Source organism: Epinephelus moara, chromosome 11 (genome assembly GCF_006386435.1).
Source record: "Epinephelus moara isolate mb chromosome 11, YSFRI_EMoa_1.0, whole genome shotgun sequence".
Classification (NCBI taxonomy): domain Eukaryota; kingdom Metazoa; phylum Chordata; class Actinopteri; order Perciformes; family Serranidae; genus Epinephelus; species Epinephelus moara.
In genome coordinates, this window is record NC_065516.1 from 18147762 (window position 1) to 18432768 (window position 285007).

The 285007-nt window shown below is 41.2% G+C and overlaps 16 protein-coding genes, 1 long non-coding RNA gene and 3 other non-coding genes across 31 annotated transcripts; 11 read left to right on the top strand and 9 right to left on the bottom strand.

Moving 5' to 3' along the window:
- Window positions 1-5505: 5505 nt before the first annotated feature.
- On the top strand, window positions 5506-32802 carry cpa6 (carboxypeptidase A6). 2 transcript variants are annotated; one of them, XR_007570660.1, is made up of 12 exons: window positions 5506-5995; window positions 10084-10159; window positions 21155-21279; window positions 23785-23899; window positions 24454-24555; window positions 24647-24751; window positions 27451-27561; window positions 27921-28011; window positions 29832-30034; window positions 31065-31149; window positions 31633-31942; window positions 32496-32802. XR_007570660.1 is itself a non-coding variant. In XM_050056212.1 (11 exons), exons 1-11 carry the CDS (start codon window positions 5880-5882, stop codon window positions 31845-31847), a joined length of 1344 nt encoding a protein of 447 aa, XP_049912169.1. In that variant the 5' UTR covers window positions 5507-5879; the 3' UTR covers window positions 31848-32802. The 2 variants fall into 2 exon arrangements, 1 of the variants encoding a protein (XP_049912169.1); XM_050056212.1 differs by having other exon boundaries at window positions 5507-5995; window positions 31633-32802.
- Window positions 32803-35867: 3065 nt separating this feature from the next.
- arfgef1 (ADP-ribosylation factor guanine nucleotide-exchange factor 1 (brefeldin A-inhibited)) lies at window positions 35868-105100 on the top strand. 2 transcript variants are annotated; one of them, XM_050056208.1, is made up of 40 exons: window positions 35868-36211; window positions 58699-58729; window positions 63046-63202; window positions 63382-63528; window positions 65233-65412; window positions 65859-65912; window positions 69592-69967; window positions 72676-72801; window positions 75266-75513; window positions 76042-76175; window positions 80448-80682; window positions 81652-81751; window positions 82768-82907; window positions 83041-83149; window positions 86240-86441; window positions 86538-86649; window positions 87694-87899; window positions 88039-88123; window positions 88262-88427; window positions 89302-89453; window positions 89540-89668; window positions 89757-89915; window positions 90291-90435; window positions 90595-90685; window positions 90974-91014; window positions 91162-91331; window positions 91834-91985; window positions 92994-93166; window positions 93396-93556; window positions 94728-94858; window positions 95117-95246; window positions 95882-96017; window positions 96499-96637; window positions 96957-97029; window positions 97293-97452; window positions 97541-97680; window positions 97770-97941; window positions 98208-98346; window positions 101165-101282; window positions 103684-105100. In XM_050056208.1, the coding sequence occupies exons 1-40, from the start codon at window positions 36088-36090 to the stop codon at window positions 103903-103905; spliced, it is 5865 nt and encodes a 1954-aa protein (XP_049912165.1). In that variant the 5' UTR covers window positions 35868-36087; the 3' UTR covers window positions 103906-105100. The 2 variants fall into 2 exon arrangements, with proteins under 2 accessions (XP_049912165.1, XP_049912166.1); XM_050056209.1 differs by lacking the exon at window positions 65859-65912 and having other exon boundaries at window positions 35869-36211.
- A 120-nt stretch (window positions 105101-105220) lies between these two features.
- LOC126397426 (centrosome and spindle pole-associated protein 1) lies at window positions 105221-123214 on the bottom strand. The gene is made up of 30 exons (XM_050056211.1): window positions 123160-123214; window positions 122947-123053; window positions 122791-122866; window positions 122599-122696; window positions 122426-122506; window positions 121525-121626; window positions 121017-121357; window positions 120817-120894; window positions 120136-120227; window positions 119921-120017; window positions 119762-119819; window positions 119191-119516; window positions 118976-119100; window positions 117713-117797; window positions 117338-117449; window positions 116754-116901; window positions 116503-116649; window positions 116278-116348; window positions 116040-116183; window positions 115774-115923; window positions 115583-115681; window positions 115428-115488; window positions 115157-115283; window positions 114067-114206; window positions 111507-111644; window positions 111396-111430; window positions 111208-111271; window positions 110535-110644; window positions 110194-110350; window positions 105221-105703 (listed from the first exon to the last, which is right to left on the bottom strand). The coding sequence occupies exons 2-30, from the start codon at window positions 122956-122958 to the stop codon at window positions 105510-105512; spliced, it is 3468 nt and encodes a 1155-aa protein (XP_049912168.1). The 5' UTR covers window positions 122959-123053; window positions 123160-123214; the 3' UTR covers window positions 105221-105509.
- On the bottom strand, window positions 122054-122126 carry trnar-ccg (transfer RNA arginine (anticodon CCG)). Its single transcript has one exon. It is a non-coding gene; the product is annotated as a tRNA-Arg (tRNA).
- A 657-nt stretch (window positions 123215-123871) lies between the features above and the next one.
- Window positions 123872-129141, top strand: cops5 (COP9 signalosome subunit 5). The gene is made up of 8 exons (XM_050057186.1): window positions 123872-124188; window positions 124457-124691; window positions 125564-125692; window positions 126111-126176; window positions 126450-126535; window positions 126691-126802; window positions 127581-127729; window positions 128840-129141. The coding sequence occupies exons 1-8, from the start codon at window positions 124052-124054 to the stop codon at window positions 128928-128930; spliced, it is 1005 nt and encodes a 334-aa protein (XP_049913143.1). The 5' UTR covers window positions 123872-124051; the 3' UTR covers window positions 128931-129141.
- Window positions 129142-131612: 2471 nt separating this feature from the next.
- Window positions 131613-137623, top strand: ppp1r42 (protein phosphatase 1, regulatory subunit 42). The gene is made up of 9 exons (XM_050056815.1): window positions 131613-131720; window positions 132717-132928; window positions 133008-133174; window positions 133274-133412; window positions 134148-134264; window positions 135930-136047; window positions 136187-136321; window positions 136704-136794; window positions 137224-137623. The coding sequence occupies exons 2-9, from the start codon at window positions 132797-132799 to the stop codon at window positions 137321-137323; spliced, it is 999 nt and encodes a 332-aa protein (XP_049912772.1). The 5' UTR covers window positions 131613-131720; window positions 132717-132796; the 3' UTR covers window positions 137324-137623.
- Window positions 137624-138561: 938 nt separating this feature from the next.
- LOC126397807 (transcription factor 24-like) lies at window positions 138562-140668 on the top strand. Of its 2 annotated transcripts, XM_050056771.1 has the most exons (3): window positions 138562-138935; window positions 139359-139802; window positions 140079-140668. In XM_050056771.1, exons 2-3 carry the CDS (start codon window positions 139377-139379, stop codon window positions 140187-140189), a joined length of 537 nt encoding a protein of 178 aa, XP_049912728.1. In that variant the 5' UTR covers window positions 138562-138935; window positions 139359-139376; the 3' UTR covers window positions 140190-140668. The 2 variants fall into 2 exon arrangements, with proteins under 2 accessions (XP_049912728.1, XP_049912727.1); XM_050056770.1 differs by lacking the exon at window positions 138562-138935 and having other exon boundaries at window positions 139326-139802.
- A 1131-nt stretch (window positions 140669-141799) lies between these two features.
- On the top strand, window positions 141800-144510 carry LOC126397766 (uncharacterized). The gene is made up of 7 exons (XR_007570712.1): window positions 141800-141920; window positions 142937-142987; window positions 143080-143143; window positions 143385-143449; window positions 143922-143981; window positions 144204-144255; window positions 144402-144510. It is a non-coding gene; the product is annotated as an uncharacterized LOC126397766 (long non-coding RNA).
- Window positions 144511-144784: 274 nt separating this feature from the next.
- mcmdc2 (minichromosome maintenance domain containing 2) lies at window positions 144785-150710 on the bottom strand. The gene is made up of 14 exons (XM_050056938.1): window positions 150614-150710; window positions 150314-150444; window positions 150171-150230; window positions 149884-150079; window positions 149556-149678; window positions 149334-149435; window positions 147816-147944; window positions 147380-147617; window positions 147089-147294; window positions 146780-146946; window positions 146131-146310; window positions 145872-146011; window positions 145294-145403; window positions 144785-144951 (listed from the first exon to the last, which is right to left on the bottom strand). The coding sequence occupies exons 1-14, from the start codon at window positions 150708-150710 to the stop codon at window positions 144785-144787; spliced, it is 2046 nt and encodes a 681-aa protein (XP_049912895.1).
- An 848-nt stretch (window positions 150711-151558) lies between these two features.
- sgk3 (serum/glucocorticoid regulated kinase family member 3) lies at window positions 151559-164053 on the bottom strand. 3 transcript variants are annotated; one of them, XM_050057131.1, is made up of 17 exons: window positions 163831-164053; window positions 159148-159330; window positions 158882-158965; window positions 158631-158703; window positions 158422-158497; window positions 158117-158192; window positions 157637-157686; window positions 157255-157312; window positions 156834-156917; window positions 156607-156738; window positions 155908-156020; window positions 154456-154492; window positions 153927-154013; window positions 153519-153614; window positions 153117-153272; window positions 152802-152891; window positions 151559-152463 (listed from the first exon to the last, which is right to left on the bottom strand). In XM_050057131.1, the coding sequence occupies exons 2-17, from the start codon at window positions 159241-159243 to the stop codon at window positions 152293-152295; spliced, it is 1479 nt and encodes a 492-aa protein (XP_049913088.1). In that variant the 5' UTR covers window positions 159244-159330; window positions 163831-164053; the 3' UTR covers window positions 151559-152292. The 3 variants fall into 3 exon arrangements, with proteins under 3 accessions (XP_049913088.1, XP_049913086.1, XP_049913087.1); XM_050057129.1 differs by having other exon boundaries at window positions 157637-157689; XM_050057130.1 differs by having other exon boundaries at window positions 157637-157689; window positions 159148-159333.
- Window positions 164054-167379: 3326 nt separating this feature from the next.
- mybl1 (v-myb avian myeloblastosis viral oncogene homolog-like 1) lies at window positions 167380-183009 on the top strand. Of its 3 annotated transcripts, none has more exons than XM_050057267.1 (16): window positions 167380-167793; window positions 171432-171531; window positions 171750-171821; window positions 172087-172179; window positions 172945-173165; window positions 173921-174122; window positions 174212-174286; window positions 174558-174668; window positions 176054-176293; window positions 176386-176778; window positions 176901-177040; window positions 177172-177286; window positions 177415-177531; window positions 177688-177792; window positions 178252-178443; window positions 179054-183009. In XM_050057267.1, the coding sequence occupies exons 1-16, from the start codon at window positions 167771-167773 to the stop codon at window positions 179177-179179; spliced, it is 2325 nt and encodes a 774-aa protein (XP_049913224.1). In that variant the 5' UTR covers window positions 167380-167770; the 3' UTR covers window positions 179180-183009. The 3 variants fall into 3 exon arrangements, with proteins under 3 accessions (XP_049913224.1, XP_049913225.1, XP_049913226.1); XM_050057268.1 differs by having other exon boundaries at window positions 176404-176778; XM_050057269.1 differs by lacking the exon at window positions 174558-174668.
- Window positions 183010-185098: 2089 nt separating this feature from the next.
- Window positions 185099-189346, bottom strand: si:dkey-97a13.12 (caskin-2). The gene is made up of 5 exons (XM_050056933.1): window positions 189217-189346; window positions 188955-188986; window positions 188286-188453; window positions 186631-186722; window positions 185099-185959 (listed from the first exon to the last, which is right to left on the bottom strand). The coding sequence occupies exons 1-5, from the start codon at window positions 189281-189283 to the stop codon at window positions 185710-185712; spliced, it is 609 nt and encodes a 202-aa protein (XP_049912890.1). The 5' UTR covers window positions 189284-189346; the 3' UTR covers window positions 185099-185709.
- Window positions 189347-193965: 4619 nt separating this feature from the next.
- Window positions 193966-195304, bottom strand: rrs1 (ribosome biogenesis regulator 1 homolog). Its single transcript, XM_050057109.1, has one exon. The coding sequence runs from the start codon at window positions 195264-195266 to the stop codon at window positions 194196-194198; it is 1071 nt and encodes a 356-aa protein (XP_049913066.1). The 5' UTR covers window positions 195267-195304; the 3' UTR covers window positions 193966-194195.
- Window positions 195305-221774: 26470 nt separating this feature from the next.
- On the top strand, window positions 221775-223286 carry crhb (corticotropin releasing hormone b). The gene is made up of 2 exons (XM_050056312.1): window positions 221775-221980; window positions 222399-223286. Exon 2 carries the CDS (start codon window positions 222419-222421, stop codon window positions 222932-222934), a length of 516 nt encoding a protein of 171 aa, XP_049912269.1. The 5' UTR covers window positions 221775-221980; window positions 222399-222418; the 3' UTR covers window positions 222935-223286.
- A 1133-nt stretch (window positions 223287-224419) lies between these two features.
- On the bottom strand, window positions 224420-229914 carry trim55b (tripartite motif containing 55b). Of its 2 annotated transcripts, none has more exons than XM_050056311.1 (8): window positions 229580-229914; window positions 228967-229136; window positions 228074-228248; window positions 227767-227862; window positions 226829-227062; window positions 226694-226716; window positions 225385-225509; window positions 224420-225301 (listed from the first exon to the last, which is right to left on the bottom strand). In XM_050056311.1, exons 1-8 carry the CDS (start codon window positions 229706-229708, stop codon window positions 225129-225131), a joined length of 1125 nt encoding a protein of 374 aa, XP_049912268.1. In that variant the 5' UTR covers window positions 229709-229914; the 3' UTR covers window positions 224420-225128. The 2 variants fall into 2 exon arrangements, with proteins under 2 accessions (XP_049912268.1, XP_049912267.1); XM_050056310.1 differs by having other exon boundaries at window positions 224427-225301; window positions 228074-228251; window positions 229580-229907.
- Window positions 229915-230892: 978 nt separating this feature from the next.
- trnaa-agc (transfer RNA alanine (anticodon AGC)) lies at window positions 230893-230965 on the bottom strand. Its single transcript has one exon. It is a non-coding gene; the product is annotated as a tRNA-Ala (tRNA).
- A 513-nt stretch (window positions 230966-231478) lies between these two features.
- trnay-gua (transfer RNA tyrosine (anticodon GUA)) lies at window positions 231479-231564 on the top strand. The gene is given in 2 exon segments: window positions 231479-231515; window positions 231529-231564. It is a non-coding gene; the product is annotated as a tRNA-Tyr (tRNA).
- Window positions 231565-240295: 8731 nt separating this feature from the next.
- pde7a (phosphodiesterase 7A) lies at window positions 240296-264942 on the top strand. 2 transcript variants are annotated; one of them, XM_050056307.1, is made up of 12 exons: window positions 240296-241351; window positions 254712-254772; window positions 258274-258363; window positions 259103-259266; window positions 259700-259763; window positions 261076-261272; window positions 261577-261708; window positions 261823-261914; window positions 262069-262213; window positions 262311-262407; window positions 262612-262692; window positions 263034-264942. In XM_050056307.1, the coding sequence occupies exons 1-12, from the start codon at window positions 241214-241216 to the stop codon at window positions 263303-263305; spliced, it is 1533 nt and encodes a 510-aa protein (XP_049912264.1). In that variant the 5' UTR covers window positions 240296-241213; the 3' UTR covers window positions 263306-264942. The 2 variants fall into 2 exon arrangements, with proteins under 2 accessions (XP_049912264.1, XP_049912265.1); XM_050056308.1 differs by having other exon boundaries at window positions 258277-258363.
- A 1865-nt stretch (window positions 264943-266807) lies between these two features.
- Window positions 266808-273115, bottom strand: mtfr1 (mitochondrial fission regulator 1). 2 transcript variants are annotated; one of them, XM_050057195.1, is made up of 8 exons: window positions 273023-273115; window positions 271946-272054; window positions 271215-271313; window positions 270312-270460; window positions 269539-269774; window positions 269113-269374; window positions 268836-269016; window positions 266808-268259 (listed from the first exon to the last, which is right to left on the bottom strand). In XM_050057195.1, exons 2-8 carry the CDS (start codon window positions 271979-271981, stop codon window positions 268212-268214), a joined length of 1011 nt encoding a protein of 336 aa, XP_049913152.1. In that variant the 5' UTR covers window positions 271982-272054; window positions 273023-273115; the 3' UTR covers window positions 266808-268211. The 2 variants fall into 2 exon arrangements, with proteins under 2 accessions (XP_049913152.1, XP_049913153.1); XM_050057196.1 differs by having other exon boundaries at window positions 271946-272051; window positions 273023-273114.
- Window positions 273116-273426: 311 nt separating this feature from the next.
- On the top strand, window positions 273427-283648 carry armc1 (armadillo repeat containing 1). Of its 2 annotated transcripts, none has more exons than XM_050056837.1 (7): window positions 273427-273629; window positions 274557-274765; window positions 275506-275597; window positions 278031-278223; window positions 278798-278914; window positions 280545-280619; window positions 281260-283648. In XM_050056837.1, exons 2-7 carry the CDS (start codon window positions 274604-274606, stop codon window positions 281449-281451), a joined length of 831 nt encoding a protein of 276 aa, XP_049912794.1. In that variant the 5' UTR covers window positions 273427-273629; window positions 274557-274603; the 3' UTR covers window positions 281452-283648. The 2 variants fall into 2 exon arrangements, with proteins under 2 accessions (XP_049912794.1, XP_049912793.1); XM_050056836.1 differs by having other exon boundaries at window positions 273428-273629; window positions 274554-274765.
- Window positions 283649-285007: the final 1359 nt, after the last annotated feature.

Sequence of the window (285007 nt, forward strand, 5' to 3'; positions counted from 1 at the left end):
GGTGTTTAAACCAGAGATGGATTCACTCTCTGAGTCCTCTTTAATGTTCCTATAAAGTGCTCTTCACAGATGCTGAGTAAATAAGAAACTAATGTGATTTCACCCTTCAGTTTGTTGTTGTTGTTGTTGTTCCTCCTCCTTGTTTGGGGTCCCACTGCTGTATTTGTAAAAATGATGTAAAATCATTATCTTTTTTTCTGTTTATCTGACTTTATTAAGTCCCAGTATGTACAAAAAGAAAGTGTGACCCTTCTCATGGGCTTGTACAGAAATGGCCACAAAGCATTGTTATTACACCAAAAAAGAAAACATTTGTTATATAGGCTATTTATAAACAAATACACAAATTTTATTTGCAAAAGACAGCCACAGACAAAGAAATGTATACTACGTTATTCCACATAGTGACAATACTTACAGTTGGGGTCATGTTGTAGATCCCGTAATGGTTGTATTCCCTCTTAAACTCCACTTACAGAAATCCAAATAGGCTTATTTGGGATTTTAGGCTGAGCAGTGCTGCATATAAAGTATTATCAACACTAGATTTAAGCATGCTTTAAAGCTGAGACCAAGCAGAAATAATGCTTCGTATTCTGTAGTGGACTTCTGAAACATGTCAGTTCTAAATTATGTCTGATTCTCACAGATGTGTAGGAGCCCTTCTGTGCGGAGTTTGCATGTTCTCCTTGTGTCAGTGTGGGTTTTCTCCGGCTTCCTCCCTCAGTCCAAAGACATGCAGGTTAATTGGTGACTCTAAATTGTCCGTAGGTGTGAATGTGAGTGTGAATGGTTGTCTGTCTCTATGTGTCAGCCCTGTGATAGTCTGGTGACCTGTCCAGGGTGTACCCTGCCTCTCACCCAATGTTAGCTGGGATAGGCTCCACCCACGACCCCTGACAGGATAAGCGGTTATAGAAAATGAATGAATGAATGTATAGGAAAGGTCATGAAGGCGATAAAACAGTTTTTTGCTTTAACTCATCATGATAAAGTAAATTTTGATTGCACAATGTAGCGGGTATAGAATAACGACACCATCTGTGTCTAGACTGGTTCCTTATAAGCCTAATTTTTACCATGCAATTATGTCTGTTGTGGTCTGATATGATGTCCTGAAAAAAATCAAGGCTCGATTGACAACACAAAGGAAGTGCATCAACCATTACGCAACCAAAACAGGAAGGATAGCCCTTTTGTTTTCCATGGTAGCTTTCTATAGCTATCCCAAGTTACCAAAGAATATCAGTGTAAGTTTGCAGTTACTATCCCAAGCAGCAGAATGGCAGGATGGTAGAACAATCAGGAAAATTAAGCCCAAGAAAAAAGGCTGTCTTGCTAAAAGCAACGAAAAAGCAACAGTGTGGACCTCAGCTCATGAGAGATTCAGATCTCTAAGAGCAATGCCAAAAACTGCCAGACTTGGTATATGGCCTTGTTATCTGGTACGAAGATCATAGCCCAAAATTGTGGACAAGCCCAGAATGTATGATTAAGGGTTGGTGGGTCTTGGTTGCACTGTTGACAGGTTGGTTCAAATTGTGGAAGGAGTTGGGCAAGCCTACTCCTGGACAGATACAGTCTGTGAAATATTTTAAATCGGATCAATGTATGTCTGACACGTGTGGAAGTTGTGTGGATTATTGCAATATGATTTCCAGATTTTATTTGAGATCCTTTCACCTCCTTCAATTTTGATTTGAGAGCGTCCACGGAAGTTGAGGTCGCTGACAGAAAACATCATAAATATGTGAGCGACAACCTCCAGGGGCAAAAATGAAGCCAACGTGGAAGTGCCAAAAGCTGCAGTTCCTCTAAAAGCCACTTGAGGCTGACTCCTGAGGTGAGTCAATCCCCCCAGACCCCCATGTTAAAATGCCTAACTTTACAGCAGGCTGTCTATGAGCAGTGCTACAGTATGTGAGTCAGATCCACCCATCACTCCTCCACAGCTCCAAAGAACAAGATGGCAATGTCCAAAATGCCAATCTCGAGGCTTCGAAATGGAAGTCCACAATCCAATTGGTGACATCATGTTAGCTACATCCGTAATTTTACACAGTTTATGGGAAAAACTGAATTAACTGTAAAAAATGAGGCTCTGAGGAAAACTATGTGGCTGTGTTTGCGACAGTGGCGCCGACAATGATCGCACTTGGGAACACCAGGGGGTGAAAAGTTGTCTGTTTCCACTTTGAGTCTGTTTTTAGAACAGCTATGGCAAATGGCTGGAAACGCTTAAAATCTTGACTCTATTATGTCAACAAGTGAAAGAAGACTCGGTGGATTTATATGGTGTATGGGTATGATGTCTTAAATCACAGCAAGCACACAAAGAGCATTTTATCTCAAAGCCATCGTGGTATCAGTTTCGAGTTTGTTTCATCAATAAATCTTTCAGCCCATCCTGAGTTTAAAACTAAATGCTGGAGAATATGAGCTCACTGCTGCTTAAACTCCATCCTTAAGTTATCAGGCTAGTTATTGCTATGCTGATTTGAGCATCTGTGTTCTGTAAATACCATTATCTCAACTGTATAATAATTCTACTTCTCCACATCTCCTGTGCATTAGTTGGTGTTGTCAAAACAGCACCCCTGTCCTAATGTCTATGTATGTTTGTACGAGAGGCTTTGGAGGGAGCGGGGAGTGTTTGGGTTCTGTTGTACAGTAATTGGGTGTAAAACAGGTGGCGCACTGTTGACACTGGAGCGAAGCATGTGAAAAATGTGCTGCTGCCATGCAATCACAAAAGGAAAAGGCTGGCAGTTGACTTAGACATTTAATCACTGTGTTGGGTGATAAGTAGAGGATCAAACGGAGGCACGAAAAGCCTGGAATAACAGGGAGAGCCACCTAAAGCTCAGCAGAGGGATTCCTGGTGGAGCGGGGCCAAGGCACTGACAGAGCTGGTTGCTGGTTATCACTCGGGCTGTGAGGTATAGAGGTGTAAGTGAACAGGAAGCTGAGGATTCAGGAACTCAATGGGCTCTTAATGTCTGAATGAACAATACTCCCTTACTGTTTTTTCTGGATTTATTATGTATTTCCTGTCCATGTGGGGCATACATTTCCTTTCTACGGATCAAGGCGGACAACATGATGCAATCTTTATAGGATGCTCACTGGGATATGATGCTGTTCTTAGTGTCAATATGACAGAAATACATTAGATATACTGTACATTACCCACATGCAGATGACAGCTATACTGTAAGTTATACTTCTCAGAGGTATATATTGTGCTTTTTACTCTACATTTATTTGATAACTTCAGTTACTCTGCATATTCAGATCATACAAAAAAATCAACAAATAAATGATGATGTAGCTATAGATAAGACTTCAGTAATCTGCAGAGGGAAACTCACAAGCTATCCACCAGTGTATAAATAAATTAAAATGAGCTCCACCTTTACCAGCTGCAACATTAGAGAGATGAACACATTTATGTATCTGTAATTTTAATCCAATGATATGATATAAATTATTCTGAGATGGGCCACTCTGCATAATGAGTACATTTACTTTTGGTGGTTTATGTATATTTTGATGCAAATACTTTTGGAAAATGTCACGAGGGGAGGGACATTTGGGGTGCTTTGCTTGATGGATAAGAGGATGAAAATGGATAGATGGATGGATACTTTCATACTTTTACTTAAAGGGTAACTCCAGTATTTTTCAACATGGGCACTATTTTCCCATGTTTTTGTGTCTAAGTGACTAATTGTCCAGTACTGAGTGAGACCGCCGCAGCTAGTAGCTGCACCGCCACTTATTTTATTTATTTAACTTTATTTAACTAGAAAAATCTCTTGAGATTAAAAATCTCTTTTTCAAAAGTGTCCTGGCCAAGACAGGCAGCAACATTCATTATAGACAGACAACATAGTGTAATAAAAATATACAGCTTTAAAACAAGCAACATAAAACAAAAAATGAAATTAGCACAAAAAAAGCCAAAAAGTATATCAATATATGCGATAAATGAACCACAAATGCAACTACACATGATTACAAAGACCAGCAAGATATTGGCATATAGATGATTGCATACAAAATCCTGTGCTTTGAAATGGCTGAGAGGAACCAATGAGTGCAATTTTTAGTCCTTCTGCAGAAGATTCCACATATAAGGAGCTGCATGTATAAATGCTTGTTTGACAAACTCTGTATGTACTCTAGGGATAGACAATGAAAGCATGTTCTGCGAACAGAAAGCACAGCCATTTCATTTTTTTATTTTTTATTTTGCTAAATGTACAGACATAAATATGCTGGAAATAGGCCAAGAATAGGATTGTAAACAAGAGAATACCAATGAAAAAGTCACAAATGTCTCAAAACATTATGGAAAAAATCCCTACAGAGACCAATATTTTTTGTTAAAGAATAAGATCCTTTTTGTTTAACCAGAATGGGGTTTGCGATAAAGAAGTTTTTGAAGCTGGTCATAATCAGAAACATGTTTGACACTTTTTTTTAGTAAGATGGAGTTCAAATAAATAAATTGGACTATCTTAAATAAAATAATTTGACCACTATCTCACTACAACTTTTGGATAATTATTAAGTTGGTTCAACTTCGTAAAGTTTTTTGAGGTTAAAGCAAAGCATGTTGGTTGTACTAAACTAAATTAGTTTGTCAGATTACTGCTACTTAAAAAGATGAATGCAAATTGTTACCTTGATTTTTTTAAAGTTAAACCAGTGGATTCCTTTTGCGAGTGTTGTCAAACCCACAAGATGCAAAATTAAATGAACAATTTTATCATCATAAAACACAGTCTTGGTTCATCTTTCCACTGTTCCAACAATCACCAACTCTGGTTTGTTTGACATAAATACTAAATCCACCCAGTTAGATGTGAAAACAGAAAACACATTTTTAACAAAGAGGTTCATCTCTGTATTGTCCTTTCCATAACAGTGGCACCCTGAGTATTAATTTGAGCCTGTCGGTGACAAAAAAAAGCACTTTTAGTGGATGCACATTAAAGGTGCACTGTTGCCTGTTAATACATTAAAGCCTTTTAAGCCACTGCAGGCTGCAGCTGGGAAACTGTTGTTTCTATTAGTCACATAAACACAAATACATGGGAAAATAAGATGCAGGTTGAAAAGCACAGAAGTTACCACTAAAGTAAAATTTTGAATGCAGGGCTTTTACTTGTAATAGAGTATTTCTGCATTTTTACATTGCCACTTTTACTTAAAGTAGAATATGTCAGCGCTTCGTCCACCACTGATGAGTTGTATGGAGATGTTCCAGTGGACAACACAGCACATTTGACAGTTTTATCTAAACAAGGAAAGAGCTGAGTGTCTTCTTCAAAGGACCTGAGCTGAGCGCTCTGGAAGAATGAGCCTGTTGTTCTCAAGTGATAAAGATGAGTCACTTGATACAGTACACAAAAGCCCCTGCATCACTTAAAATGTTAAGAGACACATTATCTTCCATTAAAAAAAATCATATTTGGTGAATGTGTCCATGTGTTCACGGCTCACTGTGGAACACCCCCCCAGCACACAGTGCGCACCAGTCATCAGGGATCCAGTTACCAACTTCGCCGACACCGGCCCACGTGACTCAGGTCCTCCTCATTTTAAAAAGAGCTGCTACCCTGCAATTCCCTCCACAGCTTCAAAGAGGTGGTAAATGCTTCCCCCTGTGCCAGATGACCGACCTTCGCACCTTTTGCACCTTCTGTGTCAGAGGGACATCCACGGGAGCGCGCACCGCGACCAAAAAGTGACTTTAGCTTATGGTGCGACTGGACTGTGTCCTCTGAGTTTCATTTCTTCTCTGATAAGTTGGCGTGCATCCTGCAAAGTAGCCCAGTCGGTGTCTTCCGTCTTTGATCTGCTGGCCAAGGATGGTACTGGATCATAAGAGCGCATTTCGCGCCTCCGTTTTGCTGGCGTGTGTGATAATCTGCAGTAACGTGCTAGGTCCCGTCGGTGCCTATCTCTACAACAACCGCTACGCAGGGTGAGTAAAGACCCCCATTCATTTGTGGGGCTCACCAGAGCCTCTCATCCTGCAGGAAAAGCGCACTATCACAAGTTTTCTGCAGAGACTACACACCAAGAGACGGGCTTTATCTTAGGTTGAGAGAGGAGAGGAAAAAACAAATAAAGTCTTTATTCTCACTTCATCGTTTCGGGACATCTCTCCTGTTAGACATAATATAATGTTTTTAGTTTCCTCTAGACTGATCTTGTTGTCTGATGGCATTTGGATAAGGCTGTGCTGCAGAGAGGCATTCAGACTGCTCATGATAGGCACAGAGGACGCAGGGGATGCTTGCAGCTACAGTGGCCTGTCAAACTGCTCAAAGTATTCATTTCAGAAATTATAGCTGTAAGATGGCAGCAACTCCCAGCCCTCTCCGTGTAGCCATGTGCTTCCATAATCACAAGAGAGAACAAATTTGTCATAACAGTCACTTTTGTCAAAAGTCCTGGCAAACTAGTCTGTCTGCATGGTTATGAGGCTGAATGTGGGTCATACACCTCCCCAAGAAGACCCTGAAAGTAGCTGGTAGCCTAATAGATGGTCTCCTATGGGACCACCTGGAGGTGGACACATATAGTAATTTGGCAGAAGGCATCATGGGGCATGTCAGGCTTTATGGTCTGTTTTCAAAAGAGCTTCTGATGCAATTTAGCAGAAGCAGAGGGCGACCAACTGTGCTGGAAACCCCCTTCTCGTCTGTCTCAAACAACATATATTTTGGATATGCTCCAAAAGTTGCTGCCACCTTTAGTTTAACGCAAAAAGTCCTAACATGCGTTTCTATAGAGGGGCCCTGTTTCACTCAGAAATCAGAGATGTGGTGGCTCTACTATGAGCCTTTAAAGTCTAAAAAGAAGACTGTAATTGTCAAAAAAAATCATACCATCCATGTACCGAGCTTCTTTACTGTACATATTGAACATGGAGAATTGATGGCTGCAATATATTACACTATCAAAACACTGCTGAGAGTCAACTCCTCGGTTTAAAACAAATTGCTTCCATCCCGGAGAGAGTACTGCTGTGGGAATCAACACACTGTCAACTTAAAGACAGCTTTAGCTCCGAGAGCCCTGCAGCTGGTAGATTCAAAGCAAAAGGCCTTTGCCAGGCCAACACTGTAACAAAAACAGCATGTCATCTTTGAGAATCACAACAAGATGAACGAATGGTTCAATTTGGACCACAGTAGAGCTCTGGGGTGCCACTTTAGTTACTTGGAGACTCTGTATGTGTGTGTGTGTGTGTGTGTGTGTGTGTGTGTGTGTGTCTGTGTGTGTGTGCATGGTGCTGAATGCACTGGTGGAAACAAAAAACACAGGTCTTACCAGTTTAGACCAGTGAGAACCGATTGAAGATGTGGAAACACGTATTCTCTGATGTTTCAGAGAGGATATTTTATAGTACAAGTTGTTTTTTGAGGTTTGAGATCTGTCTAGATTCAGTTTCCCAAACAATGTTCTCACCTCCAAAACCTACTGGCCTGCACACTTTGAAGTTCATCTATCATCTATCCTCACTGTTGCCATGGAAACAGGCTGTTTTTGGACACTGTGTTGTGGTCACTGAAATGGGGTGGCCACTCACGTGGGACACCCGGACCCCTTTTGTTCATCAAAACCTCAGAGTGGCCGACTGCCACCTTTGTTTAGGGGGCCCAACTTCCTGTGTGACACATTGTAAAAAAAAAAAAAAAAAAAGCTCTTTGAAAGAAGCGAAACATGAGAGAGGAAGACACGGAGAGAAAGAAAGAGGTTTAAAAAAACATGAGACATCAAAGTGGACAGATATACTACCTGGCAGACAGACAGGTATCTGGGCAGACGCGGAGTCTGTAATTAATGAATTATTGGCGGTGTGTTAGCTTTAAGGTCAACCCCAGGAACTGTAATCTGCAGAGTGAGAGCAACAGTGTGAAAGATTCATGATGAGGATAAAGAGCATCTTTGTTTTATCATAAAAGATGTGGTTTGCAGATTGAGTTAGAGAGGCTTTCAAGGTTCTCTATTTTCTTTCATGGTTGTTTCAGTCATCTGCCAAGACCAATATGTGAATAATAATATTAGTCTATCATGATTTTTATATTTAATTTTCACTCATTTCACTGATGTATTTTCTAACAAATTAATTAACTTTTTCTGCAGTTGATTAACATAATTTTCTCCTTGATTCTCAATTAACAAAATTGAATGAAGTACTAAACTCAGAAAGTACACCAGTGTTTTTTTAATCTGACCACAGATGTTTAAATGCAGCACAGCTTTTTTTAAGCCCCATCTTGTCTGACGAAATAAACATGAATGGTTGTTGTCTGTGGTTTGAATCAACCAAACACCTTTTAGCTGTGTCTCGGACTTCAAATGACAGTGTTGTATTCACTAATGATTTCTTTTCTGTGTTAACCCCCCCCCCAAAACAAACATTAAAGAAGTATTTCACCACCCAAACCATCATTTGAATATCACTTACTTCCCTTTGATACATTAAATTCATGACGAAAACTTGCCTCTGGTGAACGAAGAATCCAAAAACAGAGAACCCTCTTGATGAATTAAGGTCAAAGGGGTCCATGTCCATCCATTTACAAAGTCTCACACAACTCGTACAGTATAATCCAAGTTTATCCAGCTGTATGCTCAGTAGCCCCCAAACAGACAGCCCTTTTTGACAGGGAGCTGAACCAAAAGTGAAATGTATCCATGTTCTGATTGAGGCAGCCATGGAGCAGCAGCTCTTGTGTTCTGTGAGGTAAAATCACTGTTTTTGTAAATGGAGTTTGAAGAGAGCAAAGATATGTTTCAATTACAGTTAAGCTCCCCATCAGAAAGGTCTGTCTGTTTGGGAAGTACTGAGCATTTGACTGGGGTAAATGAGACTTGGATTATGCTGCACAAATTGTGTGAGTCTGTAAATGTATGTTTTGATATAGTTTTGCTGTTGTTAAACATTCATCAAGAATCTTCTCCATTTTTGGATTCTTCGTTCACTTGTGGAGACGTAAAAACAAAGTTTGCTCCATAAATTTAACGTAACATGGGTTGAGCAACTGATATACAACAGGTCGTTTTGAGTGTTTCAGCAATGTATCCTCATAGCATTGTTTGTACGATACCCTACAAAAATTCACAGACAATGGTTCGTATGATATGTTACAAATTTTCATCACACGAATGACCATTACATCCTTAATGTAAAGTTACAGAAGTTAGGTTTTGGCAACTAAAGTTAGTGTGGTAGGTTTAGGGAAGGCAAACATGGTGATGACGTATCATAAAATGACTCAGGGTTTACTCAAAGTTCACACGGTTCGGACCACCAGTCTCGTGGGGAAAGTCCTGTGTTTTCTGACACATCCACTGCTCCAAACTGCCTTCTTACTTGCCCACTTGGGACCCCCTCCTTTTTGTTCCATCAGTGCACTGGTCACATGTTCGCAGGCTTCCACAATACGTGGGTTAGGCACAAATTACTTGCTCATGACTGCGTGGGATATGTACGACTCTTGGGGCATTGCTTTTTGTAGGAAAACATAGGAACAGTGTATAAGAACAGCCTGATTTCCAACGGATGTCCTGTTGCAATGTCAAACAAATCATTCGACTGTACTCGTTCATATGTTCAGGTGTTTTTCACATCTATCTGCAGCATATATCAGTATATGATTGATGTATTTACAGTATGAAATGTGAAACAGCTGCTGCTGCTACTGTATCCGCCAAAGAATAGTTCCAGGTGCTACCTGCAGAGCTGGAAACGATGAAATATAATCCTTTAATGATGTCTCACACAGATTGTTTGACTGGGCTTTGACCCTGTCATCTATAGCACTCTAAAGGAGGAACCACCCATTTCACCATCAAACATCTGTTATTAGAAGTGTCACCTTCAATCAGCACAAAAGCAGGTAGCATTACCTGTGACTCCATTGCCCAGATGTTTTTGAAATGATGGGCACTTAGTGAAAATGGATCCAAGCCCTGATACGGTGAATTTTAGTGTCGTTAAAACCCCTTAGAGGCGCTTTGAACCCGAAACTTAGAAGAGCTGTGTTGTTTTTGCAGTGATCAAGTCTTCAGGATAACCCCGAGTAATGACGAGGAGGACCAAGTGCTCAAGAACATTCTGGGACACATGAAGGTTGGCACATATTTTGTCTTATATTCCCCTCACACATACTCATACTCATAATTCTGACTTGTACTAATGACTGTGTGATCCTCATCAGATGCCGTTTGAAATGTTTTTACTTACAAATCTAATTTGTTTTGACTTTTATTGTTGTGTGTGTTTTCGCTCTGAAATGCCATATTAAAATGTCACATCTGTTAATATTCTGCTCACACCAGCCTGTAATCCCCCAGTGGTCTCTTTTATGACACTTGAGCAGCAGTCACAGACAGAGTGAGGCGTGACGCTGGCGGTAAAGGGGGGTTGATGTGACAGAGGACCGGGGACATCGATAGGCAAAACAGAGAGACACAAGCAGCCGAGTGTGGTCATCCGTCACAGTCAGGACATATTCCCTGTCTGAGAGAGCGAGATACTATTGATAGGATGCTCTGTATTCGTTTCAGTGAGAAACCCCAAGAGAAGAATGTGGAGGAAATACAAAAGATTTCTCCATAATGACGCCTGAATGTTTGGATCCCTTTCAGTTACAAACTATATGAACATGTGTTTCAAAGATACTGAAATTAGAGGGGAAACCCTGGAGGACACGAAAAGCCTCGCCTCTTTTCCCCAAACTCATTTGGGAGTAATTACCCATCAGCCTCGGGAGCATGGATGACCTTCCTTTGCATATTGTTTCAGTTTGCAAATACACAGCGAAGATTGTTTGTAAAGCATAAAAAGCATGATGCAATTATAGGCGTTCTTGTTCAGCAAATATTCAAAGAGCTCTTTTGAATAATTGATTGCACAGTTGATTTTACTAAAAATCAGTGTTTCCAGTATTATTATCTCTCTGCAGATGAATGGTGCGTTCAGAGGAATCAGGCTTATCAAAGACCAAAGCATGCTTGTGAATATTAGTGTGATGCCGTGATCAATTTCCTGTAGTAACTAATGACTAGTAGATCAGAGACAACAAAAATACCTCTGACTGGATCAAACTTTCTTTTTTTTTTTTTTTAGATTCTCTTTTTATTTAGTTATTTCAGGGTCCAGTCAGACATCTTAATCATACTCAAAGGGATTATAGCCCTCATTCCAGGCCTTTGGTAGGACAGTTACAGCAGAAAGTAACATAAAAGTTTGTTACAGTGTGTAATACAGAGGCCAAAATGGGCCGATAAAGTAAATGTAAATATATGAACACACACACAGAACACAGAAAAACTAATACACAAAAGGAGAGAATATATAGAACCAGAATACTAAAATAACAATATGAAATATAAAGAAAAAATATATTAACATACAGAAAAAATAAAGATAAATGATTAACTAGAAGGGGAGGGTGGTAAAAAAACAGAAAATAAATAAAATAAAATAACACAAGGGGGACATATATTTGCTGTAAACAAATGGAGAACAAACTGGTTTAATGTACACCATCCAATTTTCCCATCTTTTGAAAAATTTGTCTTGTTGCAGTCTAATAGAAAAAGTAATCCTTTCCATCCTAAAGACGTCATATATAACGTCACTCCAATCATCAGCTGTAGGTATTGCTGGCTTCAGCCACTTTCTAGTAATGGCTTTCCTACTAGCAGCACTTAGAATCTGAAATAGATATCTTTAATGAGAGGTAACATTGTCCAATGGCAAGGAGCCCGAATATCTAGTCTCGAAGTCTCTAGTTTAAATGGAATGTCCACTTTTTGCAAAACTGAATGAACCTCTTGCCAGCAAGGAATTAATGATGGACAAGACCAGAATATGTGATAATGTTTGGCAGTGGGGCACCCACATTGTCTCCAGCAGTTTGAACAGTTGATACAGTGACTCTGTTGAACTGATGTAATAAAGATTCTAATGAGGTTTTTCCAACAAAACTCTCTCCATGATGCTGAACTTGTAGCTTTCCACTGTAGTTCACATAACTCCTCCCATTCCTCCTCTGTTATACCCAGGTTTCCTTCCTTTTCCCATTATTGTTTTATATACAGTGAGTTACATTTCGGTAATTGCAGCCCCCTATAAAGTCTTGAGATGTTTTGTTTTTTTTATTTGAGTTCAAAACATAAGCCTCAAAGAAGACTTTTAGTATCATATTATCCACATACTTTTGGTTATTTACCTTAATAATTGGTCAATATGGTGCAGAACTCGAAGAAATCTATAAAAGTCACTATTATTAAAGGCATGCTGCATCTTCAACTAAACATTTTACTGAAACTGATCAGGAAGTATCTGAAAAACAGAAACAATACAGTCACTTTATTGGTAAACCCCTTAACCTTCAATACTGAGTCATAATGTGTTACACCTTAATGGAATACTTTATATCAGAAAACAGCAGGCAGTTAAAAACTTTAAAAAAATTTTTAGGCTGATCCCAGTGTTTTTAGATTTAAGATTTAAAATGTAATAAATCAGTGGTTCCCTATTGGTGGGTTGAGGTCCAAAAGGGGGTCATGGGTCCTTTCTAAATGGACCACAAGTGACTCGCAAACATGTCAAGTTTGTAATAAACACACTCTGTTTTGAAGTACCGTGAATTTACGGCTTAAAACTTTTATTTTTAAGTGCTGTTTCTTGCTGTAGAGTGACTGACTAATGGACTTGACAGAGACAGAAAACTAGTTCAATGACATGTTCAAATACAAATATGACACTGAATATATTAAACTGCGCGGACCTTGAACTAATGACTAAGGAGAAATCTGGATCCCGTGGCTGAACCAGTTGGGAACCACTTTTCTAAACAGATAATAAATTCAATATTGCTCCATCAGAGCTGTAATCATGGTGGTGGTCGAGGGGGCTTTGAAACTGAATTTAGATCTTATGTTGAAATAAAACAGTGATTTCAACAGCCGACTTATGAGCTTGCGACTGCTTCTCACAGTCCATTTTATCTTTTATTACCATCTCACACTTTATTTTATAGATCTGTTTCCTAATCATTTCCCAGGAAGTTTCCCTGAAAGAACTGTGTAATCTGGTACTAATTATAGGAAAAATAGAGGCAAAGCTCCATGACAGCTTTTTTTGTTTTGTGAGTTTATATGTAGTTCATGTTCAGACAAATTTCCTTCAAATTACTGCGTCATTTTAACCTCAGCGGGGACTAACTGCTGGAGAGGGTGTGGAGGGGTAACAGCAAACTATACTCGAACCATTTTCCTCTGCCCAGTGTTAAAGCCGTGTTGGGAAGAGGTTAAGAAAATAATACAATTCATATTTTATTTAAAAGAACCTTTACAGGTAGAAAACATACTTGGGGTGAATTAATGTGGGCAGATTCAACAGAATGAAGTGTACCTTTTTAGCATACTGTGTGTGGCAGCCATGAAGCAGGTGTCAGGAACATGGAAACATCCAGTCACACCCAAACTAAATTCTTGGATAACAACAATAGAACAGATTCTTGAGATGGAGAAATTAACTTTCACAGGTAGAGACCAATTTGAGAAATGGAACAGTTTATTTCCTAACAGCAGAATACACAAAATAAAATACTGTTTTAGACAGGTAGGAATTACACACACACACACTTTCTTTATTTGTGTAATTGTGCATGGTTGGTCGATGTATGAAGCTTTAATTTACACAAAAAGCATAGAAACATTAAATGAACTGAAAAAATATTGTAATGAAGTATTAAAAAAAATACTGCTCCATTTAAATAAAACTTGCAGAGGACATAATAAAACACCTAATTAAATGAATTAAATATGCAAAATCCAATTAATGCATTTTAGAGGTTTAAGCGCTTCCGTGCAGGGGAAACCATCTGTCCATCTAATTCTTGTGACTGCCATACCTGCAGAAGGCCTTTGGAGAATTACTTCAATTTTGGCATAAACGTCCACATGGACTCAGCAATGAACTGCATAGATTTTGTTTGTCAAAGGTTACTGTAACTTCAAAAAACATGCTTTTTGCCATAACTCAAGAATTTATATGCTAATTCTAACAAAATTTCACACAACAATCTAATAGGATATAATGATAAGGCAATGACATTTTGTATCCAAAAGGTCAAAGGTCAACTTCACTGTGACATCATAATGTTCTGCAGAAACACTTTTCTGGACATTAAACAGCATCATACCTCAGGATTAGAGAGGGAGACATTTGGTCAGATACTGAATTGGTGACACTAATCTTGGGTGTCCATCTTGAAACGGTGCTGATTGTATAGATCTGCGGTGCTGCAGGGTTGAAGATTTGTTTGAAGCATCCATGTTTTAAAATATGTAGCTTATTTCCAGTAACATCCATATTTAAAGCATTGTCGACTGTCGTGGCTTCATATGAGTCTAGACAGACATGGATTTAAACTGCAAAATCACTGGGTCGCGGAGGCGTACGATCACAAGGCGGTAATTCTCTTTGAGAGAGTTGCAAAGATTTCGATCTGCCTGCAGCCCTGTGGCAGTGTGTTCTGTTTCTCCAGTTCGCTTTGGTCCACTTGGGTTGTATTTGTGCAGCCAGATGCTGCACCAGCAGCTATGAAAAGGCATCTGTTCGGGTTCAGGTCAAGCTTTTGTTTAGTGGTCCAGAACCAATACAGCTCCGAGCAGGGAATGATCAGAAGTGGACAAAATAGAGGATTCAGTAAATGTTTATGATTTGTGGTGAAGAATACTAAGTGAGAGCCAGGCTGCTGGTCAGGACCTGGCTGGAGTTTTATGTATGTAAGGGCAGTGGACGCGGTGCTCCAAGGCCAACCGAGGCAGTGGCAGCTACTGTTTGGACAGCTGTGGACTTGTGTTTTCAGTAGCTTAGCCACACTGCCATGCCTCCAGCGCCACAGCCAAACTTTCAGCCTCAGGCTGCGCATTAAGGTCAAATAATAAACAACCACTGGACAGTACAGTACAGACTGAGAATCAAAATCAGATCCATCATCAACAGAATAACAATAATTTGAGTAGTTATTCAGGATTTTTGTTTGGCTGCTGGCTCACTGACAAAATATTTAACTGACACCTGTGCATTTCCAGAAGCAGCAGCACCAGAAAACAAGCTGTGAAAGCCACCATAATTGAGCAAGAACAGAATCTATCTGCAATAATTCAAGTTTAAAGTAAACCTCACATTCCTGCATGCACTGTGTGACTGACAGGTGACCTCTGGGCAGCCAAGAGCAGAAACACAACAGCTCCTGAATGCACCCAGTAGAGCAAATAATACCTTCACCAAAGCTATGCATCATCAAGATAAGATATTTCTGCATGTTGGTTTTCACAAAAAGTTAATAATTACCTCTTTAGCTCCTGGAGAACAAGTTTATGACTGTACCTGAAAGGGGGCATGAGATATTATCTGTTAATAAGATCAGTGTCAATTAATCTGCAGTTTCTTATTGATTGATTATTTGGTCTCAAACTCAATGTAATGACTTAAGATTGCTTGTTTTTTTCTGACAAACACTCCAAAAACCCCAACATGTTCAATTTATTATTGCATAAGTCAAAGAAATCCCCACAAGGTGGAGTTTTATGTTTGGTATCATGTTTTGTAAAGTGAAATAAATATAAATCTAGTGGTCCCATGTTGTTTGAGGGGAGCAATAACACAGAATGAGTGACTGTCTCTTTCCGGGACCATAGAAGTTTTGTTTGAGGCGTTCCAGGGATTAAATCTGTGAAACAGATGTACTATTATCATCAATCACTGTGGCTGCTGTCATCGCTTCCCAAGAATTATTTCATTATTTACTATCTGTCGAGCAGTTTCAGCATTTGTGTCTCACATGACATCATCATCACAGTCTGTGTGACCTGCTGTTGGGGGGGAAACAGACTGTTGTTTGACAATTTAGGAAATACAAGTATTTGCTCTCTTGCCAGGAGTTAGATAAATACAGTTAATATGAAGCTGGAGCCAGCAGCGGTTTGTTTGAGGACTGGGAACGAGGGGAACTACCTTCCTGGGGTCTCCGCCTGGCAACTTTGTGTTGACAACCAAACTTCAGGAAGTCACTGCTCTGAGAAATAATCCAGCACATAACCCTCTTAGGTCTTGTCAGCTTTTTTTTTAAAGATTAAACAAACAAGATAGAAAGTGTTAATCAGGGGGCTTTAGAGGTGCTTGTAGGACAGAGCCAGGACAGCTGTTTCCAGTCTTTATGCTAAGCTAAGCTAACCAGCTGCTGGCTGTAGCTTCATATTCACTGTACACACATGAGAGTGATATTGATCTTCTCATCTAAATCTCAGCAAGAAAGTGAATTAATGTATTGCCCAAAATGCTGAACTATTCTTTTTGTAATAAAGCATCCAATATCAGGCTGCGAAGCATGTCAAACAGCTGGTATTTTGATAATCACAGATGGATTACTTAATGGGCCTCTTGGGTACAGGCCAAGAGGCTCAAAGTGCCAGGGCACCCCTGTCCTTTACCCGCAAAAATGTCACTCAAATTAACACGTATCAACCAGGAAGAGACTCAAAATGACCACAAAGAGATGCAAAGGAACTACAAAGAAACACAAAATGAACAAAAAAAGACAAATATATGTCAAAGAAACACAAAATGACTACAAAAATACACAAATATATACATCACACAGGCACAAAATGACTACAGAAAGATACAAATGAACAAAAACTACAAATACACATACATCACACAGGTGCAAAATGACTACAAAAAGATACAAAATGAACAAAAAAGACTCAATTATATGTGAAAAACACAAAATGATGACAAAAAGATACAAAATGAACAAAAAAGACTCAATTATATGTCAAAGAAACACAGAATGACTACAAAAAGACACAATATGAACAAAAAAAGACACAAATTTATGTCAGAGTCACAAATTTACCTTCAAATAAACACAGAATGTCAACAAAGATATGCAAAGGAACTATAGAGACACACAAAGTAACTACAAAAAGACAAAACAATGAGAAAAATATACATCAAGGAGACACAAAATGACCTCAAAGAGACACATAAAACAGCAACAAAAAGAGGTAAAGCCAGCACAAAGTCTTTGTGTCTTGCTCTTATGTAGGAGAGGCGGTGGGGCCTTTTGAATATCGGTGCCCAGGGGCCCATTGTCACATACTCTGCCAGTGTTGGTTATACTCACTAACTGTGTTTTACTTTGGCAACTTGTTTTCTTTTACTTGACGGCAGCCTCACCGCGTCTGCCTGAAGGAAAGTCAGCTCTTTTTATTGAACTATAACTTTTCCTTTCTTGTTCTGCCCATGCCAGTGTTACATCAACCAAAACAACACAAATTCAATTTATAGCTACCTTGTATACACAGACACACACATAAAAAGAAGAATCGCATTAAAAATCAGGAGACAAAGGATTTATAAAGCAGACAAAGCATGCATCTTTAGGGCTCATAAATACAACAGTAAAATTTTAAATTGAGAGAAATGCTTGCGAGGAGTTGCGTTATCTGATCGGGGTGTTTAAGTGCCTTTTAGGCGTCTGTGTTTTGGATTTGTTTGGCTAACAGCAGAGCTGAAACATTTGGGGTACTTAACCATTTGGAGACGCCATAAAAGTGCAGCAGTAGAGAGCGGTTTATACTGCAGGGCACCAAACATTCCAGCTGAAGATTTTCTGCCCCTGGCTCTAAACAAAGTTAAATTAATCTGGTATGTACTCTGTAAACCATTAAACCAATTGACACATTAACAAGCATGTGTGCCAGCCTGCATGTCTCTGCCCTTATGTACAAATGAAAGCCAGCTGAGGACGCTCGCACATGTCTGCAGGAACACTGAATATACAGCGCTCCCTTTGCAGTGACTACTGTGTGTATCATTCGTAGGTCAGCTCTCTCTGTTATTTTATCTGTTACCACATGATGTCTGTGTTTATATGGTTGGCTAGCTGTTTTAGCTAAAGCTAACAGACCGGAGTATCACGGCCTGATAACAGGCGCTGAAAGACAGGAGTTTTGTTGCTAATACGAGGTCAAACGGTAGAGAGGGGAGCGGAGGGAGAGTCATTCACTGCAGGTTGTTAATGGGGCACGTAGGAGTGTGTTTTGCCTCATTAACACCGTAGAGTCATCAACATTCCCCTGATTTAGTCCATCGCTCCAAGGTAGAGAGTAGAAGAATGTTAAACTGTCCAGGTCTTAACAAAACAATTTGGTCATTATCACCAAATGTTTGGAGCTATTTTAAACTCCCAGCAGAAAAGATAATCAAGTCTTCTGTTTTTTTTTAAACAACTATGCTCTTTAACCCTCATGTTTAGTTTAGTTTAGTTTAGTTTAGTTAATCTAAGCCAATACTAACCTTGTTAAGTGGATCAGCTATCAGCCAAAGCATTACACACCCCAGATAAAACACAGATTCTTATCAGCATCATTATAAAATTCAGTGTTTCCACAATCACTTACATTTATTTAGTCACAGCCGGCCACAGACTCAGTTTTTAGAGCGACAGTAATCCCTTGCTTCGTGTTATCTCCCATAGAAATGAGTCTTTCCTTACAGTGTGGTATGCATTTTAGATTAGGGAAAAAGAGAGCAGTGGTATTAGTACTCAGTTTTGAAAAGTTGGATTGGTGCATCCCTACTGAGTCCATGTGGCACGGTAGCATCTTACGTCCTAAGTCAGACAATAAATAAAACTAATATAACAGTGTACCATGAGACAATATACTGTAGATTTGCGATACTGTTTACACCATGGTAGCAAATCCCTTTAATATCTCTTGGTGCATTAGGCCATAATCAAACCAACGGCCATGTCCCCAGACCAGGGGTCAGCAACCTTTACTATCCAAAGAGCCATTTTTGGCCAATAAAAAAAGGGGAAAAAAAATCTGTATAGAGCCGCAAAGCATATTTGATCCTTATTATGAAGGTATCTAAATTAGCCTATCAACATTACTGATGGCTCCAAATGAGAGTTTAATAATATATTTTCCCACAAGGTGGTTTCTCTGCAGACGGCTATTCTTGATTATTTGCTACATTAACTTTGCAGCATTGGCGGTGAAAGTAAGCAAATCTGTCCATGTGCTATTAAAGCGACACTGACCTTCCTGGAAATGTTACGCCTTTCTTTGTTTAGGTTAAAATGCTATTAATAAGCTGAAGGTACACTAAAATGTAAATGAATTCCACCAGAGATAAAAACTCATAATTATACCATTCTCATATGGTTCGAAGAAAACTCCAACCAATTGGCCGAGCGTCCTGTATGTCTTCCTCACGTGGAAGCCTTCGACTGATGTAACCACTGACATAACCACCTCCAGCCTCTCCAACAGGGAAGTCATTTGGCAAAGAAAGAATGTTGCAGAAAAAGCTAACACTAAGAGAGAGCTCGATGCTGCAAGAGCCAAAACTCGGGTCAACATCGGCTCTGCTTTCGAGCGATGGTGAAGACTGATGCAGCTTCATCCTGAGCTAAAAAGGGACGAGATGGTCGCAGAGTTTCTGCTAGACAGTTATTTTTAGTTTGCCTCTAATGTAACAGAGGCTATAACGTTATATATGACAACACAACATCCAGTTGCTAATGACTAACGTTAGCCTACTGTAGCATAGCCTCTGAAACATTAACATTATCTTCCTTGTGCGTTTTCACTTACTACCATTTCCATTGAGGTGTGGCAAAATTTAGAGTGAAAGGTGTCAGGTCATAGACGTATGATGACATTTTAGTTGACGAAATGTAAAAGAATATTTTTAGTTGTGTATAGGCTACATATTTTTACAATCAGAGAATGTAAAATCACTTTAGGCTGAGAAGAAAGATGCATGAAAATTACAATATTAAAAAATCTACAGGGAGCCACTGTACAGGGGAGAAAGAGTCACATGTGGCTCTGGAGCTGCGGGTTGCTTACCCCTGCCCTAGACATACAACACAAGGAAACAGTCAAGTTTATTTCTTCTGTTTTGACAAGAGATGTTGAAAAGATGTAGAAACTAGTTTGGCTATGTTTTAAACAAAATACAAATGTGAGTTTGACTCTTGTGGCTTTAGAGTGTTTGTGGACTGGGAGTACTGGCATGAAACACATAATTTTTGATATATTTTGATTAATGTATTGAATACTAGAGTGAAATTATGAATATATTTCATATCCTGTGATTATTGAATTGTCAGGAGCTTGTCTTGTCTGTGTGTGTGTTTCAGTATCGTCCTGTTTTTTCTGTAATGTTATGTGCTGTGAGTTGTGATGGTTGCATTGTCTTTATGTGAAATCTTGTTTGTTGACTCTAATGAGGGATCCTATGGACTAAACTAAACTAGAGGGCAATGTTGAAAATTAATCATCAGGGCTACAGTGTGGATTTTTTTATACGATTTTCATGCCTCCAGTGCTGGCGACAGCTGTGGCGTATGTCCGCGCCATTCTCTTGGACTCAAGGAAGAACCGAAGGTCACTGTTACCTCATGTTTTTGGCCATAACTCAGGAATTTATATGCTAGTTTTGACAAACTCTCAAACAGATGTCTCAAGAAGAAAATAATGAAGTGATGACATTTTATATCCAAAAAGTCAACTTCAGTGTGACATCATAACGGTCTGCAAAAACACGCTTCCTGCCATAGCTCAACATCATAACTCAGTAGCAGAAGGGAAGACATCTGGTCAGATACTGAATTTGTGACATTAATCTTCGTTGTTGATCTTAAATTTTTGCTGACTGTATAGATCGTCTGTGCTGCCGGGTTGAAGATGTGTGTGAAGCATCCACGTTTTAGGATATGTAGCATATTAGCAGCAACATCCATAGACGTATTGTGAACTGTCATAGCTACTGTACTGAACAGAAGTGTATGTAAACTGTAACTACACCTTCACTGGTTCACGGAGGCGTACAACCATGTGGCAGTAATTCTTGCTCACTAATACTGCAATTTAAAATGACGGTGATAGAAGATTTTATCTCAATAACCCACTCCTTTCCTCATTATGAAATCCTGCTCTGTGTGTGTGTGTGTGTGTGTGTGTGTGTGTGTGTGTGTGTGTCTGTAATCTCTGATCTAATATATTCATTCTCTTCCTTTAGGTGGACTTCTGGCAGCCCAACAGTGCCACTCTAATCTGTCAAAATGTCACTGTGGACGTCCATGTGAAACGCAATGACACACGAGGCTTACGTGCACGCTTAAAGCAGGAGCATATTGATTATCGGTAAGACTGGAGAGACCGCCAACGATAAATACAGAGACATATCACATTACACATGCATGCTCTCATTCTTGTTAGCAGAGTGTCTACACCCCGAGACACATCTGCTATCCAAAGGGCGTTGCAATTACCCAGCTTTCCCCAGCCAGAATATATGATTTGCACATGCAGAGTCGGCCATACTGTGCATGCAAAAGAGCTTCCTCAAAGCTGGGACACATAGAAACACACATCAGAGTCCTCTCCCAATCTGCTCCAGAAAGCCGCCCTTTCATCTCCCCACCCCATCCCTCATCAAAATTAACGTTGAAATGATGGAGTTTATCAAAGCAGCCGCAGATAGAAAGAATTCCATTGTCATCTCTGTCCTAAGGGAGGAATTGCAGATCTGAGGGTGAGGTTTTTTTTTTCTTCTCTGTGTTGATTGACCGAGAAAGTGGTTTACACTGCAGGGGACGTTCTCTGGTAGGTGGTTGGGTTTTGAGGGAGCAAAGTGTTGAAGATCCCTTTTTCTCTCAGGGAAATGATGCAGCTTTTTGAATGTTATTAAAGCAGTTATGGATAGAAATGGACATATAAGGACCTCATGAGAAAGTGTATTTTAGGAGAGTCTGGCTGCCCACATTGCTGCTACAAAAACAGATTACATCGTCTGTTTCACGTTGGAGTGGGAAGTGCAGAGGCATAGGGTCTGAACAGACGCGGGAGCAGTCTATAAACAGACAATGGTGGTGATAATTATAGTTTTGGCTCATTTACAGCGCATTTAATTTACTGATAGACAGCAGTGTTATAACTAGTTTGTGCTATCAAACCGGGTGAGTGCTGATGTAGAAAACTGGTTTGGGTGTTGGAAAAGAAGAGGGATGAGAGAGCAGTTGCATAATCGGTGTTAAGAATGAGTCAACAATACATTCAGGACCTCTAATCCACCACTTCATACCAGCCCTCAGCACCTATCAGACATATTATATTCACCTACAGTGCGGTGCCACTGCAGCCAAACAAGGACGTACTGTAACAAATGATCAAAATGATAAAACCTCACATCAAGTTAGAGTTAATGTTGTTAAAGTTTTGCGTGTAACCATACCAGTCAGCTGTATTTGATAACTTAAGACCATGAGGTGCAAATTAAGGCACAGAGAGCATTGCAGAAAGAAACTTTTTGTTTTAACTTAGAAAATTAAGTATGCAGGCTGCATTAAAATTTTAAGTTGAGGTAATTTTGTAACGACTGGAAACAAATGGAATTTCCCAGTCAAATAAATGTTATCTTAATTGATTATTTATTTATTTATTTATTTATTATTTATTTATACTGAATAATTACAAAATTACCTCAGTTTGTTTTCTCAAATTCAGTCAACTTCAAATTTTAAGGAAACCTGGGTGCTACTTTTTTAAGTTGAAGCAAATAGTTTCTTCTTACAGTATAGAACGTTGAACTTCAAGCTTAGATTATTTAGTTAGATATAAAGAGCTGAATCAGTTAGTCAATTAATCGACTATACGATGAACATGAAAATAATCAGCCATTATTTTGATAATCAATTATTTGCTTATGTCATTTTTAGAGTAATGAAAAAATGCCAAACTTTCTAGCTTCCAGCTCTTCAGATGTGAACATTTGCAGCTTTTTATTTATTTATTTTTGGCATATATATCATTGTTAACTGACTGTCTTCCAATTTTGGACTTTTGGAGGAATTAAAAAAGACTTTTGAAGAGTTTTTACATTTTTTTTTATAGACGAGTGATTAATGAAAATATAATAATAATTTGCAGATTGTTCGGTAATCAAAAAATATATTATATATATACACACACACAAATATATATATATATATATATATATATATATATATATATATATATATTTGCAGCCCTAATTACTTATCACTTCTGCTAGTCTAGAGTTTATCCTCCTCTACCGTAATTGTGTCTTTTTGTCTTTTCATCCAGCTCTTTAACTAAATATGCATTTTATGACATGCACCTGTTTGTATAAGCTTTAGTATTGCTGTTATTCACAGCCGTTGGTCTCTTTGAACAGTAATGGATAAATTAATAGCCATTTTTTAATGATGAACAATTACATATACTGTAACTCTAGGCTTGATAGCCCAATATGACATCAGGCTCTTTCTTATTATTGGCTCACTTACTCATTTATAAATATATGAAGTTATGCAAGGGGTGGATAAACAGGAGCATCCCAAACAGGCAACCCAAATGTGTCAATTAATGGCTTATTACTGATCTACAAAGCATTAATATATTTAAGAATAATAAACATAGTAGTTACAACTTGTAATCTTTTAAAAGTAACCCTTTTTAGAAAGTGACACATGTACATAACGAGAAGTATTGAAAACACTAGTATTAAAACAATGTTCTCCTGGGAACATTATGACTGACATGTTCTAATGTTATTGGTAAGGTGTTATGGTCGTTGGCTATCATGTCTATCATGTGTCTGTGTGACTCCCTCTCTTCCATCCACAGGGTGTTTATCTCCAATCTGCAGAAGGAAATTGAAAAGCAGACGGGATATCGCTCCTCTCGCAAGCGGAGGTCAGAGTCTCAGTATGACTACGAGGTTTACCACTCACTGGAAGAGGTAGATGTGAAGCCCACCGTCTACCTGCCTGCCTGCCTGCCTGCCTATCTCTCACTCTGCTCTGCTCTGTAATCTAATGCACACACTGAGTAAACAAACATCCTCTCTAAGGTGCTCTCAAAACTCCCAATTACCCCATTCCACAGGTCTCTCTCCCACAGCCTCGCACTCTTACACACAGAGACACGCACTCTACTTCAGACACTTCACAGCTGTGGAGTGTTTATTTTCCCAGGTCGATCAGGCTCCCGGTTCACGAATCTGTCGGGCCCTATGAAGCAGCGTGAATTCCACAAGCAGATCCTGAGAGCCTCCACAAATCTTTTGTACTCTGAGCTGTGATCCTCTCCTTCGCTGTAAAACGCACACTTAGACATGTGTGTGTGTTTGTGTGTGTGTGTGCAGACACATCATGCAGGCAGAGACACAACCCTGCACAAATGCACATACTCCATAGGCACAAGTCTTATTGTTCTTCCACATTTACTCTTGAAAACTTTGTAAACAAATCCTTGAATGACATTCACTCTTCTACATTATTCTTTGTCCTTAAGATCCAGAGCTGGATGTTTGAGATGAACAGAACCAACTCTGACTTGGTTGACATGTTCTCCATCGGGAAGTCGTACGAGGGAAGACCGCTTTATGTGCTTCAGGTAGGAGAGGAAGCATGAGACACAAATAACATACAAAGAGACACAGGTGCACATGCAAACTCGTGCCACTCTTGTGCTTGTCTCCTGTCAGATAGGAAAGAGAAGTCGTCATCAGAAGAAAGCTGTTTGGATCGACTGTGGCGTCCACGCCAGGGAGTGGATAGGACCTGCCTTCTGCCAGTGGTTTGTCAAAGAGGTAGCCTTGTTTTTCCAGCAAATTAAAATGCTAAAACACTGTTTGAACTTTGTGCGTTGCTTGCATTAGTGCATGTTTCAACAGTGTCTCATATCTAAATGATAGCCTGTAGCAAGCAGTCTGTGATGTTTGGTCTCTGGGGTCCTCAACAAAAACGTGAACATCTGTTCGCTCGTCATGCACAGTTATGCAAATACTGAAGAATACCCTTTATTGTTCAGATGTTGAACATAACCCAGACGCTCACACAAGTTCCGTCACACCCTTAAAGTCTTAGTTACTACCCTCTGAAGTGAGGACGGTACCAGACCAGAGCCAGACATTAACTGCAAGAACCTTTAATGGTTTGTTTTATACTGCTTAGATGCCAGATGAGTGGGATTTGCAACACAGTGCCAGAGCGTTAGGATAATTAAAGGAAAAGTCAATGAATATCAATGTAGGGCGCTGAGTCACAGCCTTTTATAAGGAATTCTTGCATGATAGACCTAAACTGACAGGTTTTTAAAAAAGGCTTAAAAAGGCTTATCAAGACACAGTTCTCAACATGAAGAGGGCTGAACTGGCAGCTAGCAGCTAATGGTGCTAACTCCATAAGCAGCTCTAAACAACGGCATCGATTCTGACAAAACTAATGTTGTTAACCAGGGGGGATTTATAGGCCTACTTGTGCGTCAGCTCTATGCAGAGCCTTTGCCGTAGCCTATATTGTGAGCATTTATACTTGTGAGTTTCTGTGTTTGTGTCACTCTGCAGTTAGACCTCCAAAACACTAGTCGGTGTCAGGGTTTCTGTGAAGTGCTCTAAAGTTTAGCTGATTCAAAACACACCCAAAACACACATTAAACACACGTTAAACATGGCTTAATAGCGACAATGTCAAACAGAAGTACACAAATCACCTTCATTATAACTCACAACATTCACAGACAAAGCACTTGTCTTTTGCTGGACACATTTTTACCCACAAATACAAATGCTAATGTTATTAGCACAAGCCTATGGCAATTTACACATTAGCCGCTTAGCAGCTAGCGGAAATTTCCTCTACTCATAAGAAGCCATATGAGTAATACAAAGGTAGCGTTACAAAATTTGGCTCCATTACAACTCACAAGGTTCACCGACAAAACAACTGTCTTATACTAAACACGTTTTCCAAACAAATATAACATGCTAACGTTATTAGCACAAGCCTATGGCATTTTACATTGTATGAATTAGCCTGGCGACAAGCAGAGATTTCATCCACTCATATGAAGCCAGGATAAATCACACACAAGACTAAAAATGCTATTTTTGTGGAGGCTTTATTGTCTTCACAATTTATTGTTTCTTATCTGTGAAATTTAAGTAAATAAAAGCTTTGTTTCCACTGAGGGAAATGGTTTCAGCTTACAAAAATAGCCAGGAGATTTGCGTCACTACGACGTGTAGGTACATTTCTGGGGAGGTGCACGTCAGATTTCACCGCAAAAGTTTAAATCCCGCATTACTCTGCCTCTGATTGGCTTACCCCTTCATTCTTACCCTAACCCTAATCAATCTGACTCCTCTTGTCTAAACCTAACCAACCTAACCAACAAAGGCAAGACGTACTAGCCAGTCAGATGGAGAGTAGGGCAGGTCATGCCTTTGGTATCTTGGGAAGTGTAGGTGTTATGCTTTCGCCACAATGCCATCCCAATATCAGCAGTAACCGGTGTATGAGGGTGATGCAAAGAAGCAGCGATGAGCTAACCAATGGGATACACACATGCATTAACATGGACACGCAGCCGGACCGGTCTACCACATCAAACCACAAAGAAGCTTGGATTACAACACACACAGAGGGAGCGTGACTTCATTATCTGCTCAGGACACCATTACACAATATCTTTACATAGCAAATAGTGGTTTGCTTCTATAGTGATGCTCTGAATGTCACGTACAGAACCTTTAAACAAATGCAACGGAATATTTCAATCTCTAGTAACCAAGTGAACTCAGTGCATGTGTCACCTCAAAGTGACACATGCACATTTTAAATCATACCTTGTCTTAGGTTCACTGGACCATAACATTTACAAAGCAGTGTTTCTTTGTGCTCTACAGTCTTTCTGTTTGCAGACACATGTTTGGCCTCAAATGCGACGGTTTAAACTAAAATGCATGACTAATTCACCTTAGGCTTTTACATGAACTTACACGTTCAGTAGGGAATTCTTCAAAGGAGGGTAAAGTGGGAGTAGGAAGTGAGTAAATAAGGGAGGGAAAAGACAAACAGCAGCAGGAAATCAGAAACAGACCAACAAAAAATGAACAGGGGGAAACATTTGACTTGGGAAAAACACTCAAAGATGCTCCACTTGGCTCAAATCTGTGCACTAAAATGTGATCAACTGTCATGTAGTAACTGAGGTTGGCCACTGGAGGTCAGGGTGCCATCTTTGTTTAAGGCTTAAAGCATATTAACCTTGGCCTGGGTCTGATTAAAGAGCAGGTACAAGCAGTATTAGCTCAGTGACCAGATCTTCACACCTCGTTTACAGAGTATTAACCTGCTGTAGTTGTGCATTTAAAGAACTGTGACAGCAAATATGTGCAAGGTTACAAAATAATGAAAACATAGCATAGTAATTACCTGCAATTGTATTACTAGGCCGCAATCTAGATCTGTGCTCTGTAATTATACTGTTTTTGTGTTGTAATTCAAGGCCATCAACTCATACCAGCATGACTCGGTGATGAGACGACTGCTGAACCAGCTCAACTTCTACATCATGCCTGTCTTCAACGTGGATGGATATCACTTCAGCTGGACCACGGTACTGTAGGTCTTTCTACGTACAGCATATTCTGATAACTTTGCAGCATGTTGGGCCCAGAGAAGAAACACTTTTATTATATTCATGCATGTATTTGGAATAATAACTAAATTCCCTTATTTTGTGTCCAAGTAGATCAAAGTAGAAAAACTTAACATCAGAGAGACAACGATGTGGTCTCTGTCGTTAAGCAGCCTTTATTTCAGTGAAAAATGCTCCTCAACTGCTGTTTAAATATCTCTTAGGAGCTGATTGAGTGACAGATGGATTATTTTGGAGATGACAGGAAGCTCCATTTGTTTGATAAGTCTGACAGTAAGTGGACATACGTGGTGACAGCGTCTTTGTTTTCCCTGCAGGATCGGTTCTGGAGGAAAACACGATCCAAAAACCACAAGTTCCACTGCAGAGGAGTGGATGCTAACAGAAACTGGAAAGTCAAATGGTGTGGTGAGTTCAATAACGCTGAACTTCAGCTGAAATCTGCAGAAAATCGATTGAATGGCTCTCACACATACAGTGCACGGAGACACGCTCACTGCAACTTGGCAAGGCACTCCCTGGAGTCTGTTGCTGATGTGGTCTTTTCTAACTATTAATCAGAGTAAGCTGTGGATAAAATATTTGTGTGGTGACAACAGTCTGTGTTTCATGTCATTTAGTCTCTGGTGGGAGGCGGGTGGGGGGTTCTGCTGAATCATCATCACTCCAGGAGGGCTCTGAGATTATAGCTGGGATGTTTGTGGTACAGACAGACATACGGAGATGTGATGTGAGATGAGAAACAGAGAGAAATCGAATATTAGCTTAAATATTGGGTATTTTGGGTACTTAAATTAAAAGCTTTTCTTCAAGGGAACTTACTGTTGTTGAATATCGGGACAACATTGTCATGTGTGAGAAATAAATATATATTATAGCCTTTCTTCTGCTTTCCTTACGCTGCTAAAATGCAACAAATTGCTTGTTGAATTAAAAAAAATAGAGGAAATTATTGCCAACATTCTTTTTATTAACACATTAAACTGAGCACAAAAGGCACCAATAAAAAAATAAAATAAAAAAAAGATAATTACACTTTAATGTGCAGTTTTACTCCCTGTCAACTAACTCAAAAAAATCACTGAGTGCAATATCACACTCCTCTGTGTTTGTCATGCAAGTTGACATGGCAGTTATGATAATAAAATAGTATATTGTGCAGCCCTACTGTCAGTGAAATGTTCAGGTGGACGTGCTTGAGTATTTATTCATGTGAAAGATGGAGATTTAACAAGATTACACTTCAGTACTGGACTAGTTTGACAGTTTGACTTAGGACCCAAATGCAAACACTACCAGGACACTGGGAATGTTTATTTTAGTTTGAAGATGGTGGCTGAAGGCTTGAGTGAAAGGAAGGCTGAGGTGGGCTTGGAATGGCAAAGCAGAGCAGGCTGAGGTGCTGAAGACAGAGCAGCACAAATCTGGAGGCAAAGAGACGAAAACGAGGCTGGATGTGGCTGGTTACAGTTGAAGCTGGCGTGGTGAACTTGAAACACAGGACAAAGTGTGAATTGAGGTCCAAAAGCACAAAAAGACAAGTGTCAAAAAACTTAGAAGTTGGCCTTGATGTCTGCACCACAAAGGAGACTGAACAATCTGGCAGAGTCTGGATGTCTGAGCCAGGGTTTTATGCTGCAGTGGCTTGATTGTAGATGAGGTTCAGGTGTACAGGTTCAGCAGCTGCTGGCACTCAGGAGGATTGGCAGGAGGAGGGAACCAGAAGGCCACGCCCAGCAAACACATGGAGACAAACTGAAAACAAACATGAGACACTAGGAATGGGAAACAGGAAACACAAGAGAATTGCATTAAAAAGAACATAGCCAGTTCTGTGATAACTTTCAGCCTGACTGAAATCCATGCTAATTATTTACAATATTGACCACCACGCTGCCTCTGCTGTTCATAGATATGAGTTATTTGTAAAGGACTTTCATACGCAAACATCAGTACAGCCTATAATGTTTGGGAATGTTATCCTTGGCATTATAATGTGACTTTGCTGATTTCAATCTGGGTCTGCATTAGTTTTTCCTCCACAATATCACTCCATCTCTTTAAGCTGCCTGTGTGGTCACTGAATATAAAGAACCAAGATCACAGCACCTCTTTTATATTAGGTTTGAAAATCTGAATGAAACATGAGCCACATTTGTAATTTGTCCCTTAATGCTTTCTGGTGATTAAGAGAATGGCATCATTTATTTTCTCCTTTCTTTTCACAGAGGAAGGTGCCTCTTCTCATCCCTGTGATGACACGTACTGTGGTCCCTTCCCTGAGTCTGAACCTGAAGTCAAGGCCGTCGCCAAGTTCTTACGCAAGCACAAGAAGCGCGTCAAAGCCTATATATCCATCCACGCCTACGCCCAAATGCTGCTTTATCCCTATTCCTACAAGTATGCCACTATCCCCAACTTCAACTGCGTGGTAAGAGCTTGATAATAAACCATTCATATCCACCACCTTCTGGACCCCAGGAAGACTAGTTGTTTACTATGGTACCAGCTAATGGGGATCCTTAATAAACTAAACTAAACTTCTAGTAGTGCACTGCACAGTAGTATGTTAGAGGTACTTAAAGGAATACTTCACCTCCCAAATGACTATTTGTATATCATTTACTCACCCTGTGTTGCATTTAATTCAGGAAGAAAACTTTGTTTTTCTCGCTTGCATCTGGTGAAGGAAGAATCCAAAAACTACAAAAGTTCTTGATGAATTAAGGTCATTGGGGTCCACGTTTACCAATAAATATCTACTTACAAAATCTCACTCAACTTGTGTAGTATAATCCAAATCTCATTTATCCAGCCGTACATTCATTACTTCCCAAAGAGACAGGCCTTTCTAACAGGGAACTTATCTATGCTCTCTTCAAAGCCAAACTCCATTGACAAAAACAGTAATTTTACCTCGCTGAACACCAGAGCTGCTGGTCTACCTCTGCCTTGATCAATATGTTTGTTTGTTTTACTGTGTTACTCTGGTGAATCCAAACTAACCCTTTAAAACAACAACGCCAAATATACCACAAACAAGCTAACTGATGAAGGCAGCGGTAGACCAGCAGCTCCAGTGTTCAGCGAGGTAAAATTTGTGTTTTTGTTAATGGAGTCTGGCTTTGAAAAGAGCATGGTAGTAGAAGAGGTTTCACTTTTAGTTTAGTTCCTTGTTGGAAAGGGCTGTCTGTTTGGGAAGATCTGAGCATATGAACACAGATGGTTTGATATAGTTTTGCAGACCTGTATGACTCCATTTTTGAATTCCTCGCTCACCAGATGCATGAGAGAACAAACTGAGTTTCTTCCTGACTTTAACAGAACACAGAGTAATTAATATCCAACTGATCATTTGAGGGGTGAAGTGTTCCTTTAACTAGAATGCCTTGATATTAAATCCTACTTTGCAAAACTATGTACAATCACTAATGAGCTGGCCTTTTGTTTCCACCGTCCAGGAGTTGGCAGCTCATAACGCAGTGACAGCCTTGTACTCTGCCTATGGAGTGAGGTACAGATATGGACCTGCCTCCACAACCCTGTGTGAGTACCGTTCTTTGTCTTCATTGTACCCTCCAAGTTTAGAAACCAAAACAGAATGGATTATTTGTCATGTCGTACCTGCTGCCGCGTGCTCTCCTTCCAACCTCATCTGTGTTCCTTTCATTTGCCGACAAGGAAAGTGGATCCTCCTTTATGTTATGAAGTGGGGAGAAGTGCCAGTTTTCTATAAATACACGATCAATTTAGTCTTGCACTCAGTGTACTGAACGTTCCCCTTGAGAGGAGCTAAATGCAGAGATGTAACACCAATAAGAATGAAATGCTTTCAGACTCACCTAAAATTGAATCAATTTGTTGTCAGCAGTGCTGGGAGACATATTCAAATCATATAGTGAAGTAAAAGTAGCAATACTGCACTTACAAGTAAAAGTCACAATGTGACTTAAGTGAAAATATATTTATGACTGCTTATGGAACAAAATACTGTCCTAAGTTTATTCTGTTTGTTTAACTTCTCCACAGATGTCAGTTCAGGCAGCTCTATAGACTGGGCCTACAGAAACGGGATCCCATACGCGTTTGCATTTGAGTTGAGGGACACAGGATACTTCGGCTTTCTCCTGCCTGAGTCCCTGATCAACCCGACCTGCACTGAGACTATGCGGGCAGTGAAGGCCATTGCATCAGGTCTGCTTAAGAAGTGTGAAACAGACCGGGACAGATTTCCATATATATGAGCGCACTGTGGGTCCCCGGAGCTCCACCATCACAGTTACTTATCTCAACACCTCATATTCCTCCGAGATTTCATATTCCTCCAAGATATTATCAGGTGAGGAGCTGAGGAGGAGCAGCAAAGTATGAATTTTAATTTGCCTTTCTCGTGTTTGGGGTTGTGAACCGTATTTTCCTTTACTGATGAAATATGATCTGATGGTGGCGGGTGTCAATAACCATGAATCTAATTAGTGACCAGCCTGTTTACATAGATCATTACGTGTCCAAAGTCAGTGTCCTGAGCTCGAATCCTTTCTAGCATGTAATCCTCTACACCTTCCCCAAATTCTTAATTGCTCTCGACTTACAAAAATTATTAATAATGCACACTTTTCCACGACATAAGCTGAATGGTGGTCACGTGAGCACTTGTCACAATACAACAGCACTTTCCTCTAAAGAGACAGCTCAGATTTTAATGTCTTCCAAAATCACAAGAACTGTTTTTATTCGGGTTGCTTTTTATTTTTTAAATAGTCCTACCAAGTGCCAGTATCTTAATATTAAATGCCTTTATTACTGCAACATTGTTGGTGTATATGATATGCTATCATCTGACAATCTTGGATTTTTTTTTTTTTGTTCGATTTCTTTTTCATTTGGTTCAGACTGAGATTTGGATTAAATGACCTGTCACTGCAGCAGCTCACTGTGTCATCACTCAGGTACGGATCAATGACAGAGTCAGAAATGTTTACTTTTGACAGCTTATGTGCTTAATAAGAGATTCTAATAAATGTACGATATCTGACTTGAATAGATATTGTTATATAACAATAAATGTTCATGTTTTTACATTCATCTCATCCTTACATCTCTATTTATTTGAAAGCAGTAAAATGTCACAGCTGTCGCCCATATTTGTGTTTTGTACATGTTTTGTACACATGTTGATAATAAACATTATTTTACTGATGTATTTTTTTATTATGATAAACTCACTGAGCTGTCACAGGTCAGTGAGTTTATAGCTTCAGGCACAACACTTTAAATCAAACTCTCTCTTCCAAACGCCCTCCTCTTTCTCTTTCCCACTCTTCATATCCAGTCTCTGATTCTGCAGCTCTGCTCTTATTTATGGATTCAGAAATGGTGGAACTGACACGCAAGACATCCCAAAGTGAAAGTGAACTCTGCCACCCACAACTGCCAAATCTGTGTTGTCAAATTGCCAGATTTTCTGGATGTACTTGCTGTCGGACTTTGCTAAATGTTGCTCTACTCTGTAAAAGGCTTTAGCAATACTAAACATGCAGGTACACACAGTTATAGATGAGGTGAAGCAAAGTGATGGCAGGATTAAATAAAAAGCTGTTGTGAAATTTACAACATAATGACCACGGACAGCAACAAAATCTGAGCTATTTATATTTTAAGATTATGTTTAATGTCTATGTTTAAGGTTTTTCTTTTCATCCTTGAGCAAGGGTGTAGATTTTTTTTTACGTATTGATGAGGGGGCACATGAAACAGGAGAGTTTGGGGGTCCTTTGGTACAAAATTTTTAGCATCTAACGTAATTTCCTGCACTCTGGTGATTTTTTAATGTACCAATTTGTGCCTTTTCTGCATGTAAACATATTTACTTCTCTCAAAACAAAAGTCCTTGGCTTCTGTGTTTTTATTGGGGGGGGGACAAGTGCACAAGTTCTAAATATTGAGGGGGAAGTGTTGCCCCCGAAATTTATGCCTACGTCCATGGGAAGGGGTGACATAAATTAAAAAAAGAAAAAATCTAACTCTTTCAAATAGAAAAAAAAAAAAAAACTTTTAATAAATATGGGTGATCAGGAGATGTTGGAGTGTAAAATCTTTTTTTTCAATTATGATGATCAGAGGATCAAAAAAAGACTTCTTTTTCTTGTAAATGTCAAACTTTTCATTATATTTGAATATACCTGTAATCATTGGTGTAAGGTAGTTACAATGGGCCCCAGTTCATGTTATCATGCACATATCGTCTTGTTACATGTTCAGAGACTTGACAATGACTAACATCAACATATATATTACTTGCCAATCACTGTTGCATATCTATATAGAACAAAAAATACCAACAAAAATAAGAAATTATTGATTTAACAATTTTAATATTTGCTAATACTTACTTATAGTTAGAGAATATTTGATTATTAGAATAGATGATTTACAGTTATAGAATAAGCATATATTTTGGTATAGATGCTATTGACTTCTTTACAAAAAAAATAATAAGCATGAAGGAGATGGGTTTGTCTTTTTCGAAGACATATATAGCAAATGGCACTATTTTAAATTTAATGACAGTTCTTCTGTCACCACAGGCATACTTTCAAGGTGGCAATCACTCATAAGGGCCCATTCTCCACTCAACACATTGTTAGAAGGCCCACTCTCTCTATGGGTCTCCCACATTATGGGCCCCAATGCAACAACACTGCCTGCACTGTCTAGATTTACACCCCTGCCTGTAATATGTCTGTTAAAATACCAAACATTTTCTTGTTTCCCTGTTTACCAGATTTTTACACAAATTGTTAAAAGAAAATACAGGCTGGGGCTTGGTTTGGGGGTCCCCCTCTGGACATTTTGAGCATCAAACACTTAATTTTTTGCCTTGTGAATTTTTCTGCACCAGTTTGTACCTTTTCTGCATCAATTTATCTTCGTTAATTTTGTCAAAATAAAAGTCCTCTAGTACTTTACTGTTGTTACTGGAAGTGGCATATTCACATGTTCTAAATCTGGGGTGGCAAATGTACAACCCCTGGGCCAGAATCAGCCCACCAAAGGGCCCAATCCAGCCCACTAGATGACTAGACTAAGTCAAGTTAAACAATGCTGACTTGTAAAATTCTGCTTCAGAAGCTTTTCCACCGCAACCAGAATACAGTTCTCTGATATAACAATGAATACTAAATATTTCCATATTTAAAGATATTGAACATTGTGCAAAATATCCTCCTGAGACCCAGACTTTTATTTGGTGTGCATTTTTAATTTCTCCAAGCTATTTGGGATCAGTAGGACCCGATAAGTATAAAAACCTAAACACTGTCAACAATTATTAAGTTCCAATGTCTTCAAACAAGTACTTCCTAATTAACAGTGTCTTAGCTTGTTACTGTTGGTAAACTTGGTCAAATGTGTTACCATATCAAACTACAAACATTATTAATCATAAATAAACAAGTTTCAACCATAAAATGTTGGCCTGGTTCAAAGCTTTGGACCTTGTCCACTTTTGTGTCAGGATCAGAAGCAGACTGACTTGACAGAGATGGCCCGCCATCTTGTTTTTACACGGATTAGTGTATTGTGCTCTTACTACCACTAGATGGCACAACAAAGTGTCCACGAACGAGGACAACAGGTCTAAGTTAAGCAGAATGAAGTGTAAAGTCAAGTAAACCCAAAATGTGATGTCCTCATATGAGGACACAGGGTCACAGGAGGATATTGTCAACCAGCAACTTCAGTTCAAAAGAATATGTATCAGGAAATGAATGGACAAATGCCCATGACATGATAGTTTTTTAAAGACATCCCAGGCTGTTCATCTGTTTTGTAAAAAAAAAAAAAATGAAGGTCTACAGAATGTATGTAATTCTTTACACACAAAAAAAGATAACATATTGAAGCTGATGTCACTTACAGGTTATTGTGCGATGGTTTTATTGGTCGAGCCCATCTGAAATCAAAATGAGTTTGACACCCGTTCTAAATATTGATTGGGAGGTGACCCCTGTCCCCACACAAAAGTCTCACACATAAGTATAATGTGTAATGTGCATATATTGTAAGTTGTAAATGTTTTATTCAGCAAAAAATCCTGCACACATTGAAGCCATCATACTTTAATTCATAACATGCATATATTAATGCGAGTTCTTTCACATGTGACTTTAATCAGCCCATATAGGCTTATACGCCAGGCTTAGCTGTAAGACTACACTCATGACATCTCCCCTCTCTGTCTCTCTCCCTGCTGCCTCACTGCGGCCGTTCTCAAACGTACGTGACGTCGTTTCCTCTCTCCAACATGGCGCAGGAGGCAGATCGTTAATGGAAATCTGAGGGATTTACCCCACCTTCTGTGTTTATTTATGTTTGTCTGTTAGGGGCTCTGCGGCTGACATTTGTAAAGGAATACATCTCTATTCGAGGCGGCTGCAGCCCCCCTTGGGACCAGGCACACCTCGCCCCAAATTCCGGTGCGACATGTTTGAGGGCAAAAAGACGAAAAACATGTTCCTTACACGAGCTTTGGAAAAGATCCTGGCCGACAAGGAGGTGAAAAAGGCTCACCATTCACAACTGCGCAAAGCCTGCGAGGTGGCACTTGGTAAGTTGTGTTGTTTTAGCTCCACATTTCTCTTGTCTTGGACTCATTGATTTAGACACGTCATGCAGCCTTTCACTTATTAACCGGTTATCCTGCAACGATGTCGCAGTGTTTGGCAACACAGCGGATTTTCCATTCATTATCTACTGGTTGCTATTACTGTCTTATTGTTTAGCGTTATAATTCAGCAAAACCTGCGTATTTAATTGACGTGGCACAGGCTCCGTGGAAATGATTCCGTATAAAACACGGAAATGGTGCAGGAGGGGTGGGTGTTTGCAACACTGGAGCGATGCTGCGAAACTAGTAGCGATGTGGGAACAGGCCGAGGACTGGGCAGAAAACAAAGTTGCTAACGGCTGTATCCTCCTTCAATATCAAGCCAACCAACAATTACACCTTACACATTCGTCAAGTGTGAACTATATTCATCTAAACGGCTTAATTTGGTGTGTTTAACCCCGTAAAGGTGGGATGTTTGTGTCTCTTCCTGGTACACAAGAAACGAAGCCGTGCCCGCTGAGTACAGAGAGTATTTCAGTCATATTTGTGCATTATTATATATTTTATTAATCACCCAGTGTGATTATTGAACACTCTGGGCTCTCCTTTTAATTAATATGTTGTTAAACTACACGAGAAGTCGGGACAGTGAAGGTGTCAGCTGTCAGTAGCACATCTATGCTAGAACAATGTCAAAATGCCGGAAATAATAAGATATGATTTCCGGTCAGATATAAAAAAAAATAAAATAAAATAAAAATCAGAATACACTTAACAAGATCAAAATACCAATAAATAAAACTACTAAGGTGAAAAGTATACGTTGAAGAAGTAATTAATACGAAACAACAGTTTTTTATCTTTGTATAGCGTGTTTTAGACAACGCCAACTGTTGTCACAATGACTGCGCTTTTATTTTGAAGTCAACCTCACTTTACATCCGGTTTTAATTTAACTGCATGCGGCAACTTCATTAAACTATTTGTTAGCAGGTGTATTTTCCGGAACACGTCCTTGGGGTGACTATTAATAATAGATAAACATGTTTAAGTCGATTTAAATAAAATAAAAAAGTACGAAACACCAGAGTAGTTAATAATACACCTTTTTATAACACCATAACCAGTTTTAACATGCCAGACTCTTTTTTTAATCTGCTCTGAGTTGGAACAAGCCAGGTTTTGTCCTGCAAAAGGAGTAATCTGACACTATGGAGAAACAATGGGTCCATGTTGTGCAGCAGCCAATCATCCTACCTGTCCTGACAGTTGCTGCCTTTATCTACTCACTCAGCTGTGGTAGGGTTTCGAAATGGCCTTGAAGGCTAAATACACTGATCTTGTTTGCCTAGGCTTGCTCTAATGTTTAGTAAAACCAACCCACCTACACACAATTATATATTCCTTCCCCCACTCAATTGTGTGTGGAGAAACAGAAAAAACTGTGTGCAAGAGGCTGGTCTTTATAAGAAGAGTTGGGCTTTCTCTAGCATGGGTTTAAAGGGAAAATACACCCTGAAATGCTCCAGTGATCAGTGGAGAGTCGGCATTGTCTCTTTACTGAGGAATCAGAGCATAAAGACACGAATCAGGTGACACTCTCTGTCTGTTTAAGTGGATTAGTCATCCTATGGGTTTTATTGAATGTAGGCCGTCCAACTGTGAGTCAGAAAACAAAAAACGGTATAAAAAAACATCATGGCTGCTGACTGCCATATAGCATCCAGGTAGTTATTCTCTGTTTATGGAGCAGCTCCATATTTTTTCAGCAGATGACATCACCACTACAGTCTGTCTCTACTGATTAATATTCATCAGTTTGCACTGAATCCTATTTAAGGTTGTTCTTTCCCTTTAAAAAGCAGTGTTAGTCACGCGGTTAGTGGTTGTAGGTCTCCTCGGGTTAGAAAATGAAAGAACAATACTCAGATACAACTCTAACCACTGTGAAAATGAGATAGTATAAAATCTCATCGCAATTAACCGTCTATGCTAATTTTAACTCAGCCATACACTACAAATCTACGGCATGAGAATCTCTGTAATGAGCGCAGCAGTCGTACAGTAGTATTGCATATCAAGAACGACTGGGTGACCCAGTATACTGAGTGACTTACATAATCCCCTCCAGCTCTTGGGGCTGTGAGACATCTCAGAGAGAGTGCCTGTGCCAGAGTCTCCTCTTTGCTGTCACTGAAAGTTCTCCGCTTATCCACTGTGCAAACTAGGTATTGTTTGAGTTTTTTCTTGTATTATACGCAAGATGGTATTTTTATCTAGCTTTTCATTTCTGCTCGATCTTTACACTCATATTGCTCATCACTGCTCGGTTTAATGCATAGGCATGAGGGAAAAGGCTACCTTTGCCAGATTGTACACCCTCCTCGCTCCCAAAACTGACCTTTCTCTTGGATTATCAAAATGTCGCTCAGCAGTTTCCCAAAAAGATCTCAATTTCTCACACGCTCCAAACCGTAGCAGCGTAGGGTCCTATTATCTTTCTATTGCACCGTCGGCTTCTTTGAGAGGAGCTGTCTGATACCAGTGAATAGACAGAGGGTGAAACCGACAGTTAACTCAAAAATATCAAAGGCCCTCGGGCTGTATCTGCCTATCACCTCTCAGAAGCTCACATAGAGGCTTTGCTTCATTGTTGCCATGCATTGCAAGCGTCACATGATGCTGCCTTTGTGGATGGTCTCATTGTTTTTAAACCCAACCTGTCCTCTCCGACTTGAGAAGTTCGCACAGCTTCACTTCTGCTGCTACAAAACAATCACACTGTGAATGTAACAAGCTAAATCAGGGGACTCGGTACAAGCTACCACGCCAGGAGGAGTGAGAACTTGTATCCAGGATAGTAGTCACTTAAAAGGAGTTGAGTCCTGCTGAGCACATTGCTCATTATCTCTTCCCTTGGGGTGTATGATCCAAGGGTCAGCTGCATAGGTCACAGCAACCTGGGAACAACCTGGAAACCTGCCGCAGATGCATTCTTGATTCCTCCTTTTAGTTTTATTACCTGCAGGTGATTATTCTGTTCAGGCTCTGGAGTCAGCCACTGGAAAGAGAACTACACTATGTCTGAAGCTGCGTTGCATTCTCAATATCTCTTTGTTTTCTTGTCCTTAATCAATGAAGATAAATTATTTCCTCAATACCTGCAGCTGTAGCTTAAATTTATTAGTCAATATGTTGTAGTGTGGACAAAAGTAATATGGTGATGACTAGCATTGCTGATATGTTAGTAAACTACTACTTGTGGCAACTTGGACATCCCATTGGATTCATCTTTGTTGCCACCTGAGGAAATCTATTATTCAGCTGTGTTTTGTTCCTGGTTTGATCCACCAACTCTTGAGAAAAACACCGGCTCTCGTGGCTTTGTAAATGCTCGATTTTCCTCTTTCATTCACTTCACCTCTTTCTCGCCAGGCAGGTAAGGTTTGTCCGGGGTTATTTGCCGAATAAAAGCCTGCCTTTGGTTTGAAATGGGCGTATGTGAGAGCACTGTGTGAATTTTTATGCCCCAATGTTGTGTTTTGTGAGAAACCTTGTCAATTGGCTTGTCTGCTTGCTTGCTCTCGGAGATATTGACAGTTGGAGTGCCTGTGGTTTGTTCCTGGTGGTCTGAGGGGTTTGACATTCATTAAATCTGAATGTTTTTGCAACATGGGGAGGATATGAAAAAGAAATTACAATAAACCAGACGCTAGTAGCTATATTGACACGGTCCACTGACTCTTGGCATGCTATGGTGTTTGTTTCCCTTTAATTTATTCGTTAGTCCCCATCTCCTCCTCTAATGTCATCAACATTATCCTCTTCTTCTTTAAAATGCAATGTTCGTGTTGTAGATGTTAAATGCTCTTTTGTCCCTTAGTCTGTAAACCTATTAAATCAGAGTATGGCGTCTAACTAGCCTCAGTGTACCTGGGCCGAACACTGAATGTAAGGGGAATGATAATTTGTTGCACTGCATCCACTTTTTCTATATGTCTGGTGTGATTTGAAGTGATGGTAGTATAGTTTTCTTACAGCGTTATTTCATATGTGATACAGTTGACATCCTGGGAGGTTAGACAAATTTCAGATCATTTGCGACGATAAAGTGAAATCAAATCAAATCAAACGTTGGTGATGTCATTAGGGGTTTTGTTATCATAGCTTTTCTAGCTCTGGTGTGATACCAGAGCTCCCAGACGTCTAGTTAAATCCATTTAAATAAAGGTTAACAATTCTAAGTAAGATAATATGATATGATTTGTTCCATTACTTTAATTTATAAGATCCAAAGAACAGTTTTCCCTCTGACGATACATGCTTTTCATGTGCAGAGAAGAACTGTTTCCTGCTCATACATGGGTTTTATCTTCTCTCTAAGATTTAGTCCAAACCATGCTGTTTGACAGGTTTTGACTAATGCCATTGTACTTTTGGCAAAACATTTTCCCATCCAAGGTCAAAAGATCCTCGACTAAAATGTGTAAACACACACAAAATCAACAAAAGCTCGCAAGCTGCTCTCTTGCACAAAACTCAAGGCCACCGCCTGCACGGGCCGCCTTTTCTTTAGAGTTGGCAAACCTGGCAGGGGAGCCAATGTGACAAATGCACCTCTGATCATTAAAGATGGTGAACACATGCTCCTCCATGATAAGCTGCGCCATAGTCACCACATGCTCACCCATGATAAGCACCAGGCAATAAATGATCCCGTTTGTTAATTAAGGTTTTCACCACGACTCCCCAAAGAGCCACACAGCCTTCCCAAAACATGAAGTGCGGCAGCTGAGGGCTGCTGTCGGGGCAAGCTTAGGATGTTTGTGCTCCTACTGAATAATAAAAGCTTTGCTGATTTGTGTACCTGACAACCTTTTTACCGGCATCCTTCATATTCCTGACAGAAATTCGTCAACCAAGAAGTTGAAATCAGGCAGTTTCATACTGCTTTCCATGCAGCGAAGGCACACCAGGTAGTCTGCTGATGAAACTGGCAGGCGTTGCCAGGGATGAGAAAGTATAAATGAGGGCAGAGATGACAGCTCGCAACCGCATTTATATTTCACCTTTATTTGTCAGGGTGCTATAAATTGGCACTAAGTGTTTTATTTTAACTGGAATCGGATGTGTATGTATGTGTGCAGTTTGGTTTTCTATTTTAAAGTATAATTCTTAAATAGAGTCAGGTTGATTTCAGGTTTTGACGGTCTGGTTTGTTGTACAAGCTTAAATTATTTTGATTTAACGCAAACCGCAGAGCAGGTATTTGTCATTACGGCATATTCTGGCAAATTTAAAAGCAGCCTTCATCAGCAACCTGTGCCGCCAGCATCAAGGTGCTAAATCCAACTTTTATTAAGTTAGTATTACTATGACAATGAGATAAACACAGTCATATTTACTTACAAACAGACTAATGGAGCCTTTAGTATCTGACAGGCTGTGAGCCGAGCACGGCAACATGAAGGAGATCACATATCAGTTGAGGTGGAAGGGGGAAGAGTGGCACACATATTGTTTGTTTTCTAGAAAGTTCATGTGTTTTTTGGGGTGACTAGATGAGACATGGCAGAGTTAGTCTCTCAGGAAACCTAGAACCTCGCCAGTATGGCAACATTTTGGATTTGAATCTGACGAAAGAGGTGTCCGACCAGGCCCTGAGCGACACAGCGTACCATTTTGAACAGAACTTTAATCGTACCACCATGGACAACAAATGGCTGATTCATTAAAAATTGGAATAAGGAATTATCTGTGCGATGCCTTCTTATTTAAGCACAAAAACCTGATTGCCAGGCAACTAAAAGTTTCTGGTAAATGACCATTGGTAATTGTCATTTCCTTTAAATATCGTAATTTAGAATGTTTATCTGTTTAAAAAGTACAAATGTAAGAAGATAGCAAGTAGGCTACTGACCGGTCTTTTAAGTAGGTATGTCTCCAGTCTGATCTCGAGCACACAGCTGATATTTACGTGGTTTGTTTACATCACGTAACAGAAATGCGTATTTAATGGATTCAGTGTGGACAGAGAGGTCCGATGGTCAGACGCTCGTTTGCTGTTGGGACTCACTGTCATCAACTCAAGTGCGACACCTAGTGGTAAAATTAGGTATACCGGTCAGGTCAGGCTCTAAATATCAAACCGGTTTGAAAATGTTTGCATTGACCCAACCCTATTCCTAAAAGTACTAAAGACATAGACATCCTCTTCCACAGTGGACTACAAACAACAAATAGAGACCAGACTCTAAACCCTGTTAGAGAAAGACATGCTGTAAAGGCTGTGTCTCGTCTTCTAGCCTGTTGTCGGGCCGCAGCTAATGATTATTTGCTCTATTTATCATTCCATTGATTATTCAAATTTGTAGAAATCGTGATAAGAGCCCATTTCAAGTTCTCAGTCCACAGGGCAAGATCCAAGGTACTAACTGGATTTTCAGTGTGCTGTATGTGTTAAAAAGTCTGTTCCAATCACAGTTGTGTCCACTGCTACATTGCCCTGATGGAAATTAGAGACATGAGAAAGGGTGAGGCCCCGTGCCTGGTTTCTGTCTCGTTTCTCCCCTCCAGACTAAGTGCAGACACTTAAGCTGCTTGTAACCCCAAAGGTTGACTGGTATTCAGTTAATGAGCAGTGGAGTAGTCAACATGGCAGGGCCAGCGCTCGTTCTGAAAGCATAAATAATCCTTTTATCTATACAGACGAGACGGTTTAGAATTTAGAAGGAAGAGTCTGTTTTTTTTTCCTCCCCGTCCTCTTTTTTATTTATTTTCTTACACTGATACCGCCATACATAATACATTATTTCTCTCGACTGATGTCCCGGGACAGGTGATAAATTAATTATACCGCAAACAGATGAGACGAATGAAGAGAAAACCCTCCCCTTTCGCTCTTCCTCCCAGTTTCTGTTTCATCTTGTGCTGCTTGTATTTATCAGTATTATCTATCTTGTATTGATCTATCATCTGTATTCATCCAAGGAAGGTTGGTACCAAGCGAATAATACATCACCATTACCAAGGGAGATGGAGGGAGGAAGAGGCAGTTTAAAAGAAGGTGTGAGTAAGGAGGCAGTGTTACACAGACGAAATTGTGAGCTTATACTTGAACTGAAATCAAAATCCATTTTTTCTGCTAAATCAGTGGACACATATTATTGCTGTTGGGTGACTTTTGTACTTACTTGGTCAAATTTGTCAATGGTCATCTCCAGTGGGTGTGAATGTGAGCCTCCCCTGCCTTACTTTGCGATGCTGTTCATCACTTCATGTCCTAATTCTAATAACTTGGTAATATAGGGTGCACTGCAGTTACAGAACTACACCTTAGAGTGAGATTTGACAGTCTGGTCATTTGTTATCTCATTGACAACAGGAGAGTGCTCCTGACAACTCAGCTGGTGTTAACATGTAATATCCAGTAGACATGTTAGCAAAGGCGGCTAACTAGTTTCCACTTTCCAGAATACAAACAGCATTATGGGTTCTCCGAACAAATGTTGAATGTTCAGTGCTCGACAGTGTGAGCGTTTCACTCGCATTTGCGACTAAAAATAGGTGTGCGAACTGTAAAAAATATTTAGGGGCACATGTGCGCATAAAAAAATCAGCCGAAGCAGCCTATATTTTTGTCAGTAAAAAAATTTGATAATCTAACCGCAAATATTGGAGGAACTCCAGCCGCCTTCCCTCTTCCCTCTTCCCCATGTGACACGGTTATGGGCGGTTTTCCAAGTCACTGTCGGCACAATGAATATAAGTACCACTGTTGGCAGGGTGAATTGCAACACTTTTTCAAAACTTGATGATTTTACCTTTCTGTACATTTTGTATACAAATTCATTAAATAATTTTGCTTGTAAATGTCTATTTGCATCACGTTTATTACGGAAAACACATTATTTGATCAATTTACATTGTGCCCCTAAAGTTCTTTGTGTGCTCCTTACTTTTTCAACTCAGGAGCACATGTGCTCCTTGGGAAAAAAGTTAGCGTCAAGCCCTGCTGTTGTAAAGGGGCATGTTTGAATCACTAAACTGTACATATCATCGGATATAACATGGGCTTGGGAATCTACAGACAACTCACTCATGCTACTTAGAGAACCGTTATGAAAGTACCATTAACCTTAAGTTTTTTCCCTTCCACAAGCCCACATACACAGCTTTAATGTCCTTTAGGCAGTAGCACTCTATGGAAGTTGACAGAACGCCTCCTAGCAATGTCAGCTCAGTTACCTCTATTAACGGGACTCCCTGAAAACGGGGCATTTCACCTGGATGGGCTTGGTTTTGCAAGACGCAGCAGTGCACTCACTCTCAGCCCATGCTCTGAGTGCACAGTTATGTGATAACCTGTATGTACCTTTTGTAAGAATGCAAAACAAGGGGTGTCCAGTAGCTCACCTGGTAGAGCAGGTGCCCCATGTATAAAGGCTATGTCCTTGCTGCAGCATCCGTAGGTCCAACTTCGTCTCCTCTCTCGCCCCCCTTCACTCTCAACCTGTCTTATCTAATAAAGGCAATAAAACCCATAAAAATAATCATGAAAAAAAGAATGCTAAACAAAAATCTGAATTATTTTGCTTTGATTAAAATGCAGTGGTGGACTGAGTGTCTAATTATGGGCTAGTTTTATTTCTAAAGCTCGGTAAATTAGGCAAACTGAATAATTCACGCATTCTATATGAGATTGGTTTATTCAATGCATGTTAAATATAAAAGCATACAGGGTATACTATTCATGTTTTCCTATTATTTGTATATGAATACACAAAATGCCCTTTCTCATCCAACCTGCCCTCTTTTAGGTCCCAGCATGCTAAGCAGCAAGCTTTGATGGAAATTTCACCAAGGTGCTCTATAGGATTGGTCTATTCATTTTTTCCTGTAATTTGATTATGTATACAAATTATAGGAAAACATGAATATACAAAATGGTCAAGCATTAATGCACATGGAAACTGATAGTCTGCCTTGCAAGACTGTTGGGGCATCTATTGATGCAAGATACTACATTGACATCAGAATACAGGCCCACCCTATCTGAGCAGATTTCTGTTGTTGGGCATGGTTTAGTCCATCTAAATGGCAATATTTTTAAGCTTTACTTAGTTGTTCGTGTTTTCCAGTCTAACTTTATGATGGTTAAAGTGAGAATTCATCAGCAGCGAGGTAAAATTCATTTGGAAATCTGCAGCTGAGACAGCAGTACATCGAGCAAAAATCTAAGTGTTTTCATATCTATGTAAATAAATGATCACAAACAATTAAAAAAGCATCTATGTCTGAGGTTACAGTTAGGCGAGAGGTTTCCTTTAGGTTTAATCCTGGGGTTAAAGCAAAGATTAGATTAATAAACAACTTTTTAGGTTTCAGTTTTGCTCGCTTATCCAAAAAGTGAAGAGACGACCCAATGCAAGTCAACGACAGCGTGTATCAGGCACCCAACACTTAAAAAGTTTTTTCTTTCTCAGATATGTCCAGAAACGATTACATCCTCTTTAGAATATGTAACAGTATGGGCAATACCTGCAGTAGTTGTCTTACATATAGAGCACCTTGGTGAAATTTCCATCAAAGCTCGCTGCTAAGCATGCTGGGACCTAAAGGAGGGCAGGTTGGATGAGAAAGGGCACCTCGGCTGGATGAGCTGAGGAGGATGCAGTTCACAGTGCACATATTTATCTTCCATTGAGCGGCTATTATCTCCAGCTTGTGCAGCACAGTCCTGCACAATAATAATAACCCCATTTCAGAGGACAGAAAGTGCAATTCATAGCGTTGGAGCAGAAAAGTGCCAAATCATGTATCAGCAGCGGCGTTATTAAAGATTAATTCATTTCAACAACAAAGCCAACAGCTGAGTAATCAAGGCCGTGTGGAGGCCGAGTTTTTTTTGTGTGTGACTTTTTGGCTAAAAAAACGAGAGCCCTGATTCAGCCATGGGAGTGAGACTAGTGATTAGACACAGGCTTATGCAAGTGTGGGTGAGGGGGTGGGGTTGGACACACGCACACAGACGTAATGCACACATACAGGCGTGCACGCACACACGATTAGGTAGCCCAGACAACCTCTGACAGTGTTTGCTTCTTCCCCTCCAAATGTAATTACTGCTGTGCAACCTTTCCTTTCAGCCTGGACAATAGAAATGTCAGGGGTCTGATTTTTCTCAGGCTCTCCGTGGGGGTCGCAGCTGCCCCGTGTTTATCTGTGTTTGGTAGGAGGTGGATAAACACCTACACATAGATTCATCCGCTGATTAGCCTGTCTTAGTGGCACATAGCTACACTGTGGTCTTTATTATCATGCCAGTGGACGTTGTCTTATTACAAACTGTTCTCAAAATGCCGTTGCTTGATTAATAAATACTCCAGAGATGTAATAATGTTCACAGCCTGGATAATGGGGTCAGTGTTGGACACTCAGTGGAGATAAAACTTTACTTTTAACATCTTGCACCATCATACAGCCACAGTTTATGTCCATCTGAGTCCTGAGGGGCCTTTTCTTGTCTCTGCAGCTTATTTTTCTTATCCTGTCCAGCCACACTCACACCTTCTTTCCTCTTTACCTGCTTGAACATACTGCACAGTCAGTGGTCCATATCTGGAGTCACACAGTAACCATGACCACCGTGTTTTACTGAGGTGAAAGCATTCGGGCACTGAATTGAATTTTAGCTGATAGCTGCATACGGAGTGGTTAGAGCCAACCACGGGATTCATGCCAGATGCAGATGGGCTCTAAGCTCTTTGAAATGGAAATGGTACTGCGGGATGCAGGGATGCCCTTTCTCAGTCCCCAGCTCCTTGCTCAGGTGATGGAAACTGAGTCAGGGAATGACCTCTAACCTCTCCTCTGTATCTGCGTGCGTGTAAAGACTGTTGGAAGCCCATTAAGAAGGAGCCTGTGTTATCATATTGCAGATTCTTTACCCACCCAAAGGGCAGGGAGTGATTAGGATGCAATGAAACCCTTTCCAGTTTCTTTCTTTCTTTTATCCTTTCTGGCGTACAGGATTTTATTGTGAAAAGCCACACGCAGCACAAACCAAAACATGTCTCTCCGCAGTGTTAAAATGAGACCTTACATACTGTTCCCCTCTAGTAGCCTCGTAATATGAGCGCACACAAACACACACTCGTGCAGCTCATGGACACAAACCATGGAGCTGGCGGGAGACAGGTTTATATAGCGAGTTTGTTTTGGAAGCCAGCCTCGTCCTTGTCGCTGCTTTCTCTCCCTTCTTTCTGCTCACTCTGTGTCTGAACCGGCCATCCCCTCCCAGCGAGCTGTTTTCTTGCTGCTGGTCTTGTGACGTACTGCAGAGCGTCTCCGGAGAGCTGTCTGTTTATCTCCGTCCCTCCCGCCAGGGGAGCAGCCGTGTGCAGGCTCCGCCGTGTCTTAATTGATGAAATGTTAGAGCTCACATGGGATTTTTGGTGTGTGTGCATGTGTGAGTGTGTGTACTGTATCTGTGCATGTTTGATTGTGATTCTCTGTGTGAACATCTTGCTGGCAGAATGTATACTTATTGAATTAGTGTTGATCCAACAGCTTTAGTCAGCAAGAATATTTACCCAGGTGTGTGCAGACACCTCGGCCTGTCATTGGCTCTACCTGCTTTACGCACTGTTGAAGTCTACTCAGAAAACATTCATATGAGACTAGGAGGGAGTCCAGTAAGTGGGTAGGGGTACTGTGTCAAACAGCTCTTTGTTAGGCTTTAGTAAGAGATATCTCCTTTTGTTTTCCCGTGTTTTTATTTTTAAGTTTAAGGAGTGACCAAGGTGTTTTGAAGTAGGCAAATATCTGCAGCATTACTTTGTTTGCTGTAAACAGTCGCACCTTAGATACACTATCTCTTTTTGTACACCTTTAAAAACCAATGATGTATTCCTGACACACAGCTTTGCAAGAGAACTGCAGGGCTGCATGAACAAGCAGCCGGGTGTTTTGAATAAAGTGTCCACATTGACAGCATGCACCAGCGAGCAGAGCCCCCTCGGGTTGAAATAATGGTCGCTTTGCCTCTATTTACACATCATTTTGCAGATGTACTGCACCTTGGATGAGCTGCTGCTGGTTGCAGACAACATTTGGACTTCTGTGTTTGTTTATGCTCGGGACAAAAATGCAAATCCTGTCCAAACAAAAAGAAAAAAAAAGTTTTTCAATAGACTCACACTGACACTTCACTCTCCTCGGGTGTTCTATATATGACCCTTCACAAACTCTATAGGAAAGCTGTGATGTAGGCTCCATTTTGTAATGGCAGTCAAGCTATCAAGCATAACAAAATTTGACTGGTTTACAAATATAATGTAGCCCTACTTTAGGCTATGGCAGCAATGTGCAGCTGTGTTATGGACCTGTGTTTAATATGATAAGGGATGAATGGTCGCTACTCACAGTGAAGAAGTAATGAAGCATTGGTATAAGAAACCAATGTCCTGTGTCCGTGCCTCGACAGGTCAGAGCCAAGTCCGGTCCAAGGAGCACCCACCGTGGATCGGAGGTACCCCTGGGGTACCAGCATGTCCCTCAAATGTTCAATCAGGTTGGGATCTGGGGTATTTGGAGGCCAGGTTGACCCATGGTCCCGTTCCTCGGGTCATTCCTGAGCAGTTTTTGTGATGTGGCATGGTGCCTTTGTCTGCAACAATATATGCCAGGATCCAAGGTATAAATACAAAACACAAAAGTCTGTCCATGGATGACTGACTGATGACGTGAGTGTTGGTATTTCCCCATTGGCCATTACTCTTTTGAAATGAATAGGCACTGACACGTAGACAGAGCTGAGGACACCAGTGTGGCATGGTAGCATGGTGGAATTAGCAAGCTAATACCTAACTAGCCAGCTGCTACATGGGTAAAATGTCACAACTTAATGCTTCATCAACACACTGTTGTTGTCACATTGTACTGAAGCACATTGCTATCATAAAATTAGTGAGAACTTTGTTTGGCTTATTTTCTGTAACAACTGTAACGGCAGTGCAAAAGCATGGCAGAATTAGCAAGCTAGCCAGTATAGTGAACTAGCCGGCTGCAGTTGAAATAGCAGGAGAGGATGACCTCATCAATTTGTTTGAGGAACAACTGTGTCTGACACAAGCCCTTGTTTAAATGTAAATACATGTTACAGTGTCAGAACAGGTTGTGCCGTCGTTATGAGGACAAGGTTGCAATAAGACACTTATTGATGTGAACATTAAGTGTTACAGTGTTGGAATGGGTGCCACAACAATGACAAATGTTCTGTTTGTGGTAATTGGTGCCAAAAGTGTGTTTTACAAACTATCGATGTTTGTGGAACTTGGCCCTGATAGTGTCTGATGGCTATGCAGCCTCCACGAGTCATGCTGGCTGGGACGTACATTACCGACTGGAGCTGAAGAGGAGACGGTTGTGTTAAATCGAGAGAAAAGGAGCTGATCATGGGTTCAGCTTCAGAGAAAGCAGGTCCCTTTTGCTGTGTGACTGAAGTGGTCTTCGTTTAACATATATTTACATGAATCATTGGGCTGAACTGCAACAATGGGACCAGCACTGTAAGAGCAAATGTATGTCCGTGACTGGGTATATGCCACTCACTCCCTGTTTGAAATTAAAAGCCCTCTAGCATTTCCTACACGGCCCAGCCATATACTAGGTTTTGACCTAGTCTTGTTTCTACTTTGGCTACAAGATGAAGTCAGCTTGTGACTTATTCCTTAATGGTCATCTCCTCCTGGCAGGCTATGGCAAATACATTATGTAGCCTACACTGCTACATGTAGCCACATGCTAACATCCGGGAAACATGTGATCTTGGTTGCTTTATTGTTAATTTCTTCCTGATTTTGGATCATTATCCTGCTGGAACATGTCCAGTTATCAGGATTTTGGTTTAGCAGATTTTACTGTCCTGCTATACTCCATTACAGTCATTCACCCGGGTACAACGTCAGCGCAGAGATATGCAAGATTGGTGAAGATACGGAAGACCCAGAAACGCTGAGCAATCAGAGCAGACTTGACTTTTTCGGGAGGGAGGATCAAAAAGAGAGGTGCTAAAATGGGGTGTTTCAGACAGACGGGTGAAAACAGGTGTTCCAACACAGACAGTCTGAGGAAAATAAAGTGTTTCATGACCATTAAAGCTTGTAAACATGTTCAAGTAGAAACGCAAAAGCATAATAGGTCCTCTTTAAAAACTCCACGGGGTACCTTTAATACGAGAGTTTCAGTTGTCAGGGTAACTGTGTCGTGGTCACTCGCAGTCAGCTAGAAAACTAAAATATTAAAAACATGAACACTGCAATATCAGCACTGATTAGCTGCAAAGAAGCTGTTTTAATATTCCTTATGTGCAGCATAAGTAACTGATGGCATTACATTTCCTAAATGCACTGTTGCACAAGCACACATTACATGACCACAAACACACTCGGGGAGGCAATGGGACCTGTGATAGCAGCGTTAATGGTCCTAGCGAGCAGCCATCCTTGTGGCGGACACTCCCAGCAGGGTGCTCTGCTACTGCTGCCGCCGCCGCCGCTGCTGCTGCTGGCTTAGGAATGCTTTGTCACGCCACTAAGGCAGGGTGGTGCCCAGGAAGACTCAAGTTAGCCTGCGAGCAGCTCTCGTCAGCAGCGAGAGACGACGAGCAGGTTGTTTTGTCATGCTGCCTCGAGAAGCAGTTGGACTTTGATGTGATCCATCATGAAAGCAGACTGCCATTCTGCTTGTATGTGTTAATGGATGTTGTAACTTCTGAAATGCATCATCATGTGTTGTAGCTTCACCCTCTAGCAAACACTGTATGGTTGTAGCCCTCTCTATGCTGTTTATTTATTCAGTAGGGCTTTAATGAATATGCATGCACATCTTTTAGCAACACTGTTTACTTTTATCCAGATACATAAACTCGCATTTGGAGCAATAGGGTGTAAACTGCAGGGCTCCAGGGATTTTGGTTGTAGCTGCTGCACGAGGGGAGCACATTCCTCGTTCACTCGGCTCAAATTTTCCCCCAGATATTCCCGGGATTTGAAGCATTAACCCTGCTCCAATCCCGCTTCTAACCTTTGGCTCAGGGTTTCCAAATACTTCCTTTGCCGATTCATCATCCTTATCTGTTAACAGCTGCACATTTGCATCCTAAGAGGCTGACTACAACATTGTGTACTTGATATCTAAGCCATGATCAGCTTTTGCCGTAGCTCAGTGTAAATGTGATTGAAGGGATCACTGATAAGCCCCTTTGTAATGTGTATTATATGAAGCACTGCAGAAATCTTTCTTTGCATGTGTCAAGTTCAGCGACTGAGTGTGATGCTGCCATCCTTCAGTCTAAATCAGGCTGTGTTTATCCTGGCATCTCAATCTGCAACTGTCACCTGAAGCTGTGAGGTTATTGTGCTTTTCTTTGTCAAATGAACAGCTATCCTTTCCATAGGTATTTCCACAGCTGTCATATGGCCCACAGTCTTCGTACAGTACAGTGCTGATGACACGTGCACCATGCATGTCGTATTTTGCCATGCAAGTGTTACATTATAGCAAACAGAGGCGGCATTTTGTTGTTTTGCGTGAGCTGACTTCGAGCTGAGGTGCCGAGCTTTTGTCTCAATGTCGTCATCACCTCATGTATTTTTCACAGCGGGCCTTGTCGTGCAGGTGTCGTATATCGTTGTTGTGCTGAGGGACCGGGGCTATTATGTTTGCTTTAATAAGTCTGCCACCAAGGCTGACGTACAGGGATGTTTGTGCAGTTTCGTCTCCTCTAGACATGGAGATATCCAATAATAAGTTCCAAGGAGGATATGTTTCATGAATTAATCGTGTCATAAAGGTTGGCAGCATTGACTCAGCAACTGTGTGTGTCATGGTATCAAAACAGTAGCTGAGGCTGCAGGTGCGGAATAATATCTGAAATTTAGGAAGTGTTTAACTTCCCCAACAGGGAGCCAAAGGTTGTTAATATGATACTGGAGGTGCTACAGTTCCAGTTGACGGTGGGGAAGTACCTGACTGGTGTGTGTGCCTTTAACCGCCTGCATTCATGCATGTCCATTTTGTACACTTGCTGGCTCTCAGAAATCTCCCTCTGCCCACTCGCCTTTATCCGGGCTTGGAGACTGCAGTCACTCCAGAGCAGAGTGGAGAAATGATTAGCCAGCTTTTGACTGACCTTCTCCCGAGCTTAGAGGAAGCTTTAGGGGGGCCCTTGAATAGATGACAACCTCAGGGTATATGGGATTCAGTACAAACTGAAACCAGAGTAAAAGGCTCTCACTTGCAAAGTATCTGGTTGGGACTGGATTGGTAAACTGGCCTTTTGTGGACACTGCTGCTCAAGTACCAGCAGCAGCAGCCCGATGCAATAACACACCAGAGGAATAGGAAGATTCTACTTGTATCTGACCCGCTTGTCTCTTGATGATGGAAGAAAAGTTAAATGTGGGCCTAAAATGACTCTCTCCAAGGGGGCATTTGACATGCTGGCATTGATGCTCATTTAATGTCCTACTGTCATCTACTGTAAGGATCTGGGTCAAAGTCAGGGTAAGAGGGAAGGAGTACCTTGAAGATGAGTGAAATGGTGGAGGTGACTGAGGGCTTAGCAGGCTGCACTCATACATTATGGAGCTCTCACAGGCTTTGTGTTGCGGTCTGGTCTGGGCTACAGTGCGCAGGAGAGCAGCTCCTCTTATTAATCTGGTCAGTGAAATAGGTGTATTATGTATGCTGCTTCCCCACTGGGGTTTGGTAAAAGCAGTGTTTCAGTGTCAGTGTTTGTTTTAAGGGGAGCACAGTAATTCTATTCCTCTCTGCTGAAGCAACAGCACAGCACAGCAAGCCTGTAATTGAGTATTAAAGGAATATTTCACCCCCCAAATGACTGTTTGTATATCAGATACTCACCCTGTGTTTGGATGAATTCGTGAAGAAGACTTTGTTTTACTGGCATGCCTTAGGGGAACAAAGAGTCCAAAAATGGTGAACATTCTTGATGAACTGAGGTAACTGGGGTCTGCTGTTAACAACAGAAAAACTTAACTTTCAAATAACTTGTGTAATATAATCCAGTCGTAGGCTCTGTACTTCCTAACAGACAGCCCTTTATGATGGGGAACTGAACAGAAAGTGAAACTTATCTGTGCTCTTTTCAAAGCCAGACTCCATTGACAAAAATAGTATTTTTACCTTGCTGAACACGGGAGAGAGGTGACATGGTGGCACAGTGGTTAGCACAGTTACCGCCAAGCCAGAGATACCCCTGTTCAAACCCGACTGGGGCCCTTCTGCGTGGAGTTTGCATGTGTTCCCTGTGTAAGCGTGGGTTTTCTCTGGCCTGCTCCCACAATCTAAATTTCTTACAATCTAAAGGAGTCCGGCAACCTGTCCAGGGTGTATCTCGCCTTTTGCCTAATGTGTGAATGTGAATCTGAACTAACCCTATAAAACGCCAAAGTCACACAATAACACAAACAAACTAACTGAGTTTGGCTTTGTTTAAAGCACTGATTAAGTTTCACTTTCTGTTCAAGTATTCCTCTAAGTAATATGATTAAAAACCTATAGCAATCCAGTACAAATTTGTTCTTAAAGTTTACCTAAATCAGTCCAGACAAGTGCTTTACCCTATTGTGTCTTAGTTTTCACAGTAGTAGTTTCACAAAATTGTTGCGACTTCTTTGGGAGAATAATGGATGTGTGGAGAGTGAGATGGACGTTTTTGCAGTCAATATACTAATTGTTGTCATTGTGGGAGTCAGTTTCTTGAGTTTCAGTTTCACATTTTCAAAGTTTAACTAGCTGATTCACAAAAAACCCTGATCATTTCCATGTGGACTCATTAGATTAAAAAGTGGTGGGACATTCAGTTTGATCTGCATCGCTGTAGTCGTGTGTTTTAGCAGCATGGAGGAGGTTTTACCCACCACACTGAACTACTGCTGGTGCTGTTGTTCTTTGATTATACAAGGGTGCAGGGACAAACCAGGACACAGAACACAGCGTCTTCAAGGTCAGCTGTATTTACTGTATGAATGCTGCAGAGAGGAGGTAGAGGGAGAGTGGGATCGGGTTAATTATTGACAAAAGGCTGCTGTTTGTGGGCACATTATCGCCTGTACGGAATAAAGTCATTTTTTTAAAGCAACTAACTAAATAACCACAGAATACCAGATATTTTTGAGGAATTTGGGGATATTTTATATTTATAAGCTGCTTTGGAACTTTGCTGTTTAATGTTTTATTTAAGTTGTCTGCTAAATGAAACTTTTCCTCTACCAGTAAAGTATTCCTCGGCTTCTGTGCAAGTTTTTATCCAGTGCTTGGTTTATTTTAAGACACCTGATCAGACTATGATTAGCCATTTTGTGAAGTGTCTGCCTGTCTGCTTCGAGACAAATGCAGACTAAAATATTTGTATTCTCTTTCACATACTGGGTTCATTCATTTCAGCGTGTCTTCTGATTATATCGTGGTGAAGCTGATAAAAACGGGAGATAATTTAATAAATAATTGTGTAGTTTTGCGTGTGTGTGTGTGTGTGTGTGTGTGTGTGTGTGTGCGCGCGTGTGCGCATGTGCGCATGTGCGCGTGTGTGTTTCAGTCCAACTCAGCCGCCTGTGCCTGCCTCCCGGCATATGTCTGCACTCTATAACTGCGCGTGTTTGTTTTGAAACCGGTAGCTGGCAGATCAGACGTGATTCCACAGCTTTAATTTGCGGCTCGCGTCTGCCCAGTCCCAGGAGTATCCAGCACTTATATATCTGTTCTTTCTCAGTACCAACACCACCCACCGTTACCATGGTTTCACTGCTCAAATCCTTGGGTGACAATTCCTCATCAACACTCCTGACACACCAAGCTAATTATCTGACGGTTACTTAAACAGACAATATGACAATCCCCACCCCTCCCATCAAACCTGCTGCCTGTGTGCCCACCTGCCTGTCTTCTGACTCGTGTGTGTGTGTATTTGCATAAATCTGATAACCCTGCACTACAGAAATCATTTGAGGTAAAGCTGATATTAAAAGCGGAATAGCCTGAGGTCAGTGCGTGTTTGTAATTTCACACATCCTGGAGAGGAGACCTCCAGAGTCCTGCTGTAACTTTTATGATATGGACTACGAAGTGGCAGACTCACACAGACACTGAGCAAAGCAGGAGAGAGACAGACATGCAGCGTTTTCTCTCACTGTAGCGTGCAGTACAGTGTGATATTGCTCTAGTTTTCTCTCGGGTCCAGTTCTATGATGTCGGGCTTTGTCTAGCACTCTAGCTAAAGTGAAAGGGTAGCTGGGAGAGATAAAAGATCGGACTGTGCTGATTATTCACTTTGTAGGAGTAAAAAATGCTGATTGGTTGTCAAGAATTTCAAAGTTTGAAGCGAACACACAGAGCGAGAGGATTACGTTGATGAATATTCATGGGTATTATAATGCAGTATTTATGATAGTTATGATTAGTGCAGAAACAAGTCGTCAATTAATGGATTAGTCAGTGAACAGGAAATTAATCCACAGCAATTCTGATAATAAATGACTAACTGGGCGGTGATTTATCGAGCAAAAATGCAAAACATTTGCTGGTTTCAGCTTCTTAAATATGAAATTATCTCCACCAGGCGCAAACATGGAAGGGGTCATGCATTTGGTCGTGTGTGTGTGTGTGTATCTGGCCATCCATCTGTCCCAGCTAATCTTGCATACTACTGGACCAATCAGCCTAATATTTTGTGTGCATATGTATGACGTGCACTCAAGGACGTCTAATGGTTGTGGTGATACTGCTGACTTGTCACTCCTCTTAACTGGCTGGAAGAGGCTGCAAGTGATCAACAAAATCGTGTAGCAGAAGCAGTTAAGTGAAATACAGTTACAGCAATAGGCTTACCAAAAAATTACAAGCTTCACTGTCTGTTGTAGGCATGGATGTATAAAGAGAACTGGACACAGAATTGGAGGCGGGGCCCCATTTATTCATATGAATGATGCTCAGTGGTACAGGAAGCCAAAACAGTTCGACTTCTGTGTGTAAAATTACTCAAATCTAACGCTCTGCTTCAACATGACTGGGCGCACAGAGCAGGTGCACTGGTGACTTTCATCAGGCTGGCCACATTGGACATCCATTGAAAAGTTTGGTCTCATTTTGAACTGGGGCATCTGCAGATTAATTAACCCTGTTGTGATACAGGTATGGCCAGGGCAAAAAGCAGCAGTAAAAGTAGTTATGAGGCACTTACTGTTTAAGTCAACACCCCCAATACAATTATGTCAGATTTTATTTCAGAGTAGGAAAAAACCTGCAGTCAGACAGTTGTGACAGCACGATCAAGAGGAAAAGACATAAGACAAACACAATATAACGAGAGGTTTTCAAAAAAATGTCCCTACAAAAGAAATCAAAAGGTCGAAGCTAATACGAGAAAGTTATCATCATTATAACAAGTTAATTGGCCGTGCCTGTTCTCTCCCAGCACTTCAGTATCCGTCCATCCATCCCTCTGTTTTTGTTTGTTCCTGTTACGTCTGATGCTGATACACACTGACGGCATCAGTCTGTCAGTGTGAGCCAGAACTTCCATTCATTTCAGATTGAGCGCTGCCCCTCCAGTTACTCGAGAGTAGCATCTTCAAATATTAATCAATAAGGAAAATAATCTTTAGTCGCAGCCGTATTATTAATTGATCAATCAGAATCAGAATCTGGTTTATTGCCAAGAAGGTTTTCACATACAAGGGATTTGCTTTGATGTTTTGGCGCACAACAAATACATTAAGAGAAAATGAAATTAAAGGAAATACTGCAAAAATAAAGAAACATAAAAATAGAATCGAATGACATTATGATGAAAATGTACAATATTTCTGAGTCATGCATAATAAAAAAAACAAATATCTGCAGCTTCTAAAATGTGAGGACGCTTTGCTCTTTTTTATTTCATTGTATTATTTTAATATATTTAAAATATATAAAAATGAGACAAAACAAGCAATTTAAGCATATCACCTTGGACTCTGGGCCATTTTTTAAACTGAACAGTTAGCTGATAAATAGAAAATTAATCAACAGACTAATTAGTTAGGTGCATTGCAGCAGTCTGTGTGTGTACAAGGCATTGGAAGCAGTGCAGCAAACACTCAGGATGTTACGCACACACACACACACACACACACACACACACGTTAGAGCACAAAACGGATAGACAGTTGAGACTTGGGTCAAGGCTCGGTGATCCCATTCAGTCTGTCTCAGAATAATGACATGAAAAGATGACAAGGTCATACGTGCCTGGATCTCACGTCACATTTGGATCCACAGGGAGTGGAGCATTTTCGCTCCTGCAGGCCGGTTGTGACTGCATGATTATAACGGATGTATTGATTCTGAATCAAAAATGACACCTGGCTTGGCTTTGTCCCCTCATGACTGTTTCCTCTGCGTGTCCCTAATGGGTAGTACAGTAAAACATGGTTAAAACCAGCCTTAATTTAATTCCACCGAGTGTTAAGTGCTAAATATTCTCGCCAAGTGGATTTCTTTGAAAGGACTGTTAGCCTTCCAGCAGTGAAATAATTGGGCTGTCATTGCGTTACTGGGGTTTTTCCCAACCATCACAGGCTGGTGCAATTCTGTGAGGACTTTGCCGATTGCCACTGTGTTTTAAAAAGCTTCCTCATTGAAGGCCCCCTTTAATGTCTAGCACCAATTGGCCTCTCTATCGCTCTCTCTAGCTCTATTTCTGTCTCTCTATCGCTCTCATCCCTCCCTCTGTGTGTCTGTCTCTGTTTTTTTTCTGCTCGTCTGTGCCAGTGCTCAGCAAGTTCATACAACTGCTTTCATGCCTGGAGATCTGTGAAATAAACACAAATGTTGGCCTGGCTCACGGACACGCCGCCGAGTGAATAATGATTACATTTTTGGGTCTGAGCTGCAGCTGAGGCAATACATTAACCAGGCTCCATTCTGTGCCACGTTGGGACGTCAACAAGACCGTCACCATGACGACACGATGACAAAAAAAAAAAGAGAAAAACACTGCACACATTTCTCTGCTTGAATACTTTAACACAAGTGTGTTTGAGAACTCTCTCTGTGTCAGATGTGTGCAGTTATATGTGCTGCAAGTGTCAGCACAGTGTGTACAGTATACAGCCTAATCCTCTGGGAGTGAAATTGCTAGTTGCACACACACACACACACACACACACACACACACACACACACACACAGCTGCAGCTAAAAGGCTCTGGCTCTGGAAAACATTACTGATCTGATGTGCAGACACTTAAGTTGTGCATTAAGGAGTTTTTAGATAAGATTCTCTTAAAACCATCCTTCATAAATAAGTCTAATCCCTACAGTGTCATTAGTGGAGTAAAATACAGCAGAATTTACATTCCCCAAAGCTTATACTTGACTAATTTAACTTCTCTTCCCTGTCTTTTTTTTAATTTCAGAGGAAATCAAAGAGGAATCAGAAAAATTAAGGTAAGCAATTGATTAATTACATACCACAATAAGGCATCGAGGGTCATTTAATTGGTTTTGTTTCTCTTTCTGCATGTTCAGTCACTGTAAAATTCATGGCTCAACTGCAAGCCTCTCTGTTGCTTTCCCCTGTGTTCAGACTAGTAAAGGGGATTAGCTCAGTGTGTGTGTGTGTGTGTGTGTGTGTGTGTGTGTGTGCGTGCGTGCGCACGCAGCCTCTAGTGTGTTTTTGTTTGTGTCTCTCTGCCTGGCCTGTTCCCAGCAGCCCCTTGCCTTCTCATTAATGGCTTTCTTCACGAACCCCCGCCTAATGCTCAACTTGTTTTTGAGAGTCTGTATGTGCTTTTGTGTGTGTGTGTGTGTGTGTGTGTGTGTGTGTGCGTGTGCGTGTGCGCGTGCTTGGCGTGCTCGTGTATGGGCTGCCAAGTAACATGGGCATGGAATGAAACGTAGCATGAGTGCCACCTCTCCTCTTCCCTATCCTCTCTCCCTCCTGCCGCTTCGTTTTTATTTCCCTCTTACATTTTTATCCTTTGCCGCTTACCCTCCCTCACACACCGTCCCTCCCTTCATAGTCACTCCCCATTATCTCTCTCCAGCTTTTCCATTCTCTCCAAATTAGCATTACCAGTGACCAATTTCATCCAAATTTTACCCTTAAGGTTAGCACTGCTAGATCAAAGTTAGATAGACGCATGTGCCGCCACACTCAGCTCACACAGACGCTGCTGCTTCTGGATTCATCTCAGGCACTTCACTACTCTCACCTATTTTTCATGTTATAAACTGAAGATGCAATAGTCTCACAGTGCTACTCAGGAATACAAATATACTTTTTGTGTGTGCCTGCAGTCCTATTTAAATTGTTTCCCTATGTGCATTCATTCTGTAGCTCAGCTGACACGAGGCCAGATTTAACAAGGACATCTTTAAAATCTCAGCAGTAGGGATGGGCAAAATCTATCGCAGTATCACTCTGCAAACATACATCTTGATATCATATTTATATAGTAGATGAAATGGCCAGATGGGAATGAGCACTCAGCTATATCTGCAATTTAAACACTGGGATATTTAACATTTAGATACTGACACAAAGAGATATAATGATTGGTGCTTTCGGGAACGCTGTCAAAATAAAGTGTAAAGTGAATGTAATGACCCAAACAAATGGAATAATTAACTGTTAATTTTATTGCAAATGCAATCACTTAACTGTAACACCACCTTTACAGACAGGGAGACAAAAACATTTCCTAAATGCTCCACACTCAAGGTCCCGTCACCGTGAGGTTGCCAGGCAACCGGAGGAGACTCCAGGTGGTATTGATCTTCTCATCTTACTCTTGAGAGGGAAGCAAATCAGCATATTTCCCCAAAATGTTGAACTATTCCTTCAACAATTTCACGACAAATGAGCGAAACGTCAGCTGCTGAAGAAGACAGTGTGATACAGTTCTGTTGAAAGCTCCAGGGTAAAGAGAGTAAGGGGACCATGAGTGGAGACAGGGTTAGACTTTTGCCAAAGGCTGTTGTCAAGTGTGAACTGTCAAACTCAACATTTAAGATTGGTTTAGGATCTGGTTTGTTTACTCCTTTGTGACAGTAAACTGAATATCTTTGGGTTGTGGACAAAATATGACATTTGAGAACAGCATCTTTGGCTTTGGGAAACACTAATCAACATTGTGAGGGTGACACCCAGAACCCACAATGTACATGAAATCTTATATACAAGCCTTTTCAATTGGGAACAAGCTACTATTTGAGGAGTGTTTTTTAATAGGCAGGCTGCTCGTTCCATATTTAGCAAGTTCAGGTATTCCCCCTGCCATGGCTGGTTTACTCTCCTTTCTGTTTAAAAGAATTAGTCTTTTTGTAGATAAGCAACCCAGTGTACACAGGAGGTTAACAGTGGCCCTTTTAACGTAGAGATCGCGCTGTTGGGCTGCTACTAAGTCCCTTCTTTATGCCTCCTTTGCATTTTTACACAGAATCAAATGAGGGTGACATCATTCTGCTCTAGTGTGTGACTTTAAATAGCATCCTGGCATCGTGGAATCAAAACAGGCATGACATGTAACACAACAGCATCGGCCTCCAGTGTGCCAAATGCACGTCAGCAGCGCTTTCCAAACAATAACAATGGCATAACACGGCAATAGCGATAATTTACTTTCTGTCCTATATGGCGGTTGATCTGGTCCTCTGCTTGAAGAATAAGGAGCACCCAGCTCTCATTGTCTCCCGAATTTGTAGACATTTTCAGTCACTGTTCTTTCTTTTTTATTGAGTTAGCTGCTAACTGCTATTAGCTGCTTTTTAAATCTCCCACGGTGGGTCTCACACATAACATGTTGCCAAAACGTCACACCCATCTTGCCCATGGTCCTGTTCTACCAGCTGTTCTATTTATATAGACACTGTTTCGGCATTGTTGCCACCTCCCGTAGCGGATCAAAGGCGAGACAGCTCTGTCTTCCATTCTAAGATCATATCTTATATACAGAAAAGTAAGGCGGCAGAACGGTGCAAAATTCCTGCCTCGATCAGGCAGTGTGAAAGGAGCTAGTGACGCCAACATTATTGTCTGATTTCAGGCCCAGCAGGCAATCTTTTGGACAAACTGGGAAATTAACATAGAAAAACTTTGACATAAGGGATGACACTTCTACAGCTGGACAGCCCCGGAACAGATGGAATAATAAACCTCGATTTGTGCCAGCATAAATCTTGGCTTTTGTCATCCATCTTGAATAATCTTTTATTTATGATTTATGATTACTGTATTGTGAATCGCAGTTATTTTGGCTAAGATAATCGTGGCATTCACATTTTATATCATCCCATGCCTATGTACTGCCATACAAATCTGTGTTCTCTTCCATGGCATAACACGTGCCGCCTCAAATGAAGCACGCCTCAAATGAAGCACCCCACGATGGCACCAGGGAGTCGTACACGCAGACCTCGCTGTCTGACTAAAACCCAGTTAATGGCTGTATTATATTTTATAAGCAGGCTAAGTCTGACGTTGGGCTGATTATGAGGGAGAGAGCAGGCCAGCTGACATTAAGCAGGGAGTCCAGGAATAAGCCAGAGGAGAGGAGCTTCCTGCAGACACACACACACACACACACACACACAGAGCACAATAGCCGAAAGAGATGGAGGCTGGGTCAGACAGTACAGATGAGCCAGCCGAGTACTCTTTGCTGAATCACAGCTCTCCACTTTGATCTTGTTGTCCAAAAGGTTTTGAGAATGATGAGAAGGCTTCTAAAGGGATTCACCTTTTTTCCATAATTTCTGTTTATATAATTGTATTGTAGCTTTTTCCCGCACTTGTTCCTATTTAATTTGTGGTACTCTACGCCTGTCTCCTTTTGTTTTCAGATAGCTCTTGTAATTCTCTTTCTTCCCTTCCTTAACCAAGCTCTTCACTCTTCCTCCCTTCTTCTTTCTCTGCATGATCTCTTGATCTTGCTCTAATTCCTCTTTAATACACGCTACTCGATGCCTGTTTCCTCTTTTGTTTTATATTTCCTCCCTCTCCCCCTCCTTTACAAGGCACTTCATCCTTCCTCTCTTCTTGTGTTTCTCTCGATGATTGTGCCCTGCTGTGAGGTCGTCCCTCTAAAAAGAGCTGATTTCATCCTTTTTCATTGCCAAGACATAAACAATGCAACCCCTCCTGCTCTATCTGTTTCCCTCCTTCCATCTTTTGCCCCAGCCTCCCTCCCTCCCTTTCTCTGTTCCTCTCGTATTCCAGCCAGTGCAGTCTGGGTGTGGTGTTTGTGCTTGGGGATGCTGTAGACACATGGCTGCTGAAAGCAATGGTCCATATTTTATGTCTGAGTCTCCGGTCTTAAAAAATTCAGAAAAAAAATCACTGTATCGTTTGAGTTAAGGCCAGGAGATGCTTTGTCAGCACGAGCACACGGCTAAGCCTGAATAACAAACCTCTGGGATTAGTACCCCTCCCTGAGAGAGATCAAGTGAAAAATTTGAAGCAGTCAGGCTCTACATTAAATTCACGGTAATAAAGATTTTGTTACTCTGCATTTTCCTGGAGGAGCAGGATGCAGGGCAACACGTCAGAGGCTGTTCTCCCCAGTGAAACATGCCATTCTTTGCACTCACTTCTTTAATGCTCTGTTAGTCAAGGGGAGTGTGAGTGTGTCAGGCTGATTTTTGAGCCCTCCTCCTTCTTTTCAAGTGACTCCAGCTGACAGACTGGACCGTGTGATCGCTGTGTTTATCTCACAGTCTCCATCTCTTCTCTTTTTGTGTGTGTGTGTATTGTTCCTTCCTAGTCCGCCCAGTGGAGATGGCAAATCGGGTTCCAGCACTTTACCGCCAATCAAATCAAAGACCAACTTCATTGAAGCTGACAAGTACTTCTTGCCGTTTGAGCTGGCTTGTCAGTCCAAATGTCCCCGCATCGTCATCACCTCGCTCGACTGTTTACAGGTCAGTGGCAGGACAAGTTGGACGGCAGAGCCCCAAATTTTTACTCTGAGATGTTACGCCTAACTCTACCAAGTCACTTTGAGAGACAACTAAAAAGGCAGTAGTACTTTCAAAAGATAATTGTACAGAAAGTGACATGACACATACTCCCAATGTTTGCATATGTTTGTGACCTGTAGAAGCTGATAGCGTACGGCCACCTGACAGGCAGTGCCCCGGACAGCACAGCCCCGGGCAAGAAGCTCATCGACAGGATCATCGAGACCATCTGCGCTTGTTTCCAAGGGCCGCAGACTGATGAGGGCGTGCAGCTACAGATTATTAAGGTGTGCTGCTGTCCTTGTCTTCCGAAATTTCACAGTTCATCACACAGATACTTCAGATTGCTTTAATTCAGCATCACATTTATAATATTTCTCAAAAGCAGATCACTTTATCTTTTTATTACTTTGTTATGAAGTCAGTTTTATTATTTTACTTTTTATTTCACTACACTACAAGTAGCTCCTTTTTCTCTTATGAATCAATACGTCATTTGAAAAGACTAATTTAGTTGGTGTGTAATTATGTTATAAATGTGATGGTTTACAGGGAGACAATGAGCCGTATGATCTGGTCTTGATTGTTTTGTCATCTCTGCTAGAGAGTGGCAGTGAGTCAGATAGGTTTCCACAGTCATGTGACAGGAGCCAGATAAATATATCAGGGCTGTTTTGACAAGATATATATATATATAAAAGTACTGAAAATGTTTGAAAGTAATGCAGCTACCCACGTTTTGTATTTATATGATTTTGTTACCGATATTTTTGTAAATAAATCGATACCAAATGAGTAGCTTGTGAGTATCGATCCAGTAGTATCGATCTGCCCATCCCTCCTGGATGTTTATCCAGGAAGCTCCTGGGATGAATTTTTTTTTGTGTGTGTTCTTTTGTAGTGCTGCTTTGTAGGGGGGAAGTACTCAAAGAAACACATATTTAAGAATACTCTTGCATCTTTAATAACTTCCCTTAGAAGTACAACCTATCTGTTAGTGATTCACAAGTGATTCACGCAGTGCCATGGAAGTGTTATAAAGGACTTGAGTACGTTAAGTACGCGAAATATTCAGGGCTGTTTTTGAACATGACACTGAGGTGTAAAATTTCCAGAGCTGAAGCTGAGGCACGTGTGTGAAAACGCCTTACAGATAGTGACATTTGACAAATGGTGAGTTTACATGTTTAAACTTTTCCATGGCCCATCTGGAAAACATGACAAAAGTTTCTTAAAAGGATTATTTTGTAACCTGCAGTAAGAGCAGAAAGACTAGGAGGCCGGTAAATCTCTCCACTGTCCTTATTCAGTCAGTTATTGACTGATCAGCTGGCCCAAGTCAACCGAACATAGGACTCTGCACTGGCTTAGATAGATTAGATAGATAGATTCATTATTGCCATTTGTGTAGATGCAAAACAGTACAGGTACGTTGAAATTTTTGGCCAATGAAAGGCAGCTACAAGAGCAGCATAAAAACAGAAGACACACCTGTCTCCGCCCCAGCTCCTCCTTTTCATACTGTGTCTGACTTATTGATGTCATCTCTGTTTGTCATTGCTGCTGCTCTGTTCTGGTCCCGGGGGGGGGTCTTCGCTGCTGCTGTCCCTGCCTTAGGCTTTACATATAGGCACATGGAAGGGCAGAGAGGTGTGCTCTCTCTACCTTAATGCTTTCCACATAGGCACATGGAAGGGCAGGGAGGTTTGCTCTCTCTGCCTTAAGGCCTTCCGCATGGAAGAGGCTTTCTGCGTAGGCCCATGGAAAGGCAGAGAGGCCCCAGAACAGAGCCATACCACCAAATATAATACTGCAAGTGGAAATAAGTTTTCTTTGACTAAAGTGTTCCTGACTGAACTATAACTTATTAGAAAAAAAATACACTTAATGACTTACTGTTAAACAAAATATTTCCTTGAACAAGATACTTTATTTGATGTTCATCTAATCTGCCCCTGCCACTTTGACACCTGCTGTCTTCTTTCCTCCAGGCTTTGTTGACAGCAGTGACCTCCCAGCACATAGAAATCCACGAGGGCACTGTCCTGCAGGCCGTCCGCACGTGTTACAACATCTACCTGGCCAGCAAAAACCTCATCAACCAGACCACAGCCAAGGCCACACTCACACAGATGCTCAACGTCATCTTCGCCCGCATGGAGAACCAAGCAGTATGTCCGACCCTTTGGAAACATTATCACACATAATCCTTTTTATGTAGAGAGACGCACAAAAGTGAAAGAGAGGACAGCTCCTCCCTTGAGCCACTGTCTGATGAACTAACAAAAGCCGATGTAGCTGTTTATAGGATCAAACAAACTGCAAATTTTAGGCTCAAATCTCTGTGAGCTTGCAGTTTAAAAATGCTGCAGCAAATTATGTAAAACTGTTTTGGCATGGGGTCAGATTGGATTGTAATACAATGAAAGACATTATATTCTGTAGGAAAGCTTTCTGCTTGATAGTTTCATTAAAGTCTACTGTTTGCTTTGTGTCCAGAGGGACATTTTAGGTGTTGCCTTAAAAAACAAAGCTTGCTCTAATGTCATCTTTTTCTTTTTGAATGACACTTTCCCCCCTCCTCACCTGCCTCCCTCCCTTCCTTTTGGACACATAGCTTACAAATCACAAGCTATCTTGGTCTCTGGCCTCCAGAAAGCGTGACCGCCAGGTAAAGCGTGCAGGACTGCCGTGACTTGCCTGATCAGAACTCTTAAACTTTTCTTCTGTGTATCTGTGTTTGCGCTTTTTTTCCCTCATCCATTCATGCACTCATCCGTTCTCTTCCTTTGCTCCTACACTGCACAGGAGCAGGTATGCTGTGTACTTTTTTCCACCATATGCTTGCCGTGGCTTTCTGTTGACTTGCCTACAAATCATCTCGCTTCTCCTGCACTAATTTACATTTTGGTTCACATCCACACCTGAGCCTGGTAAATGTGTTATCGCAGGTCAGCTACGCCCGTCTCATCCCCGACAGCTTTTTGTTATGTTTTGTTCCTCCAAAGGGCCTAATACAGTTGTTTTAGAACAATAAGCGACTGGTATTGAGTCAGACACAGACGGGGAAATATAAAGAAGCAGTCAGGGGTAGAGATAGAGAGACAAGGCAGACTTTGAGGCAGAGGCCTATTGTTGTGTTGTCACTCCCCGTGTAGTGTTGTGCTGCTGCACAGGGAGATCCAGTTTGTGTGTTTGTGTGTAGATGAATCCTCCTGACTGCTGCGGCTCAGCATGGTATGATCACACACACGCACACACATACACACACACACAAACACACACACAGTGTTTGTCTGGCTCACTCTCACAGATTCAGCCTTCACTATCCGACTGAGGTGGCATTTAAATAATGAGCTTAGTTTGTTTGCGCTGCCTCGCCCGTCCCCTCCAGCCGAGGTGCGTTGTCAGGCCTTGTTACCGTTGCTCATATTCAATACTAATTGTTTCATTCGGAATGCTGTGTCACTGAATTGAGTTGCTCACATTTAAATGTGACAATAGCAGCAGGCTCATTTAATTAGATTCGAGCGGCTTCTGGAAGTGTGGTTTTAAAAACAAGACATAGTGAGTTTAATAAAAGGAGTTTGTGTATGAAGTAGGTGTGAAATGCAGTTTTTGGTTTGCCTCGTGGGAGAGAGAAAAACTTTCTGTGAAGAAACAGCATAAAACAGATTGTATAATTGTGACTTGTGGCTACTGACACCACCAGTGTCCCTGCACTTGGCAGATTTATTTTGTTAATTACAGTTATTAATTGAAAAGCAAGTCTGCTGTAGATAGAAGAAACACCATTTATCATCACTGTTTTGTAAATGTGTCACACTGTTTATATTTCCATCTGTAACCCATACATCTCTTTAGTTACTGTGCCTTTTTCTCTTCGAGTCACTCAAGTCTATAATTTGTTTTTATTTTTTTATACATTTGTGCCCGACAAATCTACAAATGCACTTGGATTGAAAATGCACCATGGGCTGTTGTTAATTTAGCTTGGCTGAGAGAACTTCCACTGCTTGTAATGTTTGCTCTCTTTTTTGGATCTGTATTTGCCATGAAATACTAAGTGTGTAACTGTGCATATGAGTACTGTTTCCCCCTCTGAGATCAGCAGTAGAGATAGAGTTACTCTGCTCAAAACCAAACCTTACCTCTGCCATGAAGCAATCTATTATCTGAATCAGGGCTGGGCAATATACCAATATTGAATCAAAATCATGATGAGACGAGATATTGTCTTAGATTTAAGATATTTGATATTATAAGAGTTGTCTTTTCCTGTTTTTAAAGGCTGCGTTACAGTAAAGCATACTTGCCAACCTTGAGACCTCAAAAGTTGGGAGGATTTTGTAGGTTTAGTCTTTCAACTCAAATTTATTTATAAAGCACATTTAAAAACAACTCCCATTGAGCAAAGTGCTGTGCCAAAGGAATAAAACGTTAAAAACATACACGAGAGGCAACATAACTGTTAGGTACACAGCTCATACATTCAGAGACACAACACACACAGGCACATATCAGGGAAAGCCCCATCAGGGGGACTCAAACGCTAATGAATAAAAGTAGTTTTGAGCCTGGAGTCAATAGAGGGGGTGAATCTGATTGGCTGTTTGACAGTTCCACAGTTCACTCATGAGCTTGAATCTGGAGCATGCCCAGGTCAGCTGACCTGAGGGACCTGGGGGTAGAATAAGGGGTTAGGAGGTTTGCTATGTAGGACAGGGCCAGACCATTAAGCGCTTTGTAGACAGATAGGGGAAGCTTAAAATCAATTCTGAATTATACAGGCAGTCAGTGAAGAGAGGCCAGAACAGGTGTGATATGGTCTCTCTTCCGGGTACTTGTGAGGAGGGTTTTCCTCGGGTACTCCAGCTTCCTCCCACAGTCCAAAGACATGAAGGCTAGGTCAATGGGTGACTCAAAATTGCCCGTAGGTGTGAATGTGAGCATAAATGGTTGTCTGTCTCTATGTGATAATCTGGCGGCCTGTCCAGGGTGTACCCTGCCTCTTGCCCAATGTCAGCTGGGATAGACTCCAGCTCCCCCTGCGACCCCCAACAGGATAAGCAGTTACAGAAAATTCATGAAAAATGGACTGCATCAGCATTTTTATGGCCCACCAACCCACGAGGCAGCCCTCAAACCCCCCCAAAGCATCCCGTAAGACATTCGCACATGTAACGCGGTTACCACAGAGAGGAGACGCCCACCCGCAGCTACGCTTGACTCATGCAGGTTTGGAGGTCTGGAGAAGGAGGGAGAGAGGGGGAAGCGGCAACAGATAGAAATCAGTTCACATTGAGCATTGTAGGGCTTACATTTGTTTACAATGCCAGAAACAGGTTTTGATAATTAAAAGACAAAAAAGTGCGAAAATTCGTCAGAAATTTGGAGAAATACGGGAGAACTGTGAAACCGAGGGAGGGCAATGAACAACAGAAGTCTCCCAGGGAAAAAAGGAGGGTTGGCAAGTGTGCAGTAATGTTCTGAACTTACCAGACTGCTCTAGCTGTTCTAGTATTTACCTTTCCTCTCACTGTGTAAATATGTTGTGAAAGTGCCAGTAGTCAACCCTACAGTATAGCTGCAATATCGATGTCAAGGTATTTATTCAAAATAATCATGATGTTTCTATTTTGCCCATATCGCCCAGCCCTAATCTAAAGTAACGCAATATTTACTAACATGACTGAATCTTTTGGCCACAACTATGTGCAAATGTCTTGTGACCCACTTCTCGCTCATGACCTACCAAGCTAAAGCATAGCAACACTTTCCAGTACTTCATATCAGAAGCAGTGGTAACACAAGTCAGCCATGACGCATCAGCGGGGACATGGCTGTATGAGCCATTTTCCATCAGAAATACCTTCTGCCACCAGCCGACTGAAATAGACCCAGTTCACACGAGCCAGCATGAATCGATTCCACAAAGTTTGTCTCATCGCTGTCGTAGTAGCATGTCCTACTTCTCAGTGATTGCGTATTCATATACATTTCCATAAGAACACTCATCTATTGTATGCTGACACTCTAGATGTGAAAAAAATCTTGTTAAAGAGTCTTATTTTCTCTGCTTTGACATCTGGAAGTGTTGTGGCTCTGCTTTTGGTTCAGTGAGCCCTCAGGGAATCTTGACAGGTTGTTCAAACTTGTAATTGCTGTTATGAGTTTGTTTACATAGTCTTAACCTGTCTTTTTTCTGTGTGTGCGTATGTGTGTGTTGCATGTGCCTGTTCTATGAATGCTTTTGCTGTTCTTTGTGTGTACCGTCCGTGTCTGTGTGTTTTGTTTTTTATTATTTTGTATGTGTGTGTCTGTGTGTGTCCCACAACCTCCCCTGGCAGCTGCAGGAAGCGAAGCAGCTGGAGAGAGAGCGTCACCGGCAGCACTCCCCGGTTACCCAGCACACCGAGCCAGACTCCCCCCAGCTCCAGGCTCACATCCACCCGCCGGCCAAGGGTCTGTCCCAGGAGGCCAACGGGCCCGTCACCCCTCCAACTCCCAGCATTACCATCCCATCCACCCCGTCCACCCCCTCGACACCCGCCCCGGAGAGCAGCAGCAGGTCTGTGTCTGGGGAGCAGGAGGAGCAGCGGGAGCAAGAGGAGCAGGGAGAGCAGGGGGCTGTCTACGAGAGCCCAGATCCAGAAAATGGTTCGGATTTCTGCGTGGCTGAAAATGAACAGACTGAGGCAGATCAAGCCACAGCAGCAGCACAGAGTAAGACTGCATAAAGGGATTTATTATTTTTATATTCTGTATCCTTACTTTACCCAATTATTGTCCTTTATCTACCAACACACAAAGATAAGTTTCAAGCCCCAGCATCCTGTTTGAAAAAGTAAAAAACTATCAATATTCATAAGGCTAATACCAAATTTTAAGATACTGTTTAAATGACCCTTCGCTAAGTTCTGCCTTCCTTGGTTATTAAGTCACTTTTGTTTTTTTTGTTATCCAATCAAACAGAAAAGAATTTATAGCCCAAATTTCCCCGCAGCAATCAAAAAATGGATTTTAGAGCAGAATTATCGATACTGCCATCAAAAAATGTTTTATTGCAAGTAAAATACATTACATTCACTCATTTTCCGTAACCGCTTAAAATGTATTAATGTCAATTTAAATGTTTTGACTGGAAATCCCAAAGGGTTTTTTTGGAGTCATATGGAGTCACTGCCGTCAGGCCTGTCAAGCCTTTGCTCCTGGCACGTCAATACAGCGTTTCAATAATATTGGAGATAGATATTGGATATTTCTGGAATAATGGTGAAATATCAGAGAAGTAGACAGAAAGGACCACAACATGCATTGTAGAGCTACATTCACAATACCATTTGCTGGTGGAATATTGTGAATGAAGAGGACATTAAAGTTCAGGGAAAGCCTCACTGGTATCAATGTAAGCGTCAGGCACCCCATGTTTTGACAATTCACATGACCGACAGACATATTGTATACAGGACCAATAATGTTTTTGGACAGCAGAGTAAGTCAATATGGTGTTTAATTTAAGCTAACGTGTAGTTATAACTCCCTGTAGCTTTAATTATCTTATATATGTTTTAGCCCAATGCTAACAAAACAAAATTATTTTTCTTTTTTATTTGTTTAAAGCGCAAACAGCCTCAAGTGGTACACAACTATTTAACCTAAAGTTCAAATGAAAGTAACTTACAATAAATATTTAACTGTCTTTGTTTGCTAAGTGCTAAACCAGCTAACTTAAGTTAGCCTAGCCTCTTACCTCAGAGCATAAGGAATACAGAAATATATGACACCACCCTCTAAATATTTTAGGGATATCTGCTGTCGGACATGCAGGTTCTATATGCACACCATTTTAGCATTTACTTTGTTCTGAAGGGGGACAGGCCTGCTGTGCTTACAGATAGTTGCTAACGTACAATTACACTAGGGATAGGCAAACTGTGGCTCTGAAGCAGAATGTGGCTCTTTAGACCAATGGTTCCCAACTGATCCAGCCGTGGGGTCCAGGTTTCTCCTTAGTCATTGGTTCAAGGTCCACAAATATTCAATATATTCAGCGTCATACTTGCATCTGGCCATGTCATCAAGCTAGTTTGCTGTCTCTGTTAAGTAGCTGTCTGTTATTCACTCACTCTATTACAGGAAACAGCACTTCAAAATAAAAGCTTGTGCCAGAAATTCACTATATTTCAAAAATAAAGTGTGTTTTTTAAAACGACACGTTGGCGAGTCATTCAGAATGGAACCCTGAACCACTTTTGGACCACGACCCACCATTTTAGGAACCACTTACCTTTTCCATTGGCTCCCTGTGACTTTGACATAAAATCATATGGAAATCAATAGCGGCCATTTTTCAACATTCAGATTTTCAGTTGTCATTGTTGTAGGCCTAAAGTGATTATTGCATTCTACAACTGTAAAAATCTGTAGCCTATACATTGAATTAAAAAATGTTTTAACGTTTCATCAATTGAATGGTGTGTCATATGTCTACGACCCAGTGCCTTTTCCTCTACATTTTGTTGAACTCCAATAGCGGTGGCCTGGAGTCTCCCTAGCAAAACTAGCCATGGATTCCAAATCCAAAAAGGCTTGGAGGAAAATAGAGGATTTAATAGTATGTGGACAGATTCATTGGCTTTCATCACCAATGCTGCAAAGTTAAATTGCTAAATAATTATAAATAGCCAACTGCAGTGTAGCCACCTTGTAGTAAATCATATTAATGAATGCTCACTGAGACCTATTCGTAATTTTGATAGGCTAATTTAGATTTAATAGGCTGTTACCTTTATTCAAATTTATATCTTTTGGCCAATAATGGCTCTTTTAATAGTAATAGTTGCCAACCCCTGAATTAGACAGTAGCCTTTCTAGGGAGGGGCTTAGCAAAGGATTAGTGTGACTTTAAACAAATTAGGGCTGTACACACACACACACACACACACACACACACACACTTGATAAACAGCCACAGACATGTTTAAGATCACATATTGTAAACATTTCATATCTCCTGGGCTTTATGTACAGTCTTGGCTGGTGTGTTTGCTGATAAAAAGAGTAACCCACTGATTGTGCTCGATAAAAGCCTCACTCTTGACATTTTTTGCAATTACATTCAAAGGAAAGAAAAGCCGCCAGAACCAGTGTTTACCGTCGCAAACATTTGATACCACATTCAGCACTACAATGGCTCATTCACTGTGAAAGCTGGTGTAGAATATGAACAGCAGGATTAAAAACAGTCTGTCAGTGACATTGTAGCTTTATGGATGCTGGCCCAGAAAGCACTATACTTACTGCAGAACGGATGTTTTGACTGCCCTCGGCACCTTTTTCAGTCAACAAAGAGGTTTAATGTGTTTTCTTAAACTCTGTGTGTGTGTGTGTGTGTGTGTGTGTGTGTGTGTGTGTGTGTGTGTGTTGTTCAGATGCAGCAGCCCAGCAGCATCCAGAGGCAGGTGAGGAGGAGGACGAGGAGACCCCGAACTATGAGGAGAAAGCCCAGGAAATCGTTCAGAGTATCCTACAGGAGGTGGTCAACACTGTTGCAGGAGGTGAGAGAGATTGATATAAAAATTTAAAAGCAGTGGCTAATTATTCTTTGAGAGTGTCCTAAAAACACACCTAGCTTTATTTATAAGCACATTTGTATTGCTAACGTAGGACTCATTCACCTATTTTCAAGGGGAAATAAAAGCACAAGCATAAAGAAGGGATTACTTGTACAATCCACCTCAGAGTCAAGTGAGTGTATTTGTCATGGTGCATTAGCAGCTCAATGAACAGCAAGTTCAAGTACTTCAGCCACAACTATCCCCTCTGCTTTCTGTTCAGGGCAGCTCCTATGAGCCGTTTCAGTTTGCTTGTCCTTTGTCTGCCAAACAGGTTATTTGAATTTGCATCCCCCCCCCATACTTGTGCAAATCTGCACCTGCTTTTGTGAGTTCAGTTTTCTTGATGCAAAACTGACCCCTTGCAAATTCAGCCATCCGGCAGAATGTAGCTCAGCAGTAGAATCAGCCACACATTTAATTTATCGTCCCATTATTTGCTAATTTGGTGTTTTAGGGCCCCGACACACCAAGTCAGGCTGTCAATGAGCGTCTGTCACCCTACTTTTTGCATCGTGTCCCACACTGTTGGCACTACTCGACCATTGTCAGCTGTCTTTCGGTCGATTCAGCATGTTGAATCGGTGTCGGAGGCGTCGCAGCCCGTCTGTGAGTGAGATCACTCTGATTAACAGTTCAGCTCAGCCGCAAAAAGGGAAACAGAAGTGAGGAAAGCAAACAAAGGACTAAAGTTCAGAGGGTGTGAGCAAAGCAAATTAGTCATACACGGTAAGATTATTCTTTAGCCATTAAGATCTTTAGCAGAAAGGTTCGTAATTGTTTGTTACTGTTTGCTGGTGCTTGGTAAACATAATTTTGTTCTTTCAGTATTGGGCTGTGTTGTCAACAGGGATGCACGATATTGGTTTTTTTGCAGATATCCGATATGCAACAACTCATTTGACCGATACCGATATTGATATAACTTTAGGTTACAAAGGTAACCCCGGTTCTCTGACAAGATAAGTGACATATCTCACTGTACCATAGTGAGATACCGAGCGAATGTTTGAAAGAGAACCACTTTTTTCCCCACCCAGTTTTAGTGATCATCAAGTGTCTTGTGTAGTAGAACTAGCATCATATTATCTATGCATACTCTTATCCTGCAGATGGAGACATGAAATACAATACTTTTCAGTGTATGTATATTCATTCATTGTGCAAATTAGGAAAAAGCATGTTGGCCGATTCTGATATTTAATTTTAAAGCCAATATAGGCCGATACCGATGACGTGCCGACATCATTGTGCGTCTCTACTTATTGATGTGCTAACTAGTGTCTTGAATCCGTCCCGTTGATCTTCTAGTTTCCCTTTTTGAATGACAAGTACAGACTACCGCCGCCTGCTGGAGTTTTTTCCTCTCACGTAGGCAAAGAACGTATCTATTTGGCCATTGGCTGTAGTCTTTGCGATGTGTTCAAGTGCAGCTTTTGGTTGAGATGCATGCAACATAAGGCGACGCAGCAGTCGACCTTTATTACCACTAGTTCTTTGATATCCGTTGGTGTGTCTGGGTCTTTAAATGCATATGGAAAAAGGAAAGCGGTGTGCTGTCTCTGTATGAGCCCTACCTCAGGTGACAAGTGGACTATGCTCCCAGGCTGGTGCGCATTTGATAGATAGCACGCGCCTCTCTGGGTACAAAATGTGTCTGAAAGGAGATGCAAAAGTCGCTAAACCTGGCCCTCTGCTGAGAAATACTTCCCGGGAAGCTACACTATAATTTTAGGTCGTGTCAAGCTCCCTGAAGTTCCCTTAGATGCTGACAGGAAGAGGCAAAGCACTCTGTCTTTGTGTGCAAAAGTTAAAAGGAGCTTTTATTTTTTCTATGGCCGCCTAAAAAAAGCTTCATTAACTTCTACACACAAAAGAATAGTGCTTTGGCTTTCTCTTTCAAATACTCTTTTACCCTTGAGCAGCAATTTGACAAACAGGCTGTAATGGTCGGGAGGAACATTGAACAGAAGTGCACTCTACTATCCTCTTTTAACCTGAAAGTTCTCTTAGATGCTGTTTGCTAATGTGCCGCTGTCATTTTCTCTCTTTGTACTTGACCAGAACATCATGTCAAACTCCAGATTAAGATCTGACAGTTACATGTTGTCTCGATGTGTCAAAGTGTTTTAAGGGGACCTATTATGCTTTTTTTTGTTGTTGTTGTACATATATAATGTTATGTTTGTAAAGTTTTCCAAAAAATGAGGTGAGAAATACTCTGTTCCAAACTTTCCTTCTACTTCTGAGAGAGGCTGGCGTTAGCTCTTGATGAATTTAATTTTTTGGTCATCTGCTCCAGGCCTAAAAATGAGCATAATGAGTCCCCTTTTAGTATCTTCATGTTGAGACTGGAGATCAATGCGTCGCCTCTGTCTAACTCCTCCCTGCTCCATCATCATTGCAGGGCACTGCTTGGACCCCACAAACCTTTGCTCCGACACCAAGGAGCCTGGCGGCGAAGGGGAGCCGGCAGAGTCGGAGCCGACTGAAGCAGTAACAGAAGGCACTCAGAGCTCCCTGGAGGACGAGGGCACCCTGGGTAGCGACAGCGAGCACGTCCATGCCAACGGCATTCCCGGCACGCCTATTTCTGCCAGCTTCACCCCCTCGCTGCCTGATGACAGGCTGTCTCTCTCGTCCAATGACACTCAGGTGAAGGACGGAGCACAGTTGCTACATTTTGTTATGAGTTGAAGTCAAAGTCAGACGTACTGGTTAAAATAAATAAGAAATATAGCAAATGATTTTTAATTTGTTTCATGTTAATGTGTCATAGATGGCGTTCACCCCTGTTTTCAGATGATTAAATTCTTGTTTATGATGTAACATTGTGACCCTGCTGCACTGTCTGAGAGTCAGAGGAAATGAACAACTTGATTTAATCAAAAGACAAAATAATGAAAAGTCTGTCAACACTTGTACTGTGAAGTCTACTAAATCCAGTCTTTAATTAAGGTGAATATATTTCCTGGAACGTCTTATGCAATCGCCCCTCTTTTCAGCTGTATATGAAGCCTGCAATCATGGTTGATTGCACTCCTCAGTGATCAAGGTTAAACACATCTAATAGACCGGGAGGCTTTTAATCATACCCCTTTTATTATGTTCCGTAAGCTGAGAGTCAGTGAAAGAAGATGTTTCTAGCTGCACACTGATTTCACTGTTTTTGTTTCTCTGTAGGAGTCAGGAGCAGCGCCGGGCCAGCCGCCAGGTGCAAAATTCTCCCACATCCTCCAGAAAGATGCCTTCCTTGTCTTTCGCTCACTTTGCAAGCTGTCAATGAAACCGCTGTCAGATGGACCACCTGATCCCAAGTAAGAGTTCACTTCATGTAGTGTGCAACATCGGGGTTACAGCATTACTTGTGTGGTCACTTTTGCTTAGTGTTGCAGCTAAGTGAGATATTTTATGTGCACAAAAAGTTAGAGATATATACTTAAACACAATGATATAGACTAATTGTGATAAGAGGGTGGGGTAACAGGCTCTAGCCTAGATCATAAATAACTTAAGCCACAAACTTTTTGTCATTTAGATATTTTTTGCTGCAAAAACACACCAATAGTTGAAGGTCATGTTCTACTCTGAAAATTTTACTTTTTATTAAATGTCTGATGAATTATTATTATTTTTAAAAATGTGTTTATTGGTTTTGGAGAGCATACAAGGTGTCTGCAGTTCCTTAAAAAGTCTTAGAATTTCTCAAATTAAAATTTAGTAACACGTTGAAAGTCATTAAATAGTTTTGAATTTGTGGGGTCTTTATTACCACAAAAGATAATTTGTCTAAATATCAGTTTTAAATCTGGTAAAAAAATTATCTTAAAAAGGTCTTAAAAAGCATTAAATTGAAGTGTCTGATACCCGTAGAGACCCTGACATAGCAGGAATAAAAACAAAACATAAAATTTGATTGCAAAAAACTCCTACATGCCTTGTAATATCTTTTAGAAAAAGCTGCTGTGAAATCAGGCATTTTAGGCTCCAACAATCCCCCCAAAATCTCGCCAAATCCTGAAGGCACTGACTTATTGACAAAAGATAAAGAGCTTGTTGCTCCAAGGATGGCTCGGAGCACAAAAGGTTCCCAACACTTTTCAAAAGCTTCTGGAAAAGAATGAAAGATGCTTTTCCAGTATGTGACCAGAAAAAAAATGTGTTAAATCACTGATGATAAACTCACAGCGACACAAACTTATCAGTAAAAAGCTATGTGACTTTTAAATGACTGAATTTTAGATTAGTAATATGCTCTACAGTTTGTCAAGTCCCTGTGAAAACCCCTCTGCTGCCTCTGTTATTCAGTGTGAGTGTGTTGGGTATAAGAATAGACGTGAGTCACGGTTTAAAATGAGGATTGCTCCAGTGATTACGGTAGTGTTTTGATAAATGGTGGTGAGGGAGACAATGAGGCATCGCTCAGCATTTTCTGAATCACTTCCTGGTTTCACAAATCCCTTTTTAACGCTTCCCCTTTTCGGAGCACCAGAGAGGGGAAAATAATCAGATTTTGCCATCATGCAATATTGCCTCTGACCATGCTCTCTGGTTTGCCAAAATAGAGGCATCTGATTGGCTCGTCCTGATAGCAGTGGCTTTTGTGAAACAGGATTTCCTGCATCTGGTTTCTGTGTATAACTCAATTCACACAGTGTGTGTGGGGTGGCTTTGATATGTGTTTGTTTGCTTCTTCATTTATCTAATCTTTTCCATTTTTTTTTTAGGTCAGCTGGTAAAATGTAGGCTGGGTCCTTTCTTGAATAGCATTTGGAAATGAATGTGGTGAAAACGCAGGAGAGCAGTGTGTGTGTGTGTGTGTGTGTGTGTGTGTCTGATGAAAGCCACGTCAATTACCCCAGCACTGATGTGCCATGTCACTGCCAGACAGAAACCTTTTACCCTCCTAACAAGGCTGCTCTGCCTCTTTCACTCTGTGTCTCACGCACATGCACACACACACACACACACACACAGGCTGAAAAGCTGTGTTATTGTTTCCTTAACTATCAGAAGGTACTCTCTGTCTTCATGGTGGATCAGAGGGTACACATATGGTCTCAAGAGGGATTACTGTGTGCCTGTTTCGGGACATCTATGATGATTTATGGGTCAGAATGTACAACACTGTCCTCCAACCAGTGTACAAGTTGGATATTAAATGTGGATACATCTCCTTGACCGGGCCAGAACAGGCATTTGTCAAATCTGACATAATCTCTCTGTGTAGTCGTCACTGTACTCCATTTAATTCAGTCATTGTGGTTCAAAAAATACTTTTAAATTGACTAAAATGAAGTGAGACTCTGGATTTCCATCTTGAGTCCTTACTAGATCATTTGGGCTCAGTTAACACATGTCAGCCTCTACAATGACCCACAAATGGCTAGTTTAGTTGAAGTTGCACCAAAAACAACAAACTGGCGAATTCACAAAAGGATAGCACAGATTTACCATATAATTCCCAAGGAAATGAATCCCTAACTGCGCTGTCAAGCAAATAGCGTCTCAGTGCTCCTGTGCTATTTGCATGTATTTAAATTGAGTAACATGCATACATTTGGTGCAAAATTGGCGCCATTCTGTTAGAGCTGCAACGATTAGTCGATTAATTGATAAGTCGACTGAAAGAAAATGAATTGCCAACTATTTATTAATTGTTTCAGTCATTTTTCAAGCAACAATGTCAAATATTTGCTGGTTCTAGCTTCTTAAATTTGGGAATTTGCTGCTTTTTTGGTCATTTTTGAAAGCTGGTGATGTGTGATGTAGTAAAGGTGTCGTAGTCTTTGAACAAAAGAAGCAATTTTAAGACACTTTGGGCTGTGGGAAATTGTGACTTTTGGAGTTTTAGCATTTTGATTTATTAACTGTGAAAATAATCAGCAGATTAATTGTTAATGAAAATTAGTTGCAGCCCTACTTTATATGGAAGTTTTGCTTAATGCAACAACAATCCAAATCACAAAGATCAGCGCTGACAGCCACATACAGGCACAGTGACACTATATGCACAGGGTGTCTACAGGTCCTTAAAATGTCTTAAATTCAATGTTACTGGCCTTTAAAGTCATTGAATAGTCTTAAATTTGAATTTGTGAGGCTTGAACTACTACAGAGATTTTATCTATTGTCATTTGTCCATTTTTTTAATGTCTTTTTGTGAAAATGAGTGAAGCCTTCCTAGTTTGAAGTCCACATTTCTAATGTTATACATCTTTAAAAAAAAGCTTGTAATACTGTCATTTTACTTCATACTTGCACTCACCTGTTGGCAAAATATAGATCAACTTAACTCACTCTAATAACCATATTCCTACAAAACACTTACCTCTGCACAGGATCACATATAAACTACTTGCATGCAATGCTTACCTGCGATGCTGAAATAAGTAAAACATGATTTGTCCAAAAATCTGTCCTAAATGTGGTTAAAATGTGTCTCGAATGGTCTTTAAAAGCTTTAAATTTAACTGTCTGACACCTGTAGACATCCTGATGCCTCCTCAGAGAGTTGGTGGTAACCGAAGTGTACTGACAGTCTGTGGTATTAAATACAAATGCAGTATCTTCTGTCACAGTTAAATTCGGTAATGTAGTCTTTTATAAAACACTTTGGATTTAGATTTATTTATGCATCCAATTACCATTACTTAATGTATAAATGACAATAATAATCATAGGGTATTTTACTTTTAACAGTTTCTCATAAACTCATGTCATATTTACCAATTACCAGTTTTTTCTGGTTTGTATTTCTTGCTCTATAGACCATTTACCATGAGGATGCAATTGTAATGTTTTAACAGAGGCAGTCCGTTTTGGGGGAAAAATGTCCATATTTTTGGGCACTCGCAAAAGCAGTCGAGACACATTTTCATTGTGCCACATAAATCCTACTTTGTCTGCTCGCCAGAGATGGAAGACATTGCAGTGAAGCAGCCAATCTCAGCATATAAAGTAGCTGAAAGTATGTTTTTTGAGCTCCAGTTTTTCTGTCCTGCTGCTGCAGAGAAAACAGTTCAGACGAGCTGAGGCTCCACACGCAGAGGAGCTTTGATTTAGTTGCCCTAGCGTTTCTTTGATGGCTGTTGAAGATTTTAACTCTCAGATGGAGAAACACAGTGTGATGTGGTCTCAGTGTGCATTACGCTTCTGTTTCTTTGAGGCGTAACTTTTCTTGAAGGACAGATAATTTCCCTATAAGTGCTCGGTTTTAGCGGGAGTTCTTTGTTTTTGTCTCGCTGGGTGTATTGTACGTCTGAAATGTTAATGCTCATCCGATTGGACAATGTGTTCTCAGAGTCTTGAGCAGATGGCTGGAAAAAATCCCTCAAGTTGTTTTATGTAGGAGCCAGCTTTGTTTCCCAAGGGGTTAGGATACACAATACAGTGCAAGAGCTAAAGATACAGACATGGACCTGCGCTTCATGCACAAAAATACACACTGTCAGTCTTTCCTCTGTTACTGTGATTTAATTTCATCAATGTATTATCATGTCCTTCCCTATTGAAATATTCAGACTGACCTCCTCCTGACTTTACACGAATAGTTTTTAACTTCTTCTTCCTCTCTCCGCTTGCCTCAGGTCCCATGAGCTGCGATCGAAGGTCTTGTCCCTCCAGCTGCTCCTGTCCATCCTGCAGAACGCTGGCCCCATTTTCAAGACTAACGAGATGTTCATCAACGCCATCAAGCAGTACCTGTGTGTGGCCCTGTCCAAGAACGGCGTCTCCTCCGTGCCTGAGGTCTTCGAACTCTCGCTCTCCATCTTCCTCACTCTGCTCTCCCACTTCAAGACGCACCTCAAGATGCAAATCGAGGTAACGTATTCACGGCAGCGTCTTGTCTTTATCAAGAACATTTCAGGTTTTGCTGACAGTTTCTCAGACTGACAGTGTGACGGTAAAGAAAGTAATTTCTCTGCTCACAGCCTGAACAGACCTTAACATGATGAAATCATAAGAGACACATTTTTCAGGGTTTCTCAGGCTCCACACCTGACGTACTACTTCTCACCTACTACAGACTATAACTCAACACTTTATGCAGCTGCTTCACAGTAATCAGATATCTCCGCTGGAAAGCTTTTAACGTGATGCAGCGAAGGTCGTCTGCACTACCAAAACACACACTTGCTTTCCGACAACAGTTACCTGCTGCTCTTCAGCAGTGCGCTCTCCATGTGTTCGATTTTTTCTTTTCAGTTTTTTCCACAGCTTTATTTCGATTCATATATGCAGGGAAAACCGGATGAACCAGTTGGCTAATTACAGTGGCTATATTTATATATCCACCCACCACTTCTTGATGGAAACAACAGTTTCACACGTTCTCTGGCAGCTGACAGTCTTTCAGACTCAAGCGGAAAGATTGCAAATATACTAACTGCAACAGATCACAAAATGCAGCACTTTAAAATTGTTCATTTAAGTGTCCACCGAGTTTTGAAGAACACCCCACACTGTGATACCAACAGTCTGACTCCATTTCTCAGTGCAGCAGGCAGCTGACACAAATGATGTATGGGAGATGTGGTTTCTCACGGAGCGCTGTAACATTCTTCCACTTCGGTGCAGTCGAGAGTTGCACTGTGACCTTCTTTCTGCTGCCCACAGTTTATTGTTCTGTTTGAGTTGGTTCAAAGTTTCTAACGCATGACATGACCACCCGCTGTATTTGCCGTGTCCACTGAAGGGAAACTCATGTGGGCTCCCACAGAGTATTGTGTGTTGTGTGTCGGCCATGCAGGCAGCTGATGGTGTTAACACCTCTCCTGACTTTGTCCGCAGGTGTTCTTCAAGGAGATTTTCCTGTATATTCTTGAGACGTCCACAAGCTCCTATGACCACAAGTGGATGGTCATACAAACCCTCACTAGAATATGCGCAGGTTTGGGTCTCTAAATTCTTAATTTTTTTATTTTTCTGATGTTTTGCAGAATACATGTCAGCTAAGTATGTTTATTACCTTATTTTTTATGAGTTTCAGCCAGTTTAAAGGGGACCGATTATGTTCATTTTTCCGTTGTAACATGTTTACATGCTTTATTGTTCAAAAATCACTTTATTTTCCCCATATTGTCTGTGCTGGAGTACCTGTAGTCATCCTCTCTTTAAGTGCCCCTCCTGAAAAAGCCCTGCTTTGATTCTTATCTGATTGGTCAGGTGTTCTGGGTCTTCTCTATCTCTTCGTCGCTGCACCATCTTTGCAGCGAGGAAATGACTGTAACAGAGATAGCGACACTTTTCTACCATGAAAAGTCACTAGTTAAAGCTTCTAAACCGAAATCTTCACAATCACATATGTTCCAGCAGGAATATGATTCAAAATTGGGAAGAAATTAGCAACATTAGCAACCAACTTTACGTTTTTCCCTGACGTTAGCATGTAGCTACATGTAGCCATGTACTTGCAGTCGGGGGAATCACTGTAATGGAGTACAGCAGCACTTTCTGCCATGAAAAATCACCAGTAAAAGCTTCTAACCTGAAATCTTTACAACAGGACATGTTCCAGCAGGAATATGATTCAAAAGCAGGAAGAAATGAATTACACTGGAAACCAAGATTACGTTTTCCCCATTGTTAGCATGTAGCTACATGTAGCAGTGTAAACTATGTAAAGTAAACACTTCCAGTAGTGTGCCTGGAGCAGATGACTATCTAAAAAATTTTTGCCATGAGCTGATGTCAGCTTGTCTAGCCACATTTAAAATGAGCATCTGACATTGAAACATTATTTATACAGTGTATGACAGACAGAAAAGAAAAGCATAATAGGTCCCCTTTGATGGTTATAGGAAACCTCTAGTTATTAACGCTTACATCAGGCTCCATGAAAGCTTTGTACACAGTCTGTGTTTGTCTCATTGATTCGCACTGATGAACTCCATCTGCCTCTCTCAGATGCCCAGAGTGTGGTGGACATCTACGTCAACTATGATTGTGACTTGAATGCTGCTAACATATTTGAGCGGTTGGTCAATGACCTGTCGAAAATCGCGCAGGGTCGCGGAGGCCATGAGCTCGGCACAACACCCCTACAGGTGACATTTTTTTCTTCCATTTTCTTAAAATATTTAGCTTTATTTGATATTCTTTGTTTTTATAAAGGTCAAAGAAGCATTTTGCCTTTACAGTCATTTAAAATACCCTAACATTTTTTGTTTCCCTTTCTAGGAGCTGACCCTGAGAAAGAAAGGCCTTGAATGTCTAGTGTCCATCCTGAAGTGTATGGTCGAATGGAGTAAAGACCAATACGTCAACCCCAACTCTCAGACCAGCCTTGGTAAGACACACTGAATATGAATGTGATTTTTCAAGACTTTCTGGCAGCTATGAAACCCAAACTGAATGTGACAGACATGAACGTTACCTTTCTGTTCATTCTGATTCTACATGATGACTGAATATGTAGTATTTAAACTAATATGTGACAGAATTTATGTTTGTATTTTAGTCTTGATCAATGGAAAGAGAAATTAAACACATGGAATTATCTCTTATTTCTGAACTACCAATCCCATCACTTACTGAAGGATGAATTAATTCATGAAGAGGGTTTGTACAGTGATGCTGTATTCCATATAATTATACCAAGACGTTAACAGAAGTGGTGTGAACCTTTACCTTCACATCTTAAATACAGTTGATACATGCTTTGTTGGCTTTGCCCATAAAACCCCAGACTGCTGTTTTTCCTCAAGAGTCTGTGAGGAGTTGAACTTGTGTTGTGGAGAGTGTGTGTCAGAGATGAAACTGCCAAGGTTATAACTAGACTTTCCCCTGATCGGCCCGGTTTTTGGCAGCAATTCATCATTGAGGTTAACCGGGGTTAGCGATAAAGCTCACATCTATCAGCTCGGTTGCAATCAGTTGTTGGATTGACAGTTGGCATTCATCAGGGGAAGCTACCGCTCAGAGGAGGAAAGCGAGCATTCGTCAGCTCGGCTCCAGCCAGAGGAGGGAGCGAGGTAATGCCCACAGGCCAGCGCAGACAGGCTAATCCAGAAGGTTTAGTCTTAAACAGAGCGATACCTGAAGCCGAGCCGCGATGAAACACCCCGTCTCCAACATACACCGCACATCCTGTGTGTGAGACTGGCCTCTGGGTCTTTTGCACACCGGAGGATTTTTGTTGTTTTCCAAAGGAGGAGCGCAACATAAGGAGCAAGTGCAGCTTAGTGAAACGGCTGGAAAAGATATCCCACAAGCCCCGGGAACTATCCACAGGCTAGCCTCAGGCTAAGCTGTTGAGGCTAACCAGCAGAGGTAGTTGTGTTAACTCGCGGGGACGTTATCTTGCGGAAAATTATGATGAGTCATTAGTTATCTAGCAGGAGCTCACGGGTCAAGATTTAAACGTTGAATGTCAAACTCACCCCGCTGGCTGTTGGGGATTTCAGACTTTTTCTCTTCCTTGTGATAATATTTATGAGTACAGTACATTAAATTTCAGAGTGCATTCTACTATTACAGTACAGTATATCACCTTCACTCTTTCAACTGTCCTTTGTTGTGTCATTTTCTTCCCTTTTTGTATGTCTTCAAAGCAAGAGCAGGTAATACTGGTAGAAACGTACAGAGTATTTGCTAGAACGTGTTGCTGTGATGAGAATCTTTTGTTTTAAACCTGTTGTGTCTGTAGCTTTAGATGACTGGTACTGGTCTTGCATAATAAAACATGTGTTGTTTGTAGGGTTACACACTTACATCCCTTAGATTGTAACCAGAACCATGTATGTATGCAATAATTAAACTAATGGTAGAAACATTTTTTCTGAATTTGATGGGTAAAAATGCTGCTTGACAAACTTATAAATATATTATAAAGTATTTCTCCAGTACACATGTTAAAGGAGCAGTGTGAAGGATTTAGTGGCATCTAGTGGTGAGGATTGCAGATTGCAGCCAGCTGAAACTACGAACTACGTGTGCAAAGCGTGAACTCCTGGTAAGATTTCTGTCAGTGTTCTCTGTTCCGGAGGTTTTTACCGGGAGCCAAAATATCCGCAGTCTCTTTCTCCTCAAAACAAACAAAGTTATTGAAACTGGTAGAAACACTGTAGAAAGCAGTGTCATGTTATAAAGCAGCGTTTTTCTGATGGGGTTAGACTCCTAGGAGACAGGCCACTAGCCCAGAACCTGCTAATGTGTGCTCAACTTTTTTGCCGATAACTTAAGATCCAGGCGTTCAGGAGGTTTTTACTGGTAGCCGAATTATCAGCAAAGGTCTCTTCTTCTCCAAAACAAATGGACCCAGTGATTTAAAGTGGTCAAAACACTGAATAAAGTAGTTCCATGTTAAAAATCTCTGTTTTTCCAATGCTGTTTGGCTCATCGCGGAGAGGCTGCTAACTTTATTGATCAATACAAAAACGCAACTGGCCCTATCTAGAGCCAGTGTTTGGTTTGTCCATTCTGGACTACTGTAGAAACATGGCGATGTAACATGGTGGACTCTGTGGACGAGGAACTGCTCCCTGTGTAGATATAAACAGCTCACTCTTGGCTAATGAAAACATGGTGATTGTTATTTTCAGGCAATTACACACTAAAGAAAACATACTTATTATATTATATTCCATTTCTGCCAATACATCCCCGTAAATCCTACACACTGGACCTTTAAACTTCCATGTCATTTTCTCCTCTTCCCTTTTCGTATTCCCCTGTATACCTACCTACCTACACCTTCCTCTCTCGACGCTAAGACTAAACCTAAGAATGTGGAGTACAGTGCCAGCTCACATTACGGTGACACTGTCGTGAATGTTTTAAAGAGTTTCCGACGGGTAATCAGACGCCTGGCCCTAGCACAGGGTTACAGGGTGGACCCGCTCCAGCAGCAGCAGCAGCAGCAGCGCAGATCCCTGAGCTCATCTCGGGCAGGCTTTAAAAAAAACACTTCTCTTGGCCTCTTAATTCCGGCTGCTTCCTCTTTGACTGCCTGGAGCTTTTTTAGATAACCCACCTTCTGTGAAATCCTCCCCTCATGCCCTGCCTTGCACCTGCTGTGTGTGAATAAGTGTGTGTGTTTTTTTGGAGTTCATGAGGCTGCGGTCTTGCGTGCATGTGAGTAACACCAGCGTGCATACCCTCCCTGCCAACAACAATCATTAATAAGGCCTCAGGGTCATTTTGTTCTCTGTGTTGAAGTTTCCCCTTTCAATTACTGAAGTCTCTCTCCTGCAGTACTAGCTTTAAGTAAGCTCATTTTTTAAGCCCCCAGGCTGAGTTTGTGCCAGCGACAGAGTTTCAATTAAAACCTTTTTTTCGACAGTTTCAGGGGGTACAGTAACAATAGGAATACTTAGTTTATTTCCACTTGTCTGTCGTCCCCTCTGGGTTTTTTAATCTGGTGTTTTTTGCTCTTCAGGTCAGGAGAAACCGTCAGAACAGGAGAGCACAGAGACCAAGGCCCCGGAGACTATAAACCGCTATGGGAGCATTAACTCTCTGGACTCAACGGCCTCGTCTGGCATCGGCAGCTACAGCACCCAGATGTCAGGCACTGACAACCCCGAGCAGTTTGAGGTCCTCAAACAGCAGAAGGAAATCATCGAGCAAGGCATTGACCTGTAAGTTTCACTGAGCACACATTTACCATTTTATCCTGTTGTTTGTGTGATGCTGCATCGGCTACATTATATTCTGCGTCTCTGCATTCTGCTTAGGTTCAACAAGAAACCAAAGAGAGGAATCCAGTACCTTCAAGAGCAAGGCATGCTGGGTACAACCCCAGAGGATCTTGCTCAGTTCTTGCACCAGGAAGAGAGGCTTGATTCGGTAACAGTTCAGCTTATTTTCATTCAATTTTGCAGCTAAAGACAAGTGCTGCTTACAAAACAGAACATGAGAGTGCACAAACTACACAGCTAATCTCAGACAAGGTGAACTGATAACAAGATTATTCCACTTGGGGATGTCAGAGAGTGGGAAGAGCCTGATGATGATCTTGTAGATTGAAACGTTGCCTTGAAAAGAGAAAAAGAGAAATAGGCTATTTATTTGGAGCCTGAGAGTGCGCAGACCTTCTTTTTGACCTGCACAATTGGTCCCTCTTCTGAACTCTGAGAGTGGATCAGATGATTGCACTATTCAACGAAAGCATGTGACAAGTCACTGTGGTTTTAATGGACAATAGACATCATATTCAACTCCAGCACCTTTGTTGTTGTTTGTGGAGTCTTTGTAAAGAAAATAAGCGTCCACCAGCTTCAGTAAAAATCTTGGCAAATAAAATAAACGGCCAGTCCAGTCAAACAGACTCTGCACCTTCTGCCTTTTGCCTCAGCCAGCCAAACCCCACAGAAGCCGCACAGTAATCTAATGTCTGTTCACCAGCAGCGTAAATGTTAATGAGGAGCACACTCGCTTTGATTGGACAGCCTCGAGGGTGTCTGCGCGCAGCGGTAATCAGCATTAAAGAGCGTTCATAACATCTGGTTAGAAACAAGGGCCCTTAGATGCAGTGGCTCTGTGGCAGAGGCAAACAGAGTGAATAAACATGAAAGTCAAACCTGTATTTATGTAATCCACGCTGACTGAAAAGCCAGACAAGTATGTTGCTCTTTTGCCGTGTTGAAGTCAATTTTCTTAGTCTGCTTTTACCTCTTATGACGAGAGAAATGTTAGTTGAAGAGCAACTTATTGCAATTCCAGCGAGAGTGTGGAGCACTCAGTCGGTTCAGACCAAATTGGACACATGGGGTGTAACAGCCCAGCACAGCCTCTCCGTTTTTTTTGGCAGGATTTTCTGTCTTGTTCTAATTTGTATGCTACATTGAAGTATGTTAAAGTAAGACTGACCTCTAACTTTTGCCCTGCCAGACTCAAGTGGGAGAATTCCTCGGGGATAATGACCGTTTCAATAAAGAGGTAATGTATGCCTACGTGGATCAAATGGACTTCCAGGGCAAAGACTTTGTTTCTGCACTACGCATGTTCCTGGAGGGCTTTCGGCTCCCCGGGGAGGCCCAGAAGATTGACCGGCTCATGGAGAAATTTGCAGCGAGATATCTGGAATGCAATCAGGGGTGAGTTTTCATCTCTGGCTGTAAAATCCTTACTATGGAAATAGCTGAATTTGATTTAACATGACCCACATACAACATGCTGCTATTAATATGCATTCTGCCTTTCCCTACCCTCCTCTTCCTCCCCTCAATTCTCCAGGCAAACCCTCTTTGCCAGCGCTGACACCGCATACGTCCTTGCTTACTCAATCATTATGTTGACAACAGACCTTCACAGTCCACAGGTGAGCACTCCACCTCAGCGAGGCGGCAGCCTTTGGGAATGTTCTGACAGCAGTCATTCCCTCCGATATTAGTGCAGCATAAATCACCGGGATTGCATGAGCCGCTTTTGACCCGTATCCTTGTTGTCGTCTGCAAAGGTGAAGAATAAAATGACAAAAGAGCAATACATCAAGATGAACCGCGGCATAAATGACAGCAAAGATCTGCCTGAGGAATATCTCTCTGCCATCTACGACGAGATTGCGGGGAAAAAGATCGCCATGAAGGAGACGAAGGAGCTCACTATGAAATCCAACAAGCAGAGTGAGTTGTGACTGAATGACTCAGCAAAGGAGGAGGAGGAGAAGGAGGAGGAGGTGCAGACTCTCACATCTCAAAGATGTGATTCAATCTGAGGCTATGATTTCGGTTATTATCCAGAGCTGTGTACCTGATGTCTTTGTTAGGCTGCGATGATTAATTGATTAGTTGTCAACTATTAAATCAATTGCCAACAAATTTGATGATCAATAATGAGTTAAAGTGATTGAAAAAAAGTCAGAACTCTGATTCCAGTTATTTAAATGTGAATAGTTTCTGGTTTCTTTACTCCTCTATGACAGTAAACTGGATATCTTTGGGTTGTTGATAAATTTGAGCAAGTCATCTTGGGCTTTGGCAAACACTGATTGACTTGTTTCACCATTTTCTAACTTTTTGTAGATCAAACAACTAATCTAATAATTGAGAAAAAAATCAACAGAGTAATCAGCAAAAAAAAAAATCAATAGTTACAGCACTAGTCTTTGTTGTAATGGTTTTGAATGAGACTTAGCACTGTGAGCAGACAGCACACATGGTGCAAAGACATTGCAAAAACATCTCGAATGGAAGAATTATGTGCAGTGCTGCAACTCTTTTTGAAGCATAATGGAAATATACAATAGACGGTACATTGACTTGTTTGTTTACCATCAGTTGTTCGGTGATAAACACTTATGAGTGGCTTAAAATTTTAATAGGCATGAAGAGGCCTATTGTCACTTTTGTCTCTGTATAATTCAGTCTCCTTTTGACACTCTGCAGAGCTTACTAGATGAAAAGCTGCAGTGTTTTTTTTTTTCTTGTTGACATTGTCTGGTTGCTGTGAAAAGCTCTTATTGCGTGTGACTATGCGTACTTGTGTGTTTGTGCTCAGGTGTGGCCAGCGAGAAGCAGAGGCGTCTTCTGTACAACGTGGAGATGGAGCAGATGGCCAAGACGGCCAAAGCTCTGATGGAGGCCGTCAGCCATGTCCAGGCTCCTTTTACCAGCGCCACACATCTGGAGCACGTCAGGCCCATGTTCAAGGTAGCAGACACACACACACACACGCGCGTCTATGAGTCACATTTTCACACACAATTTGTACACCTCATCTGTCTGTGTTTCCTCAGCTGGCATGGACACCCTTCCTGGCAGCCTTCAGCGTGGGTCTTCAGGACTGCGATGACACCGAGGTGGCCTCACTGTGTCTGGAGGGCATCCGCTGTGCCATCAGGATAGCATGCATCTTCTGCATACAGGTACTGCAGTCTAAACCGGAGGATCAGTGTCTTGCTGTATCTCATACCTGGCAGTATTCTGACACGCTGCCTTCTGTTTTTGTCTCAGTTGGAGAGGGATGCGTATGTGCAGGCGCTGGCGAGGTTCACCCTGCTCACAGCCAGCTCTGGCATCTCAGAAATGAAGCAGAAGAACATTGACACCATAAAGACCCTCATCACTGTGGCCCACACCGATGGCAACTACCTGGGCAACTCCTGGCATGAGGTTTGCAGTTCTTTCACTCACTGTATTCCCCCATATCTCAACTGTCTTACCGCACCTTATCTTCCTTTCCTGATCCAAGCAATGAGCCACAATAGGCCTCAATTCTCAGTGGGTATGTGTTTTTTTCTTTGTTTACGTCAGATCATCATACCTTTATCTGTTATACAGCCATAGCTGTTTGTTGGGTTTAGGGGTATTTTACAGCAACCAGTTGTACTTTGTTATTGGATCTTTCCTGACACCCCTTTTCCCACCAAATCCACATATCTCCCAATCAACCCTTCTTCCATTTAATCCCAATTTTCCCCGTGTCCTCTTCTATTTCTCTTATTTGTGCTTGTTTCTCTAAATATGCCCTCGTCTTATCTCTTCTAGATCATGAAGTGCATCAGTCAGCTGGAGCTGGCTCAGCTGATTGGCACAGGAGTGAAGGCACGCTACATCTCAGGGACGGTGCGCGGCAAAGAGGGCTTCATAACAAGTACAAAGGAGCAGAGCAATGATGAATACCTGGGTCTAGGTCAGCACAAACTCATAGATACATATTGTAAAGCACTGTCACAGCACTTGTGGTTTGCAAGCGGAGCTGTACTTTTAGTAAATCGGTCAAAACCACACTAAATCCTTGATATTGATATTTGCTTTTATATTTTGTAATCCTCTGTGCTTTGCTCTCTAGTTGGAGGGACAGTGGACCGTAAGCAGATCGCCAGCATTCAGGAGTCCATCGGAGAGACCAGCTCGCAGAGTGTGGTGGTGGCTGTGGACAGGTACTGTTTCCATCCACACTGTCAAATGGAACAAATGATTATGTTGGTCATAAATTTTAGTAGAAGCTATGGCAATAGAACAGGACAAAATGTTCCATATGTCTACAAATTTTAAAGCGAATTAAGACAGGAAACACTTCTTATCAGAGGAAAACATTAGATTCAGAGAAACACTGATTGAAAGGCAGGAAGACATTAACTTGTTATGCAGTGGGTGTATGCTGTATGTTTGGAGCAAGCATCTACTTTTCAGATGTAGTTTACATCATCCTCATTTTCTTTTTTTAGGATATTCACCGGCTCCACCAGACTGGATGGTAACGCAATAGGTGAGTCCAGCTGATCCAGCTACATACTTTTATTCTTATTGTTTCAAGGACAGGTACATTCAGGCTGTTTTTATCGTCGTGCATCACTTTGCTGGTACAAAGCACCCTTTCTTTGCTCATTGCCAACGTCTTCTATCTGTTCGTCAGTTGATTTTGTGCGCTGGCTGTGTGCTGTGTCCATGGATGAGCTGGCCTCGCCCACACACCCACGCATGTTCAGCCTGCAAAAAATAGTCGAGATCTCCTACTACAACATGGGCCGCATCAGGCTGCAGTGGTCCAGGATCTGGGAGGTTATCGGAGACCACTTTAACAAGGTGGGTGAGGACTGGTTACTCCAGGGATGGAAATCATGAAACAGAAGCACGGTTTGCAGTGTAGCCCTGTTGTATAGAAAGATACTAAAAATAGTGTCATTGATAATGAGTGAGGAGTCGAGGAGTGACTGAGTGAGCCGCAGAGGACTGTTTACTTCCTCTCCCACCTTCTGTTTTACAGAAGGCTGATTTCAGTCACTGATAAACACAAATTGTTGCCAGAAAAGCTTTCTGTTAGTTTGTTATTCAAGGACACATCTCTCACTGAGGCTCTGCTTCTCACTGAGTCGCTGCAAACTAGATTTAGTCTGTGTAAAATCAAATCCTCAAAATAGTCATTTATTATGTTGGGAAGTGGATTTCAAGGTTTTTTCGTTCCTGCTGCAGGGTGACCTGTGTATCTACAGTAGATGCTTATTATTCAGTTGGAAGGGAGCTGCACTTGACTTGTTAAATTTAAGAAAACGGTGATGTTACTGACACATGTTTTATCTTCGTGCAGGTTGGCTGTAATACAAATGAAGATGTGGCAATTTTCGCGGTGGACTCTCTCAGGCAACTGTCCATGAAATTTTTGGAGAAAGGGGAGCTGGCAAACTTCAGATTCCAGAAAGACTTTCTGAGGCCTTTTGAGCACATCATGAAAAAGAACAGGTAAAGTTGAACACTCACCCACAGAGTGAGCGCTTCTGTTGCTCCTCCCATGTAAGTCTGTGGTGCCGGGTGGTGCAAACACAAGGCCTGCACTGTGTCTTTGAGTAGTTACTATTTCTGGGCTGTTTCTCACATGGCTGCAGACTCGCACTCCCTTCCTCCCCTCAACCTCTGGAGCAGCTCTCTGCTTCCTCTGTTATTCATTCTCTTTCTTCCTCTGTCTCTACTTTCTCTCTTGGAGCAGTGAGTAAGCGTACTGTTCGCTCGGAGAAAAGCAGCAAGCAAACATTTCGCTTGACCCATTTCAGTCTGTTTGCATTACCCTTTCAGTGAATTCATGTAAAAAGCCTTTTTTTTAAAGCCTGAATAAGTCTTGAATGGATTTTTAAAACAGCAATCAGTCATAAATTAGTTTGATTTTGCCGTCGTAATTGTCTGTGTGCAGTGCATCAAAAGGCAAGCGGTTTTGCTGCAGCACACTTTTCATTCATGTGAAAGAGGGAGTAGCAGTGTAAGTATAAATCCACCCACAGATTGAACAGGCTGAGAGCTTCAACAGAGAGGAGAGATGGCAGGCAGCCACATAAACCCTGCAGCGCAGTGTGTCCGTTAGACTTGCTGCCCTCCGCTGTGGTGGTGTGTGCGTGTACAATGCTAAGCGGAGGCAGAGCTCTTCTCTCATTCATAACTACTGAGCAATTAGGAATGCTCTTCACTATGGCAACAGTAAAAACCTGTCGTGGTAAGACTAGCCAGCGCTGGATTAATGATGCTGCCTGAAAATGGCTTATCGAGAGCTTTTAAAGATAATTAACATCAATGAAGAGATGAATTTCCGTCTTTTTAATTGATTGGCTCTCATGCTTCCTACTTTCTTGCCTTCTTTATTATGCTTCTTCATCTGTGGCTCAGCCTTTGACTTCTTCTCACCACTTTCATATTCTCCTCTTCCCTTTAACTCTGTTCCTCCTTCCAATTTACTCCTCTTACCCACTATTTCCTGTCCAGGTCTCCCACCATCAGAGACATGGTGGTGCGCTGTATAGCACAGATGGTTAACTCCCAGGCGGCGAACATCCGCTCAGGCTGGAAGAACATCTTCTCTGTCTTCCACCTGGCTGCTTCTGACCAGGATGAGAGCATTGTAGAGCTGGCCTTCCAGACCACCGGCCATATCGTCAGTAAGTCCAGCACACAGACACCTAAGAAGGATAAGTAATGACTTAAATGACAACCCTCCTAAAATGGTTTTGTTAACCTTGTGGTCATCAGATTTTGGATTTGATCCCTCTCTCTCTCTCTCTCTCTCTCTCTCTCTCTCTCTCTCTCTCTCTCTTCATCATTTGTTTATCTACCTCCACCTACCCTTCTGTTATTCTGCCTTCATCTCTCCCTCTATCCCTCTCCCAGCGAATGTATTTGAAAAGCACTTTGCAGCCACCATCGATTCCTTCCAGGACGCCGTTAAGTGTCTGTCCGAGTTTGCCTGTAATGCCTCCTTCCCAGACACCAGCATGGAAGCCATCCGCCTCATCCGACACTGCGCCAAATACGTCTCAGAGAGGCCACAGGTCAGTGTCAGGCTGTGCTTTACGCTGTACAGTTTATTACTTGCTGTAAATGTGCCATGTGCATAATCCTGAGTGGTTATGAGACAAAATGCATTGACTTAAATGGGACCTATTATGTTCATTTTCAGGTTCATACTTGTATTTTGGTCTCTCTAGAATATGTTTACATGCTTTAATGTTCAAGAAACACTTCGTACTATCCGTGCTGAAACACCTGTATTCACCCTCCATTGTAGACGCTCAGGTTTGGCTTGTTTCTTTAAGCCCACCCCCTGAAAAAAGCACGGTCTGCTCTGATTGGTCAGCGTTTCTAGGTTGAAAAATAGTGAAAAATCACCAATTAAAGGACAATCAGACTGTTCCAGCAAGGATATGATCCAAAAACAGGAAGAAGTTAGCAATATCAGCAACCAAGATAACATATTTCCCCGATGTTAGCGTGTAGCTACATGTAGCAGTGTAGGCTACCTAATGGAAATACTTACAGATGCCTGCCAGGAGCAGATAACCATATAAAGAAATCGGTCACGATCTGACTTCATCTCGCTGCCATAGCAAAAAACAAAGAGTATTCAGAGCTGTCTAAAGCCTGAGGTTTCGTCACAGGGATTACTTTTACATATGTTTACCTCTTTATTTGAAACCATGGCCATGTTTGCTATGAACATCTGACACTGCAACATCATATATGTGTCAGAAAATGAGAAAAAGCATGATAGACTGTGTATATTATAGGTTTGAAGCTACGGCTGTGAAAGAAGAATGTAGCGTTTATTAAACATAATTCATCCAAGCAACACATGTATATGGTCTTATGAACATCTAGAGACAGAGTGTAAGCATGTTGTGCTCAGATCATAAGCTGTTCACGAAAGGATGAATTAATGCAAGTGTGTAGTACTATGTCTAGCCCACGTATGTTAACATCATCCAGTGTGTGTCAACATGTGTCTTGTGCTAATGTTGCTGGTGCAGCTTTTGCATACTCATTTTCTCACCCTTGACATCACAAAGAGGCAGAATGTGCGCATCAATAAAGCATGACATAGAGTGGGTGTGTTTAGTGCAGATCAGGGGCACGTACAGTATGCATGGAAATGTGCATTTATTTAGGAGGGTTAATCCTCTCCCGAGGCAGAGATGGTGAACACGGCTCGTATTTCTCTGGCAGGCCTTCAAAGACTACACCAGTGATGACATGAATGTAGCGCCTGAGGACCGCGTGTGGGTGCGGGGGTGGTTCCCCATTCTCTTCGAGCTCTCCTGCATCATCAACAGGTGTAAGCTGGATGTCAGGACCAGGTAGGCGGGGTTCACCTTTAGCCTGCTATCTGAGACGGTGGGCGTCATTAAAGGCATTAAACTGCATGTTTTAACACCTATTAATTTAGATTTAAGATAAGTGTGAAGGCAGCAGTGAAGGCATGTTACTACACAGACAGTGTTTGCAAGATAGAAAAGACTTTGATGCATGTTGTAAAAAAAAAAAAAAAGGAAAAAAGCAAATGTCAGCTATAGCATCAAGGAAAGGACAAAACTGTGTGTGTGTGCATTTCCCAGAGGGCTGACAGTGATGTTTGAAGTGATGAAGACCTACGGACACACCTTTGAGAAACACTGGTGGCAAGACCTGTTCAGAATTGTCTTCAGGATCTTTGACAACATGAAGCTGCCTGAGCAACAGACTGAGGTACACAACAAGTCTTTCATCCTCAATAGCTGCTTCAGATCCTGTGTTTCACAGCTGGATATCTCAAATATTAAAGGAGCAGTGTGTAAAATTTAGGTGGATTTAGTGGCATCTAGACGTGAGGATTGCAGATTGCAGCCACTGCAACAGTGTTGCCGCTAGCTCAGCAACTGCTAATGTGTGCTCACTTATTTTCTCTTATAACCTAGGGTGATTTCACAAATAGTCTTCTTTAAACAAACCAAACTCATTCCTCTTAAAGTGGTGCAACAGAAAAGGAACTCAGTTTTTTATGTGTTCATATTTTCAGTGCATTTGAAAGAGCACGCTTTCTGGTCCACTTCAGCTCTGATGGGGCCTCAGTCCTCTTTGTCTTCACACTATAACCTGTTTATAATATATACTGATATAGTTTTGTTTTTACTTTGACGTGACACTGCAGTGTGGTTACAAAGGCTTTTATTTTCATCAAAGAAAACATACTTACTATTTTATATTCCATTTCTGCCAGTATATCCCCTTGAATCGTACACACTGGACCTTTAAAATGCAATCCTGAGATGCAGTATTGTCTTGTAGTTTGTGCTCTTATGTTGATGGAAGAAATACTCAACAAGGTTGTGTTGCACCCTCAGAAAGCAGAGTGGATGACCACCACCTGCAACCATGCACTTTACGCCATCTGTGATGTCTTCACCCAATACTTTGAGTCCCTCAGTGACGTCCTGCTGGATGACATTCTGGCTCAGCTCTACTGGTGTGTGCAGCAAGGTGAGCACGCAGCATCCCTTTTTGGTTTTCTGCCATATTTATCCACAGACAAGTATCTTTAAGTGTAATTTGTGTGCAGTGTCCTCTTGTCTTTACGCAGCAACACAGAAAAGAGGAAGACATTTTGCTCTTGAGATTATAGAGGTCGATATAATAAGAGGCATTAGGACAGTTATTGGCATTAGACATGACCTGAGCTCGGCTGAAGTGACAGAGCTTAAAGATGATCTCTGAGCTTTAATGTGCCACATCAATACTGGTCCACCACTTTATAAAAAGACGAAGGTGAAGCAAAGAGTCAATAAACGTTTTTAGTGTTTTTGGGTTGTTTTTTGGATTAAAAAAAGGCTCTTTGCACTTTATACATCAATACATCTTACCTGTTTTTCACTCTGTCTTTTTTAATCTACCCTTCCCTTGACACTCCCTCTTCTGGCCCAACCTTTCCTCCTCCTCCTCCTCGTCATCTGTGTGTATTTAGATAATGAGCAGCTCGCCCGTTCAGGCACCAACTGTCTAGAGAATGTGGTCATCCTGAATGGAGAGAAATTCTCCCCGGAGACCTGGGACAAGACGTGCAACTGCATGCTGGACATCTTCAAGACCACCATCCCACACGCGTAAGCTGCTGTGCTGAACATAAAACCAGCTCCTTGACAAAGCCATGCTCGTACATTTAGATGTTAATAAACCAGCAGTCTTAAACTTAGCAGTGATTCTAATTATAAACGGGGACATTAGTTGCTAAATGACAGTGATAAATGGAAAAACAAAGCAAACAGATATGGACGTATCATCCAACAAAGACTTTAAATAAATTAAGACTTTGTTTAGCTTGATGGATTTCCTGGCTCGGGTAATTTTCTTGCTTGGAAGTTGTTGGTTGTTTGTCATTCTGTCCAAGAATGAATGTGATTTACTGAATAAACTGTTTTTCAGGCTGTTAACATGGAGACCAGCAGGAGCAGAGGGAGAATACTTGACAACACAGAGCCTGTCAGACAAACAGCTGGTGAGGAAAGACGCCATTTTTCTGTTTTGCATGTGAATGAAGAACTGTTTGTTCAAGATTTTCTTTGCCATATTTTTTCAAGTTTATTTCAAAATCTTTTTGGGGACTTTTACTGCCAGGAAACAAAATATTTGCCTCACTTCTTTCACACAGTTTTCATGTCTTATACATGATTTATATGCCTGTACTGTTTCTATAATTTCACATACTGTATATATACATATATATAGGACTTGCTGTAACTCTGCCCACTTCGCCCTCAGGATTCCATCTCCCAGAAGTCAGTGGACATTCAGTCCCGCTCTGACGACCAGCATTCCATCAGCAGTGCTGATAGGGTTGCCATGGAGAACCGTCGGCAGAGTCAGTACAGCTCCACCTCAGGCATGTGTGAGGACGGCTCCAGGAGCAGGACCCCAATAAGTATGCCTGTCGCTTTACTCAAAGACGCACTGCTCGTCTTTTTGTCTGCACGTGTGCTCTGATGAAAGTTTCCCCGTATGTTCCACAGAGGTTCAGGAGCAGCGCCTATTCACTGCTTTACTGATAAAGTGCGTCGTGCAGCTGGAGCTGATCCAGACTATCGATAACATCGTGTTTTTCCCCGCCACCAGTAAGAAGGAAGATGCTGAGAACTTTGCTGCTGCTCAGGTACAAATGCTTTCCTCTAACAAAATAACAGAATCACTGTGCTGTGTGATTAACACCAATAATAATCTGTCATGTTTGTTTTGTTGAAGCGGGATGCCTCGTATGCAGCAGACGTCCCAGTGGAGACCCAGGACCAGGGCATGTATCGCTACTTGACCTCAGAACAGCTCTTCAAGCTGCTGGACTGCCTGCTGGAGTCACACAGCTTCGCCAAGGCTTTCAACTCCAACAACGAGCAGAGGACTTTACTGTGGAAAGCAGGTACGGCAAGAAATCACTGCCTCTAAACTGTGATTAGCACTTAACCTTCGGCTGTGTCGCTTCTTTTGGTAGTTTGGGGTTAATAAGTAGAAGGGCCAAGGCCAAATCCTCTGTGTCACATTGTCAACAAAAGTGAAAATAATTTGTGTATCTGCCACACGATACCACACCCTTCCATCAAGTTTGAGCCGGTGGTTTTTCTGTAATCCGTCTGACTTTATGGAAAATTTAAAATGGCTTTGTGCATCTGTGTGTTTGTGCTCAAGGTTTCAAAGGAAAGTCGAAGCCCAACCTGTTGAAGCAGGAAACCAGCAGCCTGGCGTGTGGCCTGCGCATCCTGTTCCGCATGTACACAGACGAGAGTCGCCAGGACGCCTGGGAGGAGGTCCAAAGACGACTGCTCAAGTAAGGAACAAACATGTGACGCATTCACAGCCACTGCAACTGCTGATCCTTCAGTGGTAGTGGATGGTCAGGGCAGTCACCAAGAGAAAACGTTGGCAGTGTGTGTTTCTGCAGACCTTGGATATGTTACACTTGTATGTTTCATGGCTGTTAGGCACTACTTGTTTTTTGTGAGTCACTGCAGCATTTCCAGCAGTGATGTTGCCACCCAAAGCGTGTATTTTAAGCTAAAACATGATCTTTTCCTCAACATGATCAAGTGTTTTGTGCCTAAACATAACCACACCGATGAAATGTAAAGTTTCAACACATCTCCTGCAGAATAACGTGTAAATGTTACATATGCGGGTTTGCAAAAGCATACAACATTTATTCTGGCAATTAGGTTTGAATGGTAGTCAGTGGATCTAAGAATTAACTCTGCTCAGCTATCTCTATTAATATTAAACATGACGTCTTAGTGGATGCCACTTTTTTCCGATTATTCTGACACTCCTCATCATCATCATCATCGTTGGCCACCACGCTAGCAGGAGTAGCAGTGTAGACTCCCTTAGCAGATTAAACTACTGATCTTTGTGATGGTTCCTGTTGTGCTGCTTATTTTCATCCAGCTAATGATGCTGTCTGCACAGAGCACACTACTCCTGCCAAACATGTGTTAAGTGACAGCTGGAACAATACATCCTTGTGTGCATATGCCTGAGATTGTTGCTCTCAGTTTGACAGAATTCAGAGACTAATTGGAGGTTTTTGTTGGTGGTGGTTGGTAGATGAAAACACGATGAAGGCTTTCGGTGCAGGACATCTTTCTGCTGAAACTCTGCCGGAGTAAACTGGTTTAGTTTTTCAGTTTGTTGTTTGTGTTATAGAGGTGGACGTGGGAAGTTTTGGTTGGATCATGTTTATGATTTCAAAAGTTAAATATGAGAATGAACAAGAATAAATTAATGATTGTAATAATAGTGAAAGTCTTGAGGGCAGTTCGTAGTTATTGAAAATGCTCTAAATCTTTCCTTTTACTATCTCTTTTAACTCTTTGAAATCGTGCATATTGGCTTTATTTTTTTTTTAAATCACGGGAAGAAGGCAAATAGAAACTTAAGAAATTGCCTGATAATTAGCAAGATGTTAAAACGTTATAAGAAGTAACTTTAGTAACAACAAGGAAATTACCTGAAAACAACCAAAAAAAGTAAATAAAAAAATCAAAAGCCAAACAGGAAAGTTTCCTGATAATAACAACAAAGAAAAGTAAAAAAACCCCCCAAGAAAATTACCTAAAAAATTCCTATAAATTAAACTAAATAATATCTATATTCATTTTTTGTCACATAATTTTAAATGTATAATTAGAACTTGACATTTTCGTAGGGTTTTTTTTTTTTTTTGATAATTTTCTATTTTTTTTAAATACATTTTCAGACTAACTTCTTCAGGCTTGGATGCTTAAATGTTTGTGAAAGGCATTTGAACGCAGCACAAGACAGAGGATGTTGCTGTCGTCAGGTTTTAAAGGGTTAAAGAATCAGTTGGCACCATATTAAGGTTGTTGTGGCCAATACATCTGTGAAATAATGTTACTGACTGATAGTCATCAGTTTGTTGCACCCCTGGTCTGTGTGTGCGTGTGAGCATATGCATACGTTCTCTGAGCTGAGGACTTTTTTTACTGTTCAGAGCCTCACACACGTCTCACACATTCACCATCACTAGCCTCAATGTGGGAATAAAAAAATCACACTTCTCCGGGCACAGACGTCAACAGTTTACTCAGAGGAAGGAGAAACCAAAAGACACTGACCCCCGAGAGGAGGGGAGGTTGTTTTGATGTCACTATCTACAGTCAGTTACTCGTGGCAGAGGCACAGCGCGTGCACAGCTCGGCAGTTCTCCGCAACGGATGCTCTCGCGCCGTATAGATCCGAAGGAATCAGCACACTGATGTTTCATTGTTCAGTCAGCACCGCTGTCATCGCTGCATCTTTATTCAGCGCCTCACAAACAACCGTCACCCCCTCTCTCTCCCCCAGCCTCGCCCTCAAATTGATGATAATATCAAGATAAAGCAGAATCATCGCTTGTCTCTCCTACTTGCATTCATTATTAGAGAGAAGATGAGAAAGAGTAGTGGAGGAGGAGGAGGAGGAGGAAGGATGGTGCCTCCGTGTGCGACTGGCTCAGAAATCCTAATTCATGAAGACACTGTTATGTGTCATCACGCCTGTATTTTATGTTCCTTTCCTCTCTCTCAAACACACCTCATCCTGTCATCCAGAAGCAGCACAGACGCACATTTATTCTTCAGTTACACACACAAACAGATCCCTGTTCACCAGACGCCAGCACACATGCGAGTTTGATTAGTGCAGGGTACAAAGCTGATTGGGGAGGTGATTAGGTCGCAGAGATAAAAGTGCAACAGAGCTGCGTGTGAGGGAGGAAGAGAGAGCGGGGTGAGCAGCTAATGGATGCCGCTGATATCGGAAGAGGGCTGCAGGGTCGAGGGAGAAAGGTCAGAGGTTGTGTCAGTTTCCCTTCAAGCTTAGACTGTGAAGAAAAGTGTCTAATTGTTTTCATAATAGCCTCAGTCAGTGGCTTTAATTAGCAGTTACTGATCGAAAACAATCTTCATCATCCCCGTCCCTGCAAATTTGTCATGTGGTCAGCAAGATGGAGAAGCAGATGCTTTCTTGCCACAATACATTACAGACAAAACACAATTTTTCTGTCATAATATCCAGAATTTTTTCTGTTTAATGTTCTCTTAAGGGGTTAATATACATCTCTGAAATGTTTCTCTCTCTCTGTGCTGTAGTGTGTGCAGTGAGGCTGTAGCGTACTTCTTGGCTCTGACCTCAGAGAGCCACAGAGAGGCCTGGACCAACCTGCTGCTGCTCTTCCTCACCAAGGTGCTAAAGATCAGCGATGAAAGGGTAAGGAGCTGAAACACTTGATGACGCCTCTCCTGACACATACAAGATGATTTAAGATGAGGTCTGACATCCAGAAATAACAGATGGGGTGATTATTTTCTCCGTTTTAACACTTCAGAGGGGATTATCACACTGCTGATATCGGTGTAACAGGCAAAAAATAGAGGGTATTTTTATACCATAATCCATTTTTAAAGCTTGTGTAAGGGATAGTTTGTATTTTTTGAAGTGGGATTGTTTGAGGTACTTATCTATAGTCAGTGTATTACATACCACAGATGGGGGTCAGCACACCCTCAGTTTGTATAAACAGGCTAAGGAATGAACTGTGGACGGGTCAGAAAGAAAACATATTTTAGCCACCTAAAAAAAAGTCCCACCTTCAAGAAGCAATATTACTTTTAGAATATTTTAACCACATTATCTTGCTATCAGACAGCGCTTTACAACAGGTAGTCTGAGTGGGCGGAAGTTCGCTGCAGAGATCAGCCTCTCATTGGGCGGAACGAGCCACCCGCTGAAGTCCCGCCCTACCACCTCCGGTTGTGTAGCAGTTTTCAACCGTTTTCAACACGTCCTTTACTAACTTTTGTGGTGTTTGATCTTGGGGGGGATGTAGCCATTTTTCTGCCATGGTTCGCGTCCTGTAGGCGATATTTTTGTGGGCGTGTTACACCAAAACCTGTTTCCCCCCGGCAATATTTTTGCAAGCGCACCGTTGCTGTGGCACCGCCCAGAACGATTGTGATTGGTTGAAAGAAGTACAAGCAGCTGGGGCGTTTTTTTCTCCAATCTCAAAGTGAGAGTCGGCCCAGCCAGACCTTTCTTTTCTTGAGAAAGGTCTGGTGAGCGAGACTATACAAAAGGTAACTGAAGCTGTGTTATTGCTCTCTTCAAAGCCAGACTCCATTGACAAAAACAGTTATTTAACCTGGGTGAAAATGGGAGCTGCTGGTCTATCGCTGCTTCGATTGTTAGTTAATTTTTTTGTGTTGTGTGGTTTAGGCTTTCAAAGGGGTTAGTTTGGATTTACCAAAGTCCCATAATAACACAAATGATAGAACTGATCGAGGCAGCCATAGCCCAGCAACTCCCATGTTCACCAAGGTAAAATAACTGTTTTTGTCAATGGAGTCTGGTTGCTTTGACACCATTTCTCTTTCACAAAGGGCTGTCTTCATCAAAGTAAAGCAGTGAAAAAATTTTCAAGGTAGCTAAAATACATCTTGCTACTGCCCCCGTCCACATCAGTACAGTGCTTAGCTTCTGTGGCAGTAGCCCTACCTGCCTCTCCAAACAGGAGGTGTGCTGACTGACATCTACTGTAGGTGATACACTATGTCCAAAATCACCCACTACACACTATATAATCCACTATAAAGTGATTTTGCCGTTTTGTAGTGCTGTCGGAATGTATAGTGGGAATCATTATACCCTATATAGTGGACTCAAAGTATCCCACAATGCACCGTGAAAAGTAGTGTACAACCGATGGTCACCAAGCAATATATCCCATCATGTATTGCGCCAAAGGAACGGACAGACTATATGGGATGGACAGCAAAATGGACAAGAGGAGAGAGAGCAGCTCTATTACAACCTGCTGTACACTCTCATGTTTATGTGGGCTAATAATGCTAGCTAGTGTTAGAAAGCTGAGTTGCTGCTAGCTCTGATTTGTGACATAATGGCATAATGCATAACGTTTTACATTAAATTCACAAGTTAATCCATGACTGACTGGTAAAACAAACTTGAATACAACAAAGGTTAAACAGAAAATCAGACATTAGTAGGGTTAGCTCACTATATAGTCCTCTACATAGAACTCCCCACATAGTGAGTAGGGAGTAGTGAATGAGTTAATGATTTCTGACACAGGCACTGATCCTCACACAACCCCACTTTAAAAGATCCGAACTGTCGCTTTAAATATACCTTGCGCACTTATTTAAACTGTTTACTGGGACTATGTTTGTGGTGTCCGGTTACAGTATTTTAACAGACATATAACAGCCAGTCAGAAAAAATGTTTTTGTGGCCATGGCATTAATATAGTTTAACAATGAAGGGGAAATCTGTGGGGTGTAGATGGAGCAGATTGCAGCAGAGCATGAGCCAAACTGATTGCATTTTTGGATTAAAATATCACATTGGAACCATTACAGTATTTAGATTTAGATTCATGAAACTGATAAATGGCAAAAATGTAGAAGTGCAGCTCCACTTTTCATTCACTGAACATGTTTACTCTAGAGCTCAGGGAAGTTAGCAGAAAATTATGTTTGTCACTTTTGTTCCAAATAGCTAACATGCAAACAGGATTTAAGTGCCTTAAAGACATGGGTGTGTCTGTCTTCATCTCACTTCTTTATCTCTCTGTCTCTGTCTCATCCCACAGTTCAAGGCACATGCGTCCAGATACTACCCTCTGCTGTGTGAGATCATGCAGTTCGACCTGATCCCCGAGCTGCGGGCTGTTCTCAGAAAGTTCTACTTGCGCATCGGCCTCGTTTTTCACATCGCACAGCTGCCTGAGCCCGAACCAGAACCTCAGCCGGCACCCGTCGAGCAGGAGGCGGACACAGAGGTGGGGGAGGAGGCTGGGGAGGAGGCTCAGTGATGCTGCACCACCAACAGCCTGGAACGCAGAGCTCTACTGAGGCCTCCACCTCGGATTTGTGCAACTGTGCTGTGGCTCTGCGTCACCTCAGGGCCCTTCACGTGGTTTATGCCTGACTTAAAACAGCTGATTATCAATCGGCTATCTGCTACCACCCACCCGCACCCTTAACCCTGTCACCACACACACACACACACACAGACACGCCTACACACACACAAACAGCCCAGACAGAGTACTTGATATCACAATGAAAACAGTAATGTCTTGTACAAGGTGTAGCGATGCCTCCACTGGATAAAACTACTGATTAACAACTGACAGTTATCCATATCTCTGATCTGCTCAGAAGGAATATATTTCAAACAATGTGTGCTTCTTACTGTATATTTAAAAAGTAAAGAATGAATGGTTTCAACAACATGCAAAAAGACATATTTAGTAACTATGAAATGTGACATTTGTCACACATTGATAGTAACGATCTTTCTGTCTGCACCGCAGATGGCTAACATTAGTATTGATAGCCTCTTGGATGAAACTAGTTGTACAGATCTGCCGCTATGTAATATAATCTTATAACACTAGATTTCATTTATTTTTGTTTATTGTTTTTCCTCCTCTGGATTTGCTGCACTTGATCTCTTTTTTGAATGCACTGGAGATTTTACTTTTGTGATAATTTATTTGACTGTACCATCTCCTGCAGATTGTCCTACACAGTATGATTTGTAATTGAACACGACCGTGGAAAGTGAAGGGTTAAATTATTCCATTTTATATGTTCTTAGGTTTTTATCAGAGGTAGGTGATAACAGGGCATCTGAAACTGGAAGATAAGAGAGCAACCTGATGCTAGCTGCTTTTGACTCACTAGTCTGTTTTCATGTTTGAGTTTAGTTTTCACTCTTGTGTACAAAATCAAAAGTTAATAATATATTTAATGTTTTGTTTTTTTCCTTTGGTTTGGGGGAAAGGTATATGTATAGAGAAAATGACAAATGTTAGCTGTGCTTTAAGTATGAATGGGATGCATTCCTGCTCATGGATGTAGAAAACAAAATGTATATGATACAGCAATGTAAAGTTTTCTATGTTGCAAAAAAGATTATGTACAACTTTCTGTACAATACATCATCTGGCATTCTAATCAGGTTCTAGGTCAATAAAGTTTTTGAACTTGGTTGATTTGAAATGCTGAATCACTGACTTCTAAATGACATATCTGCTAGCTATTTATTTTCTCCATTAATGATCAGCCGGGATAACATCAAAATAATATTTATTATAAAATAAACTCTCCAGTGTGTAATTATATTTAAAAAATACATCAATGAGTAAATATATTTATGGTACATTCACAGATATGAGACTTTACAAAACTTTTATGGGCTAAGTCTGAGATATTTATGGGCTAAAAAGTGCACTTTTCATGCTGAAAGTCTTTTGTAAAACTGGCTCTTGTCTAAACTAACAGACATTAATATTTTTACAGGCAGACTCTGGTCTCTAACAAACTTTGAACGCTTTTTTTTCTTACAAAGACCCACAATTAACATATTAGTCAGTAGAAAGTGAATCAAGCATCAGACAGCTAATGGGAGCTATGTGACGCGGTGTGTCAGCCAGGGTGGAGCATCCATCCTACTGTTTGGCCTCTCCCTGCAGCCGGAGCGTTTTACAGTATCCGACGTGCCGGGCCGCAGCCAGGCATCTGTGGCAACAGTCTCCATGGAGACACGCCTCTCCAAGGCAGAACGCAGAGATAAGACATCCACTTCATCACCAGACAGACCCTCTGGAGAGGAACACAGGATTATCCATCACACATTTCTTTAGGCAATCACAAAATAAAGGATGTTAAAAACAAATTGTAGAAATGATGATGCCTAATTTTAAACTGTTCTGAAACAATAGTTAACATCTGTCTCATCTTTGTTGAAAAGATGAAAAGGCAAAGCTTTAGTAGAGTCTGAGCATGAGTCAGAAATCTGGTAAAAACAAGAGTTATTTTAAAAGCCATCTTCAATATAATAGTCTAGTAGCCAACTAGGTGAACCCGGAAATGTTGAGTACACCAAAGTTTTATTGCAGAAATGTGAAGTATGGGTCCCCAGTATACAGAAACTGCTGGATGCTAATTTGCATATGTTGAGCAATTTGCATAATTAGCATTATTAGCTTAATCGTCCATTTTGACCACATATTTTGCACTGTATGGCCAATTTCTACAATATGTGAGTGGTTTTAGAGGTTTTAGAGGATGCTGATTTCATTTCTGGCATTTTAAGATTTCAAAGAGCTAATTTTATTATATATTTTGATGTATTTAGGCAAATTTTGATTACTTTCAGGCATAATTTTAGGTTATTTTTATGGTAAACACAATGATCTTACATTTCAGAATCATGAGTGCTCTTGTGAATGTTGATGCATTGTTTTCAGGATGTAGTGAAGCTGAAATTGCTTCTTTGAATCTTTGTTAGACTGAATGTTATGCATTTCTGGAGGAAAAAGCAATGTAGGTATTTGACATAACTTGGATCCTGCAACTGTACAATACATATTAATGGGGTATTAATGGGGTAGCTCTTTAAGACACCCAATGAGATGACATCACCTAAGCCCATCAACATGTGTGATCAACGAACTATGTACAAATATACACTATATACATGCCATACAAGACAGGCCCCGCAAGTCGCTAGGGCCAGGCCCGAATGGCAGAAAGGCTGCCCAGGTTGGTCCACAAGTCGCAAGATCCAACGAGGACCCAGTTAAAACTCCGCGAGACGCAAGAGTTAAAACTGAGTCTGGGCAACCCGGGTCAGCCCGCCAGATGCAAGGCTAACCAAGAGGGCCTCACCTCCGCACCACACAAAGCACACACTGGCTACCACCTTCAGGCAAACTGCTATGCCTCACAATTAATTAACAAAAGGCAGCCTCATCATCTTCACTATCCTCGTCTGTTCTGTCATCATCTTCTCCGGACCCATCATCCCTCTCTTTGTGTTCTTGGTGTTGTGTGAGTATGTTGCAGCATATACCATCATTGCCTTTGCAGGAACAATAACTGGTACAGGCCAGACCTGCAGCTGCACAGCTGCACTTTGCTGATGTGCAAGGTTTCAACCCGGCTTTGCAACCACAGCTGACAACATCTAACAAAGCAGGAGGAGCAGCTGGACTTGAATTCTGGGTGGGCATAATCAGTTCCTCTCCTTCCTTTAGGCCCATCTTCTTGTCCCATCCAAGCAAGGTGATATCCACAGCCGGTGGATCAGGCTGGTCTGCTGCTTTCCATAGCAGCACCTGTAGGTGGGCATGTCTTCCATGAAGGCGCATATTGCGCTCTGTAGGAGGTAGTGTCTTCAGTGCTGGGGACCTTTTGCGCTTTCAGTAAATTTCATACTGGGCTGCATCCAAGGTTACAGAGTTCCTCTGATTGTACAGAGCCAGAAAGAAAGCCCTCGTTGCTTTTGTGATCTGTAAATCTGTGGCTTCTGCCTCTCCAATACAGTGGAGAAGCTTACCAGGTACGACTCTCATGGCCTTGAGTGCACCTTCCCCTTCCCAACAGGATATGAGGTGGTATCACATCCTGAAAGAGCATGCATGGCCAGAATGGTACCACATTGGTCACCCAGGTTGACAATGTCAAAACTTGTTTAGAGAGGCGTTGGTAAACTAGCCGTCCTAGACTAGCAATCCAGGCTTTTAGGATACTGGCTAGTGTAATGGATGCCAACTGATGGCAGCTAGGATGCTAGTTGCACTAGTGCATGTTGGTAAACCTCACTCACTTAACCAACTTTGCTAACTACTGAGTTGGGAGCCTGGGTCAGCTCAGCGTTGGTATTACCAATCTGGAGTTGCTGGGAGGTCACAGGTTTGAAACCCAGGGCAGGCAGACTATATGAGAAGACTGCTGATATTTTGGTGCCGTGACACAAATGAGAGTGAGGTTAAGGGGGGTGAGTGTCACAGAAGGCGTAACTGAGGCTAGGTAGGTATATTAACACTGGTAAACCTCACCCAGAAGTAGACATGTATTCAGGGATTTTAAGATAAGCACTCTCAATTCCCAATCTGCCGTTGTTGGGTGGTTGCAGGTTCGACCCAGGGCCTGTTCTACTAGGTAAAACTCCCTCCCAGTGTTATAGCGGAACGCCGGCGTTATTGAACTCATAGCCCTATCATGCAAGCTTGTTACTAGTAACCGAAATGTGCAGCAATGGGAAAATTTGGTAATACGTAGCACGAGTTCTGTACCCAGCTGCTAAAGCGCACTGAACCAGGCATTTTTGAAATGAAACCGAAACTGCAAAAATGCCCTGTTAGGTTAGCTCTACTGCCGAGCGCACAACTTAAGTTATGTTGTACCAAATATTCTCATTCCTTAACGTTTCAGTTGTTTGTGATTAGCTTGTTCGATAGGGCTATGAGTTCAATAACGCCGGCGTTCCGCTTTAAGGAAGACTTGCTAGTTGGTGAAACTGCTCCCTTTATGATTAAGTTTTCCATACATTTTTTAAATGTTTCAAGTACTTTAAAACTAGACTATGCTCCCTTGCTTTACAACATACTTATTACAACTACAACAGCTAGCTGCAACAGCTTATTTGCATAAAAACATGACCGGACCTCAAGAAATGAAAACAAATTTAGGTTATCAACATTCACATCAAAGAGCAAGAGCTCTTGTGATTCTGAAATGTGAGATTATTGTTATTACCATGAAAATAACCTAAAATTTTGTCCGAAATTAATATAAAATGTGTCTAAATTTATCCAAATTTGTTAAAGAATTACCACTTTGAAGTCTGAAAGTGCCAGACTTGAATTCAGCATCCTCTAAAACCTCTTAAACCACTCCAATATTGTATAAACTGGTCACACAGTGCAAAATCTATTGTCAATCTGGACGATTCTGCTAATTATGCTAATTGTGCTAATTATGCAAATTGCTCAACATATGAAAATTAGCATCCGGCAGTTTCTGTATGCTGGGGACCCATACTTCACATTTCTGCAATAAAACTTTGGTGTACTCAACATTTCCGGGTTCACAATGGGGCTCTATGGGCTGGCTACTAGACTATAAAGTTACATTCATTCATTCATTTTTTGTAACCGCTTATCCTGTTAGGTGTCACGGAGCTCTCAGCTTCTCAGCTGACATTGGGTGAGAGGCAGGGTACACCCTGGACTGGTCACCAGACTATCACAGGGCTGACACATAGAGACAGACAACCATTCACACTCACATTCACACCTACAGACAATTTAGAGTCACCAATTAACCTGCATGTCTTTGGACTGTGGGAGGAAGCCCACACTGACACGAGGAGAACACTACTGCATGTGAAGTTATATGCATTGTATTTTATCGGTTAAATGGAAAATATACCACCTTTTATTTCCAAACAGTATTGACAGTAAATTCAGTCAGTTGGGGCAATAAATTCCTCAGTGCATGCAATATAGCGACTGTGAAAGTGCCTCCATGTACCAGGATGCACTGCATGCAAGAGATTCCAACATCACTGGGTATCACCACCCCAGCTAATAGCTATCTCTGTGTTGTGAGGAGTAAAATTCTGATCCATAGTAAAGCACACAGAGGTTCCTTTAGGATTTCCGTTGGTGACAGCATCTAAAAAACTGCTCACGCTGAGATTCATTGCAGTAGTATGATGAAGCAATATGAGCAAAGCCGGCCATATCTTCTTACACGGCTAATGCAGCCTCAGTCTTGGCCTCTGCATTTCTTCGGCCGTGAACTCTGGCTCAAATAAATTCGGATGAATATCCGAGTCAGCCAAAACACTAAAATTTATCCTCATCCATAAAATTCTCTGCAGTTTGCTCCCATCTTTTGGGATGCCAATTTCGCTGTAGGAAACATAGCTAGTTTGCAATACAAGTGAAGAGAATGAGGAAGTTCTGTTTTTGAGCAGCATCTGGAGAATGCCCCACATGGCGGACATTAGTAATCCAAGTTGACATAGCCTGTAGTTCTTGCTTGCCTCAACATCGTCACTGTCATGTCAAATGACGGAGCTGGATGCAGGAAGAACAACAGACTTTGTAGCTGCAAACTCGTGGCACTGAGGAATTTATTCCCTTTAATTTAACAGATTAAGATGTATAAGAAAAGACACAGAGAGATGTTTTAGTGAACCAACACTCCTTCACGCCCCCACTTGCCAGACTCGTTATGCTTTTTTTTACATTGGCATCAAGCTTATTTAAATACCTCTGATGTAAAGTGTTTCCTCTCACCTGATCTGCCGTGCTGATCACTAGTGTCTTGTCTTGAGATGCGGTGCTGGTTGTTGGCTCTGACTTTAGATTCAAGGTTCAAACTAGTCGCTGACTCCAAAGACTGAGCATCTGGCTGAATGTTACCACCCGTCTGATCCATACACACAGCCACCTCCTGTGCAACAGAGACCAGAAGGAAGAAATCTACAACACTTCTCATCTGTTTAATGCTGTAAAATTAGAAAACTAATGGGACTTGAGTAATACAGTATTGAAAGCTGCAGCTCTGGTACTGTAGTGACTCAGACCGTTTTGGCCTGAAGCAGACAAAAGAATCCATTTACTACTCAGCGCCATACATCATAGTCACGTCTCCTCCGTGGGGCTGTCCTCTCCTGGCGCTCTGCTGAGGGCTGACGGGGTCTCTGCTGATGAACCCACTCTTCACATACATCACCGCTGTAAACATCTGACAAAGCCATTCATCATTACACTCAAACCTCTTTACAGCTGGACAGAGAGCAGGGACCTAAAAGTTCAGTCAGTTCAGATATATGACAAATAATGAAATCAGTCCATTCAGCAAAACTTTTTACTGGAAGGGGTTTGGATGGAAAAGTATAAGAGGTATTCAAAAGCCTCCCTTACTGCACCAGGCTTTTTAAACAATTTCTCTACTGCCCCCATCCCCAGTGGCTGGCACTGTGCTATCTCCACCCTGCAGCTGGCATGTGTGCCTTGCACCCAGCACTGGCACCAGCTGCAGCACAGAGACAGGAGCTGGCATGTGCCACAATTAGCCTGGCACGGAGGCACAGAGCTAAATTATCCTGGCACAGAGGGTGTTGTAGTGTGGTATTGTGAGCGTATATGTAGCTGACCTCCCAAGCCGTGTCACCTTTATGGAAAACGTCTGGAGCGTCAGAAAAAGAAAACCCCAGAGCATATTGTGTCCCCACTGATGTTAACACTTTCTTCGTACTTGAAAGAAGACGAGGAACAGACAAACAGACTATGTTTAGCCAGACTTACCAATAAAAGATGTCTCAGATGGCAGTATGGAGTCTCTGTGGATGTGGCGTACAGGTTTGTTCTTCTGAGGGAAGAAATAAACACAGGCAGACACTAATTAACTTGCCCTCAAGAAGAGCAAACCACGCAAGATCCACTTGACTAGCCTGACAATGAAAATGCATATTTACAATGTGATCACCACTCACAGAATGATAGAGGCTCAACTTCTGGTCCAAAAAGTCTGTAGCGAAACACAAAACAATGAGTTAAAGAGCACAAAAGTTTGAGGAGAAATTTAAGTGTGTCTGCTCACTGACCGGGCTCCTCCTCTCTCTTCATGAGCCTGATTTTTCGTTGTTGTTCACGAAGAAGTGCCTGCTGTTGGATGTCCAGACTTTGTGCATCAGTGGGAGGGTCAGGGTACATGTGACGGACCTCTTCACGAGATGCTGTGTCTGACAAACAAAGGAAAGTTTCCATATCAGGTGGCTTTCTTGGATTGATGCAGCAATAACAGATGCATTAGCACAGTAATAAAAAAATCGGAAAGATAAGGTCAGGAGGCACAGACTATGTTCATATTTGGTAGTGATTTCTGATTGTTCCCTCCCTTACTGTCCCCCTCTGCAACAGCAACTTGGCCGTGACTCAGCAGCTCCACAGCCTGGCTACATCCTTCCAACTACATCCTATCAAGGTTTGACTGTGTACAGAATGGATCTGACGCAGCTCTCAGATGCAAGGCTGGCATACATCCATTATTTATATGAGGAAGTTTGATATGTGATTTGGTCAATTCGTCACAGACTAACATTTCTTCCTTTTTTTTTGGTTTTACAAGCTGGAGCTCCTGCATTAACGCTGTCTGGGAACCCATCCAAAGCCATTTCCTTGGTTGCTTGCATTACATTCTCTGTTTACGCTGCCAAACTGCCTGTCACTGACGGACGCCTCCCATGACCTCATGAGATTAAAGTTTCAGTGCGGCTAGAGGGAGACAGAGGGCTGATGAGGCTCTGGAAAGTCTAAACCATCTGGCAATGCCCAGCTGGCTTAGGACCACAGTCATCCTCGTCTCTTGTCCTTACATCAACACCATGACCAAGGCAATTAGAGGAGGGTTTTTCAATCACTTTCTCAAAGTTGGAAAAGGGGGTTGTTTCAGAGCACAGAAGGGAAGTAAGCTGTGTCCAGCTGGTTTCAGCTCAATGGGATAAACCAACTTCAGTTCACCACTATTATTTGAATGATAGAAGTAAAATGAAGCAATATCTCACTTTCACAAAAAAGTAACCACCATGAAAAGTCTCACTGCAGTTTGTGAGTGAACTGTATGACCCCTTCTTGCAGTCGCGGCTGCTTGTGACCTCTGGGTTATATGTGAACTGCCACCAGGGGCGTAGCACCAAATTCTGGGCCAAGCAGTCTTTGTGTTGCCCCTGCCCGTCTTCTCTTGATCCATTAGCCCTTTTCCATTACCACTTTTGGAAGTGTTGAGTCAAACCATGCCAATTCCTCTTTCCATTATCAGTTAAGGTGCATGCGCCACGGCGAGCCATCCTAGAAATGGACCTTCTCCTAAGCAGGGCTAAAAGCCAGTTGGCTGCCCCCAAGTGGGTAGCGGCAAATCCCTGACAACCTGTTTCTTCACCTGAAACAAGTGTGTGTGTTGCAAGTCTCAACTCATGTCTGTCTGCACAGGAGACCAGAGAGAAAGAGTTTAAAAGTCTCTGTGTGTTCATCTCTCAGTACTTCTGTTGTGTTTCACTGAATCTCTGTCATGTAGAGTTTAGTTTCTCTCCTGCGTCCTGTTTTTACTGTAGCTATCTGCTTAATTTTACTGTTTCATGTTCACTTTCAGTCGCATAGGGGTCTTGTTAAGTTACTCCCGATGAACCCAACATTTCCTTATTATGCTACTTCACAATAAAAGTTTTCACAAGTTTTATTGTAAAGAACCTATAGTAAATAAAATGTGTTTATTACTGTATTAGCGGAACTTTGTTAGCGGCTTTCCTTCAATAAAGACAAGTCTAATAATACGGCAGAGAGGAAGAGTAAAAGCAGAAACAGCCACAGTGAGATGTTGATGAAGAGCTGCAGACAACAGGCTCTTACTGCACCTCTGCAAACAGCTCACCTCCAACAGGTAAACTTCTTTTACCTGCCCAGCTGTGTGATGGAAAAACGCTTGCAGTAAAATAGCGAGGGACTTAAGCTGTGAATCAGCTGACTACTTTTAAACGCCAGCTCTCAAGACAAACCTGTTATCAGTTAGAGATGCACCTTCAAGCAGGTAGACCTGTTGCAATGATAACGCAAGTCCCTGCCATGCTCGGCTGAGAGGCCGCGTTAAACCAAGCCAAGCCAACAAGAGCATGGGAAAAAAATTTTTTTTTAGTTAAATTCAGTTTCCCTTTCCTTTCTGTCTTTTCTTTTCTGGACCCCACTTTCCCTTTCATGGAGAGAGACATGACAGTGAACAGTGGTGCTCCAGCAGTATAAGCAGTCGCTCACTCGGCTTTAGCTGTGTTTAGAGAGAAAAATTCTAATGTAGGGGTGGATATTTCAGTTATGGCACTAATAACTTAAAAATAATTAAAAATAAAATCATTAATTTTAGGCTTTTCGAGGGCCTCCCTTCGATTGGTGCCCTGGGTAATCAGTCCCACTTTTCCCCTGATTACCGCACCCCTGACTGGCACTGGCAGGCAGAGGGTCACTACTCATGATGTTGCAGTCTAGAGCACATTGAAGGCATACAGATCACACAGAAAACTGATTAAAGCTGTTTTTTTCCTTGGAGTGACCTAGGGGTGATCTGATTAGTAAGAACAAATTTTGCTTCATAAAATGAAATCAGTCAAAGTGCCATACCTCTGTATTTAAGCTGGTTGAACTCCCTAATATTTTGCGTATTAACACATGCTGCACCAGAGGAGGGACTCCTGACTGATGGCTGGACAGCTTGCCTGTGTGTCGATTCAAAGGCGTGCTCTCTGGGTTGTCCTCTGGGTCTGAGCAAAGGAGGAAAAATCCAGTTTAAACAGGGCAATTACCTCAAATAACACACAGATGCCTTTCTGAAAAATGTCCCAATAGTTCACTTTCCTGAATGCTTTCCAGTTGTGCACAATGACTGTAGCATGCAGTTCCACTTGACACACTGGCCCCCGCAAGTTAGGCTAGATTCAAAAAGAGTTAAGAGGGTATTGTTTTAAAGAATAAGGACCGAACACCTGGTTTGTGTGTGTGTGTTAAACACTTCCAAATGCTTTTATGAGGCCTAAAGCGCGGGGCTTTCTGTGTAAGTGGCTTATACTGGAACCAAAGAAAAGCCGTGAAACTGGCACCAGCTCAAACGCATTTCTCTGATGATTTGCAGTAAACTTATTTGAATATAAGCAGAGACTTTACAAGTAGCTTGTAGTACATTCCTGTCCTTTCAGGGGTGGAATTTACTCACATACTATGACTCACGTGTGTTTTTCAGCCACATGTGTTGAAGTGCTATTCAGCAACACTCTGAATCCCTATTGGATGCTGTACTGCAGATGACCTTGCTGATCTTGCAAGATGAAGACAGAGGAAAAAGAAATGTCCCTCTGGGATCACACTGTTACATTACTGCAGTAATGAGTCCCCGAAACAATTCTGAATGGAGATTAGAAGATAGCCAATTTGACCTGGGTCACTTTCATTAGTTCAGAGCACTAGGAAGCCTCCTTAAATACAAATAGCAAATCAAAATTGCCATTTAACAAGACAGAATTAGTATTGTGGTTCACCTTAATGTGTCTGGGGGTGTAATAGGTGAAATTGGACCTGAAGGGGTAGAGCACATCTAATAGGTTTTCTAAATGGCTCATTTTTTAGCCAAGAAGAAAGTAATAAAATCCCATCCGTTCTGGGCACACTATACGGACACAAATTACCCCTGGTGTTCATGGGTGTCTGACTGTAATACCTGTTGGGGGGAATGTAGTGACTCCCCTGTTGATCTGTCTGACCCAGCTGAACCTCCAGTTGTCTCTGCTCTTTCCTCAGGTATCTACGGAGGGCTGACAGCTCTCTGATCACTTCCTGGTGACCATCTGAAGTAAGCAGAGGGTGTGAGGGGAGACAGAGACAAGAATGGGAACAATAAATATTTAAATAGCAATTTATGATTTACACGTAGGTAGAAACTGAATTTTTTAAGGGTGGGGTTGTGCACAAGTAACTCCAGGCAGTCTTACCTTGTAGCTGGGGTTTCGTCGCAGGGACTGGTCGGGATTGTGGCGCTGACACAGAGCGCTCCTGTTGTGAAAATTGCGGGACTTTTTATATTTTAGATTAACACCAAATTAGCTCTGATGTAAAAATATTTGCATCCGTTTACTGAGTGACTTACAGTCCTGGCGGAGAGTTGGCTTACAACAGTAGAAGGTCTGGATGCCACAAGATTTGTCTGCCTCCTCTGCAAGGTTGGGACAGGAGGAGATGGCTCTCTCTGCAAATTTACAAGCAGAGTCACATCACTTGACAAAGATGTTCAATAAAACTGGAAGCTACAGCGCCAATGTCTTCTCAGGCTTACTGTACCTCATAACTCAACAGCGCCTTTTTCTCCTCTCTGTCCCTGGCGCTCTCGGGTACCTTCTTCTCAATCTCTTCTTCCCGCCTCACCCTCTTTTCCTCCTCCTGGTGTTGTGTTTTAGGCTCATGGATCCAATCTCGGTTTTCCAGCCTGTGCTGTAGAGAGTAAAGAAAACTGTGTCTCAACAGCAAGCCCAATGTGAGGAGACCCCCTTAACTGTCAGGATGGAGGAAAGATGAAGGGCTCTTCATCAAAGACATGAACTCTTCACCTCAATCTTCTTTTGCTTGCTTTGCTCCTCCTCATATTCTCGCTGTATGCGAGCCCTTTGCTCTGCCAGCCTCTTCTCTTCCTTCTCCTCCTCAATCCTCATTCGCTCTGCCTCCTGTGCCTGCTTTTGCTTATTTTCCTCTATCTGTTATTAATGACAAGTTGCAGGTATAGTTAGTTTACAACTTCCTCAAAATGGTCTTGAAGTATTCAGATTTATAATGTGACACTGGATCTACCTGTCGTTTCAGGTCCTCTTTGTATTTGTCCTGCATTTGGAGCTGCTGTGGAGTTGGCTTCTCATTGAAACCTGAAAGAACAATTGAGAAAGATAATAATACCATCAATAAAGAAGAATACTGTGTTCATGTGCACACACAAATGCACAGCACACTGAAATACCGTGGATGGCAGGACCCAGTTTGCCACAAGCTTGACACAATCACCCAGAGGCCAAACACTACCTGATACTCGATGGGAAAGGGGAGCCCTGGCTTTATCTCTGGGAGTGTCTACCATCCTCATTAAAAAGCTTTGTGTCTCTCCACTATTCCTAGACACAGGATTCCTATATGTCTCCTCGTTGGTCCTGTGCATTTGATTCAGGTCACCTGAGGGCGTGGAAACATGCTGCATTAGCATTTATTATGAGCCATCATGAAATTATCTCAGGTTTGGGTAAACTCATTAAAAGAGAATGTAAAAGCCAACTTACTAACAAGGTTGCCTTTTTGGTCTTTAATTGGAGCGCCTCCCCCGCTTCTCCCCCAGGGGTTGTACGCCATCATCTCAGCCTCTATTTTGGCATCATATCGCTCCTTCTCTTCTTTTTCTCTTCTTTTACGCTCCTCTCTTTCTTTGATCTGGTCACAGGGAAGGCAGGATGATGCAAAATTTGAAGCACTTTCTGAGACCACTTTAGTGGAGTGCGAGTCACTGCTAGCCTTGCTACAAGGTATTTCTTTAATCATAGGAAAATGCAGACTCCACCATGCTCTGGTCTTTGTCAAAATATCTGGGGTTGTCCCTAAAATTAGTCAGTGTCTGGGTTCCTTTGGTATCAGCATGAAGGTAGTAGCCTGTTACAGCAACTACTAGCATGTCACTGGGACAGTTAGCATGTCAGACAGTGTGCTGCTTCCACAACCTCTAAAAACATCCAACTACCAGCTAACAGAACCGCAAGGTGGGTGCAAAAACACACTGCCCAAAACAATTCTTGAACACAAATTGTTATATATGAAAACATTGGGTTTGCTCACAGCGATGATATGGTATCTTGTAGATCTGATGTCATACCTGCTGTCTCAGTGCTTCTTGGTAGCTCAGAACACTCTCTCTCCTCTGCTTGGACTTGTCTGCAGGAAGCTCTCCAACATCCAAGGGATACGCTCGATGCTGATCACTTTCTCTGGAAGCACAGACAGAGGGACAAATAATGAGGAGGCATGTGTGCAGGAGGTACTGACAGCCACAGTTATTTGGCAGTGAGGGCCCTCTTCTGGAAGAAAACAAAAAGTCTTATGAACATCTACCAATCTGAAAGCTCTCCCACTCTGCAAATTGATTTTCAGTGTAAAGAACAGGAGCCACACACATTTTGAAAATGTTTTTAAATTGTGTACATTGAATTTATCATCTGGATGAATACACAACTCTTAAATATACACTGACTTGTTGTGGCCACTGGTTTTGGGAGGTGGTCTTTGAGGAGGACTATAGAAATCCCACGGCTGCTGCACCCCTCCAGGCAGATCATCTAATAAAGAATATACAAAAATACAAGATAATAAAACAAACAGTTTCATTAGCTATCTGCTGCCACAGGCTGTCAGCTTATTTTCCCAACACATTAAAATGTTTGTGAGCTCAGACCAGGGCTAAAATTTGGCTGCAAAATTACAATGGAAAGAAAATAAATGTAACCAAACAGACGAGCTGGATGAAATGAGATCCATCTGGATCTGCTCAACTCATATCCAATAAACTGTATATATCCCCTTAGTAATAAAATCAGTTGTGCTGTAAAATAAGATTTATGAATTGCTACGCCAAGTCCTCTTGGCCATTGATATGGCGATAAAGTGGCTCCATAATAAATGGCAATAGTTCTCTCCACAGAGAGGTCTGGGAGTTTGTTTAAGCCAGTGTGAATTACGCCCATCTGAGGTTAAACTGTCAGATACTGTGAGTCGGTTTATGACTGTGAAGACACCAGACACGGCAATGACTCTGGACCAGCAGTGACTACAAATATGCATATTTTACATTCCTGCTGACTATCTTCCAGAGCCTCATAGATTTTTTATGTTTCTCCTGTCTCCAAGCAGCCACAGGTTTCCATAAAGAGTTACATGTTTTTAAAAAAAAAAATCAAAAATGCATATATTTCCTCTTATATGTGGTGCTATTTATCAGTCTAGATTGTTTTGGTGTGAGTTGCAGATTGTTGGAGATATCAGCCATAGAGATGTCTGCCTTCTCTCAAATATAATGGAATTAGACAGCAATCACGTTTTTCAAACCTATTTTTTGGGTGGTGGGAGTAGCACAAGCCGAGCGCCATTTGAGTTCCATTTTATTTAAGAGAAGGCAGACATCTCTATGGCTGATATCTCCAAAACTCAAAGACTCACACCAAAACAATTGAGACTGATAAAAGCACTACAGGTAAGAGTAAAAATATGTATTTTTGATTTTGGGGTGAACTGTCTCTTTAAAATGCTCTAAATGCTAGCATTAAACACCATAAATGCTTTTAGTCACAATGATTATGTACATTTGACAGTCAATGTTTCAATGTTCAGTCAACCACAGTTCATAATGCAAAAACATGAAAGCCCGCTATTAAAAATGGTTCACAGTTAATCAAAGTATATGATTTCTGATGAAAGGCAAAGAGGCAAATACAACATGAAGATGGCCAAAATACTGTACTCTGATTGTAAGGAAGATTAGGATCTAATGGATTCCTGGTTCCATAGTAGTAGTACGCTGCATCATATGGAGTGTTGTAATTATTAGGTACAGTGGGAGCAACAGGAAGAGGAACACCAGCAACCCTGAAATCAAAACCACATGAAGTACAATGCGTTTACAAAAGAGTTGTTAATGCCATTCATGTATAGGAACACATAGGAATAGTGAGCTACCTCGGGTTAGCCACTTCTCCTAGCATGTTTGAGAAGTCCCTGTGGTAGTCCTCATTAAAATAGTCCAGCGGGGAGACACCTTCTGCTCTCGTTATGGACCCAGGCGCTGTCGTCCCTGTCAGCTGACTGAGAGCTGCACTGTAGTCCTTATGAGACTTTCCTGGTGGGCTTCTGTGTTCTGTGTCCTGACTGGGTTTGTCATCTGTTGGCCTTGGATTTGGGTCTTTCCCTCCGGCCTCCAGATCTCTTCCGGTCTTGTAGGGGACATCTCGTCTCCAGCTGTCATATTGCCGATTTATGGCCCCAAACTGTTTAATTCGGTCGGGCTGGAAGAGGTGAGCATTGTGTAGAGGAGATACATGAAAGGAAACCAGGCAACAGATATTGAGAAAACCTCAAGATAGGGTGATGCTCAAGGCATGGCATCAAAAGTGTGCTGTAGAGGCAATTCTACAATACTTTATTCAAATACAGCAACAAAAGCAGGTCTGATACATCTGTTGAGTATAATACCTGAATATGTTTCTAAAAGCTGTATCAATTTCAGCCTGTTCTTGCCATTCTGCTGTACCTGTTTCTCAGGGTCTGTGGCTCCAGTGGCAGCAACCCTCAGCTCAAGTTTCTTCTCCCTGAAAAAAATCACCGTATCCTTTGTGTTTTATTGACTCACGGAGATGTGCAAGCTGAAACTACTTTAAAGAAAATGTTGATTTAGTGAATAAATAGTCACCTGATCTTATTTTTCTGCTGCTCAGCAATTTGTTGCAGCAGTTCTTGCTTGTACTGTTCTTTCCTCATCTGAGAGGCCGTCTGCTCCTCTGCTGCTCCTGCGTGACAACAGAGAGCCATTTACATGCAAGTGCTGTCACTTATGATGCTGAATAGGGATTTCAAGTGACAAATTCCACAATAATTCCACACTCATGCAATAAAAATGGTATTTACCAATCAATAGTCCAGTAGCAAACTCTGCTTTATCCTTGCTGGTAGCAGGTCTGGATCTTGTAGCCGTCCTCATGTTGTCTGACATTTGCAGACTATTAAACACAGATACACAGACAGAACCAGACATTCCACTAGAGCCATCCCATTACTGACAGTGTATAAGGGTAACAGCACAGCAATCAGTTCCCATCTGAGCCACACCCAGCAACCATTTTACATCATGCACTGCCTCGAAGTTTGCCTGCAGAGCTTTCTGCTCTCAGAGATGGGGTGAAGCCTTATTCTCCAATCAATCCAGCTGCTCCAATAGAACTGAGGTGAGTAATTGTTTGCCTGGAGCTGGGCCAACGCTCAACCCCCCACCCTCCATCACTGCCCCACACGTTAACAGCTTATTGAGAGCGGCTCAACTTAATGGCATGAACGGAAACAATGAAAGGCAACAGCAAATAACAAAAGTGCTGGAGAGCAATAACCGAGTATGGCAGCAATGATCTATGACTATATTGGCTCATTCAATCAGATTAGTTTATTGACTGAGAAAATGTATGTGACTTTCCAGGAGGATGTTATTGGCTGTCTAGTTCTGCGTGTGTGCTATCTAGGATAACTCTTTTTCGGCATTACACATCTTAATACAGCAGTCGACCGGAACTGTACATAGAAATGAAACTTGCTTACTCTGACTTCTGAACCCAATCATTGTTGTTCCGATCATGAACACCAGGAGCCTCCACCTCCTTTATGTCCCGAGGAGCTCTGCCACAGAGACAGATAAGATAGGTGAAGAGAAATTATACTATCACACCTGCTCTTCTGTCTATGGTATATATGTAACAGGTGAATATAGCTCAAAATCCTATTACAGAAAAAAGCTACACCTGTTAGCTCTGCGTTCTCTTGTTCTCCTCTCCTTTTTGTACTCAGGCTCTGGAGTGTATCTGTCTAGTCGCCTCCTACGTCTGAACTCCAACTCATCCTCGTTGTCAGTGATTGGCTCCTCCTCAGAGCTATAGGGCTCCTTCAGTCTATAGAGTTGCCATCGCCTTCGTTCACGCTTGCCAGGATCCCATGTCCCTCCGCTTTTTCCATTATCCACTGCCTCAGTCAGAGTGGCAGCATCTCTCCTGGATGCAGGGCGCTCCCTGGGAGGAGGGTGTGTGTTTGTATGTGAAGCTGGAGAAGAAATGTACACAGCATCTGAAGCTTGAACCTGTTCAGGCTAAGAGTGAGAATTAAAAAAAAAGAAGAAGAAGAAAACATTTACTTTATACCTAGGTTTTACAGCACATAACAAAAAAATCTTCTTCCAACCATGTATTTTGTTAAAAGAGCTCCACATATTTACTATTGTTTTGCAAAAATGTGTTCTTTTATTATTCACATTACCTTTGAAGTGACAGGAGGTGTTCCTCTCTTTAACCTTCTAACTTTAGCTTTTTCCTGTAGGAAGAGGTTGTATTCTTTGTTTCTCTCCTCTCTTAGTTTTTCCTGTGAGAGAAACAAATTCAGTGATGTCTTAGTCAGAAAGGGCACCAGTCACATAATTTCAATGCTATGTTTGAATCGACTAATTAATACCAATATTATATGTCATCCCCTCCCCTTTTCCAACTTTCATTCAGTCATTTCTCTTTTGATGTCTGATTAATATAGAAGATGTTTTTAAACAGTTTCAATCCGCACACACATAACAATGAAACTAAATATACAAAATCATCTTTTGAATATAAGACACCTCAGTGTACTTTTCATGTTAGAGCATTATCTCAGCTTATTGTAACAGAACAACTACAACATGGTTTCTCAGAACATGACATATTAACACATTTCAAGGTCAGTTTCTCCCTGCATTATGGGCATTTTGACCTTATGATATTTGTAGCCTTTCAAGGATGCACAGTCCTCATAAACTTATCGACCCAGGTGGGACTTGAACCCACAATCCCCAGCTCCGGAGGCTGATGCCTTATCCATTAGGCCACTGGGTCAGTGTTATACCATGCTGCAATGTCTTCGACCTACTTAGTAGGCTTTGACACATCTGCACGCACGAAAGCAGTTGCCACGAGACACAGAGCCCTGTACAATCAACAATTCACTGCACTGCTGTATATCAACTCCATTGGTGTTGTTGTGATCATCTTACATCATGCCAGGGGAGGTCTCATCTTGATGACTATGGAGAGTGACTTGCTTCCTGTTATGTCAGACTCAGGGACACACAGACAAAAATGTACTCATTTAAGTACCCACCGGGGCACATAGACACACACAGACACACACACACCTGAACAGATGTTTTCTCCTCAATAGGTAAGGAGAAACCCTGGGGTTGTTCACAAGGTTCACGGGTTTTTAGATCCTTTTTCTGGAAAAAGAGCGTGACAACAAAGGACAGGATGGTGAGTCGGCAACATAGTGAAACATATCTTATTGATTGTTTCAAATACATCATCAGACCTGGGCAGCATAGTGTTTGTAGTCCAGTTGAAGCTCCAGCTGAAGTTTCTTCTTCTTCCTCTCATAGTCATTTCCCAGCAGCAAACTAACGCCCAAACCTGGGAAGTAATAAACATATACCACATAAACTGTATGACTTAAACCTATACTCCCATTATGTTCACTGTTCAGTATTTGAGACTTGCACAATACCTCTGTCTGGATTAGGGGACATTCTTAATAATGCTGATGCTGGAGGCATATCCACACTGTTGTTATCAGTCCTCGACTGTGGACAACATTCATAAATTCAGTGTATTTGCTCTTTAGAACGACATGGTAATCATTAGATACTGATACTTCACATACCTCGATCTGCATTTATGAATGATGTATCACACTTCAGTGATGATGTATCTCTGGGTGTTTCCTCTTTATGCTCCTCGAAAAACGTCGCATCTTTCGTCCATTAATTACTATGTACACAAAAGTTCTGCTTAAACTCTGCTCAGTCCAAATCAGTCAAACAAAACATTATAACGTATAAAATTATTCAGATTTATATTATTTGCCTATACAGACCAAAAAGTGCCAAATGATCCTGTGTAGGTTCCCAGCATGGCGCAAAGCATCATTCCGTTGCTACAGGCAACCATGACACAAAGGTCCTCCCAGGAGAGGCTAACTAACCTAGCTTACATGACACCGCAAAACATTGAAAATATTTCTAAGACACGTCAAACTCGTTGTTTAATTTATGTTATATCACTTTAGAGCCTGAGGTTTGGAGTTAATTGGCTGCTTAAGTGGTTTTAACATGATAAACATCAACTGAAATCAAGTTTACTCGCTAGTTTACCGACAACAAACGGTAGAAATTAAGTACCAAGTAGCCTCAGTAGTCCTTTTAGCTTTGCTTGTGGGCTCTATCGTGAAGACATTAATTTAATTAATGAACTTAGCCGCATTTTTGTCGATTGGTTTAATATCTTAACCTTCACTAAAGTACAGTGCCCAAGATGTAAATGCAGAGACGTTCTTCATTTTCTGAAAAGCGCCGCTAGATGTCAGTGTGTCCCCAACGGTTAGCTGTCTTCTTCCCGGGACTTAACCATTCACTCTGGCAGAGGGGTTATTGTACTTTAGTGTGAGTGGTAGATACGGTAAAACATCGCTTCAGGTGGAACGTAATTGTTGCATTTACAAATATTAGGTTTAATTTCAACATATTTAATACACCATATAAACATATCAACGTCATATTCGTTAAAATTGTGACAAACGACCCCCACGATTACACTTTGGTATTTTGGTATCACCCACTGTCATGGCTCCCTGAGCAAGTAGACATTTAACGTTAGCTCTGTTATGGTAACGTTATCTAAATCTTTGGAGAAACACAACATTTCTTCTCTTACAGGTGCAGAAATTGGGGTTTTAACGACTCGGGGTTGTTTTACTTAGATAACTCATCATGGCGGGGAGTAGCACAGCTCAGAAAACATGGGAGCTATCGAACAGCATGCAGGAAGTTCAGAGCATAGACGAAATTTACAAATATGACAAAAAGCAACAACAAGAAATCCTCGCTGCGAAGCCATGGACAAAGGAGTGAGTACAAAACAGTAATGTGGTGTTAAACGTTAGTTAAAGTGATTCTTTAGCTACATTTTCGATGTCGTATGTTATGTAAATGCAACGCTAGTTCATTGGTAAAACACCCTTCTGATAGCTTAGCTACAACTAGCATTGTGTTGTTTGTCAACAGCAGTATCGTTATAACTGTGTGGTGTGTGTTTGCAAATGTATCTACTTCTTAACATTAGCCCCAACAAACTTAATATAACTGCTAATGCATATGTATCCTTTTGACTTGTAGTCATCACTATTTCAAGTACTGCAAGATCTCAGCCCTGGCCCTGTTGAAGATGGTGATGCATGCCAGGTCTGGAGGAAACCTGGAGGTGATGGGCCTCATGCTGGGGAAGGTGGATGGTGAAACCATGATCATTATGGACAGCTTTGCCCTGCCTGTGGAGGGCACAGAAACACGAGTCAACGCCCAGGCTGCAGCATATGAATACATGGCTGCCTACATTGAAAATGCCAAACAGGTCGGTCACTGACTTCTTAAGGGCATTTTACACATTTCATGATTGAGAGAGGGGACCAAACACTGCATTCACTCTGTTCAGTTACAGTATTTTGATTTATAGTTCATCTCTTTCTATAGATGTTATTGATGGCAACGAAAATGGACAGATTTCATTTAATTATTCCATTAAAAATCACTTTTGTATTTGCAATGTGTAGGCATACATCCACATGAGTTTTGAAATTGATACTGGGTGATATGGCGCTGTATAAAGTCAGATTAAATAAGTTTTGTCTTCTGTTAATACTAAAGTAGCTACTGTTTTAATATCCTTCGTTGTATTAGGCCATAATGGACACTGTTGCAAAGCAGTAAGCAGGGATACTGTATTGTAATGTTGGCATTTGTTTTATAATTTCTTTACTCATCGTTGTGCATCAGTGTAAATGATGAAGTACCTTGATTTGTAAATAATTTACAGGTTTAGTTAATATTGAACTTTCCTGTCCGGTTATTTCATCCATAAACTGTTTGTCAATTGACTTTGAAATGCACTATGGAATTATATATCAAGACTGCAATATGACATTATATATATTATGAAAGTGGGTTGTTATACTACCTCTGTCACACCCATCCAATCCTGTTGTTTATTTCTAACACAGCTACTACATGGCGTGTGTTTTTCTTCCTAAAAAAAATACATCATACTTTAATCCTGTTGCTGAATATGTCAGTTATTCCTTAAAATAATGATGACAAAAATGCTGTTATACACTGCACCAAATGCAATGCAGTAATAACACTTGGTGGTTATTTTCTGTGCTGTTATTGTATGATGATGTATTTCATGCCTTGGATAATGTCTTACATCTATCTTTAATCCCTCAGGTTGGCCGGCTGGAGAACGCTATTGGCTGGTACCACAGTCACCCAGGCTACGGATGCTGGCTCTCGGGCATAGATGTCAGCACTCAGATGCTCAACCAGCAGTTTCAGGAGCCTTTCGTGGCCGTTGTGGTAAGACTGTGGAAATAGTTATCATTTTTAACGTCAAGCCAAATACTTAATTTACTGTGCTTTTTAATTTCACTCCATGAAAATGGTATTAAGGAGAGTAAAACCTTCTCTTTTTTTAACCATGATTATCAAAGTTAATGTGTGTGTAACTGAGAAGGCGGTGAGATTGTTGATGTATGAGTTGTAGGTTTCCATGTAGTATTGATGAATATTTTGCTATTGCAACCGTATATGCTATTTACACTTCATTTAGCTCAGTGGTGCTTAATTGCCGTCGGCGTTATATAATTAAGTATGTATTTCCAGCACACTGACAGCCGTAGCAAAAGGCTCCTCGTGACCGGATTTGAGTGGTCCCTGGAGGTTTGTATGACCCCTGACTTTGTTTTCCTGTTCTACTGTATCTTGCCTCATACAGATCGACCCCACTCGGACTATTTCTGCAGGGAAAGTCAACCTTGGCGCCTTTAGGACCTACCCAAAGGTAAAGCAAAGACTGTATTTAGCAGCAGTTCTCCTGAGACTATAATTGTAATAGTAATAAAATAATTTGCAGTGCATGTGTGGTTTGTAGTTTTTGAATTTGGATTTTGTTGTTGTGTATTTGTTATGCTATATTAACTAGACTTTGAGATCTTTTAGTTGCCTGTCTATCTCATGACCTCATTCCTTATTAGTGTAATAATTATCTGGTTACAGTGCAAGAAAGCTTTTTTGTTTGTTGTCATTTTTCAGCATTTTCTCTTTGAATTTTCAGGGTTACAAACCTCCTGATGAGGGACCGTCAGAATACCAGACAATCCCCTTGAACAAGATTGAAGACTTTGGTGTTCACTGTAAACAGTGAGTATTAGAGATATTCATAACAGTAATTATAAATACATGTCATGTAAATTATATTTTTAATGTGTACCTTAATTTCAGTGCTTGCAAGTAGTGTCATCTTTACTTTATGGCTGCATGTGGCTCATGTTCTTTCTTTGATTTGTTGTATTCAGGTATTACGCCTTGGAGGTAACTTACTTTAAGTCCTCCCTCGACAGAAAGCTTCTGGAACTCCTTTGGAACAAATATTGGGTCAATACTTTAAGCTCCTCAAGTCTCCTCACGGTATGTAGGCAACTTCAAAAAACTAAATGCTTGCTAATTGTTTGACATTTTGATTAATGGTTAATTATTACACTATAACTCATTGAGACATGTGGTCACCCGCTTGTGATGTAGTGATTTATTGCAGCTTAGTAGCCAAGAGTCCCTGTTTATTGATTTTAGTAATAAGCTTCATTCAAACTTTTTAACAAGGGAGATAAGTATTAAAGTTGGACCCAACTCCACTGATACGGATGCTGTCATGGTTCACCGTGGATCATCTGCTTTCTCCCCCGCAGTTCATTGTAAAGATTGAAAGCCCCTCATGTGAATTCCCATTGTGGATGCAGTCACTCTGTCCCGAGCTTGACTAAACAGTCTAAATAGGCATCAGGCTTATCCAAACAGTTAGCTCTTTGGCATTCTGGATGAAGATGAATTGACTAGATGTCAAGGACGAGCTGCTCCTTGGGTGACAGGCTTTGTCAGTTGCTACACTGTCACCCTAGTCGGGGGCCCCCGTGTCATTGTGTTTTAATTACCTTTTCCACTAAAAACACGGCCTCACCTTAAGTAAACTTTTCACTGGCGTCTTTTCATTCACCACAACACACAGAGTGTTCTTACAGCTTGTTAGACAGATTTGTTGCCATGCTGCAAAAATCATCTTCTTTGTGGAAAATCTGGTATCTGGCTTTTGTTGGCAAATTGTGCATGAATTTGTGTGTGTGTGTGTGTGTGTGTGTGTGTGTGTGTGTGTGTGTGTGTGTGTGTGTGTGTTGGTCGGTCGGTCGGTCAGAACTCGGACTACACCACAGGCCAGGTGTTTGACCTGTCGGAGAAGCTGGAGCAGTCGGAGGCCCAGCTGGGCAGAGGCAGCTTCATGCTCGGGTTGGACACACATGACAGGAAGTCTGAGGACAAGCTGGCCAAAGCAACACGAGATAGGTAAATATATTCCTTTTAAAAAAAAAGGCTGCAAGGGGTGTCGGTGGCTTGGTGGATAGAGCAGGCACCCCATGTGCAAGGCTGTTGCCGCAGCGGCCCAGGTTCGACTCCAGCCTGTGGCCCTTTGCTGCATGTCATTCCCACTCTCTCTCTCCCCCTCACGCTTAGCTATCATGTCAATTAAAGGCAAAAATGCCCAAAAAAATCTCCAAAAAAGAAAAAAAGGCTGCAAATGTAAACGTGTACTTGATTTATTTTGGGGACTATAATTACACTGTGCTCCTGTTGCGTACTCTATATTATAGATCCTGAAAAGAATCATCATATACACATGTTATTATGTTATGTTAACAATAACCTTAATTCTGTATAACATTTTAATGGGCACTGGTATGAAGGAAGGCTGGTAATATAATGTTTGTGCTAGTTTCAATCTTAAAAGTCAGTCAAATGTTTGATTTAAGGCTATGACCAACATTTTTGTTGTCACTGGTCAATCTGCAGATTATTTTCTCAAATAATGAAGTCATTTTTTTTTTTTTTTTTTTTAATGTAAAAAGTGAATAAAAAATACCAGTTTCCAAAAAGACATCTTTAAATGTCTTGTTTTACCTGACCATCTTTCCAAAGACATTCAGTTTACAATGATATAAAACAGAGAATGATTGAAACCATTATTCAGTTATCAAAATAGCTACTGATTTTTTTTTTTGGCAATCTTTAATCAACTTAGAATTAGCCATATTTCTCGATATGTGGTCTATTGGGTTTTTAATATTTTTATTTATAAGTAGTGTGATTAATAACATAAAAAGAAAAATATACTTACATTTTTCCATTGTTTTATAATACCGCATTAATTAAATATGGTTGTGATTCAAACTAACCAAAAGTGCATCAGAACTAAGCCTACAAATCTGTTTTTTATTAATTTTAGTTTTAGCAATATCTGATACACAAGTAGAGATATTGTACTATTCATGTCTGTAAACACCTTAACAATGTATAGCTCTTGATAGTCGACTGATACTAGTGTCTATGCTACATCTCTGTAAATTGTGTCTGTGGGTACCTGGACTAATCTCCATTTTTCACTGCGGTTTATTTTAGCTGCAAGACAACCATTGAGGCAATTCATGGCCTGATGTCTCAAGTCATTAAGGACAAACTCTTCAATCAAATCAACACGTCTGGCAATTAAACCTGAACTACGAGCTGATGTGGATTTCACCTGGAAATCTTGTGCATGTGTAGCACTTACTGGTTTATGTTTAACTGCCAAGGGTAGGATTATCTGTGATTTCTCTGGGGGGTGTTTTTTCATTCAATTTCTTCTTTTGTCCTAGAAGTAGCTAAGGATTATACAGTCAAGGACTTGTGCAAAAAATAAAATATAAAAAAGTGCAGCTGCTGTATGTTTGTATTTCATATTAAACAAAAATGCTTTGATTTTATTTCACTATATTACACAACATAAAGCTGGGAATTATTTCACTGGTTTACAAGGTGGACGTTTGTCTTCACATATTCAGTCCTTTGTTAATATAGTGCAGTATTTTTGAAGGCATGAGGCACTGCAGCATTATTACCCTTCATGGTAAAAATCTTTTTGTGTGTAGGGGATATGTTCTTCCGCAGCCCAACATACGAACACACACCATGGTTGCATGTAACGCACAGCCTGTCCGAGCACCACTCAGTCATTGAAGTGCAGTGTGTCACAGCGTTACATAATGGAACAACAAACTCAAGCTTCTGCACAGGCTCAAAGGGAATCGGCTGCCATGTGTGGGATGTCTCTGCGGAGTCACTCCCAGCACAGTTTGGCTCTCGGTGGTACACACTCCGGCGGAGTGGCCAGCTCGTCAGGTTGTGGCGTGGCAGTGATGCAGCGCAGAAACAGAAGCCGTACACACTGGAGTCTATTCACCCAACGTGTCTGCTCTCCATCGAAGCAGACACTCACCAAGTCTGCCTTTTTTTTTACAGACAGCCGCTTTGGCCTGGGTTTGTGTCATGTCTTTTTTTCCTTGTATTGTAATGGCCAAATGTATATTTTTGATGTCATATATCGCAGAGGAGACAATCCCAGTGGGGCAGTAGAGGTGTCTGTTTTTTCTCATGCGCATGAGCTTTGGCACCACTTTTTATAATGATTTTCTTTTACCGGTATTTAAGCCATGCCCTAAATTGGAGGGTGTTCAGTATAGCAGTTTAGGAAGAGGAAACTTATTAGATTATATTTAATGTTTAGGAATTTAAAATAGTTGAATAGGTTTTCTTCTTTTTCTTGCACACACGGTCTGATGAATAGTTGGTGTTTTTGCCAGATATTTAAATGTATTACATGGATGACTGTCACAGTGCTGAGAAAGTATTTAGGGTATGCACTTCTAAAATAGTTTCACCTCATGTTTGGTCTTCATGGTGATTTAAGAATCAGTGAAACATATTGAACTCGTTGGACATGTAAATATTGTGATTATCACCAGATGGACATTTGTATGCATGACTAAAGATGGAATAGGAAAATGTATGTAAATTTTAATCAAGTCAAATTGTGGGCAGCCAAAAATCCATTACTTGTGCATTTAAGCTTACTCTTTTAACATTTAGCAGTTTTATAATCCCAAATATGTTCCCCATTAGTATTAAAAAAGATTTTGCAGATTGCAGTGGAATGCCGCCTTCTTTGCTGTCCACAGACAAATAAAGGAGTGATTTGGCACTGACTGATATGAGAGCAGCAGATTGATAAGGCTCATGATTAATAGCTATGAGTAGCTACAGTATGTAGACCCTGTAGATCTAATGACCCCACCAAGATCTGGAGATGTTATGTTTAGTTTGGCTCTCAGAGGAATTAACCCCACAAGCATGACCCCATGTGTGAAGAAGTTGATCCTAGCTCAGAGAGCTGGAGGTGCTACACTTCCTCTCCACCATGTGCTCCTGCATAAGTGGAGGCAAGTCACTCTCTTACAGGAAACGCAGGTCTTGACATGATATAGATTAGCACTGTGGGGGTCACTGGGAAAAGTGGGCTGTGGTCCTGATTTGGTATGTGGCCTTGAAAGAGGAACACTATAGCTTGGATAAATGTCATCTTAGCAGCAAAATCAGAAAATGTGAACAGCATTAAGTTTTAGCAACATATAGTCACATTTAGTTCAGTGCATAGGTGTACATTTCAGTACTTAGAACATGCGCATTTATCTCCCTCATATAAAACAGGTAAGCAGCAGAAGACTTTTATTTGGACAAAATTATAGACATTTACACCATACATTGATGCAGAAAATGTACAAAACGGTTAATAAAATTTCACTACAATGCAGGAATCAAAGTGTTTGATGCTCAAAATTTTCTGGCAGAGGTCCCTTAAACCCCCTTTTCATAAGTGTCCCCCCATTGTTGAAATTAAAGCTACCCCCTTGATTCAGTGGATGTTATTCCTGTTAATATGTGATTAATAATGCTATTGTAAGACTTACACTGCTTACACTGCAAATTAGTTTCTTACATTCCTGTTAAATTCCTACCATATAACCAATTCATTTTTAGTTAGTTAGACTTTAGTTAGTCTCTCCCTTTTGTCGTTTATTCATTTATAACCATTCAAATGAATTATTATAAATACAAATAAATAATTAAAATAATGTACTACGTAGCAACTTCCGGTATTTCTCTGAAAGGGCGATAAGACTTATGAACGTTTGGTTGTAACCAAAATACTAGTAACCATAACAAACACCACAGAAATATAATTATTATTTTAATTTTTCATAAATATAATCATTTACTTACGTCCGCTTTACCGGTGTTGCACTAAATTCTGTGACCCATCTTTTTCTGTGACTGATGCGTTGCTTCCGTGGTTTCCATAGCAACGTAGTACTCTCAAACAAAACAGCGGTTCGTTTTACAACTACAACTTCTTCAAACCAGTTTAAGTCGCTCGCATTTTAAACATTTCTGAAGACACGAAGAGGTAGGAGAGTTTAGTTGATATTAATTAAGTAAATTCGCCATTATACGAAGGAATGTTGTGCTAAGTTTTGTTACAGAATATACCAGTGCGCTACAGTGTCACGATAGCTTTTAAGCTAGCTGTTAGCCGTTGCTATCGTCACGGGGCCATTTTTTCATTTATAACGCCCTACTAATTTCCCCGACTGTGTGAACCTCATCACCACCTCTCACTGCCAACCTGCGTTCACTTCAGTGGATATTTCCTGTCCCTCACGCACTGCACACGGACATCTATGAGTGTCGCACTTTCTTTGACAGTGATAAACTGCTGTCCCCGACTCCCTGGAGAGCTGAGGCCCAGGGGTGTATAAGTTCAGTTAGCCTTTAGCTTCTGTCCAGCTCTGGTTTATCGATCAGTGCCTCTTGTCTCCAATAACCGCGGCCTGATGCCTTGAGATCAAGTGTGGAAAATACCTGCTGTCACATCCCTCTGCCTTTCTCTACCTACCACCATATTTCAGCCACACACACACACACACACACACACACACACACACACACACACAGACTGCTGTGTAATTAGCAGGTGGAGAGGCATGCATGTATAATAAAGCCTAATTGCAAAGTACAATCAAAGTGCAAATTTTGATATCTCAATGTCAGGTCAAGCTAATAAACAAGCCCCATGGGTACTGAGTGAGAGGAAGCAGTGGAAGCTCTGCTCAGTCTGCTGGGGGATATTGACCGCTCTAATTACAACATAAATTGAGTGGTCGCCCAACCTTTGGCCTCTTTGCAAGTTTCCTGGAGAATAGTGATGTTCTTTTAACATCAATTATCCAAAATTGTGAATTGACAATTGGGTTTTAGGCCATTTAAAGTTCTGTACAAGGTTAATCTTTGCCTGTCATTTGTGATTAATGTGGCATTAGTAAATAGTTATTCTGGGGAGCATTTGTTTGGCAGCGAAGGTTTATTTCAGCTCACACGGGTCTATTTTCTCCCCGATGGACAGATCTAGTCCCTGCTGTGGGCTGAATGCTTGGCTGAAGCTGAAAAGGATCCTCTCTAAAGCAGCGTCTGTGACGAGCCACCATGGTACGCCTGACCGTAGATCTGATTGCTAAATCTAGGAACCACTTCAAAAAGAAAAGGGGCCTCACCTTCCCGGAGTACCTCAAGACACTCACCCACCTCCACTTCTTCAGCAAGAATATTGAAGATATTGTAAGTAGCTGTTCTTGACTTTTAATTTGGCGCATCTTTTCTTCCTCTTATATGCCTCATTTTTAAATTCTGCTTTCAGGGGGATCTCTCCATGTGCAGAAACCTCACTGTTCTTTACCTGTATGATAATCAGATCACACATATTCGCAACCTCGGTTTTGCCTCCAACCTCACACATCTGTATATGCAGAACAACAACATCACACATATAGAGAATCTCTTCAATCTGCAGAGGCTCTCCAAACTGTGAGTAGACAAGTTGAACCGATTGTTGTCCTGTGCTGTGGTAATAATTTAAAATCTAACAGTGTGTCTGAACATGTGTGTGGTTTTCCTGCTCTGTAGGTATCTGGGTGGAAACAGGATCACGGTGGTGGAGGGCTTAGAGAAGCTCTGTGAGCTCAAGGAGCTTCATCTGGAGAGTCAGAGGCTGGCACCAGGGGAAAAGTTGCTCTTTGACCCCATGGCTCTCCGCTCACTTGCTGTATGACCTATTTTTACACTGCTCAGTACAGAGATAGTGCGAGATAAAAGGATGATCCACACTCATAATATGGGCCCCCTTCTTTTAAAATTGTATATATTTTTAAGTAATCAGAAGGTCAGAGGATAGCCTAATATTTTTATACAAGGATATGTGTGGTGTATCAACCTGGTAGGTTATCACATCAACTTTAAAAGATCTCAGATTTCCCAGTGGCCAGTGATCCATGTAAAAGCAGTATTGTGCCGGGTTTGATGATGTCAAAGAGACCTCTGTTGCTCTCTCCGGTCTGACAAATCAGTTAGGTGTGTTTACTTTGTTTACTGCCCAGGCCATGGGTAAACACACCAGAAGTCTCAGCTTCTTGTTTGTTTGGATAATTAAAGAAATTGCTGTGCAAATTTAAAGAGTTCCAGCTTTTTATAAATGTGCCATTATAGAACTTCAAACCATGATGAATATTTAGCAACAGCACTATCTAGAGTCTGATTTGGACATGAGCCGAGAAGTTCAGGCATATAAAGTGTACACATCTAAATGCTTAAGCAAAAGGATCACAAGCGAAGGAAGGGATGAAAATACTCCACATTTACTTTGGCCACATACAATAGTAATATAGGTACTATTTAGTGTAACATTTGGCTGATTATTGTGCTTGGTTTACACATTTAGGATCACAATATATTTATGTGTACCTATAACTTCTCTCTTTATCAATCTGAACTCTTTGCACAGGAATCGCTTTGTGTCCTGAATATCAATAACAACAACATCGATGATATCAGAGACCTGACCGTGCTGAAGGAACTCCAGCACTTTTCTGCTGCTGACAATAAATTGCACAATATGGAGGTAAATATGACTTTAAAAGGAGGTAGTTAAGAAGTGTCTGTGAAACCAGTTCAAGACGTCTTCTCCAATGTGATAGTGGTAGAAACTGACTGCATGCCGTGCACTCTGCAGTCAAAGTAAATACCACATCACAGCAACCACGCATGACATGGTGTATTAAAGTCAGCATACCAGCTATTAGTTGATCGGGTCAGGATTAACATTGTTCCATAGCTCTCTGCGGTGATGTGTGAAATGATATGGAGAACAGGGTTCTAAAGAACCAAATCCTGCAAATCCCGCCATAGGTTCCCAGTCTCCATGACTCGCACAGGGTCAGAATTATTCAACAAATCAGCGAGCCGTTCCCCTGAGACTTTTCTCGCTGACAGCTTTAAACAAGCACAAGTTTCTCTCTTTCCTTGCTGATTTTTCCTCTCTGCCTCAGAATCCTCCGTTTGATACCTTAAACCAGCAGTACTTAACTTTACAGGAGACTCATCTGAGGCAGAGATAGGGTTTGTGCTCGCTGACTTATTTGGGAAATAATCTGCTTGTTTTTGAGGCGTTAAGTATGAATATTATTCGAAAAGGTTGATGACTTCATTTAAAAGGACGTCATTCTTATTTCTTAACACTCGGATGACACATTGAAACACTTTACAATTGACTGCACTGCTGAGGCTACTTTTTCAACACAAGTGATTTTTTTTCTGAGAATGTTGATGCAGGTAATTGCTGTACACGTGTCATTTTTAGCAGATATCTCCTATAATTTATACAACCCGTCTGCCACTATTGATCCTGCAAAGACAGCCCTCCAAAGGATCAATCCCTTCTTCTGCGCCATTTGCACAGAATCCAGAGGAAACATTATGGATTTTTAAAATAGATTATGACAGGCAGTCAGCCCGGGTGACAAATGGGGAGCATCTTCGGAGACCGTTAGCTGTGTGCAGGGCAGAGAGGACAGGGGAATCGAAGCCCTGGTCAAATACAGGTTCATAACTGGCCCATCATTAGTCCAGGCGAGAGAGCCAGCCAAGCTCAGTGAGTATCCAACCTTTGCTGTTCTCCACGCCCCCGCGTGGGGGGCAATTTGGCGCTGGGCTGCTCTTCGGTGAGGGCCTTCTGAGTGACGGCCCTGACACGATCATTTATCAAAGCCTGGGAGCGCGCGGTGCTCAGGGGTCCCCTCTGAACTGATTGCAGCACGAGCTGGAAAAGTGGAAGCGCTTTGGCCAAGACAGGAAGGCAATGAACAATCAGAGCGTGTCCAGAGAGTATTCATATTTCCAGGCTTGGATTAATGTGCCTTTAGATAAACATACAACTGCAGGCAACTGGCTGGAGGAGCCAGCCTCACACTGCCCCAGGAGAGAACTTGTAGTTACATGACACCGGCGACACTGTTTATTAAAATAGACTGATGTGTTGTTTATGAACTTTCCATTGGCCCTTGTACTTCACATTACCATTCACTTTTACCATGTCTTCAAACGTTTTCGTCTCTGAGTAGTAATTATAAATATGCATCATATTTGTTTAAAAGAAAGTTGTCCATTGTTTCCTGTTTAGTTACTGAGCTGTAGCTGTAGAGACAAACTACTGCCATGTGAATGATTTGTGGTTAAAATGAAAACACAACATACTTCTGGTGAAGTTTCTCTTTTTGTGTATTTTTAGGAGTTAGAGGACGTGTTCAGCCACTGGCCTCAGCTGCTTCAAATGGATCTGGGTGGAAATCCTGTGTGTAAAAGTAAAAAGTACAGAGACCACCTGATAACTGTGTGCAAACGCCTCGGTAAGTTATTATTCATTTCCTTTCTCAATGGCATCCTAATCTGAAAATGCACTTAACCGGGCTAATATTTAAGATGATTTTCATTTTAGAATTTCAAATTAAATGCTTGTTTGTTTAAAGTATGTATTTATTATCACAGAGGTTCTCGACGGCAGGGAAATTAATGAGTTAACCAGACAGTTCCTTATTAACTGGAAAGCATCCAAAGAAGCCAAGAAGAAAGAAAACAACAAACATTTGAGGAGCGAGCCATTGATCTCCTATCCTTTAACAAGTAAGTCTTAAAATTCTGTGGTTTATAAATCTACTGTAACATCTTTGCCCACATTACCACAACTATCCACTTATTTTAATTCATGGGATCAGTTATATTTGAACAAATAAGCCCTTAAATTCTTAAAGTGATTTAAATGTTTCTACTTTGTTTTTACGTGGTCACATCTTTGATTTAGTTACATGCATTAGTTAAACATGAGCCATAATATTGAGAAACAGCTGCATATAATACATATAATTTTTCAATAAAATATGGAAACCACTAAAAATGTGTTTATTTTGATTTTCTGCTCTACTCACGTGTCATTCTTTACTTTATTATGCTGGATGGGATTTTACACATTCGAATTTGTGTGTGTGCTCTATTGTTTTTATTCCAGATGACTTTAACGTGGGTCAGGGTCCACATCCCGGTCACATCTACAGCCACGCTAACATGCAGAGGTGGAAGTCACTGCAGCCGTCTCTGAGGTCCAGAATCCTAGTTCACACAGATCTCAGTTAATGCGAGACAGTACACATTTTAGTCTCACAAACGATTTAACTGCAGACACTAAATTATCAACGTCACAAACCAGTGTACCACATGATGAAATGTAGAACTCATGAGGGATGACAGCTGCTAACAGGCTGGACCTCATCCCACATCTCACAGCTCTCCTCAAAATCAGGACGAAATGTCTTCGGTTTATTTTATTGTAAAGTGGTATCAGTTATTTTAATTTCCCTCATTCTTCCGTCTTGACAAATTACTTGCTATTTTGTTTTATCATGTTCTCATGATTAGCAGATCTGCCTGTCTCTGTTGAACATTCACAAACGTTTAGACCACAAAGTAGTAAAAAAAAAAATCTTCCATAATCTGATAATGCACGCTCTTCTTTTTCTCTGAAATTGTAGGGTAAAAACATTAAAGATTCCCATGAGCAGACTGCTCAATCGTGTGGCTGTCTCATCACCCCTCTGCAGTGATGTGGATGCTTATGACAAACCTGCCTAAAATCTCCACCTCCCCCCTCACACATGCAGGACTAACCCTGCCACTGCCTTTTTTAAAGCACCTTGGTCATCACAGCAGCAGATCTTTTATCTTTGTGTATTTAGCAGGACAGAAAACAGACACTGTCACCTGCGTACATTAATGTCCATGTTGCTGCAGGGTACCCTTCACCTAGTGGATTATAGTGGTTTAAATTGTGGCTTTTTCCACTGCATATTTTCAAATGATTTTATCTGCAATAAATAGATTCATATAAATGAATTAATAGACTGTAAATCTCCTACTGTTTGAAATGAATGAAAAAATAAAGAGCAAAACGATGAGTAATGGTTTGTGCATTTACTCCTCTCACTTTCACAGCTGGTTTATTTCTAATTACATTCTGTTTTGGGGCTCTGAGGATATAAATATTCTATCCAACTCAAACTGTTATTTGCTGATAGTCTTATTTTATGTGCATAATTTTTCGTCTGCATGCATTTCAGCAAATAAGTGAATCAGGAGATGCAGAGTGGCACAATCTAAATGATCACTGTGCCCCAGCATTACAAGGCTTTACATTACCCACAGCCTCTGTGATAAATGATCCAGTGCTGGTTTATAGCAGATACAGTAACAATGCGGATGTATTTATTGTCACTGAGTGTTTGAATGAGGAGCCACGTGGGTGTGTGACCCCCTGAAAGATGCGGGGTTATTAGGGAAACAAGCTTACTTAACCTTCTCTTACTTCGCCTTGTAATTAGTGGCCAGGAGCAAAACTGTTACCCCATCCTTACAAAAACAATGTTTATTAAGAACAGTCCGAGGATATACATATTATGAATAATTCCTTTCATTAATTTGCCGACATCTCCGTTTGGAGCCTTGGAAATCAGAGTGATTAATTTATGAGTCTCACAAGAATTTCCTCAATGCCTGCCTGTTGATTGCAGCGCTGGACTTTATTTATTAGCTGTTCCAATGAGCTTGCAATTCAAGACACCCTGGCAATTAGTCAAATGTTTTGCATATCACCTTACACATGTCAGCCTGTCTTCATGGTGTGCTGCAAATAGCGTTGTGAAAGACTATAAGCTTTATTTCTGACCATGACGAGCACATTTTTTAGGTCATTTTGACCAACTTTGGTCCCGTTGCCACTTTTTGATAGGCTTATAAAGAAAATACAGTGTCAGGTTCGCAGCCAATTAGAGTGGGATCTGGCCTACCACATATCAGGGTACGAGGAAAAGAGAGTCCTGCCTCTGGCGTTGAAAACGAGCCTCTGCTGCCCTCAGACAGAAATAAGTTAGGAAAGGGAAAGAGCAGTCTTCTGCACTGTGAGGGAGTGCTATGGGCCGAATGATTAATTACGTCGGAGTGAAATACTTGTCCGCCGCTTTGTGTATCCAATAAATTAAGGGCTCCTGAGACTTTTACGCACACAGGTGAAGTGTTGGATGAGCGTACAGGGACTGCTGCGCACCTTTTCTGCAGACGCAACACTTTATAAGGATACGCTGGACGTGGACTGGGACTGTTCTCCATTGAAGAGCAAATTCTCAATCCTATCGAAGCCCTGTTTGGATCGCCTTCATGTCGAAAACAGCGCCTTTAACAGATACCAGAGGTAAACCCCAGATCAGAAACTGCTCTCATGAGTTTGTGCATGGCAGGGACTTCATTTGCACCGCAGGTCGTTTGACATGTGACTGAGCAATCTGCACAAATTCATGTGTCTTGGGTGCAACTTTGGAGAGCTGTCTGTTCTGTCATTTGGCTTTTTAGACTAGGGATGTGTCTGTTTAATTTGCCTGAACATGCATTTTTGAATACAGACATTTTCAGTACTAGACTGCAAATAAGTTACGGTTTAATAAATAAATGCAACAAATTATCATATAAATTAAAAGTTAAGTTAAAGGTAGAATAGAGGAACATAGACAACAATAAATAATTCATAAGTTATGAGCTCAGTAAAATGTGCAATATAATAACCAGGTTAACTAAAGGTGGCTTGATGTGTCTTCATCCATCCGATGTAACTCTTCAGGTCTGTGAGTGCACCCTGATGGCTGGAAGACAGACGCTCCGCATGGACAGCGGTAATTGCTCCGGGACGGCGGTGGATGACAGCCCTGCATCCAGCCCGAGCTCCAGCCCCAGTCCGGATGGCCGTCGCCAGGACCTGCAGCGGGCCAGAGTGCTGCAGGCCGGCGGGCTCGGCGGCAGAGGACGCCCAGCAGCAGCCAACGCAGCACGGGAGAGGAGCCGCGTGCAAACCCTGAGGACCGCGTTCCTGGAGCTACAAAGGACTTTGCCGTCCGTGCCGCCGGACACCAAGCTGTCCAAACTCGACGTGTTGATACTGGCCACCACCTATATTGCCCATTTGACTCGAACACTACAAGAAGAAGGCGCGGAGGAGGGAGAGAGCACAAAACAAACAGAGGCGTTGCACTCATTGAAAGGAGACGGCTACCTGCACCCAGTGAAGGTCAGTATAATAACAATAATAATAATAATAATAATAAAGGCATGTCATCTGTTCTCAATGTCAATTATTATCCAGTATTATATTGTTAAATGTCTCTTGATAAAAAAAATTCTGAGCTGAATTTTTCACTGCAAAGATCTATAATGCACAAAAATAACTTAATAAACAGTGATCACTTATACTTAGTTGATATTTCTAAAGCATGCAACATCACCCTCGGTGGCCTTTGGGCCTATTTCAGAGGTTACCTCACTAACAACTTAAATGTCTTTGCAGAAATGGCCCATGCGATCCAGACTGTACGTCGGAGCAAGCGGACAGTTCCTCAACACCACCAGTCCTTCAGAGTCAGAGAATCAAGGCCCATCATCGTCCACCTCCCAGTAACAGCCCTTAAAATCATCGTATGAAATAGTTTCATATTTGCATGAGTCCATGCTGTTGCAGCAACATTTGCATTATGATTGTAGATCTGATTTTACCTCCACTAAAAGCCCTCTAGGAAGACATTGTAAATTAATATATTACGTGAATTTTATTGTATAAATTTGGAGAAAGCATACGTTATGTTTCTCTGTTGTTATTTTGGCCAATCCTGTTTGCCCCTGCATCGTGCAGCTCCGTACATGTCCCAGGTATGATATTTGTAGAGATTCCGCGGGGCAATGAGCCCGTCATGCTTGAGGTGTGCACTTTCAGTTGAAACATTTGCACTAAATGCATGTGTGAATAACTTAACATCTGTCATGTGAAGTGGTCTGTCAGAGAGTCAACAATGGAGGCTCTTCATCTCATGTTCCTTCGTATTTTTACATGCATGGTTGTAAATGTGTTTGTGAATAAATGACTTCAGTGAAAGAAGACAAGTCTCCAAGATTTTACGATAATAGAAGATCTGTGGAAGTGCCCTTTTTTCATTTGGCTTATTTTGAGATAATAAAGTAGAATATAACGATTGAAAATTCACGTAGAGGTTTGTGAAAATAATTACTATAAGTAGTATTTTATGCTGTATTATTTAACACTGACGGTATTTCCTGACCATTTAAAAGTGTCCTTGTGATCATGGGACAGTAACATTCAATCAAATCTATCAAATAAAGCTGTGGTGCTCTTGCAGGCTATATTTTTAATTCAAGACAACATTTAACTGCAGCAAAATGACTGCACTAACTGAAGAATATGAAGGAGGCTGAGTAGGATGAATTAAATTAAAAAAAAAAAATCTATAATTTATGGTACTTTCAGCTGTGTTTACACTGTCATCATGTTTAAGAAAGCAAACAATAATTAAAGGTGTAAATAAAAATGACTGCACCTAACCTAATCTGCAGAAGGCTGAGAAGGATTTTCACGATTTAAGAAGTCAAATAGGCTAAACCAGAATAAATATATGCCTATGTTATGGTAGTTTTCACTGTGTTTATACTGTCATCATGTTTAAGAAAGCAAACAATAATTACATATATTTGTACAGATAAAAGGTGTAAATATTAAGTGAATTAACCCCTTTACATTTAACAATTTATTATTTTAGTAGAAGCTGAATGATGTGAAGTTGCCTGTCTTTTTGACACGTTTAGACATTTTTAGAAACTGGCTTTATTTGATCAACTTTGTGAAATTGCTTGATTTGTCAATATGTTTTAATTTCTTTAAATATTTATAAATATATGGGAAAATCACATTTTTTAAAAGTAACAAAGGGCAGTATATGTGTATTGTAGCCAGTTTTAGGAAAATGAAGGAGGTTATATGTCTATAAATTATTATTTTTAAGGCACAGTGAGTTAAAGAAAATAAACCACAGATTCCCAGTTCATCACAAACCTGGTGCTTTTGTGTAGTAGAGTGGAGAGACTGCATTTATTTTATATTTTTAAATCTTAAATGTAAGCGTCAAAGAAATAGGATGCAGCTGGTGCTGACATAGTCACTGCTCAGCTGTGCGCTTCAGGAGCTGCACTGCGCAGCTCTGCGGCGCAGTTAAGAGCGCACGGACCCGGAAATACGTCCTCTTGTCTTGGAGACTCAACCATGAGCAGAAAGCAGCCCTGCAGCTCCTCGTGTCAGCTGCAAACTAAGAAGACTACATCATGTTTAATCTTAAATACGAAGGTAGGCAATTGTAAAATGACTTTAAATGTCTCCACAGATGTGTTACTTTCATCTTAGGACGTGTTTTCGGGCGGATTAGCGGTTAGCTTTTTAGCACGAACTGTGCGTGTTAGCAGTAGCTAACTTAGCTCATATATCTGCCACGTGGGAGGAAAGACCGCACTATAAGAGTTGATTTGGACATTTATTCATGGCACAAACCAAAATAAACAGTATAACTCGTGTAATATAACGCACACGGGCAGCTTAAGTTTAACACTGCACGTTAATTTCTATTGGGTTAGTTTAGCAGTGTAGCCAAAACGCACGTGGATTTGGATGTGAATTGGATGCAGCGCCTATTTCTTCAGTTATTCTCACGCTTGGGTAAATACCGTATTTCATATGCTAAACGTCTCTTATAGCTTATATGCGCGCACATTCTGTAGCAATGCAACATCACAAATGTAACTGTAACGCAGCCGTACCTGCCAGTAAACCTATTGTAATGTCTCTATAGACATGTCACATCCCAGTAGTAATGCAATAAATCATTCTCTGAGACAGTTAAAAAGGGAAAACGTCCCCTGTGTCATTCAGCCCCTCACAGCCCTGTCCATATCTGGCTGTGTCCAGGGGTCAGCAGATGAGCTGCTGGTCAGGGAGTTGCCCTCTCCCATTATTTCACTGGGGAAAGTCATCATGGCTCCACTGAGGACGCGAGGTCATGGCAGAGGTCGTGACCTGCTGTTGAACCCTGCGATGTTAGCCATGCTCCCAAGCTGTGTTACACCGGTACCCTCTGACCTTCGGGTGATCAGTCATCGGTGCTCACCATATTGGCTGTTTCTTAAGTACATCTTATTCATGCGAGCTGAAAATCAATAGATTACTCCTGAGAGTGATTATTCCTGAGGTTTGATGAAGTTACTGTGACAGAATTGTCAGAAAATATTGTAATTTAAAGTAATTAACAAAGTAAAATGAGACTGAGCATGCTTTAACTTTCTGACAAATTTGACTTTTGTGTTTCATAGATGTGCAGATGAAGATGGACATTGTGACCTGTGATTGGTACACCTGATCAGGTAAGATTAAAGTCTGATAAGGAGTGCAAGATTGGTCAAATAATACATTTGCTAGTTGGATCTGTGTACTCAGTGATCCTTTTGTATTACAGATGTCAGGTAGCTGCTGCCTACTACACATGGCCAAACACTGGTTTTCACCGTTTGGACTTTAAGGTGAGCCTCACGTATGGTATTAACAGTTTTTGGTTGTATTGGACCAAATGGTATTGGGCAGTCCCGCTGCTGGAATAGTGATGACTTCACACTTTTGCCGTTTACCCATCAGACAATAAGGTGGTGAAACTGTGACTAACTGAATTGCCAGCTTAATAAGATTAGTCAGGAGTGATTTTGATGTGGAAAATGGCATGTGGAATTTTTATGAAGTTAAATCCCTTTCCTATTTCTTGTTCAGGGGCCATGCTACAGTCACAGGATATGCATTAGATGTAATCCTTTGCCTCCTGTGCTGATCAAGAGGTGAGTTACTTGCTACAGTATTTGGTTTTTGCACAGCTGTACATTATGCTGCTGCAATATGCAGAGCTTCTTAAAAATAATTCAGTTTAACTTTGAAGGCATTTCCCAGTCAGTCCTACCTTAAGAATAATGTCCTAACCCTGGCTATTTCTTGAAATACATACAACTGACTGTAGTAGAGAAATGGCTTGTCTAAGTGTTATATTACGTTAAGCACTGGCAACTTGCAGCTGTAATAGTGATGAGATCACCTTTTTGCCGTTTACCCATCAGACAATAGAATGGTGAGATTGTGTCTACTGAATTACCCGCTGCAAGCTTAGTTATACTCCATCAGCTCTACTGTTGTCCCAATCATCTGGATTTATGCAGTTACTTTAAAAGTTTCACATGTGGACAGAAAATATCTACTTGACTTATGGAATTTAAATATGTAAGACAAATTTAAACAGTCTTCCACATTTTCCTGCAGATGAGCAGTCAGTAGAAGTGGAACCAAAACACACCACTGTGTGTCTGCCTGTAATGAGTGGTAAGTAAAGCCCATATTGAGCTACTTTATTTGCAGTTTGCTATTTTTTTGATCCATGTCCTGATTAAAGATGTAATGATGAGTTCACCTTTTCGCCGTTTACCCATCAGACCAAAATGGGCTGCTGAGAATGTGACTAACTGAACTTAAGTCAGAGTTTTAAAACCATACAAATCCCTGTTTTTTCCACTTAAGCTAATTGTATATTTCTTTATTTGCAAGGTTATAGAGCCAGTCGACTGATCAGGCCATCTATAGGGAACATTGTTTTAAGGTAAGGGTGGAACCCAACCTCTCTCACACGGATATTAAATTAATATTTTAGCTGTTCACACATGATGCTACACATTTCAATGTGGATATTGTCACTGCATTACTTTTTTTTTTTTTTTTATAAATGTTTGGCCTATTTTTTTACAGTGTTTCTGGAGCTGATGGATCACCATTTGGAAGGAAATCTTACTTGCCTTTTTTTGAGGGGGGGATTTAATGCCTTTCATCAATAATAAAAACCTGTTTACAAGAAAAATGCCTTGACTTGATGTCTTTAATTTGCTTCCCTGCTCATCTTTCTGTTATGCATTTTAGATGTTTTCCCTATAAACATGATCTTGGTTAACCATCACAGCTACTCGTCTTATCACCGCTGCATTAAATTCATGATGTGTTTGTATGCCTACATTGATTCAATGAATCTACAACAATGAAGGAATGAAAAAGAAAAATACTCTTAAACATCAACTGTATGTTTAGTAGGATTTTTGTGCTGCCTACCTGTGTCTCTGAACCCTATGGAGAGGTCTTTACTCCTCTGTGATGTACGTGTCTGCTCCCGGTGCGTACGCGTAGATGAAGCGCAGGATATTCTGGTGAAGCTCGTCCAGGGTCTTGTCTCTCCTGTGCAAACCATCCACATCTCCCAGGTCACAAGGAAACACTGCATCAGGTGGAATAACGAGGGCAGAGGCCCCTGTACGAAGAGGCAGACATCTCTTGAAGAAACCTTTTAACCTACATAGAGCCCTCATGGTGCTTAATAACATAGCCAGGGCCTGGATTAAATTTACAAGAACATGGTTAAGCCGTGTGTCTTATGTATAGTATTAATTGTTTATGTGCTGAATAACACCATGCTTTTAAATGGGTTAACCATATAACAATAGCTTTAATTTGCATGATGTAGTTTAACAAGGTGTGTTACAGGTCAAGCAAATTTGTATAAACTGTAAGATAATTTTTTAATTCAATGAATAAGTACTGTATTTGTACTCATTACAATCAGTAAGAAGGGAGTAATGATTTAAAAATGTACCATGCTTGAGCGTGACTGAGTTTTCACAGAGGAGCACAGCAATCACAGCGTCTTCCTCCAGCACACGTGTTCTGAGACATAACTTGCAGTGCGCCTCCGCCAAAGAGATCCTTCAACATAAAAAAACCCATCAAAGTACTATTTATAAGTGAACATTATCTCCTTATTAGTTAATATTTTATTCTTACAAATATGAACTCAAAATAATCTGTAAAATTGTATTTAGTATGGCAATTAAACCCATTACAGGCCATGTAAATGTTTTGAGATTTAAAGCTAAATGTGACATTTTGTCCTGCAGTGGAAAACAGATTTATTTTCATAGTTTCACTTCCACAGAAAATAAATCACCACAGTGAAAAGACTTGTACACATTTGTCATACATAACCACATGAAAAATAGCCATCTCAGAGAACAGTTTGGATGAAAAGTTCTCCATCTAGTGGATGATAGTGACATTACTCTGAACAATGCCTTCTTGTCTTTACATAGTCTCTGGTTGTGAAGCAGAAAGTGAAGATGGAATACTATAGCAGCAATTATTATTTTAATTTGTAGTAGATTCTAGATTGCTTACAGTAGTTTGATAGAGGCCACAGACATCTTGACTCCCTGGCTCTGTGTTCGGACTCTTCGGCTGGCCATGTAGTAACCGTGGATTATTTTCTCTGCTTCGGGGCTGAGCTCCACATGCAAAGTTTGTGCATGAGCTACCAACTGGAAGGCATAGAATTAAGAACAGTAATTGCACTCTAAGCTCAGTGTATTTCAGTGAAGCAGTGTAATTTATTATAACAGCAATGCAAAGATCTTGGTATAAGAACATGTTTGTTAACCTCCCGGTAGTCTTGGGTAGAAAACTCCCAGCAGGATGGGTAGAGGGGTTTTCCAGGCTGCACTGCTTGCTGGAGGGTGTGGACAGTCTGGGCAAGCAGCGCCTGTTCTCCCATGATATCCTTACACTGAATGACCAGGCCAAAGGCGTCTGCTAATTGAATTGGTATGGGACCCATTTCCTGCTCACAGAAGGAGACAGTGCATCAGACAGCTGTCCAATGGGTTATGTTTTAAGTGTAAACCTGCCGAGACAATCCTATGAAGTAAGAACGTAACCTGAAATCTAAACTGTCTCTGAAATTCTATGTGTTACACAGTCTATTGTCAACGTTCCCCTCCAGGCTCAAGAAAAAACACAAAGCATTAATTATCCTCAAGGGCTCTACTGTGAGGTAATGTTGTCTGGGCAGGGCACTTCCTCCAAGAAAAGTAAATTGTCTCAACTTCCTGTTTTGTCTGTACTATGTACAAACATCTGAGTTAAATGAAAATTCTTGAACCCAGTGTACTGCACCACACAAGATCCACTAACAGATGACGATTTATTTCCCCAAAAAATCGCAACGCTGACCTGCTAGTACACATTCAGACCACGTTTTAAGCGAACTACACTAAAGTAACAGAACATTATGTTGTGACTGAACCCACTGCTGTTCCCAGTACGGCACAATCTGCCCTCCCAGACCGTCGGGACGCATCCATAGAGTCAGTGAAAGCCCAGAAGCTGCTTTGGACTGGGAAGGAAAGCTGCTGGTCAGCGTCCTCGCCATACTTCTTCCCTGGGATGAACACAGATGCTGTGCAGCTCTCAAGAACTGAGAAAAATTCAGAGTGCAGGAGAAGAACATTAAAGTACTCTGTTACTTTATGTGTAGCAGAAATTATCCATCATGTGAACTGCTGACAGAATCCTCTCCTCATGCTTTCACTTATTTAATAACCGCTTTGGTGCTTTACCTGACTGAATGGCATCCAACCTGTCCTTTTTATAACAGCCCAAATCTCCCAACATGCAAATGCCACCAGTGGCTAGCAGGGCAGAGCCAGCATGGATGTTAGCAGTGCCTGCTCCGTGTTGGTCCCGGGACAGAGATGCAAACATCTCCCCTGAGGCCTGATGCCTGACCCCACGGCACGCCAAGCTCAGGCTGTATGTCATTAGTCTGGCAAAAACAACAGAGGGGAATGGGAAATGAGGAGTATTAAATCTTAGGTTTCAGCAAAGCTGGCTCATGCAGACCATTTTACCTTTCCAGTATCAGAGTATCAGTGGTGACAACTAGGAGATCCAAGTTGTTAGATTTTTCTTTTGCATCTGCTCTAGTCTGCACCAAGCTGAGCAGCAAGCCCAGCTTTAAGGTGTTGTAGAGGCCTGGAGGGGCCACGTCCAACCCAAAGCAGTGAGCCACAATGGTGGAGAACCTCCAGCGAGAACCGGCTGTGGCCTTCAACAGCTCCTGGAAGCTGGCACTGACTTTACAGGGGTCTGTAGGGAGAGTGTGAGACATTGTAGATGTTTAAATATGGTAACGATGCACAGTGTGGGGGAAAAAAAATGGTTGAGATTAATCAGAATGTACTGTGTCAAGATGTATTAAGATCCAAATGTTATCTCTGTATGTCTTTGGCTGGGATTTCTGTGGCTTTGGACCAGAGTTTAATATGAAATCATTCACTGCCTTACACTCTGGCTCCCACGGTTGGACGCTATTTGCCTCTACACTCCAGGTAATGTTGGGCCACTGGTGCACATGCGCAGGAATGCCTAACACCCTGTAGAGGCGGCCGATTCTCATTGAGTTACACAGCTCATCTGTACGAACAGGGGAAACAAAGCAATAACACTCAAAGGGGTTGTTCTGTGCTGTCTGGTGATTATTGAAGAAACATGCATGCCACCTACAAACCACTGCCAAGAGAAACACAGAGTGAGGCCTTCAGAACAAAGATTTCTCTGTCTGCGAATCGCACAGCCAGCTAATGAGTGTTCCTTGCACTTATTAACATATATGTTTAGTAACGGGAACCCAGTGTATTGAATTCCTCTACAGGACTGGGTCAACAGAATATGTTAATCCTGGTGCTGAGATTTGCTAAGCTCCCACGGGGGCTGGCCGGACAATGTTATTAGAGGGGACAGAAACACTTAATATCCCACCATGAGGCACTGTGTGCGGCTGGCTGCACAAAAATCTATTTATTTGAACTCTCCCCCACTAAGTTTGTGTTCCAAAGTGAGCCTCATTTAGAAAGCCAGAGAAAATTAATGACAAACCTCAGTACATCTGACTGTGTGTAAATACAAGCTATTACAACCACATTATTCAGGACTGGGAGTGACTATAATGGATGAGAATATGATTTTACAAATAAATAATACCCCTTAAAATTTTGAGGATATTAATTTACAGTGCAGTATCTACTTTGGCATTTTGACTTGCAAATGAAAACTGAGCCTTTTAACCCAGAAAAACTTGAAAGTACTCATTTGTTATTTGCTATGCACAGTCACCATACACTAATGTCATTGCTTTGCATCTTTTAGCTGTCATACAGCATCAGCAAACTAAATAACTATCAAATAATCCAGGGCATATTCATGTCTAACCTTCTTACAACAAAAGCTTTAGATGATTATGATGAAGCAATTAAACTCTTTTTCCATAAATATGATTCTGGTAGTCAAAAAGTATCATATGTGTCAGGGATGCCTATTCATACTTACGTTGTGCTGTTTAGTTCAGAGGTTGTAAATAAAAGTCCTTTCTTGTGTTCTGCAGCTGTTTTGCAGATTAAAAATTGACTTAAAGGTAGCCAAAAAACACAAACAAATTCAAATCCTGCTTGAAAGTGTAGGTCAGAGGTGAACCTTATAAAGAACTAGTTACATGTTGTACAGTTTATGATATTATTTAGCGTTTTTGTTGTTTTAGAATTGGGTTATGTGAACCTTTGATATGTTTTCCTTTACTCTGAATTGTTGTTGATTGTGATGTGCTGTAAAACGTGCTGAAAGTGCACATTTTTCTTCACATGCCACATTACCCTCCCTTCTACCAGATGGAAATAGACCTTAAGCTTTGTTTCCCTTGACATTTTCTGCAATTATCAATCAACTTGTTGACTGGGTGACACTGTAATTAGGGACATTATACAATAATGGAGTGTGTCTGTGTTTCAGCAATTCACATTGTAGACCTACCTCTGAGAAACAGGGTGACAGACTGGTATCTCAGTGAGCTTTGCTGATGGGCCCTTAGAACATCCAGTGCTTTGACATGGATCAGCTCCACAAGCTGTTTGTCTGCCTCCACAAAAACACAGTTGCAAACATACCGATCATAACAATGCACGCAGTTTTCTCTTAACCTCATGTACCAATTCAGATGTCATTTCCAGTAACACTCAGAGGCATCACTCTCACCTCCCAACACTCTAAACTTCACATCCTCTTTCAGCTGGGAGTTGCAGATCATGCAGCTGAAGTCGTTTCTCACGGTAGCTGACTCTGTGGCTCCAGGTGCGTGGACACGAATGTGGTGAAACCCTACAGTCAGCATCCAGGAAATTAAATCAAATGTGAATCAAATTTTAAGTCTAGAAATGCTACTTATCGGACAGTTGCTTGAAACACACAATATGTTGTGTGTACAAATTCAACTGACTCTGGTCTGTCTTTATAGATAGCACTACTTGAAGGGAAGAGATAAAATTAGGGTTGAGAGGAGACAAATGTGTCTGCCCAGTAGTACCTTTAGAGCAGGGACAGTCATCATTAATGCAGAGGAACCTGGCCCCCTGGGTGTATTTCGTGACCCTCGTCATGGCAATGACCAGGCCCTCCATGGAGACAGGCCTCATGGGCCCATACCCACGAGGAAAACTACAAAGGTCCAACGTGTACTCAGGAAATGGAGGCAGATGTGTCAACTTTAGAATTACATTCACCTCAGAGGGAACAATCAGATGACACACTGTTAGAGGGCTGAGTGAGAACCAGTGGGGCAGAAACAGATGTAGCTTCAACAATTAATCATACCTGACTCTCTGTGTGTATTTTTTCAACAAGTGAAAGTGTCTTTATGGCCAGGAAGCAAACCTGAATGAGGAATTAGGCAAATATAATTACCCTTATAGTAGAGGCTGACATTTCATTTTAGCTTGCTCACAGTTTTCACTTACAGACTGAAACAAGGATGTTGCTCTTAGGGGATCACGCAGGACACAGTCACCCAGTATAGGATCCACCTCTATAACATCAGAGGGATTTACACCGATACAAAACCTGTAGACTGCTTCAATCTGTTGGGGGTCTGGAAAGGATGGCCAAAGTTTAAAATCCTTACTTAAATGTAGTTTCAGTAGTGATTTTTAACTTTAATTTCTGTTAGCTAACTTAACTTAGGTTATGAACATAGATAGCTATCTATCTAGTGTACGTTAAGCTAGCTAGTTTTATCATTTTCCTCACAGTTGCCCTACCGTTGAATGCTTTACAATCTTCGGCCAGTTTCTGGAGGCCACCACTTCTGTCTAAATAGACCAGAACTGACTTTTTCAACGATAAAATGACAGCCATTTTAACTTAAATGGTAAGAAAGTAGTACTTTGCTATAAGCTAGCATGGCGACGTTAGGCTGCATTGGCGCTCGAGCTAAGCTTCAACCCCGTTGCCACGGTGACCAGACGTTAAGGCCATTACATGTAAATTAGGGACTGTTCATAACGTAAAAAGGAGAAAATGGTGGTGCAAACAGGGGCAGGCATGTCAAATATTATACTGGGGGAGGATTTATGTTTTTTTATTTTGGCTCAGGGGAGGGGAATACAAAATTAACTGGTTTTATTTTGTATTTATTTTACACCATTTATTATAGCCAGAAACTGTAAAACAGAAATAATAGTTGCATTTTTAAATTTGATGTTGGACACATCATGTGCAACAAATGCTTCTGTCAGATTAAAAACATCGCCAAATCTGAGCTTAAAGTAGTTGTTGTTAATCAAAATCACTTTATTCTACAACTCATTTAAAATTTGGCTAAAAATAATATGTTAGCACTAATTAGCCAGCATGCACAAGAATGAAAAACCAATGTTTTTTACATCTTCAACCTTGAACTTTCAGACATCAAATGGTTAAGTTTTCTGCCAGTTACTTAGGGAGAATCAAGGAAAAATATATCCTAGCTACAAAGAGGGTTAAAAACAACAACAAAAAACAACTGTAGCCCCGTCACCACCAAACAGACCGCTGTTAAAAGATGTGGATGGTACCAATGGATCTGTTCCTTACCATCCTCATCCACCCCCTTCCCTCCTCTGATAAGTCATGAACAGTCCCTTATTTACAAAAAATAGTAATTGTAATAAAAATAAAATAAAAAATACATTATTATTATTACATATAAAGACACTCAGACTACATCTCTTTTATATTTTTTATTATTGTGCAGGAGTATAAGCCTATTTAACTGCTAAGCGTAGCAAAGCATTGTGGATTTCTAATTTCTGTAATTATGAATAAATGTGTTAAGGCAAAGGACAGCAAAAAACAAATACAAACAATCCAATATTTAAAAAAAAACAATTAACTCAGTATTCAAAGACAAACTGAAAGGTAACTTAAGAAGTAGAAGACATTTTTCTGTTTACAAATGTGACCTATGAACCAAAATGCTTTATTCAGTGGTCTCTCAAGTAATCCCTATTTCCAGCTTAGTTAAGATGAATATGTATTTTACAGTAATTACATGGACAAACACACTTCCATCTGGCAGTCAAATGGTGTGATTTCAAGTCCAGTGAATTGTTCAAGTTTTCCAGAAAACTGCTTATTGATTTCATTTAAGGGACAAATTTAAGGCTTTAAAAAGTCTCATTTTAGAAACCACCAGAAATTCCATTTATAGAGGCTGGCTGTCCTTAATTCTTAAAAATATCATCTGTTATGTATATATATTTATATAAATACAAATTGATAAAAAATAAAGACTTTTCTGGCATGCTTTGTTCCCACCAAAATCTGTTTTAAGTGCTGTTTTTTGTCTCATCCGCTCACTTTGGCTTCATAGAACAAGTTAATCCATGGTACAAATGCTTCCCTTTAGTCAACAGAAGTTACAATGGTTAAGGCAATCAACGACCTCACTGGGAATGTTTCATAGGAAAGAGTCATCAGAAGCTGGGGCGTAAGAGAAGCCCACAAAGGCATCGTCGGCCTCCATTACACTGGCGTTGACTATGGAATGGTCTTGGGACCAGCAGATGGAGTTGGGGACCGGCTCGTCTGTGAACTCAGGATCGAAGTTTGAGATGTCACAGTAAGAGCTCTGGAAAAACATCAGGGGAAGAGGGAATAAAAACATGGGTCATATTAGCATTCAAGGAACTAATTTAAAACAAACAGGATGTGTGTATTTATAAAAGTTAATTTGATGACAAAATACAACAATTACAATAGACATAAAATAAGACTTCTATTAACACCAGGAGGAGAGAGCATTCAAATATGATCAAATACAATACATAGCTTTCTTTAAATCTGCAGTCTTCAAAATCAATGTGAGTTATGATATATATTTTAAGTTCTGGGTGCAGATGTACAAAAGTCAAGTCACTGTGAAACACCTCTAAGTTTCTGATTGCTGGGAAACAAAAAAATATTTACCACTTTGGGTGTAAATGGAGGAGGGATCTTCTTCTGTACCAGGTCGTCCCAGTTGATGGATGAGAAGAAGCTGTGTGCTTTGATCTCATTCTGAAAATATAGCATAAACAACAACTTAAACTTAATCTTGTATCAATAGAAAGTTAGCTGAAAAAACCTGATTAATAAAATTCATTAATGACTGTTCATTTGTAACGTATCAGTGACATGATGTTCACAGATCGGCCACCAGAAGGAGCCCAAACACGTGGAGTTCTGCTGTACATGCAGTGTCTGTATGTGCACAGTGTGAGTGTTCTGATTTATCCCACTCACAAAGTCATCCCCCGACCCCAGTCTGTGTGTGCCATCTTTCTCCAGCAGGCCCTGGAGGATCGACCAGGCTGTGCTGGACGCACCGGGACGCATCACCAACGGCTTGTGGAGGATGTTGTCATACATTTCATGTGTGTCCCTGCTGTAGAACGGCGGCTAGGATATAAAAAGAAGAGACATTTAGCGGCATGTAAGTGAGTGTGACAGTACGATGAGGTTCTTTAACATTTAGCTGTAAAACGAACTGTGAAATTTGCTGCAGTTTACGTGTACATCACAGTAAAACTAAAAAGCTTTGTCTACGAAAGTAGTTAAACTGTTAATTGTGTGGCATGCTGAAAATATAAGCATGATGCGTGGGGGATATTTGAGGAGACGTGGGCTCAAATCTCAAAAACTCACCAGGCCGAAGAGCATTTCATACAGCACTGAACCCAGACACCACCAGTCGACTGTATTATCATATGGCTGCTTCCTCAGGACTTCTGGAGCTAAGTACTGGTCAGAAAAAGCACACAAACACAAAAATATAACACTTACATTTTGCTCTTGGCTTAAAATACACCAAATGTATATCAACTATTTTTAGTTATAAAAGCCTATTTTCCTCTCTGGAAAATGTGACTCATATCCCTGCACAGACAGCAGTATAGCCTTGAATGGAATACACTCACACTTTAATCATTAACCACACTTTATTCCAAAAAGTCTGTTAATGATTATTACGTTCTGATGCTGTACGTGAGCCTTCTTTAAAGTGTCTGGTGCAAAAGTGGTAGAAATTAAACATCCAATTCAATGGTGCCATACCTCAGGTGTTCCACAAAATGTCGTGGTGGTATCAGTCTGGGAAATGCCTTCCTTGCACAATCCAAAGTCCGTCAAAATGATATGCCCCTTTAAAGAGAGGACACAGGGACGTTTTTAGACAACATGTGCCACACAAGCAGCTCATTATCCCCGGGGACTGAGGATTCTATTGTTGCCCAGGAATGTTGGCTGCACTGAAGCTCAGTCGGTCCCATTCACCGTTCCCTCGCTTTCTCAATAAGGCTAGGCAAGAAATTCATTAGTAAGAGCTAATCCAATCACACGCTGGAACTGGAAATGACACTGTTGTGCACTGGTGGTACAATATGACTGGGAAAGAATGACATTAGTGCTGTATGGTCTTATGTAATAAATCTGCAGCCAGTGTTTAGGCACTGTGGTTCCATGAATACCTTATTGTCGATAAAATGATCTAACTTGAAAAAAGTTTGTGCTTTGTAATTACTGCTAGGGTGATTATGTCTCAATTGAACAGCAGTGTGTTGGATTACACAGCAGGAATACTCACCTCATGGTCAAGGAGGATGTTTTCTGGCTTCAAGTCTCTGGACAAAATTAAAACAAATGAATGTCAGTAAATGTGGCACAGGGCAGTAGCCAGTATTAGGAAACACTGATGTCATAAGTCCAAATTACACCACTGCAACCCCATATCCTGCAGAAATAATAATATTTCTTAGATTTGCACTATTTTTTTAATCTAACAATGAAAATGCACATTTCTGTAAACTGATGGATGGATCTAAATGCTGCTTCAAATACATTTCAACAATGGGAGGAATATAACTCTGAGAATCAGCCTTACAGAAAACTATGAAGTGTGGTTTTGATTTTAGAATGTACCTTTACATTCAGATTCTCAGGTTCAAAACCCCAAATTCCCCATAACAAACAAATGGTTGCTATGGCCCTGAAGACATATTATCATGTGAGCGTGAGCATGTGTCACACACGTTCAATTTATCTTCAATTTTATACATTTCATGACATCAATGTTTGATTTATTTGATATGTGTATAAACGGTACCTAAAACATTGTAACATTTTCTAGATCTGAGTTGTGTCAATTTACGTCCATTAAAAGTGCTCCTTGTTGCCACTGTCAGGCAGATTATTATTTTAAGTGTCTGACAACATTACAGAAAACACCCTACAGAGAAATGAAACATTTTTCCTGACCTTTCACTGCCCAGTTTGTTATTGTAAACAAGTCTTGCTCAAGAAGAAGTATCATTCTGAAATATAGTGAGAGGTGACTTGTTGCAGGAAAAACAATGGTGGAGATGTTAGTGAGAGTTGGAGAAGTGCTGGGAAGAGTTTGTTGTGTTGGAGTACAGAAAGAGTAGCTGAGTGTTATCTAAAAGCTTTTCAATGTCAGAATATTTAGCTGATTTCAATAAAGTGGAAAGTCCGCAAGATTTCAGAAGACTTCTCCTTGAGGGAGACTTGGTGACTCCACTAACAAACAGACCAGAGGCCTGTACTATGAAGCCAGTTCAACTTACCCAGGATATCTTTTTGTTATCTGGTTTGACTAACCCTAACATTGGCCATCTGGATAAACAGTACTGCAAAACTGGTTATCAACCTGGTCAGTCAACTCTGGGTTTTCCTATCCAGCCATGAGCGCATTCATGTGAAAGAGGTGGGGCTGTTAATTACGAGTGACATCATCAGAACCAGGAAAGAAAAACGTTTAATTTCTCTGTGGGGTCTTTTCCGTAATGTTGTGAGACACTTGTGATAAAAATGTGTCCCTGTTGGTGGCAAAACCAAGCACTTTTAATGGATGTAAATTGATGGTGCACATTTACCCATAGGCATTACATTGCAGCCTGATTTGTTGCTACCACTGCGACTGTGGCAGCCTCTCTCAATACTGGACCAATTAAAAAAATGCTGTCTCCATTAGTCATTTTCACACAACGCAAGTGTTCATTTGAATAAACCTCCAACGTACCTGTAAACAATGTTGAGAGAATGCAGATATCCAAGTGCACTTGCCATTTCCGCAACGTAGAATTTTGCCCTGGGCTCTGGAAAGGTCCGCTCTTTTTGAAGATGGAAGAAAAGCTGAAATAGAAATGTTCCGTCCGATTACTGAAATGTATTATATGGCAAATGTATTGTAGGACCATGAGTACAAAAATCATATTAACCATGATGTGAGTAAGTTGCGAAACATACTCTTACGTGTACACTGCCTTTGTCAGCCCTTTATCTGGTTATGTATTAACGTCACCTTTTTACACAAATAACTTTTACTGGAAAGTTTAAATATCGATCTGATTTAATTTTCATGTTACTGGTCTTTGTAGACAACTTATTCAGAAGGGCAAGAGGCAGATTTACTGAGATACAGATTGTGGTTAGTCACCCTCAGACAGTCAGTCACACGTGGCAGCTTTAAAAAGGCCGATTGCACATGAAGGAGGGGCGCAGAGGAAGTCACACTGTGCGTGTTCTTTATCACTAATGTTGTGATTTCTAATGAGATTTTCACACATGGAGGTGTGTTGACAAGCAACAGTGCCGCACTGAGGGATTTCATCAAAGCTATTTAATACAAATTTCCTGTTTTACTGCCATTCTCAGCTTTTCTTGAACCTGTGAGTTATGTCTGTGTGAGCGCATTATTCACAAAACTGAAACGACTCACTTCTCCTCCGTTGACGAAATCCAAGATGAAGTATAGCTTGTCTGTGGTCTGGAACGAATAATGAAGCCCGACCAGGAAAGGATGTTTCACATTCTTCAGCAGCACGTTGCGCTCTGCCATGATGTGTTTTTGCTGATTAGGAGGAGTCATTTATTAGAGATTTATAATTTACATATGTGTGCCTGAAACATTGAGAGTGTCACAGTCATATATCATAGTTAAGTTACCTCTTTTCTGTTGAGGATGACCTTTTTCTGTAAAACCTTGACAGCATAATACTTTCCATCATGTTTTCGTTTTGCAAGGAAAACCTGCATCACAAGGAAGAGAAAGCACGGTGAACAACGCATCACCAGCGTGATTCCAGATCTGATTCTCACTTCCTACGTGGAAAGGCCAACACATGCAGAACTAAAACTTGTTGCTACCCTGTGGAAACAAACAACACCACAGAAACACCTCTAAACATAACTAATATATACGCCAAAAATATAACATAATTCTACAAAGTTGATTTGTAAACTGCTTTCTGTGTATTGAAACTAATACATTAAAGACAATACTTTATCTAAGCAGTACCCGTGAGAATTCTCACTCTGCAGTGAACAGAAAACAACTGTGCTTTCCAGTATTGTGTTGTTCACATACCTTCCCAAAACTTCCCTTTCCTATGACTTTTAGAAAGTCAAAATCTGTGGGCTTGGCACTGAAAAGAAGAATTACAGCACATTAAATTCAGCGTATGTAAAAAATACACTGTATGTGATTACACAGCTGCAAGGTTAGTAAAAACAGTAAGGCGGTCTGCTTTGTGCTAACACAGATTTCTGTAAATATAAGTGTTAAAGTAAATATACGATAAGATCACATGGGACTTTATCTATCCTGAGGGAAACTGTTTTGCAGCAGTACAAAGTAGGAAAGACTGCAAATATACAGAGATCAGACATAAATATAACATATCAAATATCAGTACGGTGCAAATCCAAACTATACACAGTGTCATGACATATAAACAGGTTGAACATACTGTGGGTTTCCAGAGGGTCCCAGGTTAATGTTTCTGGAGGTAGAGTTGTTCTGCTAAACAGAAGAGAAAACATTATCTAGATTAACCGACAAAATGTAACTACAGGCCATTTTGTTTGAATAGTTGTTTTATTGTAGATTTTTGTATTATATGTTGGCTAGGTCTCTCTTGTGAAAGAGATTTTCAATCTCAATGGGACTTCCTGGTTAACTAAAGGTTAAATAAATAAATAAATAAATAAAAACTATTATGAATTTGGAGGAAGCTGGAATCAGAGAATTTTGTCTTTTTTTCCTTTAAAAATTACTAAAACAGATTAATCCATTACCAAATAAGTTGGGGATTAATTTAAATGTTGACAACTAATTGATTAACCACTGCATCATCAATCTAGACTATCCTACACATCAACTGAAAAGATATAGTCAGCAGGAAAACAAACATATTCACAAAAGAAAAACAGAAACTCAAGTTACTCACTTTGTCATCTTCATCCTCGGAGGCATCTGAGAAGTTCTGCATTTTGTCCATCAACAGAAACGTCCTCACATCTGGACTGTGAAGTTAAAGAGGGACCGAGCAAAAACAAAGTTCACATCAGCAAGTGAAGCAGGACAAAGCAGAACATTCTGCATCTTTCTTAATCTAATTCACACCAAGTGTGAAGCATGGCTGAACACATTTGATCTCATTAGATTTTTTTGGACTCAGATATTGAAGCCGTTCATCCTGATAAAGTCAGCAATGTAGTGTAACATCATGAAAGTGAGAACACCGACACTTACTGGTTGCAGAGCTGAGGATGTGAGACAATCCGCTTGATGAACTCATGCAACCCTGCTCTTCTTTGCTTGATGAACTCTAATGTGAAGATAAATATATCGTTTAAAACATACAATCACTAAGCAAACAACATGAATTATTTTTTTTACATCAGTTACTGGAATTCTGTCTGAGTGCATATTTCACATATCAGTCTAATGTGAACACTCACCAGGTTCAAAATTGTCCCCAAATATCCTCTTAGCGGGGATTTTTAAGTTCATAGCTGGAAACTGTTTCCTTAACTGCATCAAAAGACAGGAGAGCAGCAGATAAAATGACACAAGGGCTGGGAAACATCTATAGTCACAAGTATATAATTATTCTCAATGGTACTTTGAACAGCCATTAAATCAAAGACTAAGGGAATCAAAGACTCGTGGACAGATTTATGATAATGTGTCAAGATGTTCCACCACTCACTATGTTGTAGAGTTTATCAAACTCTGCGTAGCGTCTGAAGACAAACCATTCCTGTTGTCTAACATTGACGATCACTTTGTAAACCTAAAAAAGGGCAAGGTAGGTCTATGTAAGCACAAGGAGTAACATCACATGCTAATATGATCAACTGTTGTGATTGTATGCTTTTACAGAAATAACACTCATAGACTGACAATGAAACACACTGTAGAATTAAGTTGACACAGAACTGTCAATTGAACAATGAAGAGAATTTTTGTACGCACTGTGTAACGCTTTTTCTTGTCCCTCTGCTCGTTGTGGCAGGGTATGCTGACGTTGGGGAGACTGGGTTGCTCCTCCATCTTAGCGGCTGTCGGCATTCAAAGGTGCAAGGTCATAAAGTAATGCGTCCTCCTCAGGATAAGACTTCAAGTATACAACTGGCCCATCCCCATCCTGGGTCGCTGCTGCTGAGGAGAAAGGAGAACAGAACACTCTGTTATTCAGGAAGTGAAACTACTGTTTTCCCCTCTGCTCTCTACACACTTCAGCCTCAAGTGTTTAGGTTGTCCATACCTGACAAACATTCATCTCAGACAAGCAGCTTTTTATTGATGATTCTTTACTACTGTTTTGTTAGGTATTTCTTAGATGTCTGAGCCATGACATAGTCCTGTTGACTGTGGATCATGGATACGAGCAGCCATTAGCTCATCCATCATTCTACCTCTCTACTTTCTCGCTAGTTATCCAGGGGGTCACAGGGGGCTGCTTTTTTCAAATCATGCTTGTCTGCAGTACAACAGATCACTTGGCCCCCAGTTGCTTGCCTGCAAGTATCGCACTTGGTGTCAAAAAATGGCCCTAATCCCTATTCAAGGAAATGTTCTTGTAAAAAAATAACATATAACTTCCTCAATGGAGCTTTTTAAACAGCTATTTGAAAACCTTATCTTAAGGTCCCTGTGCTTTCTTGGAGAGTGAAGATTGTGGCAAGTGTGCACAGGCAACAACAGGAGGGTCAGTGAGCTGCAACATGACAGCAGGCGGCCCCCCCTCCCCCTGAGCAGCCAGTTAACTCACTCCTTCCTCTGAGCATGAACATCCCATCCTTCCTCTCATCTGATTATTCACTATAAAAATACACATATTATCATACATACATACTGATTAATCAACTTGTTAAAGCCCCACATGAGAATTACAAGTCTCTGTCTTCCACGAGTATTCATCTCACACGTACCGTCTTTAGCATGTGAACACACACACAAGCCCACACTCATTCACAGTGACACACACACTGGCTCTCTTGCGCATGCTGGGTCTGTGACATTCTCCCCTGTTCCGGTCAGTAGAAAGGTATTTTTAAACAACCTTCCAGGGGTCTTTGAAGCTGGAGTTACACAATAGGTTAAGAGTAAGACCCCCGGAGTTGTTCTTCCCCAGCGTTTAAAGAGAAATAAAGCTCATTGCTGAGGTGTAATAGACTCCTTCCCCTGACAACAGTAGTAACAAAAGGTCAAGACCTGAGTTCCCTGAAGATGGATACGGAGGTTAGGTTTATTACCATTGCAAAGAGTCTTATAAGTGAGTGATGAATTGGAAAAGGACATGATAGAAACCTATTATGTGTAGGGCAAATACTAAACACTGTGTGATGTGAATTAATCGCACACACAGATCTCTTTTCCTTCACCATGAGTTATGTAACGTCTTGTTTCTTCTACAACAAAGCTCTTTGTCTGCTGCCCTGACTCGTCCATTGTTTCATGTTCATGAGGTCAGCCTAGTTTGTTTAGTAGTTTTTGTTTTATAACCGCAATCGCTATTACTCTCAGTGTTGTTTGTTCACAACACAAGGAGAACCTGCTTTGGGTCAACATCCTCCCTCTGCGTATTGATTCCTGAACGCACCCTGAAGGGATATGTCATTCTGCTCACGTCGGGGTGAGGGTACAGGAAAAGAGCGCCCCTCTTTAAAATGCATGTGTGCGATCAGAGGGACCTTCATGCCCTCTTCATCACTAGTCCCCTTTTTCTCTTTTGTTCCCTTTAACTTTCTTTCGGTTTCAGTTTCAGCCACAGCTATCAAACCACAAAGACATCAAGAAAATAACATTTCCTCTACCACAATTGACTTCACTTTCATGCTAGAAGTTTTAAAGCTAGGGCTGTAACGAATCATTATGTTCATTGGAGTAGTCTGTAGATTATTTTCTCAATTAAACTGATGAATTGTTTGCTCTATTAAATGCAAAAAAAGCTTATCAAAATTTCTCAGAGCCCCAGGTAGTTTCATAAAATGTCTTGTCTTGTGCAATTCAAATAAATTTGACAATGACATAAAACAAAAAAACACAGAAAATCCTCACAGTTGAGAAGCTGTAGGCAGAAAAGTTTTGTATCTTGCGCTAGAAAAATGACAATTTCATTTTTAAAAACAGTTGCTGATAAATTTTCTGTCAACTGATTGATCGATTGAGTAACAGTTAAAGCTCTTGTTAAACTGGATTTTCAAGAATGACATTCAGATGCCAAAGTGTGGCTGTATCTAACAGATTTAGCTCCTCCTATAGCCGCTGCAGGGGTCAACAGATGTGTTTGTGTTTTTAAAACCTGGCCATTAAACACAGAGAGCTGGTGAGGTTTGTGCAACTGTGGCTGGTGTGCACAAAAACGGTTGGCTATTTCCGTGAGCTGCTGCACATCTGTGCTTGTTTTCATGGTTAACTGACTCTCTACGTCACTGGGTAGGACCCGCTTTTTAACATTCCAGAAATATTTTTTGTTTAGGGGAGAATTAACCTATAAGTGCCTAGTTAGTACGACTTACATTTTCAGCTGACACTGCTACTCCTTCATATGGAATGCTGCAGCTCACCACACCCACGTAGAGGCATTGTCAAGTTTGTAATAAGAATTCAAAACAAAGCTTGGAAAGGCATAACGAGTATGAAAAGGAACAAGATTAATGTTAAGCACATTCTCTGGCCACTGTTTAGACCCAGCATGCTCTGCACGTATGCCACTACATGAATTAACTTGTGCTGACAGGCACAAATACGCTCAACTACTACACAGGATCAAAAATAGCATTCTTCCTGCTTAGCTCGAACACACATCCTTGCCTGTGGATATCCTATGAGGATGTTGAACATATTTTTTGCGACATGTGTGGCCATGTATCATGCGTGACAAGCAGTTTCAGCGAGAAAACAAAGCTCACTTCACCCTACAATGTTAAATCAGTGCTGAAAGCTCAATCAGGCTTGCATCCACTGATAAACAAGGAAACACAGACCGATGCAAGCTGAAATGGTTTCTGGAGACAAACACAAAGAGCTGAAACAGGAAGACGACCTATTTCAAAAGAGCTACCAGGTATTTTTAACTTTGCATAAATACAAATAAACTAATCAAAAGCTGTTTAGATTCACTTAGAAACATTGACAATAAACCTAAATAGTCTGTTACATGTGGGATGCGACTTAATGACTAAAACATTTTTTCAATTTGGACTTATCTCATTATAATGCAACAGAGACAGATCTCTGACTGAGGAAGTGCAGCTGGAGAGGCGTGAGGGGCATGAACTCAGTCAACCTCCCATGCATGCAACCAACCTCAGCATCTGGATAAGCTCCTAACCTGACCTGACTGTCCAGACAGCTCACAGAAAGCCACAGTCTGCAAATTGTGGTGCTGACTTCCTTTTAGAAACAGGTCTGAATCAGCGTGTGCGCTGACAAAACGACAAGCTCATCAGCCTTAGAAAATTAGACATCAAAGAATGCGGGATGCTCTTGCTGGGCAGGCCTAAACAACTTATGGCAAATCAGGTCTACCTGTGAGATTTGAACTCCCAAATCACAGTTCTCACAGATGTAGAGATCTCACATAGTAAAATCCATCGTTCATATCTTGAAATGTGTCATGTTATACAAAACATGTTATAGATAGCCACATGTTACATCAAAGAAACAGCTGGGAACCTCCTCAAATCATAACAAGCAGAAAGCTAGCAGATTTCTACGTTACGGAGTTGAAATATTAATCAATTGTCCTTACATTCTCCTATTTATGACTGTTTTAATTTCATTGTTCTTGTGTTAGAGGAGGGAGGATTATCAAGACATGCATCCTTCTTGTCACTACACACTTGTTACCTAAGTTTTATGTTGCATCACAGGAGGAAAAACATTCATATACACATCATCAGGCTTAAAAATGGTTGTCTGCCTCAGTCCATACCACACAGCTGAATCAATATCCATTTTGGGGACTAATTATGACAGCCTATGAGGTCTGACACATCATTTCTGCAGGCAGAGAACAATTATATTTGGGAGGATAACACGTCCCTGGCACACATCATTGAAAAGACCTCGCCTTGTTCAGTTTAAATTTGGCTGAGCTAACACCTAAGGCTATTTGTGTACTTACACCGGTACAACTTTTTTCTTTTAAAATCTCAGCACAGATCACGTGTGTTACAGGAAAGGAGCATAAATACTTTCTCCAGCCGAGGAGAGGAGAACAAAATGAGCCGGGGGAGAGAGGAGCTGAACACATAAACACAAATAAAATACCAACACGCACATTCCCACACCAAATGAGAGGACTGACATGCTGAAACAAGCCCCCACATGCAGCACAAACTGTAAACAATGCGGCAAAAGCTCACAGTTACACATGTGCTAAGTTCCTTGTTAATGCTACACAGCAAAGAAGCTAACCTAACTTTGTTTATAGTACTTTGCTTCCACTGTTTAGTGATGTCTTCGAGTAGAAAAAGTTATTGTTAAGCTATATATAACGGTTAGCCCTTTTATTTTTATTTAAAAATAACGTTTTGTTACTTATATTGTTACTAAAGCGTCGTGTGCTAGGTATATGTAACCCAACGGCTAGCCAACACTACGTTAGCCAAACGAGAACAAGGTACCGTTTACATGGACATCACGTACCGTACAGTGTTCTGATGCGGTGTTCATCTATTTTCGCTGGTCCAGTGAGGATACTTCGCTCTACAGCATTCAAACCGTCACCACAGTCAACATTTTCCAGTTTTGGTCCGGACAAAAGCCCCTAAAGTCTCAAACTGAGCGTGTATTTTCTTGCTGTCCATAAGCGTACTGTCAAGTAAGTGAGAGAAGCAGGAAACATCAGTCTTTCCTGGCTGTAGAAAGTTCCAATGAAATTTTGTCACGGGACTTCACAACTGCAACAACCGTCAGGCCGGACACAATACACCGGTGCACTTCCGGTATGGCATTTCAAAATATAAGCAGATAACTTCGACGTAACATGAACATTTATTTTATTTGTTTTATTCTATTTTATTTCATTTTATTATTTTTTATGTCCATATTATTGTCCATGTTATTATTAATATCATTATGTCCGTGAATTTGTTTTGGACTGATATTCACAGCTAGCTGTCAGATGTCATCATTCAGTAACATTGATGTATTTTATTTTATGGACAAACTGGATACGATTATTTCAGATACTATTAATCTTGTGATTATTCTGGGTAAATATCACATTCACACTTGTATATGGAAAGGATCCCTCCTTCACTGTGTTCATAACTTTCCCACCTTCAAGCTGCTAAAATATATGGAAAAATTGAATAGTAAAGCGAAAGTAAAGCGTATATCTATATCCTGTCTATATATGTATATCTTCATCTTTATTTGTATCTTTATCTAGTATCTTGCTCTTTTAATGTATCTTACCTTGCCCTTTTGTGCTCCTGATTTGTTTACTTGCTTGTTTCTCATTTTTTGTTTTTGTTGCCTTTTTGTTTAAAAAAAAATCTCTCGATTTTCAAAATAATGTCACCTCTATTGTTCTTTTTTTGTATTTGATTGTATTGTCACATCATTTCCTCCATTGCTGCTGAATTATAACTTATGTCTTTGTACATCTATTCCCTTACTTGCGCTGTATATTTTTCTTGTTTTAAATTAAAAATAAAACTGTAAGTAAATAAATAAATAATACAACTTTTTATATAACAAGATAAAACACAAAGTAGTTAAGTGCTGGAATGTTGCTTGCACATTTACAAGTAGCCTATGAAGTACAATATTGAAGTATTTGTGCTTGCGTGCGTGAGTATTTACATGTCACACTTCTTTATAACCTACCTCTACTCCATTACATTTAAGAGAAAATTAAACAATATAGCCTTTTTAACAATAAGTTACCAGCCTAAAACCATGTTATGTATGATGATGCATTGGCTTCATTACAATCAGCACCAAAAGTATATTCTAATTACGCATCAATATCAATGCAACAATATAATTAACCCAATAATGTGATACAGTGGTGAAAAGTAACTGAGTACATTTACTCAGATACTGTACACAAGTATAATTTTGATGTACCAAGTAGGCTGTATTTTGATGTTGTTACTTTTGCACTTTAGTATGCAGAACCTGTGCCTTTTATATTGTGATATTATTACTTTTTACTTGTACTTATATATTAAATCATGGCTGGATCAACCCACTTCAACACTTCTCTCTGTGCAGTGTGTAGTTATGTATCTTATCATTTCAAAGTATACCAGTTAAAGTGATTTATATAGGAACATGCACTGTGTGGCCTTGAATAAATAATAAAAACAGCCATCTGGACCTCAGGATAAGGTAATAATGTAGAACCTGTATAAAGGGACTTGTCTACATTAATTTTAGGTGATATTGGAGTTGGTGGTGCACAGACTATAGGTCAGAGATAGACAAATGTACTGTTGATCAAATTTCCAAAAGCCATACTCACCACAAACCTGTGGTTTTTAATCCAGCCCTGCCAATTATATTTCCATCTGCTCTGTACATGACAGTCAGGTTCAAGTTAAACACAGTGGAAGTCTTAACAAACTGAATTAGTTTAGTTTTGTAGTTTAAAGTATTTGTATAAGGAGGACTACAGAAAATACAAGCAGTTCTAAAAGGCTTTTGATACTTCGTATACTAATATTACAATGTTATATGATGTTTTTTGTGATTACACTTTTTGTAGGCCTACTTGTTAATTGACAGAATTAATGCTTTTATTTTTCGAGGCATAGTAAATTATTTCCGGTGTTGTTTAGGTTGGCTTAACACAGCCACTCCTGCACTCAGGAATGACAACACTGGGAAGTCAAACAGTTAAACAGCGTCTCCTACTGGTGGAAAAGCAGAACATGCCTAATATCCCATAAAAATCATCCACATCCTGATTTTACCGACAGAAAAATATATTAATAGATTAAGAAGTAGGAATGATATATACATATAGCCTATTATAAACAAGGCTATGTCAAAATTGTGACACAGTGATTATAAGATATAAAGCAATTAGGAATTAATAACGTGACAAATTTGAGATAATATAAGCTATCAGAATTATGAGGTGCGTCATGATTGTGACCAAAAAAGAAACGGTTTTAACTTCCTGTCCTATCTAGAGGCTATAGCTATGTTTGGTATTATACCACACAGACGCATTGCACCACTTATCCCATAAAAAAAGGCTATGTCCCGAGTCGACCTACCTGCATGGACCTAAAAAAAATGGAGGCGAATAAAAACCAGAGATGTTGTGACAAATTAAAAGAAACATAAACCTTATGTAACATATAAATAGAAGACATTTCCAGTTGTACTAATACTGTCATTTTGGCTTTATATGCATGAAACCAATAAGCAGTGCAGATGCCAAAGGTTTGTCCACAAGGTGTCAGCAAAACACAATTTAAAGGAGCTGCAGAGTGCACTATGGATATGCAGGAGCTGCCTGTCAAAACGAAAGGATATATTGTGTTATCTGTGTCAGTTTGAATGTTGTAGTCTACATATTATCTGTAACATCGGTATGAATCTCATACCAAACGTCTTAACCTCATTAAATATGATGCAATTACTGTGTGAATCATCATAATAATGTCTATCCCTTGCAAGGAACCACAATGATGTCAGTTCAAATGCACAGTGCATTCAAATTTATATGTGGATTATTTGATCTAAAAAAAAAATATATGTTCAGTAGAAATATCTGCTTGTATGAATATGTGTTCCTAAATATTAACACAAAATATCATCTCAGCACTGCAGATAACACGGACAAAATCGGAGAATGGATTATCATGCTTGCCTCCAGTGAACTTGTGGTGCTGGGAACCCCCTGAAACCCCCTGAAAGAGCCCCCGAAAGTCCCCGCACCCAACTTTGAGCCACCACCGCCTTAATGAAAAGACCCATTCTGCTGCATCAGTGCAGAAGGTGACAGTACAGTTGTCTAACTTAACACCCGCCTTCTCACGTTTTCAACCAATCAAACTAACCCACCTCCCACTTCCGACCAATCACAGACGAGCCTCTCCTCATTTTCTGCCCAATCAGTTTCGAGTACCGACTCCTCTTTTCACAGCCCCATTCCTGACCAATCAGGAGCGAGGCCGCCTGTGCAGAGGGCTGGGCGCGAGAATCGGCGGGATGGACAAAAATCATAACGCCAAATAGAAGTACAGACAAGTAAGATAGAAACAGCCCGGACAGCGGGTAATGAGAGTACTGTGTTAGTCTTTTATACTTTATATCGGGTTTTTGTGTTGCGATATTGACGTTTCGGAAACAAGTAACAGAAGAGATAGTGACGCTTTTCTTTAGAAAGATGTTATCGACAGTTAGTACAGCTTTCCCAAACTAAGCGTAACGTTATGGACTGTACACTAAGTTAGCTAACTGGCTAGCCGAATGCTGCTAGCTAGATGCTGCTGTGTATCAGAGGAAGCCAGCGATGACTTACAGCGATTTCTATGGATAAACATCTATTAATGTGGGATTTTAGACAGCTGCCAAACCACAGGTTCGTCTCTGAAAAGCTTCAATCATCCTATCGACTGTCATGGACAACGTGAAACCACGCAGGTGAGTGCCAGCAATAAGCACTTTGCTATCTGTTTGCCACAGCCACCAGTGCCTCTATGCAACACAAGATAACCTTAGATAGGTTTTACTATCAGTGTGCTTATAAAAGGGGCTGCAGGTCTCATCTTTGACAGCAGAGCATGTGCACCTGCAGAGTCAGACTGTAACGAGGTCAACATACAAGATTATGAATGGTAATGTTAGCTCATGAAATGCACCAGTTAGTTAATAGATATATTATATTTAATGGTTAATAACCTCTCAAACTAGCCTGAACATAGGTATGGATAGTGTAAAATACAAACAACACTATACATCCAAATGTATACCTTGCAAGTATTACTATTGTTGGAATAATACAGTATACTTTGCATGATATTATTGCCACGCATGGGAGCTCATTATCAGCTCATTGCAGCCTATTGTCAAACAGCAGTTATGTAATAGCAGCATCCCTGTAAACATTACTTAACAAAGCAGTCAAATTAGTTGTCAATAAATAAACGTTTTACCTGGTAAGATATAGTCTCTTAATCAAAGACAAACTAACACACAAAAATCTGGATCAGATCAAATGTTTCCTGTGTTTTTCTATTCTGATTTTTATCATTCTGGTCTTCTTGGAACATCTTGTTAATGCCAAGCCCCAAAGCTCTTCTTAGTTTTTCACAAACCTCAGTAGGAAAAGTACCTGAGAAAACAAGCAGATGTTGTGGTTTGTGGTTAGACTTGATAAGTTATACTGGCTTGTTAAACTGTATGACCACCAAGGCCGCAGCACATTAACTATTTACATCTAACAACAGCCAGGTGCACAATAAAAAGGGTATTTGCAATCAAGTGTTAGTTAAAAAACACAATTTGTGCAGGAACTATAAGTTAATTAACTGATTAGTTGGTCAAAATAATATGAATTGCCAACAATTTATGTAACAAGTGAGTTGTTTTAGTCGTTTATGAAGCAAAATTTAGTGATTCCAGTTTATCAGATGTGAAGATCAGTCACTATTTCCAGTTTTATCTGACTGTAAATAAATCTTTGGGTGTTTGGGTGGACAAACAAGCCATTTGAAGATGTGACATGGGGCTGTGGGAAATAGCATTGTGCTTGAACTAATAGTTGAATTGTTTAATATCTAAATTAACCCCATTCCAGGCTGCAGACTTTTTTTGGGGTTAGTGAGAGAAAGAAATCTACCAGCCACATATTTTACCAGCATTTGGCTAGTGGATGGTGCTACTTTTGTGCCCTGCCCCCTTCACATACCTCTCCTTGTGTTCACATCTGGAGAAAGATGGGCGGCTCTTTCCTCTCACAATTAGAATAGCTCAGGGTTTGACCTGGGGAATGCATGTCCTGTATTTTACAATATCCTTTGAACTGTTTATGACTGATGAAGTAAACAAACTGACGATGAATGTTTGGTACATCAGTGTCTGTTTGTTTTGCTGCCTCTGAGGTGTTCACGTGACACTAAAATGGTTCCTTTTAAAACTTTTAAAGCACATTTTAATACTACGTTGTTATTACTCCAAGTGCAAAGAGGTTATATAAGTCTGCCTGTTTTTTTGAAAACTTTTTGAACAACTGGACCGTTAGGACTTTGCCATTCCCCTGACCACACCCCAGCGCACCGCCTCCTCCATCTCAATGACACACACACACTCACACACCTCTGGAGGTGAAAGAGCCTGTTGATGTGGGATCGCCCCTTTCCTCCGGCCCACTTACTCCCCTCCTTCCTGCTCAGCTAAAGCTCCAGACTCACTTTCCCCACTTCTCTTTGCTCTGGTGAAGAAGTCAGGTCACACCAAAATTCAGTTGCCATGTTCAAATTTCCACACTGAAGACGACCTTTCATACACAGTCTGATATGAGACCCCTTTGTGTGTGGTTAAGGGCCTGCGTGATTGGCAAGATCTGCTTTACAGTAACAGCTCTCCATAACAGATAACTTAATTTCTCCTCCATTTATTAAATTCTTCTCCACAGCCACAAAGAAAGTGTTGCCCAGCAGCAGGTTTTGTGGGAACACAGAAGTACAGTGCTACCTGCCAACTTCTTGTGTCAGTAGAGAGGAATTTTGTGTTTTTGTATGCAGTCATGTACAAGTACAAGTTGTTTCTTTCTTTCCTTTATATTCTGTCAAGGTTTGTTAAAAACAGTTATCCCCTAAATCTCTAAAGTGAAAGCTCTGTTGTGCTCTTACAGTGTTGTTATGTCTCATATTGAGACCCACCAGTCTGACAAACCCATTTCTATGCAATCCATAATTATATTTTATTTATTTATTTAATTATCTGATTGTTACATTTCCGTATTGTTTATTTGAATCGACATAGTCTGTTATGAAAGCAGACTATTACATTTTGTAGTAAATTTGTATTATTTACTCTTATCCATTTCTGTATAATAACTGGCTTACCGTAGTTTCAGTGCGATGTCAGAGTCAATGCTGTAGTATCGTTTCAGTTCTTGAATAATTTTCAGACTTAATAGAAGAAGTGAATGCCTACTTAAAGCAGAGCCTATCTAATACTTGCTCTTCTTGCACCTTTCTGTACTGCTCTCCTTTACCTTGAGAACTTGCATATGCAAAGAATAGCCTTAACAAGCAGAGAGCTTTAGCCTACATGTTTGCATTTGTATAAGCATACATTTTATGACTAATCTGGATACAGCTTTACTGAGCATTTGACTACATTACGTATTGATAGAACTAAGATACTAACATTATTATTAATTATTATTGATGATTTATCCTGGCTTCAGATAAGTGGAGGAAATCTCCGCTATATGTGGGCTAATCTATACAATGTAAAATGCCATAGGCTTTTGCTAATTACGTTAGCATGTTATATTTGTTTGGAAAACATGTTTAGTATCAGACCGTTGTTTTGTCGGTGAATCTTGTGAGTTGTAATGGAGCCGAATTGTGTTACATTACCTTTGTTAAATGTTGCTGTTGTCCCTGGCTTCATATGAGTAGCGAAAAAGTCTGCTAGCTGCTAGGCTAATTTATACAATGTAAAATGCCATAGGCTTGTGCTAAAAACATTAGCATGTTGTATTTGTGGGGAAAATGTGTCCAAATAAAGACAAGTGTAATGTCTGTAAATGCTGAGTTCTAGTGAAGCTGATTTGTGCACTTGTGTTTGAAGTTGTCTCTATTAAGCCATGTTTAATGTGTGTTTAATGTGTGTTTTGGATCAGCTAAACTTTACAGCAGTTCATAGAAACCCTGACGCTGACTAGTGTTTTGGAGGTGTAACTGCAGAGTGACACAGACATGGCGTAGGCCATGTACGGCATAGACTCTGCATAGAGCTGACGCAGAAATACAGTATAACTCACACTTGAGCGCTTTCCATGCAGTTCCATACTCATCCTAGTATTCTTGCTTACATTGACCTTGTAAAGAGTTCAGTTCAGTTTTAGTTTCAGTTTTACTTTATTAGTCTGCAGGTTAAGGTCAAAGGTACAATGAAATGCACTGGATGAGAGAACAGGTCTGCGCAGCCATAAAAGCACAGTTACAGTAAAGATAATATAAGATAAAAGAAAAGTTTTGGCACAACTAACAGTTTCTTCTCTTCTTTTACTTCCCTTTCTCTGTATCCCTGCATATTTTTTTTAGCAATGATGAGGATGAAGAGCTACACTCCACAGACCCAGAGAGCAAAGAGAAGAGCAAAGATAAAAAGACCCTGTGTAAAGTAAAGTGGTCCCGAGATGAGGTAAGTTTATCAGAGGCACAAGTAAGGTTTTGGGGGGTTGTAGACTATTTGAGTGAAATGGGGACTTTGTACTGCATAAGATTTGTATTTCATCTTCTTGCAAGTAATAACGTACTTAAGTGTGTGCTTCACACATCTTAGGGGAACCCTAAAGTAGACAGTGTGTGAATGTGGATGCTGGAAGTTCCTCAGGAGGTCTCTTTTTTTCTTCTTCTCAGGATGAAAAGCTGAAAAAACTAGTAGAGCAGCATGGAACTGACTCCTGGAAACTAATCGCTAACTTTTTTCCAGTAAGTATGTAATGTGATGTCTGCATTGTGTAATACGATGCAGGCAAAACTGTTTGAATATTAACAGTAATATCTTACTGCTTTATGTCATATTGGTCTATCTCTTTCCATTCTAACACTTAATGACCATGCAAACCATTTAGTAATCTCATAATTAACATCATGGTAGGAGCAGTGACCGGAGAGGCAGATTTATATACAGCTGTCAGGAGTTGGTGTAACTGTGGTGTAATGGGGTGTTGTGCTTTGTGCGGCTGTGTCACAGGGGAGGACAGATGGCCAATGTCAGCACCGCTGGCAGAAGGTGCTCAACCCAGAGCTGGTGAAAGGACCCTGGACAAAAGAGGAGGATCAAAAGGTAAGAGGAGCTGGGAGTTTCCTGTTCTGGAGGGTAAAGTAGGCAAATGATAGGGGAGGCAGAAAGAAGCTGCAGGGACTGTCGAGAGCAGCAGAGCAACACAATACAAACACAAATGCTACAATAAGCAATGCATTTTTTACCTTCCAACTAATGAGCACATGTGCAAGCTTACTTCCCGCTAAAACCCTCTTGGCCTTAGCTTCCTTTTTTTTTTATGGAAAGTAAATGCTCCACTACGTCATCCCTAATAAAACACAGACTTTCCAAGTCACTAGAGCCAAGCCTTCTTTGTACAGAGTGAAGCTGCAGTATGTTCGCCAGCCCTGAGATGAACAATGCATTCCTTAAATGGATCACGATTCTTTGAGAATGTCAAGAATGGCATCTCATTCCTCTAAAATCTTGGCATCATCATAGAAACCGAGACCTATCAATAACAGCCTGTGTTGCCAATGGCGACGTCACAGCATTTTTCAGTCTTGACGGAGACAGTCAAACAAGCCGCGCTGCTGCTGCTGCTTCAGTCAAAGCTCTGTAAACACTGGCGCTGCTGTTGGCTCTAAATGAGAAAAATAGAATGATGTGATTTCCTTCTTTATACAAGCTTGTAGTTTGAATGAAGCCAGTTAAGGCCTTACTCCATCCTTTCCTAAAAACAGCAGAGAAAACTACCACAATATGCAGCAGTGTATATATTTTAAGTTTCTGATTTAGAAATAAAACTGTGCAATAAATGTTTCTCCACTGGTGATATTTGTGCAGGTTATTGACCTGGTGCACAAGTACGGCCCCAAGCGTTGGTCTGTGATCGCCAAGCACCTCCAGGGAAGGATTGGAAAGCAGTGCCGCGAACGGTGGCACAACCACCTCAACCCAGAGGTGAAGAAGTCTTCATGGACTCAGGAAGAGGACCGAATCATCTATGAGGCCCACAAGCGCCTTGGCAACCGCTGGGCAGAGATCTCCAAGCTTCTTCCTGGACGGTAAATATAATCTTGTGCACACATTGCACTAGCTACATGCACATTAATATGTGTTCATTCAGCAGTGCCGTTTTAAAATGAAAATGATCTCTGTACACACAAGCGCTTTAGCATAATTTCAGATTATCTCCATCAATTCAAACTGACCTGGAACACATATCACATGACCTTCATGTACACTTGGCATGTGTGTGCCGATGTAAATAGGAAGTAGATTGTCTACTCTGCTTCACTGCTTGGTTATAGAAAGTACTACGGAGATGGCGAAAAGTAAGACCAGATAATTCTTTGCTTGGACCAACAACAAGGTGCAATTGCAGTTGTTGCAATGCAAATACAGCAACATTTCAGAGTGGTACTGGCAGCATTATCTATCACCAGAGGAAGCCACGGCAATGAGACCGACATACCCACACAAGAAGGATAAAATTACAAAAGGTATGCAGACGTAGCTATAACGTTTTGGCTTGGCACTTCGTGACTGATAAGCCCCATTTAGGAAGTGAATGCGGGTGCATCAGTGTTTTCAAAAGTCTCCCTTTGTACCTGTCCAGATGAAAACTCAACCCCATAATCTAAAAACTAAAATGGGGTCAGCCATTTTAGGGGTTCCAAAACACTGGAGTAATGTGGATGCTCAGCATAAATGTAGCAATAGTTACGCTGTTTAAATAAAAAATGTATTAGTGTGGATGTAGCCTGAGTCATGCAATAGTGTAATTTGCTGAAATACTACTGATTTTTCTGCCCAACAGGACGGACAACTCCATCAAGAACCATTGGAACTCTACCATGAGGAGGAAGGTGGAGCATGAGGGGTACCTGCAAGATGGCTGCAAGAGTTTCACTTCCTCTCATGCTGGAGCAAAGAGACGCCAACACAGACCGTGTCCTCAAACTCCAACAGAGTCCCAGCACTGTGACCACAGTCCCCTGCCTATACCGGGACCCAACCAGGTCCAGTTCCCTTCCACACTCTACTCTATATGGTGTTATGATTTACTTTATTTGTTGTCTGTATTTAAATGTGGTCCTTTGTATTTTAGATGGGGGGATATCCTTATGATCCTCACAGCGGACACCTGATGGACGGTCTTCCTGATAATTCAGGCTTCATGTTGGTGAGTCTTTGTGTGTTTCATTGCATGCCAGTGGGAAAGCTTGTCACCCTCTTTATTTTCTGGACTTTCTGTAATTACCTTTGTGATCGCTAACTCTGGACTTCAAATCAAGCACTTGAATGTCCCGTTATTTTCACCTAACATTCAAAATCTTAAATGCTCCTGTAAAAATTTTGTGTGTGTAAATCTGTTTTTTGTCTGTTTATTTTTTAACTTCTTCCTTTCCTCCTGTCCTTCTCGACCTCTCCTCCCTGACGTTTGTTTATTTCAGCCATCCTGCCTGGATGATCCTGACAGAGAGCAAAGAATTAAGGAGCTTGAGCTGCTGCTTATGTCAGCAGAGAATGAAGTCCAGCGACAAGTGCAGTGCAGAGGTCAACGTGTAAGAACACACTCCGAACGTGTGTTTGCATACTTAGTCAGCATAGCCTGCGTGTGTTTGCAGCTAACATACACTGTAAAAAGTCATTTTTAATATTTTATATTATCTAATCAAACATTGAGTCTTGAAATCAAATCAAAATGAGATTAAGAGATAAAATTATCAGTTTTCTTGAATCAGGTGTTTTTTCTTCACCTCGCACTAAACACTGGTTCACAGAAAATTCTCAAATCAAGATTTTAAGACTTGAGACTAAATAGACTTTTTGCAGTGTATACATGTGAAAACATGACTGGCTCTCACGTATGCTAGCTGTAGCCTGATTTGCTGTAGTGTTGCTATAGTAACTGCCTTCCCCATCTTGCTACTCATTCAGACTGGCCTGAAGCTGTGCTTGGTAGCCGCCCCACCTACCCCCATTACCATCGTTCCAAACCTGCTCCGTCATCCCCTCTAGTCCTCACCCCCATGCCCACGCTCAGCCAGCAGTTTGAACCAAGCACTCTCCTCTGTCTCTCCTGTTCCTATTCTGTTTCTCCTGACACTGTTTTCACATTTAATTCACTCTTCTTCACTCATTCATGTCATTTGTCTTCACAGTCAGTGACTTCATACTGAATGATTGACTGGTCAAGATTGATATGTTGTAATATCACCTGTGTTCCCCACACTTTCTTAGTACCAGATAATTTTAAAACTGATCCAAATTTAGAGTAATATTATTTAACATCTACAGATCACACCATTTAAAGCTATAGTTGATAACTTTTATACAAAATAACGTTTTTATTAATATTTGCTGAAACTTCACGCAGAGAATGAGACAGATAATGTGTGAAAAAAATCATACTCCTGCCTACTTGATTGTCTTGTGGCACTTTTAATGGCATTAGAAGATGAGACAGTTGGTCCGGCAGGTGGGCGGTGCTTAGTGCTCTGTCACAACTCTCTCATTTTACAGCTAAACAGTACACTAAAATATGTTTCTGAAAACATTTGAGGTGAGAAATTTGTAATGCAGTCACAAAACTTGATTTATATTTTATCAGCGCTGGCTAGTTTGAGAGTTTAGTGGCGCACAAACAGTGATTGAGAGGATTGACAGCTGTTTGAGAGATTCCTCGGCTCTGATGGGTAGTTGTCCATGTGCTGCAGTAGATTCTAGCAAATGCTAGTACAAGTAGTAGGAAGAGGAGGAGGGGCATGATTTTTTCACAGATCATCTGCCTCATGTACAGTACCTCGTTCAGAATATAGTGACACTCTCAGCGAATATGACACAAAGTTATTTTCATAAAAGTTACCAACTGCAGCTTTAATCAGACACCACTTTGCTGCTGGAGTCAGAGTTCTAACACCCTTATTCTCTCATCCTGCCCCCTCAGAGTGCAGAGCAGTACTCATCCTGGTCCGACAGTGTGTCAGATGACACAATGACTAGAAGTAACAGCAGCCTCGAGGAGCAGGCAGAGAGAAGGCCCTGGAGGAGCCCTGAGATCCCCCAAGGACCTCCACCACAGCTTCCTGTCTCGCCCAGCAAGTTCCTGGCTGTAGAGGCCAGCACCGTGCTCTCGACCCTGCAGACCATACCGGAGTTTGCAGAAACCATGGAGCTTATTGACTCAGTGAGTAACAGAAGGAGCAGAGTGGAGAGCAAATGTATCCCTGTATGAATATTTTAAACAAAAGTCATGAATGTATTAAAGATCTTCTGTAGATGTGTTTTGCTCTGCAGGACCCTGTGGCGTGGAGTGACGTGGCCAGTTTCGACTTGTCAGAGTCAGCGACACCACCCAGGCACAACCAGGCAGGGTACACCACTCTCCTGCAAGAGCGGACGATTGACAGTTCAATGGGCTACACAGTCAACACTCCGAACGCCATTTCTGGTCGTGATAAGAGCTGTGCTCCATTTAGTCTGAGCGGCGTCACCTCCCTGACTCCTATCAACTCATCCAAACCCACCCAGTCATCCATTGGGAGGAGGAGGAGAAGAGAGAGGGGGGAACCGTCTCCTTCATGTGACAGGACCTGCTCCTCCTTCTTGGAGAATATCTCAAATTCTCCCAAGAAAACACCCACAAAGTCACTGCCATTCTCACCGTCACGAGTAAATGTTTTCTCTCTCTACACACCCTAAACCACACCCCAGCTGACTACTTCCTTGTAGAGTTGTTATACTGAGGTCGCATTAGTCATTTGGCTAATATGCCGTGTCTGTGTGTTTTCCAGTTCTGCAACATATCAGGTTCGGAGCATCTGAATCTGGAAAATCCCGCCCTCACCTCAACCCCTGTGTGTGGCCAGAGATGTCTCCTCAACACGCCGCTCCACAAAGAAACCACACCTAAGCACCAGAAAGAGAATGATGGGTAAATATATTAAACACATCCCACAAGAGCTGGTATAAAAGCCAGAAGATTGCTATGCATTGTGGGAATTTTCCGTAAGAATTTTTTAACTAGGAGTGCCCGGTGTTGAATATCTTCTGTCACCTCTCTAGTTTGCAGACCCCCAAAATCCGTAAAACTGTCATGATTCCAACCCCGCGGACGCCGACTCCCTTCAAGAACGCTTTGGCTGCCCAGGAGAAAATGCATGGGCCACTGAAGATGGAGGTGAGAGGTCAAATGTGGCTGTGTGCATTTTTTATTTACCTTTATTGTGATAACCTTTTTATTATTTTCTGCTATATATGGCTGCATGAGCTTGTGATAATAATCATGTGTATGTTTTTGTTTTTCAGCCACAGCCGTTGGCATTTCTAGAAGAGGACATTCGAGAAGTTCTGAAGCAGGAGACTGGAGCCGACATCTTTAACAGAGCAGACATCCAACCAGACTACAGAGCGTGGAAACATAATGTATGTGTAGCATGCACATGTTTTCCATCATGGAACTATACTACCTTCTCTCTGTTATTTTGGAGAAACAAATACTTTTTACTGAGCTTACTCATAGTGTGGAGTCAAAACTGTGGAGCATTTGCTGTTATTTATATCTTGGTCCTTTGATTTCAGATTGATGGCCCAGCGAGAAAGGTGCGCAAGTCTCTTGTGCTGGACCCCTGGGGAAAAGACTGCCTAAATGTCCAACTCTTTCAAGAGCAGCTTAACAATGCACAAGTAAGTCTCAATACTGGTTTAAGATAACAGCTTCAGATTCTGTAACTACATGAGAAAAATAGATAGAATCAGTAGATAACATGGATATGTGAAGAAGAAGGGCACATAGCCCTAAAAACATTCTTAGTGTCTAACAATAGTGAGGTGTGATTGTACTGGTAAACTGGTTTCTATATACAAACTGTAAATGTATTGGCTCAGAAGCCTGTAAGTGGCAGAAAAAAAGCACTTTTAGTGGACATGCCCTGAATGGTTACAGTGCACCCTGTTTTTCTGGCTGCTGGCTGCAGTGGTCTCGATCAGTACTTGTTGTGGCCATCAGTCACATAGACACAAAAACATGGGAAAATTGGGTCAAGGTTGGACAGGACCGAAGTCACCCTTTAAATTCAGCATCATCATCACTTGTATAGTTCCTTCTATGTAACTATTTCATTTATTAAATCTGTTATTTGCCAGGTGCCAGATGAAAGTTTACTGTCAGGCTCTTCATTGGTCACCTCAATCTCTGAGCAAGAAGAGTGTAGCCGTTCTTTGACTTCCGGGCGAGAGGAGACCTCACTAGTCCCTGTTCATCCTCATCGCTTTACCAGCCCTCGGATGAAGAAGCTTCTCTCCTCCCACAAAGCACCAAAACACACTGTTGTACAGGTACGTAAAGTCATTAAAGGGGACCTAGTTTGCTCATTTTCAGGTTCATACCTGTGTTTTGATTTTCTACTAGAACATGTTTACATGCTTTAATGTTCACTCTGTCTGAAACGCTCCATTTTGGCAGCTCCCCTCCCAAATAAGCCCAGTTGGCTCTAATTGGTCAGCTTTTCCGGGTCTTCTGCAACGTCATTGCAGCAGGGGAATGATTTTAATGGAGTATAGCGGCACCATTTTCCCTGAAAAATCACCTATAAAAGCTTCTGAAAACAAGCAGACATGTTCAATCAGAAATATGATCCCAAATTAGAGAGAAATTAACCACGGCAATCAAGATTAAATGTTTCCCTGATGTTAGCATGTAGCTACATGTAGCAGTTTAGTGTAGTGTATGTAAAGTAAACACTTGCAGTAGTGAAAAAGTCCATCACAAGCTGACGTTAGCTTGTCTCAAATGTAGAAAAAAAACCGATGGAAACAGCACTCGGAACAATCTGAAGCCTGAGGTTTTTGCTCACATGGATTACTTTTACGTATGTTTACCTCATTATGTGAATCTTAAGCCATGTTTAATATGAACAGCTGTCATTGTAACATGCCTTCTCTGCAGGTGAGTGATTGGGAAGCAGTGGTTTATGGGAAGACAGAGGACCAGCTGATCATGACAGAACAGGCCCGTCAGTACCTGACCCCCTACACGTCTTCTGGCTCTACCTCAAGAGCCCTTGTGCTTTAAAGACGTCCCCTTGCTGCGCAGGCAACACTACTACACCCCGTCCAACAACTAAAACCTCCACTGAACCCAGTAAGAGACAATCCAGTGAAGACAAATGATTTTAGTTTTTCTTTTGAAGCAGAAATGCACTGCCACGGACGACCACAAAAAGGCATGGCTGCTGGTTTTTAAACACATTTCAAGGTCACTGCCCAAGTAGTTTCTTGTTTATAGGTATGTATTTTCCTTTGAATATACACAACCTGGCAAAGTAAGCAGTTTTGTACAGATATGATAAGGCTAGAATGTTTTTCCTGCACTAGTCAGTAATGTTGAAAACAACCTACACATACAGTAGGCTATAGACATAGAGTGTTTATTAATAGCAGTGGCTGCTTCTGAGTTTTATATTGTTAATATATTGTTTAAATGACAAGAAAGACGTTTTATAATGTAACGCTACTCATTGTGTATCTCCTCCAGCTTGTTTTGCTAAACTGCCCTGTCGCTGTTGTCAGATAAAAAACCACGTACATGCAAAAATTCGCAGCTTTGTATTGACACCATTGTATTTTTAAAATCACACCATGGGTTTTTAACTCTCTGAGACCCACCATAGACCCCTTTTTGTCTTGTTTAGAGGAGACAGGTGAGTTTTAGGGGGAGTTTGCAGGTCAGTAGTGAATGCCACATAGAAGTGGCATAGCAGAGATCCTGAAGATTATTTGAGATGCAGCTTAGCACTGTGTGTCCAGTTTTACTAGTAATAAATCTGTTATGAACTTGTGTTTGGTTAGGCGCCTATTCCAAATGTGAAAGATTAGATTGTATAAGGGCTTAAAACATTATAATGGAAGTATATGATGTCTACTCCCATCATCGATTACGTCTTCAAAACTTTCCCAATTTATGCAATTCCGAGACTGAAGGGACCCATTATGCGTAATTTTCAAACACTATCAGCGAATATTACACATTTATTTATTCATTCAGTTTCCATAACCGCTTATCCTCTTGAGGGTCGCGGGGGGCTGGAGCCTATCGCAGCTGACACTGGGCGAGAGGCGGGGTACACCCTGGACAGGTCACCAGACTATCACAGGGCTGACACATAGAGACAGACAACCATTCACACTTATGGGTAATTTAGAGTCACCAATTAACCTGCATGTCTTTGGACTGTGGGAGGAAGCCGGAGCACCCAGAGATAACCCACACTGACACAGGGAGAACATGCAAACTCCGCCTAGAGGGGCTCCCAAACCCTAGAGTTCGAACCCCCCACCCTGTGTCCGAACCAGGTAGCCCCCTGGCCCGCATAAAGTGGGCGTGTCTTTACATGGGAGACTTGTCGGTGTCCATAGAACCCATTGTCGTCCTTGCCAAAATTTAGCCTAACATTGGAGTGTTATTTTTAGCCTCCTTCCTGACAAGTTACCACGACATGGTTGGTACCACTACAGCCTCTAAAGACAGGGAGCGCCAACACGGGTCTCAGAGGGTTACCTAGACACACACAGTCCAGAATAACCATTGCTTTGACATTACAGAAACAGAAGTGCGGTTACGTGGTTTTTTCATGACGGCAGCGTTACATTGCTGAATGCCTATCCATGGTGATGTGAACTTTTTTTGAGGATGTTAGTAAGAAACTGTCAGTATTGCACTACTGAGTTGATTTCACTGCTGAGAAAGGAGCAGTGTGTTTAAGGGCAAACTGGATAGCACTTGTGATGGTATCTTTGTTTAACAACTCGTTTCCTTTCCAAGGCCATAGTGTCCGTCGAGACATCGGTTGAATGTATTTCATTGCAATGTACATGTGTAAGAACCTCAATAATGGAAGGGTACCTTAATGTTTATTTCTGTTTGTTTTATTTATTATCTGACAGCTCTAAAGCTTAGATATTAATATAAATCGGACACCGTGAGTTTTTTTTTTTTATTTTTTTTTTAATAAGTTTAACTTTGCTGACAAAACAGCCTAAAAACCCTCACCTGCTCTAAAACAGTTCTCTTTGTAACAGAAAATGAATGGTCACCATTGCTTTGATACTGAGCAGTTTTCATATCATCAGTGTTCTACAACAAGCATTTGGCCGAGAAGGATTTAGTTTTTATTGTGAAGGCTGTAGGTTTTATTTATTTAATGTCTACTAATTTATTTATTTCTAAAAAAAAAAAAGAAAGACATTTAAGAGAAATTATTGAAGAATTTTATTGTCTTTTCTCTTTCAAAATCAGGATTGGGCTACAGTTTCATTACTCCAAGTTAGAAGAACGTGCACTGCCACTAATTTTAATTTCTCTTCCTGATCAGGCAAGATCTAGCAAATAATCATCGTGTAGTCGTATCTGTGATCTTGTAACATATAGATAGGACATTTTCTTTCTTTGATTCAAATGTGTTCTCCGCTCTTAGGTAGCAGGACTCCATCTCCGACCTCTAATCATAGACAAATTGCACTTTTTACTCATCATTTAATTTTAAATGTTTGTTCATTCTAATGATGTAGCTCTTGTCCTTATTTTTGTTTTATGGTGTGTGTTTGCGTGTTAGATGGTTGTCTCCCCGTTTTGTAACGAATGCTGACATTATGATCCTGCTGCTCGATTTTAACATGTTCTCTTCTCCTGTTCTGCTGCAGAAATGCGTGTTTAAACACACTACATCGAAGCCTTACCTTAACATTTTTATAGACAGATGGCTTTGAGCGACAACACAGCTAACACAGACCGTCCTATAACTCAGATATCCTGCTGAAACGCCCTTGAGCAAGACCCTAAACCTTTACCTGCTCGCTCATTATTTGACACTGCGTAAGAACAAAATGTAAATATGCACGGATTTGGGTGTGACTCTGAAGAAATGTACTGCACTGTGCTTCCAGCTGATTCATGTCATTTTTAACCCTTCTGAAACGTAATCTGCCGAAGGGACACTACAGCTATAAATGGTCTTCTTTGTATTATCGGCATTAGTGGGTCCAGTATTAGTTATAATCTGGATTATCCTGCATTAAGCATTTGAGTGAGAATAAGAAGGGAATCTTGTCAGGGAGATCAAGTGGAAAGATCAGGAGTGTGCAACTCTAAAACAGAAAGTAGACAAACATCCACGTGAGACGTTTGGATCTGGTGGCTGCGATGTGTCTGATCTGTATATAATTGTGTCGTTTGTTCTGTTTGTTGGTTTGACTTGTGTTTGTACATTCCATTTGTTAACATGTTTATACGTTAACAACATTTGGCCATGTAACATCATAGGTTTTGAGGGAATTAAGTACATATATACAGGATAGTAGCAGCTGTTATATACTACTGTAGTTATGCATGAGCAATACACAAGATGCTGGACTTTGCTTTAACTGACGAGGTGAATCACAGGTGTAACACTCGCTCTGTGTTTTTTTTTTTTTTTTTTTTTGTAGCATTTTCAGTTGAAATCATAACCAAGGTACCATAGAAATCCTGCCAACTGTCTTTGTAACCATGTACTTAATTTGGAAAAATAAATGCATTTGTTGCATGACATCTACAGCGTTTTGAACTCTGTTTTGAAACCAAGCCGAGCTCACCTTCTCTGCCAACTGCCCCTGTACAAATTAGAACAGGTTACATGCTATTTCCCACATAATAAAGATTTCTTATGATCCTTTGGTTTGTCTGACATGCTCACAGCAGGCGTAGCAATCTCTTGAGCTCTTGCCAAAAACAGATTCCTTTAATTTTTTTTTAAGGACACTGGAAATCCAAATCTTCCACCTTAATCCTGTCACTTGTCCATAGGTGGAGCTGACAGCCATGCAGGTGGATAGCTTGGGTGTGGGACTGACAACTGATAGAGTGGTTTAAGCTGAACCCCCCCTGTCATGTGTGTATGTATATGTTGGGATGCTGTCAACTTGGCCTGGGGTCCAGAGACACGAGCCCCCTCCATCAGAACAAGAGGCCTCTCCACAGGGTCAGCTGCTGGCCCTAAAGGGGCCCACTCACCCATGACTTAATGCCCCCGGGCTCCTTTGTCCTCGGGGCTGTTGGTTTTACAGGCCCATTCACTCAATTGCCCCCCAAAACGGAGGGAGGCAAAGGACGTGACGACTTGCCTTATGCTGAAGGAGCAGCCGTGGTGCACATGCATACAAACAATGTGCACATAAACACACGGGCGCCGCATGCACGCCATGTCCACTTAATCAATCTGTCCTCCCTTCGCTCTCGTTCTTGTACAAGAGGGTCTTTTGTTCTTGGGTGACCCGCACTTGAGTTGAAAGATGTCAGCGACCTTTTGGCATTTAATTGGTTATTGGCAGCAGCCCCTCCACCTTATGCTTCGTGCGTGTGTTTAAAGGGAGCACGTTTGAGAGTAAAGTGACTTACTGACATGTAGACACATAGATACCTGTGGCATGCAGAACGCAAAACTGAATTATATTGTCCATCTTTTTATTTGAATATGCTGTAAAACTTGACACGCCATAGTCTGCACCACCCATTTTTGGCATCCACAACAGGTCTGGTACCATTTATACATCCTCAAGCTCCATGAGTCAGTTGTTCATGGACTCAGTAAGGTGTGTGTGCGTGTTCAGTTTCATGTCTACCTAGCACACTGAAGACATGAAACAGAGCCTGCAGGCGACTGACCAAACCTCCCCTGCCTTCCTCTCTGGAGCACACGCCCGAAAGCAAGCACACAAACTCTCACACACGCGCACTGTTTGCCTTTGTGTATGCTAGACAACAGATGGCAGGCCATTATTGGGCTGACAGAGCAGTCATCTGGCAGGCACCCTGTTACCCTAACCCTCCCCCCCATCCCCCCGAAGACACCCAGCACAACACAGCATGGATAGGACACTTTTAGGCGGGAGAGTCGACAGCCCTGGGAGTGTGTGTGTGTGTGTGTCAAAATTGGACCCTGGCCTTTCCACCCTATATAGGTCACTGTTTCCACTTGTGTGTGTCAGTGTGTGAGGTAAGTCAGGCTCCAATTTTGAGCGGGCATTTGTCATGTTTTGAATGTACATGCACAGTAGATGGTTTACTTTCAAGTAATGTGACCTTATCTGAATTTGAAAAAAATATGTGAGTACTTAGCCACCACTTATACTCCCAGGAGCTGATACCTTTAAGATAAGTGGCATTTACTTCTTTTATGTGCCTCCTTTTCAGACACATATCTCATTAAGGGAAGTGCACGTTATCTTGTTTTATATCCTCTCATATGAAGTCATCGTAGGACAGAAAGTAAACATGCAATAATCTCAGTAATTCCCCTCCCTCTGTTTAAAAGTGAGAGTCACAAGCTCTAGATAACAGTAACGGCGGCAGAAAGGCCCACACAAATATTCTCCTCATGAATCAGAGTTTGCTCAGAGCACCAGTGGAGCTGTCTCTCTTTGTAACATTTACACCCTTCCCTGTGCACGACATGCCGCCCAAACCCTGGCCCCAGAGTGACTGCCTCCTACAGCCTTTATTACAAAGGATTATACAACAGTGAATATCAAACGGTGGGGGAGGAGGAGGAGTGTGTTTCCCCCACGGAGGTCAAGGCCAAGGTTAGGGATTAGGTTTGGTGTTTGTGTCCCGGGGAAGGAGGTAATCTACAGCCCACCCTATAGAGACCCCGGCTACCGGGACACGCTGGGAGGCACCACGGATGAAGAAGACAACATGCGACTTCTGAGAGCTGTTTTAGCGTTGCCCCGGCAACCGGCACAATCCCTGGTCCTTTGGCGAGGCTTTCAGCAGACCTCAATCACACTTCCTCTCGCTTGAGAGAGTTTTTTTTTTTCTCCTCCGGCACTGGTAAATAGGAGGGAGGCCCAGTGTGTTCAAAGGAAAATGAACAGGAGCTGAAGTATGAGGTAATATATGGAGGCATGTTTCCACTGAAGTAAAAATACATCAGCTAGTAAGGGTATACTGGTTTATAATCATCATAATAATTACATATTAAGCAGCAAAGTACATATATATTAACAGCTTTACATGAGCAGATGAGGTTAAGAAACATGAATGGTGGAACAAAATGTGCACAGACAATGAAAACATTCATCTTAATTATCATAGAAAAAGGCTACATCTGTTGAGCATCTTATTGCTTCACTGAACTCCTGTTTCTTTACACATATGATTGCAAAGATTATATAGTTATTATACATTCAAAGCTAAGCCTGGCATGTCATGTTGCCATGCTGGAAAAACAGGGCAGAAATAGCAGCTGCTCAGCTCCCTACATTCAAACATGTTGCACTTGTGGCAACACCCCCATCAGTGATGTCACACCAGGCATAGTCCATTGAATGTAATGGGAAAAACATCCTGCTGTGACATCGCTGATTAAGTTTGCACACTCCCAATTCGACCCCCCGATTCTAGAAATGCAGCCAAGTCAAGAATACCTGGTATGGAAATGAGCACCAGCCCATATCAGCATATTCAAGACCTGTCTTTTTACATTTCAGAGGTTCCTCCATTCACACACGTACTACCCCCACCAAAGTGAACTCGGCTCAGCCACCCAGGACAAAGAGGAGGGCCTCTTAGTCGCCCTCGAAGGCCCCGTTTGTAGCTCCCTGGCATTCACTCTTTTTCCGGCACTTGGACAAGATCCTGTGGAGCAGGCTCGGGGATCGGTGTGTCTGAGGTTGGGAGGCCACGGGCTGAGGCACAGGGTTCTGGGGCCTCCGCACCAGGAAGGGGCCCTCGCTCTCGCCTTGGCCCCCATCCAGCCCCGCTCCTCCTCCTCCAACTCCTCTGCTCCCCCTCCTGAGTGCCTGCCGAATGTGTCCACTGGGGGACAAAGAGGAAATAACAAACACAAAGGCCCTGTTTATTCCTCATGACCCAAATTCCACCGCTAGCAGACAAGACAGGCACGGAGCTGTACAGAGGGCTCTGTGTGGTGTGTGTGTGTTTATGTGAGTGAGTGAGCAAGGTTCAGTGGCAGGCTGTCAAAAATAAATGCCCCCTACTGTCAAATAAACTGCAGGGGGGGACACAGTATCCTATCAGACAACTTGTGCTACACTGATTATAGCTTTGACGAAAAGTTATTTGACGAACAATCGTAGATATTTTCATAACATTTTGATTTTAGCGGTCAAACATTTTCGTATCATTTAGGATGGAAAACGAAAAGGTCTTTCCCTCCTGCTCCTCTTTAATGAGATGCATTGCAGTGAGAGGGGATTGACTAGATAGTGTGTGTGTGTGTGTGCGTGTGTGTGTGTTCAGCGGGGTTAGTAATCAGTGTGCTTTGTTATCTAATGAGGGACGAGGGGGGCCACCTGTTCAGGGGCGCTGGGCGGAGAGCAGTGAGATGGGATTTGGGGATGGGGGATGTGTGCGGGTTCGCTGGTACAACAGCTGCTGGGTGTTTGCTTGATGTGTGTGCATGCACTCGTCGAGGGGGATGTGTGTGTGTGTGTTTGTTGTTGCTGCCGTATGTGTTGAACACTTACTTTCCATGTCTGCTGCGTACACCTGAGTCGTTGTCCCAGGCCGAGCTCCTCAGAGATATACTCCTTCGCAGGGCTTTTGGAGGAAGATTCACCTGAGAGGGAACCATTGAGTGTGTTTGAGTTAAAACTGTTGTGCAGATGTTCTGAAATAAACGGTACACTTCCTCTGGTATCTTCTCTTATCCACTATTTTCACCCAAAATCACAGTGACAGCTCAGATTCCTTTGATTTTATCTTGCTGTTATTTCTCTACTTAGACAGTAGCAGTGCAGAAATGGAAATTTATTTGTATGGTTTGATTGCAGGACAGAACATTTTTAACCAATTCTATATCAAAACACAAATTAAATGATGTTTGGAAAAAAGTAACTATACTTATATTTACTATATTCACACAAAAAAACATTGCCACTTAATTTACTTACTTACTGCCCTAAATGCATACTGGCATGTGGTAAGCTTGTTTATCAAAGTGTACCTACTAGTCTACGTGTCTGACAACATGATGGAGAGGATCCCTACAGAGTTAGACCTCTTTATTTAAAAGAAAGATCCTTTTCTGTTAGACTAGAAACAGCCCCAGAGTCGCTGTTGTCAAAACACCAGACTCCATTCAAATAAACAGTAATTTAAGCATGTATAGAATCAGCATATTTTCACATCTAACTGGGTGAATTAAGGGTTTATTTAAACCAAACCATAGTTGTTGATTGTTGAAACAGTGGAAAGATGAACCAACATGGCTTTTGTGAGTTTTAATTTGTTTCTGTCGACTTTGAATGATGTGTGTTTTACAGTGATAAAATTGCTGTTTTTTTAAATGGAATCTGGTTAGCTTGCCGATGATGATTTTAGGGGCTGTTCCTGGTTAAATAAAAGGATCTTACTGTTTGACAAAAAGGTCTATCTTTGTAGGGATCCTTTCAGACACTTATGGCAATAATCTGAGCCTGTCAGTAGCAAAAACAAGCACTTTCGGTGGGCGTAAACTGACGGTGCATAATTGCCCCAAGTGGTTACATTGCAGCCTGTTTTGTAGATGCTGGCTGCGGAGCTCTTGCTCAGTACTCGACCAAGTTCAAAAACTCTTGTTCTGATGGTCACTTAAACACAAAAATATGGGAAAAGGAGCCAAACTGAAAAATACTTAAGTTACCCTTTAAAGCCGCTATTCAAAATATGAAGTATTTCTTCATAACTTTTAAGGGGTATTAAAAAGAGAATGTTTAAAAGTGAAATAGCTTTCTGCTCCAGGTTATAATGCAGGCTTTTTAAATTTAATTTTGATTCTCAGGCCAAAGCTGAAGTGACCTAATGACACCACTGTGACATCATCAGGTTATTTTATCAGACTTCCTTATGTATTATTTATTAAAAGTTATCACTCTGAAACTAGCTCCGCAAAACAACACTGAAAGAAATATCTCGGTTAAAATATGTTCTGACTTTGGCAGAAAATAATGTGTCCGAGTACAATCCCAGTGCTCACGAAGAAGCTGATTGAGAAACAAAATGTTTCATGGTGATTAAAAACCTACACTTCTGTGGAGAAACAGAACAGGAAGTGCAATCTGCCTTGTGACATTAAGCAGCAGCAACAACACCATCCAGTAATGCTGCATTGCTGAGCACATTCATCGGGCAGCCAACCAACCTGGCTCAGCTCCATCACACAGGAGGCGGGGAAGTAGCCCTGCTGGCCGTCCTGCAGCCGCCCAAACCACCTCTCCTCCTCATGTTTGGACAGCACCAGGATGACGTCACCAGGGGACAGTTCCAGCTCATCTGGCCAGTGGGGCCTGTAGCTGTGCACCACTACCATCTAATGGACAAAGGGAGAGCTACATCCAGTTATTCTGACTTTGCATTTATAATGTAATCTAAAACTGAATTTAAATAAGGTGCAGTTTGATGCTTTTCCTTTTTGTTGCACTGATTAAAGCTGCAGTTACTGTCTGTGTCGCTCTCTGCAGTCTACAGGTCAGACTCAGTGAATGGAGAGGATTATGTGTCAGAGATTAACGGGCGGTGCAGTTAAATAGAAACCCTAAATCTGGGTCTACTCTTCATTATCTGTTCCTCCTAAATATGGTCCGTGTTTGTCGAAGGAATTAGATTAATCAAACACATAATGGAGGCACAGGAAATTGACCAACTTTACATAACATCAATGTCATCTCATATCAATTTTACTTAGAAAACAGTAAGTTTTGATTCATGTATCTGCTGTTTAAGATTCACATGATGTTGAATTAACAACCAGCAGCCAATGCTACATTATCATCAGTGCATATTAGATGCATAATTGAATGGTTTAACTTGCCTTTTCAGCTTCTGCTCTGTATCGATACCTCCCTGTGAGAGGGAAAATGAATCAGCAAAAATGTTATATGCAAATGTACATAAGCATTTCTTCACATAAATGCACCTACATAAGTATCTCTGTAACCATGTCCTTCAGTAAATGAGTAAACAAACAAGCTACCCCCATTATTTATTAATCATCTGGCACTGATATCCCATCTTGCTCTCCCTAACAATGACAAAATGATGTCACACTTCACTGCAGACATGATTCCACTCACCTTGAGGAGCAAGGACAGTGGTGAAGACTTCAAAGTGCTCATTGCTGTGCATGTAGATACGCTGCATCTTGAAGATACACTGACACTTGCACACTGACCGAAGCTCCTGCACTCCTCTCTGCTCTACCTTCAGATAAATGCAGCTGACTAATCCGCTGCAGCACTGACTGGAGCTGGACACAAGCAACAACACGTCCTTCCTGGGGAATAACACACACACAAACATGCACAGCACAAGACTGCGGACAAATCAGATATCAGTGTTTGGAAGAAAAGTGTTTGATTATTACAGTAATAGCTGGGTTTTAAATCTTTAAGAGTAAATGTCAGCAAATACAGATCTGTTTTTAATATTCAGTAGTCTTCAACTCAGAGTTCGTGCTTGACCACCTCATCTTCATGCCAGTGCCTATTGTTCTTTGACCATCTGGTCACATGCGAGAGAAGTTTAGAGGCCGCTGCCACCGCTCGCCTGACGTGGATGAGAATTCATAATTCCACCTCGTCATGAGTGCTTGATTGATTTAGGGTTATTGACTGTGTCCCATTTTCCAGTGGCCTGGGTGAGCAGGGACAAAGATGAATGGGCTTGGGACGGGGTGGTGGACTGCTCAACAGATGGTGATTGAACCCACCCTGCACACACACCCACACACACACCCACACACACACACACACACACACACACACACACACACCTCCCCTCTCCCGCTCTGGTGCGATGGAGCTTGGCTGTGAGCTTGTGTCAGCGATTAAAAAGCATCCATCAATAACATGAGTGATCACTGAGCCAGACGATCATATGTGAGCCATGAAAGTTTGCTGCAACTATTATAAAACTGAGAGCCAATGAACTTAAAGTGCAGAAAAACTTTATCACCTTATTTCATTGCAATCATTATCAACAGGATCTGAGGTTGAAATCCTGTCAGAGGAGCTGTGGATAAGCTTTGTGTGTTTGTGTAAACACCTGTAAATGGATGAGACAGCTATTAACCTAAATTTCTTTGGCCTCAGTCGTTCTACAAAACACTTGTTTGGCCTGCACCCCCTCTGACTCTCAGATCAGTCTTTTTCACAACAGGCAGCACATTAACATACCTGTGGAGAACAAAACGCTGTGCATACTTGAGCTTTCTTTTTTTGTTAGCTGTCTCCAACACTTCTGACTGCTCCTAATTCAGTGTGATGCCTCCAGTCTAGACGCCAAGGCCAAAGCAAAGCCTTTACATAACCAAAAACCACAGCTAAGCCGCTTAGAAAAGCAATGATGTTTACTTCTAGGAAGGAGAAACACATGAACACTGAGCTCCTCCACGTTCATGCATTCATCTGTTGAGACAAACCAGGACTGCTGTCAAAAATTAGGGTACAAAAATCATATTGTGATTATTTTGACAGATTTGAGTGGGAATAGTGATTTCTGCATTTCATTTACACTGAAAGAAAAAATATAAAAATGATTATGATGTGATTTTTGCTGAGGTACGACCAAGTAAGTATGTTCCTTTATGTGTGGAATATAAATCTGTAGGCCACAGCACCACAGTGCATCATTATACATCATTATTATAAGGGCATGTTCAGGATGTCCACAGGTGTCAGTCTGTTAAATTTAATGCTTTTTAAGATGCGTTCAAGACACATATTAACCAAATTTAGGACAGATTTTTGGACAAATCATGTTTAACTAATTAAAGCATGGCAGTAAGTCTTACATAGGAGTATGGTTATTAGAGTGAGTTAAGTCAGTCTACATTTTGCCAACAGATAAGTGCAAATATTCATGGTTATAATTTGAGAGGAGAATTTAATTTAAAAAAAACAATGTATTCGTACAACTAAGAAGAGTGTGTATTTCAGTGTTTGGGGTGGACTTGTGGAATGGGCTGCGTGATAAGTTGAAACAAGGCACAAATACAAATCTATATAAAAAAACTATACAAAAAAGAGGGGAGTGCATGTTTATTTTGTAACACTGGGTGGTACATGGACTGTAAATAAACTGGGTTTATTACTTATTTATTAATTGGGCGGTGAATAGATTGGGGATAGTCGTATATTGGTTGTAAATAAATTTGGGAATTTGTTGAAATAATATATGAGTTAAAAGAAGAAATGTAAGAAAGGGGTAGGGACACAAATGTTATTTCTACCTACTCCTTTTCAGATACTGTTATCTTTGTCTTGTTTGTTTTCTTATTTTTTCTTTCTTTCTTTTTTTTTTTTTTTTAATTTTGGGTTAGAAATAGTCATTCAATTATTCATGAAGTTTTTTTTTTTTTTTTAATTTTGGGTTAGAAATAGTCATTCAATTATTCATGAAGTAAAATGACTGTATAATAGGTTTTTTTTTAAAAGATTTGTAACATTAGAAATGTGCATTCTTAACCAGAAAGGCTTCACTCATTTTCACAAATAAAAATAAAAACTGATAAATGAAATTAGATAAAATGTTTGTAATAGTTCATGCCTCACAAATTCAAATGTAAGACTATTTAATGACATGTACGGCCTTGTTGTAACATTGAATTTAAGACATTTAAGACCTGTATACACCCTGTTGTGACACATTTGACCTTTTTCAAAAAATGTGCAGCTGCTGTGATTTGGATATTGCACTTGACCATATTGTAACTTCGATAATATCTCAAGTAATTGTGCAGCCTCATTGAAAATGTACATGAAATTCACCAAAAAAAGCTGCTGTGCATTACAGCTTTACTTTGAACACTAGATGGTATTGGCTTCAACTACCAAAACTCAGTTAATAATAGGTTTAATCCGTTGTGGAGATTCTTTTTCCGGATCAGAGCTGCATCACCTGTTGGCTGCTGCAGGTTCATTTAAGCAACCTGATTTAATAGAAATCAAGATTTTTAATATAGAGGTTGGCTGATACAAAAATATAAAACATTATAAACTGTTGATCCCTTTAAGATATCTGAGTGTACACCTTTGTGGACAATGATGAAAGTCATTGCGCATGACTCTTTAATACAATAAGAGATTCTGACACAAATGTGATCGAGTACTTTGATTTGTCAGGACTTTAATTTTAAGTTAGCCAAAAACAGACTCTGCTTAAAGGTTAATTTATCCATAAACATTTTCCTGGACTGATTTTTCAGCAAATGCTTTTTTTTAATCAGCCTGAGCCCGTTAGAGGTATTTTTCACAGGTAACACTTTTACATGTCACAGCAGGAAACACACAGGTGTGATCAATGTTTGTTAACAAGTGTAATCCTGTCCAGTGGAACAGAGCCATTGTTAAAGCACTGTGTAGTTAGTTATAAAAGTCCAGGTGCTCTTGAAGGACAAATAGTCACATAAGGATATAAAACATCGACTGGCCAGAGACAGTGGTACAGGCAGGAATATTTTACACCCTGATGAAGACTCTCTAGTTGAAACACATTGTTTTATCCATGTATTAATATTGGATATTTAACAACAGTTAGAGTGGCTCGGATGCATTTTCCCATGGACTGCCACACTGAGTAAGCTAGCGAGTCGTCGTTTCTTAACTTTATGTTTATCATACTTTTCAGCTTTATCGCCCAGTTTAAACATTTACTAGAAAAGTAGGCCTGATCAAATGTAATACATAAGGATGCACAATAATATCAGTGCATCATCGGCATTGTCCAATATTGGCTTTAAAATGAACCATTAGCAAGCAACATGCTGTTTCTTATTTTGCACAATGAATGAATATTACATACATTGAAAATGATTGTATTTCATGTCTCCATCTGCTGGTGGGCCAAGTATGTATACATGATATGATGTTAATGCCACTACGGAAGAGACTACAATTAGGCGGGGAAAAAGGTGGATATATCGGTATCAGCTATCAGCCAAATAAGTTGTTATATATCAGCATGTCAGATATCGGCAAAAAATCCAATATTGTGCATCCCTTGTAATTAGTTACATTACTTTGATGAAGCAACAGTTACTAAGAACATTTTTAACAGGCTAACTCCTAATCTGTGACCTGTCACATGTCAAAAGTTACCTTCCCGACTCTGGTATATTAACGGTGACTCTGTTCCACTGGACAGGAACACCTCAACAGATTACACTCTTTAACAGAGATAGATCACACCTGTGTGTTCCTCGCTATGAGTCAGGGTGATTAAATAAAGCATTTGCTTAAAAATCAAAGTGTTTTAAGTTACATTATTTTGATGAAGTTATTAAAAACTATACTGCTTATTACATGTTTAACAGGGTAGCTTGTAATCTGTAACTCACTACAAAGCAACCCACCCAACACTGTTCACGCTTTACAACACTGGCTTACTGTGTGTTTGATGGTTTTAGTGAATGTAATCAAAGTTATTAAAATATTTCATGTTACAATTTAGAATAAAAAAAAATCCAAAATCTTTTTGTGTAATCTTTGAGAAATGACCACTGCATATTTGAAAGTATTAAAACCCAGAGAATGCATTCAACATTTGTTCTGCTTTGTTAAATCACAAATCACAACCCGACCTGCACTCCTGACTAGACCACTACCTCCAAGATTATAAACCTCCATCCTTCAGACCTGTGACTCTCTATAGTCCTCCAAACATGTCAGGTAGAACAACAAGGACTGATATTAAGTTTAAACTGTTAAGAAGAAAAAAAGATGAATTAATGACGAAAAAAAAATCATCCGTTCTGTTCTGTTTTTTCCCCCCAGCTATTCAAATTCATTAATTAATTCTGCATTTGATCAAAAACTGGAACAGAATCACAATCTGCTGATTTTAATTTGAGCTGCAGTTTAAATATGTTTCCATTAATAAAAAACATATTAATCAGTATGTCTCCACTGACATTTACAGATGTGGTGACAGTTTAAACACACAGAAAGAGACAGTCACATCATTCACAGACTGATCAGACAGTCATTGCATCATTTGAGTCCAGTCCAATGTCCTGATGCCAAGGCACAAACACATGTAGCAGGATACAGAGTCCTCAGCGCTTCCCAGGTTTGCCTCTCCTCTTCCCTCCTCCGCCTCCTCCTCCAGCTTTACCTCCTTTCCCCTTCCCACCCTTTCCTTTGCCTCTCCCTGGCATGCTTCCTTTGCCCTTTCCTGGCATGCTGCCTTTGCGTCCTTTCTTCCCTGCTCCCCTCTTGTGTTTGGCTGCAGCCTCCTCTCTGTCCTCCTCCCTCATTTGCTTGTTGACAGCCTTGGTGATGTCCAGTTTGGGCTTCTTGCTGTCCAGGACTCTCAGGAGCTCCAGCTGCTTCTGCTTCTCGCTGGAGAAGTCACCGATGAGGGGCTCAAACTTCCTCTTCTTGCCGGTGTTCTTGGGTGCTTTCTCTTTGGGCAGGCGGTCCTGGAACCTGCCCGCGGATGCTGTGGAGGTCTTGGCGACGCTCACAGCTCTGGCCAGGTCGTCTCTGGACTGCTGGGCTGCAGGGGTCAGACCCACACCCGGTACTTTGACCTTCTGCGCCCTGGCGATGTTCTTCAGCCGGTTGAACTCGTTCTTGGCCACCCTCTCCTTCTTGGCTTTGGCGCGTTTGGCGAACTGGTCCTCATTGGGGTCTGAGGTCTCTGGCACCTCTATCAGCCACTCTTTGGTGTCATCCTTGGCTCTCTTGTAGCCCCACCGCCTCTTCCACTCCTTCGCGGTCTCATCCCACACCAGGTTGGTCTTCTTCTTCTTCTGGATGCCCTTCAGTTTGGCGAACTCTTCCCATTTAGTTGGAGGTTTAGGTTTGGGAGGTGGTTTCTCTCTGGGCAGCGGGGTCGTCGGGTCTGGTAGTTTGGCCACTATCGCCTCCTCGACCCTCTCCGTGGGTTGTTTCCAGATCTCGTTGATGAGCAGCTGCGTGTTGTCACGAGCTAACGAGCGCAGGAAGTCCTCTTTCTTCTGCTCTTTGAAGTCCCGGGACTCGATGCGGTTTTTGTCGCAGGCTAAGAGGTTCCCGATGTCAAAGTCCAGGTCCAGCTCTTTGTGGACCGAGATACTCCTCAGTTTTTCTGCCTCTTCTTGTTCAGCTTTGGCTAACAGCTCCTCCACACTGCACGCCGCCATGTTGGAAAGTGCTGTTAAATGTGCAGTAGGCACGTGTGACAGAGAAAAACACACGGAGATACTTCCGGGTCACAGTTAACGTGGAGCAATACCACATTTAACCACAAGAGGTCGACCGTGGTCCATTTCATATTTTCCTGCATGTGTCTGAGAGATTAATAAATCAGATTTTATTTTAAACATGACAATAAATAAATTATTAAATAAATAAAAATAAGTGGGAAAACAAAATAAGAATAGGCTACTCATCTTAGGTAAACATCAGAAGTATTTCATAGATTAGATTAAATTATATTACAGGATACAAACTGTTTATACATTCTATAGTTTGTCTTTTGGGATTTAAAAAAAATAATAATTCAGCATTTCAACAAAAACACACAGACATTACATCTGTACAAAACTATCAATAACAAAACAATAAAAAAAAAATATAAATATAATATAAAAAAAATAATACAAGAAGCAGTGAACAAAAAACACAAATAATAAATTAAAACACAATGCAATAAAATTGTATAAAGATACAGGATTAAAAACAAAGACTAAACAAAGAACATATCAGCCCAAAAAAGAAAAGGGAAGAGCCATCTGTTATTTTTTTTCTGTTTTTTTTTTAAATTTAAATTCAGCATTTTAACAACAAAACAACAATAAAAACATCTGTATAAAACGATATATTATTTTTTTTCTTAGGAATTATGATTATTTCTAATCCAGAAAACTATTATATAGAACATAATACGAGGAGCAGTGAACTTAAAAAACCCCCAACACAATTATAAATAAAAACACAATGCAATAAAACTGTATAGTAGTATAGAAATACATGATATAAACAGCATCTAATAAAAAACATATCAACCCGTAAAAAGGAAAAGAAAAGGGCCATCTGCTTTTGATTTTATTTCCCCTGATTTTTTTTCAAGTGTAATTCAGCCTTTTAACAATAACGCACAACATTGCATCTGTACAAAACTATATATTAAAAAATTCAAACATTATCAAAATTATGATTATTTAAAATCCAGAAATGTGAAAGATTACAAAAAATAATGCAATAAATAGATAAAAACACAATGCAATAAAACTGTATAAAAATACATGATTAAAACAGCAACTAAACAAAAACAAGAAAGGGGACATCTTTTTTAATAATCTTTGAAGACACAGCTGCTTTAAGTAATAGATGATTCTTTCAATTTAAAAGTCCAGTTTCCTTCTTTAATATTCTTAAAATAACATCCACCCATTCTCCCTCAATGAAAAATCCAGAACATGCAAATATGTCTTATTTGATGTGTATGTGCACTGGAGTGTCAAGTCTCCACGTCACACTTGTGTAAGCCGCATACTGGACCAGTGATTGGTTTTCAGACTGGTTGTTGTGTTTGTTTGCTTCTTAAAGTCCCCATTAGCTTTTGCACTGCAGCAGCTATTCTTCCTGGGGTCCACACAGGTGACAATACAACACTATGCAACACATTATACTAACATAACACATAATAATGCACATTGACTGTAAATAAAACATTAACTATTGACAAACACAAAGAAAATAGATGGACTCAGACTGAATCCATCATGATCTAACAGATAAATATCATCATTTAACATACAATAGAATTTCCATGAAACATGTACACACTAAAGAATATTCAGTGTCACAAGATCCCGTCATATGTAGCTACACCCCTTAGATTTAAAGTGAGTACATAACAACTTTCCCCTGATGTGGAAATGACCTCTGCATATACATCATTCTGCACAGAGACGATTTTTAAACTGATGTGAGTTCTTCTTTGAGCACAGGTGTAGGTCTGGGATGGCAATCTGAATCATTCACAAGGCCCCTCCCCCACCCCAGGGGCCCCAGTACACTGCCTACATTGTCTATATTTATGCCCCTGATTGTGATATAATAGACAGTGTTGGAAAGTAGTTAACTGCATGTAGTTCAATAGTTAAACTACAATTTGCTGTAGTTTGGAGGTGAGGATCAACCTGCCCTGGTCCCTAAATCAGAAACACCTGCATTTTAGATCAGTTGAAGCTCTGTGCAACAATATGAGATTCCAGACTCACGTGATTGTTTGTTGGATGCACACTCACCAGCTACTTTATTAGGTACACCTTGTTAGTACCAGGTTGGACCCCTTTTGCCTGCAGAACTGCCTTATTTCTTGGTGTCTTAGGTTGAACAAGGTGTTGGAAACATTCCTCAGAGATTTTGGTCCTGACATGATAGCATCACACAGTTGCTGCAGATTTGTCGGCTGCACATCCATGATGTAAATCTCCCGTTCCACCACATCCCAAAGGTGCTCAATTGGATTGAGATCTGGTGACTGTGGAGGCCATTGGAGTACAGTGAACTCATCGTCATGTTCAGTGATTTGAGCTTTGTGACATGGTGCATTATCCTGCTGGAAGTAGCCATCAGAAGATGGGTACACTGTGGTCATAAAGGGATGGACACGGTCAGCAACAATACTCAGGTAAAGGATGTTTAGTTCAATTCAAATCAGCAGTTTCTACAAGCCCATCTGGCACCAACAACCATGTCATGTTCAAAGTCAGTTAAATCACCTTTCTTCCCTGTTCTGATGCTCGGTTTGAACTTCAGCAGGTCGTCTTAACCATGTCTACATCTATAAATGCATTGAGTTGCTGCCACGTCATTAACTGATTAGCTATTTGCGTTAATAAGCAGTTAAACAGATGTACCTAATAAAGTGGCTGGTGAGTGTAGTTGACACTAGTTTCATTTTGACAAGCTATATTTTTTTGAGAGAGAGGTAAAGAAATAGTTGAACAACTTTTCACTGTGAAGTAGCTAGTAGTTTGGAAATAGTTTACCCAACACTAATTAGAGTTAGTTTCTTTTAATAATTATTTTGCATGAAAAACAAATTGAATATTGGTTAACAAAGCGTTTCGTCCCAAAGGTCAGTTTACTTGCTGCGCTGTAGCTTTTGACTGTATCACATGATCTTCATCAGCAGATGGAGTTTGCTCTGTTATTGTTGGAAAGTCAAGAGTGATAACCTTTTAATGTCAGATTCTGTATTTATATCTTAAGCTGCATTCCATTTTCATTTCCACACAAAATCCAACACTTATCAGTGCTCAATAGTTAATGTAATGTTGTATTATTATAGCACTTGTATAATTTAAACATTATGCAAACTTTAGAAGACATAGCCGAAATGTCAGTGCATTTTACTCCCATCTACTGAACATGAAATAAGTAAAAGTAGATAATTCACAGGGCGTTCAGACTGATTTGGGTGTGCAGACTCTGGTACAACTGAAACATTTCAAAATACCAAAATACAAAAATTACATCTGTGAAAAACACTACAGTGCAGGGACACTTACACAAGGACGTGAAAATAAAAGCTGAAATATAAATAAATAAGAGGTGTTTTCTTTCTAAGTTTCTGTGCTGTGGCTCGTATAATAGCTGCACATATTTTTAGAGTTATGGAGTTGTGATAAACTTCTTAATAGGATTACTATAAGTGTTTTCGCGAGAGATTAAATTCACTGAAGTATTAATATCCTCCCTTGTCTGTCATGTATTCTGAATGTGTTTCTAGATCCGGGGCTCTAATAACTCTATTTTTGTCCTTGTCTCCACTAATTTGGAGGAGGAGATGGAGGTGGTGGTGGAGGAGGAAGAGGAGGAGGAGGAGGAGGAGGAGGAGGAGGTGGGGGTCCTTTTACAATTGACTGGCTGCTGGTTGCTCAAAGACGATGGTGTTATTATTTTGGGCTCCAGTAATTACATTCATCGCCACACTTGCCATGTGAATGCTAACGCTCTGACAGGCGCAGAGATAAGGTCACAAGTGATGCTGTGTTTGGAGATGTGAGGAGGAAGTGCGTAATTAGCCGCCCAAAGTCCCTGTCGTGATTTAGAGAGGGCTATAAGGTCCTCTGTGACGTGAATGTATATCGTCGAAAACGCCCCAATTTGAGCAAAGTCCACTAGTTAGCTGCTGGCCTCGCTGCCTGTGTCACCCACGGTCTCCACAAGTGTCGAAGGGTTTCTGCTGACTTTTGATCCGCTGTGAATTCAACCAAACAGGATTACTTTTCCACGGTGTTTCTTTTATGGAAGAATACACAGCACAGGCCGGATAAAGTTCCCTAAGAGCTGTGACCATGCAGCAAAGTCATTCGCACTCTCAGTGTCTGCGTCTCCACAGCTCTTAAATGTGCTTAAAGGATAAGATTTAGAAATAGTTCTCTCCATAACATATCGCTGCTTTCATGTGAAAACCCTCCTCACAGGTTTTATTTGTTACTTTCAGCCAAAAGGAGCTCAAAATAACTCTTTTTTTTTATTCCAAGCTCCTGAAAAATCAACACTTTAGACTTGCAGGAAGGTTTTAATCAGACATGGTGAGCTGACTGAGCCCCACCTGAGATCTCTGTGGTGCTAACGCAGAAGGTTATATACACATATTAGTGAAAGTAAGCTATTTAAAATTTGACTAAAGTATTTTATCAAAATGAAGATTGACCAAGATTGCAAGTTTTTCCACATCAGTTACACATGCAATAATGCATAAACCTAATTTTCATGTTGCAGCTGGCAACGTTGGGTAGCTTAATCTATATTTAATCTTGTTGATTATATTTGTATTAATAATCTGAATCTGCAAAATAATTGGTAGCTAAAGTTTTAACATAAATACAGAGGAACAAAAAGCACAATATCTCCCTCTGAAATGTAGTGTAGAAGCATCAAGTAGCAGAAAATGGAAATACTCAATTAAATTACAAGTACCTCAAAATTATACTTCAGCACAGAATTTGAATAATTGTTCTTAGTCACTTCCTGCCTCTGACGATATAACTAGAAATATAAATGTTTTATTAATGGGAAATTTTGTGAAGAAACTTAAAACTCAGAGACTTCAGCTCATTCAAATTCTGCAGCTCGGCTATTTAACCAGAACCAAGAGGAGAGAGCACATCAGACCAGTCTGAGCTGCTCTGCAGTGACTTCCTGTTACATTTACAATTGAGTTTAAGCTCCTCCTCCTTGTATACAAAGCCCCACATGGGCTGAGACTGAGCTACATCGCTAACTCCTTTGTTAATATTTTTCTCCAAGAACACTGCGATCATCTGCTGCAGGTTTATTGGAGGTTCCCAGCAACAGCCAGAAGACGATTGGGGATGCAGCCTTTGTCAATTACGCCTCAAAGCTATGGAATACACTACCTATAGATATCAGGGACACTAGCTCGCTAAATATCTGTTCACTTTGGCCTTTAACTAGCTCTGACTTCCTGATACAAGTCTGAAACTCTTTCCTTCTATGCTTCACACTGCTGCAACTCTTTTAAGATCTTACTCATAACTCTTCAACCAAAACAAGTTTCTTCACTACTATTATAGTACTATTGTAGTATAGAGAACTGTACCCTGTGCACCCTTGGCTTAAAATAATTTACAGACAAACTTTTTTTGGAAACACTGATTTAATGTGGCCCTTTCAAGTGGTACATGCAGACATGTCCTAAAGGGACAGTCCACCCCAAAATTAAACACACATATTTTTCCTCTTACTTGTTGTGATGTTTATCAGTCTGGATTGTTTTGGTGTGAGTTGCCAAGTGTTGGAGATTTTTGCTGAAGAAATGTCTGCTTTCTTTGAAATATAATTAAAGTAGACAGCACTTGGCTTGTGGTGCTCAAAGCGCCAAATAAATGCATAAATAAATTTGAAAAACTCACTTGAGATAAAACTTGAGATAATCACAGACCTTGTTGTGAGCAGCTTCATGTAGGAACTATTTTCTTTCCACCGAACTACACTTGCCAACCTAATCTACTCATAGACGAGAGGCTCCTGCTTGTGACAGCGAGATATGTAAACCATAATGGTGTCCACCTCGGCTGAGCTGTAATGTTAGCTAGCTCAGTGGTGCTACATGAGCTAGCAGTAGATGCACGCCTTCCTCTCTGCGGTAATACGACTGTCGGGTGTAGTTAGGTAGAAAGAAAATAGCTCCTACATGAAACTGCTCACAACAAGGACTGTGGATTATCTTGAGTAACTGGGTCATGATTTCTGGAAAGAGACATTACTGTTGAGTTTTCCAAATGTATTGTTTTGGTAGTTTGAGCACCACAAGCTGAGTGCCATCTAGTTCCAATATCTTCAACACCTGCACCTCACACCAAAACAGTTTAGATTGAAAAATAGCATGATGTCCACAGTTCAGCTTTGTCTGCAACAGACGATGCCCTCACAGTGTTTGCTTGTCCTCCTTGTGTTATACAATAAGAACCTGCAAAAGTAACAATTACACAAAAATGTTTTTCTCTACACATGAAGTGACATGATTATTTCATCCCCCACCACCACATAAGTGAAGGCAAACATTATTCATATTAGTCTGAAAGAGGTCCTGAAATAACTGTGATATAATGAAGCTTTAAGCACCTTTGCGCATTTTCTATGAATGAATACAACTTGTGAATGGTTCACTAAGCAGGGACAAACCATTAAGTCTAACAGGATCAGCAGCATGCATTATTCAAAGCATTACAAAGACCGTTCATGGCCCATATCCAATTTGTAGAATACGTGCACATGTGCAGTTACAATATTACATCTTCTTTATTTAAAGCTTTCCGTTTTGTTTTTCAAGCCTATTCTGCATTTCTTACAGAGGAAAATGTTCGTCATGTGAAGATCAGTGTGCTTCACTCTTTGTCATCTTCATCTTTAAATACTCGCTGACTGGTGGCTACCATGATCCGTGAATCACAGGGGGAAAGAAAGGACACCCATTCATGCAAAAACCAGCCAGAGGCTTGAAACTTCCTTCTCCTTTAAAAAGTCGACCTGTTAGCATCAAAGACGAGGTGAGAGCGCTGCGGGGCCAGATATAAAAGGAGGGCAAAATAATCTCATCAGCACCATCCTGGCATAAATGAGACGTGATTAGCTGCTGACAGTTCGCTCGTGTATTTATAGTTGTTGTATTATTACATAAAATTCTTACACCTACTTGGCTAGAAGACAGAGAAGTCGCTTTTTTCATCTTATTCCAGGATTTTGTGGAACACCGTTTTGGTTTATTGTCTTTAAAGAACAACATTCTACTTTACAACACACTAAAAGGTGAAGTCTGCTCTTTCTGCAGGGAAATAAGCGCCTGAGCGTGTAAAGGAGGATTTTCAAGCTTCACACGTGTCCTCCAAGCATACAGCAGGCTTAAAAATAACCCGTGAACATACAGTGAACTATAGATCCGTCGCTTTGGTAAATATCATGGGTAATAGCTTCACATGACATGATTTCTCAGAGAGGAATCGATAAAAGGGACTGTCTGTCCAAATCAAGTGTGCTCATGCAAAACAACAAAATCCACATGGTTGAGCTGTTAGCTGATAGGCTTAGGCACTTCTGTAGATTACATTTGCTACTTCCTGTTTCCATGGAGAAAAGGAAATGAGTGTCCCCTGGCGAACAGAGTTTAGTTGGCTGACAGTTGAGGTCAGAGCCTTTATTGATCTGCCACAGTTGGGACAGAAGCACCATTTGGCCCTGTGCAATGCCTCACAGTCGCCTGCTGCTCTCAAACTATCGTCTGCTCCGCGTGGTATCTCACACTCGGAGAAGGACAAGCCAGAAGATAAACTGCATCATCTGTTTGTTTGGTGCTCGCAGCATCACCCTTCACTTTGCTACATCTCTCAAATTTATTTCAAACCGTTTAAAACATGACAAAAGAGGGCAAAGCTGTGTCTCTGTGGCAGGTATTACAGTACCTGTCCCACAGGAGCCAGGTCACAGTAGGGGTGTTCTGTTTGCAGGTGAGCAGGAAACACAGCTGGGGTCTCCCGGAAGTGCACCCCCTCTTCGTCCAGGTGACGTGGGTGAAACACTTCAGCTGCTCCCCACAACCTGGCTGGCTTCCTAGAACCAGCACGGCATGGAGGGGAGAGTCCTTGAGATATCATTCCAACCACATTACCACTGTGTGTGTGTGTGTGTGTGTGTGTGTGTGTACACGATCATGCAAGCCAGTGTATGACGTATGTGTGTGTGCGAGTGTGTATGCGCTGCAGCGGCTCCATGCTGGATGTTGGAACCAGACGGAGCTGGTTAGTTCCTGGTGTCATGGCAACTTACAGAGGTCGTCCCTGAGTTTGGTATTCAGCAGCACTGTGGGGGCTTATTGCAGTGACATCATCAGGTACACCCTGTACTCTGTTAAGCCAGGGCCTGCACCGAGTTGCCCCACAACTTTGGGAGAATAATGATGAAATGATTCAAGAGTCTTTGTGTCTCCTTCATCAACAGCTTTTGGTGCATCGCCAGGCAGTCGGGATTTTCAGGTCACAGTCTTCTCATCATTTCCCTTCAGTCAAAGTTATGATTATTTCAAATCCAGAAGTGCAAATAAAATCATATACCTGTTATATAGTGACGTACCTGTACCTGTCTATACCTATCTAGAGAGTTCAAGGTGTTCTCAGCCTTACTCATAGAATATCGCTGCTTTGTTTGTAGATGTTCGTGTCTACATATGATGCGCTAGGTATCCTACATCTGTTATTGATGTTCCACAATGCCATGGCGATTTATGCTTGTTACATGCATTGCGTCTTTTGGACCTGCACTTGTATAGCGCCATTATAGTCTTCCGACCACTCAAAGCGCTTTTACTTGAACCACTTCTGATTAGTGGACGACCCGCCCAACCTTTTCAAAACACATTGTCAAGGGAAATGTACAGTTTCTGCTAGCTAGATGCACATGTTCTTTTTCAAAATAAACTCACAACATAAAACACCTCATGTTTATGTAAATTTCGTTTGTTTGACCTGTTCAAAAACCATGTAAAAACAACACATGGTTTTATGGGGCATTATGTGCTGGACCATAAAGAGAATGTGACGGTGTGTCATGCCATGTGGGGAGTCTTCTGGGGTGTGTGCTCTGTTACCAAGGTGCATGCACTCATTCTAAAAACAAGATAGTTTACAATGTATAGGTATGTGAATGGAGGTGGTGCATCAGTGTTTGTAATCCAGCCTTGGGCTGCCGAGTTATGCTGTTTATGGTGATTAGTTTGTCCAAATACTGTTACTTGATCACTGCAGCAGGCAGAGGTAACACAGAGCGATCCTCTTAAGATGGCACTCCCGTCCAAAAGGTTTAAGACAGCATGACATCAACTTGACATTCTCTGTAGCCAGAAGCAACTTCCTAAAGTATCCTCCCATAAAACTTTTCTAAAACTTCCATATTAATTAAAAAAAGGATGTAATGTGTTAATGAGTGGATTTTCTTTCACCATGGGAGAGCCACATTAGCTGTTTCCCCTGTTTCCAGTCATTGTGCTACGCTGAGCCAACAGTAACTGCAGTGGCTTCATATTTAGCTGACAGATATGGGATAGACACACTCACAGAAAAAGAGAGCGAAGAGCAGATTCACCAACTTTTGCCAAACCTGTGCAGCCTAATGTGTCATCCAGCCCCTCGGGTAGAGCCTGAGAAATCCTCTTTGAAGCTTCGGTGCAGCTCCAATAATGAGGGGGCTGAGTGCCGGGCCCCTACGTGAGGGGCATCCAGGGCCCTTATTGATCCCCTGTTAATTAGTCCGTAGGTGCACATTGGCGCATAATTAGACTGATACTGAGCTTAATGAATGCAGACAGCCACTAGTTCCTCGGGGGAATTGTTCACTGCTGGAAGGATGTAGAATTTGGTCAATCAGACATTATTTGGGGAAAAAGCATGCTTATTATAGGCTAGATAGTATAATGTACACAGATCACATCTGAGCAGGATGTATATAATGTCACACGCAGCACTGTTTTAAATGCAGTTTAATGAGCCGTGATGAGTCTGTGTGAAAATGTGGCTTATAAAAGCCACCCTGATAACGTACCCTTCAAATGCTTTATCAAAGACAAGAGGGCTTTTAGCCACTAAGTGCTACTCAACTTGAAGGCGACTGATTTGATGGCAATGGACCATGGGGAATGTAAGAAAAAAAAAAACCCGATACAGAAATAAATTGTTTCAAACAAAATATGCATTCTGACAAGTGACAAATTGGCCTTTTCAGGGGTGGACTGAGGACACAGTCGAAGTGCTGTTGTCTCCCCCGTGGGCTGAGAGTCATGCACTGCTGATGTTTTGAGAGGAACTTTATAGAGTCATTCGGACATTTTTATCTGTCTGTTGAACTTTAAATGTCTTAATCATTTGTGGCTGTAACTGCAAAGTATTGAGTGGGTGACTCAAGTCCGGATGTAAAGGATGAATCCAGTGACACAGATGTCAAGTTTAAAGGAATACTTTACCTACAAAGTTATAATTTGTATTTCAGTTACTCACCATGTGTTACGTTGAACTTGTCACAGGCTTTAATGGTCCCTAAATACAGAAGATCAGCTCACTCAGGATTTCAGGTAAACAGGTTATGATACGGTGCTTATTATGATTGCTTAGCAACCTCAGATGCAACCTGCCACCGCGCTCTTGAAAGCTGGCACAAAAAAAAAGCACAAGAGCAGCGCCCAGCCCCCGACCTCGCATTTTCCAGGTGGTTAAAGACGCAGCATGTGTACAGCCTCTAATTTACAGGGCTGGTACCTGCGGTTATTCCACAGGCTAGTTAATAACATGTCGGGCAGGAAATCCAAAGCGTGGGATCATTTTGAGAAGGTGAAGGACGAACCCAAGGTGATATGTAAACTCATCTTCATTGGTCGACTACAAACATGACGTATCATCTGAAACATGGAAGGAGCTACATGTCCATTAGCTACAATCATTACTGCTTTGCCGACAGCGTCATTAACAGGCGGCTCGCTCAGTGTGTGACGTGCACTTGTAGATAAAATATAGGCCTATATTAATGAAGGTTCATTAGTACGGTTTTGTATTTGTTAACAGTCTTACTGATACTATTCTTTCTCACACCTTCAACTCAAACCATTGTGTTGCCCCGCCCAAAATATATCATTTAATGATTGAATAATATCATAGTCGACTAATGGCTCTAAATGACGACTATTGGTCGACAAGGAAAATTCTTAGACCGGGGCAGCCCTACATGCGAGACAAACAAAGTTTTCTTCACAAATTCAAGGCAACACAGGGTGAGTAATTGATATTCAAACGGTCATTTTGTGTGTCAAGTGTTCCTTTAAAAAATAACTTGGTTTTAAGCCTCTTTAGTTGCTCGTCATCATTTTTTAAAGCTGTTTAATTTATTCTGCTAGCAGCTATAAAGCTTTTCCATTTTTTCCATTTATATCTCTCTAATTGGACACACCATTAGTCCATTTCTGACCTTACATGGCCTACTTGATGCCAATTTGCATCTGCAACAGGTAATGCACCTGCACTCTTTTATATTATATACTGAGTGCAGAGCATTGCATGAATAAGCTGACACCCATCAGGGAATAGTGACTTTGTTCCTGTGCCATTCAACAGGAGCGACTCCTCCTGTATCAGTCAATGTTGCTGAATGAGTCAGAGGGGCTCATTAGCAAAAGGGCAGGAGTCACCTTGCTCCCCTCGTCCTCAGGGCCACTGTCACTTATCGCTAACAGAGTGTCAGTGTGTCACTGGCATGCTAAACATCCCTGTATGATCCCACTCGTGTCAGAGCAGAGAATCAGCGATGGTAATGTACAGTCGTTCTCCTGTGCTCGTGACCGTGTGCCTCAAAGTGACTCCTGTCAGCCCACTTTGCTTTGTTCTCCAAAAAGTTGTCTGATCAATGCTGTGATTATATGTCGGTCACGCATCACGCAACCCTTTGGCCTGACATGATGCAACAGTCGCTAATTGCAAGCTACATTCACCCAACTATCCTCTCTTGTAGCATGACAGACGCAGAACAGCATCAGGATCCCAGGGGACGTTCCTGAGCTATAAATAATATGGATCACATACATCTATGCAGGGACCCTCAAGCATCGGTATGCTCGCTTTGATATGTAAATTTAATCTCTGCTTTTTTCCCCTCCATGCCCCAGAGTTTGAGTAAGTGAAACAATTTAGAAGAATTTCACAAGGAGTCTCAGGTTTGGAATACTCAAACACCTAAAATGCTTCCTGAAATAACATTTGATTTTAATGCATCATTTGAACTGTGGTGAATTGATCGGGAACAATTAATACTAAAGTTGCCCGTCTGTATGTTCAGATTAATGAGTTACGATAATGATTTTAATGAGGCTAATTTGACTATGAACTGCCAACTCTCTGATTTGCATTTAAAAGCCAGTCATATTCATAAGTGGTGTACAGGAAGTAGAAACATCAAATGAAAAATGGCATTCACACAGCATTACAATTACAAATGCAAAGGTGAGTCATTCATATGTTTATTGCCTATTAGCAGAATGTGTCAGCACACCTTGGTGAGGCAACAACCACAAGAAAAGATGGCAGCAGATGTTCAAGGTAGACAAGGCAAAGAGCAGCGCTGGCCGCAAATGGACACTCCACAGTTTAGTGGTTAAAAGCTTCTAATACAGCTTCAAATATGAACACTTAATTGAACGCCCCATCTGTCACTCAAAATCAGTGTCACCAAGGTCAAGTTTTGAGAAGTACTGTAGGTTGCGACCTTCAGCACATACAGAGCTTGAATGTATGGAAGGGCTGCTTTTCAGAAACCACTTTTCTAAGTCATCTAATGTCTGTGCACAAAGAAGGGAAACCTGGTGTAAGGAGCATAAAACCTGCCCCCCTGAAGAAATGAAAAGATCTGAACATCAATGAACCTTTATGTGGAGTTTTGAATCGGAGCGTGCAAAGCAGATTTACACCTCCTTCACCCTTCAAAGAGGGATTTTTTTTCCCTATTCAATAAACACACTTTCAGACTGTGACAGCATCTGAGGAAGGTTTGAATCTCTTTTCAAAGCAAAGTGTGACGCTGCTCCCCTCTTAGGTTCTCGGTATTATTTGGTGTCTCTGTTATTTTGTCCACACTTGCTCCAGCTCTGAGTTCAGATGTGAAGTGGCGGGTTTTGAAATGTGGGACTCCTGCTGCTCCCTTGTCATTTTTGACGTACCAGGAAGTGGAGAAAAATGAGCTGTGATCAAGATGGCAGAAGTCAGTGATGCTCCAAAGAAAGGAATAGGTCTTTCATTTCCATCGTTTGCACACACAGAGAAATGTTGGTTTCTCAGCAGTTCTTTGGCATGGGTTGAGATGCTGTATTGCACCACTGCCACACATACCTCCTTTCCATCACACCTCTGGTTCTTGAACCGGTTCTGTGCAGGATTCTTGGTACCTTGGTGCTATCTAGCAAACTAGCCCATGTTTTCACCAGTTTTGATTGATTACCTGCGAGCTTAAGTTTTATTATCACAGATGTTTGTTTTTATCCCAAAAAACAAGCATAGACCATCTATTAATGATAAGAAGACATAGAGGACTTCTGTGCAAGACTCCATCCTCTCTTAACAACCTGTAGAATATGACACGCTCAATGATGTTGTCATGGTTCAAATTTCATGGTAAAAAATATCAATTTTTCGTGTTCTGTACCAGTTTAAATTTAGTCAAAATGCTCCGACCTGTTCAAAATTTTAAGATTAGGTGCACAAACCTGAACAGAACCCGTTCCAAGATGGTGGAAAAGGAGTAACAAAGAACTTTTTAAGCCCCTGTATTGTTCTTTAGAGGTTCTTCACTGGTTCATCAGCTTGGTTTAGTTGAGTAGGAAAAGAATTTGAAAAAAAAAAAAATATATATATATATATATATATATATATATATATATATTAATATTATTGAAATAGCCTACAAAGAATGTATTTTCGGGAGGATAATACTGTACATTAAAGCATTGGCTTTCAACCATCGCCTGAAAATAACAATCTTTTTTTTCATTACCTTAGAATGAGCAGTTTATTTCTACAAAGGGAGCGGGTCCTCATCCACAGAGTCTGTCACGTTGTACTGCCATGTTTCTACAGGAGCCCAGAATGGACAAACCAAACACTGGCTCTCCAAACAGTCTCCAATCAGCGTTTGAGAAACACTGATTTGTAATGTGAAACAGCGTAATTCAGCATTTTTGCCTGTTAAAATCTGCTGGTCCGTTTGTTTGGAGAGGAAGAAACCTCTGTGGATAATTTGCAATCCTCAGTGCTAGATGCTAAATCTTAGGCAATGTTCCTTTAAGTAAAAGTGTCATGCAGAAGCATACTGACCCCTCTATGGCATTATCTGTCATCATTCAAGGTCACCCCACTCAAAAATGTAAAACCAATGTGCTATATGGCACTTCTAATGGTTCAGTGTAGCACTATTTGACAAAGGGGCTGTATAGCACCTTTAAAAGATGGGTGTCAAAACAGGTTCTTGTATGATTATGAGCCAAAGAACCGCTTCTGGGTCCTGTTCAGCACCATTTTTATTTAGAGTGCCGTGTCTACAAACATCCTGAGATCTATCACGAGAGTGCCACACACACACAGACGCTCACACATTCAATTTTTCACTCAAACAAGCACCTCAAAGTGGAAGCAAACACCACTATGTGCGCTAATTCTCAGATTTTGAGTTTCACCGAAGCACAGATTTATGGATAATTGACACTCCTGTTTGCCTGTGCATATGGTGTCAGTGCCAGTGGAATGCAAAGCACCAGCCACAAGGCCTCAACTCCATATGTACTCCCAAATAAAAAGCTGACGATTCAGTGCCACAGCTGACTTAGAACACATAGCGGATATCAGATCCTTTTGGTGATTCTTTTCATGCGGGTACAGGCGGGGAGGAGGGGTGCGCAACAAGGCAGCATCTCAACTGTAATTGTGTGAATGGCCCCAGGCTATGCACAACCTACTTGAGGTTAGTTAGGCTCCTTCTCCTTCTGCCCTGTTTGAAAGTCATTGCCAAACCAAGTTAAACTAAACAACATCCACCCCGGGGCTCAGTGTTATATCACACAACTCAGTCAGGCAGATGGCTGCGTATACTTCAAGTCTAAGCTCGGCTTGCTTTGTGCTGGAGGTTTATCGGTGTAAAGTATGCATTGCTGTGCGCAAAATACAAACACATGCATACATGCACGTGAACTGGGATATAGTGGAGAGCGATGGCTTCCAGCTCAATACAGAGAAAGAGTGTTGTGCCAATATCCGAATCCCTCATCTAATTAATGTTTACATAACTGTGGCTAATGTAATTCATGCTCGCCCATGTTGAGAGGGGTCAAAGAGCTCGGGGAAGCCCACCTGAGTTGACAATGTGTGGGAGTTGTATGCACAGCCCAGTGAACTGGACACATCAGGAAGGATTGAGAGGAGAAAAAAACTCTAATTACAAAACACAGCTTGCAAACAGCGACCACAGAGCAGTTCAGTAATCACATTGAAAGTTCTTGGAAAACTTTGGCTATGATCAATGAATATCTGGTCCCCGCACCCTGATTAGTATGTAAAAGTGGAAACAACAATTAGCTATGTAAATGCATGTACTCAAATATAATGACCTGAGTTAAAATTAATTTCTTCTATTTACAGTATCCCGCAGCAGAACAAACTCTAAAGCAATCACGACCCGCTGCCATCACAGAGCACTTAGTGAGTTTTTTTAAAAGGCGCTGTAATTTAATTGCGTGGAATCGTGAAAGCTAATCTAAATTGCTGTCTCGGCAGGGCAAGGGCAACAAAGACGAACGTCACTTTTACTCCTTGTGACGAATATCATTCTCATTTTCAAGGGACATAATAAAGAAAACACTTTCTCTGTCAACAAAGTGAGTTTATTAAACAGAAGGCAAGTTTAAAAATAGCAGTCAATTTAATGTTTGCAAGATTAATCATATAGTGAGAGCAACACATTTAACTGTGCTATAATTAGATATGTAGCAAACTAACCCCCAGTGCCTTACAGTTTTTTTCTGTGCTGAACACGCAGAACAACACATCTGAAGATGACATCATGATGACGTTTGTCTCAGCTCCTGCTCATGACTGTGAGCATTCAGAATTACAAAGGTTCACAGAGGAGGATGATTGTTAAGGTGAACTGTAAGGTGGAAAAAAGCCCTCCGTGGCAAAGATACAATTTTTTGGATACTGGAGAGGCTTTTCTAAAGATTAGGGAGATGGTATAATGTGAACCTTACAACAAAGAGGAGATTTAGGAGCTGAGGCAGGATGTGGTAAGCAGCTTAGACTACATACAGAGGTCAGTGTTAGCAAGCAAACTGAATGTTAAATCGACAGATAGCCAGCCACTTCAAAAGTCCAACCTTTGATGCCGAGAGAGGCCAAAAGTAGAATGTGTGGTGGTGAAAATAGACCCAGTGAGACAGAACCAAAAGAAAACACAACAGGCCTGCAGAGGTCTCGTGCTCTGGACACGGACAACACCGTATGAAACAAAACAAAAACAAGACAGGCAACGGGTAGGAGCATCAGTGCATCGCCAGCAGGATATCCTAAGGTCTGCCAAAGCAGCTGAAGCACAACAGCAGATAAACTGAGGCAGCATAGAGAAAGAAGAAGATAGAGTTGCTTGAAATCACATCGTGGGCAACCTACAATGTGGCTGTGTGAAGACCACGCGTATCCTCTGGGCTCAGACACAGCAGTGCTTAAACATATCAGGATGCAAAGTCTTTCACAAGGTCAAAATGCTTGGCAGCATAACAAGAGCCTGGCAGCTGCAATTGAGAGCATATGAACAGAAACACAGTTTTTACCCTTTAGCAGTACAGAAGCCAATAAATAAAACTTACTTTCGAGAAAGAGTTTAGGCAGCTCGGAGAGGCTAGGCATCAGGAAATCCTTGTAAATGACAGATAAAAACCACAACTCATCGTATTAGACAGAATATGTCATTGTAGAAAGCTCTTAAAAGTTTATTTTTCATCTGTAAAATATCCTGTGTAAGTCATATTTTGGTCACAATCAATAAATAATCAAATTTTGAAGGAATAGTTTGACATTTTGGGAGTATGTCAGGATGTTTGGTTGGATTACAAGCAAATTACTTGTTAATTGCTGAGCTCTGGTACGCAAATTTTGGTACATTTAAAACCTTGCTTATTTCCCAAAATGCAAAAAATAGCCTTTAAAGGAATACTCAACACACAAATGACCATTTGTATGTCAATTACCCCCAAAAAAGTCACACTAACTATTGATCGAGGCAGTGGTTGACCAGCAACTCCCGTGTTCACCGAGGTACAATTACTGTTTTTGTCAACAGAGTTTGGCTTTGGAGTGAGCATAGATAAATTTCACTCTTAGTTCAGTTCCCTGAGTATACAACTGGATAAATGAGACTTAGATGACACTGCATGAATTGTTTTAGAGTTTTTTTTTGTTTTTTTTTAACAGATGTTTTGATATAGTTTTGCTGCTGTTAAAGCTATAGTGCGTAACTTCTACAGGTCCGTAAATGTCCGCTTCACCCAAGCCACTACTAGAGGAGATGACACAATGCTGATTAAGCCGATCGGCTCCTCTAACATCTCGCGGTATTTTTCAATATATATCATGCGTGTCGACCGGCGACATTCCCGCGCTGGCACACAGGAAATGCTTCCTCACAACAAGAAGGGAGGGGGAGGAAGAGCGGAGAGTGTCATAGCAAGAGGTAGAGCACAGGTAGAAAGAGAAAGCAACATGGCGGAGAAGCGGCCGAGACACGGTTCAGAAGTGGATCCTACCACAAAGGCAAGTGTTACTCTGTGTACGGTGTGTGGCGACTGGCAAGTGTTACTCTGTGTACACGGTGTGTGGCGACAGGCAAGTGTTACTCTGTGTACACGGTGTGTGGCGAGTGTTACTCTGTGTACACGGAAGTGCCGCCGGATTAGTTGTAATAACGCATTATCCGCTGGGAGGAGACAGAAGTTACGCACTATAGTTTTAAACATGGAACCCTATGACTTCAGTCGATCAAGAAATTTCTCAGTTTGCGGATTCTTTGCTCACAGGAGGCATGTTTTCTTTCATTTCATGATTTCTTCATTAATACAACATAACATGAGGTAAATAATTTATATACAAATGGTCATTTGGGTGGTGAAGTATTTCTTTAAGGCAGGGGTGTCAAACATACAGCCTGGGGGCCAGAATACAGTTCTTTTCTTTCACTTTGGTGTGGTCTTGTTAGGATGTTAGGATAACTACACAGGAGTTGAAATGTATGGAAAAATGCACATGTAATGACTGTGAGTAGTCAACTGACTGAATGTGGACTACATCTGGCCTGTGAACTAAAATGAGTTTGACCCCCCTGCTTTAAGGGGTCCTAATCTTGTCAGAAATGTTGGTCATATGTTTATCAGTGGCGTAAGGCAGTTAGGACAGGCCCCAGTGCATGGTATTATGATGGGCCCTGGTGCACACTATTTACTTGTCACACGCTTAAACTAGCCACCTCATATTATATAGTCTCAACACATGATTAAAAAGAGACTTGACACTGGCCAACATCTCTCCATCCCCCTTTTGCATCAAACTCCTACAGAACAGCCTCCTCATCAATTTCTATATCATGATGATCCCAGGGCTGATCGCTTTGCAAAGCGGGTGGATCCTGGACATGTAGCTGGCTGCTAGCCTCTGTTGTTGTAACATTAATGCTAACAGCAGTAATGATAGCAGACCCGGTGTTCTTACTGCGGCTCTTTGCAGCTGAGGCTTGTGTTTATCATACACTGACCTCTAGCCCGTGACATGTGCACCAGTCATTGGCATTCAAATGTATTTGCGTCATAGTGAGTGGACACAGACAAAAAAAATGCATCTCAGGTACATTCGGTAGTAAAAACAAAACCCAAAGACGTGATCTGCTGCTTTTGTTACAATTTTATTTTCAAGATAGGATGATAAATCATTGAAAAAAATGTATGCACAGTGAGTACAGGATTATGGCTGCTGGCGCCGCTGATCTAAACGCATTGTTGGAGTTCCTGCTCACTTTACGGGCCCCCACCCCCACGCCACGGCTCCACTGCAACCGCACTGCCTGCACTGTCTATATTTACGCCCCTGATGTTTATGTTGAAAGTGAATATAGGCAGATCTATTGTTTACTGTTGTATTAAACTCTCAATTAATCATATCGGTTTCAGCCTTAAAAATCCAGCACTGGTCGGACTCATGGGCAGATGAGGGATTTCAGTAAATTTCTGCTACCTTTCCTCAAACAAGTTAGGTTTCTACAGCTCGAGGGACGGCTTCATCAGATCCTCTGTATTGCTAAATGTTTGGATGACCTCCCATCATCACTGGATAAAGGGGGCACAGTGAAGGACAGGGCAGTTCCTGGCACCTCTTCTCCATCTGACAGCTGCCTTTCTATGTTGCTCATCCCAAGAAACAATGTCACTCTTGAGTTGTCCAATCACTCACGCTGATGAATTGACGAGACAAGATCAGCTCACGTGTCCGACTACCTGCCATCCGCCCTCACTGTACCTGCCTCTTCCTCTTCACTGTCTGTGTTCTCTGTATCTCTAATCATGAGCGTTGGTACTGTATATTCACACGCTCCCTCTCTCTGGAGGGTTAAGCCTGATGTTGAAAGGCTCCTGACAGAGGAGCAGATTAATGTGTGTATCTCTGCTGATTGATTCATCACATTAGTTTTATTTGACTAGTTCAGCTGATTGATGTCGAGCTCTGGAAGCTTTTAAATTACAGCCACTCAATCGAATTAATCACAGAGAACAAAGTTCAGTCCAGCAATGATCCTCTGACACATCCAACACCACAGTTTCATTTATTAAAAATATATTATTCGTTGTACAATTACAAAAGTCAAACCCACATAGTTTGTTAATTTCTTTAACTACTTTATCTGGAGTACAACATGATAAGTTTTGTTCTTTCTTTTGCCTGTGTTTTCTTTTCTTGTGCTCTTCTCGGATTTTTCCCAGAGTGCTGCTGCTGTCTGGTGTAATTGTCTCATTTTTGATTTGGGCCTGGGGCCACTGTGTGATCAGCGCCTGTTAGCTCCTCGCCGATGATCAGAAAGGAACCAAGGACAGAACATAGACACCTACACAAACAATTAGAGAAAGAGGAATGCTTCGCAACTCACTGTAGGAAACCCACGGCCGGTCATCTTCTGATCTTAACCAGTAAAACAGAGAAAAGAAAACAAAGAATGAGTCACTCCATTTACTCAGGGGTAAAACATGCATGGTAAGGAGGTCAGTTATATACGGCATGTTTTTTTTATTGGACAGACACGTCTAATTATCTTCTGATGTGATATAAAGACAAAATCAAGACAATGTTTTTATTGTGAGATTTTCTTCACAAGGGCTATCAAGATATTTTTTGCAGCTCCACCATGATATATAACACAGCCCGACCCTTTTATTGTTTTCCTCATTAGGCTATTTACAATGCACTTTGTGAAAAACAACAATGCATCTCTTCCTGAACAAACACAGCTGATTTCACCACATCTTCACTGGCTTGCATCCTGTCTAATGTGACGGAGGACATTCATTACGTGTGCTACGGGGCAAATGCCCTGTGCGGTCATCTGCAAGGACTCTGTGAGCATGGCTTTAAGAGTTTGTACACATATAGAGGCAGGGTGAGGCTTTCTTGGAAGCTAGCAATTTGATGAAGTAGTCGCCATCATAACATCTCCGGTTTCTTATAGACAAAGGCCAGGAGGTGTTGACTGAACTGGTCACTGCTGTGTGATGGTGGATGTTTCTTTTATGAACCGTAACTTATTGTGAGTGCTTTTGTCTGGGAAAAAAAAGTTGCAGCTTGGTTGAAGAAAGGAAGAAAACACCACGCTGCCTCCACCACACTGTTTGCTCTCATTAGCGCTCCACTTGACAATAAATCCATCCCACATCCACCAAAACTGAATCTGCTCTTCAAAACAAAGCATACGACTGGGAAGAGTTTTGCCATACACATTAGAATATTACATAAGGCAAAAGTGGTTATATAATTGAAGGCATAAACATTTCAATCTGCATGTCAACTTAGACTGGTGTGACAATCTTGTTTTTGGATCTTAACCCAGATAAAAAGTCCTTGCATAAACATATGTGAGTTTAACGACCAAGGTGACAGACATTGACAGAGACAGAGATGCCTCTGATTGTGACATGAAATGATAGAGAGTTTTATGGTCTTTGGCGCTCAAAGTCAAGCCAAGCTTAAAATAAAGAAAACATTTGAAATGTTACTTTTCTGTGGGTGTCTCCTGTCACATTGACCTGTATGATAACTGTCACCGTTGATGCGTATGATGTTTGTCAATCATTCTGCGCTAAGGCCTGGAGATATTTTGTTCTCTCCCAGCGGATCATACTTTATGGGTGCATATACGAATGACAGACCCAGTATTCTGACAGACACACTGGGTTATAAATGATTCAAACCTAAGCCACGAGGTGACACAAGGAAGACAGTATCAGCATTATATGTTCAGATTAAAGTGACAGTTCACCCCAAAATCAAAAATACATATTTTTCCTCTTACCTGTAGTGCTATTAATCAACCTAGATTGTTTTGGTGTGAGTTGCAGAGTGTTGGAGATATCAGCCATAGAGATGTCTGCCTCCTCTCAAATATAATGGAACTTGATGGTACTTTGAAAAATTCAACAGCAATCATGAAATCATGACCCGGTTACTCAAGATAATCCACAGACCTTGTTGTGAGCATTTTCATGTAGGAACTATTTTCTTTCCAACAAACTACACCCACCAACCGTATCACCATGTCAAGTGTAAGTGTGCATCCACTCATAAATGAGAGGTTTGTGCTTGTGAGTGTGAGATGTAAACATTATGGGGTCCACCACAGCTGAGCTTTAATGTTAGCTAGCTCAGTGGCTAGCCAGGTAAGCTTGTCGTAGATGCATGGAATCTGCCCGCTCCATTGGGTTGACAGATTCTTCTGGTATTATGACATGACACAGTGGTTTCTTGGTTAAAATAAAAAACAATGAGCACCACGGGTGGGACTAATGCCGTTGTCAAGCTGTTGTCGAGCTGTTGTAAAGTGGTGTGCTATTGTCAAGAGGTGTGTCATTTTTTAAATGACATTTCTATTGAAGGATAACTGTAAATCATACATACCTTGGGAGTCCATGAAGATACAGGTTCAACACATAATGACATCGATTCCATGTATAAAAATAAAATAAAGCATAGTAGAAAAACGGTGGACAGATTAATAAAAGAAAGAAAGGGAAAAAAGAGGAGAAGGTCTTTTAAATCACAGTGCATGAAAGACAATATCAATATCCATTCTAAATGTCATGTCTTCTCAATCTCGCCTGACATTGCAGTTTGTTTTTACGTCACTCTGCTCCACACTTAAAAACTCATCAAAACAGGTGGGCTATGCTGACATGGCTACGCATCTGTGTGGACTTAAAATGACGTTGGATTCAAGCAGATATGTTGGTCTCTAGTGATCATTTAGAGAAAATTGAATCTCCAATGTCAGACAATGTCAGATTAAAGATAGGAACGAATGAGCTGACAATTCTGTCGTATATCAGGCAAATCTAGTTCCATTATATTCGAGAGAAGGCAGACATCTCTATGGCCGATATCGAAACAATCTAAATTAATAAATAGCACTAAGAAGAGAAATATGTATTTTTGATTTTGCGGTGATTTGTCCCTTTAAGGGGCCCCTAAGAACCATTTATGGTTGACGTGTGTTTTCAAAGAGCAAAGAAAACTGGGTTACAATTTTGGTCGAATGGCTTTGCCCTAGATTTCTCTTGAGATGGCAATTTCTGTCACATTATGAAGCAGTCAAATCTACACAGTGTCAGAGTGGACATCTGCTGCCTCACGCATTTGAATAAAACATTATTCGTCACGAATCACTAAAATAAAACATCACTTAACGACATGAAATCATGCACAGGGGTAGAAAATTTATTTCCTGCAACCCTTCAATATAGATCTCATTACTACAAAATAATGAAAATGGACTCCTGCCCACAGCATACCAAAGATCTTCAATATACATTATAACAGCAGTGTGCTATAATAAGCAAAGTAGGTTTCATCTATACGTCAACTGAGAATATTTAATTTTCACTAAATAGGGAGATTGGTTTCCTGTGTTAGAGCAGGAAATTCATATTACAGCAGCAAAAAAGTTACACTTTAAACATATGAGGCTACATATTTTTGTCCTGGACGTGGACCAGTGACGTAACCTATCACTGAAAGCATTAGTCCTGCTCCTTCTGTCCTTTTCCACACCAATATATAAAAGGCTATGAAAGAAATAAAACGAAAATGACATTTTATTCCCCACACACACCATCCTGTTGCTGTAAACGGTAACTAGCACACCGAGTGTGTGTTATATTGTCCCGAACAAATGCAACATTAACGCCTCCTGTTTGAGTAACCTTTGCTAAAAAAGTGCAGCTGTTTTTGGAAATTATTGAAGCTTTAATAAAGATGGAACTTTATGTTGTGACCTGTTTTAAAAGATTTACACCTTCATTGGGAACAAACAGGCTTGGGGATGGGTGCCATGGACAGGGTAGAGACGTCAGAGTGTAAAGTGAAAGATGAACACATTGTTGGTTTTGGTGTTTCCACAGGATTTGTTAACAATAGCACAATGTATTATGTATTGACTGCTGGTTTGATGTTAGTACTCACTATCTGATTTAAAGATAACCTTTTTATATCAAAGTTATTTGGATGTTTAGTCTCCTTTTTGTGAGGTTTTAACTGGAAAATCCAGCCATGGTTGTGAACAAACAGAAAAGTTAATTTCGACAAAGATTCAATATTGTCCTTACAGATGTTAGTTTCCCTCCTCGACCCCTGTGTGAGGAGATCTGCATCCATTATGTGAGCAAGCATTAAGGAAACGTCTGAGTTTACACCTCCGGAGCTACACATGCTAGATTCATATAGACAGAACGGCCCTCGGGGGCTTCGCTGCATTATGGACAGCTCTGCTTCACACGTTCCCATGCAGGCTGCATACGTACACACTGTTGAGTTGCATGCAAAGAGAAGCCTGGCAAAGCCAGCTGTCTTACATTTAATTTTTCAAAAGGTGATCATTTGAAGAGCTTCAGGGGATTGTGCTTTTTTAGCATTTCAAATGTCTTGCTTCAGATACGCTGAAACATGCGTCAAGACAAATTCACACCTTTGAAAAGCAGCTGAGCAGCACTGAAGAATACTTGAACATCAAGAGTCCTGGAGGCAATACTGGTCAGCAGCTTTCATCCTGCATAATTAATGAGTCTATTTAGCCTTAAACTGCCATGACTGAACATTATCATACATCTAATTACTCATATATCTAATGTGCTGGTTGTATGAAAGCTTGGTGTAGTTTTGTGGTCTATTGTAAAACCAGAAATGCCATTTCTGTAAAAATTTCCCATGTCTTTTTTCTTAAGACGAAAGGCCAAGCTCCCACTTCTATTAGAGAAGTGTTTTTATAACAGGTTATATCACTGGGCTATAAACCAGAAGGACACCTGAGCTACAGGTCAGGTGGCGGTCTGAGTGTGGAGCCCTGGGCTCTGCAGTCCCAGCGATCAGCACCAGAATACCTGTTCAGACTCATTTAAACAGCCAGAGTGACCTTGTTTATTGAAATGAGTTTGTCAAAGTCGAGCAGAACACCGGAAGTATTAGGAAAAACACAGCTCAATCCGCTGGGGAAGGCTGTGCAATTATTTAGGAAGGGACAGCTTGGCGAGAAGCACTTGTCCCTCTTTTTAGCAGATCGCAATTAGAAAGGCAAATGATCAATTAAAAGAATCTGTTGCCATGGAGAGTTTTGGTCGTCTGACAGTGTTTCTGTGAAATCCTTTTCTCAGAGACACTTTGAACTGGCTCGTATGGAGATTCACTTTAACTCCATCAAGTCCTGATTCTCATCCAATCTTTTTTTGTATTTTCTACCAGCAAAGGTCAGACACAAAGGTCATATTAAGTGGAAATGTCCCAAATTCCCCAAAAGAATCATTAAAGTTTTATTTAATCTAATGGTCTGAGGGACTCTTCCTAATTGAGGAAACAAAGGGATAATGGTTTAAGCCCGAGTCTTTTCCGGTGTGGCGTCACAAGGGAGGATTTCTCTCCCTGTGATCTGTGCAGGGACAGTGATTTGAAAATGAGGTGACATGAGTTGACCAAGAGCAGTCGCTCTCTCATCTGGCGGTGTTTTCTATTTGTGTCAGCCAACATGTGTTTTTCATGATGGGACCTGACACCTCCCTGCGGAGCAGCACGGAGCATGAAGAGCGACAAAGTGGAGAGGCTATAGGAGAAACAATTTCACACCGACTGCAAATTACACTCTGATCAGCTAAAATGTCTGAAGATAATGTGTGAATGTTCAAAGACGACAGATATTTGGGAGAAAAATCAACTTTGTACTTCTTGACGACATTTACAAAATCAAATTTTCTCCTCATCTTTCTCTTAAATTGCCTGTTTTATTTTATGTGAGTGCACAGTATGCAGCAAGTTACTTTGACCTCTGCGTACACTGTATGTCTGGAACTTAGTTTTTCCCCGGGCTGAATGTCTGGCTGAAATGGATTTACTGTTAAGGATAATGGGATGGGTTTTACCACACTGTGGAAGGTGACTTAACATTTATAAGGAGTTTATGCCTAAGTGGAAAAGTGCTATGTTTTTAAGGGTTTCCACAGACATTAGTAATTAGCAGTTTCATTGTATTGCACAATAGCTGAACTAAGTGTGAAACAGACAAGTGAGAGTTCTACTTTTTATCATCAAACTATTTAAGATTCTAATGGCTGGTATTGGATTAAGCTCTCCATCTTGAAAGCGTGGCTTGGCGGCAGGCCCCTCTGGAGCGGTGACCGAGGCACCCGGTGGCAGAGGTAGTGACGTAGGTACGTGTAGCAGCAATGAATCACTGGAAGACAATGCCCCTCTCGCAGCCTGAGCTGTTTGCTGATGCACATTCATTGAAAACAACACAGGTCAGGAGGCAACCTGCTGGGGAATCATTAGTATGGTGCAATGTGCAGAAACAAAGTCAGCCCTGCAGACTGCACCAGAATATACCTGTTGTACACACAACTATTTGATGTTATTTGATTGTCCTGATTAGTCATCATTGTTGCATTATGGCACTGTAACTGTTGTGAATTTGATCAAAAAGAGCTGTTAATGTAGTTTGTTGTTTAATATTTTTGTCATGTAAAGCACATTCAAATCTGATTCTGCACACATAAGTCTAAAAATGTGCTGTGACTGAGAGGCAGAAAAATGAAAATCAAAACTTATTGTGCCTTAATATTCAGTCTTTCACCTTTAGAAACCAAGAACCCCCGCAATTATTTTGAACTAACCCATTCAAGTGAAAATGCCAGCAGGTCTGGCACCTATAGGCCTATTCTGAAAGCACAGAGGTAGACGCCTGGTGCACGCGCGCGCGCACACTCACATATGACTCATCTCATCTAAACTAAAGCACTTTGTCAGAGGCGTCCATTCACGTTACACCCATGCAAGAACGCGCAGACTCAATCTCGGCTTGGAGCGCGACACTTGTAGTGAGGTTGGCTATATAAGTCCATTCAGCATCTACTCTTTAAGTAACTATATACTTGTTTCTTCAAGGAAGTGAAGGAGGGCGGCATCTCGCCAACTACCTGGCAACCTGCAAGGCTGTACTGGACCTCCTCTAAAGATTGAAGGTAGGAATATCTGCATGAATTCTTTGGCATGTTACATTTTCTCGTTTTCTCAGCGCGACTTTAATCAGAAAGTGGATTTTTTTCCTTATTAATTGCACTGTATTTCAGTTATATAGTGCTGGTAACAACTTCCACAGTTTATCCATTTCTGAGCCAAAAATCCAATCTCTCTTTACGCGCAATTATTCCACGTTATGGACGAATTAAAAAAAGACCAATTTGTCTGATTACTGCACATAAGGTTAATTTTAAAAAATCTCTCACAACAATAAATACACTGCAACACTCTTACTCATAGTTACCACACCGTGACATTAATACGATGCCTGTTTTACGTGCGTAAAGTCCTCATTACGCAGCACATTTCACACCAGAGTGGGGTTAAAAAATTAATCCAGGCGTTTGTTTTTCTCCTCAGATTCCTGCTGATATCCTGACATGAAGCTCAATTTACTTGGCACCACCGTGATTCTGCTAGTTGCCTTCTTACCGCGCTACGAATGTCGGGCTATTGAGAGCCCTGGCGGTGCCCTGCGCGTCCCAGCTCCCCAAACCCAAAGCTCCCAGCAGCAGCAACAGCAGCAGCAGTCTGGCCCCATCCTGGAGCGGCTTGGAGAGGAGTATTTCATCCGACTGGGCAACGGGGACTCTAACTCTTTCCCATCATCATCCATGTATCCCGGCGGATCACCTGCCATCTACAACAGAGCATTGCAACTCCAGCTGACGCGGCGTCTTTTACAAGGGAAAGTTGGGAACATCAGGGCGCTCATAAGCGGCTTCGGAGAGCGCGGGGACGACTCGATGGAGAGGGGAAGGAGGTCCGAGGACCCTCCGATATCCCTGGATCTGACCTTCCACCTGCTGCGGGAGATGATGGAGATGTCCAGGGCGGAACAGCTGGCTCAGCAGGCGCAGAACAACAGAAGAATGATGGAGCTCTTCGGGAAATGAAGACCTCTTTCCAGTCCGCCAAAGATCTCCCTTCTCTTTCTTTTCTCTTCTTTTTGCATTTCTACCATCAGCACAAAACATGCTCTGTACAATATAGTGCTGCTTTATCACTCTATTATTTATAGCTTTAACCTCAAACTATGGAGCGTAAGCAGGCTTGACTTATAATGATCCGATTGTACCTTGCCATTTTGATGTTGGTGTCAAATCTGTAGAATCACACGTTCTTCATGTTTGAGATGAAATACTTTTGGCTGAGACATGAAATACTGCATTGACAATTTTGTTTTAGATTATGAATCCCTGTATTTATGATATTTATGTTTGTTAATAAACTTATGTGCAACCAGTCATTTTCTGTTGTGCAAGAGAACATCTTATATTTTTTAATAAAAAATTAAAAGCAATGCTTACACTTCTCTGTGGATATCCTTACATATAAGTTAATAATAACTCCCATGAAAACTAACTATCCCAAATTACTTTGATTACTAATTTGATTAACATACACTCTCCTAATGATTCTGGACATATAATCTTATATAGGAGAAAGTGAATATAAGTTTACAGTTGGTTGCTGAGAGCACAAAAGGCCACTGCATTTTGAGTCTTGCCTACACAAATATTGATTGATAGAGAAAGGTTTTTCTAACTGAATATAAAAACCTTAAATGGTGTAACCATGGCACTGCTCTGGAGCCAAGTCGTGGGTTAGCACCATGCCTCCTCTCTGACAACAAGAGCTGCAACAACAACAAAAAATTACCAAAAGATGTTTGTCAGGGTGCTGTAAGAGCGCCTGCAGTCATGCAGGTGAAGAGCACTCATACAGCGTCCTTTCTCCTAAACCCTTAATCCTCGAGAAGCAATTCTCATTAAACCGGCAAGAGGCAACCACAGACTGCTGAAAGATGCACCACTGATAGCTAATGAGTGTGAAAGACACGGTGTGTGTGCTTATCCATGTGTGTGTGTGCATGCTGTGCTGATCCTTGACCCACAGTGCAACTAAACAAGAGCTGTGGGTGTGAGTCATCCTATTGTTTGGCCCACTTAGCAACTTGGGGCTTAGTGCTGCATTGAGCCCATTTGTAAAGGATCCAACTCGCTGAGAGACGGTGCACAATAATTAAATGGGACTCAATGGTGGACTACCTCAATAGTGGAGTCACAGCAAGGTGAGACCATTGCAGGGCAGCAAATAGATAACTGAAGGTTTGAGGCACGCTGCAGCCTCGTATGTGCAGCAGGTCGTAGGCAGGAATGGTGTCACGACCGTACTGTAGAGAAGAGCTGTGAGCAAGCTATAAGAATGGCAGTAATGGCTTTTCTATATGGGTTTCCTTTGAGGGGAATAATTGAAAAGAATGTGAAGACATATAGGGAGGAATAAAGAGATTTTTTCTTTTACACATGTGCACACACAGACACATAAATGGGTGGGGGTGTTTTACAAAATCTATTTCATTGGTATTTCAGTCCAGGCAGTCACCTGAAGTACAAAGACATTTTGGTCTGGTAAGATTTGAGAAATACTACTGTACAGTAGATGTTGTACAATTCAGTTTTAATGACACATGATATATAATACAACACGACGTGGCATGATGCAATATTTTGTCCATATATGAAAATATACCTGTGTTACGCAACAAAAAATATGACACATAATACAGGCTGTTACGTGTGTGAAACACTGAAATGTCACAGTGATAGTTTTTTACTCTGCCCCCCTACTCATAAAGTTATATCAGTCATAAAAAAGTATACGACCGGGAGGAAAACCTCAGGCCCTCTTGTCACGCTCGCTAATGATGTAGTTTAAGCAGTGAGTCACAAAGGTCAGCGATATTAAAAATGTATGAATTCTGGAAATAACCAATAGGCTGTCTGTCATTCGAAAAAGCGAGTAAAGAAGGAAACTAAAATGTGTATTTAACCCGACAAAAAAGATCAGTCAGTATGCAGTGATGCACGCTAACACAATCACAATAACAGAGAAAGAAGGGAATTCAAACTTCCGTCTCTTCCTTTAGATCTACCTCAGCAACTCAGACTTTCCCTTCGGCGCAGATCTAAATCTGTCTCACTGTTCCCCAATCTGGGAGAAAAAGCATCACAACTGACCTGAAATCAACATCTAGGAGCAGAACTTATCCTGCTCCTGGTTTGGGTGTTGTCTGGCGGCTGACAGCTAGGTCGAGGCAGAGCTCGTGGCTGTGCTTGGGGAGGAGTTACTCTGCTGGGGGGCAGAAGGTTGGACGGAGGCGGCTGTAACAGCACCGCCTCCCGAAACAGTCTGGGCTCCCTCTGCTTCCTGAGTGCCTGCATCTCCATCCTCATCCTCTTCATCCTCATCTTCATCATCTGTAAGGGAAATCAAAGTCAGATCACTACAAGTCAGAGCTGTAAGCAGTAAATTGCTGCCATCAACAGCTCTGTTGCTTCACCTTGGATAAAGTCAAGGCTGCGCAGGGCCTTGCCCTCTTTCTTGAAGTTGACGGTGTAATGATCCATATTCTCATAGCCACGCTCAACTTTGTCCAAGTGTGCTGTACTGGATGCTTCTTCAAGCCTGAGAGCAAAAGGTGCAGTTTGCATTATATATGGGATAAGAAAAATTCCCCCTCAGACAGTCAACACTTGTTATATATCAGCGATCTGTGATGATTAGCACATTCTGCACGTTATTTCTGGATGCCACAGCTAAAGATAGGGATTTGCCACATTTCACAGAGTTACTTTCGACAGCTCCAAGAGAGCAGGTGTGACCTCGCTGCATTAGGCTGGGGGTTTTAGGTGCAGATGTAAATTTGGTAAACCACGAAAAAAAAAAAGTGTGCAAACAACAAATGGCACTAAAAAACAATAAAGACACAACAAGGAGCAGCTTTTAATAGTTTTAAAGTTATAGTTTGGATCTTTTGAAGTGGGGTTGTGTGAGATGCTTGTCTATAATACTACATACAGTAGATGTTAGTCAGCACACCCCCAGTTTTGAGAGGCAGGCTGAAGTACTGACACAGGAGCTCACAGTATTGCTGTGCTGTGGAGGGGTCAGCGACAAAATGTATTTTAGCCATTTTAGCCAATTAAAAAGAGTCCTAACAAAAAAAAAAAGCAATATCAGATTATATATATTTCACCACTTAACCTCACTGTCAGACAATGATTTCCAGGGGGAACTGAAGACTTTATATTTCTCTCTAAAATTGTAATTCAACATCACTAAACACATGACCTTCTCGTCTATGGCTGCTTTGATCAGTTAGTTTGATTGTGTTACATTGCGACTAAGCCTTTTAAATGGGTTAATTCACATTCACCAAAGTCACACAATAACAAAAACTAACTAATGAAGGCAGGGGTAGATCAGCAGCTCCCTCGTTCAGCGAGCTAAAATAACTGTTTTTCTCAGAGGAGTCTGGAGGCTTTGACGAGAGCATAGATGAGCAACTAAAGCTGTGACTGGCTCTCCCGTTTTAGGTAGCTGATACATTTTGTAGCTGATCCCATCCACAGCAGTACATTGCTTAGCTTCCATAGCAGTATTCTTGCCTGCTTCTCCAAACTGGGGGCGTGCTGACTAGCATTTACTACATGTAATATACTCACAACAAATAAGTTCTGCATACAACGGCACTTAAAAAATCCGAACTATCCCTTTAAGTCAGACAGGATTTTTGCCTTAAAATGAAGATGTTATCTTTTTACATAGCAAACATACTGTACTATTGATGCATAAAGACATGCACTCACTTTTTGAGGAGAGGCTTTGTGTTCTGAAAAAGACAAAAGCAAGAAAGATTAAATATTCATTCAACTCATATGTAAAATATTGATAATTGTGAGTTTACGCCAAAATGTTTTACCCTATTTGGTATTGAGTCTGACCTGTAGAAATAAAGCCATTTCCGGCTCCTCCATAGTCTGGATACCCAGCTCCACCATCTTACAGCTCTCCTCCAGATGGTCCCCGTACTTCCTGGTCAGGCTCCTGATATAGTTCACCTTCTCATCCTGTTCGGCTGTCACCTTCTGACTCATCTCCCTTTTCTTCTCCTCAAGGACGGTATACAACTGGTCAAACTTCTCACACACCAGGGTCTTCTGCCTCCGACCATTCTCCTGTACATGAGTGAGAGACAGAAGGAGACACACACAGGGAAAGATTATAGATCTGAAAGTCCATTCATATCAGTCATTCCATGCATTTGTGTGAGTGAGAAATGTATGTAAATACAACTCTAGAGAAGAAGGAAAAGAGTACAGAATGTTGAAAATTTAAGATAGCAATGTTGCAATATATGAATGGTCACGTAGATACTGTAAACAACACATGATCTGGTGTGCCCATTAGGTAATGCCATATGCACAGGGAGGACAGTGAAGCTCATCCTGCATGTCCGTTCTGAGTGACGCCACTGAGGGTGACACATGGGGGACTGGAGCCCATCCAGCTTCCTCCCTGTGACCAACTGTGGCACGTGAACCATAGGAAAGCTGTCTGTTCTCCCTCCATCAATTACACTGCTCATTTTTAATGTCAATGGGCCTGAGGCAGAGCGGAGTGCACTGCTAAGTGCATGTAGAAGAAAATGTGGAAAAGAGAGAGTAAGACAGACTGAGGCACCAAAACATTAATTTTCCCCTCTCCACATCTCTGTCTAAATCTCACAGACAGATAAAAGCAGACAGAAAGTGGCAGTGACAAGGACACATTACTTCTGTTTGAACGTCTGTGCAGGTGAGTGCAGGTGCATTAGCATGTGCACAGAGCGAGGCTTGCTGCGTGAGTGAGCGGCCAGGCGCTGCAGCAGTTGGACACTGACCTCTATGGCACGACAGGCTTCCTCTAGCTGACTAATGATGCCTTGCATCCTGTCGTTGTTACCAACCATCATGGCAATCCCGTCGCTCAGCTCCGTCTGGGGGGCAAGGACATGGCAGAGTAAATACCTGAGATAAAATGTGATTCAAATCTGGGACAAAGTTATAAGGCATGTAAATGTTCTCCACAGTGAACCTTTGTCAGATTGAGATTTTAACGTTTACTTTTTAACACAAACACATATTTCTGTTTCTAATAATCTTATAATTGACCGTATTCGTGATCTCCATGAGTATCTCAAGCCTCACCTTCTTTGTCTGGTAGATGCTGGTGATGGGCGCCACCTCACAGTCTTTGTGAGCTCCGAATACCTTACACATGGAGCATGTGGGCACGCCATGGGTCACACAGTAAATGTTGATCTTTTCGTCCTCATGAACATCACACATGGGCGTTTCTTCCTTTCTCTCTGGCGCTGGCTTGCTGCTGTTGAGGTTTGAAGAAAACAGTGGCATCCTCCTGTCAGGCTGTACATTTCAGTGCATACTGATGTGACATGTAATGTCAGTTTGATAATGTCACAGGTACACATCTCAGTAGTTTATTGATGATCCATCAGTCTTGCTTTGCCATGCAGATGGACTGTCAGCACTGTAATCAATACAAGGCTATTACACTGGGTTATAAACAGGTGTGGGCGGATGTTTGGTTTCTATGGATTTCTATCTTTTATGAATGCCTCATAATTACATTGTCAGGGCAATTTATCCCATACAAATCATTCAAGATGTCAGTTAATTGTCTGTAAAGTATTTAACTTACATTAATGCCACAAAATTTTGATCCAGTATGAGGCTGAGCATCCTGAGAGTGTGAGTGTTGTGGATCTTATGTCATACAAGCCTTTCGGCTATTCAGCCAACAACTCAGATCAGTAAAATTCTCTGTGTAGACAGATGACTAAAACTAAAACCTCCTGTCATCCACTCCAGCTCTCTGACTCAGAGGCCACTGGCACTGAGGCCACACCAGTAACCGCTACACTCCCGGCCATCACACTAGTAGTTTATCCTTATTCTCCTACCTCTATTCACTGTCCGCAGGGTTAACGACAGCTTTGACTGATAAACAAAGCTTTTCTCTGAACTGTGAAGAGACCACAAGAGAAACTGAGCACATCTGAGTATCTGATTTGTTTCACCTGCTGGACTCCTGTTTGAACATGTCGATGATGTTCTCAACCAGCAAGTTCCTCTGCAGCCCGTAAACACCGTGTCTGTCCAGAACCACCTCATGCCTGCAGGACGGGCATCGGAAGCGGCCACCAGACGACAGTGAGCCAGCTCTCGTTGGAAGGTACGGGTTTGAAGCCTGTAAAGCAACCATTCAAACCTCAAATTTAGTACAATGGCACAAATGTTATCTCTTCTGTAAAAAAATAACTGTTAATCCAATGAACTCACAGTCCACAATACAAAAGTCAAACCTCATCAGGTTTTAATTGATTAATAATGTTTGTAAACATGACCTCACCTGTTCAAATGTTGAGTTGTGACACAGACAATGCTATTTTCTATCAAAAACTCTTCAATTACATGAGAATATTACCTATTGTACATATAGGTTGTCCAATCAGTTACTGGTTTGGCCTTTCACACATAACAAATGTAGGGCAAATTCATAAAACTATCAATGGTTCAAATGACATGGGCTGTGGAGATGTTTCTATGAAACAAAAAGTGCTCCTCGAGTTTATAAAAACCTTTTCTCTTAATGCTAACAACTAATCAGAGACATTTTGTTCAGTTGCTTACCTGAAAAACATCATTGGCACATTTCCTGCAGAGGTTGTGCTGGCACGGCAGGATAACCACAGGCTTTGTAAACATTTCCAGGCATATGGGACAAATCAGCTGTTTCTCCAAGTTATCCATGGTATTCATTTTTGAAAAAAGTGCTTTCAGAAATACAGAAAACACTATCAAAAACCTGTATTAGATACGACCTCTAAAGCTGGTGATGTTAGAAATTTAGAGTCCGTTTCAGAGAGCGGTCTACAGTAGGCCTGAGTCACTCTGAGGAGTAGGCCTGCTGCTCTTGTCCTAGGGAGTGTGGGCTCCTATCTAGCTGGTGTCAGTTCTGTTTTTAGCAACTATTGCTGTCACGTCTACGGTTGCCATTTTTACCCTGCCCTTATTTGAAACTGAGCAGTGCAATACTGAACAGCTGCCTACCAAACTCTTCATCCTCCCCTACACTGCTATCAGAGGTGGCTGGGTGTCTGTGCAGTGGGTGCTTTAGGGGGGTGGAGGCTTTACATCACATCCAAAAAACTGTTACTGCCCAATGAAAGGGGGCTATCAGAAATATATGGGGTTATGTAAAATTTTGCATAAGCAATAAGCTCCTAACAAATTTATTTTTGCCTGCCATCAAAGAGCACATTTTATGATTTTAATTATGTATCCATGACTTAGTTCTCATAATCTTTTCTAAACAATACAAATATATTTATATAGAAAGTAGCTTTAACTGTAACGTATATACTAAAAAGCCATGTGCTAAAGTATGCCATAAACGTCTTTCAACATTTAGCATGTAAAACGTTAGCCTGACGCTAATGCTGTTTTCCAGATAGCTCTCAGTAGAGTCCCTAGCTAGCACTGCTAGCACCGTTAGCATCATAGCAAGTGACGGCAGACGTCGAAAGCGACTTCGTGACGAACTTTGAAGCAGCAACGCCGTGCACCTACGGGACGATGTCCGTGCCCACCACAGGTAACAAAGTTAGCTATAACCTTAGCTACCTTTATACAATTAATAGGAAGAGAACGATATTTTCCGCTGCATTCAACAAACTAAGCAAAATTAGTTAAGAAGCTGTGGTTCAGTAACGTTTTTTTGGCTAGCTAAGAGTTCTTTGCACTTTGACAGCCAGCTAGCTAATGCTAAAGCTAACGTTACCTTACCACCCGTGAAATTTGTGACCAGTCTGTCCTGTTGTTGTCACTTCATCATTAACGTAGGCAGTAAAACAAGCAACCACGAAGGGATTATTTGGCTCTCTATTGTTACTGTTACGTGAACATAAGGTACACTGAAATCAAAGGGGATTAAAAAGTTTTCTTGGAGAATGCGGGCATCGATCCCGCTACCTCTCGCATGCTAAGCGAGCGCTCTACCATTTGAGCTAATTCCCCTTCAAATCTCGAATGGTGACATCTATGTATTTCAGTAAACGCCCTTTTCATGTTTGCCTGTGGTTGAAATACATGAAAATTATGTTTAAGTTTTTGTCATATGTGACATATATGAGCTACGGTAGTTTAAGCGTCATACGGAGAAATAGAAGGCTAACCTAGCATTAATTTCCCTGACATTAGCTAGCTAGCTAAACGTCTGTAGCGAACTAGCAGCTAACTTCAACATTCATGAACAATGGGAGGATTTTACAGCAGTAACTGTTGGTTTTCGTTGATTCTCGCTCTCCTAATGACAGTTGACCTCATAAGTCAGTGTAACAGCAACTCTTTAGCCCGAGTTGAAATTATTTCAGTTGGAGCAGACGCGAGTTTGCGTCGAATACAGCGAAAATGTGTTCGACGGTTTCGGTTTGTTTCTCTACACACTTTTTAACATTATATTCATACATGTAGACACAGCCTTTGCTGTGGTTTTATAAAAAGTGCAATGGTCACGCTGTGAATTAACTCCCTTCGATAGCTCAGTTGGTAGAGCGGAGGACTGTAGTGGGTACATGGTAATCCTTAGGTCGCTGGTTCGAATCCGGCTCGAAGGAGTGATGTTTTTCGCGAATTGCATTACGGTATTATTCCTCAATCTTGTAAACGTGTATATCTAGTGGCAGTGTTATTACGAAAAAAACAGCCCTGAAAAAGTGATACGCCCACAAGTCAAGGTTTGTATTTACTTTTTTTTACACATAAAGTGTAAGCAAATAACTGTCTTGCTTAGGAGAAGTTCAAATACAACTATTTTCTTTTCTTCAGTATCACAGGTTATATCGAGGAAGGAGTTGGAGAGATCCTCATTACTTATTACCACACCTGTCCCCGGTTAACATTGCAAAAATTGGACAGTGGTTGACAACGTGAGTAGATACTTTGGTTAAAAGTTCTTAGTTTTTAATCACCAGACAAGAAGGTTAGGTTACAAATGTTAAGCACTACTGTGATTGCATTGGACGTCTTGTCGGTAAGCATACAGAATGCTTCATGCTAGGCAATTTGCATGTTAAATGACAAATGATCACACCTGCAAGCACGTTGTTCAAAAGTTAATAGTTAATCTGTGGTTTTAGTGTCTGATTTGGTGGCAACTAGTGATGAAACCAAACATTATCATTTGCTTTGACTGTGAAATATGCTGCAAACATATTTAAATGCATAACTCATATATAGTAATTAGCAGTTGTGTTTAGGGCTGCAGAGAGCGTCACACATTAATAAACTGTCTTTTTTCTGCATGCTTACACAAATGCTGTCATCTGTGCGGTGGTTCTTATCAGCAGCAGTATCGTTATTTTAAATTAGGAACTGAAATGTCTGTCCTTCAGTAATGGAATGTTTGATTTTAAATATGTGTTGGGCCGTTTTAATTTATTTACATACATTTATTAGGTCTGGATGTCTTCTCAGTGATGTACAGGTGAAGGAAATCCTTCAAAGTGAGGACATTTTACTGGTCTTTACAGGTTAAAGAAAATTTTCCTGAGTTTAAAACTCTATGTTTTTAGGTTTCATGATGTGTTTCAGAAACATATCAATTAAAGGTACAATATGTAAACAAATTGCTGCGGTTACTGTCGGTGTTTTTATTGAAAACATTACTTGTTGATTTTCTTTTTCCAACAAGAATCTTACCCAAAAATATATTTTTTGCCCATTTATTTATCTACTCATACTGTAGGGTTACTACAGTACTATTCAACTACACAGGGGTCCAGGGAGCTGTACTAGTTGTGAAGTTCCCTGTGGGTTTTTTCCGATGATAGGTTACATTTTAAGATACTGTTTAAGTCTGTGTCAGTACACACAGGATCATCAAAGTTCTGGCAATTTATGACCCATTTAAGCACACCTTGTGTAGGTTTTCATCTGACTTCTTTTTCTTTGACTCATACAATAAGACACCTGCCTTCTTTGCACCTTTATTCACTTTATGATATGGTCACGAGGCTGTGCGCACACAATGCTTTTGTCACACAGGCACGTCAGAGTCAGTGAGTCATATTCAAACGATTTACACAGATGTTATCACTGAAAATGAATGACTGTCATTCCTCAGCTCCCCTCTCTAATTTGTCTCTCTTTGTGTATTTTGGTGTCCACCCAGGGACAACAGACCACACATTGGGAACTGCAGCTGGAAAGACACTCTAAGCATGCACCCAGTTAACGTCTTAAGAGGTAGGTGAGAATTATGCCCTAATAATACAGAAAGGCAAATCAAACTAGAGTCACCTTTATATACAACTTTTCACATTGAGTTTCTTGTGATTTGTAAATCTGTGAAAGTGTAAAATAGCAAACATTGCTTTTTGCCATTAAATACGGTAAGTATAGGCATGTGCGTTTCACCTGATTTTCCTTTCTGTATGTATATTTTTCATGTGATCTACAACAAACAATGTTTTCCTGTAGCGTTGTAAAGCTGTGGGCACACACCACTTCATTTAATACTAATATGGTTACATATTCATTAACAACAAGCAAAGACTGCTCAAATGCTCACCATTTGGATGGCTCGATTAAGAAGATGTCCTGGGTTATGCTTTTGTGATTGAATTCCTAATTTTTAAGCCATTACTGTCTGACTCATACTATTGCAGTGTCTGTCGGTAAAAGTGCAATTAAGATTGAAGATTGACAAATTAAGAGCAATATGAGGATTTCTTAAAGATGAAAAGTCGATGTGAATACCAGACAGAAGCTGACGGCTTAAAGAGCTCAGTGTGACCCTCCTGTTCCTCTCTTTTGTTCGGTGGTGGTGTTTTGATTATATAGTAAAAGGGTCTGCAGGTACATTCAAGGCCACAAAATACACACATAAACTCGCACACAACCACACACATAAAGGTCTACAAGCTCATAAGCAAGATAAAAGTGTGTATGGGACCAGAATAGGGAGCAGAGCAAAGGGTGCCATCTGTTCCGTTGTATGAATATTTCAGTTAGGTGGAAGTCATATTGTATTCATACAGATGGTAAGCAGTCGTTGCCTGAGATTTAAAAGGTCTTTGTAAGCATGTTCAGATAATGTGGTCTATTTCTAATTTTTCACATTTGTCCTAAAATGACCCACCAGAATGGAATTATTGACCTTGAAACATCACCTAGGATGTGAACATATCCTAATACTAGAACATATCCTGAACAATTAGAAATACTGTTGCCTGCAAATTTAATCCTGTAAAAAATATAACTAGTAATGAACTAATACTGGTACAAACCTCATACTAATTGTAAAGCTATTAGTTATTTAATGGAGATTTCCTTGGGATTAACACAAAAAATAAGTACATACATAAAGGAAATTGTGTAATGATAAAAGATAGCAAATTCAAATTTTAAGTAGAGGAAGTTGTTATTATCATAGTTGGTATTTCCCACATTATTTTATAATGTCAAGGACAGAGTTGAGACTTGATTCTTTATCATGAAAAGTGAAAAGAAAATTAAGTTTGCAAAAACATAAAGTGTTCATGGTTGCAAAAGATTTTTATGATTATGGACAATTTAGAGCATATGTAATCTATAAATATGGTGATTTTAAATGTTACAAAGTACAAAAACACTCTTTAGTACAAGTTGAAAAGGTACAAGTACACAGCAAAGATTTTCAAATACAGTAACAGGAGTAAATGTAGTTAGTAAATGTCCTGTATTTCTTTCTTCAGGGTTTGAAATTAACACCTGCCAAGCTCCAGATGCAGGTATTTGATGAGTAAATCTCTTTGCAGGCTATCCACCACACTGGTGAGTAAATGTTTGTACCAAAATAGTAATGTGATAAAAAAACAATGCTGTGTGTTTGTACCACATTTTGGTCTCATTTAGAGGCGCTCCTCTGCTCCAAGTGTGCACACACACAAACACTACAGATGTGCTTTTCTGCACATCTAAAGGGCATCCCAAAGTTAACTGTCTTGAGCACTCTTAGTTTTGTGGCACTGTTTACACTATGGGACATCAGCTGATAAGCTTAACTCTCACTTGCAGCCAGTCTGCTGTTAGCTACCGTTGTGGCCACACTTGTGTAGGTAATAAGACGGAGGCTCCGTAGTCTGCACATACACTGCAAAGTCTTTATGGCCTCCCACATTGTAAACAGCAGCGCATGACAGCTTCAATCCTTCCATTCTTACCTTTCAAAATAAAAGTTCTACCATATATACATACTGAGGCTGTGATGATGAATTTTTCAATGTTTTACAATCATTTTGCTTTAAATTTTGCTCTGGCCTCTCCTTAAGTTTGTATTCAACACAATACCTTATCTCAATGAAATGTACTGAAAAAAATGTATATGTGACACAAAAAGGCAATTTACTATCCCTGCTGGTAAAAAATTTGCTTGGTGCGTGGATTTTTTCATCACTAGTTCCTTTGGCTGGCTAGATAAAAACTAAATTTTGAACACCGTTGTTTTAGTGGACAAACTAAAACTTAATTACAGGTCTAGTTTCTGTAAACTCTTTATGCTTTGGCAAGTTTTGACAAGCAGACAAGTGTGCAGAATGTATGATAGTGTGAGAATGTTTACACTATGTCCATGTGTACCTATAAGACTTCCCAATGGCCTCTTATGTGCAGGACTTCTGCATATCCTGAGGTAGACAACCTTTCTTTCCTCACCTCTGATATCCTTCTGTATCATTACCTGCTGAAAAGAAGCTAGGAAAATGACCATGTGCTGAAAATCTAACCAGGCATTACAAAATAATACTACACTTTTAAATGAAAATACAGGTATGTTTTACTTGTGTAATCATAATTGTCATACCTGTATTGTAGTCACGTATTATCAGTGGTTGTCAAGATGGCAGTGCCTTTCCTTCTGGAAGGACTTGTTTGAAACTTCTCAATGTCCTGGCAGTCTATTCCAACTAATTGCCACATTTTTAGGACAAAATGTCTTTTAGAAGCAGCAACTGCTTAGATAGTTGACACATGAATCAGATCAGGAAGGGCAAATATTATTCACTCCACTTCAGCTACAACAATTTATAAGCCAGTATTTTATTAACAGACATTTAGGTGGACTTCATTTTTCATGTTTTAAACATGTTGAACCAAGCAGTCTTTGTTCAACTATGTAAAGCTACTGTACTGTAAAAACAAACACACACAGTACAAAAACACAAAAAGAGATGTACTGACCAAAAATGAAAGCACATTTACACTATAGCCACATCTTCTTTTACTTTAAATGCAACAGTCTTACCACCATACTGAGTGGTCACAGGTAACAAGGCTGCAGAAGGGACCACTGTAAGCTTATTCTGGTCACACTTACCATTAATATCTGCAGCACATGACATATCACACGTGCACCTTCAATTCTGCAAATGCCTGACATCACTGTCACTGACATGTAGCCACTTGACAATAAGAAAGATGAAATCAAACAGACAGATTCCCACATGGAGTTTTATGTAACATCCTCTCCCGTACAATGACGTAAAAGAGACGTCAGTCTGGTTTAACAGGCACTACTGCAGCTCATGGTCATGGGAAACTGAGATGTGCTAAGCATTCAAGTGCCGCTCTTAGCCTGGCTTAAACCTCACACCCTCTGCACCATGAGAAGTGCAGTCCACAATGTCTCATCTTTAAGACTTTAATTCAAAGTGTAGCAAAGCAGGGTGATTTCAACATCCAGCAGCTGGGTGTATACACACCAAGAGCCTGCCTGCATCAGTCAGGTTACACAAGGGTACAGTAAACAGGCAGAATGCTGGCACTTTTATGAATCCTTCTGCTCTCATGGATGTTTGAAGTTATTTTTAAGATGTGGTTACATGTACAGCTCAATCACTGAATAGCTTTTAGCTTGTGGCTGAGACTTAGAAAGGTGTAGTGCAAAGTCATCAACAAGTTTTCTTTGATGCAGAGTCACCGTGAAAAAGGCAAGCAATTCCCACAGTTTTTGGTTATTCATTCTGTAAATTGTGCACATGTAAAATATTCTGACAACATGCATCCTGTGGGATTGGCCAATTACTTAATATTTAAAGTGTTTCAACAAATGTTAGGCATTCATATCTTCATATCAATTTATTTTTATCATGTATTTTTTTTTTTTTTAACTTTTAATTAGATAGCACCAGTGTAGTTTCAGGGAGAGACAAATGTCTCCTGTCAGACATCCCATTAGTGCTAATTTATGAGCTTAAGTATGACAGGACATTAATCAGCGAGAGTTCAGATTATGCTGTTGTTGCTGCTGTTACTATTTTTTTCTTTTTTCCTAATCATTAGATTTGTTTTCGTTAATCAGTGCCAATCCATAAACATCCTGAATGTTAATGCTGATCAAAGGAGCAACATACTGTACATTGTACCACAGAGCTGCGACAGTAAAGCCCACCAGTCTTTACCACAGTAAAAGAGTGCTATCTAGTGGCAGGAAGAGGGCAAGATATGTCCAGTAGATAGACTACTGCATACTGACATCACTGCTGTCGTCACCAAATAGGGGTTACACTGTACTTGTGGTTATGTTATGGCATTTACATTTTATGATTCATACTGCTTTCAATTTGTTTGTAGATGGAAACAAGATTTGTCACTTCAGTAACACATGAATAACAAATTAATCTGCAACACGCTGATGCTATGTGGGACTCAGTCATTAGGTTTAGCACTTCTGGATTTATTAGTTTACACTAGAACTACATACTTTTTCCCATTGCACATATCCAAGTCCGGAAATACGAATTTGAGGTGTTAACACAAGGTGCCAGGTGTGCAACATTTGCTTATATCTGGCAGGCATTATAAAGTGTAGTTGTCACTTTATTGCAGAATCAAAATTCAGTTTCACTGCACAATTAAGTCTTCTGATTACAAAGTAGGAATCCTGCTCCTTTAAAGTATCTGTGAAATATACTGTTAGTCCTTTTTAATCCCACAAGCACACTGTCCTTGTAAGCACTCCTTTTCACCACAAGGTGGCTCTAAATACACACAATACATGTTTAAAGGTGTTGGTAATGATAATACAAAAGTGTATCACAGTATAAAAATGTATTTCTTCAATTTAACTCAGTACATTCTGTTGGTAATAGCAGTCTATTTTAATATGTGTAAGATACAGGTGCAAATGTGTAATGAATTAATTGAAAAAATGTTATTAGTCAAGGAAAATATCAGACAGTCATTAAAAGGGGACGTGCAGTTACATTAAATATAACATTTTAAAGCATCAGGAAGCAGGAATGTCCATGTGCACATGTCTGTGTATTAATATGTGTAATGTGTGTGTTTGTTTACAGATGCACATATAGAATCCGTATGTGAAAGTGTACTAAAGGTGTAAAATTGCTGCACAGGCAATTAAGCAATAGATAATGACTCCTGTAATACCCACAGTGTTGTCAGAGGGTAACAGGTATATTATTAGGGACACCATTGCGGCTTGCTCTCCAGAGAGCTCTCAGCAAAACCAGAGTCAGGGCGGTGGAGTTGGGCACTGGGGGCCCCACAAGCAGACACTATACCTGTGACCTCAAGGGGAATCAGCAGGTATGCAGCTCACCTGCCTTACTAAAGCTCCTGAGGCTGACGCTAGAGCACTTAAACACACCTGCTTTGCTGCAGATGTGTGCGTCTGTGCGTGGTGTGTGTTAGTTTGCATGCACGTGGTGGGGGGAAAAAAGGTCTGTGGAAGAAATTAATTAACAGAAATGTCTTCCAAATCCTTTTCCCACATGTTTACTTAGAGGATTGTGTGTAAAATATGTGCTGTCCTGTGCACAAACACACGTCACCTGCCATTGACGTAGTCTTAAGGCAGATCAGGCAGTTTCGGAGTTGTCTGGCAACAACAGGTTTGTAAACTGTGAATGCGAAAGCAGAAACGCCCATGTGTGGTTGATCTTTTCTGCTCTGTTTGCATGAAATACTTTTAAAAATCAAGATGTGACATGTCATTCATTTATGCTAACACTTCAGGAAAAGTAGTAGTAAACGTCAAATTAAATGGTTTTACGGTGTGTATGCCGCAAGGTGAAGAAGTCACCGACACTTTTTTTACCAGCTCTTGTTTTTTTCATTCTAACATCAGTATTAAACTTTCACAATGTTACACAAATGGATTATGCATTCTATACTCAGGTTTTCAGAGACAAATGTTGCAGAGAAAACTACAGCTATGGCTGATTTAGTTAAGTTTCACTGATCCTCTTTTCCCTCTAAACAAATCCTCTGAGAAACCCTAAAGATCCTCACTACTTTGTGTGGTGTGGCATAAATTGTGAAATGGTTTGAGTCAGAGTAATACCTGACTAAATACCTTTTAGGTGTATCATAGCTAACTGACTAACAGTTGAGTAACTGTTGCTGTTACTCAACTGTTAGTCAGAATAGGTATTTAGTAGTTTCCAACACAAGTATTTCACTTGAAATAAAACTGAAGCGTACCTCAACCTGAGCTGGCTGTTGAAGTACACTTTCCAGCCTTGCTTCTGTCTACAACACATTTGTTGTTTTTCAGTGTTGCCTTAGTTGCCTGGAAAAAGATGCAGGACCTCTTTGTGGGGGGTATGACTGTGGGGGACTGCATTCAGACCCATGGAAATGGGGAGGGGATTATGCCTCCATTGGCACTGGGCCTGACTGTTGCCATGGCACATCCATTGTCCTCCAGCACATGGGCATGGCACAGAAACCTCCAGTTGAAATGTTCATGTGCCGGTCTGTTTGTGCCGTGTGTTTTCTTACGGGGAATTATATGATGTATGAGCAGCTACACCTCATCATGTGAAAAAAGCCTCCAGTATCTTATGTGCATTTGGTGCAGACAGATACACCTAAATAATGCATGCAGACAATAAAATGAGTAACTCAGAGTCTGCTTCACAATGCAGTCAGCTTGTGTCTTGAGTCACCACAAGCACTCAAATGGAGCAAATTGCCTCAGCCTGACAAAGCTGCAACATTTTGCTGTATTTCCTCGGCTGTATTTCAAACTCCCGGTGAGTCTCAGTTCCCAAGTAGTATGAGTCATGAGAGGAAGGTAATCACAGGCAATGATGTGGACCGCTGCAGGGCAAGCCCCGTTGTGGAGGAATACCCTTGAGAAAGTCCACGCCGTCTGCAAACGACTGCTCATATAGGTCTTGGGATCGCCCTGGCCGCGCAGCCAATGGTGTAATTCGGTTTATAAGTCTGACGCGGCTTTGTCCAATCAGCGTTGAGGTTATAATAGCAGCCTCGACGCCATTGGTTTATCTGAGACAAGGGCGTTTTTTGCTCGCTCCAACAGCACCATCTCTGGCAGGTGGTGTGTGCTTTAAAACCATACAGTAGGCTAATGTTTAGGACGGTAGATAGGTAGTAATAGGGAAATAAACACACTTTAGGTTGTTATTTTGTCGTCTTTTGGTTGATAGTTTTGCGTTACCCGCCATTACGTTTCCTTTAAACCCACCGGAGTCGCAGTGAATGAGATGAACGTCGGGGTTCCCCTCTTTGAGCCAGACACTTTGTGCTTTACGGTCAGCGGTGAATTAGACAACTGCTCCTTCATCATGCAGCTTCTGAAAAAAGACGGAAAAGCCCTACATGTTGATTATATTTCGCCACCGCCGGTGTAAGTCCTGAATGAGAGAAAATCCTCCCGGCCACGGCTGCCGAGGTCTCACATCCTGGAGCTGCCTCACCTCATCCGCCGGTGTTGCATACAATATGATATGTTGATGACATTTTTTGGAAGTGGTCGTGCCTTTTGTTTTCATTTCGGGATATGCGATATGCGGATCTGTGAGCGCCACGAAACGCAAATGAGCGGACGTTTTTTTCTGCTTTGAAAATGAGGAAGCGTTTTCATAAAGACCCAGAAAATGGCAAGAAGGTCTCGTCGTCCGTGGGCCCGGATTTGAGTAAAATGAGAAGGAAAGGAGCAAATGCAACAGCAGCATGATTTTTTTTCCTACAGAATGACACCAAAGGAGGTAAAACGGTGGAGGTAGAGAAGACGCAGCATCAATGAAGGCGATCTGGACAAGTTTTGAGTCGCTCATAATGAACAGAAATACTTTGCAGCTCGACAGCAGATCGTTTCCACAATATTGAAATATTTTTTCGGCTTTGGGAGATTTTCTAATTCACCACTCATCTATTTTCGCATTGCATTTGTTATCTTTTTCATTATATATTTTGATTTTTTTATACTTTTGATCCGGATCCAGCCCTGACTATTCAATGGAAGTATGTTATCAGCTGCCGGTTTTGCCTCTAGACAGGCCGGTTCCCAAGCATGTCCTCAGCCGGAGGGGAGCCATTAGTTTCAGCTCCAGCTCTTCTCTCTTCGGGGCTCCTGATCCGAGACAGCTGTCACAGGTAAATCATTAAAAATCCTTAATCTGTATATTGTTTTAACATTTAGTCACAGTCGGGTTGGCTCTGGAAATCTCACAGGCCTTTAAACGAGCACCCTTTTTTAACAAATACATGAATAATCCACAGGAATCTTGCAGGTGGTTGTTGGATATCTAGGCCCTAACACACACAGCAGACACTCACTTGCACAGACACACAACATTTTCTTATCTCTCAGCTCTCAACCTAAAACCACTTTGCATTTGTGCATGTTGCCCACAGATAAAGGCCCTCTTGGCGTACACTTTAGCCAGCCCTGCCAGCAAGATGCCTTAAGTGTACCAGTTTACTCCTGGGACTTGCTGCATTTGTCATAAGGAACATGCCACATTGTTATTTATGTTAACATCCCTTGACACATTGACTGAAGAAACATAAATCATTGAGTCATTCTTGAACTTCCTGCTTTCTCAGAGTCTTGAACTCTTGAAAATGAGCCTCTGGTAAACCTGCCTCTATATTTCTGCTCTGCGGTGAAAGAAGAGAAAAGGTAGGCCACAACAGCAGTCTTCATGCTGTGGGGTCACATTTTGCTCAACTCTCATGTGCATAGAAAAACTGCCACAGCAGTTAAATGCATCTGCAACGCATTATCCAAGCATTGAGTCGCTGTTGTGTATAAGCATGTGTATCAGATGATGTACCATCCACCTTTGTCGAGTACACTTGCTTAACTAACTGTAACACACCTGTGCCTGCAACCTCAGCTCAGAGGAGAGTTGCACACCAGGCCACAAGGCAGTGAACTCCTGCCCTGCAGTGTTGCGTTTTTAAAGTAAACACCCTTACAGTTGCTTCACTAGTTTTGCACAAAAGCAACATGGTGTCCTCTCATCTCTGTAGGTCATGTCCCACCAGTTGGCCATGAACAGAAACTCCCACAGCGTTGCATGGCATCTCCCAACACATTAACTAAGCATTAAGTCACTGTCTTTGACCGTGTGAGCGTCCTCTTCAATGGGCCGTCCATTAGCGCTTTATGCAAGATGCTGCTCCACATAACCACCCATTTGTGTCCGCTTTGAACCTACCACACCATCACAGGCAGCTCCCTCAAAGACTAATGCATAGCCTTGGCTATCAAAGGCCCGCAATGTTGCTCAGTCTCAGTGGTCTTTTTTGTTTTTTGTCGCAAGGTTATTAGCGTTTTTGATAGACGTCATCATGAAATGTTGGATAAGCTAGCTGTACAAGACCTTTCTGTCAATCCATTCACTCCATACTCCATCATCATTCTCTGAGTTAGTTAGCAAGAGTTGTAAAACTAATCTGAAGGCCTGCACCTTGGTGGTTCTTGGACATTGCTTCTCAGACCGCAGTCCAAAGCAGGGATCCCTGGAGAGGTCCCAAAACCTCAGAAGCAAAGCCATCTCAGCATAATGCTACACTGCTCATCCTCTGCATACATACACAAGTGTAAAGCTATTGTGTCTCTTGGTTGGGTTCACCAGTTGATTTCTCAATTGGGCCAGAGTTTATTTTCAATCGGCAGGTGTGAGCTGTGTTGTTATCGTGCTCCTTTTGTTGTGAAAAAGGGGTCATTTGCAACAAGCACTGCACTTTGTAATGTTAAGTGAGTTTCCAGTGAAACAATAATGATCTGCATGTCATTTTTGTGGGAAACATTGTTAAATCGCACAAGGTTTACAGACTCTTTTGTGCAAAAACAAGACAGCAACGACAAGGGATTTGGTAATTTAACATAAAGACCTGCTGACATATTCATTTGTCTTTTTTTTTCTCCCGGAACAGTGGCAGAATTGGGTGAACATGCATACATGCATACACGCATATGGCAGTGTCACTCAGCCTTTGTCACAGAGCAATTACACTTCTACAAATATTGTGTTTCGAGCCCTATTTATGACCATAAGGGTGCATTTGTCCTTGGTGGCTGCTGTGTTTTTGTGTGTGGTTCCACAGGCCTGTTGTTTGTGGAAGCAGTTCTGGACTACCATTGCAGAAAGAGGCAGTTAGGCATGTGCCTGGGCTCTGTGGGCAGTGGTTTGGCTTGCTGCCAGACTCACAGATGGCCAGAGTCTCAGTCTCTTTTCTTTCTCTGGCTATCTTGTTCCGCTCACTCACAGGCTCCCTCTCTTTCTTTCTCTTTCTCCTCTACCCCCCTCCTCCCCTTCCCTCGCAGATGAAGACATTTCCTCTTGTAAACGGAGGACGAAAGAGTAGGGTCGAAGACACGACAGTCTCAGAAGAATATGTCACTCTGTGGTCGTGGAATGCTTATGATTGGGTGTAAATATGCTGCTGAAGAGGCGTTGAAAACAGCAACGGCATTAAATAAATGGGCTCATTTAACTAGTACAATGCCTTTATTGTTTTTATTACAATGCATGTTGGCTGCTTGTTGACTAATTCCTAAAAGTGAGGTGGAAGATGTTTTGAATTTCCTTTGCACATAGTGATGCGTGCTGGTCCTCTCTGCCTTCTCTGGACTGAAGCGTAAACACAGGACTGAGACAGATTAGGTGCAGAATGAAGGGACCAGGAGTACAGGACAAGGAGTAGGACACATCCAAAAGTCATGTGGTTCCCATCTAAACTAGAACAAACATGCACATAAAGTTAGTTTGGCTTCACTGCACACATCTTAGAGATGTTACACATGGCAGTACTGGTGTCTATGCCAAGTGGCTGGTTGGCATGATTTGATACTAGTAACACATTCACAGTAGTTGTGCGGTTTTGACGAGATTGTGTAATTGACATTTTAAAAAAAGAAAAAAAAAATCCAGCAGAGATACAAAGATCAATCAACAGATGCACAGTATTGATGAGGCCTGAGCAGTCATATGGCTTGTGGTGATAATGGGAGAAAAGCGGCCTAGACTGGAAACACTGATCTGCTTTTAGCCCAGTCCGTCATATCACAGTCAGAGATGTCATCAAGAGTGTGTTGGCCACTGACCCCAGATCGACTCCTTCTCGTTTCAGATGTTTAAGGACAGGAGATGATGATAGGCCTGTGTGCGTAAGGGCGGGAGATAGTGCTGCTTGTTTCATCCACACTATGGATGTTTCTGAGTAGAGCATGATAAGAGAATACACCACAGTGCTTATATCTGAGGGAGTTACTTTGTTGATTTTAACTGAACCGATAAGCTTTTTTTTTTCCTCTGAGCTTTGCCATCTGATTGACGTAGTTTCAGGATGTGGTAAGAATGCTGAAGGAGCTGTTCAGACACTGAGCCTGGTGTTTCACAACCTTTCACAAAAACTTTAACCCTCTCCCTGCCAAATTTGTTGCTTCTGTGAAATTTGGGTGCATAAGCTGGAATGCGTGGTACTGTTTACAAATCAAGGATTTGTATTATTTTGTAAATAAACAGGAGTCAAACCTTACATCCTGTCTTCTTGTATACATACACACTCTGTCTCTCTGTAAGGGGCCCCTCTTATCACATGACCATTCTGTTTTTGTGCTGCAGTGTCGAGTGCAATCGGCCGTGAGATTGTGGCTCCATACATCAACACACTAACGGACACAATGTCAGGAGCCAGCTGCTGTGGCTGAATAGTAATCATATCTGCTGTAGTCCTATAGAAATATGAGATGACCCCATACAGGAAGGGACAGTTTATTTACCACTGTTACTAGTTTTAAACACCACATAGTTGTCCACAGGCGCACTGGTTGTCGACTTTGGTTTTGTTTGCTCTCCTCAGAAGGTTGAGACTTGCAAGGGGGGAGCATTAAGCTGGCCCAGAGAAGCAATTAGAGCCTGGGGATGATGTTTTAGATGAATGAAATTCCTGCGCAGGGTAGACAGCAAGTGAGAATATGAAGCAAGTCTCACTCTTCCCCCACCCCTTAACTCTACTTGTGTCATAGAGCACTGCCAAAAGCAAGTTTATACAAGGCCCCTTTAAAGCTCTCTGTGTAAAGAGGGCTTAAATCATTTTAAGAGACTTTACCCTCCAGTAAAAAAAACATAATTGGTTGCTGACATATTACTGCTCGACAAGCATGTTGCTTTGTTCTTGTTGCTTTGCGGCTACAACACTGCTCCGTCATCCGCCTACTTAGGCACTGAGCCAGTTTACCCCAGGCCTCCCCTCAGTCCAGCAGCCCTCTCTCAAAAACTCACTGCAGCTGGAGTGTGTCAGAGTGGACAGTGTTCTCATAAAACACTTACAACAGGTAGACTCCATCTAGGGCTTTTGTGTATGCTATGGTTTGTGCACACACACACTCACTTTCTCCAAACCCGTCCGTATTTATGGCCTAACACTCAGTTACTGGAATGTGCCGTCCCACACAGCAGAGCGCTGCAAGAGGTCATAACTCAGAAGGAAGCTTTCAGTTTATGAAACCATGCTGAGTCCAGCTGCTTTTATCTTGGGTATTTACGTGTGTGTGCGTGCACTGCTTTGTTTCTGATATGTCAGTTTATAGGAATACTGCCGGCTTCCTCATTTGCTTGGCCCCAGCTGACTCACTGACTGTGCAATAGGCTTCTCCTCAGCCAAAACCCAATTTTAAAGTTAAATGATATCATAAAGGCAGGTTTTATATCTGTGTTTGAAACAAGGAAGTGTGAGAATGCTGCACTGTGCACTGGACCGTTGAATACCATTTAAAGGGCGTTGGACTACAATATCAGCTCGATCATAATGCTATGATGACAAGGGAGCATGTTTGTAAAAGCCCCTGAGGTGAATGTGAGTTCTTGCAGCTCAGCCAGTGCCTTTTCATTAAACACACACACACACACACACACACACACACACACACACACACACACACACACACACTACATTAGTCCGTCCACTTTAAGCAAACATCATCATCACATGCTCTCAGCATCTGTTTAACCATAAGAGTTAAAAAATGGCAAACATTGAAGACCTGGCGTTACTTACAGTCTGACATGACATGACCTTCTGACCTCAGAAACCTGAATGCTGTGACCCCAGGCAGCGAGACTAAGCCGAGATAAGAAACAGCCGTATGTAAACGAGCTCACGTGGAATTGCAGGGAGCACAATGGGCAGACTGTTATGCTAGCAGTAAACTCCAAACAAAAGTGAATTTGGTTTGTTCTCAGACCGCTGTGAGCAAACACTGACTGGCTGCAACTCCAGGTGTTCTGTTTAAAGCATTCAAAGCATGTTTCCCTAAAATAAGAACAGAGTTTTCGTTAACTTTGTAAAGATTTGTGGAATTAAACAGAAAAAAGGCCTGTAACCAATGCAGATGACAGAATAAGCTAACGATATTTTTCACCAAAAATACAGAGTGAACAGTTTGGTAAGTTCAGACAATGACATCATTTTACTGTGATGAAGCCTTGCAGGAAAAAAAAACAACTATACTGATGAAATGAGGATATCCAATACCTAAGATGATATCTAGTCTCATATCTGCGGGTTTGTGTAAGCACTTACCTGTGTACTAGTGAACCACAACTGTGACTTGATTTGATTATATAACCTTTTCGGAACAATAATGCATGGTCCAATCAGGAGAGGTTTTTAGGCTTGTTGTATTTCTGGATCTTTAAAAGGGTTATCACTGTCCAGGATTTATCAGAAATGGATAGATGATGACTTCATTCCTTAATAGCCCAGTGAGTCAAATTTCACCCTCCACACTCCAGTTTTGCATGACCCTGAAGGGGAAAAAAAGCCTTAGGCCAACAGATTGGTAGAAATTTTAATCCTGGCTCTACCTAGTTTGTTGCCAGAAGCTGTGGGTCAGATGCAAACTGGCAACCAGCACGGCTCAGCAGTGAAGCCAAAGCAAAAGTCTCTAAAGCTGTAATTTCTCTAATAACCACTAGACGCCAAGAACTCTGTATTAAACTCATTGGAAAAATCCAACTGCGTCTACCATGCAAAGATAATGCATTTTTCACCAGTGACTGTATAACGATGGATATCGTGACTGCCCCCCCAAAATGAAGCCAAAACATCTCCCCCTGGTAGCTGGCTGCAGTATACATCATAAACCCGCCCCCTCCATGTAAGCGAATGGGACATGGGCCAAACTAGGGATGTAAATGTTTGCGTATTAATCGGTTAACTGCCAAGAATATATTTGACTGGTTACAGCTTAGTTTTGCTCCTTCTGAGTTTACTGCGCTGCACACCACCCGAGTCAAGTAGAAGCTATCTCGCTAGCAGCGCCGCTCATTTGATGATTACCGCTAGTAACGGCGTCCTGACCCAACAGCATTGCTTTGGAAACATTGTGCCCACCCTCCGGTCTCCCCCCAGGTCACTCCAGTGAGAAAGCACCTCAATTTTGAAACGCAAAACTCCCTTTAGCATTGTTGACTATCAATGTTAGCTCATTTACCAATGTTAGCAGTGTCAACACAGCTAGTGGTGCTAATGTAGTTGACAATGCTGACAGGGTTTTGGGGCTCAAACATCGAGGCAAGCTGGGGGGACACCGGAGGGTATACACAGTCTGCATGTGTTCGGATGTTAACGTGGCTGGCTGGCTGTCAGCAAAGCCAACAGAAAATAAAAGAAAAGGCAAAACATTTAAATGTGTGCTAATGTAGGTGGATAATTGATCCTTCTCATCCATCAATCTGATCTGATCAGAGCTGATCAGATCAGATTGATGGATGAGAAGAGCAGCTGTTTGTGAGTAAAAGCAATCTTTATACTCAGTATACTGAAGGTTAAGTTTCACTTTCACAGCGCCTGGCATTGTGCTGCTCCATCTGTGGAGCAAATAACCAAATGGCGCTCCTAATGTAGGTCCAGGTCAAAAATTAGAAAATCAAAATGTGGCGGCAGATGTTTTAATTGTTGCAGCCCACCACAGAATAAATGAATGTGGGGAAAACCCTGCATTTACATTAGAAAACATTCAAATTTCACCACCCTTAAATGGATAGCGCTTTATAATGCAGCCCTAAACTTCACTGAGGCAATTGAGCACCGGACTAAAAGGAAAAGCCTCTTCTATTTCATGTCTTCTTTTTTTTTTTTTTCTTAAAAATTAACCGGTACTGGGTAATGGGTGTTGTCCTATCAAAAGCAAAATAAACTAAAGCTGACATCCCTAGGTCAAAGAAAAAAAAAATCAAAGCACTCCTCAACTAACTTTTTCATAAAGATGGTTTCTGACATTTTAGGTACTTCTTCTCACGCTGGTGTATGTTCAAGTGTTTATTTTTCTGTTTATGTTTATGCTCATGGTCAAAGGCGCTGATTGCATTTGGGTGTGACGGGTGTAGGGGCGGGATATTGATACCATGGCTCCACTTCCAGATCGCTACCGCACAGACTTCAAATAAAGCCAAATGCACAAAAGGGCAGCACCCGTATCCAGGATATTTTGGCTTCATTTTTGCATCATTGGGAGAAGCGGAGATACAGTGTCTATCTTTACATAGTGTATGATTTTTCCTGTCTTTTCAGTTCTTAAAACAAAGTACAAGTATCAAACAAGTATCAACCTATTGATAATGTTTCGGGTGTTTTATCTGTTTTTCTTCATTCGGTGGCAGATTGTGTAAGCTGTGACCAACCATGATCAGAACCCATGATATGGGCACTGTAGCACTCATGTTTGCAGTTGGAGGGTTGAGATTTACCTTTGACAGTGCTTAGTGCCAGTACCTCTTTGTCTTGCTCAATGTAGGCGTGGAACACAGATTAAAAGCTAAAAAAAAAAATATCCCCAAATCTACTGTTTTTATCAAACAAAGGAGCTAGCAGTCAATCACTACTCTCAGTAACCAAATCAGTACTCATGCAGCTGCTTAATAGTTTAAGAAGTACTTCACTGCTGGAAAGATGGCTTTTTAATAAACCTAGGATGTCTATGCAGGAGAAAGATGCAAATACTTTTTAAAATGGTGCTATAGAACCAGAGAAAACAGAGACAAGGACACTTTTGGTTAAGAGGGAGAAAACCTACAACTACCAGAATGCACTGTGCTGCACCAGACCAATGAACGCTCCAGCTGCTGCGTGATGTAATGTGAACACTTCCGTTTGAAACAGTGGCAAGAAACAATCTGATAATACAGTTAAACAGAAAGCTGAAACATGTTTCTGAAAACATTCGAAGCTAGACATAGGCAACTGGGTAACAGAATCTTGGATCAGCATTGCCTAGTTTTACAGTTTGATCTCAGTGTTTTCGGCCTCCATTTTCACTGTGCAGGAAACAGTATGGCGCCCACTTCCTGTTCACTCTCATTATTACAGCTAAACACAGCGCTAAAATATGTTTCTAAAAACATTGTAGCCATGAAATAGGCAGTGCAGTAACATAATCTTGATATATATTTGATCAGCACTGCCTAGTTTTGCCGTTTGATCGGATTTTGGTTAGGGATGCACCGAATATTCGGTAACCGAATATATTCGGCCGAATATTGCAAAAAAAAACACACATTCGGTATTCGGTGGAATAAGTGAAAAGCAAGGCCGAATAATAGCAGCGTGTTTTGATGACGCAATCAAACAGCGTGCGGTGACGGACGGAGTAAAATGTCGGCAGTGTGGCGATATTTTACTCCGTCCGTCACCGCACTCACATTTGCGACTAAAAATAGTTTTGTGCAGGCAAAATAAATCACAGCACGTTGTGTGAGTACAGATTTCAACCAGCAGCAGAAACGAAACGGCGAATCCCGCCGGTTGTGGGTTGAACGGGGGTCACAGACACGGACAGGAATACGTATTCCTGTCAAATACGGCAGCGCATGATAACCGCTTACCGGGGACGGAGAAGTCTGGCTCCAGGTGAATAACTTGTTGTCATGACTGCCCAAAAGTACCTGAACAGCCGAGCCATGGCGGCACACAGTATGTGGCGTATCAGAGGAGAAATGAGCCGTTCACATTTCTCTTTGTGGCAGGTAACGGTCCACAAACCTCACCGCACTTTAGGGACTGTTCTTTACTTATGAATGGACGTGTCAGGGGAGGAGGGTGGCTGGTTGAATTTTATTTTATTTATTTATTTTATTTTGATCCCCCCTATGTTAATCACTTATTGATGCTGTTTTTGAAGTATGAATAAGTCAATAAGTAATTTATTCAATTAAAATATCATTGATGTATTATAGAAAAGAGATTTATCTTTTTATAAATGACAAAAGGCACATCTGCCTCATTTTTGCTGTGGTATCCTGATACTACTCAGAACCGTGATACTTTAATTGGTATCGTACCGTGGGTCCCAATTTTGGTATCCTGACAACACTAATCTGGAGGGGGTTCATCTGCAAAAACTAATGAAAAACTAAAAAACGGCATTCGGTACTCGGTATTCAGCCAAGCGTTTAATATTATTCGGCTTCGGCTTTGGCCACAAATTTTCATTTTGGTGCATCCCTAATTTTGGTCCGAGTTTGAGAAAGAGGGGTGGGTCAGTGTCTTGATCTGCGTCTGTACGCCTGTAGTTGGAGCAACAGTCCAGGAGCCAGCAAAACTCTACTAGATGATGTAAATTGTGTCATGCAGCAGAGTTTCGCCAGGGGGCAAGGAGGGATTTCCAGGCACTGGTCAGATGGAGGGAAGTTGACCACAGTTAATTTACTCATGCTACCCATATTGTTTTGATATAAAGCTGGTTGAAAATTTCCTTTCCGTGACATTAAGTTGAAGTCCTGCCTTTGACATCCTGCATCTCTCTCTCTGTCCCTTATTTCTCCTCACGCTCAGCTGTGAAGCATGAATGCCAAAACACAGACATTTCAACTGGGCTTAAGTTCATTTCGGACCATGACCGGACCATGGGTTTATGGTTTTGTGTGTGTTGGCACCACAAGGTGTGGCAGGGGTGTGTGTTGTGGGCTGACCGTTTCAAGGGTAAAACCTGACTTTCTCCTCCGTTCACAGCGGGAATGTGACATTGACAAAGTGTTTGCGCTGCCGCCTCCTTCTTACCAGCTCACAAAGGAGCACATGCCAATGTCCACTTAAGTGCCAAGTGGTGGCTGGCCCTGCGTGTGTGTGTGTATCTGTGTGTGTGTGTTTGCAGCAAGCTCTGGCCAAAAGGTTTGTTTGGGCAAGTGTTGGCAGGGCTGGTCACTCTTCCATTCCCAGCCCTAGAGCCAGTATTATACAGTTCCCACGCATGTTACAGCTGATACCAACCCCCTTATACACACACACACACACACACACACACACACACACACACACACACACACACACACACACACACACAAACACACAAACACACACACACACACAGCCAATGCATATATACACACAATCTATAATATTCACACTAACCACTGGTGCTGTGTGTAAACACAGAGGCCTGTTGACACTAAAATACAGCTTTGCAGATTACCCACCCTGAGTCAAGCTGTTTGCTAGCCGGTAAAATATTAGCTTTGGATTGGCGGCTGTCATGAGCTTAGAGGACAGACAGTGTCAGGTGTGTATGTGTGTGTGGAGGAGATTCACAGTAATCCCGAGGATATGAAGTAATGAGTATACAAGCATGCACATTTGTGTTTGCATGTGTTTGCGGTGTGGCCAGTTGACGGTTGTCATGAAATGGCCAGTCATGCAGGCTCCCTGTGGAATGGGTAACCCTAGACGAGGGTAGCCCCAGCAGGGAGAGTAGAGAGTTGGCCCTGAGGGGGGCGAGGATGTGTGGAGTGCATAGAGAGGTGAGACAACACCTCAATGTAGCCTGGAGCAGCTGTCTGTCGACAGAGCAAATATGCAGATACCATACTCGTACCTGCTCCAGCTACCACTGTAGTGCTCTGCTGCTGCGGCTGCCTCCTGGTGATGGATACTGTTGGCAATGGATGGAGTTGCTAGACACAAGTAAAGATAAAGCAGACAACTTTATTTGCTGGGCTCCTCATCCATATTTTGGCAGCTTGTTCGCCTTCAACAGAAGCACCCAAATATAACACTGTATTATTTCACAGTAGGCCAGTGGTAACTGTGACTCCAGAAAACTAAAGAAAATGTTTGTTTCTTGTTTTGTTTTTTGTTTATACCCCAAAACCACGTTTGAGCCCGTATGTCAAAAGATGTAAATGCAGTACTGAAAACTTTTGGTGCATGCTGAGCCAGTATAAACAATTGACTTATTTGGAACGTGCACTTCTGATGCTTCAAATCTTTTACCCAAGGTTGACTCAAAAGTATATTAAAGAAGCAGTAACAGTGTAAAAGTTCTGATCTCAGAACAGCACTTTCCATTAGTTAACCACAGTCTTGAGTGTTCGGTGACCGTACAAGCCGAAAAAATGGCACACCAGTTTGATTTTGTGCAGTAGTGCAGATTCAGCTGATTTGCTTGGACTTGGGGTCCGAAATTAAGACCAGACAAGTGCTAAATGCGGATAGAGTTTCTGTCTGGCTTGTAATTGTTTGTACCAAGATAGTCGTGTCATAAAAAAAAAACATGCTCAGATTCGCTGCTGCATTTTGGTGTCACTTCCAGGTTAGCTGCTCCTGTCCTGTCAGTATTGGAGTTTGAGGCACACACATACAAACACACATGCATACACCAGACATATGTTTTACGTGTGTTGCACTGTGAAACTAACCATCTCGAATACTCCTAGTATGCCTCACTGTTTACTGTATGGAACTATCACTTGCCGCCGTCTGCTGCTGTCGGCGAATATGAAGCAGAGGGTCATAAGTCGCACCCGTATTTATGAAGGGAATAAAATAATTACATGGCTCTGTAGTGTGAACCAAGAAGGTAAACTTGTCATTACCTCCCACATTGTCATTGGTAGCAGATTACAGCTTCAATCCTTCCATTGTTACCTTTCACAATAAAAGCCCTATAAAAGCCCCATAGAAGCCTTTGTACCAGAGGGAACTTGGTCACACACTGAGGCTATGGTAATGAGTTCGATATAGTAAAATAATTTTGCGTAACATTTTGCTCTGACTTCTTTGTGACATAAAAATGGCCATATTTTAGTAAAATATCCTTGGTCAGTAGATTTTTTCATCTTTGCTGGTGAGTCAAAAAGTAAATTTAGGACACTGCTTGAGCTGCTAGGAGAATCATTTTGGCAAATTTCCATCAGGTTTGGTATCTGTGCCTTTCCACGCTTTGAACAACCATGATCACAACCTGTAAAGCAGTTACGGTTGCAACTGTATTTTGGTAGCAGAGTTGTGACACAGGATATAGATGATGACCAGTTTACATAGAATCGTAGCTGTCGGGGCCTCTCCTCATGCTGGAAGCATTCTCAAGGCATTGCCTGAATCCCAACACAATGGCACTGTATACAAAGTAGTTTAAGTGGTTGATGCTGTCACTTGAGGTGATAAGTCCAATGATTTACTCATCAGTTTTCCATCAACATAGCCTATTGTTCCCAAACACAAACAGTAGCAGGACACCAACAACTACAGTCCTCTCCTGTTCACTCTCCATATTGCACAAGGCATGCTATTGTGTTGGAAAAAATCAGCATGAATGATTTAGGTAAACATTGATTGAGTCAACTGTAGCTGCTTCTTAGAAAAAGTCCTCTTGTGATGTGGCTGTCAGAAGTGTTGAGATCATTAGATTGATCTTGCAAAGGAAAAAAAAAAGTAAACTCAAAGATGCGATACAGATGAATAGATTGTTACGATAATATATCAAATACTCCGACACTGCGGAATGGTATTGACTTGTCAAGGGTTGATGGACCACATCTGCCCTGGTTATTAGTTTTACTAAATCCAATTCAAATACAAATTCAAATTCATTCAAATTGCATTCACCTGCTGACGTCAGATCGGGGAAGTCATTTTTTTTTCACTCTATACATTTTAATCTTTGTGCGTTTTACCTTTGTCTTGAGACAGACTTTGAAAGGGAAGTCAAAATGTCACAGAAAACTTATCAGGAGGGTGGGGAAAAATCTTTTTGGATGGGACCCAAAGCAATTTCTCTTTATGGGAAACTGTTTGTGTGTGTATGTGTGTGTGTGTGTGTGTGTGTGTGTGTGTGTGTGTGTGTGTGTGTGTGTGTGTGTGTGTCTACATAACACGTGCTTTTCTCACATGACTGATAGCAGTGGTGTAAGAGCCGTATCAGGCTGATGATATGGAGCTGGAGCATATTTATCAGTGTGGCAGTTTGCACACACACTCACTCTCACACTTACACACTCTCTCTCTGTCACACACGCGCACACACACACACACGCACACAGTAGATTAGAACCAAAGTAGCAACATTATGTTGTGTTTTTGAGGTGTGTGTATAGGGGACATGTAGTTATGATACCACCCACATCAATTCTGGGACCTATGATGTCATTGTAATAATATAATTTGAAACATTGTATTGGTATAAACGTTAGACAAATGTTGATGACGTTTCTTTGTGTTTGTTCAGAGACGAGGGGCCATTTCCTATGACAGCTCTGACCAGACAGCACTGTACATTCGTATGCTAGGTAAGTGTTTCCCCACTCTCAGTGCGTACACACACACACCCCCAGGCATTTTCAGTTGACACACACACATACACACACTTTCCATACATCAATAGGTTTATCTCCTACATGGCCATGTTAATTTCTTTATACACAATGGCTTTTAATGCAGTGAGATGGAAAATGGATGGACAGAAATGCATGTAGAGATTAAGAAGAAATGGGGACGCCCTAGAGTGCATGTCCACTCATTTCCCAGCATTTTGGTTAATCTCTCAATCTGAATAGGCTTAGACTGTGTGTATATGTGGTGTTGAGTGTCTTTGAAGTTTGATCAGGTTTGCTAAGAGTACAGAATTTCATTTTAACCCTCAACGGACAAAGGGTTCATTAGCAGAGTGTGTTTTTTAGTGTTTATGTGTCTACGTGTATATACTGCATGTGTGTATGTCTATTTGCCCATTGCTTCTCTCAGCAACCCTAAGCGGGATAAGCAGTTTAGAAAATGGATGAGAGGACGGAGGGCTCATAGCTCTGCCAGGCAGATGGAGTCAAATGCATCTAGGAAGCAGCCAGAGAAGCTTCCTAATCAATAAGGCTATTGAGGATAATGGTGTGATTAGAGTCTGGGTGGACCCCTGACTTCAGTCTACCCCACACAGATGTGCCCATGCATGCAAGTTTTGCCACCTTGATTCATAAATCAAATGGCGTTTGGCTGGTACGGAGCTCGCAGCGAAAAAGAAAGAGAGAAAGTGTTATCCTGTCAGTGTCGTTCATACGTAGATATCAGATTGCTGCTGTGAAGCACAGTGAGTAGGCAGGGAGCATTAAACAGCAGGGGCAGTTTAGGGCTTACTGAATGCTTTGTTGAAATCCTGTTTACTATAGCTTTCACGTAATATTGCTATACACTGTTTCTCTTAAGCTTGATAATGCCCATGACTCGACTGCTGCCACGTGCTTCTAGTCACAGTAACAGCGATTTATCGAGCTCACTGAAGGAGCTTTAGCTTTTTAATCATTTTACTTGGCCAAGTATGATGGCAGTCTCATACGTCACCCGCATGAAGCATCTGTGTCTGTAGATTTTATATTAAATTGAGTGTGAGGAGAGGCACGCTAATGCAGACTGGTGTTTGCCTGGGCCAGGGTTCAGTCTGCCAAGTTAATGCTGATGTGCTTTCAAATAGCAGGACTCAGAGCTTTCGCCGCATCAGTTATAATGACATGACCTACATCCACCCCAGAGTGCCAGCACTAATGCACCGCAGGGGAAACATGGACCCCATGACTCTGAAAACACACTAATCACACAGGCACTCACACACGTGCCGAGCCTTAGCACATGCATCTGCAGATGTGACAGATGTATATACATGTGGGCACACACACATACACGCACACTCACTGCCTAGGAGTGCATGAATGTAGTGGGTTTTTTTAAGTCCTCATTTATGTTTTGCACGTCAAATGCCACTGATACGGTTTCACTCTCCACATTCATACCAACAACTTTACAAGCAGCTTTTCAAAATAATGTTGAGCGCCGTTATGCCTTGAATTGTAATTCTTAGTTTTTGGTATTTTGATAGGAGCTTGTGTAGTATTCAAACAGCTGTTTGCAAGTAAGTAACATGCTGGTTGGTGGAACACACCTGTGTGACTGCTTTGATTTTAATTCTAATGCACATACGACACAATCAGAAGTGCCATGCTGGAAACATACCATTGCACTGTTTAGCACCTTGATGAGTATACTGCCATATAGAGTCTTGCCGCATATAGAGTGTTGCCTGGAGCACACTAGCATTTTATTGCATCAGTGTCATAGCACCATCCTGTCACCTCACTACGCTCTCACTGCTCCTGACTGCAGTCTACAAGCAGGCCGGCCGCCGTCCTTTTGGTCCGAGTCTGGAGCCTGTTCCTGTTCCTCTGCCTGACTACTAAAAACAGTCATAGATGTACTATAGCTCCCTCTCAGTGGCTCTGAGTACTAATAGTAGAGCAGAATGTCCTGACATGGCATTGCATGCTCAGCTGTTTGATTGACTTGTCTGTCCATTGAATTTTCTCTTCTGGGATGTGAGAGTGTGTGTTTGTGCGTGACTGTGCTCGCACATGGATAGTATACATCAGATTTAGGTCAAATAGTATTTACAAAATCACATCTTTTGCTTGTTTCAGTTTGCTTGAGTACCGAAATGATGAGTTTTACCACATTTTGACATTAGAGTTGAAGTCCTGCCTCACTTTCAGTGCTTGGTATGAGACAGACTATTTCCTAATTGTCATGAAAAGCTGGAACATGATGGTCAGTAGGCCCTCCAGTCGCCCTCAGTATTGCCTGTTGTGTTTACATGCGGGTTTGTTTACATAAGAATGTCACCAACATGATGCCAGAATAAACATTGTAAGACTTGGGAGCATCGATTCTCCCTTTTTCTACTTGCGTGAGTCAGAAAGAAAATAAAACACTTCAAAGATGGTGCAGCGTAGCTTACTGGTAGCCTGCAGCTGCATTTTTGGAGTGGAAGAGTCATAGTCCTGATAGTCGTTAGCTTGCCAACCTCCACAAATGAGGTAAAAAGTCCATCATTTGTATTTTTACCTTGCCAGCACACCGGCCCGGTTATTGAGGTAACTGTGGCGTTCCGGGGGGGCTTCGCTAGCTTATCACAAGAGGCATCACTTGTTTTAGTTTCTGTTGACCACATTTTGTATCAGGTCTCAAACCGAGTAATTTTTGGCTACTCCTATAAAGATACTAAGATAATTTTTAATTATAATTATTTCTGGAACAAAATATATTGTCCAACAACAGAGTGATCGTTACAGGCCAAGTCAGTTAAAAAAAAAAGGATGTATTATTTTGTTAGCATTTAACAACTACAGCTCCCATGAGACTTTGACAGTGATTCTTCTGGGTAAAAATCAAGAGATATATTGCTGTTGAATTCGAACAAATATCTTCAAAATGAGGTATAACTCAAAAAATATGTATTCATTTAGCACTTTACAGTTACAAAACATTTTAAATTAAGGGCATTTAGCACGAAATATCAAATATGTGGGATGCTAACAAACAGAAAAGCAACAAAATGCAATTTATAAAACCGAAATAACATCAACAAAAATAGCAGTCAAGTAAAAAGGAGGATATTAGTGAATTGTAGATTCTTGTTTAGCTTAGGATATTGCTAAAAAAAAGAATCATTTTAAGGTTTTTAGAAGAACTGATGATAAAAACCCTCTGTGATGGGATATATACTGTCAGGCTGTGGCTAGTGGAACAGAGGCAGGATTTCAGCTGTGTTGGGACTTGTACATATATTCGCAATTGTCTTATTATAGTGCTCTGTTCATTGTCCTGTGGTAAAGCTCACCCTTGTGGCACTTAAGATCAATTCCAGTATAAAATCAAAAAAGATTTGTAAATACTACTTAGCTCAGCACATTCAGACACATTTCTTTTCAAGCAGCATGAATCTTGAGGAAATAAGTGCTGATTTCTTCTAGGAGATGTGAGAGTGAGAAGTCAGGTTGGATTTGAACCGGAACGAAGAAGCTCCCACCCATACCTGTGCATCGACTTCCGAACTCTTCACAGTGAGTATGAATCACAGCCCATTACCTTGACTCGCCGGCCTCTTTGATAACGAGACATTATCACATAGTTGGTTCCTCTCCAGCAGGACTGGCAGATGTTTGTGCGCTGCTTTCATGCAGTATTTCACATGATGATAAAGACCAAGGTGTGTCTTGGTGTAAACCATGTGAAAGGCTTTTTATCAAAGCGCTGTGAGTGGATGTGTGATTAATAAGCACTTTCATACTCATTGAAACCTTTTAGAAAACATCAAACAGTTAAAGAGAAGCATTGTGTGTGTTGACATTTTGACCCAAAAGTAATCCTACCTCATGCTGACGTGTTTCCGGATCGCAGCCATGGTTTATTCAGACACAGTGCTTTTCTGTGTGTGCGTGTATGTGTGTGTGTGAGAGAGAGAGAGTGTGTGTGTGTGTGTGTGTGTGTGTGTGTGTGTGTGTGTGTGTGTGTGTGTGTGTGTGTTGTGTGTGTGTGTGTGTGTGTGTGTGTGTGAGAGAGACCACTGACAAAGCATGTCTGCTGTGTGATCCCAGACGAAAGGCTTATGAGTGGGCGGCTGTGTCAGCAGCGACTGTTTGTATATCTCCGTGTTGGTGTCAGATCCCCACCGACTTTGTGCAACCCAAATGATTCTCAGAGCCTAATGAGCTCGTAAAATAAACATTTACCCAAACAAGTTATATTTTACATATTACATCTTTTGTCAATGTTTGTGCGTGTGTGTCTGTGTGTGTGCAGCACGGCTGGGCTATGGGTCCACGTCAACAAGCTCTGCTCCTGAGAGGAGGGTCCACAGACTGCTCAGCTTCCAGAGGTACCTGCACTCATCCCGTCTGCTGCGGGGAGTCCCCCAGCAGATCCCCCTCCACATCCTGGATGAAGACTACACTGGACAGGCCAGAGTATGACACCTAGCTTTATTCATTTCATTTATTTGTATTCTTTTTTTACTTTTGTGTTTCAAGACACATCATCTCACGTACATATTCCGATCTTACATCTACAAAGCACGCACAAAAAGTAAAAAGGAAGAAAAGAACATGAAACTCAAAGTAAAACCAACACCTCAAGTGAACTGTTCACACAAGGAACTACCAAATATTTGCAGATTATCTCGATAAAGAGCTTTTTCTTTTTTCTCCCAGGCTTTCTCAAGGTAACCATATTCACCATATGTGAACAGCCATCTCAGTCTTTGTTCATCCACCACATCCACAAAATGAATACCTGTTTTTATCTTACCAAACAAAGCATCACACAGTTCACATTAATTTCAGACTTTTTTGTCAGACTTCACATCACTAATGTGGTGCTTCTCTTTTCCCTTTTTCGTAGTGCATGCTGGAAAAAGTCGGGAACTGGAATTTTGACATTTTCCTCTTCGATAGGTTGACGAACGGTACGTAAAATATGGTCTGAAACACTGTTGAGAAGTTTTCTTTCGTATTGCACCTGGTCATGTACAAAGCTCAATACATTTTGGCACGACTTCAGTGAATTCATGACAAAACTTGTCGGATTCGCTTTTCTATTGGACCCACAGATTTGCCTACTGGGGAACTTTACAACCATTAGTGCTTCTTTACAGAACTTTCAAAAGAGGTTTTTGGAAATAGCTTTGAGCATTACCAGGAGGTGCATAGTGGTGACGTGGAAGTCTGATTCCCATCTTCCCATAGCCAGGTGGTTTTTGGAAATGAACAGCTGCACTTGAAAAGATCACGTACACTCTAAGAAATGAATACAACACCTTGCTGAAATTTTGGCAGCCCTACTTGACCTATATTGATACTTTACCAACACCTCTATCAGATTTGTCATAAAGAGGATACCAGATTGATACACCGTTGGTCTTCTGATTGAGCCATGATTATTTATATTGCCTCTTATTTTATGTTGTATTAATTTATTTTTCTTGATTGTTACCTACTCTTTTTAAGCTAGGTCCTCTTTTGGTTTGTATGCATTAAACCAGCCTTAGATTCAATGTGTTACCAATGGTGCCATCTATTGGATGCCAGCCGACAGAGGATTTACTGAGTGAATATTACCTCTATAATTGAATCATTGAATTTTATTTTGTATTTAGGCGTCAGTTGCCTCTTGAAGAGGATGCAAAAATATGTTGTTAATTTTCCAACACAGCTGTTATGGGAGTTTGATGACAGTCGTCAAAGAGCAGCAGCAGCTCTTCATTTTGAACCAGCATTCAGCAGTCATTAAAGGAAGCATAATGAATTAACTAATACATATTTCTGCACTGACAGGATTCTCAGTAGATAAGAGCAAGATACTGTGTGTTGTACTATGAATACGAGGTGTGACTCAGATCAGAAATGACCTAAGAAAAGTATGTTCTTGGTTATTATTATGATTGCCATTTATCTGTCTTGATGTATACTGTGTAACTCAAAACAGGAGATAGGAAAAGGGATGGCAAGAAATAACAGCCGCAGTGCTTAAGGTAGAAAAAGGATCACAAAATTAAGTAATTATGGGAAGTGGAGAAGGGGCATTTGAGGCAGGCTCAGAGAAAGTGGATGTACCAATAAAGTTACAAAACAGAAAATAACTCCTGCAATGCACGGAGCATAACAGATTGTACGTTGCATCAATTTCTGACGGTACAATTTCACATTTAAGTACAGGCAAAAAGAGATACACAAACACCATTAAAGCAGAACATTCACTCTTACTGTCTTCTCATTCAGGAAATAGCCTGATCACCCTGACCTTCCACCTGCTGAACCAGTACGGCCTGGTGGAGCTCTTCCAGCTCGACATGGTCAAACTCTGGAGGTTCCTCGTCATGGTCCAGGAGGACTACCACAGCGACAACCCCTACCACAACGCTGTCCACGCTGCAGATGTCACACAGGCCATGTACTGCTACCTGCGAGAACCAATGGTGAGACATGAAAAGTTGCACGAGCGTCAGTGTAGACTGAATCACTGTGACGTCATACAACCACGCCCAGGTAGACAATTGGCAGTTGATTTCAATTGCGGAGATATATGAAATTGGCAAATTTATTTCTGTTCTCATTTTCAGCCCTAACTTTTGAAGATTTACAGTTAAACATAGTGGTCTGACCTATCTCATTGTTATTCGGTCTATGAAATTTTCAGATCTGAAAGTCTTTCACTGTAGGAGTATTTGTATTTTAATGATCAGTCATCATAATTGTTGTGCCATTGTCTTGTGAATGCAGCTTGCCAAGTCTCTGACCTCCTGTGACATCCTACTGGGACTTCTAGCAGCCGCCACACATGACCTGGACCATCCTGGGGTCAACCAGCCTTTCCTCATTAAGACTGACCACTATCTAGCTACACTCTACAGGGTAAAACCACTAAACAGTCAATCTTTAGTCTGCCATAACTTACCTATAAATGTACTGAAGTTAAACTAATGCGTCTATGCACATTTTCTTTTCCCTTTCCTTTGTACCGAGCAGAATACCTCAGTTCTGGAAAACCACCACTGGAAGTCAGCAGTGGGCCTGCTCAGAGAGACTGGGCTGTTCTCCCATCTGCCTGCGGAGGACAGGTCAGTCTGACACTGAAATGATGCTCAGCGTGCCAAGAAAACTCCAATTGAAGTTATTTCAAAAGACTTCTCTGCTGAGCTCACAGAGAAAATGGCATCAGATGCCTCAGCCAGTGCTAAACAATCTGATCATCTCATCTCTCTGACCCCTCAGCCTCAACATGGAGAGGGAGTTGGGCTCCTTAATCCTGGCCACGGACATCAGCAGACAGAACGAGTACCTGTCTAGGTTTCGCAGGCACCTGGACCAGGATAACCTGTGCTTGAGCAACGCCAGCCACCGTCACTTCATCCTGCAGGTCGGTTACCTCCTCTGTCACATAAACGCACACAACTTACGCATCTCTGCGGCAAAAGTGCGGGCTCTTAATTTGTTTTTACTCCCGCCCTGTACAGATGGCTCTGAAGTGTGCAGATATCTGTAACCCCTGCAGACCCTGGGAGCTGAGCAAACAGTGGAGTGAGAAAGTGACAGAGGAGTTCTTCCAGCAAGGTTATCATCTTTTCTGCTACCTGCTGTTATATTGTTTGTCATTCTCCTTCGGTTATTTAGTTTGCTCTTTTCTTTGGTCCCACTACAGCTCCTTCTTTGTTCACTCTGTGTTCATTCTCTGTAACAAAGTCATTCTGTAATAGTTGAACATATAATGCCCTGAAATAGCTCATATATTAATTCTATGATGTGAAACTCTTTTAGGAGACATTGAGAAGAAGCACAAACTTGAAGTCAGCCCACTTTGTGACAGAGGGATCAACACAGTTGGCAACATTCAGATCGGTAAGTAGCTGTGTTGCATACAAAGAAATAGAGAGTAGAGAGAACATTGGGCAGTTTGCTGTGGTCATTTGACACGTACAAAAGAAAATGGTTATTGCTTTTAGTTGTCATGTCACAACACACGTCAGTTTGTTTATACGGAAGTTAGCCTACTACAATAATGGCAATAGTACACATAAAAATGGCCGCTGCTCTGATGCTCCTGCTATGTTGATTTGAGTGGGAATGGCTGTTTCATCTCTATTTCTGTGGTTGTGTATTTGTTGTATAAAGTTTTCACCTAAAACTTGTGCCTAATCTGCAGCCCCAATCTGTGTCTGTTGACTCTTCTCCCCCTTCAGGCTTCATGACATACGTGGCAGAGCCGCTCTTCGCAGAGTGGGCCCGTTTCTCCGACACACGTCTGTCCCAGACCATGCTAGGCCACATGGGGCTGAACAAGGCCAGCTGGGGTGGCCTACAGCAGGAACAAACCTCTGAGGAGGCGGAACCCAGCGCAGCCGGCACAGACACAGAAGACGCCGACGCCGCCACTCGAAGAGACAGCAACATAGCTACAGCCACAGGAGGAACCAGCTCCAAAGAAATACCTCAGGGAAGCAGAGAATCCTGACACTCCTCGTGTGCCCTTTCACCTCAACCTCCCAAACCCCGGCCTCAGGGCCGCATCACACACACTGGGGGCCGGGTGGGGCACGCAATGGCCTGCAGCCCTGCTGCTGCCCCACCTGATCCTAACACCTTGTTTATGTTTTGTTGCTTTTGCCTCTCATCTTGATAAACCACTGATTTTATTTAATTTATTTAATTTTTAATTCCTCTTTTTTGGCATAGAGCAATACATAGATACCTCATTTGGCTACTGCTGTATTTTCTTTTATTTCCTTTGTTTTATTTATTTGTCCACTGTAGTTTTGGCATTACTGACTGAACACACCACTTTGTTTTTTTGTTGATGAACCTTAAGGGGAAAGCAGTATACAAACTGAAGAAGACATTTTTCTGGTATTTTTGAAGTGCCATTTGAAAACAAAGATTTGAAGAATGATCTGAACTGACTGAGACAACTGGAGTATTCAGACATGAGACCCTCCTGAGACTTTAAAGTAATGCCGTGTTGCATTTGTATTGAAGATTCTTCCTCATGTAAAAACAAAAAAAAAAAATGTGACAAGCCCAGTCCTTTTGCTGCCTCTACGAAGACTGTTTACGCATCTCCGTGTTTGTTGTTTCTTTCCCTTGAACTGAAGTGAATCATGTCGGCTCCACGGTTTGCCTTCGAAGCACAGATGTGAAGAACCACTTGTTTGAACTGTCATCCCACTGTTGAAGCCATGAGCAGAACCTTATTCAAACACACCAGATGCCATAAGTAACTCCACCTGTGCTACAACGTGTTTTTGCACTCCCAAATAAAGACGGTGTTGGATGTGCAGCTTCGTCTCCATGACATCTCCAAGAGACCCTGAAGGTATTGTAGACATTGGTCCTTTTCTGATGATGTTTCCGAATCTTCCAGTGCTGGTTGAACTCGGGGTAGCTTCCCTCCCAGACTGGAGATCAGTTACTCACTGCACATGCATCTCACCTGGAACTCCACTCCACGCAACTCGACTCGCTCAGGGTTTTGCCAGTCTCTTATCAAGAGGGAGAGGGGGAGGGGGTGACTGCGGATGATGCAGGGTTGTTTTTTTCCTGGCTAGGCTCTACTGAAGGAGACTCTCCCTCTCCGCAGAATGTCTCTCACAGCCACATGCAACCTAAAGGACTGCTTGATTGATGCCTTATAACTATGCACAAACTATGCTAAGTGACCAAACCAGCTCCTGTTCCCATCAAGTGCATGGTGTGCTTGTCTTTGAATGCACTGTCCGATCCCTTTGCCTTTTTGTTGTGAGGAACAACTCCAGCTGTCTTTTTTTGTACGGAAACAAAATGGTCGAGTGACTTTTGAACATTCCATTTCTTTGTGTTTGGTTTGTCTACTTTGATTCTGTATAGTGGCACAAAATTGTGTTTGTGTTTAAACATTTTGAAAGATAACAGGTGCTTTTCTTACTTTAGCTGATTTGTATTTTGCTGTAAGTGCTGTAAGACTGTTGATAAAACTGTTTACAATTTGTTGCGACAGCCATTTTTGGGAAGACTTCGGTGTCGAGCCAGATTTTGTAAAGGCTTTGCTGTATTGACCTTTTTGATACATGCCTGTTGCAGTTACAATTTGAATAATAAAACCTGTTGTTGACAAAAGTCTCTTTGACTTTCACACGTTTAAAGCAGGTAGTTCAACACTCTAGTCCAGCCGTTCTCACAACGGCAAGGCAACATTTTAAAGGTTCCATGTCGTAAAAAGTCAGATTCCCATGTCTTTTTTTAAGGTCCAGTGTGTGGGATAGAGGCATATATTTATTTCATTAATCCATAGCGACCCAGGATGCCTTCCATACCTTCAGGTCAATTTTCCACAGGTGAATTGTTTGCTCAGTGTCCAGCTTGTTTCTTTCTTTCGTGCTTGTCCGCGTCTTTTCTTTTTCTTCCAGAGATAAAAAAAAGGCAGTATCTCAGTCACAGACTGCTTTGTTTCAATATTCTTTCAAAATCTATAAATTGTTTGCAGCGTGTTTAGGCAGCCCTAGCGCCGACAGCCATCTTTATTCGGCTCAAGGTCCAGCTATGTCCCTCGTTATGTCCTTTTGCTGTCAGAACAATATTTCTATATTGACAGAAATGGTACATTCATAACTCTTTTCAGTCTGCCATGTTTCTACAATAGCGGAGAAATCAAACGCTGGCTCTAGATAGGATCCTTCACGTTTCCTCATCTCATTGGCCCCTGTAGTTCTCCTACACGCTTGGCACATGGGAGACATTTTAGTTCTGCAACCTCACAGCTAAATGCCACTAAATCCTACACACTGGACCTTTAGTATAAAGCAGGTAAAGGTGTTATATAAATACTGTAAAAGTATCAAAAGGCTGCACACAGACCATATTCAGAAACTGTTCCTTCCATATGAGCTGTCAGGACTTTGTGATGTCAACTAGATTCAAACTTCCAACAAACATTTAAATTGGGTCCCTTTGTATTTCCTGCTGGAATGTTTTACTCTACCTGTGTCTTAGTTCAGGGGCTGCAGCCTTTGAAGGACGCAGCCTTCACGGTCGATGTCGGCTACGTCCTTGGTAGACAGCAAAACCGAACGGTCTCAAATGGGACAGTCTGGTCTGCAGAGGATTTCCTGGGTGCATCACCAGTTGTTCTTGCCTGGACCAGTTAGCAAAACTGTTACCTAGCAAACAACTGTGCTAGGAGTAAGCTAGCAAATTAGTTAGCCCTAAATCATGGACCCAGAGATTATTATATAAATATTTTTCATTTAACACTTGAGGAGATGTGTCACCGCCGGAGACACTGCCGTTTGATATGTTTCAGGCTGATGGACCGTTTCCAGGATAACTTATTAAATTAAGATTGTTTAAGATGTGTGCTTTTAGCTAATAGTAATGTTAACAACAGTTAACCGGTAGCAGGTTAACAACTGTTAGTTAACTTGACTTAATGTATAATTGTCACCACTGTGCAATGCATCTTGGAATAGACTGGGCCACGAAGGATTCATCTGTTGCATCCTCCAAATTCTGGGAAAGAAGGCTGCATTTCTTGGCCGCATCTGAAGGAGCCTTCGATATGGGACAGCCTTGGTCGCACGAATGTGATGCAATCGGTCTTCAAATGCAGCCTTTGAAGGCTGCAGCCCCTGAATTGAGACACAGCTAATGTTTATGAATGACATCAGCTGACAGGTAGTAAACATGGACCCAAGCAGTTGCCTAGAAATGCTATTCCAGTAAAACTGGTCCAAAAAGAAGTGCTGCTAAAGTGTAGTTATACCAGCAGCAATGATAATGTAGAGACGCCGAGAGCACAGGTGTGGAAGACCTGTAAATGCTGACCAAGTGGAACAGGTTTTTTCAGGCAGGGCCTTAAAGAGACAAGTTATGGTGGAGTGTTTCTGACAGAGGGTAAATAGAGGTATAATCAGGCAATTCAATACAAAAGCAGGTGACTTTCATTTGGTTAAAACTCACATGACAAACGTACACCATAGCAAATCAGGACAGAACAACTTTAATTTAAAGATTTGTCAAAACAGTTTTTATGGAAGACAACTCTTCTACAAAAATTCGACTACTGACACATCCAGTCCACCTTCCCTTATAAAAAGCTAATACTAGTAGAGTTGACTTGAAGCAGCAACCACACTGGCATAATGAACAGAGCTGGAAACAATGTGCAGTCAGTCACTTTGAGCTGAAAACAAAACACGACCTTGAGGAGTCGCTTTGTTTTTCCAAACTGAGGCGTGAAAATGTGATGATTTCTGGCACAGGAGCATTTTTACCTTTGGAATACTGATAACAGCGGGTACAAAAGGACCCGTGACTAAAGTGTGTTTTCAATACAGTTAACTACAACAATGCAGCGTTTCTTTACTGATGATGTTGAAATGTGTGTCTTAAGTTCTGGGAAAGCTTTTTGTGATTAACGGGTAGTCTTATCAAAAAAGATAAAGCAAGAAAACACTGAACATGCACCTGTACCGCCTATAACCTGGAAACAGTACAGCAGTTACCATATTTGTTTCTTACTATTTCAGCGTCATCCTACATTTAAAATATACAAAGGAATATGAAAAGATATTTGGCAGTGAAAGGCAGAATCTCGCAGATCATCACTGGAATGTCTTTGGCTCTCAAACAAAAATCATACTAAAGAAATAAACGTCAACTAAAATTGGGATGCATATATTTGAACCAGCAAAGAACACACAAGCCCCGGCAAGACTGGCTCCTGGGACACAACTCACACAGGTCCAACAGATAAAGTACAAACTTGTTTAAAAGCCTCTTATGATTAATAACAAAATCTACGGCATAATTACCTGTGTTAAAATCTTAATTACCTACTTAAACCACAACATAAATAGAAGGATCCCAATCATAAATTACTCTATCATACATGTATAAACAATACAGCACAATATTCCACAAGCAAGAAAGTGCTCCCTTTCTTCTGTGGTAGAAGAACTCTTCAGCTTTCACAGACCCCCTGAACAATGGGAATGCAAACATGACCAACTATGTTACGTGCAATATTTTAACAAAAACCTAAGTTATGATTGAGCATTGAAACGATTCTGTAGTGTTGCCTCTTCACTTTCACTCACCACTGATATGAGCAGAGAATTTAAACTATTCAACACAAAAAAACATTCAGTTTAACTAAAAAAAAAATCATGTCTGTAAAACAGGAAGCGAATATTATAAGTTATAAAAGTGCAAAAACAGATGGTCAAGAAGACAATCAGATACAACACTATGAGATGACTGAGACTTGGAGCAGACTACTTCAGTCAGAATCCCTTGTTTTTCTTCAGAAACAGCTGATATTTAAAAGGTTGATAAGGCACTTCAAAGTGTCTGCAGCACATCTGGACCCCGAGCTCAGAATCATCTGTTTAGACGAACTTCCTTTTTCCAGTTGCTTTCAACATGTGCTGCCCAAACTGTGAAAACAGACAGAAGACAGAATAAGTGTCACAAGCATGAGCCTCTCATCCGTGAGTAGATGCACACTTCCTTCTACACGGTGATAGGGTTGACGGGTGGAGTTTGGTAGAAGGAAAATAGTTGCTACATGAAACTGCTCCCAACAAGGTCTGTGGATTAAGTAACTGGGTCATGATTTCTGGAAAGAGACATTGCTGTAGAGTTTTTCACATGTGTTTTGATGGTGCTTTGAGCACCACAAGCCGAGTGACATCTAGTTCCATTATACTTGAGAGAAGGCAGACATCTCTACGGCTGATATCTCCAACATTAGCCAACTCACGCCAAACAATCTTGACTGATATATAGCACTACAGGTAAGAGGAAAAAAAAGTATTTTTAATTTAGGGGTGAACTGTCCCTTTAAGACAAGATCAGTCAAATTACATGTACTTGATTCCTAAAATGAGGAAAGAATATAAAAACCCTGAAGTTCCACCTCATGAAAAATGTTATATAGAGTAATTCAAAAAACAATTCATAAATGGCGGATATTGTGGCATCTGTGGCATGTACACAGTAACATCTCTCACCAAAGGGGTTTCAGTTTGAGGTTTTACTTCTTGAAGTGTGAAATCCTCCTTGTCTCCTTGTTCACTGACGCTGTTGTGTCGATACCGATGGGCAAACTTGCGTTTCAGGGCCTCTGCGATGAGAGCTGCAGCATCTGTAGGATCGCTGGACTTCAATTTGGCTTCACCTTCCACTGGACGACTATGAAACACACAGTTCACAAACAATAACAATTAGAATTTGATTATTTGTGTGGTATACAAACATGTCTGATTCACTATTTAAGCAGACCCCCACCTTTTGACTGATCGCAACTTGACTTTGTTCATGTCTTTCAGGACGTCAAGCATGCTGGGGATTTCTGCCGGCTTTGAATCCAAAAGTGTCTGACTGTTTGTCTTCTTCCCCTTGCGCTCCCTTATCAAGTCAATGGCAGAAAATGTCCGCTGGAGATTGGAGAGTGGTGGTGGTGGTGGTGGAGGAGGAGGTGGTGGTGGGGGAGGGGGAGGCAGGGTGCCACAGGGTGGAGGGGGAGGTGGAGGTGTCCCTGTGGTAGCAGCTGAGGTGAGACAAAGGAAAGAGAAATCCTAAGGCTGTGTGACATGTGAAACTCTGCTGCCATCTGCAGGAGACTTTACATCACTGCAGTGAAGCAAACAAACAAATCACTCAATACATTTACGCCACAAGGAAAGAGATAAGACTGTTTTGTGTAAGAGATACCTGGCTGCGTGTTCTTTTCCTGAGCCAATACAATTTGTGCTATCTGAGCTCTGAGTTTGGCGAGTTCTGTCTCCAGTGCGCTGATCTTCTGAATGGCCTCATCATTGGCGACTGTTGGCCCCTGAGGGTCCGGAGTCTCCTGCTGCAGGCTCGGTAGTGACCTCTGGCGGGTTAAGGATTGTCTCTGAGGATGAGGCTCGCGGGCTCGAAACACGAGTCCTGGTGGGATTACTGACCTGTTTCAATAAGACAGAATTACTTGCAGTTATTAGCAATTAGCAATTATCCTGCTGGAAGATGTGAGCCAAGAAATAATTAATAATTATAATAACATTTAACTCACGAAACAAAGTGTTTTACAAAGATAAAAAATAGTAGACAATGATAAAAACAATTTAAAAACAGTGTAATAGTTATTTAAACTAAACAAAACGAACTACATATGAGAGAGTAAATTAAGTACAATAAAACAATACAAATAAAATACTGATTGAATAAAATTTCAGAAAATGTATATAAATAAGTTTTAAGGAGTGACTTAACAGGTAAAGAGTGAATACAGGCCACAAGCCAACTTAAAGCACACTTAAAAATATGATTTTAAGAGGGATTTAAAAGAAGATAAAGAGCTCCCCAGTCTGATTTCCTCAAGGAGGTTGTTCCAAAGAATGGGGGCCGTTAACAGAAAGGTCCCAATCACCCTTGGTCCTGAGCATAGATTGTGGAATGGCAAGCCAAACTTTGGCTCTACAAGATCATTATCCTGCTCTCACCTGGGTCTGCCAAACAAGTTGTCATCATCATCATCATCATCATCCTCCTCATCCCTGTCAAGCCAGCCGACATCAGCCAGAGAGGCCACCAAACCATTCTGCCTCCTGGCGCTGATCAGGACACCAGCCTCCTCACTGTATGGATAAAGCTATCAGAGAGAGAACAGCTATGTTCAACATTTGGACAAAAAAAAACTCAGAAAGACATGCCAAAGTTGAGCACATACCAGGACACATTACAACACGGCATTTCAACAACTAATAAAAGGAGGTAATCAAGTAGAAAATAGGAAATGAGGGTAGTTAAGAAGGAGGAGGTGAGGGGATCTCTATAGTGTTAATGAAAGGTTGAGGTAGGTTAGAATGTAGCTCTGTGGGTCTTAAATCAGCACAAGATTGTTGCTGAAGAAACTGACCTAAAGCAGACAGACTGCATTCCTCAGAGCGAGGGAGGGAGGCTGGAGACAGGAGAAAAGAAGAAAAGAGAACGCACAGCGTTGAAAGAGACAGAAAGGTAAAGAAAAGCAGTTCAGTTTTCAAAATGACATGGTGCTGAGCAGAAATATCTCAAAAGTTGATTTGTTAACAGTTTAAAAACTTCTGCACACAGTCAGTGCTGTTTGGATAAGAAAATATCTCTGTTCCAATGACTTCATCCTGTCTGTTTATGGTTCAGAAATGAAAACAGTCACACGACCTGAGGTAAACAAAAGCTGGGAGAGGGTACATGATTTGATGTCACGTAACTGTGACTCCAGCAGTCACGAGAGACAGGGCGATATCAAATGTGACAACACGCCGTGATCTTACAACAACACAAGATATACATGCTGCTTGTTCAAGTCAGTTAAATGACACAATATTATAAAAAATACATTTGTGATAGTGGTAACATTCCCTCACCTGAAAATGAACCCTGGCGCAGGGTTGAAGAGGAAGAGTAGAGGCTATTCTCCTCACAATACTCCTTGAGGACCCATAAGGCTTGGCTGATCCAAAAGCCTGTGAAACAAAATGTAAAACACATCATTTACATCACTAATAAAAGAAAAAAATAATGTGCCACAACCTGCAAATTACAGTTAACATTGATTTTTTTTGACAATTATATTTGCTGAAATTCTAAAGTCCATAATATGATTTCAATTCAATTTCGGGGCCTGCAGTCCATATTCGATGACATAAGTAAATGCCTCATTGTCTTTTTCTTGGCTGCTTGCCATTATCTGCCTGGCTCTAGGCCGCTAGCAATGTTCTAACGTTTGAAAGGGATGTGTGCTCATGTGCTTAGATGAAAATGGTGACTCAGATGTACAATGAGAATTTTGAAAGAAAGGTGTATCGTCAAGGTGGCTATATGTATCAATGTTTTCACTTTTCGACGCTGATATTGGATTGTTGGCCTTTGATTAAGTATATCGATCCAAATTGATGTCCATCCATGGTCAATATCTCTCAGATCTTGCACATAAGAGACCCTAACAAGGAGCTTTCAGGTGAGAGCAACACAAAGGCACAACACAGAGGTGTGCAAAGGTCTGTGTAAGACAATGAAATCACATTTTGAAATGTATGAAAACAGTGCATTCAGCAGACATTCACTGAGTCAGACATCAACATAAATTGTCACATACCAGGTCCATTTCGATCTGTGGATTATCTTTACTCATTTCTGTTGATGTGTTTCACAAGCGCAGATAGACACATGCCTTAACACAGAGGGCATCATCACCAAACAGTCTTCTAGGGGAAACACAGAGCAAGAGTAAGAGGTTCAGGTAGAATCATCTTAAACACAAAACTTAAAACTAACAATGACTTCTTGTGCCTCTGCAAGGTGTGTGAAGATGCTCCTGTACAACTGGCATACACTCTGGATCAGCCTTTGGTGGTATAGACTGATATTAAAATTGAAAAGCAATACAGTTATCTGTCCAATATTACCATTGCTAATACGATTTATCTAATAGTTTTCCTGACAAGTGCGGCATGTAACACAACTGTCAGTGGAAACAAAGTAATTGAAAGTTATAATCTTCACATGAATAATATTTATTAAGAAGTGTAAAGCTTCTATTTAAGCAGGGGCACTTATGCAAATAATAAAAAGACATACAGCAGGATAATGAGTTAAGGCTAAGTAGCTATGGTTAGCTAAAGATGCATAAACAAATAAAGCATAGTCAGAGATGTATAACTGGTTTAATGTACTTAATGCCTTTTGTGTTGTTTGTTTTGCGATGTTAACTTGACTTGTCACTTGACTGCTATAACACTGCAATTTCCCACTGAGAGCATCCATGTCTCACCATAATTATGCGAGCAAACGTTTCCAAGCTAACATTTACCGCTGTTTGTTGTTTTGCGAGCTGAGAACTTACACAATATACCAAGAAACGAATAACAGTGAGTCAGTGGCAGCTCTGTGACAGATGTTAGGGGGTTTACGACAGGCTAATGTGCTGGCTAAGCTAATTAAAGCTAATAAAACCGGCGAATCCTAACTTTAGCGGGCTATATGGCTATATGCTAACAGGGACAGCAGGCTAGCTAACTCCAGCTAACTTTAACAACCGCTGACAAATGTATTAGGATACATTGAAGACACGCGCAGTTCTGGTTACCCCCAACGTTTGATATTCAACTGTGTTAACGTTATATCCATAATCGATAATCGGTTGTGTGAGTGCGTGACTTTGAAACTAACTTACCGAGTCTGACGCTAGCAAACAACTCCAAGTTTTTCCACCTTGTCAACGGACGGACATCTGCAGCAGGCGGTGACTAAACAGGGAACACTCAGGGAATACACGTTAGGGCCAATGGGATTATACGGATTACAATGGATAGGTTGTAGCCATGGAATGCCACCATTGGTTAGCCATATTGATTGATAGATAAATTAACCAATTGGATTTCACCTTCAAAACAAAACTATCTAATGATTTGGTATCATATCTGTCAATCAAAATATAGCGTCCAATCAAATACCATAAATCGTGTGTATGTTCGTTATACTTCCCTACGTTTGCCGGTGGAGATATGTCCGCTTTAACATGCTGGGATTCTTATGGAAAACTGGGATGTCTGCGTTCACATAACAGCTGTACCCATTGATGTGCCACAAAACCCAAACAGTGAGCACAGCTGCTAGCGACGGGACCATAGTAAAGAAAGAGGCGCAGGCCCAGCGTTAGTTAAATTGTCCTGTTACAGTTTTGTGGTGGCATCGGGACTTTTTGTGACGTCGTTGTCGCATCTGTTGTAACTTAAGTCGAGTGGGGTTGTCTCATGGTGTTACTAAAAACTGACAGAAAGGTATGTTGTAATTGTCAAGTGACGTTAGCTAGCTTAGCTTAGCTGCCGAATCGCCTCTGTACCACAGGGCGTGATTTGAGGTGAGGTTGGGGGTCGTAGAAAGTGTCTTTGGCAAAAACGGGTACTTGTATTTTGGGTTACGAAGATTTCGTGATTCTGTTAGTAGTATGCGTGGGGTTAAACCGTATGGCTTTCAGAATTAGCTTAACAAACTATGCTAAAATATATGTTCTTAAATGTCCTAACAATGCATATAAGTAACTTTACAGGTGTCACCAACCTGTCAGGTTGTGCAGCACAATGGATGGAGGTTATTGCTGATGTACAGCCTCAAAAACTCCCCAAAATCAGTGAAACGTGCTGTAAGACAATGGGATAATTGTAAAAGTTTGGCACTAGTACATGCAACTGACACCTCACTTTGTAAGGTGCATCATTTTTCTGCACCAAAGTGGTTTTAAAATACATTTTGGGGTGTTATGTTTGTTGGTTTGTTTCCTGCATCAAATTATTTGTAGTTTTGCAACAAATGGTACCACAGATCAATTTGATCAGTTGATTAATAGAAAATTATTTGTGAGCAATCATTGACAATCAAATAATAATGACCTTTATTAAAATAAAAGGCCAAACATTAACTGGTTCAAGCTTCTCACATGTAAAAATCTGATTGTCTCGGTGTCATATTACTGTAAACTGAATATATTGTGGCTTTTTTCATGAGTGATCAGAAAAATAAGCATTTTGATTCGTCGTCTTGGATTTTGGGGAACCGTGATAGTCACTTTTAACCATTTTCTGACAAACTGTAGTCCTTACATCTAATTTAGACAATCTACAGGTCGATTAATAATGAAAGAATGTTTAGCTGAAGCCCTCGTTTTTATGATGTGAGATCCCTGATTTACCTTATCTTTTTTCCAGTAGAGTGAAGAGGTTGGTTTAATGTGCGTGGCATCAAGACAAGAGGCACCATGAGTGCGGAGCTGGATGCACTGGCCGTGGTGAACCAGCTGCGAGATCTTGCTGCAGACCCCCTGAACCGAAGAGCCATAGTAGAAGACCAAGGCTGTCTGCCAGGTCTCATCCTTTTTTTGGACCACCCCAACCCACAGGTCGTCTACTCTGCACTATTGGTAAGCAGCATCCGAATATTTACATTTTCTTTATGTGCTCACACATAAAGAACTTTACATCACAGATAGTTGGTGGTGGAAGAAAAAGAAGAAAACTAGTTTTGACTACACAAGGCTGAATATTCAGTGCTGCCATACAAAGAAAGAAATGAAATATTTATAAATCTATTTGAAATATCTACAGCAGCTGTTAGGTTAAAGTAGTCCTGGTTGAATAAGCAGTAGTGCTCCCTGCTGGTTCTGTAATTGAGGTGTTTTCTGCTCATGTCATATTTTGCCCCCCCTGCTGTTCAGCAGTGTTAGAGCCGGCCTCAGTGACCGTCTGAAGGCCATTTCTCCTACTACTGTGTCCCAGTCACATGCTGATACATGGCGACTTTAAAACAGCTACATACTTAAAAACACTGTGCAATGGTGACATCTGCTGTCTGTTTTGTGGTGTAAACACAACACAAAGTCTTGATATAGCAACCTCTCCCCACTTCCACCACCCTCCCGTACAGTACATGACTTGTATTGTGAGTGCGCATTTAAGTGCTTTTATGTAACAGTTGCTCCTTGATGGTAACCCGTGAAGTGTAAACACGGGGTCGGTGCGTGTGTATTTATTTTGGGTTATGTAATATTTCACCACTGCACATGCTGGCCCATTCTAAAAGCTCCCTCACTCTCTTGTGATATCACAAAGGGTCTGACAGCTTTCAGCGGCGGATAGATAACGCTTGCCCTTGTCCTTGCAGGCCGTGCGCTACCTGGCAGAATGTCGAGCCAACAGGGAGAAGATGAAGGGCGAGCTGGGCATGATGCTGAGTTTGCAGAATGTCATGCAGAAGCAAGTCCCTGTCACCACCTCATCACACACACACACACACACACACACACACACACACACACACACACACACATGCTCACTGTGCACTTTCTTTACATAAAACCTTAACCTAGGATTTCTTTTGTTTTGCACAATGTGTGCCAGTCTGCAAATTTTCCAGGCAGGGTGATGTCCTTCTATTTGCCATGTCAGGATGAATGTGATTAAAGTTGAATTAGAGCAGGGTGCTAAATGGTTAAACTGCTGTTTCTGCATCTTATAGATTTTAATGCATCTTGCCACCTCTCATTTTCTCGATGAGTCTACTTGCGAGTTTTTACTGATGTGAGCTCATATTTGCTTTTGTTTTGTCGTTGAGTTAGCGGGTTGTTTTGCAGAGGTGGCTCATTTTGCACACATGGTATATTTCAGGCATATTTCTTTGTTGCTTGCTGGTCTTGTATCGTTTATGAGCTTTTCTAGAAGCACTGTACACAATTTTAATGTCCTAAAAGAGCATGATGAACCCACTCTGGTCACTTGTGTGGTGTCGAAGGCAGGTCTGCTTTGAGGAGGTGTTCTGCTCCAGATAGCTGGTCCCACCCGAGGGTCAGTGGCAGTTTTGCTAAGTGGCTGCTGGTCATCATCAGCACCCTGATAGAAATAGACCTATGTTCAAATGGCCGGCTGTAGATTGTATGATTATGCTTCCCCCCCCTCCCCCCTCTTCTCCTGCGGCAAAGCTCTTGCCTGCCCTGGAGTGCGCCAGTCACTTCAGCTAGTCAGGCGTGGCATCAAGAGGAGCCCTGCAGTAACGGCAGCAGCTTTCCCTGCTCGCAGTCCAGTCAATCTGACTTTGGGTAGAGGTCGATCATAGCTGGACAGAGTGGGAACACATGGCTGACGGGGGCCGTCCAGCATAGTTGCACCAAACAGGTGTGAATACCATTTTTTTAAGATCTGAAGCTCAGGAAGACGTGGCCTCTTATGCAGTGCATGAACGTAAAGAATAGATGATGAAATCAATCCGAGAGAGTGTTTGCCTTCCATAGAGCTGGAGTAAGGATGTGTTGTATGGTGCTGGAGAGCACCAGGCTCCCAGAGGGCACCCAGGCCAGACAGCTGATGTCGTATGTGGTTACTATGGAAGGAGTGATGACTTGATGACATATGAAGCCATGTAGCCTGCAGGTTTATCTCAGGATCCCTCACAAAATATCCGCAACTGCAACTGACCTCATGTGGCTTTTTTAAGGAAAGCTGCGGCCCACTAAAATATTATGCTCTGCTGTGGATTTTTTTTTTTGCTAAACGGGCAGTAAAAACATGACTGAAGTGCAGAATAGGCTTAATTATCATGAGTGTGAACCAGAGAAATAGAGAGTTGAACGGACACTCCCATTCAGACCAACATACCAGGATGGTCAGAGCAGTGGCCATTTTTATGTGTATCTAAACTTAAGTCTAAACAAACTGACTTGTGGCAGCTCACTAAGGTCACTCACAAAGTATGAAGCATGGAGAGGCGTTTTCAGTGCACCGTCTCGATTGCCTTGCTGCTAGAGAGAAATTGTGGATTGCTGAGTTTATGTTACAGTGTTATATAGTGAGAAAGGTATCCTCTGTAGTTTTAGCAGAGACTTCACTACCTTTTTAAACAGCACAATAAACACAGAAAGGGAAAGGGAGTATTCTTGCAACTATTTATACATAAAAATACAGACACACACCAGTCCAAGTTTCTCTGAACTAAGACTAGCTTGATTACCTTGTTAACTCATCATGAAACACACTTCATTTAAGCTCCACAGAGACAATATAACACTTGGTTAACGTTAGTCTTTGCAGGGCGACCTCTAGCTCTCCTGGTAGAGTGTGCGCCCTATATTGGCTGAGTCCTTTGCATGGGCCTGGGTCCGATTCCAACCTGTGGCCCTTTCCCCTGTCTCTTCCTCATTTCCTGTCAATCTCCAGCTGCATTGTCTGTCACTGCGGCATCCTTGAGCTCAGGGCTACATCTCCAGCGTTAGAACAGGAAGGACATGGTCAGATTCAGGCTTCATCCATTGAAGGTTATGAAATGGAAACTTAATTAATTTCAAGTTTAGGCACAATTTAAACTTCTTCTCTCACACAGACAGAGGCATACAGGCTTCATAATTTGTCTGCTTTGGCAGTGGTTTGCTATCTCGCCTTTAACAGAAGAATTTTGTCACAATAGTGTGACCATTTGAAAGTGCACATGACTCAGGTTACCTACTCTTTACATCATCATACCTACACTGAACTGCATTGCACCTTTAGTGTTGTTACAGATGTACCTACAAATATGCTACTGATCACTTGTGTGTACATAAACTACATTTCACCCCAAAAAAACCCCCAATGTAAGTAATATTTTTTACTGATTGTCTCCCCCTCTTCCCTTTCTTTACCCTCTCTCTGTCACCAAAGGAGTACGTCACCCGGGGAGACCAAACTGCTGGCCTCTGAGATCTATGAGATCTTGCAGTTAGCTGGTAAAGAACAGGCCGAGCAGGCCGAGGCAGCGGCTGCCTCCTGCCAGCGTAAAGCCCAGTTCTTCCTGGGCTCCAACAACAAGAGGGCCAAAACTGTGGTGCTGCACATTGATGGACTGGATGATCCTGTGAGTGATCACACATTCAGGACTTAACACGACATGCTGGCACTCATCCGTCATGCTCAAACACACCAAATGTCTGTTAATGCACAAAAATCTTTTTTGGGGCTATCGTGTTTGCTGCTGTCATTATCACAGCGTTGTCAGTGTGGCTTAGCGGTGTCTATCTGGCACATGATAAGGGGGTGGAGGGGTCATGTTGTAAATGTCAGCCATTGAACAGCAGGACGTTGAGATTGAACCTGAATGCTGCTCTGCAGGAAGCTTGCACCTAGCCAGATTACATTACAGCAGACAGACGGCCTCTGGTGGGCTGCATCGCTATCACTACAGCACAAACACACAGCGCTGTGGCAGCTGGAAACCATAGACATGTAAACTCTGTTTCTCAAGAGCATGTTGTATTTAGCAATATAATGTTTTATAATATATTTTTATGGCCACATTTGACCTGATTAAACTGTTGCTGAATCTGCAGCATCCACATTTCCAGCCATACTGCACTCGTGCCATTAACCCATGTCATGTTGGCCTTGTTGTTTCTAGTCATGCCTTTGAACTGTATCCTGTTTGTCATCAGACTCGAAGGAGCCTTTGTGAGGAGGCGTTGCTGAAGATTCGAGGGGTCATCAGCTTCACCTTCCAGATGGCTGTCAAGAGATGTGTTGTCAGGATCCGCTCTGACCTTAAAGCTGAGGTAAATGTCTGTCCTGATGCAGAAATTCATCCAGGAACTTAGAACCAGTTATTTATTTCATCAGCTTCCCAGTTTTAATTTAAAGAATAAACTGTGTTTTATCTGTACCTTTCCTGATTGATTACTAAAGACAACACTGTTTTGTCAAGTGTCCGTAGCCCCTTTTGAACTGCCTGTTCTTGGTTGAAATGTGGCGCCATTATTCCAGTGCACTGCTCTTTATAAAAGGTACAATCAGAGAATGGGGGGAAAGACTTTGTCACCTTTAAGCTGGCAGCTGTGATAATAGCAGTGCCGAATCGGTGTCTATAAAAGGGACAGCCAGCAGGAGCAGGACAGGTGTGACGTTTTGACGACATGTTATGTGTGCAACCCACCCCTGGGAGATTTAAAATGCAGCTAGCATCAGTTCGCAGCTAACTCGAAGAACAGCAGCCGAAAATGTCCACAAATTGGGAAAACAATGAGGTCCGGGAGATTCTAACCCTCCGAGCAGAAGTTGAGATCAACTGCCATATAACAGGGACGGTAAATGATTGTTGTTGCCATGTTATGCCACTGTTATTGTTCAGAAAGCACTGCTGACACGTATGTTATATGTCACACTATAGGCAAACGCTATTGGTTGTGTTAAATGTCTCGTTGTCATGTCTCTTTTGCTTCCACGATGCCGGCATACTTTCCAAAATCACACACTGGAGCGACATGATGCTGCTGTTATTTGACTCTGTGTAAAAATATAAATGCAACATACAAAAGGGACTTTCTTGCGGCCCTATAGCACAGTCTCTGTGAAACTTGTTACACTTAATGTATTTTAACTTGACGTAATAACATTTTAAAACACTTGGAAACATCTATAGCAAGACAAATGTCACTGTCATCTATTGGTTGCTGTGCTGTTGCCTGTTTTTGATATTAAAAGAGGAGGAATCTGCTCCCTTCAGTCACTGCAAAAGTAACAAATGCAACAAAAGTTAGATATGAACTTCATCACTGGTATGTACAACTTGCAAGTAGTCGTCAAGCTTAATCAGAAAAGCTCAGGTTTGCCTAAAACTGATAAAAATGTACTCTTAAATGTCCAGCGTGTAGAATTTAGGAGCGTCTATTGGCAGAACTTGTATATAATATTCATAACTATGTTTTCATTAGTTTATAATCACCTGAAAATAAGAATCATGTTTCCATTACCTTAGAAAGACACAGTTATATCTACAGACAGAGTGGGTCGTCTGCCACATAGTCCACCATGTTGTTTCTATAGTAGCCCAGAATGGACAAACCAGACACTGGCTCTAGATAGCGCCATTCGCGTTTTCACATCGGCCACTGTAGTTCTCCCACATGCTTGGCACGTGGAATAAGTTTCAGTTGTGCAACCTCACTGCTAGATGCCATTAAATCCTACACACTGGACCTTTAACACTCACACTTATATATACTGTATCCAACTGGTTGGATGTCTTGGGCATAACTTTGATATTGGTTTTGGTACCAAAAATACTGAAAGCAGCAGCAGTATTTAGCATTAACATTTGCTTTACCAAGAGTTCTGGTGATGTTTTGAGCTGACAGAAATAAAAAGCATCACAAATGATCACAAAAGTTGTTCTCCCCCCCCTCACAGGCGTTGGGCACAGCAATCAACTCCACCAAAGTAATGAAGGCGCAGCAGGTGGTGAAGACTGACGATGGAGGAGAGGTAAGGACAGCTGAGAGAGAGACTGATATGTGGGAAAGAAACAAACTGTAAGGTCTTGATTTACTTTAAATTGCTGTATGTAAGACTCATTTCCAGTTGATCAGCCTGCCCACTGTATGTTGTGTGTATCGCTGTACAGGCAGTGTAGCCGCCCTTGCCTGTGGCTGAGACTTATTCACACTGACATGATTAGCTAGTCACATCTCTGCCTCAGCCTGTAGGCTAGTTTCTTTTTGCCAAACACATGACCAGTCCCTCGTTGCACCTTTTTTTACAGCAGTGTTACCGATTTGCAGCACAAATGTAACAGAGCTGAATTTGAAGCTGCTAACAAAAATATGAGAGTCCAAAGTGTTTGTTCTACAATAAACTGTAAAGAATTGTTGCTCAAATAATGAGAAATAATTGGCACTGGGCACATTTATAGTCATACATTTTGCGGCCAGCAGGGGTCAGAGCTGGCTCAGTCATGTAATCTGTCTCCACGTGATGATTATTTGGCTCTGTGGTCAAACAACCGTGCTTTATGTTAGTCTTAGAATTCCATAAATCAGGTTTTTTGGACAAATTTTGATGATATTAACACAAATTATTGTTTCTTCTGGTAATTAAAACAAAAATATGATCTGTGTTTGCACAGCTGATTTTGCCATTCCAGGAGGGCTCCGTGGTGCCGGTAGAGGAGAACACCGACATCCCAGACTACCTGCCCGAGGAGGAGAGTCCGTCCCAGGAGCAGGACAAAGCCGTCACGCGCGTAGGCTCCATCACAGACGGCATGGGCTGGCTCAGCACGGCTGCCAACTTCCTGACACGCTCCTTTTACTGGTGACCACTTCCTGTGTTTCTCTCTCTCTCTCTCTCTGCTCCCTGTCTCCTCTAAAGTACCATCCAGCTGCAGCCTTAGCGTCTCTCAGCCTCGCCCCGGACTAAGCCCTGCCTCACGGCCCTACACTAGTCTAGACTCCCCCCTCTCTCTCCGCTAAGCACACAGAAGCCGGCCACATGTGTGCGACAAGTGCTGGACTGCCAAGTGGAACCTGCAATAACTTAAACTTGTGTATATACTGAGCTACAAATCCCACTACTGGCTATATGTGCACAACTATATACTAGCTGCATATGTATCTCACAAGACATAGCCAGAGGACTTCAAATCAGCCGAAACCAAATAGCATTCTGGAAATGTGTATGGCTGCGTTGACAGAGTTGAAATGTGGCAGGCGTATTTAATTATTCTGAGGCTGATTTTGATTACGTTGAAAGTTCCTTTTTTTGTGCATGATTTTTGGTTGCTTCCTCAAATTGTCCTCTTTACGATACATTATTTCCATCTTTAATTTTCTAATTAATTTTGTCTTCCCCCTTCAGTTTTATTAGCATGCTACGAGTCTTTTGTGCCAATCTTGCCTGATGCCTAGATCTGTGACTATTGTGTGTGCCTTTTTTGACATTTTACTTTAATATTTTTCCATCAGTCATTCAAATAATTTAAGAGCTCCGAGCATGTCAGATGTAACGCTCCCAGGTGGCCCTTAGCAGCAGCAGCCAGCCTCCCATAGCTTGTAGCTGACTGAGGTACGTCTCTATAGTAGAAATAGAAAACTAGACACCAGCAAGAGGCCGCAGCCCATTCAGCCACTGGCCCACATGCATTATACTGTTGCATCCTGAAAGAAGAACTCCTTAGCTGATCAATATAACACCCTTCCCTGCGTTTAGCTGGACTCATAGACATGTTTCTATGGCTGGACTCCTCTGATGATGCTATAATGCAGGAATAAAAACCCAATGTGAGCTTGCAGAAGCTGTGAGTTGACTGACAGCTCCTTGTGTTACTTGCACAGACTTTAGGCTACCTCTGCTTTCAGCCCTCTATCTCACATCAGCGTTACAGTCTTCTGTAGTTTTAGTAAAACTCTTACTCAGCATGTGGAAGACAAACCTGTTAGCCGCCTGCTTGTCAAACGTTTCCCCGTGTTACCCAGACTCCCACTGGACATCTTTTTTTTTTTTTTTTTAACAGTATTGTAGCCTCACCTGTTTAGTTCAGTTTTCAGTTTAGCCAGCAGTGTCCTTAAAGCAAAGATCATGTTGGTGCACGCTCACACACACAAACACACACACACACACACACACACACATATACAGTACAGAGGACTCACTAATGCTGTCACATGAGCAGTAGTGGGATACTGGAACAAGGGTGTGGTTATGTACATTTTGTATATGGTGCCTGATTCCCTAAAATCTCAGACCTTACATGTGAAGGAAAATTTTGTTTTTGTAATACTCATTTGCATTTTATGTCACAAAATAGGATAACAGCAGCTAATGCTAACGCTCTTAGCTCCTTTTCTTTAGTCTTTACAACCCGTGACTCACACCAGGTTTAATTATTATCTCCTCTGACTTGTGTGAGTGTCATTAATGATTATTATATACAGTGCTGACCGGGCGACTTTTATTGTTCTGATGGTGCAGAGATGTCACAGTTGGTTGAGGTCAAACGGATAGGGGAATGGCACAGAACGACCTGAGTAATCTGAATTGACGGTGGCTATTCTCTGGAAAAAGCAATAATAATGTTTTGCATTAAGTGTAGTCATCATAGATCAGCCTTTAAAATAATGTTTTTGAATAAAAGTTATTAGTTAAAAGTCAGGATTCTCGTCAGTATTAAAATTTCTTCTTTATTTGTCCGTTTTTGCACAGATTTAATCTCTAAATTGCATCTTGTAATTTCATTTTTAATATTTGGTGACAGCTCATACTGCAGAGAAATACTTGAACATTGTTTCTTAGAACTGTTCTTATGTGTTGATTCAATTGTAAATTACCCACCGCTGTTAGATTAACCACATCTGTAAGGACGACATACCACAAAGTAAGTCCTCAAAAATTTAACTTTATGTGTACAGACTTCATGTGTCTGTCATCAGATGTAATATAATGTAACGCAGATGTTAAAGCTGTAGATTCCCTTACACTGTTAATGCAAACGATGATAAACTTAAAATCAAAATGTGTCTGGTGCTTTTTATTTTTAGCAGAGTTTTTGCAGCTGGTTATGCTGAATATGATAACATAATCTTGACCTATCATTTCCCAGTGTTGCACTCTCATGGCATGTGCAGTGGTCACACCAGTGCTCCAGACCTCACTTTCTCAAATCAAATTGCTGAAGGCAGGGACCATTCTTAGCCAACAGAGAGTAGAAATTTGGTTTTCTTTACTGGTGCATGAGTGAGGTGCCCCAGGGCGATCCTGTGGCCTGCCCACCACCTCCCCCCAGCCTTGGTGCTGGTAGGCAGGCAGAGGCAGCAGCCAGCCCCAGCTGGAGGCCCTGGAGCCACTGATGCTGCTGCTGTTACTGCTGAGCCTCCGATGAAATGCAGTGCCAAGCAGGCCTTCACTGCCCTGCTGTATTATCTAAATGGAAGGTGACTAGAGAGACTGTTTAATGACAATATTGACTCTTTAATATGCTCAGGCCTTTTTAAATTAAACCTTAACTTACCTTTTACACCAAAACACAAAAGACAACTTCACATTTATCCTGGACACATCAGATATATTTTTAAAAAAGTTGCAGCACAGCCCAAACTGTAGTGTTTTAAAGAGGCAAGGATTCAGTGGCATTAAGTGGTGAGGATTGCAGATTCCAACCAGCCATAAGTTCTCTTATGTGCTAAGCGTGATCTCCTGGTTAGAATTCCTCAAGTGTTCATTGGTCAGGAGTTAAATTAACCACAGAGGTCTCTTCCTCTCCAAAACAATCGGACCAGAGGTCTCATTTCTAAAACAACGCGTAGGATCCATATTAGAAATGTACGTATGGACAAAAGACAAAAATGGCGTGCACCAAAAAATAATGAACCAATTTCTACAACAGGCCTCCACCTCACCGTCTGCATCGCCAATTTCCTGTATCTAAAATGTTCATAAGCACGGGTCAAAGTTTCTCCCATCAAGTTTTGGTGGATGACAACTTTTGTATGCTAAGTGGCGTACGCCTCTTTCAGGCCTCGTTTTGTGCGTATGCAGTGTTTATAAATGAGACCTCAGGTGATTAAAACCGATAGAGACAATGAATAAAGTAGTTTCATGTTACAAATCATTGTTTCTCCAACACTGTGTGGCTCATCACAGACAGGCCGCTAGCTCAGCGCCTGCTAATTGTGTGCTCACCTTTTTTCTCTGATAACTTCAGAGCCAGATGCTCAGGAGAGTTTTACAGGGAGCCAAGTCCTCACAGAGGTCTCTTCCTCTCCAAAACAAACAGACGAGATGATTTGAAGCAGTAAAATCACTGAATGAAGCATTTGGGCTGCTCACTAAGATGGCAGGTGCGAAAATGTGAATGGCCCTATGTATGGTGTCTGGTT

Bases quoted from the DNA above. Each gene is read 5' to 3' on its own strand.
- cpa6 (XM_050056212.1), top strand. From the start codon at position 5,880: ATGGTACTGGATCATAAGAGCGCATTTCGCGCCTCCGTTTTGCTGGCG. The intron at 24,556-24,646 runs GTAGGAGAGGAA...GTCTCCTGTCAG, and splicing joins GACCGCTTTATGTGCTTCAG to ATAGGAAAGAGAAGTCGTCA. The intron at 28,012-29,831 runs GTGAGTTCAATA...TTCTTTTCACAG, and splicing joins CTGGAAAGTCAAATGGTGTG to AGGAAGGTGCCTCTTCTCAT.
- arfgef1 (XM_050056208.1), top strand. From the start codon at position 36,088: ATGTTTGAGGGCAAAAAGACGAAAAACATGTTCCTTACACGAGCTTTG. The intron at 96,638-96,956 runs GTAAGCTGCTGT...ACTGTTTTTCAG, and splicing joins AAGACCACCATCCCACACGC to GCTGTTAACATGGAGACCAG. The intron at 97,942-98,207 runs GTACGGCAAGAA...TTTGTGCTCAAG, and splicing joins GACTTTACTGTGGAAAGCAG to GTTTCAAAGGAAAGTCGAAG.
- LOC126397426 (XM_050056211.1), bottom strand. The intron at 111,645-114,066 runs GTATGGCACTTT...TTTGTTTGTCAG, and splicing joins CAACCAGCTTAAATACAGAG to ACACAGCATCTCGTGAAGAG. The intron at 110,645-111,207 runs GTAAGTCTGGCT...TGGCTTTGTCAG, and splicing joins ATCTGAGACATCTTTTATTG to ATGTTTACAGCGGTGATGTA.
- cops5 (XM_050057186.1), top strand. From the start codon at position 124,052: ATGGCGGGGAGTAGCACAGCTCAGAAAACATGGGAGCTATCGAACAGC. The intron at 124,189-124,456 runs GTGAGTACAAAA...TTTGACTTGTAG, and splicing joins GCGAAGCCATGGACAAAGGA to TCATCACTATTTCAAGTACT. The intron at 127,730-128,839 runs GTAAATATATTC...GGTTTATTTTAG, and splicing joins GCCAAAGCAACACGAGATAG to CTGCAAGACAACCATTGAGG.
- ppp1r42 (XM_050056815.1), top strand. From the start codon at position 132,797: ATGGTACGCCTGACCGTAGATCTGATTGCTAAATCTAGGAACCACTTC. The intron at 132,929-133,007 runs GTAAGTAGCTGT...TTCTGCTTTCAG, and splicing joins GCAAGAATATTGAAGATATT to GGGGATCTCTCCATGTGCAG. The intron at 133,413-134,147 runs GTATGACCTATT...CTCTTTGCACAG, and splicing joins TGGCTCTCCGCTCACTTGCT to GAATCGCTTTGTGTCCTGAA.
- LOC126397807 (XM_050056770.1), top strand. From the start codon at position 139,326: ATGTGTCTTCATCCATCCGATGTAACTCTTCAGGTCTGTGAGTGCACC. The intron at 139,803-140,078 runs GTCAGTATAATA...ATGTCTTTGCAG, and splicing joins GCTACCTGCACCCAGTGAAG to AAATGGCCCATGCGATCCAG.
- mcmdc2 (XM_050056938.1), bottom strand. From the start codon at position 150,710: ATGGCTGTCATTTTATCGTTGAAAAAGTCAGTTCTGGTCTATTTAGAC. The intron at 149,436-149,555 runs GTGAGAGTGATG...TTGTGGAGGCAG, and splicing joins GAAGTTTAGAGTGTTGGGAG to ACAAACAGCTTGTGGAGCTG. The intron at 147,945-149,333 runs GTAGGTCTACAA...CTGTTCGTACAG, and splicing joins TGTCACCCTGTTTCTCAGAG to ATGAGCTGTGTAACTCAATG.
- sgk3 (XM_050057129.1), bottom strand. From the start codon at position 159,243: ATGCCGACAGCCGCTAAGATGGAGGAGCAACCCAGTCTCCCCAACGTC. The intron at 158,704-158,881 runs GTGAGTGGTGGA...CTTTTGATGCAG, and splicing joins TTGATAAACTCTACAACATA to TTAAGGAAACAGTTTCCAGC. The intron at 157,313-157,636 runs GTATGTTCAACC...TCTTCTTTTCAG, and splicing joins GGACCCTCTGGAAACCCACA to TGCCAAGCCCACAGATTTTG.
- mybl1 (XM_050057267.1), top strand. From the start codon at position 167,771: ATGGACAACGTGAAACCACGCAG. The intron at 173,166-173,920 runs GTAAATATAATC...TCTGCCCAACAG, and splicing joins TCCAAGCTTCTTCCTGGACG to GACGGACAACTCCATCAAGA. The intron at 177,793-178,251 runs GTAAGTCTCAAT...GTTATTTGCCAG, and splicing joins AGCAGCTTAACAATGCACAA to GTGCCAGATGAAAGTTTACT.
- si:dkey-97a13.12 (XM_050056933.1), bottom strand. From the start codon at position 189,283: ATGCAGCGTATCTACATGCACAGCAATGAGCACTTTGAAGTCTTCACC. The intron at 186,723-188,285 runs GTTGGTTGGCTG...GTTCCCTCTCAG, and splicing joins GTGTGATGGAGCTGAGCCAG to GTGAATCTTCCTCCAAAAGC. The intron at 185,960-186,630 runs GTAAGTGTTCAA...TTTGTCCCCCAG, and splicing joins GTACGCAGCAGACATGGAAA to TGGACACATTCGGCAGGCAC.
- rrs1 (XM_050057109.1), bottom strand. From the start codon at position 195,266: ATGGCGGCGTGCAGTGTGGAGGAGCTGTTAGCCAAAGCTGAACAAGAA.
- crhb (XM_050056312.1), top strand. From the start codon at position 222,419: ATGAAGCTCAATTTACTTGGCACCACCGTGATTCTGCTAGTTGCCTTC.
- trim55b (XM_050056310.1), bottom strand. From the start codon at position 229,708: ATGAATACCATGGATAACTTGGAGAAACAGCTGATTTGTCCCATATGC. The intron at 229,137-229,579 runs GTAAGCAACTGA...GTTGCTTTACAG, and splicing joins GTGCCAATGATGTTTTTCAG to GCTTCAAACCCGTACCTTCC. The intron at 226,717-226,828 runs GTCAGACTCAAT...TGTCTTTTTCAG, and splicing joins AAATGGCTTTATTTCTACAG to AACACAAAGCCTCTCCTCAA.
- pde7a (XM_050056307.1), top strand. From the start codon at position 241,214: ATGGAAGTATGTTATCAGCTGCCGGTTTTGCCTCTAGACAGGCCGGTT. The intron at 254,773-258,273 runs GTAAGTGTTTCC...GATTTCTTCTAG, and splicing joins ACTGTACATTCGTATGCTAG to GAGATGTGAGAGTGAGAAGT. The intron at 261,709-261,822 runs GTAAAACCACTA...TGTACCGAGCAG, and splicing joins ATCTAGCTACACTCTACAGG to AATACCTCAGTTCTGGAAAA.
- mtfr1 (XM_050057195.1), bottom strand. From the start codon at position 271,981: ATGAGTAAAGATAATCCACAGATCGAAATGGACCTG. The intron at 271,314-271,945 runs GTATGTGACAAT...TTTGTTTCACAG, and splicing joins CACAGATCGAAATGGACCTG to GCTTTTGGATCAGCCAAGCC. The intron at 269,375-269,538 runs GTATCTCTTACA...GTCTCACCTCAG, and splicing joins GGAAAAGAACACGCAGCCAG to CTGCTACCACAGGGACACCT.
- armc1 (XM_050056837.1), top strand. From the start codon at position 274,604: ATGAGTGCGGAGCTGGATGCACTGGCCGTGGTGAACCAGCTGCGAGAT. The intron at 275,598-278,030 runs GCAAGTCCCTGT...CTGTCACCAAAG, and splicing joins TTGCAGAATGTCATGCAGAA to GAGTACGTCACCCGGGGAGA. The intron at 278,224-278,797 runs GTGAGTGATCAC...GTTTGTCATCAG, and splicing joins TTGATGGACTGGATGATCCT to ACTCGAAGGAGCCTTTGTGA.